The following is a 288,358-nucleotide window of genomic DNA, read 5'->3' as shown; positions in this document are numbered from 1 at the left end:
GTGTACGCTAACAGCACTTGCCCTAACGGTCCGTTGAAGACTATACGGGGGATCTTTGTTGTGTGCCGCGTGTCCTTGCGAGCCAATTGAACACGATTAGAACAGCGCTCGGCAAAGTGTATTTTTTGTCGGCACAGTCCCCCACCGCCCCACAACAGCCGTGCCACACCGTGGGGGGGGGGGGGCAATTGATCAAGCGACTCATAGTGGCAATCGAGCGGCGATCTCTGTGGCTCAGGGCCGCGCGTTTGGACAATTTAGCGAATCGCGTTTGACAGAGCGCTGGCGGGAACGCGCGCTCCCTTTCAACCACAGCCGTGGCCCGGAGGGTGGGTGGCGGGGGTCCCGCGTGTATGGCAATAAGAGAACAACAAAAACAACAACAACAATCTAAATACCCCCCAGGAAAGACTCATAGAGGCTCGCAATTCTTGCGGTGGGGCAATGCTTCCATTCACTCGTGCGTGCGTGTGTCTATTCTGGGGAGCGGTGGTGTAGTGGTTAGCGCTACGCTGCGCTACGAACCCGGCGACCCGGGTTCGATTCCCGCTCACGGCCAACACCCAGTGACGATTATCTGAACCGGTCCTGGGCCTCTTCTAGGTCGACTCAGCCTCAAATGAGTACTTGGTGCGGTGTGTAAACATCGCCACTGGGGAGACAAAGGCGGTCGGGCGTGGTGCTGGCCACCCACCCCGTCGTGTATCGTTCCGGCCTTTATAGGTGCTCGCTAACAGCACTTGCCCATACAGTATGTTAAGGCTATATGGGGATCTTTGCCTTTATGTCTATTCTGCGTGGGGAGCGGTAGTGTAGCGGTGAGCGCGCTGCGCTAAGAACCCAGCCACCCGAGACCGATTCCTGCTCACGGTCAACACCAGTGACAATTATTTAAACCAGTCATGGGCCTCCCCTAGGTGAACTCAGCCTCAAACGAGTACCTTGTGCAGTGTGCAAACGTCGCCACTGGGGAGACAAAGGCGTCCGGGCGTGGTGTTGGCCACCCCCCCCCCCCGTGTGCCGTACCGGCCCTCATAGGTGCTCGCTAACAGTCTGGTAAAACTATACGGGGGATCTTTGTCTTTTGTTCTGCGTGGGTCAATATGCCTTCCCTAGGTCGACTCACCCTCAAGCGAGTAATCTGCTGCGGTGTGTAAATATCGGCACTGGGGAGACAAAGGCGGTCGGGCGTAGTGCCGACCACCCACCTCCTCTCGTGTGCCTAGCTGGCCTTCATGGGTGATCGCTAACCGCACTTGCCCCAACATTCCGCGTCAAGCTATACGGGAGACCTTTGCATTTGTGTGTTTGTGTGTTTTGCGTTGACGTTGGCCGAGTGCCGAATGGCAGGTGGCGGGTTGCGCGCTCGCCTGTTAATCCGTGCCGCCCGTGTGACCCTTCGTGCCGGCGAGAGTTGTGATTTTTTTCCCCCCGACGTGACAGAGCCCGCGACACTCACAAGCCACGCACGCCAGGAACCTGCCGCTCGTGCGCCCGGCGCCACGCAGAGAGGCGCGCCGCTTTGTCACGTTAGCGCCACACCAGATCTCGCGCAGTGCGCTACGATTACACTGGTCAACAAAAAAAAACGTTTTTTTCTGGCCTGGACTTTTGCAGCTGTTTTAGACTAATTTCAGGGTGCTGATTCCACATCTGATCTCAGATTTACTCTATCACATCTCATTTTTATGCTATCGGCATACCCCATTTCCATTGATTTTACCCGAAATTAACTCTGTCACTTATGATTGCAAGTTGTTGCGAGTCAGTGACTGCTTTAGTGTTAAAATATGGTGCTGTATTTTTAGGATAGTGTGTTTATAATATCATTTTATGTAGATATCAACATTTATTTAATATTTTTCTTCTGCAGTTTTTATTGAAAATGCAATATTTGATATCTCAAAAACCTGATGTGATAGACAAAAAACTGATGCCAGATTTGGAATCAGCACCCCAAAATTACCTTAAACCCGTTGGAATACCTTATGCCAGAAAAAGTGTGTTGACCAGTGTTATCTCCCACACCCCACGCCCCACTCCACCACCGGTGACACGGATTCCCATTCATCCGCTGTCTGCGGAGATCAACAACGGCGACGATTAATTATCTCAGAGGCCCTGCCACGGGTCCCAACGACCTCGGGGTCAAAGCGGACCCTGAGAATTGGACGCGAGAGAGAAGATGTCTCGACGTTTCCGTCACCCGCCAAAAACGGAACTGTTGCGTTGTGTTTTTAGTTCGTTGTCCTCCCCCCCCTCCCCCGAGCACCTCCGACTAGCACGGTTGGGCTACGTACGGTGCGAAAGAAGTTCAACGGACATACGAAATGATTTGCTCACATTTAGAGACGATAAAACCGGGTTTATACACATATGTATTTTTTCAAAACTGTTTTATTTACGATTGATTAATATCAAACGACCTTAGCCATTGTGTCGGAGCAGTCGAGCAGCATTACCGCAATCCTGTTGCGCGTCGCTCTCTAGCTCGGTGATATGAGCTCGACTCCCGGCCACGGCTGCTCCCTTCACCAACCTCGCAATGACCGGCGCCGTGAATGACGGTCCAAATAACTCTGACACCCCCCCCCCCCCCAACGGGCTCGAGTGGTTCTCATCCAGCAGTGGATTGACAGCGACGCTCCTACGTGTGCACGATGTAGGTATACAGCACCGAGTAGGTAGGCGAACGATTCGTCGGTGCAGCTGGATGTCTACGCCGACGAGGCGTTATTCCGCATGGACTCGTGCGTATGAGCATCGATCTTTTTTTTTATTACGCCAATATTATACGGAGCACGAGACAACACGAACAAAAGACGAGTAACAGTCGATTCCGATTTAAAGCGTTCGTGACTGCAGGGATTCATCTTCTTGGTTCTTTCGGTAAAGTCACGTAGAAGGGAAGTAAAACAAAAATAATAATAATAAAAATTTTATTATGTTTTATTTTTACTTATTATTTTATTACTTCCCTTCTACGTGACTTTACCGAAAGAACCAAGAAGAACAGTCGATTCGTTAATCGAATCGTCACAATTGTTCGATTTGTCCGGGGTTTGGTGGTTGGGTGGATCCGGAGGAGCGGTGGTGCAGCGGTTAGCGCTACGCTGCGCTACAAACTCGGCGACCCGAGATCGATTCTCGCACACGGCCAACACCAGTGACGATTATCTGAACCGGTACTGCGCCTCCCTTAGGTCGACTCAGCCTCAAATGAGTATCTGGTGCAGTGTATCAACATCGCCACTGGGGAGACAAAGGCGGTCGGGCGTGGTGCTGGCCACCCACTCCGCCGTGTACCGTTCCGGCCTTCATAGGTGCTCGCTAACAACACTTGCCCAAACAGTCTGTTAGAGGCTACACGGGGGATCTTTGTCTTTTGGATAGAGAAGATGAGTCGCCGCGGTGGCGGATGAACGGTAACAAAGATCAAAAACCCCCGTATAGCCTACGACGGCCGTTTGGGGCAAGTGCTGTTAGCGAGCACCTCTAGAGGGAGGGCACCGCGTCGCGAGAGGGGGAGTGGCGCTGATTGGTCGAGTGCCGAGCGCCACCGACAGCCCCTTTCCGTGGGACGGCAGCAACGAATTTGTGGGCGCGCGAGGCCCTTTACCCGATACTGCTGGGTTCTGCAAATGCGCTTAGCGCACATGAATGAACTCGGCCCGGGAAGTTTGTGAACAAAATGCAGCGGCCCCCCATCCCCCCAGCCCCCCATCCCCCCATCCCCCCCAACCACGGCTGATTATTTCCCCTTCGCGCTTGATGAAACAGTGGAAAATTCCTAACCCGTGGGATTATCCGCCTTTTTACGCAATTTCATTAATTTCAATGACGTCCGTGTGTATTTTTTTTTTCAATACTGGGTATGGCTGTGTGTGTGTGTGTGTGGATGGCTGCGTGAGCTGTATGCGTGTATGGCTGTGTGAGCTGTATATGTGTGTGTATGGCTGTGTGAGCTATATGTGTGTGTGTGTGTGGCTGTGTGAGTGGCTATGACTCTGTGAGCTGTGTGTGTGAAATGTGTGGTACTGGCCACCCATCCCCTCATGTGCCGTGCCGGCCTTTATATGTGCTCGCTAACAGCACTTGCCACAACAGCCTGTTAAGGTTATATGGGAGGTCTTTGTCTTAGTTTGATTTGGCTGTGTGTGTGTATATGGCTCTGTGAGTGTGTATGGCTGTGTGAGTTGTGTGTGTGTGTATATTTGGCTGTGTGAGTGGTAGTAGAACGGTTAAAGCGCTGCTACTCACGGCCAACGCAAGTGACGATTATCTGAACCGGTCCAGGGCCTCCCCTAGGTCGACTCAGCCTAAAATGAGTACCTGGTGCGGTGTGTAAGCATCTCCACGAGGGAGACAAAGGCGGCCGGGCGTGGTGCTGGCCACCCATCCCGTCTTGTGCCGTGCCGGCCTTCATAGGTGCTCGCTAACAGCACTTGTGGTGGCGAGTATATGGCAGCAGGGACGTTGATGTTTGAATCTCTCTGTGCGAGGCTCTGAGTGTTGCCACGTGGTGGGGTTTTCTCCGGGTTCACCTCCCACGTGGAGCCAAACGCTCTTTCATCTGGCTGTCGCCTGATGAAGCTGGTTGTAATTACTGGCGAAACGTCGTACTCAGTTCGTAAATGTTGTGGCTTGGCTCTCCAACACACAACCGATGTGCTGTACTAGTGACGAATTGGCCACGTTCTGTTTACGTGACAACCCTTACTAGTTGGCTGCGTCGGGTGGTGGTGGGTTTAACGACACATTTATATATTTACGCGATCTAATCCAAAAAAAACTGTATTATGGATGATATTGGTCGCAAAAGCCTAAGTGTTAAACCGCTCTTTAACACTGTCGGTTAAAATGTTGAATTTCTCACTTGGGGAAGGCACGTGACAAGTAGCAACAGCAAGAGCAATCCGCACCTCCCATTAGCGCGGTTGGCTACGGACGGTGCGAAAGAAGTTCAACATACATCGTGGATGTGGTGTGCCGGGTGCAGACTAAAAATGTTTCGAGACGAGCACCCCGACAGACGTGGATGAATGTAAGCCCTGGTCTTGAGATTTAGCAAGTCTTTCTTGGGCAATCAAAGTCTATTTTATATGCAATTTTATTTGTATATGATAGGTCGTCAAGTTGATGTTTTCGTGAACACGGACGCACGTGAGTAGGTTTATTCATCCACACCGGTTGTGTGTTGGAGAGCCAAGCCACAACATTTCCAATCTTGAGTACGACATTTCGCCAGTAATTACGACTAGCTTCATCATGCGACAGCCAGATTTATGGATGATTATGGGTGTGTAATGGATGATTTTAGTTGCGAAAGCCTAAGTGTTAAACAGGTTAATTCATAGTAATTAGGTTAATTCATGTTTAGTTAAATCAAGTGTGAGGCCCATCGTAGAATCAACAAACTTGGGGCGTCAACCCTTAGGGAGTCCCTTCTGGAAAATCTCCGAAGCGAGCCCCCCCCCGCCCCGCCACCCCCCGCCTCCTTCCTGAAGATCCATCCTCTCCTAGCCCCCAAGCCCCCCAAGTGAGCTCTGTTCCAAGGGGATTGTCCCCTGGCAAATCTTGCAGGAGCGCGAGAGCCCCCGCCCTCACCTCCCCCCCCCCCCACAGGTTTCTATCCTAAAGTCTCGACAGTAACGGATGATGATCAGATGCAGCCACAAAATCCCGTAGCTGACACCCCTAACCCAACCCACCTCGGCCTCGGTTTGTTTCTAACGGTTACTGTCAATGTGTCCACTCGGCTTTGCCAATGTTCACAAGGACGAGCGTACACAGCATTTCATTGTTTGGGGGGGGGAGGAGGAGGGGGGGAAATCGAGTCTCGTGCTTGCGTCACGCCAACAGATGTGCGCCGTGACGCAGTTCGTCTGGAACATGCGCGGTGGCGTCCGCTCGAGTTGGCCGCTCGAGTACTGACCAGGCACCGGTGTCTAATTGGTTCCCTCCTTTCTCGGCGGACAACCAGGCCGGGTTTTTGGACACGAAGCTTGCCCAGCCAGAGCCGCAGGAGAGAAAAAAAAGCCTGAGTTGGAATCCAAGTGTGGGGGGGTAGCGCAAAATTGTGGGGGGATTTTTTTTTGTATTGAATCAAGCTGCTGTAAATCACGTTTACTTCGTGTTTCAAGTTGATTTTGTTGAACCATGTGAGAAGTCACGTAGTTGCATCGACCCGGGTCACCAAAAATGACCAAAGCAAAATAAATTAAATAAAGGTTACAGCAACGAAGCAAAGCAGAGTGAGAGTGTTCGTGGGGTCAGCTTGCACACCAGTGCACGCACTCGAACGGTGGACGTAGAGAATGCGTTTGTACTTGATGTGATATTGCACGACCCATAGACACATAAAGACTCGAAGACTCGCACAGACATCCAGAGACTGGCACGGAGACCCCAATTATAGGCTTCCATGCAAACCCATAGACTCAAAAATAGGGTCACGAGCAAACCAATGAGCACGCAGGCTGCCGCGACCAGTATTATTCATAATGAAGGCTTTTGGGCTAGATCGCGTAAGTAAAAATGTGTCGCAACCACCCGACACGGTCAATTAGTAAAAAATGTGTCACGTTAACAAAACGCCAATTAGTTACTTCGTCAGCCGACCGGTGTGTTTGAAGAGTGAATCCACAACATTTCGAATTTGAGTAGTTCGACGTTTCGCTGGTAATTACAACCAGCATCATCGGGCGATTTTCCATTGTGGGTTGCGACACATTTATACTTACGCGATCTAACCCAAAAGCCTTTATTATGAACAAACCAATGAAGTCTGCTCTCCTTCCGCGGAAGAACAGCAACACGACACGGACCCTCACCTGAAGCGCTCTCGTGACGAGCAGACCTCGACATTGGCACGCAGCGCCTGTACATCGCCAAACGCGAGAATCGCTTCCATAGACCGATGCACTCACGTCGTTACACGCATCGACACTCAGAGACCCGTGGACGATCACAGAGCCCACCCATAGGCTCACATCGACACTGCATAGACTCACATTGAGACGACCCGCTGGATTCACGCAGAGAGAGACCCACAAACTCGCGCTGAGGTCTGTGAATGATTGCCTCTTTTTGTTTTTCCTCTTCGAAATCCCCATTGCCCTCTCCTGCGTTTCTACAACGCGTCTCGTGATGTGCTCGCACGAGTCGGCTGCATTGTTTTGTGTTGTTGCTATAACGTTCTTACCCGCCCCTGCTGGGCATCTGTTAAAAAAGAGTTTCAAACCTCATCGGATTCCTCCAGTAAAAATAGTTTTTTTTAATTTAAAAAAATTCTGAAACTCACATCGCATTGCATTGCACATCATGCAATGGCTTTTTGACGTTTTGTACAAACACCTCCTCCCTCCTCGTCCTCCCTCCTCCTCCTCCCTCGTCCTCCTCCCCTTGCACCACCGAGCTGGACTGGGATAAGGAAGGAGACTCAACCCGCTTCGCGCAAAAAGCGGACAGATCCCAGCACAGACCTCGAGCGAAACGTCGGTCAGCAACCTCCAGCCACGTCTCTCCTCATGCTCATTCGCTGGGCTCCAACCCCCCTCCAACAGCCCCCCCACCACCACCTCCCCGCCCAGTGACAGAGCCAATATCAGGGCCGAGGCCGCTTCACTTTCAATTAGCAGATAATAGAACCCGTGGTTTTATTTCTTTTCTTCTTTGCGCAGCTGCCTTGGAAGACACACGGACGACGCACAGTGGGGGGGGAGGATGGATGGAGAGAGAACGGAGCGAAGCAAAAAGATGGTTATCGACATAATTAAAGTGAGCCAGCTCCGTAGGCTCGTCGACTCTCATTATTAGAAGCACCTCGCTTTTGTTGTGCGCCTGTGTGCGTGTGTGTGCGTGTGCGTGCGCGTGTGTGTGTGTGTCGAGTCTGTGTGTGTCGTTAGCCGGGTCTCCCCCCCACCTCTCTCTCCCCTATACACACACACACACACGTGGCTTTATAAAAGGACTCCTCGGCGTTTTAGTTTAAACGGGAGTCCCCGCTGGATAGAAGACTCCACAGACCGTGGCGATGTCTCCCAAATACTCCGCAGCCACGAAGCTTTTGACTCTCCTCCTGATCCCGATTCTGGCTCACGCGATGCACGTGAAGGTGAGTGCCGCGGGGACCTCGAAGTGCACCTAGCCTGGCACGAGCACCGTGGTGACGTTCTGTTGTTGTGTTATTTGTTGTTGTTGTTGTTGGATCTCAACCCAGCGTCTCCGCGCTCATGCACACAACAGGCGCACGAGGTACGCGTAGCCGAGGGGTAATGTGAACCGGAGCAGTCCGGAACGCCGTTCCGGGAATTGTTTTGGCACCAAACCACATCCATCTCGCCTTCGTGTTTTCATCTTGACAAATTCTAGTGGCGTGTGTGTGTGTGTAGCGGTGGTGGTTAGCGCACTGCGTCACGAAACCAGCGACCCGAGTTCGATTCCCGCTCAGCGGACGAGGAGTACCTTGGCGGCGCGGCGTGTAAACATTGCTGCTGGGGAGACAAAGGCGGTCGGGTGTGATTGTTGGCCACCCACCACCTTCGTGTAACGTACCGGCCTTCACAAGTGCCTGCCGACAGCACGTATCCGTGCTCTTGCACAGCAGATCCGTGCGGTGTACGTAACGAGACAATCTCATTCTCTTGTTCTGATACGTTTGCAGAGACCCCCCTTCAATTGCGTTGCCCCTAAATCTTCCCCGTGCGTAGAGTGAGTGAAGGCGAACGCCGCAGCTAAACCCCTGGTAATGCCGTTACCAAGGGCAATGCATGCGATGCAACAGCTACGGTGGTTCCGTTACAGCGGAACGGTGAATGCAACTTCTTTTTTTTGTGCTCATGATTATCATCATCATCACCGCACCTCCGATTAGCACGGTTGGCTAGGTACGGTGCGAAAGAAGTTCAACATACACACATCGGTCTAGGGCTCTGGGCTCCAAGTGAAGCTACCTCTGTAGGGACGTTACGTAGAACTGCGATGCAGCTGTTCCTGTAATTCCGTTACCGCCTAAATCAAGTTAATTTATATTCTTGGTTCTTTCGGTAAAGTCACGTAGAAGGGAAATAATAAAATAATAAAAATACTAAACAAAACAATTATCACGATGTTTCGACTGCAGCACAAGCAATCATCATCAGGTGTGAAAACCACAGCAAGAAAATTAGAAAAAATGTGAAAAAAAATTATTGCTGTGGTTTTCACACCTGATGATGATTGCTTGTGTTGCAGTCGAAACGTCGTGAGAATTTTTTTTATTGTTTTATATTTTTATTATTTTTTTGTTTCCCTTCAACGTGACTTTACCAAAAGAACCAAGAATATGAATCCCTGCAGTCACCAAAGCTTTAAATCAAGATAATTTAGTTCATTTTTGCCACTATAATTTTACGCATAATGATAAGCAACTTTATTGAGCTAACATTTGTGGTCAGGTCGCTTCTGTAAAAATAAGCTAATGACTCGATGGGCTTAACATGGTAAGATAAAACATATATACGTATAATTTAGTTTAATTTGTATATTTTTTGTTCAAGTGATTAATTTACCTTTCCTAATTCTGCACTCCTATCGCGTGTTTTGTATTTTGTTTGTTGTTGTAACGTTCTGACCCGCCCCTACTGCACATCTGTGAAAACAGAGCTTTATACCCCATCGGATTCCTCTCAAGGATAAGTAAAGATTCTGATTCATCGCTGTAGGCTAAAGCAGCTCTGCTTGACGTGTTCAAGCGCGCGCGTCTCGGTTTGGGTTTCAATGAGTGGTCGTGGTGGTGGTGGTGATGAGTTGGTGGTGATGGTGGTTAAGTCGTGGACTTAACGTGCACATAGCCTGGCACAAGCGCCGTGGTGACGTCACCGCCACTTAGTGGCGAACGGCGGTTGTTGTTGTTGATGGTGGTGATGATGGTGATGATGATGGTTGCGGTGGTGTCCCCGCAGCTGCGCGCACCGCGACGTGAGTTTTACTTTCACCCCCTACCCCGCACGCAGGAGCTTCAGCTGCCCGAGGATCTCCGGGTTCTCTACGACTCCCAAGACAAGAGGGACCTGCAGCTGGGCTCCTACCGGAGGAACCTTCGTGAGTGAATCGCTGCATCGCCAGATCCACGCCCCATCAGCCCTGGGCCCTTCGCTGTCGCCATCCCTCGTCGTGCTGTCATTATAATCCGTAATCTGGCTCCGGCGCGTGAGCTAATCTCGCCGTTTCATCTGCTCGTCTTGTCGTTCACTCGAGGCGCGTTCTCTCCTTTTCCTTCGGCTGCCGTTCCTTTACGGGTCTCCTCCCATCGGCTGTCGTTCGTTCATTCAGATCGACGCGTCCCGCTCGAGCGCACTTAGAGTCTTCTTAATCATCGTCGACACCTTCTGTCTGATACACATATTTCTCTTGTCGCCTACCAGTACAATCACAAACATGACTCCCCTCCACATCTTCACCCCCTCCCCCCGCACTGTTGAAATGTTGTTACACGTTATTTAATAGTGGAAATGTTCAAGATCTATATGACATCGCTGGTAATGTGCACTGATTGAAAACTTTTAGTTGTTTTTTGGGGGTTTTTTTTGCGTAAATATAAATGTGTCGTTAAACCTGCCACCACAAATCTGGCTGCTGCCTGATGAAGCTAGTTGTAATTACTGGCGAAACGTCGTACTCGGATTGTGAATGTTGTGGATTTGATCCCCAACACACTGCGGTGTTGCTGTACTCGTAACGAATTGGCATGTTTTGTTCACGTGACAACCCTTACTTATTGACTATGACGGGTGATGGCGGATTTAACGACGCATTTATATCGACGCGATCTCAACCCAAACAAGCTGTATTATGGATGATACTGGTCGCGTAAGCCTCGTACATGTTCAAACAAGTCTCGGTTGTGACAGGGCACGCGAGACAGATTCTACCACGGGTCGGAGATTAATTAAAGTGTTTTTTCTTTAAACAATTTCTAAACACAGGACCAACGCCTCCACACGTCAAACGGGCAGCAACAATCAGCACGATAAAATAAACAATAGATAAAGGATTCATATAGTTACGTAGATTTTTTTCATAACAGGCGACGTTGGTGCATTTCGTCATGTGTGAGGCTGTGCAATGGTAATCATAAGGGCTACATATGTCCAGTGACTGAATGCACACTGCATGTATGGCAACGCGAGAGCGACGCGGATTCTAAATAAACCATGAAGTGGTCCTCGTCTGGAACACTCCCGTGATGATGATTGATGGTATGGCCCCCACATTGTAGAGTGCAGTCTCCAGCTCGCATCTATGCTATCGCTCTGGCCTATCTATATATGTGCAATGAGGAAGGGCCACTGGCCGAAACGTCGCCGATTACATATATATATTTTTCCCCCTTTAAGGCCAAACAGCGTTATTGACGAAATTAGTTGAGTTACTCTTATGCTCATTGCTTTGTCGCGAAAACGAAATACTTTGAAGTGAATGAGTGCGTTTTGCGAGATTCCGCGATGATTGTGCGATTGCGTGAATGAATGCAGCTTGGAAAAAGCGCTTGCCGAATATGGAGGGCTCGTGCGGGTACATGCGTGATCGGGTGAATTGGTGATTGAGCGATGGATCGAGTGAATTAGCGGGCGACTGAGTAAGCAAGTGAACGCGTCTCTGCACGAATTCGCGAATCCGTTACCGTGTGAGTTCGCGCAAATTAAATTATTTCAAAAGTCCGATACCGATCTCACGAATGAATAAAATATATTGAGTTCGTGAGTGAAATTATGTTGTACGTTAGCTGCGGAGTGAGTTCGCGACCGGGATCTGACAGTGGATGATGGGCTCGTGAATCCAACTGGGGATTTCGTGAAGGAGTTCGTGGCCACTGAGTTCGCTTGTGAGCATTCATTATTGTGCAGCCAATGAGTTCGCTTGCGGAATGAATTCACTTCTGAACGAGTTCGCGAATTGAACGAGACAACTGTGAGTTCGCTGTTGAATGGGGTACGTTCGCCCGCTATTGAGGGAGTGGGCAAGTGGTGAGTTGGGTGAATTGGTGGGTGAATTGGTGGGCGAGTTGGTGGGTGAATTGGTGGGCGAGTTGGTGGGTGAATTGGTGGGTGAATTGGTGGGTGAATTGGTGGGTGAATTGGTGGGTGAATTGGTGGGCGAGTTGGTGGGCGAGTTGGTGGGCGAGTTGGTGGGTGAATTGGTGGGTGAATTGGTGGGCGAGTTGGTGGGTGAATTGGTGAGCGAATTGGTGGGCGAGTTGGTGAGCGAGTTGGTGGGCGAGTTGGTGGGCGAATTGGTGGGCGAATTGGTGGGCGAGTTGTTGATGGTCCCAATGCCCTTGCGTCCACCCACACAGGCTGCATCGACATGCTGAGCGTGGAGGGGAGCTTCACGTTCACGTCGAGCGAGCCGGGCCAACGCTGCGCACTCTTCCTCATCGCGAACCCGGACGAGACTCTGCTGCTGCACTACACGGACGTGAACATCGACTGCGATGCAGGGGACTCGCTCACGGTACCCCACCACTACGATCACCCCAGCTCCCACCGCCGACCGACCCTCTTTGTCTTCTCAAAGCGATGCTACAAGACATTCCCCCCCCCCCGCCCTCTCTTTCCGTCGCTTCACAGTTACGACGAAGCCAACCCCAACCCCTCCTGAACCGCTGCCGCCTGCTCTCTTAACTGTCACCCTAACGTAAACCACCACTTTTAAGAACCCCACTCTTTATCTCAACCACTGGCATCTTATGTACAATTTTATCATTGCTGTGAAGTACCTTGGAATATCGGCGCTATATGTAAATGTAGATCATAAGATCTCGCTCCCCCATACAACGGCCTCTCCTCTCCTGTGGCTAGCTTTTGTAATTATTTTAATAATAATAAAAATTGCATCCCGGTACCAGGCTGTTCCTGCGGATGGGGTGCATCGTTATGGGGTTTTTTTCGATACAAAAATTAATGGTTGTTAATATAAAAATAAACTAAGCATTTTTTTTTTATTTTAACAGGTAAGGCCCACTGAGCTATATCACTCTTTTTCAAAAGCGACCTGGCCACAAATGGTAGCCCAACGAAGTGGCTTATCATCATGTGGACATTTAAAGCAGCCAAATCCCCTAAACGCATGTTTCCGAATGTGGAGGGAAAAATCAGAGGACCGGGAGAAAAATCCACGCGACCACGGTGAGAACATGTAAACTCCAAATATACAGGCGTCAGGGTTGGGATCGAACCCACGACCTCCCGTATACCAGGCGAGGTAGTTAACATCTCGCCAGCGCGGAGCCCCAATATAAAACCGCATTTGCATGAGTGAATCTAAGCCTCCTTTGTATTTCGCCTTCTGCCATTCATTCCAGCCAAGGTTTTTTTTATTATCTGGGTCAACGGCCATACGTCTTACGCAGCTCATCATCGGTTCTATAGCTCCCTGGTTTGTTCCGGTTATAATGAGGTCATACGTGACTCCCTGAGATGGAAATTACACACGTTCCGAGCCTGACTCACAATCGGACTAATGGAGTTTCTTAAAATGTATTCGAGAATGTATCGCATTGTCCGGATTATAATGTGCTCCAGGAAATTAAGAATACAGCCCAAACATTTGCCCGGTGTCAATACAATTATAGAAATTTGGCCACAAAGGGAAATTACTCACACGTGTACCTGATTATAAGACGCACCCGAAAATGTTGCTTTACAATAGACGGGGGTGGGAGGAATGCGTCTTATAATCCGGAAAATATGGTAATTGTGAAGTCATGGTGAGATCTTTCCTACCTCGCCTGGTATGCAGGAACTGTGGGTTCGATCCCGATCCCTGACGAAAACATATTTGGAATTTTCTTGGCTTTCTCCCTGTGGTCATGTGGATTTGTCTCCAGGTCCTCTGGTTTTTCCTTTCCATATTTAGAAACATGCGTTTAGAGTATTTGGCTGCTATAATTTCCACATTGTAAGCCACTTTGTTGAGCTATCAATTGCGGCCAGGTCGCTTCTGCAAAAGAACCATATAAATCAGTGGGCCTTGCCTGATCAAATAAAAAATAGTTTAGTTTTGTGATAATGTACGTACTGCACATTGATCTTCTATCGCACCGTACGTAGCCAACCGTGCTCATCGGATGTGCCGAATGATCCCCATGTGCCGATGGTCCCCCCACGTGCTGACGCCTGCGGCCCACCCACGTGTGTGACCACGCAGGTGTTTGACGGCTGGGTCATGAAGCGGCAGACGTTCCCGGGAAACGGGGACTACCCTCTGCCGGCCGAGCGCCGCTCCCGCGACTTCTGCCGCGGCCTCGGCTCTCTGCAGCGCACGTTCAGCTCCAGCCAGAACGTGGCCATGATCCTGTTCAACATCGCCACTCCGGGACAGGGCTTCACCGTGGCCGTGAGGAAGGCGCTCAGCCACGCTCGTACGTTCGCACCGAAGGCGATAGCTGACGTGTCGCTTGATTCGACGAAAGGGTACGGGCCATCTGTAGCTGGCATTGTGGTACAAAAAAAGCCAAACGCTCTCACAAATTACTTAATTAGGGGGGGGGGGAACACCGTACAACGTCGTACCCTTCTGGCAGACTAAATAAGGAAAAGTGGATGTGGCACACCACATCCAACTTACCTCGATTCGACGTAAACCTGTTCATAGGATTGTAGAATTATGGGGTGCAGTAATATAGGATGTTTATGGATACGTGTAGAATCTTGTACTCTAGTGACAGTCCCTTGCACCCATCATCCCTAACTGCAAAGCCAGCAGCCTAGCGGTGTCCCTGAAAATATCGAGTGACAAATTAAGCCACGTGTGTACGAGTCCATATACACACCAACCCACGTGGCGGGTGTGCCTCTGCCCCTGTGCACGCGCGCGTGTGCGCACGTTCATTCCGGCCCTCATAGGCGCTACTCACGAAAAGCACTTGCCCCAATAGTATGTTAAAGCTATACGGGGGGGGGGGTGGACCTTTGTCTTTGTGCGCAGCATGTAACGCAGTGTCGCCCAGCGCTGACGGCGTCCACACGCTGGCGCTGCCGCCGGACCGGGCGAGCTGCAGCTTCTCCATCATCTACCCCGTGGCGCTGGAGCTGCTGGCGATGCGGGACAAGGGCGCCAGTGCGGGGGACACCGCCGGCCACGGACAGGAGGATTTGCAACAGCTCGTAAGGGACCGCTCGTTCGTCCGTCCATCTAAACATTCATCGCGCATAGTCAGTAAAGGGGCCGTTGCGCCAAATAGTGTGACCCGCTTGCGACAGCATTCACATGAACTGCTCTTGGCTGCTATGCACCGGCGTCTCGAGCGATTTGTTTGATCCCACGGATCACGGGGGGGTGGGGGGGCGACCACGGGGTACGACACCATTGCTTGGAGGGTGCCAGTTCTCACTTGGAACGTCGAGCGCCAACCGAAGCGCGCAATTTGCTGCTGGAGTTGGCGCATCGAGACGGGGCGACGTGTCCAAAGAAGGGACACCACGACGGCCGTCCCGCAAATTCTCACACAGCGTGCCACCGATGACGCAATGGCACGCCTCCGCTCTCTGTCCACCCAGCGGGATACGTGGGGACAACTGGAGTTAGCCGATCGGCAGGTCGCGAGCGGTGGTGGTTGTTGTTGTCGGTGGTAAAGTGCCGGTTACTTCCACGGGTTACTCTGCCAGTCGTTCCAGTCGGTCAACCCACGGCACCTGAGTCTGTCCCGTGACCTACCGTGGGCGAGCCTTCGACACTGCACGTGACGGTCTCAAAGTGCACGTGGCCTGGCACAGGCGCCGTGGTGAGGTCACCGCCAATTCCAAGACATCTGTCCAGTGTGTAAAAATTTTGGTAAAAACAAAAAATAGCAGCACAAGAGGGCTTCATTACAGCCGGGTCAGTGCGGATCGACGACCCAGAACATATTTCCGCACCAGGCACATCACATCCAGTCTATCCTTCTCACTATGCCTGTCGCTGCCAGTCAACGTGGCATGCTCTCGGTAATACCAGCGACCCTGGTAATCATACAGCGATATCAAATTAAGCGCTGACCTTAATCTGAACACTAACCACCCCTCTCATCCCACGGCTAACCCTGACCCTATCTCCGGCCCATCCGGAAGGTGGTGGCGGTGGTGGTGGTGGCTGCTCGTCACGCACCAGCCTCCCCCGAAAACATTCAACGAGAAATTAATCCGTGGACGCAACTGCGGATGCGGTGCACGAGCAGCTGGGACCAGTCCCCCCCCCCCCCCCCCGCGTGCGTGGTGGTGCTGCGTTACACTCTCGTGCGTGCGTGCGTGCGTGGTTATTTTCGTGCCAAAAAAATTCATATATTAAAAAAATCCAGGTTGCCACAAAAGAGATGCACTTTCCGCTCAGGGACCACAGTCGATGACCCCAATTTCACACTCATTTTCAGTCAATGCACATTTACCTACGGCATCTATTGCCGGGCAATGGACATTGTTCCTCGCCCGTAACCTCTGAACTTTGGAAATGTTAAAGAGAAGCAGTTTCCTGCTCGGTGATATTACACTGGCAGGAGATTAAATTAATACGCTATCATCATTATTATTATTTCGGGGGCCCGCAGGTCCACTCCGGAAATTGGATGCGGAGATAAAAATCAGGCAATTAAATGATGTTTTATCGACAGATGGAAATCTGCATGCCCGAGTGTTTACCAGTAATGACGAAGATGGATTCTGCGAAGGGGGGGGGGGAGGTCGCGTTATCGCGAGCAGTCGCGAGAATTCCCTGCGTCCTGCGAACGCCGCTTATTGTTATCCCTAATTGAAAGGCGCTTATTTGTAATTGCTGCTTTGCTTTGGCTCGAGAGCGCTCACGCGCACGCGCGCACCCTGTCGCCCCACCGCTCCGCGCAGGACGCCGAGTGCGACGCGGGCGCCTTCGTTCAAGTGCTGGGCGGCAACGGTCTCAATCCCAGCACCATGAACAGCCTCGCAACCTTCTGTTCCACGCTCTCCTCGCCAGGTAACAAAAAGCGACAGACTGGAGACGATCTCCCCACCCCCCACCCCTCCCCTTGGGTACCGTGCGCTTTGGGGCAGAACGGAGGCTCAGAGCCGAAATGAAGAGTTTTACTTCGCAAGTGGTTACGCGCATCGTTCCTCCTGCTCTCTGGCATTTGCTATCGCCGTCGTTCACGGCCGCGCTTCATCCACTTAACAAAGTTAACATTGCACCGAACACTTGTGTTGCCGTTGTGACTGTATGTATGTATGTTGAACTTCTTTCGCACCGTACTTGACCAACCGCACTAATCGGAGGTGCGGGGGAAGGACCACAAACTAAATACAAAAAGCAGTTTTAGATAAATGAGTTTTCAACCGAAATTATTTAAAAGTGCACAGCTCCAGTGGCTTCCTAATATTGTAAGGAAGAGGCGTTCCAGACGGCCGCAGAAGCGCATCTGAAAAGTGCGCGATGCAGTGACCACCGTCTTTTATTCGATGGCCAGCCAAAAATCCGCCTGCTGCGAGGATGACCGGAGTTCGCGCGATGACGGTCAACGCTCCTCGACGAGACGAGCAAGGTGACGAATGTGTGCCCCCTGCTTGTGTCTTGCTGTGCCCGCGGCTGGCAGTGGAGTTGGCGGCGGGCTGCGAGCACACCGTGGTTCGGCTGGTGGGCAAGCCCGGCACTCGGGCTCAGGTCACCTTCTCCTTCCGTCGACTCACGCCCAACGACACCGGCAGCTCCCACGCTCGATGCCCCATTCCCTTCTAGCACCGAGGAAGCGCACCACGCCGCACACACACACACTATATACACGCGATGACAAAGATCCCCCCCCCCCACCCCGCAGTAGCCTGCACACGCTGTCTGTGATAGTGGGCACCTAGGAAAGCCGACAACGGCACATGTGGGTGGTGTAATCGGTGGAAAAATACAAAAAAACCACGTGGCCGCCTTTGTCTCCGCAGTGCTGTTGTGTACAGACCGTGCCAGGTGCACGCGTTATAAAGCCGAGTCAACCTTGGGGAGGCGCACGGACACCGATGTTAGACGTAGCCAGGAATCAAACTCACGGTTGCCACGTTCATCGGGCAGTGGGCTACTCACCAACACCCTCCGCTGCTCGTGCCAGCCTTGTTAGGTGCTTTGCTGGCAGCACTTGGCCCAAACAATCATTTCACGGCTACAGGGGGATCTTTGTCTGATGCTGCACACACACTTTTGACCATGCAGTGCCCCCCATTCGCCCTGCAAGAGATGTCGATGTACAGTCGTAAAGCAGGCCAACCCAGCGGTCGCTCTCTTGACGTAGACCGCGGGGCTCAAACAGGATGGGGCCCAACAATCCACGCGGATGGGCTCTTGTGGCCCAGCGGCTCAATTGTCTTTAGACGCCACCCCCCGACAAGGGACGCACAAAAGCAATGGTAACCAGGACAAGTTGCGTAAAATAGTGAGAAGTCGTACAACGCTTTTGTGTATTTATAGCGCATGCATACCTTACAGATGCTGATAATATAATAAATATTTACTCTGCATATATATATAAAATACATACTGTATATGATGTATTACAGCAGTTTAAATGAGGGAATATCAAATAACCTCAACAAACGCAAAATCTCCCTTAGTATTTACGCCTCGGGAAGCCAAGAAGAGCCGTGGTGGAATCACGTGCTTTTCCAAATGCCCTTGGACACCGGTTGTGTGTGGGGAGATTGCGTTTCCCTCTGGATTCCACCCTTGTGATGCTTACGTAGAGAATGTTTGATCCTTTCCTTACATACAACGCAGACTTGTTGCATTCCTTGTAAACTGCGGTCGCAGCCGCCTCCTCCTCCACTTGTATGTTTTAATCTGTGTCAATAAATGTTGATAGAATTAGAGGCGTCTGTGTCATGACAAAACTCGTCTTTTTTTGGTCAACGTCGCATGTTGCCGTGTTGTTCATATGAAGGGTACAGGAAGGAAATTACTCTTGCGTAACCACACCAGATGACCGTCGGTTCACATTCGCCGCACACGTTTTACTGCGTCCACTTTGAGACGTAGCTAACGAACCGTGAGGTGTTCCATCAAACCGAAAGCAGCGCTTCTTTAAATTGGCCCGCGTACGTCCACCATGGAGCCCCGTCAAAAGCACCCATCACGACCACTCCCAACAGCACCAGCTTCTGCCCCGACACTCAGACCCTTCGAGCCCAACACGGCAAATTATACGGCGGTCATTTAAACGGCTGATAATATTGCCCGGCCTGAAACTAATTTCCTTGAGCGCTTTTGCCAGTGACGAGTGCTCGATAACGATTCAATTTGCAGGTTACTGCCAATGCCCCTTGGCGTAATGGCAAGGGTGGCTGGGCCGCTCATCAGATAGCACAGGATAGGCAGGAGAATCCTCAGTAGGCACTGGGGAATTATACACTTGCCCTGAGGGGGCAACTGTGAAGATAAAGTGAGGACGGGGTAAGGAGGTTAAAGAGAAATTACCGGGTCATTACTGCGTCCCTCAAAATAATCTCTCCCGTCTCACCCGCCCACTGAGTGGCTTCCAAAGTAAATGTCACGGCCGTAGGTCTCTCTGAAACCAAATGCCCGAGGTTTGTTTAAAAACCAAAAAGCAGCACGAGATCAGAATGGCAATTCAGCAGTCGGCGTTTTAATTATATTTAATAGAAAGGGCAAAGTACAGTCCACAATCATCCGAATAAAAACTCGCTTCATTCTGCAATTCTTCGCAGCAAGGGCTGCTTCTAATCCCTAGTCGGCAAAATGCCGTGCGAAGCATCGAATCGGCCCACACGCAACGCACGTCGAGACGGAGACGATACAGACGGGAGATTCCCCACCGCGTGGCCTGTGGGATGCATGGGGTGAGCAGGGCTAATCTACACGCAACTGTCAACGAATATAACAAATATGTCAAATTTAACAAAGTAAACTTTCAACGCACCAGCCAGGTTAACCGTAAATGTCTTCATGAGTGCTTATTTCAACTCTTTGGATAAAAAATAAAATAGACGAACAATAAATCTGTTTAAAACATATCTTCGGTATTAAACAAAAACACAATAATTATAACATAACGAATAAGCTACCTGCTCTAAAAGAACATGGCAATTGTTTTGATAAGTGATAAGTACACATTCATAGAAATATCATCCAGACTTGAGTTTCCACTTCAGGAAAACATACTGCAAACACATTTGTGTGGAATGTCTGACATATCAAGAACAACAGCAGTTATTGTAATTGTGAGGAAGCAAAAGTATAAGCATAATTTCTGAAATGTATTTTCTTCTAAAAGGTCACCAATAAACCTGAAATTGTTATTTATACACTGTCAACATACTTACATTATTAACAGCTTAATAATATATACTTAACTTACAGATCAACGTAAAGACTTGCAACTTATAGTTAGGAAAAGGGAGTGTCTAATCCAGCAGACAAACAGAATTGGTTCTCACTGGAAAGGAAACGTGAGCTGACAATACTGCTGCTCATTGAAGACCTCAAAATGTATTTTTCATTTATAAAGCAGCATAACATTGCAGGCATAAATCAAAGGATAAATAAGCAATGTTTTTTTTTTGCCAAACAGACGGGAAAACCTACACAAATCCAACCTGTGAATTTCAGGCCGGGGTGGTTTCTTCGATTCAACCAAATAATGCAGGTCCAAGTGGGCCCTGTTAAATACAATAAGTGGGATGCACTCTCATTTAAAATAGTGTACAATCTTTTTTGAGTTTACACCACCTTATTAATTGGTATTTTTATATTCAAAGATGAATTTGGCACGGAGGGAAAAAAAACACACTAACGCTTGGCAGTTTTGTTTTAAATGTTGGCCCCTGGACGACTGTATATGCCACTCGTTAGTTTGCGTTTCATTTGCCCTTGTTATTTTTTTAATAAGCTGTTGTGCAAGTAATCAGTGTAACCGTCAGTTTCAGTGAAGTTCCAGTTCCTAGACACGGCTTTCCACCAGCCACACCTGCCGCCACCCACTGCCCGACAGGGCACGGCTGTGTCGGGGTCACAGGGAAACGGACTGCATTCCCAAGATGCGTAGAATCTCTGCTTGCACCTTGTGGTCCTGTGTGTTGATGTTCGCGTCGCCAACCTGCCCATCTTCGTACCTTAGCAGGGAAATAAATAAATAAATGCGCTGAACGCCCCGATGTGTACTATACATTCATTGCCTTTTAGACAAATTACACATGTTAAGTTTTCACGTGCACATTAAGCGTGGCATATGTCCTAGCCGGCCAAGAGTTTTAAGAGTTTGACTTACACAAAAAAGAAGCGAGTGCAGACGTGATCAGACATGGGGCACACCCAGATGTTTCCATGCTTCTGCAGGTCCTTCGATGTGATGACTGTTTCATGAGCAGAAAATACACATGCACACATGAGGCTGAGCAAAATTGAAGCGATGCTGAAAACAGTCCGAGTTCACTACACATAAAGAAAACCACTCCAAACTATTAATACAAAGGGCCAAAAGGCCACAAGATTAAATACTATTTCTGTCTTTAAACTGCTCATCAACCTTGATTTTTTACTTGTACATACACAGATAAATCCATGAAAACACTGTCTCCGTGAATTAGAATCTTTATTTATCCTGAGAAATCTGATGAGCTATTTTTCAGATGTCCAGTAGGAGTGGGTACATGTAGCTATATCATTAATAATGCAATTCGAGAACTCTAACTATGCACAATGTATATACATACCTTCGCAGAGTGCAATGCAGTTTAAATTCCGGCTCTGCAAAAACCTCGACTGCATGGTTTTTATCTGATGGGCAAAAGAGGAGTGCCATTTTATCACATTTGGCAACAGCGCAATATACATTATAAATTCCATGCTGTGCAAAAACAACAACAATTTGAATTCAAATAACATCTAAATGCCATCGCATCTCAAGCTGCGGCAGGGTAGAAAGGGGGGTGGCGGGGAGCGGTCAGGATGGAAACACGTAGAGAGAGAGACAAGCGAGAGAAACTCCGCGACACGGCTCAGGACAAAGCAATTGGACCTCGGCACCAACAACAACAAACATCCACGTGGACAGCTGTGGCAGCACAAGGGAGTCACATCGCATCCTCAGGGATCACAGCTCTTCAATACAAATGATTGTACATCTCGGCTGCACACCTGTGGTGTGGTGTTGACCCGGTTACAATTCTGTACCAGTTTCTCTTTCGATTCCATCCTGTGCTGTCCCTTTCCCATCCCTGCAAACATGCAAGATGAACAAATATGCAACAGACATTTGGTGAGGTGCCACTGCGTTGGCAATGATGCACAAGCGCAAACAAAAACACTCAACACGTCCGTCAATAACACTACCCCGAAGGAGAAAAAATAAACAAGTGAATTCTCAGGCTGTGGCCCTTTCTTCTCTTCGATACGAAGATGACTAACGTGTTGAATAAATACTGGAGGAAAAAAAAAACATGACAGCACACTTGTTTAACAATAACAAACTTTTGAATAGCAAAGCAGCAGTAGGCTGGACACTGCACAATGGGTCTACACTGCCCTCTGGTGTAGACGCATTTCCCACAGCCAACAACTCGCTCACCAGAGTAGCCAAAGCTGATGCTGGAGATGGGGCTCAAGTAGATCCCCTTCCCATAGGCAGCTCCATGGAGCTATTGGGCAAAAAAGTGAATTTAGCACAAGCACACACAGAAGCACAAATGACATCTTACGAACTGGGTATATGCACACAGGCTTCTGTCCATCAACTGCTGGACGAGGAAGGGCCTTCCTGCCCCACGTGGGTCATGGGGGTCATTTGGCCATACTTCACCACGCCAGTCGGTGTGGGTTGGTAAAGGTGGCAAGGCAAAGGTGTGGGGGCCATAGATGTACAGTACAAGGTCTGCAAGCCATAAGAGGACTTCATCCATAATACAGGTTTTTTGGGCTAGATCACATATATATAAATGTGTCTTTAAACCCGCCACCACCTGACACAGCCAATTAGTAAGGTTTGTCACGTAAACAGAACATGCCAATTCGTTACTAGTACAGCATTAACCGGTGTGTTGGAGAGCAAAGCCACAACATTTACAATCTTAGTACGACGTTTCGCCAGTAATCACAACTAGCCTCATCAGGCGACAACTAGATTTGTGGAGAAAACCTCCTGTTTCGTTCCTTAGAGGGCTAGATGTGAAGACACTTGTGAGAAACTTCTTGAGCGAAGTGGGGGGGGGAGATTAATAAATGCATATACATGATTATGGGTATCCATTGCTGGTTGGATTATTTGTATGGTAATCAACGTTCATTATGCATGCGCATTATGCGAGCCCATTGTTTTTTTACCTACTTTCGATTGTGTGCACTAAAATAGCCGTACCTGTTACTGTTCAACGGTAATCCATATTGAAGTATGGTGACCTGTATAGGCATGCATTTAAACAATGTATTACTTGATGATTCGCTTCCAAGCAGCACGAAGGCTGGAGCTAACCCAACAGTTAAAATGTTTATTTCTCTCAATTTCTAGATTATTTAATTAATCTCGGCCAGTAGTAACGAGTTTTACACAGAACTTCAACATTATCAAAATCAATTGAGTCTCCTTGTTGGCACGCATGTTCTGCCACTACTGACAATTGTATTTGGGAGTATTTAATATTTCTTTGGTGTTCTTTTACTCACGTGCTGATCATTCGTCCTGTTTGCCCAACATAGCATTTGCCACACACGTGCAATTAATCCGGTACACACCTTCTGTTGATAGCTTCGGTAATACAGGGTGTTTCAAATAAATGTACCCAATTTCAAAGCAGTATATTTCACGATGGCAACAGGTTACAAACGGTTTAATGAGTTATAAAGTGTTACTAACCATTTTATAAATGCTCTATGTGCCCTCCACCTGCTGTACGGACAACATCGAGACGATAGTTGAATTCGTCCCAAACGCCTCTCTTCTCACGCTATACTCTGAGGTGCGTGGTCGCCCTGTGCTCTTCCCCTTACATAAACAGCCTGTTTCCTCAAATTATCGGTAACGACGAATGCTCTTTGACATTGGCGGATCAATGCCAAAACGCCGTTGAAACACACGCTGCACCACAATCACGGATTCAGTCTTGCTGAACTGCAGAACGCAAAACGCCTTGTGTGTTGCGGGGTCACAGTCTTGCAAATGACTGAGGTTAGGGGCTGTTTGTGCGCTGGGAGAGGCATCTAGCGGCAATCATTTGCAACTCTATGCCCCGCCCCTTCAAGTGGTAAGAGTTAAATTCATGGGCGGTTCATGGTTGCAGATATAACGATTTCAAATCGGGTCCATCTTTTTCAAACACCCTGTACATTTTTTGTACCAGATATCAATTTCTGTATTTTATGTAATGTGTCAAATCTGACTCGGATGTTTGTTTTCCAAACATCTGGCTAGTTTATCAGTTACTCCCGCAATGTACGGCATTTTATTAGTATTATTTACTTGGTCAGTTTAAACGGTCGTGTTATTTGATATGTTGGCATTCAGTGTCCTGCTGATTTGTGTATCATTGTAACCATTCAAATGTAGCGCCTCTTTAATTTCACTTCTCAGACTGTAACCATATTCCTCCATTGAAGGAGTACAGACCACAGCTGTTTATACTATATGGTCCATAGTTTTGGTTGTGTAGCAACAGTCGCACTGTGGCTTGGTTTTTGTTGCAGTTTTCAGTATGATAGCCCAAAGCTTATAATAAGATTCCGAGGAGGATATTCCAATGTATCTCTATGTGGTGGTACAGTGGTTAGAGTATAATGTGTTGTGAATACTTGGCAACCCAAGTTTAATTCATGACCAAAGATAACATCAGTGGCGAGTGCTGTCTGAACCGGTCATGGGTTGTTCTACTTTCATCAATCCGCTTGATCCAGCGTGAAGTATGGTCCAAGAAAACCCCATGACCGAAAAACGCCATGGGGAGCAGGCCTTCATCCAGCAGCGGTCAGAATAAAGCGCAGCGAGAAACGGCGAGCAGCATATCTCTGCGCGTACGCCGCATCACGTTTGCGTGCAACCCAACCGACCTGGAGCTTGGTGTAGGAGGCGTTCACGAGACCGTTTCGCAGAATCGAGTGCCAGTTTTCTGTGTGTGACCCACTGCAGGAGGTGTGACCACACGGCAATAACAACACAGAGCAGAAAGTTATGGAAGTCATCATTAACAACACAGCCTTTTCATAGAAATTCAGGGGAGGAGGGGTTGGGTTGGCACAGTGGTTAGCATAGTCTGCTACGAACATAACAACCCAACTTCGATCATTATTAGCCATCGGTAACATGGCAAGGAATATCCGAACCGCTCCCGAGCACACCGGCTTCGCCAAACTACATTGATCAGCATCAAGTATGGTCAAACAACCGCTGACCAACAGTGTGGGGTGGCCTTCATCCAGCAGCAGATTTAACAAATCTTTGCAACTATGCAGTACACAATTACAAGTCTATTACCGCTCTGTATTCTGGAGGACCCATTGTTTGAATCATTAAGGCAGCATTTACAAGCTGTGCACTGACACTCCCTTATATTCTTTGTTGGATTCATTGCAAAAAGTGAGATGCATAGAGTTGCAATCGGGTACCCAATACCCGTACCCTACCCGATACCCGGCTACCCGTACCCGGCCGGGTACAGGTACGGGTACCCGTTTGCGACCCTGGTGCGGCCGGGTACAGGTACGGGTAGGCCGTGAGTCACTGATCAGTAACTGTTTGTCACTCATTTCCCAACGTCTTGTCTCTTCTCACAATTCAAGTTCCTAGAATCATCCTAACCCGCGCCTGCAACATGGCTTCATCCCAGAGTCCGGGTATCGGGTACCCGTTTGCGACCCTGGTGCGGCCAGGTACGGGTAAGGAATCAAAACCCGTTTGCGACCTCTGCCCCTCCCGCACCCCCCCCCCCCGCCCTCCATAGGAGCCCTGCAAGTGTTGCACGGTCTGGCCCGGGTGCCCCCCGGCCCCTCGTGCCGTGTGAACCACTCACTGAAAGGCGAACGAGCTGCCGTAGAGCTTCTTGGCAGCGCGGAAGCGGGCCTCCTTGGCCGGAGGGCTGCTGAGCAGCAGGAATTGGTGCGGAGTGTGCATGAACTTCAGCTGCTGCTCCCACAGACAAGGCAGCACAGTCTCAGCACCTTCCTTTGCACTCTTAAACATTTGGAACATTTCACAGGTGCGTGACGGACACTTCGAGAAGGCAATGACCCGCTGTTTGTTTGTCCCACTTTACGAGTAAAGTATACAGCTTAGTCGTGCAGACTCATGGAATGCAACGCATATGTCGTCATTGAGGGTAAAAAAAACAAGTCTATTTTTGAATGATTTAAAACTCCCATCTGTGTGCGTTAAAATAACGTGCATAGAGATTAGGGGTTGCTAGAATTAAACAAGTGGAAACAAAGTAACAACTGTCAGCCTGTATATCTTATTTCTATGTCATAGTTCATTCTCTCCTGCGAGTTCGAGGACAATGTACAGATGCTGCCTATCCTAATGCTTCCAAACTTTACACGTCTTAGTTGACATGACTCAATTCATACATTCACGTTTGATAAATGCATCAAAACTATCGGCATAAGAACAGAAGACGCATTTGATGAATTGTATAATGTTATTTTTATCTTTAATTCCATGATGAATGAGACAGAAAGGAAACAGACGGTGGCAGGACAAATGTTATGCGACAGAGGACGAAGCAGAGGGACAGTAAAGGCAGTGGAAATGAGATGGAATAAATGAGACAATGCAAATAAGAGACTAACAACAATATTCAAACAATCTTTGACACCAGTTGTGACCATGAATCGTGATGAAAAGCATGCCTCTTTATGATCATAATACTCAGCATCGCTTTTTGCCACTAGATGACAGTGCTGTTATACAATAACATTAGAATATGCATGACAGCACTGTACTTTAACAACATAAAATCGTAATGCTTTGCCAAGTTTATGAATCCTTTATGTAATAAAATTCAAATGACAAAGTGACAATCATAATAATTTAGTACATTTGGTATTCGTGCCATTCTTATAGTACAAAGCTACAAGGAAGGTGCTACTATTCATAAACTGACTGTAGCAGTGGTGCTGCTTCATGTAAATATATTTGGAGTTATTTTTAATTTGTCAAATTTGGACCATAGCACCGGCACAGAATGGCCTACTCCTTTCGAATGACATCACGGGATTTTTAACGTCTACCATCAAAGCAAGACGGCACTAAATTTTGCGGCTTATATGCCTACGGTAATAACCGGGGAGGCCTGCCGGAGTCGGTGAATGCGCGACCAAGCGCGCCGCACCACCTCCACCGAGGAGAGGCCGTTGGAGGCCCTGACTATTCTACAGAGGGAAAATAGTCTCAGCGAGAAGATTAGAGACACTCACCCGACTGCTGTGTAGCTTCACAATGTGGGAGCGGTTACTGGAAATTACCCTATCCCGGAGTGGCAGCCATGTGGGAGAGGGTATATGGACTGAGCATTAGAGAAAAGACTTAATTCCACATACGCACATTTTAGTATGTTGCTGCGGGGAAAAAAAAACCCCGTCATGTAGCTACATATCTGCAAGCGCTGATCCAGACTGCTTCTAAGCCATGTTTACGCTCATGTAAAATATAGCATTAGCAAAGTAGACGACACCCTATACATCGTTCAAAACTAATATGAATGCTGTTTAATGCTTACAATAACAACCATTACGTTAGTGTAGCCTATATATTACAGATTCACTCTTAACTAAAACAGCCATCAGTTTATCATGAATAGAACAGGGGTATCGTGACAAATCGATTCATATTACAGATTATTTCGCTTACCATACATGCATTTAATCACGTGTGCAAATCAGTGCTTTTCACTTATATAATATGCAATTGGTTCAAGTGATCCCCACAGCCCCTACAGGCACTACCATTCACTGCATGTCGGAAACAAAAAACTAATCCTGGAATCAAATGGTGACCCCCAAACTGTCCCAGTTCATCAATTTGCTTGGGGATGGGGGTGAATTGGGATTTTGGGGTGGCGAGATGTTAACTCCCTTGCCTGGTTTACAGAAGGTCGTAGGTTTGACCCCAACCCTGCCACCTGTATATTTGAAGTTTGCATGTCTTCTCTCCCCGTGGTCACGTGTATTTTTCTCCGGGTGCTCCAGTTTTTCCCTCCACATTTAGAAGCAACATGCGTTTAGAGTATGTAGCTGCTAAACATTTCCACATAAGCCACTTCGTTGGGCTATCATGTTGCCAGGTTGCTTCTGAAAAAGAGCTATATAGCTCAGTGGGCTTTACCTGGTAAAATAAAAAAAGAGTTTCGTTTTTAGTTTAGAATCATTCCACCCCTCAAATACCACAACATGACACTGCCAACGAGTTTGCGACATTGTTTCTTCCCTACCACTGCAGAAGGGGGTGTGCCAGAGAGTCCTGCTTGTCCATTTGCTTTTTGATGTCCAAATAGGATCCCTGCGTACCGTTGGGGAATATCCAAAAGGCAATCAACGCTTGAAATGCACAAATGCAACTTCATTCTATAACCTCCTTGCAGAACATAATTCCTCTGTACGTGGCAACTTTACCTGGGTCATTTCTCTCACCGACATGATGCTGTCCAATGCACGCTGCAATCGCTCGTAGTTTTTTTTCTGCGCACACAAAAACAGGATCGAGAAGGCTGCAGCTTGAAGTCAATGGTTACTTAAACAACTCCTTTAGCTGAAACGTATGCATTAGCTATAAATAGAGCCTCAAAACTTCTTTAATCAATCAATGTCAGTGGTAGGAAATAGCGGCGATTCAAGGAAAAACGACAAGAACAAAAGTCCAGAGGCTTACACATTAAATAAAAAAAGAACAAATTAAGTGTGAGACGTAGAGTTTATTAGGCTACCTTGGGGTTGAAGGCAAGGGCTTTGGGGTCGTTTGGGTCGACGACAGATGGATAGGGGTCAAAAATAATGCTCTTGCGGGGAGATTCCAGTGCTGATCGGCACATGGCCAATAACAGGTCCACAACCTGGAGGACCAATCCGCGACAAGGTAACGTTAAGACAGAAAGTTACCCACAGACGCGTGCGGTGATACTGTCGCCAGACACTCAACAGCCAGTGTAAGGAATCTCCAGAGAGCCACCGAAACACACCGTGCAGAAAAGCAGCAGAGGGAAACGTTAAAACACCCTAACCTCGTAGGCAATCCAACAAAAACACCACGTGTGTTTAATGTGCTGTGTATAATGTACTCTGTATCTAAACACAGAATGGTTATGAAAACAGAAAGAGTTAAACAAATGAGTGACTTTTTCCTTTGCTTGTATTTTAATGCAAAAATGCCTTTGTGGTTATTTTACAGCTCATTCAAAGAATACATGCATGTGAATTGTTAAGGTATGCAGAATACACACATTATCTGTAAACAGGAGTTTGGCAGAATAGTGTAACTGGTAAATTAATATTTTATTCTAAAATCAAGACTAACATGAGTCAACATTTTACATCAAATATGGTAGCAATAAAGGGAAAGGAATCAGATTCACCTTTCAAGCAAATTCTTTTAATTCTGGACTCTATATTCAATTTGGTTCTTCGTTCTGACCACAAAGGGTATCCATAATAGAGGTTTTTGGGTTAGATCGTATAAATATATAAATGTGTCATTAAAACCCGCCACCACCCGACACAGCCAACTAGTAAGGGTTGTCACGTAAACAGAACATGCCAATTCGTCACTAGTACAGCACACCGGTGTGTTGGAGAACCAAGCCACAACATTTACAAACTGAGTACGACGTTTCGCCAGTAATTACAACTAGCTTCATCAGGCGACAGCCAGATTTGTGTCTTCCTGTTTCATTCCTTATATAGAGGCGTAGATGTGTTGACCACGCTTCTGCGCTCTTACACAATGATGGGGGGGCGGGATTACTGAGGCAACGTACATTATGCATGTGCATTATGCGAGCCCTTTGAACTTGTCCTTCCTGTCTATTGTGTTTATTAAAATAGTCCTAACAACGGTAATCCCCATTGAAGTACATTGCCCTTTGTCGGCATGCATTTAAATAATGTATTATTTGATTATTCGCTTCCACGCAGGACTAAGATGGTAGTTATTTTGATTTCTTTCAATATCGATAGAATCTCGTGTTAAACTCACAAAGTGCATGAGTGCAGATGAAGTTGTTTTCATTGGATGGATGTTGATGACAGATGTAACAACTGAAATGCTGAAATGTGGTGATGGGGGACCAGACTCATGCAATATGTGTAAGAATGAAACGTGTGAAGTGAAGTAATTTTTTTAATAAATCCGATTTCCAGCGATGTATAAATCTCCGTCTATCAAACAATGGGGTGAAAACGTATAAATCAGGTTAAGTGCTTTTCGTCGTGTATTAATCCATTTAATCCACGTGTCATCAACGCTTAGTCAACAACTGTTATGCAACGCACCAAAAAAGCCTCCTGCACACTAAGCCTTACTTCCCCTTCATTATCTACGCATCCTATCACAACAATGCCAACATGCCGAACAACAACATCGTCTTGTAACCAAGAAATTTTTACCCACCTCTGGGCCTGTGGCCACTTCAGCAGCAGCACCCGTCATCACTCCAAGCGTCTGGAAGGCGAAGACGCAGAGTTCCCGGGCGCAAACAGCCGGCTGTAGGGAGCGGAGCAATTAACCACTATTATTCTATGAGAGTGGTAAAAAGGGACCACAGCTCCAAATCACCTTTGGCCAGATTCGACCTTCTCCCAATTTTATCCTGACTGTGCTCTCGGTGCAATGTCATTAGACGAGGAAACAATGCAGATCTCTCACAGAGCATTGCAATCTGTAGTGTTAGAAAAAGGCTCTCAGAAGTGAATATCACAGAATTACTCCGGATATCCATCTAAATTGACCTCTATTCTATACAGCAGAGGGCAGCATTTCCCAGATGCCCCACTACAAAGGGCAATGTTCGTCACCTGGCAGTCAAATTAATATATTACATTTCTAAGATTTGGAATTCAGTGAAATGAAGTGTAATAACAAAATGTAATGTAATCATTTTTTGTGTGTGCAGTTATTAGTCACTGTACTGACACCATCAACTTCACAACACGTGAGAAACCATGTTAATCACAGGTGCCTGCCTGCGTGCAAGCCCAAGATTTTGGCAGCGCCAGCTCAGCGTTCTGACATCCAACCCATGCCTAACACCTTATTTCATCTGTACACTGCATTGAAAACGTTAACAAAGTCCGTTACCTTGAGCATGGGGCCATTCTGAAACACGTGTGGCTCATCGCACACTACGCAAAACTCGTTGAGGGTTGGTATTCTTTGTTCGCCGTACAGCATGGTCTACAACCACATACAAAATGACACGAGTGTTGTGGTTAAACTTACATCAAAGGGCAAGTCATCATGCAAAATTATGCACATTCTGACAGCGAGTATACTCTATGTGCTATATTTACCTGAACAAGAAAGCCATGTTCTAATATTGGAAGAGTTTTTGTTGCATTTCCCTGCTGAAAACAAAAACAAATTATTCGACAGTACAATGATTCAGTTTTTTTAGGACATGTAAAATTATGCTTATATAAAACAAAGACTACATTAGAACTTCAACAATCTTGGAAAAATAAAATGCTGCAGGCTATTCAATTCAACTGTGAGTGCACGCACTTTGACTACTTAAAAGGTTTAGCTTTATTTGGCAAAGGTAAATCCCCATTGAATAAAATGCTCATTTCCGATGGGTGTCTGGTTACAGAAACATGGTTACAGCAAAACAGTCGTGAACCAGAGAGCTGTAATGCACAAAACAATAATACACTGCACGTATTTCCCGAATCCACGGCAGTGCAGCAATATTGAAGCAATATAAGTTACACGCAAACATCGCAACAGGTCCGGCCGAATATTGTCACACGGTGCACATTTCCAGCTCTATTAAACGTGGCACCTGGGAGGATCCGTTCTGTTCCAGATTCCGTTTGCCACGACCCCCTCCATCCTGGTGGAAGAGGAAGCTTGGGGACCTGGGTATGCACAGTGGACAGCCACATTAGACGTTTATCGTCCCTTCACAACTACAAACTTCGCATGAACTGACAAAAGACACCCTACGCGCATAGCAAGGAAATTTAACCTTTTTTTCATTTTGTTTAAATAAGCCTCTAGAGTAAATTAAATGAGGAAGCTCGGAATGATGTACACCTTTTTTAATACACTACAGATGTTCTCACAACAAATCTCCTGTTTTGTTCACTAGAACCTGTGAACATTCCGAGTATTCATAAAAAATTAACTACATCCTACGAAACATTGTTTTTCTGACACGCTCCATTTACCAATTAAAGAATCTCACCACTGGAACACTAACAGCAATGGCACTGGTTTAAATTGTGCACATTATATAACGCTGGCTAATAAACTGGACGTGCGCAATGATGCTGTACCAACTCTAAGGCACACCTGTGCAGGTGGGAGAGCAGACTGAGCGGCGAGCGGAGCTTTTTGGCATTCCTGCTGGACTTGAGCAAGTTGAGTCGCTTGCTGTGCTGGCTCTGCAAGCAATCATTGCTCAGGTGCTTCCACTGCTGTGACACAAAGGCCTTGAGGACTCTGCGGGCACAGCACATGGGTCGCTTACGTCATCAGACAAGGGCAACCAAATGTATTTGCGCTCAAGATAGAGGTCCCCCTGACCTAGCCGTGATAATCGCTTTGCGGTAGAAACCTCTGAAGGAGGAAAATGAATGTTTGCAGACAAAAAATTAGGTGAGTTGCGCGAATAAAACAATGATTTGTAAATATTTAATGCTGTGCTTTGACGCACTGAAAGCTCGATGCTCCCAAACGATCTGAGATGTATACATTTCCGCTGCGTGAAAAGAACACGTTTTAATGACCGCTTAAATTAGGAAAAGCACCTTGGTTCCAATTAATAAAGAATGGAGATTTTCAAAATTGGTATATTACACTATTAAACTAAACTATAAAACTTTTTATTTTACCAGGTAAGGCCCACTGAGCCATATAGATATTTTTTAGAAGCGACCTGGGCACAAATGATAACTCAACGAAATGGCTTATCATGTGGAAATTATAGCAGCCAATTACTCTAAACGCATGTTTCTAAATGTAGAGGGGAAAACCGGAGGAACCAAAGAAAAATCCACGTGCCCACGGTGAGAACATGCATACTCCAAATATGCAGGCGTCAGGGTCGAACCCACTCCCTCCTGTATACCAGGCGAGGTAGTTAACATCTAACCACTTTGGCACCCCATAAGGACAGGAGATGAGCCCAATGAACACTTTTATTTTGCTCGCATTGTGCTCCTAAACCTACCGACCATTGCCTTTATTTAAGATGTGCACGCAAACATAATGCAGGGTGACTGACTTCATTTTCGCAAGTTAAAAATAGCATTCCTGTTACAAAACTAAATTCTAGAAAAGGAGCTTAACCACGAAAAATAATCCCCTTCCATCCAGCATGGCCAGGCCACCTCGCAGCACAATGAATCACCCAGTAAAGCGGCGAAATAAGAAAGAGCTAGATTTGATATTAAAAACTTACATCACTGCAGTCACAAACAGAGCACTGCCAACTGATTAGTGGTATGTCCTGAAGTACAAAGATGTGTCTAGACAGATTGACGTAGCTCACCATGCAAATACATGTTGCATGTGGAAGGATAAACCAACTGTATGGGATTAAGCTGTGTTTTCTCCGAAAACGTGCCATAGCGACACAATGCCTACACTCGCTGTATGCCAACAAGCATGACTGCAGTCAAGATGATAACTCTACAAGAGCCTCTAATGGCCGGAATTATATAGCGGCCCACATATTGTACACTTGAATGCTTGGAACATGCACTCGAAGATACCATTCAGACATTCATGGTAGAATGGCCTGACATATTCAGTGTCTCCATGTAGATCTAATGACTTTGGATAAATGAAATAAATAAATTATATTTTATAATATAGAATAGTGAACATATGAACCATCATAGCACTACTGCAGTGGCTTCTGGATTACAAAACAAAATTCTGATTTTGAACTAAATAATTCAATCTGCCATAATATATGCATATATTCTAAGTACTATTACTAGGTAAAGTTTTGGTGTGCCAACCTCTTTAAATACATTTGGACAACGTGAAAGAGTAGGCCAAACACCCTCGAGAAGGGCTCTTTGGAGCTACCTCTGTAGAGGCAGCTATTTTGTCATCAACAGTAGTACGAGCAAGAAATTGCAGTCCTGCACCTTTACTTATTTGTAAGGCATGCACAAGGGCTCCATTATTGTATAACCTTAATTTCCAAAATGAAATCGTGGCCTGAATAACAGGGCCATTAGTGGGTTAGTGAGTTTCTTTTTTTAAGTTGTATTGCTCTTTTATGACCTCTGATAATGTATGCATGTCACTTGTGAAATAAAACTTTAATTATCTTCTAGAGGGTGTACTTTGCGATTTAGAAAAACCCCAAATAACCAAACTTCATTGATCATTGTGAACAGCAAAACTAATAAGTATAAATATTTGCATTTTATGTAGTTGAGGCTTTATGTCAATTATAAAAGACAGTCACTTGAATGAATGCATTTCTGTAAACTAAACATAGAATTTAGCTGCTAGCCTTATTGCAATATTTTAGCAAATGTGATTAGAGATTATCGTCAACTTGTTTTGGACCAAAGTCCTTCGTGAAAGATATATTTTATCTTAATGGGTTTTTTTGCATATAAAATACTTTATTTATGACTGCATTCTATTCATTCGACTTTATGGGGTATGTCTTGTTTACTGTTTCCATAGTCGTCATTTGAATCAATAAGTTCAATGTTTGGCTCTAAACCTCAGTAACCTTCAGATAATTATAAGAATGCAGAGGCTGTTAACTGTGACAAAAGATATCTTACTTTTTGAGCTGAAGGCCAATTCCAAAACTGTCTTTGTTTGAAGGCTGAAATACGTCAACGCTTGGCTCTAAAGGGGACAAAAAATGTTTAATACACAATATCGAATACGGTAGATTTAGTCTCACAAGAAATGTTCATCTTGATTACCAAAGTAAAAGCGATAATTTAAATACAGGGTTTAATTATCAGAGAATATAAAAATGTATATCTTTTGGCTATATTTTCCAACTCTTTAATGTGAGCAACATACAACCTTTGGAATGAAAATAAACGTTTTGCACATGCCGCAGAGGCATTCTAAAACATATCTAATGGAACATACAGCTTTATACTCCTTACATGATTACAACGGTGAAAATTAAACAAAAAGCATTGGTCATGGCCATTGGGCTGACAAGATGAATACTTCATTGCAGGTTCGTGAACACAAATGGTGTGCACAATAAAGGTTTTTGGGTTAGATCGCGTAAGTATAAATGTGTCGTAACCCTCCACCACCCAACACTGCCAGTAGTAAGTACAACAGGCTCTGCCACATATAAATTAGCAAAATATGTAACAAAACAAATACAGCCCTACATCGGTAGGACATCTTCATTCATAAGAAATTCAGAAAATCTTGTGATGTGTAATTAAAGATATTAAACTTAACCCTAACGATATTCTGGTAAGCTTTGATGTAATTTCTCTATTTACGAAGATTCCGGTTAATGAGTCAATTAAATTACTCAATACGCGAGTAAATAAGCCAGATGTGATAAAAGATATTCCAAAACTAGCTGACCATTGTCTAAATAACACTTATTTCTTATGGAGAGGTGATTTCTTTAAACAAAAGGAAGGAGCAGCAATGGGCTCTTTGTCTCCTGCTAATGCGAATCTGTACATGGAACACTTTGAAGCAAGAGCACTCGTTCAAGTATACTAAAAGCATATTTTTAATTTAGATACATGGATGACACTTTGGTTGTCTGGCCACATGGTAAAGATACACTTAATGAATTGATAAATCATCTCAATTCGCAAAACCAAGCCATCCAGTTCACCATGGAAGTGGAGGTGAATAACACAATCCCATTCCTCGATATTTTGCTTGGACGTGGCCTAAATGGTAAAATACCACACAGCGTTAACCGAAAGGAAATGCACACTGATGCCTATCTGAATGCAGATTCGCATCATCACTCCGCACAGAATTCCTCTCTCATCAAGATGCTCATACATCAGGCTAAAACAGTGTCAGATGGTGAAAGTCTGAGGAGCGAGATTAAACATGTTAAAGAAGCTCTACGATTAAATGGCTACAATAATGCTCAATTTAAAATAGCATTGAATGCCAAACCAAGATCGAACAGCAATACTGCTGAAAGTGATCATGTTATTAAAACAAATGAAATACCGTATATTGCGGGAGTAACTGACAAACTAGCTAGAGTTTGGGAAAAACAAAAAATCAGAGTGAGATTTAGCACGGTACACAAAATTCGAAAACTAGTATCTTGTACTAAAGATGAATTGCCTAAGATGTCAACAGAAGGTGTGTATTAGATTAATTGCTTATGTGGCAAACGCGATATTGGACAGACGGGACGTAACATTAGCGCAAGACTAAAATAACACCAAAGAAATACTAAATATTCTAGATTTGAAGTTTTCGTGGCTGCAAGGGTCCATACTCTTTGGTTTTTTCGGTAAAGACACGTAAGTAAAACATTAAATAAATTAAATCGCGACGTTTCGGAGGTAACACAAGCTTCCGTCTTAAGGTGGCACCGTCACAGCAAAATTACTGTATCAATTACTGTATCAAGTGGGCTGATACAGTAATTTTGCTGTGACGGTGCCACCTGAAGACGGAGGCTTGTGTTGCCTCCGAAACGTCGTGTTTTAATTGATTTTTATTTTATTTTTTACCTCTGTAACTTTACCGAAAAAACCAAAGAGTTTAAATACGAAATACTCTCAAACACTGCTGTCGGCATTTGTAGAACATGCTTTCCAACAAGGGCACACAATTTATTTTTATAACGTTGAAGTGTTGTGAAAAAATAAATATTACTGGCCGGGACTAATTCGATAATCTATTGAAATTGAGAAAGATACAAATAATTTTAACCGCTCTTACAGCTACAGGCTTAGTGCGGCCTGGAAGCGTGTTATTAAGTAATTATCTTACAACTGCATTCCTTAATGAGGAAATACATGCTAGTTAACTGAATAATAATTAATCTATTATAAAATAACAATACACCCCCCCTCCTCTGCCTCTGATCTCTGCACCTGATGGGTTCACAGTGATGACGTCATCTTGCTCTATTTAAGACCGGAAGCAGGTGGATTGCTTCACTATTCTGGCAAATCGCCGGATGATGCTGAATGTAATTACCAGCGAAGCGTAGTACTCAAATTGTGAATGTTGTGGATTTACTCTCCAACACACCCGTGGGCTGAAGTAGTAACTCATTGTTTACGTGACAAACCTTACTTGCCAAGTTGGGTGGTGGAGGGTTACGACACATTTATGCTTACGCAATCTAACCCAAAAACCTTTATTATGAATAATATTAGTCTCGAAAGCCTACATGTTAAACTGACAAATGGTGTGATTAATGTGCGAGTAGGGGCCAATAAAAAGCTGGTGGATCACTCCATCTTGCCAAGGTTAATGAGGATAATGTACAGAGTACTACGTCTTGCTTATATGGCCCTCTACCAAACGTGTGAATTGTACCAAAAACACTTTGTTTTCGAGTGCAAGCATACCTGGGCCATCCAAATACTGAGACAGCGAAAAGTGGAGGCGTAGAACAACCGACTCAGTTCGCATCACCTTCCAAGCCGTCGCAATCTCCTCCTGTGTGGAATACCGTACCTAAGTCAAGTGTGCCACTGGATTTGGCAGCTGCACCAAGGCGATCGCAAACGCTGTGCATTACAAAGACCAACAACCAACAAAGGGCCAACGGACAACGTTTGACCGAATATTCAACACACTCATTTGGGAAAACGTGGAGAAATTGTCGCCTCCTACTGTTAAAACTCGGCAGGACCCTCCTTAAATACATTTTGAGACTATGTGAGGCTTTCCTGGGTTAAAACGAAGGTTAAAGCAAGAAAGAAATTTAGCAAGAATAAATCACTTACATCCAAGAATCCCACATTAATATGAAGATCGACAGCCACATCATCAATGGCTCCGTACTCCCTATAAGAAAGGATGTGAAAACACATATTACAAGATATTATTGGAAGTTGAACATGTATTGCAAGTTGAACATAGATATTAAGATATTTGAATACACGAGTCAAATAATTGTCAGCCAGCCTGTTACTTTTGAAAATACCAATTTGTAATTGTAATTCCAGATGTAAAGTACACCATGCAAGAATATTTGTTTTGCATATCACTGTCTAAAATTCAAAGAGGAATAATTATTCAAGGCGTTCAATCTCCAAATCGAAAAAAATTGAGAGAGAAAAAACCACAGAGTTCCCACCTGATCTGGACAGCACCATCCCCATATTTCTCTCTCACACTTTCGATGTCGGCATCCAGCTGTGGATGGCGATGTGTCTCTCCATCTGCATTCACCTACAAAATTAAAGCAACACATTTAGCACAATTATGTAACTGAAAACAATGCAATCGCAACACAACATTATACACATTATAGGGAACATTACATTTCAAATAAGTACTTTTTTTACATGCCTTTAAAGGTAAAGCTATATATAGGTACACTGGCAGAACATCATGTTCTATAACAATTATGTGGCTATACAAATCCACAGGCTTTTATCTATTCCAACATAACCATATGATTCACATTAAAAAAGACAGCTTGCTCCATTTAAAAATACGAGTTTGGTATTCAAGGTTTAAAGTGAACCATGTAAGCTTCTTTTGTGAGGCTGGAAAATAATGTATTGCAAAACGTACTGAAGGTTATAGAAATTTTATGCAACGGGACTGTATTCTTTTGTAAGGTTTGTGACATATGATTCAAAGGATGGTGGCATCTCCATGGTTATTTTTCCATTAAAATATAAATAACGTTACACAAGACGCTGGATAACGCTCGGTAAAAAGTCAACTGAACAAAGAGATTTCCAAAACAGGATTTTTCTTGAATTATGTTTAGATGTCCATTTAGACATGATGATAGAAAAAATATGTCCTGGCCTGAAGAATGTATGTTGACCTAATTCATAATTGATTTTTGGGTTAATCCACAATTATCTGACCAAACATTTAGCGATACTTGCAATATTTGGTTGTGAAAATTGCTCTTCAACTTATCGGTAAGCTGATATTATAATTGGCACGTTAAAACGTTTGTACATGTGACAATGTTATTTGTTTGGCTGTGCCAGGTGGAGAAGGGTTCACAACACATATTTAGTGAAATAATTATTTGGCCTGACGAAAAATAAAAACTACATATTAAGATAAGTATGGCTTGTTCTGTTGCATCTAAATGTTTTTCTCCCTGCTTGGCTATAGGACCCACTGTGCAAGTGATGATTTTTTTAAGCAACCTATTTTCAAATTTACCTTTACACTACACATAATTGGGTATAAGTAACTGTAATCTGGAATCACCTGGTGCATGTAAATTAAGATGTTCATGAGCATATATTTTCCTGTGTGGATTATAAAGGATAAAAAGCCTATAATTGCCATGATGCAAATATATTTCAGTTTTCATTCGTATTATGAGCACCTGCACTCCACAGAAAAACTCATCTGACTCAGTCTCTCCATCAGACTCCTCTCCAGTCCACTTTGGTGCACTCAAGTCCTTTACAAAAGAAACAACAAAAATACGATAAAGATTTGGCACACAACACAGCTTTCCAGGCTTAAAACAATCACATTTTAATAGTTTTCTATTCAAGTTGACAGCATCCAAAAGCGCATTTGTCTTTGCAGGTGTAGTCGTACACTAATTCACAAAAGCCCATTCTGTCGATCGCTCAGGCTGGCCCTGTGCATAAAACATGCCTTCTGGCAAGCAGCTGCTGGCTTCTGTAAGTGGTTGCGATGGCCCATCATCGCCACTCATGCAGTTCATGCGGTCACAAGTGGGAGTACAATGAAACATTATGGATGTCCATTCTATAAACTTTGAAGGGTGCAGAATGACAGTGGTTGTTTTCCTCGAATTTGTTTTCATCCCTGAGCCACATGATTGACACATATTTTGCAATTTAATATTTCATCTTTTTTAATTTCAAACACCTCCCTCTGTGCCATGGGCCTACACTACCTATGACTGTCTAGTGCATATAAATACCCCATACACAATAGTGACAAACATATTTTTACATTTTTACCACAATTGTGCTCTTGGCATTATGGCACTCCATGTGTCAGAAAACAGCCTTCACAGGACTTCTCTCATACGATTTTTTACGCAGTCATTGGTAACCAGACTGAGACTACTAACTAGACAGAACTTGAGAACTCTGTTTAACCACAGGCAGCTTCCCAGATTCCAGCCCACGCCCTCAGCAGTGCTGAGCCACCTCGCCACTGCCCATATAAAACAAGGCAAAGTGGTCCGACAACTAACACCTCTAGATTACCTGTGTAAATTCCGTTTGTATTACTCCTACCACCGCATGTGGGCATGCCCTGACAAGTAAATGTGAAGGCAATGATATTGTGAGAATTTAGATTGTGAAAGTGGAACTCCAGAATTCAAGGCCTTTTAAGCAATAACATTTGCCCAAGGGCAATACGTTCTAAAAACATGGCAAATAAAAAGCTAAAAAGGACAAAAAGCAAATTTTGTCATTATGTTAAATATTGTTTTATGTGTCGACGATCCAGTGAAAATAATTATTGCCAATTATATTATGACACACGTGGCATACTGTAATTGAAAAACAATTCTACTTTCTTGACCAAATGTCACCCCATTGAAATAGTAAAGCTTTGAGATGTCATACAAAGGAACATTGATAATAAATGTAGTTTATAATATTTCGTTGTTTACACTTTTGTTAACAATGAAGCATATGGTGATCTTTGCTAAGACAACAACAATGCCCTGCATAAATTACTGAGAACAGCAGACCCTTTTGAGTCACGTACACATCTTACAATAAAATTACGCCTATGGCTTATGACAAGAGACGTTTAAACCTACACGTTGAAGGTACCGTAAAACCAAAATGTCACCGATTTTCTTTCTTTTTTCTCGCTCTGTCACAATGTCTCTCGTTTTGAGCGCTATTGTGCTAACAATACAACCGGCGTGACATGTACAACAACATATGAGGCCCCTTTTGTAAAAAAATTCACGGCTGATATTGGGGATCCTTAACCACCCTCACGCCATTGCGGGTCTATGGGGTCCACTGTGTCCCAATTGCAGCCACGCCGACCACTGTGACATTCCCTACCAATTGTCAATCCACGACATTTGTTATGAGGACGAATGGCATCTGAACGCGTTCAACGTTTTGATTCCGGATAACAAAACTACATCATCTACGGTGTACCAAATTAATGAGCAAATGTCAATTTTGATTAAAAGCTTTCGTGACTGCAGGGATTCATATTCTTGGTTCTTTCGGTAAATTCACAGAGAAGGGAAATAATAAAATAATACAAATGTAAACCAATATGTGTTTTATTTTATTATTTCCCTTCTACGTGACTTTACCGAAAGAACCAAGAATATAAATGTCAATTTCTTACGACGTCGTTTCGCTGTTTAACACGGAGCCTGGGCTACATCCCTTTATCGTTACGCACAATTTTGTGCGTCACAAATGTAGCGTTTGACGTAATGTATGAAGGATGGGTAAACCCGAAACGTGGTGATTCATCACGTAAACACAACATTTTTAAGAACAATTATTAACGCCAAATCGCTTACGAGTCTAATGAGGTAAACAACAGGGTCGATCGTATAACGACGCGAGCGCTTTCCCACTTAACCCCAACTATCTTTACCTAGTAAATGTTATTTGCTTAACGTTTAGATTCCTGACAAAAACGTAAAACATCGCAAAAGCATAACCAGTAACTACAGTAGCTAATTGTGCACCAATGTAATGAACGCAGACGCGGGGCCTGTGGTTTTTCAGCAATTGCAAACACACACAACGCCATAACTTGAGCGACAAGCATCTCTCTTAACCTTGCACCGATTTAAATCATAACACAATTCTAGTAAAACATAAATTCCACTGTAAAAAAAAATCTAGATATTTAATTTCTAAGAAATAAAAAAAAATCCACTGGGCCTCAGTTCAGACACCGGTCTTGCCTGGTCCATGTGCCCGGAAACGAGCGCCTCCTCAGCACATCCTCCAGCTCCTCGGGTCGGACCTCGAAGGCGGCGGCGGCGATGATGATGATGATGAAGAAGAAAGATAAGACAGCCGAAGAGCGTCAAATATGCGTGGCGACAATCACGATATTGTCGTCGTTTAACGAGAAGACAACACGATTCGCCGGCTTCGCGGACACTACAGCCCACCCGGCGATCGTGCACTGCGGGGGATCAATCAGCTCGGGCTGATCTCACGGATAATTTCCCCTAAATACTGTAGGGAAAATATCGTACGACAAAATAAAATAAAAAAATCAGCGATTTATAACCGCGCCACAGAAATTGCAATGTGTGATTCTCAGCGCGTCGCTGATTTTTCTCGCTCGGTCGGAAATCAACAGCAGACTAACGTTGTGGGGAGGTGAGAAATAAGCGCAGACTGCCACCGGTGATGTGAGTGACTGACAGATCACAAAAAGCGCAGATTTGTGTATATGTGTGTCTCTATGTGTGTGTGTCTCTTGTCTGCCTGACTGTGTCTCTGTGTCTCTCTCATCTGCTGCTTCCTCCCCCCTCGCAGCTGTTAAGCCGTGAGTCTCCACCCCCATTCTCCGCCTCCTGCCACAGGAGCTGCACATTCTCACAATTGTTGTCAGAACCCGTGGCTTTACCTCCAGATTTCAATGAATTATAATATGTACAGTGCTGTACGGTATTCATTGAAGTACAATGCAACGTTATGGTTTAATGGAAATGTAGAGATTGTCTTGCTGTTTTACACAGACGGAAAATAATTTTGTGGTGATAGACTGTGTATTGTTTGGTTAAGCTACTGGTTTGGGAAAATCACCCCAGCTTAAGCATTTTCACATATATTGCATGATCACTATGATTAAAACTGTGCAACAGAATGTTATATCTACGGTTGTTTTCTTCCATAAATGATGTATATTTGAAGTGGGAAAAAATATTCCCTTGCATTCTGTTGTGTACAGAAAATGCTAGTTAGACTAAAACTAAATCCAGAGGATTTGCACCCGCTTCTGGCAACAAGAAACATTTTCAACAGCAGGGAGTGACATTGTAATGATTGGACGGTTGTGGGTTCCCTCCAAACGAAAACAAAGCAAAGATAAGGGGGGTGGATGGAGGAGAGGGAAAAAAATGAACAAAAACACTAAGGAAAGGTCTCCCTGGGGAAAACGGATGGAGATGGGACACATGGTCAAACACATGCCACCCAGGGGCACACTTATGGACATATTGGGCAACATTGTTTTTTTAGCAAAATCGTATTTTACAATATTATCAGAAGAGTATAAACACTGACGAAATGTGTTTTAGTTAAATGTAACGGACCAATTTTGTTAACATTTAACGTGCACTATTTGAAAGTTATTTAAATTAAGATTTTTTTTTCAAGTTTTTTTTTATGGAGTTTTTGTCTAATCTATCCATAACACAGGTTTTTTTTTGGGTTTGTTAGTACTTGATAATTCGTTCTGTTGCTGGGAAGAAAGAAAAATAACGTTTAAGCTCGCCAGTCCTGGTCAGAAAATAAATATTCGAAATTTCAGCTTTGACCGTGACATTGAAGGACATCCAGCACATATGCTGAGTATTTCATTCTCTATTGACAAATACTCTTTGCTCTCATTCCATCACGTCGTTTCTCCTTCAGCATTTAAGAACGTTTTCCTTCCCAGCAAAAAAACCCCTATATTTTTGCGTCTTCCCCTTATTTGTTCAGCATCTTGAGATGATTTTTTAATCCGCATTGTATTGTGAGTTCATATATACATTACGTTGTGGGTGAAAATATGTAATTTAATATTGTGCGTACACCACATACAAGTATACGTAACATTGGATAATAAAGTACGTACGTGACTTTATTACTGTACTGTGTTTTTTGACGTTTATAAACGATCCTCACCAAATTCACAAATGTGAATGTAACATTGTCCACGAAACAAAAAAACCCCATAATATTGTCATGAAAACATTCACAGCAGAGAACCTTCCGAGTAACTCTCTCCCATGACCTTTCAGGCCAAGGATGCACATGAGGGTCGTAGAAGATGTAGTTGAATTACCTGCCAGGCTACTCAACAATTATAGCACCTGACATAGCCATGTGGTGCCGGTGTCAGCTTTCCTTAGGAGCACGCATGTCACTGACCTAAGAATTGGCAAAGACGTCTGTTGTCAGACGTAATATCGTAATACAGAATGAATGGAGGTTTGTAATCGAGTATTGCCCAATTTACATTTTTATTACCTCGGTGGTGTGATACAATGGTCCTTAAAATATATGTAAAAGAAAATACATATAAAGGTATAAGAAACTTAACTTGAATGTTTATGACGACGGTATACATTGATTTAATGTAATCGCAATTCTCAGTCAAATGTGGATTAATATCTAAGGGCATAATGCAAACACTGCAGTGGGTGGTCAAGTTAACATCAGTAAAAAGTGATATCTGGACCGGTCCTGGGCTCCCCGCCTTTTCACCAAACCATACTGAACATCATGGCAAAGTGTGTTCAAACCACCACGATTGACATGGCGAGGGGGAGGCCTGCATCCAGCAGTGGCTTGACAAAGGGCTGTGAATTACTGCATGGGTTCAAGGTGTTAACTTAGAACAGGACTTTTTTCTTTCATTCAACACAGTGAATGGCACGCTTAATGCAATATGGCCAGACTAAGGGCCCACAAGGCAGACAGCAGCCTGCACTCTGGAGGATTCACGTGGCCATCTGTTGTCAGTCCTACAACACTCATTATTCTACCACTGTGCCAAGAGCTCGGCACACTTGCTGTAAAAAAACCACAATGCCGACTTTACACAGCCGTATACGTCCCGTACACTCGCAGAGAGCGAGGCGCTAACTACAGCACAATACATCATCTTTGTTGTCAGATGGTAATTTCCCAGTGCTGGACAAATGCCTCCCTCCCACTGTCTCCATTCCTTCCTTTAGTAGTTCTTGTCCAGGAGTGGCCTCCTAATTGTGTGAATTATCTCGCCATCTCTTACGCTTCCTTGCTGTGAACCATCGCGACCGTATTATTTTTCTTATGATGGGTTTCGCTCGTCGTTTACACATTTGATTACCATAGTACTGCAGTAAATAATCATAGTTTTAATGTTAAGTGGCAAGAGACGAAAGAGTTGAGACCATTCCAATCGTGCTAATCGTGTGCAGAAGAATTGTGACATCGAGGAATGACGATCATGGGATTCCTTCATTCAGCAGTGGATAGCTCATAGCTGATGATGGTATATTTAGGAGAATAATCACTTAAGCGAAAACACACAGTTACAGTTGGTGGAGTATTTTATTTCAAATGTCTTAAATTGTAGTGTGCAATTTCATAGCTGAAATCGTCAAGACACAAAAAGGCAAGGACAACACTGTACACATGTAAGAACAACCGTACACAGTGACATAAGATTAGGATACACAAAGCACATTAAACAAACACAATTACAGGACTGGCATACGAGAACGGCAATACACTATGAAACCTCCTTTACCAGTGGCAAAATATAATAATAGGTTTTTACCCTTTCAACTGGTACAAAAACTGACACCTTTATACAAGGGATCATGTTTGCAATAACCACAACACAAGCAGTCAAAATGCAAACAAAAAGAAACAACTCTGATAATGATATGGACCAGATGACGCCAAAAGGAGACGAGGCTCTAAGAAAAGCTGTCTCGGGTGTGGACCAATCAACTTCAAGGATAGTGCATATCATTATCAGAGTTGTTTCTTTTTGTTTGCATTTTGACTGCTTGTTATGTGATTATTGCAAACATGATCTTTTGTATAAAGGTGTCCGTTTTTTGGTTTGGCCATGTTGTTTTGTTGTAGTACAGAGTTAGACTGATGGCCTTAATCTAAGTTGTCTTGTGATTGTTGTTGTTTGACTTGCATCCCACTGGGATTTTTGCACACACTGTTGGTGTACAGTGCTTTTTCTGCAATATTTTGCTGTCTTTTCTTGGATTTTCTGTTTGCACATAGTCACTTTAAGATGTTTTCTTGTTCAGGTTTTTGTTTGTTGCGGTTGCACCCGATTCAAGAGCGGAATGGCTCACAGGGCTATACCTAATAAATTAACTTGAAACTTGAACAGTTTTTGTACCAGTTGAAAGGGTAAACATCTATTACTATAACGGCAATACAATTGCATTGTCTTCCAGAAGATTCTTCCCTCTCTGGTAGGCGGATTAAAACCCCCCGCGAGAAGCCAACATGGCCTGTTCCAACACACATAGAGAAGAAGGGGGGGTGTTTAACAGACGTCATAATCATTATATCACTAATTTAAACACCTGGCCACGAGCGAGTTAATTGTTTTTGATATTTACAATATTTACACGTTATTTATATAAATTAGCGCGCTTTAGTTCCTTGTAAAGTTGTTAAAATATATCGATGGATTATACCAACACACCTGCAATTGCCCTCGGTAGGCGATGGTTTTGCCCAGGGCCTCAACGCGAATTAAAATGGTGTCCGCGTGAGGCGCTCGGCTTGCCGTGCAACTCGTTAGTGGCGCATTTACGTCCATCTCATTTCTCTCTTAAGACAAACATTCCGAACGCAGTTGCTTCGAAAAGTTTAATAATTTCCTTTTGCAAACGTTGCATTGATCCAGAGAGTGCGGAAGGGGGGTAGGAGCAAGCTAAATGCTGCGCGGCGCTGGGTCTAGTGCGGCCTAGGCTAGCGGCCACAGCCTCGGGGTTTGCCTGCTCCGCTCGGCCGGGTATAGTGGGGGGATGGCGGCGGCGCCGGGCTTTGCCGAGAGCCTGGAGCGCAAACTGTCCGGCCTCAGCAACACCATGGAGAGCATTCAGGGGCTCTCGCACTGGATCATAGACCACAAGAGCAGGAGCGCAAAGATCGTCGAGCGGTGGCTCAAATTCCTCAAGAAGTGTGAGTTTGGCGAGCGGGGAGAGTGCGGCCCTGTGGGGGCCTCCCTCTCGCGTCCGCACGTGTGTCACTGTTGGCAGACGCTTGCTGTTATTGATGGTGTAACACACAACAATGTAACCACTGTATATTGTTGTGGAACTTAAGCTGTCAAGGTTTTTTTGTTTTTGTGAACGCGCGTCTTAACGTTGTTCGTTTGGTCCCGTTTTGAAATGGCTTTTGAGATTGTTTTTAAATCCGCGCCTTCTCAATTATGCACAAGTTTTACGGTCAATACATCTACATTATAAATAAACATCGCCCATTGTATGAAGCACCTTGAGTCAAATTGTGTCGTTTGAAATTGAACGCAAATGCTTGTCAATTAGAATACATTATATCTTGTTTTTAAAACGTGAGTTGTAGAAAATGTACTTGGTATTTTATGCAACCGGACGTAATTTTGTAACTCATTTAAATTTGTTTCATTAAGTATAGTACGTCACTGGCTCAACATGCCTATCTGTCCGTGCTTTTTTTTCGCGTTGCTACCTGTCTTGTGTACTGCCAAGTGAAGTATTGGGGCTGTTGATGATTCTTCTTGGTTCTTTCGGTAAAGTCACGTAGAAGGGAAATAATAAAATAAAACGTAATAAAAAACATATAACAATTTATATATATAGAAAACAATTTTTTTTTCTTTTATTATGTTTTCTTTGTATTATTTTATTATTTCCCTTCTACGTGACTTTACCGAAAGAACCAAGAAGATGAATCCCTGCAGTCACGAAAGCTTTAAATCGAAATTTAAAAACTGTTGATGATTATGATTAACATTAATCAAAATATCTATACAGTTTAAGCTTTCTAATTTGTGGATATTTTCATGCATGTGTTGCATTATCAGTTAGGCTATGTTGCGACGTGACTAACGATGTTGCGAAGTTACTAGTTTTTTTAAACAAAAATTTGCACAATGCCTCTATATCTCTCGATCTGGGATTTGGAATTTACACGGTGCGATGACGATAGTTAATTATGTACTGTACATCGAAGCCTTGCTGGGTAGTGTTTTTGTACCATACATTTATTGGCAGTTAATTCCAATAATCCAAGCGCATGTGTTTATTAACAAAAATGCACAACTGTCTATTTCAAGTTCAAGTTTCAAGTTAATGTATTAGGTATAGCCCTGTGAGCCATGCGGCTCTTAAGTCGGGTGCAACCGCAACAAACAAAACATGAACACAACATCTTAAAGCGACGACGCGTAACAGAAACATCCTGGGATAAACCAGCAAATATAAAAAAACGTATTAAAACGCTGTGTGAAAAAATCCCAATGTGGCGCAAGTCAATAACAACCATAGGACAATTTAGATTAACCATATGTTTTCGAATCGCCAAAATAATGCTATAAAAACAATGTAATAACAGTAATCATTGACGTTTGGTGGATATAAAGTACGTACGATGTAACCAAATAGACGAGCGACGTGATACATATTTAAAGTTTATATTTTGGCGGTTTGTAGTTTATATGGGTTGGAGCGGTGGCCGATTGGTTGGTCTATGAATTGAGCAAGGGACACCTTCGTCCTGAAATGGATTGACCAAGGGGCTGTAGTCAACATTTTTATTCGCTTGCGTAAACAAAGTGTAATACAGTAACATTGCAGTCCTGCATATGGTACTGCATTAACGAATTGCTATACTGAACATAGATTTAACGTCAACGTGTTTATTTTATTAGAAACGTTTATGGGGATCGTTTTTTAATCAAATATTTCGGCATGGGTGTGGAAATGTATTGGCCTCGGGCAACACGTGGTGCCACCTGTTAATCTATATACAGTATATAAAAGGGAAATTTGTGAATGTGTGTCTCTTCAAAATGTTGAAAATTTGGCATGTGGGTAGCTTCCAGACTGTACACAATGAAAAAATTATAAAATTCGATTTTTGTATTTGGGGGGGGGGTGCAAAAATGGATATATTTTGCACGGCAAGTGAGCGGTGACGTCACATCTGTGATGTCACCCGCATGCGGCAGCGTTACGCAGTGTGCCTGCTGACGTCACGCCCCTCCCCCCAACCCTCTGCGTAGGGCGTGTATTAATCAAAGTTCCAGGCGAAGCCGGGTAGTAAAGATAGTATTGTATATAATGTTGTTTGCTTTTAGAAACGTTGTCTAGGTGAAAGGTTTCGCATGAAACCATTAATGTGTTTTTTGTTTCTGTTTAGCACCCTGTGAGCAAAGACTGAACTTGTTTTATCTGGCGAATGATGTGGTACAAAATTGTAAGAGGAAAGATGCAATCGTGTTTCGAGATGCTTTTGCTGAAGTTCTCCCAGATGCCACCTCGCTTGTCAGGTAATAATCCTACTTGTGTTTTTTTTTTATCGAAGAAATGCTTGCTTAAAAAAATTACTGTATGAAACAATGTTTTTTTACTTGCCTAGTTCCCATTGAATGAGTTGTTTTGCATTGTTTTTCAGGGATATTGCGGTAAGAAAACCAATCGAAAGGATTTTTGGAATCTGGGAACAAAGGGAGATCTTTAAAAAAGACTTCACAGTGAAGCTTCGGGAAATATTAGGTTCGTTTCTTTGAAGATGTCTGGTTTCTCACATGATTGGATTGAAAACTCATTTATTGAGAGATGCTTTTTTGTGTGTAGTCTGTTGTCCTTCCCCCCATACGTCCGATTCGTGCGGTTGGCTACGCACGGTGCAATTAAGTTGAACATACTTACATGTTTGTTAATTCCATTGAAAATTAAATCTTCGAAACACGATCAGGTATTAATTTTCTTTATCTTTATCTTACAGTTAATGAAAAAGCTAGAGCACCAGAAAATGCAAATGTTCTGGCTGAATTTAGGGTAAGTAATGATCCATTTTACACTGACACATTCATTATCTTCTAAGTGTAGGTTATTGCCAGTTGTTGTGAACACATTATTTTCTTTTCACACAGCCGCATTCGATTATTCAGCAACTCGCTGCCTTCAAGACGTTTGAAGATGAGTCGATGACAAAAGAAACGCAAGCTGCAAATCTGCAAGTTGAATTTTTGAGCGTAGAAGATTTCAAGTTGATTAAAGGCAAGTACTCTAATAAAAAAAAAATGTTTATATCGTTTTAACTATCACGAACGAGGATATGAACCTCATGGCGGTACCCCGGAGTAGTCATAGTACCCTGGCTCTTGCATAATGTCTGTGATGCAGTCATATTTAGTCTGTTGATGGTCGGCGATGCGGCTATCGACTCATCTCGACGAGCTGTACACGATGCACCACTATGGTGCATACGAGCGTTCAGAGTTTCAGCGCAATCGTTCTCGCTGTGTTTCGACATCGTGGAGTAGCACTAATTTCGGATTAATTGGTACCCCAGTCGTGGAGTTAAGTACACCCCTGGAAAAAAGTGTCCCAGAAATAAAGTATTTAATTGCCTCGGACATTTTTTTTATTAGGTAGCCTTAAGGATCATATAAGTAACAATAAAATATAAGCTATCCTTTCTACAATGGTAGATTTGCACCAATAAAGTTACAGAAGTGTCTTGAATTATTTTGAGAAATGCAAATTGTGTTACAATTTATGGTATGCTTGCACATAAAATATATTTATTTGTGAGTGGTGCATGCTTTGTAACACATTTGCATTGTTGCTTGCAGACCAAGAAGGTGGAATGTTGTTTTCAAACGAACTGGAAGAGACAAGTGCAAAGCTAGAAGACTTCGTTGACCACCTGGAAAAGGACATTAAACGATTGCCTGTGATCATGGACACTCTGGAGAAGGCTGAGCTGTTTTATGAATCTCAGTTCAAGGACGTCAAGATTGTTGTAAATGTGAGTTGTACTTCAGCTTCATTGTTCAAAGAATTAGGCAAGATACATTTAGCATTCTAGCATAAACCAAATGTGTTATATAGACTATATACTACATATGTAATGTGATTCCCGAATTATGTGTTGTGCTAGTCATTATGGTAGTGAATTGTAATTTTCATAGGTGTGGTTGCGAAGGTATCATCACCAACCTGTACTGAGCAGTGCGGTTAAGTACAGGCAGTCGTCGACTTACGAACGCATGACTTCCGAACACCCGTACTTATGAACCAGCTTCCATGAAAAAACAACGTTGATTTCTATGAAAAAACAATATTGACTTAAAACGCGAATTCACACTTGAAAACTGAACCGCGGAACTATTTTGTTAAGAGGAGCGATCCTCCGCGAGTTGGAATGAGTTTAACGATGCTTCCCTTTTGTTGAACCGTAACACTTTTCATAACGCTGACCATATGGGCGTTTATAAATAGGGTGCATTATTGTGTTCCAACTTATGAACCGTTAGACTTACGGAACGGCTTTCAGGAACGAATTATGTTCGTAAGTCGATGACCGCCCATGTTGTCCTTTAGTCCCCGTAAAACAATGGGATCATATTAGCAAAAAACCTCGATTGGTAAATTTTAACTATCATGTATGCTAGAGATAATAATGGCAACGCAATCATATGCTCCAGGGAACAAATCATTTTCCCAAAGGAAATTAATCTTGGAGGAACTCAACTGGAAAACAATACAATAAGCAATATGTAGAGCAACTGTTTGAAAGTGAATTCGAATCAACATTATTGGCCATAGCTGTTGATGTTAATTGCCATATGATGCGAATGGGTTCTTTGTTTTAAAGCAACTACCAATTAAAGTGTACCATATTCTTGGTTGTTTTGGTAAAGTCACATTGAAGGGAAATAAATAATAAATAATATTTGTATTTCCCTTCTACGTGACTTTACCAAAAGAACCAAGAATATGAATCCCTGCAGTCACGAAAGCTTTAAATCGAAATTTAAGTCTACCACTTTCTGAGAAGAAAATCTACTTCGTTAATAAATCAAATGCTGTTTTAAATTTGGGAACATTTTAATGTTCACTCTATCTGTATAATTAAAAGACAATTGTGCAAGTGGGATCATTTAGCTTATTTAATAAACAGAAATATACATACCTGTCAACCCATACGGTTTACTCGTATTCTTGTATAGGGAAATATAGTTTTCAGGTCCATATGGTGTACAGCCGTTTCAATACTGGCAAAGAAAAAAAAATTCTATTGATGGGACTTTGTCGGATCAACGTTGAGATTTACAAGGTGCACGGGGTGACCACTAAGGTCTGAATTGGCCTGTAATAAGGTAGGCAATGATAAGGGGTTGACAGGTATGAATATAATATGCTTCAGTCGGTTGTCTGAAACTTGATGTCTTAAACATTTTCATGCCTTGTGTGTTAATTTGTTTTCAATGAAAAATTGCTAAAAATTAACCTGGAAGATGTACATTGAGTTACATTTTTGTTGGGTCATGCTTTGCATACTTTGCTGGAATGGAATTTTGATCACAAAGCCCTCTTTTATTATTTTTTATCAGATGACTAACATTAATTTGTGTGCACCAATGATTCTGTGCGATTTAGTTTAATTGTGTGCTCTACATCGTCTTAATATTTATTATAACCTTAAAACGTAATTTGACTAACTGAAAGTTGGTAGAACACCATTGTTTAATCCATTATGAAATCAATTTACATGTTGTACCCGTCTCAAGTAGAAATTGGATTGTACAAATTATGTGCTTGTAATTCCAAACCACAATTCATAGTCTTAAATATAAAACTCTTGGCTTGCCAAAATAGCTGTGTTTACATTTTCAGTTTATTTGCATATGCAAATTATCGAGCATGCTAAAGGGGATTGTCCAACATTGATATTTTCAAACGTGAAAACAAAGTCCTTTTTCCTCCACCTTCCCACCCAAGAGAGAACTCAGATCTGAATTTACAGAGAAAATATTTATCGACATGTTAATACTTTTAAAAAGTGGACAGTAGGCATAATGACCCCACAGTATCACGTTTGTTAGTAAGCTGCTCTGAATTGTTTATCCGCAGGCATACACTAACTTTGGGAACCGCGTGGTTCACCTGAAGAGGCAGCTCGAGGAACTCGTAGCAAAACTGCCAGGCCTGTCGCCCATGATGTCTCCTCCAGCGGGCATTCACTCACCGGCGGGGTCCGATTCACCAATGGCTGGTCCCGAGGGGTCTCCATTCAGCCCACCCCTGGAAGATATTGATCTGCCAGATGATGACGCGGACGATACCGTGACATCGGCAGGTAGGTCAGGCGATATAGCAAGAATAACGAACCAGTTGATCATTATAATGATTGTAATATTGATTGGGGGTATGGTGGTTAGCACTCTTTGTGATGAATCTGCTTACCTGAGTTTGGTTCCTGGCCACGGCTATCATCAGTGAAATGTAATATCAGAAGCGGTTATATTCCTCCCTGCACTGACCACCTGGTGGAGTACTACAGTTCATCTGCCTGTGACTGAATCAGCAAAGGGCTGCAATAATATATTGTTTTTCTAAAGATTCTCACCAAGTGTCAAGTCTTTCAGTAACGTCCTTTATTTGGACATTAATCCAATTTCATTTTTCTACGCATTTTGTATCTCTGAGGGAAGGACATGAGCTCCAGTGCCTGCATAGATTGGCTCACAAACTGACTTTCTCTGCTACTATCTGTCCACCTACTGCTCTTTGGCGTTAAAAATGTTATAACTAAATGATCCACCAACCGTTGCCTCCACCATCCCCAGTGCGAGATGATATTTGGGATGATTTTTCGTCTGGGAATATACTCTTATTTCTTATCATTTTAGATTTGGGTAATTTTTGCAATGTTGGAATATTTTCGACAGCACCGATACTTGGCCTCCTGTGAATCACTTGGTATAATTTTTTTCAGAAAGATACGTTTTATATTAATATAAACACCGTATTCTCAGCTCTGCAAATGTCATTTTTAGGGATTAACATGTGTTTACAATGTTGCTGTCAAATCTGTTGCAGCGACTGATACTTCCTCAAAGAAATCACTTTTGGCCACAGTTACAGTACAGTCAACCAGCTCTGCCCGTGCCATGAAACTGGGAAACAGACAACTGCATGCCAACAAGACCTCCACCATACCCAGCCTGCCCGATTTGGACCTCCGTAAACTCAGTGGCGTTATAGGATCTTTCACTGGTAATCCAGTTTAGTATATACTATATACATCGTACAAAATTAAGTTTTGTTCATTATGTTCTGTAAACGAGTTACTGTATATCTAACACACAAACGTGCTTACAATTGCTTCATTTAACCTTCCTTTAGTAAAATGTATAGTTTGTCCTCGGAATAACGTGGCTGGATATGCCGTGTCCCGCGTGTTATTTTGGGCTTTTGAGCCTACGTGTTAAACTTTTGAGAGGAGCTCTTAAAATTTGAAAAAAATATATATTCGTTATGAAGCTCAGAAATGTAACAGCGTTGCAAGCCCATTGGGCTGTTGTCCGTTCTATCTCCATGCTGCGAAGAAACGTCACATTCTAGGCAGTCGTAGTTTAGTCTAGATATGCTGCAAATCCCCAGTTTTTCTTGAAGCGCCAACCCACCCATAGCCACAGCGATGGTAGTGTTCCGTTTGCCTTACAATTCAGCACTGCACTGTAAGTTAGCTACTGTAGCCTTGGATTTAGAATTGGCTTGTGATGTTTTTCGTGGTCCTTTTGACCGTTATGTATATATATGTAATCTATTCTATATTTTATCAAATGTAAAGCAATATGTATGTATAACGTTAAAAGCGGGTTAATGGTCCAAATTTGGTCTTCACCTTAATCATGGCGTTTTAACATATGGATGGATATACTCGGTCACCACCATCATACCTGAATTATCTCGTTATTTTGAGGACACACTATGAATGTAAAAATAATTAAATGCCATTATTGGTAACTTTGAATATGCATGATTTGTTAGTTGCATAATATTACAAAACGATGCTATGCTAAATGATTGCTGTGCTTTGTCAGCCTTTTCCAGCTTGCTCCAGGAAGAAGAAGCCAACGCAGATGTTCAAGACTCTGCATCTGCTTCACCACCTGCAGATAGTTTTGAAGGGTCGGACTCTGAGACACTCTCCCCAAGCATGTCAGCTGTTGGTGGGGTTAGTTCCAGCCACTCTGTTAAATCGCAAAAAATAAAATCTCCGTCCAGCAAGAGCGTTCGCTCTTCTACAGATAGTTGCGGCGATGAGTTCACACGACATCAATGCTTCAGTCCCATGGCTGAGAAGCAGTCAACTGATACTTTGGAGACAAACACTGTGCCCGAGTCATCGTCCTCAAGCAGCCTGGAGAGTCGGATCCACAGTATGTTGAAGGACAACCCGACTTTTTTGCCTTTTAGTTTGGGCAGTCCTGTAAGAGCGGCAGATGAAAATCCATACAACGCGGACGAGTCTGCTCCATCATCGAGGACGGCCTTCGAAGGCACCTCCCCCCCGGTCTCCACGCCGACTTTTGAGAAGCCGCGTGTCAGACGTGCGAGCATGGCTTCTAACAAGTCGACTTCCTCTATTCCGTCACTTACCGCTATAAAAGAAACTCCCATTCCCTCCATTGCATCGGATAGACCTTTTCCTATTCCTTCCCTTGCTCAAAACCGAACGATACCCAAATATTCAGCAACTCCGGAAATACCAGCGCACATCCCTACACTGATGGGGATTGGTAGAACAGAGAAACAAGATGAAGATAACTTGTTTGCGAATGAAAGGGGCAGTGGAACGCCCACTCAAGATGAACCCTCGGACCACACAGCCTTCAGTCAAACTGGGGATGCTTCCTACAGTACTTTTCCTCAGTACGCGATGACTGGCTATCCTTTATCAAATCACACAGCGTTTCAATCCAGTCAAGAATCGCTACAAAGCTTTTATAGTGCCGAGGAAGAGCGACAACCTGCCACGAGAACAGCTGCAAGAAAAATGTCCTCAAATCTTCTAGTTTTGAGTAACTCCTGTAGCAATGAAGATGACAATGAAAATGCAAATGACACTGGGTACTCCAGGAAATTGGGGGCACCTGTGGGCAACACTGACGACTTTCAGTTTCACACTGTAGCAGGAGCTAAAGCTGCAAGCAATGTTGGGACGTCTTCTGATGTGCACAACAGTTGGGGATATGAAGCTTCTGCCAGCACGAATCAAAACCAGTCACAAATGGCAATGAAAGACATAGTAACTACATCTCCATATAGCCATTTTGGTTATTCGAATAGGCCGCCAGTTCAGTCGCCAACATCTCAGCTTCCATTTCATTCAAATTTGGCATCGGAGATTCACCACTATATGGTGTCTCATTTAAGCCACACTAACCCTCTCCTTCCTCCTAACCCAGCTGCATTTGAACTCGGACCATTTTCCCTTGCTAAACCTGTATCCCATCCAATGGCAGTTTCTCCACATCAGATTTTGTCAACGCATCCCACATTAATGCCTCACCTACCCCATCTGCGTCCATTGTTGGTGCCTCCAGCCCATCAAGTCCCACTCTCTCCCACACAACCGATTCTAGCATCTCACCCCCATCTCATCTTACAACAGCCAATGCCCGTACACACGCCTACATCGCGTTCGGTTCAAACGCCTCCATTCCGTACAGTTTCATCACAGTCTCCTGTCCAACATCCTTCGCTTCCTCCAGGGTACGTAGTTGCACCTCACCTGTTGCCTACGCCTAGCCCTAAACGGCCACATTTTACACCTAACTTGCCCACATCAGTCTCAGCGCAAGCACAATCCTTGAAAGCAGCCAGTATTAAGCAACGAGCACACAGCCACCCTACTCCACAATTGCCGTCCCACTCTGTGCCGCACTCGAAGTTACATTTTTCCCACACACAAAAGCTGTCCTCACACCACAGTAGGTCAAAGTATTCTTTCGTTCGAGAAAAAGTGCACACCACTGTAAAGAAGGCACAGAAAGAGGAGCCCCCCAAGGATGGACTGGAAAAGAATGAAGGTAAAGTTAAAACTCCGAGCTCCAGTAGCAATAGCGACCAGAACGTTCAGAGTAACAAACACAAAACTCCAACGCAGGAAATTGGTGCCAACCAGTCGCAGGCCGAGATTGACTCGGGCATTAGTAAAGAAGAGAAAAAAGAGCAACCTCAGAACCAGCCTGACCCAGGCAAGAAGTGCGGTGACGCTTTGGGGAATAATGCTTGTAGCAGTGGTGCAGACAAGCCACAAGTAGCCACGCCACAGGAAGATCACAGCAAGCCGTACCCCAAAGACGGTGGCTTTCAAAACAAATTATTGGCCAATCACGTTTCGCCATCATCAGTGGATTTTCCTCCACAACCAAGGCCATTAGTTGGACAACAGTTCCAAGGCAGCAGGGATTTTAGGCCTAGGGCACTACTTGCTAATCCTAGAATTCCATTTGATGGTGGCATAAAAAGACCAGGTCCCCCTTTCGGTGCAAGTCCATCGTTACCAAAAAGGCCGTTCATGCCTGCTCCCAGGTATTGAAATGCAAATTCTACAGCATTGTATATTTGGATGTGCCCCTGCTGTTGTAATGATTAGCATAAAAGAAATGCCTATCCATTTGACATAAGCTTGGTTGCTGTGTACTATTATAACAGAGTTTGATTCTGTTATAGAATTCAACTAGCTTGTTAATATTCTTTTTTAAATGTTACGATATTACTGCGCGCGTCACAAGCGAAATGGTCAACTGACATGAGTTCGAGAACATTTGTTCAAAGTACATTTTTCCTTTAAACATTTACATTGATAGACTTGTAGGGAAAACGCAAGTGAAAAGAATAGTTTAACACGTAGGCTTTCGCGACCAATATCCATAATAGAGGTTTTTGGGTTGGATCGCGTAAATATATAAATGTGTCGTTAAAACCCGCCACTGCCCGACACGGCATGTTCTGTTTACGTGACAACCCTTACTAGTTGGCTATGTCGGGTGGTGGCGGGTTTTAACGACACATTTACGCGATATAACCTAAATACCTATTATGGAAAAAAATAGTGTTTTTGAATTTGTCGAGACAGCGTCTGTTTTCGAGGCTCTCAATGCTTGTTTTTGTGCAGAAACTAGAACTTCTGTGGCATAATTATTTCAATTCGTTACTGTTTTTGTAAATGAAAAAAAATATCACAAGTAGTATGTGATAGATTCTGTGTTCATAATGGTGTAAATACAGTTAACCACCAATCCCAATTAAAATACGGTAAGTTTATTGTGTAGGTGTGCTGCTGTTGTATACTGGAAGAGATTGTAAAGTTTTAAAAATGCTGACCCTTTCTGATTTGTACATAAGGCAAGTATGGTTAGCGCAACAAAAAAATTGCGTTGATGTAACGTTCAGCGAGTTTTGTTTTGACACAGTTACCACAAGGCAACAGGTTAAAAGTGCTGGGCCAGGAGGATGCCGAAGATCTGCTTTGTCACTCGTGTTTCTGTAAAAAAAAATGCTTGGAAAAGAAATTGAACTGTGACTTGATGAACACAATGCATTTATTTTACCATGTGATTGATGGCTGCATCAGTTTATTTCGCCCAGCAGATTTGACCCAAATGAAGATATTGGGTCTCTTGCATTTAGTCGTTCATCTTAAAGTGTTTGCAGAACTCGTTATTGTTTTGCTGCACATGCTTTAATTTTTTTTTTTTTACCAATTTTGTAAAGAAAACTTCGTGAATAGCTTGAGTGGAGAGGTCGACACGGATTTGACAGTACACCCACACTGCTTGAGTTATGACACTATGCTGTCGGCAACATTGAAGACAATCCACCTTAATTCTTGTGATGTACAGTGGCATGCAAAACATCAGATGGCGAGACGGCTAGAAGACAATGTACGCATTTAAAATATGGGGGGAAACGTCAACTGGCAGTTGCGAATTGAGCTTTGCAAGATTCGTTTTCCCCCTAATGGTTAAGTGGATTAAAGATTGACTTTTTTTCATTAGTCAGCATTAAATGTTCAGTAATGTTGAACCTGTTATAGAGCATAGCATGTGAGATTACTGACAACACAACCAATAAAGTCGGTAGCTAACTACCCATAGTGCTGGTTAGAATACCGTCAAAACTCAATTGATGCGACGTGGGGGGGGGGGGTTAATTTTCTTCCCTGCGTTTGGCTTGTCCAAATGCTCTATTGCTTTGAAAGTGTGCATTGTTTTTAATTCGGATAACCCAAAAACAATCCCGGTTATGTTTGGCTCAGCTGGGCAATGATACATTTGTCCATGTGAAAGGGTTGCACGGTTTTCCGTTGTGTTTTTGGGTTATACCGCATGTTCAGGATGAAGAAGCTCCCTTGCACGTGGGAGCAAAGCATCGGGGATGGTGCGGAAACAACGCGCTACAAACTGAAAATACATCGGAGAGCTGCTATATACAGCACATTCTCAAACTGCAGTAGTAAAAAGGTTATTTTGGGAATATGGTGTACACAAGTAACTCAATGGATTTTTTTTATTTTAAGCACTTATTTAAAAAAGGGATTGTATTAATCGGCAGCTATGTGTAGATTACACTTTACTGTAGCACACTATAAAGCAACTATTGGCTGTGCAGCTCGGTGGAGTGCAACGGTGAACGCATTCAAACACTTTACTGTATATTAAGAGGCGTCCATGCGTTTATTTGGACCTCTGCATGTTGACGCTGTGAAGGAAAGGGCTTTCCGTGTTTCACAATTTCTTTCCTGGAGTGAAAGTGGTGGTGCTGCTGAAGCTGAATTCCCTGTTTGAAGATTTCGGTTGGAGACGAAGAAGTTTAGTTCAGTGGTCATCCCACACGACAGCAGCAACGGAGTATTAATTATATGCATCGACGCAATAATGACGACTACATGGATAACAAGAGCATAACTGGATTTGGGCGAAGGAAGGTTTCGATACACATAATTATCATCGACATGTTTGGCCAGGGCAGGTAATTGACAACTTCGACCCGTTCTAACCCAACCGACCTGGTGAAGTTAACTTTGGAGCACGGGTCAGGTGACTTCATCGCTGCCCCCACTCCACCCACCTTTGTTTAAAAGCAATTTCTTCTTGCTAGCAAAACAAATCCCACAATGCACGTGTGTGTGAAAGAGACTGTAAATAGCACTATCGCCAAATTTATTTTGCCACTGTTAAATACTGTCTCCTTATTAGCCGTACCCCGTAATTAAATTGCCCTGCTGATCGGAAGTGGTACTGCACCCGTTAGCCAAGAAACCCGGATCATCCCGTATTGATGTTGAGATTAATTGGCGTTCAAAATCATTTTTGGGGTCTGAGAAGCCGCGGCTGTTTCACCGGCCTATTGTGGCCTGCGTAAGTGTTAGCAATGTAGACTACATACATTTAATGGAGCTACTTTACTCGTTCTAACGCCTATTTTAAAAAAAACAGCTTTTGTTTAACGCTATTTGTATACCAAACGTTTTACTTTATCTTAATTGTAACCGTTATTCAAATAGCTCCATATTGCTTAATTGCAATCGCGGTTAACGTTTAAGGTCTCGGCGGTCTCCAGTAGGAGCTTCAGTGCCTGGAAATTCAGTTCGTGAAGTAACTGCAACCACATGGAACGAAACGTCGGGCATAATTCCAAGCGACGCGATATAACTCGAAAACGCATCGGGAGGACTAAACGGCACAACCGCGAAAACTTACGGGGCAACTTTTTAAGGGGTTTTCCTCTGAAGGTTTGAAAGTAGACTTTGTCAGAGAATACGTTCAGCTGTTGTGTAAAACAATGCAAAGGAGCCATCGCGTTGTGACATTTTAAACTGAAAATATTCAACACGTGCAATAGATGTGAGTGGCTGGGAATTTAACGTGCGACATTTTCGCCATTATACAAGTTCACATCTTGAGACGAGACTTGTTTAATAATTATCTAAATCTGATAGAGTAACAAAACTTGTAACCGTTATCGGGGTTTAATTCACCCGGGACGGAGCTCCGGAAAATGCCCCCACACTGGCGGGGGGAGGGGTGATCCGTGGAGTTTTGCGTTTGGCGTCCTATCAGACCTTCTATGAGACATTAATTCCAGCCTGCCTGTGGTAATGTGTGTGTGTAAGCGAGGTGGGAGCCAGTTCTGGCTCAATCCGACTGGAGGCAATTGGCGCGGCTGAGTGCCGGTCTAATATTCCACCGCTACGCATCAATTGGCGCTGTGATTTAAACATGTGCGCATCAAACACGTTACACAAAAATATATAAATAATGGTGTGTGTAAATCATTCAGAGGAGAGCTACTGTCTCGTAGACTGGCCAACAATTATAGAATACATGCCCACTGTTGGAGAATTACGTATACAAGTGGGTCTTCAATCGGTACCCATGTGTTAATGGCCTATTGTACTTTGAGGCATGCTTGCTTGAAGATGGATAATGCAGCGCATCCATTGAACGAAAAGCATGAGCTCCGCGTTTTTAAGGATGCTTTGCTATTCCTGCTATACCACAGCGGCTGTTTCGTGGCCAAATAGGCTGAAGATGTGAAGGAATGCATTGTTTCAGAGGAAATAATGCAAGTTGTGATCAATACCCTATACACTAATTAAAACATGGGGTTGTAGAACTAATACACGGACATCTTAGCAAATAATTATATCCTAACACATGACTTACTTCTTTGAGAGTAATGTACGACATTTCAGCCGCATCTCTAATTAAAATGCTATTTGTAATACCTAAGGTAGGCTCGTTGGCCGAAACGTTAAAAGTTTACTCTCAATCGAGCAGACGTTGGTATTTTTAATCCTCTACTGGGAATTCAAAGAATATTTTACATTTAGGGATTTTAATTAGTTTTGTTTTATGGCATGTAAAATATCAGAAACCAGGGTAGTTTTTCGTACTGTATTTTGGGAATACGTAACGTGGGCCGTGATCCAAAACCATAAATATACTGTTATAGGGGGGGGGGGGGCAATTTTACCGATGACACTGCCTTGCAACATTCGCCGTACTTTTTTGAATCGAGGGTTTAAGGGTTATATTCCTGCTGCAAGACCGTGGGGTTTGGGGGGGGGGGAGTGTTTTGTACTTGGGGCACCACTGGAAAACGCAATGCGTGCATAGTTTGGTATATTTTTTTCTGTTGAATGTGACATTTTGTTTTTTGTTTCTGCTTATTGGGATAGAATCGATGGGACGGATATTAAACGTACATATCCTGTTAAAAAAATACATTATGAGCAGGGTAGGAAAGAAAACCCTTCATGTTTTTATATTTTGTTTCAATACAAGGTAACGCCTATTCTATCCATTCATCGGGCAATTAGAATCATTCACCACTAATCCGCATGCTTACCGAATTGCAAAGCAACGTGTTAGTCACACGACTGCAGTGGTGCCTAGTCGGGCCACGATTCCGTATTGGAAAATGGGAAATCTCTCTACTTGTACGGATAAAAACACCCAATAGGGCAATTTTTATTCGAATAAGTTGAGTTAATTCCTCCGCCCGCCGAGCTGACCACGTGCTCTGTTGCCCTGTACTTGGTGCCACGGTGGCGAGATGTTAACTACCTCGCCCGACGTGCAGGAGGTTCGTGAGTTCGACCCTGACGCCTGTTGTGTATTTGGAGTTTGCGGTCTCTATCTCCGTGGTCGCGTCGATGTTTTTCCGGGTCATCCGGTTTTTTCCGTCGACATTTAGAATCGACGTGCGTTTAGAGAGTATTTGTCTGCTATACCTTTGCGCATGATAAGCCACTTCGTCGAGCTATTTGTGGCCAGGTCGCTTCTGAAAAAAAAAGCTACAGAGCTCGGTGGGCTTTACTTGGTAAAAGAAAAATATTTTATTTTATACCTCCGTGACTTTACCGAAAGAACCAAAGAGTATAAAAATATTTAGTTTAAACAGTTTTTTTACTTCAGTGCCGCAAACATGCGCCACATTTCGGAGGGGGGCACATTACAGTATTATCACTGTAAAGCAGTCACCTGTTTGGGAAAACAAAACTGATTGAACACACATTCATTAGTTTTTTTACATACTGGTTAACGTATATGAAGTGAAGCGTACGATACATCCATAATTACGAATTCTGTACAACGTCACATGAGCAGTCGCGGTCACAACAAATGGCTGTGAAAAAAAAATTCGGGCATGCAACTGCCCATTTAGCGCCTCCGATGTAACTGCAATGCAGCTTGTATGCGTCGCGCGTGTACACGTGTGTGTGTTCACGTGTTTAAAAAAATGCTTTCTGAAACGCTGAACAAAACGAATGTTGCTTGGCCTGCTTTGTGATATTAACAATGACGTGCAATGCCCCCTTGTGTTTCCATGTGGGGTCGTCCTCCCCACACCCCCCGCTCCTCCACCCGCAACAAAAAGATGGCTGCAGCGAGAGGAATTGGCGCACGGATCGAGAGCCAGGACTCCGAGATTCGATTGCTTATCGCCGCCGTCCGTCAGCTGAGGCTCGCGGAGGGCAGCGCGCCGGACACGCCGACCCTCGTGGCCCTGAGGGCCGCGAACGAGAAGCTGAAATACCAACTGGGCCACCTGAAGAGGAGCCTCCGAGCGGAGGAGAGCACGGAGCGTTGTGGTCGCGAGCGGGCAACGCCGCAGCCCGTCGTGTCCAGCGGCACGGCGGGTAGCCGGCAGGTCAGCTGCTGATGCGCGAGGCCGTGTATGCATGCGTCCGGCCACTTGATTTTGCTGGTTAATATTAACACAAGAAACACGTGTGTGTGTCTTTCGGTTGCGTGTTGACAGCCGCTTGCTTTCTTCAAGTGTGGTTGGTTTGCATGTCGCGGAGTGGCACAGCTGTTTTGGGTTTTTTTTTATCCTCGTTTTGGCTGAAGTTGGTTAATGTTTAACTTTCGAGTGTTGTTTTGAAGATGCGTCGTTCAACTTTTGTTGTGCTGCGAGGTTGCGATGAAACACGTTTAAAACGACGTGGCCCAGATCAGAAGAATTAAAACGTACTGGTGGAATCCGATGAGCTATAAAGCTTTTTTTCACGGATGTCCAGTTAGTGGCGGGTAAGATACAAGGGTCTTGGTGACATCCAATTCATGGCATCTGTTACAACAAACAAGACATTGCTTTCGTGGATGTACACGTACAATCAGCTGCTGGCGTGGGTCGCTGCTGCACAACGTGTGGCTGGTGCACATTCACGAATTGAATTTAAGCAATCACTTCCATTTGAAGAAGGTCCTTTGCACGGAACGTTTATTTACAAATCGTTTTTATATATTTGAAGGTTGTTTATGAGGACGGGTCATTAGCCTACTGTATAGTATATATTGTTAATCAAGAATGGTGAGTGGTTTTTAAAATGTGTGCTGCTCATCAATGCTGATGCTGTGCTTGTCAAGTTAACCTTTAACCGGGACAGACTTACACGTGAACGGGTGGACCTTGTTTTTTTATACTACCCCGTGGGGTAAATTTAGCGTGTAAACATTTCAACTAAAATTAATATGAGCGTAAGCAATGTACAGTGCGAGCAGTGGAATGTATTTGTCGTTTAAGTTGTAAAAAAACGCACTTTTTATATTGTATTTTACCCTCTAGAACCTCGGAACTGTTTTTAAAAAACATGAACGCATGTCAGAGGAATGTTTTAATTGAAAAGCAGTGAACGCGTTGCAGCCACTGCTATTAGAAACCAGTCGGTTTTGGTACGGAAATACAATGGGGCGTCAAATATCTTGGCCGTGCCCTTTGCATGTGAACGTGCATGATGATGTATTAATCAGTCCCCGGGGAAAGAATAGCGTTTGATGGTTGTGATGTATCCGAGGCGCTTCGTGGCGACATAAGACAAGATAGAATGTTTCAATCAGCGTCTAAAAATTGTTCTATTGGCTTCATGATTTATAGGAAAGTGAAAGTAAACATGTAGAGAGAGCCCTTTTTCCAGCCACTGTTGGATTTATGAAGTCCGTGTTAGTTATTGGGTTGTTTTACCATACCTCGCCACCAGATATCACACGCCACTGATGCCAATTGTGGCTGGGGATTAAACCCATGAGGCTATTGTTTAACGCTGTTGCTAATTACGTGTACATTATATATATATTCCGGATAATGTATGTATTGTATACAGTAGTGTACAAATGATGGCTCATATCTTGCTGGTGAAAAGTTTTGCCGACAGTTTTGAATAATTCACGCACCATCCAGCATTATTAGATTGCATTGTTCATGGAAACAGACAGAGACGCCGCAGTACATAGGGCTCAATGTACGTGGATCACCGAAGACCGCAGACACTGCTTCACTGCCACGTAAACTCAACATCCGTGTTTATACAGCTGACCGTGCAGTAGGGCGGTATAGGAGATCCCCCCCCCCCTCCCCACGTAGATTCGATTAAAAAATCGATGGTTTTGTGGCGAGTGTGGCGACCTGCAAGTTGCTGACCAGTTTTTTAAAACGTGTAATGTGATGGAATGTTGTGCCTCGCGAGATTAAGAATGTATGAGTCGCTATATACAGGGTGTTTCAAAGATATGGACCCAATTTCAAAGCAGTATATTTCACGATGGCAACATGTTACAATTGCAAAAAAAGGTTACAAACGGTTTAATGAGTTATAAAGTTTTACTAACCATTTTATAAATGCTCTATGTGCCCTCCACCTGCTGTACGGACAACATCGAGACGATAGTTGGAATTCGTCCCAAACGCCTCTCAAAGTGGCTTCTTCCACTGAAGTCACCGCTGCCGTGATTCTGTTTTTGAGGTCATCCAGATTAGTCGCTAATGGTGGCACAAAAACACGACGGTCTTTGACGTGTATCCCCACAAGAAAAAGTCGCAGGGTGTGATGTCTGGGGGGTGATCTTGGGGGCCAAGAGTGTAGCGCCAAGCCTTGGGGTCCCGTGCGACCCATCCAACGTTGAGGCAGCGCGTCTTGCGAATGACTGAGGCTAGGGGCTGTTTGTGCGCTGGTAGAGGCAGCTATCGGTAATCATTTGAAACTCTATGCCCCGCCATTTCAAGTGGTAAGAGTTTCATTCATGGGCGGTTCGTGGTTGCAGAGATATAGCGATTTCAAATCGGGTACATCTTTTTTGAAACACCCTGTATATGGATTAAGACAGTCGAAACGTTTACAGAGTATGCGATAGACAGTATGCTACAACTTGTACAGTATTTATTTTTTAATTAACCCCCGACATTAGCAATGCACTTGTTCAGTTGTACGGTTTGTGCATAAAGACTGGACTTTTAAAAAATAGCACGGTATTGACATGGTTCAGCCTCGTGTGTGTGTGTACAATGTAAGTATGTAGAGACGGATTGGAAACCAACTCGTGACATTGTTATTATGGAGATGGTTTTATTTAGGAACGTGGAATGTGCCTTGTTTGAATGATCTCGTCTCGGTTCTTACGAAACGGTACTACTTCACGCATTCACCTCCAACCATCACACTTCCATAGATTGGATTACTGTATCACGATTTCGGGAGGCTATTAATATCAAACTAATTAATTTTGCTAATTTTTGGATTGTCTCGAAGCTGGTGGATTTATTTTACTCACGTGTACGGTACATTTTATTCTCACTCAACCGGATATGTTAATATTTTTAATAAGGCGTTAAGAATTCATTCTCTCACACACAACACATTCGAATCGTTTATCGCCAGCACAAGAATATGATGTAATCTAATAATGGTTACTTGCCTACATGCCATTCTCACTCATGCCTGTATTACTGCTATACAGCAAATGTCTTATAGTTAACCTCTCAAACGTAGTTGCCCTCCGAAAATCATCAATGTCAGAAGATCCCCACGACCCACCCACGGCTCGCCATCGCTTCCTTCTTTCTCTCTTTAGCTACTAACCACAGTACAATAAAAGTGATAGTCTTACACAGCCCCTTGGTCAGTCCACGACTGGATGAAAGCCTGCCCATGCCGTGTCTGTCAGTCATTGGGGTTGCTATTTGCCACGTAAAGGGAGGCAAAGGGGGCTCTGTTCAATTATAATTCGCCGGAATCGAACTCAGGTTTGCGAAGACTGCTGTAAAGTGACAGTCGTCATCCTCAGTTTAACATCCGCAGTTAATGATGGCAGCAAGAGGTTATCCTTTTCGCTGGTCATGGTTCGATTGCCCAAGTTGAGTCTCGTCTGCATTTTGTTGTTAATCTTCCAACAAGTATATGTCACAGACAAGACAGACACACTGTCGCTTTAAATGCCGTACATCTCAGCCACGTACGTTTACCACAATTTCTTATTTGCACAGACATTTTGTCAATCCACTGCTGGATGAGAGCCTCCCCACGCATTCGCGGGACGTGATAATTCGACCATACTTTACCACGCTGGTCAATGCGGGCTGATGAAGGCGGTGAGCATACACGTAGGCAGTACAGTGGTAAAACAACTCACCCCAAGGATGAATACATCATTCAAGAATTTTGAAATGTCAGAGCCAAGTGCTTTGGGGGATATATAATACGTGGAACGCTTGCGCTGGGCGGATTTTTTTATTTAAAGCTCGTTTCTCGGGGCGTGTAGGCAGGCCTGGTGTTTGATGGGTGTTCGATGAGTCGTGGTTAGTAGTTTAGTGGTGGGTGTTGCGTGGCAGGAAGTGTTTTGTCGGCAAACAGTTGATAAATCCGTGAGATTTTTCCTCGCCTATTGACCGACCTTTTTTCCCCCCCCATCCCCTCCTTCGGCGAATGCTATTCGCTCTTTACGTCTCCACCCACCAACCCACACACCCCCTAGTATTACGTTTTCGTTTCGTAACACGTCAAGCGGCCACTATAGATAGACACCACGCAGCCGGTGGGCCCTCCGCTTAGTTCGATTCCAGCGAAGCACGTGGGGGGGCGCTGGTTCGTTCGCTCGTTCATCTCCGCGTCTCTACTCTCTACCCAACACCGCTCGGGACCTCTTCCTCCTTCACTGCCTGCCGGAGTCACGAATCGTGAGCGATGGCGAACGCCGTGACAGCCAGCGTCCAGGATCTGCAGTTAAATAACGGAAAGGCAGGCGGCTTTTAATTGTCTCACATTCTTCACGTTCGTTACACGTACAGCCGTCGTCGTCGTGGTTATTTATTATTAATATTATTCATCTTGTACAGTTCGCCACGGCCGTGCCTGCCCCCTTGGTGTTAGCGTAGAAGTCGGGGGAGGTTTGCATGTGGCCGCCTATGGCGGGTCGCGTGTTGTTCGCGATGATGGTGGGAAGGAGGATTCACGCAGGGACTTGCGCCGTCGTCGTCACCTCGTCCACCACATCATCATCATCATCCTCCTCGGCTGTTGTCGCTAGGGCACCGTGCCGTGCAGCGAGCCTGGTCAGCCCGCCTTTGTATCCCTTCTCCGAAGCGGTGTCGTGGCCACGTGTGTACAGTGTCCTGTAGGAGCTGGACCCGGGTCCCTAGGGCGTGTGCGGTGCTGTAGAGAGAGAGAGAAGAATCCCCCACGGGGTTTTGTTGGTTGACCTCTTTGTGTCTCCCTCTAAGCTTCTTCTCGTGAGCGTGTCGACGTCTCGGTGTCAGCTTGCATTGTTCGAGCTTGATTGCGTGTGTCTATGATTGTAGAATTGTCGTGTATGGTCTGTCTGTGTCGTTCCTTGGTTTGCGTGAACTCGCATTTCGCGTCTCGCCGGGGTCGATCATCATTGATTGTTTTTTTTGTGGTTCGTGAAGTCCGCTGGTCATTGTGTTTCTGCCGCGATTATTCTGCCGTGAGCTCGTCTTTGTCTCGGGTGTTTGATGATGTGTGTATGTAGGGATCCTGCATCTTTCTGTTTCAGGGATGATTGTTCCACATCATGAATTGGGTTCTCAGCTCGTGGGTGCTTCGATGCCTGGGATGCGTATTCTGTCTTGGGCCGAGTAGCCCCACAAATGTATCGGGGTCCGTTCAGATAATGAATTAGTATCTTCCCATCTTTTAAAGAGAAACTGTCTTGTGGTCTGCTTGGCTGTGTCGTGTCTGCTCGCTTTCTGCTTGTTCGAGGTCACATTTTGGGTGACCGATTGTGAATATAGAATTATAAAATTATCTTCCTACAATCTCGGTATGTCAAGGCTTGGTCTACTCAACTTTGTGTCCTATGGTAATCTAATTGATCCGTCTACCTGATGTATTCCTGTCCGAAGCTGCGCTTTAGGTTGTCCGCAGTCGTGTGTGTGTGTGTCTCGGTTGTGTGCTTGATGTCTGAATATATTATTGGGGGTGGGTTGGGTGAGATGTGTTGTGTCCGTAAGACCACCTCGTATGATTTATCTGCACAAACTGCTCGAAGCTGTGCAATCGTGACCCAATGCATTTGCGTGTAGGGGGTCATGTCATTATTATCTGACAGGTCACTTTGCACCTATGGGGGGTCTCCTTGTATGTGCCCTGTCATGTCTATCCGCTCTCCCGGCTTGTCAGATATTCCCACATCGGTCAGATAATTCTTACTTGTGCCTGTTTCCCATGTGTCCTCTCTTACCTATGTGAGTTGTCCTAACACCTGTGTGTAAGTTGCGCTGTGTGTGTTGTTTTATTTCACCCGTATATCGGGTCTCTTACCACGCATCAGTTTTACAGGTAGAAACAACAGGTTGCACACTGCCCCACCACCCACTACCAGGGATTATTTGTCCTGTCTGTCGTGCATATTTGTCTGTCGTGCACGAATGCGCTGTCTAACCACTCCGAAGGAACGTGTTTCACTTCCCCCTGACATATCTTTCACACCCGCATCACGCTGTGTGCACTTGCTGGTGGTGTCACTACCTATCTCATGTTTTCTCGCGCCTGTGATTTCTACCGAACTCATACACGTGTGTGTCCACTGTGTCTTGCTTCCCTCCTGCATTCTGGATATATTTGGCGGATGTAACTCCCTTGTTTTCCAGTATGCCAAGCTTCGTTTTGCCCGTGTCGAGATTCTGTGATGCCGATATTTTTAGTCATTTAGCATATCGAAATCTTCCTTGGAGCGTACTATCGATTCAAGACTTGTATCCGAGAATTAGCTGATCGTGAGCCATTTGCCTAGTACGGTACTCTTTGTTGATTCAAATGACGTAATGAGGATTAACTTCATTATACATTGGTCATTTTGGTCATTTGTTACGCAGGTGTGAGCAATATTTGTACTGTCGAAAACATTTGTCACGAGTGAGTTGATAATTAAGTGAGGTTCGTTGGGGAGGTGGAAGTCAATTTATTGAGTTTTACAACAGGGCCGTTTGTATGCGAGAATGATGCAACGTTGCCTCATCTGCGCGTCTTCTTTGACTCGGCTCAACGTAGAAATTTTTTGCTGTGGTTTTCACACCTGATGATGATTGCTTGTGTTGCAATCGAAACGTCGTGAGAATTGTATTGTTTGATTTTTATTATTTCCCTTCTACGTGACTTTACCGAAAGAACCAAGAATATAAGTTTTAATTTATGCTGGCTTGTGTGCACGTGTAGAAGCCACGTCATTAATGTGAACCCCACTGTTTTGTACACCATCGTGAGATTCAGTGGAATTAACACGCGGTAATTTGGAATACCCCTTTCGTGCGCCCTCAATTAGGTGAAATTACCGTAACAATCGCTCTTAAACTAACGCTTGACCTCGGCTATAGCCACGTTTGCTACCGACTTCTAATTCTTAGTTTAACAACTGCATTTGAAAGTGTAATCGTGTAATGTTTAACGACTATTTCTCTGTATTATGTTGTTTAGGTTGCGTTTATGTGCGATGGCCCAGATTATTACCTACATAACTCCCTCTGATATTCTTCATCATTGCCGGAGCAGCTTTTGCTGAACACCTGTGAAAAATACACGCAGCTGATCGGGGTCATTCCAGCCTAAATCAAATGGCTGTGTCTACATTGAATTGTAATGAAATATATCTTTAACAATTTTTCGTCGCGCTACTATCAGCTATTTTTGATGGTCATGTAACGAGTAATTGGGAGTGCGAATACGATGTCGTGATGCCGGAAGTATCACATCTGCTTTTTTTTTTGTCACGTTTCCAGTGTGCTGGCAAGAATCCGACATGCGACAAGCATCACAAGAAGGAAGGCGGAAAAGACAAGAAGAAAGATAAAGGGTCGAACGACCTCAAAGTGTCGGAGGTACAACATTTTTTTACCAACCATGGCATGTACACGGGGGGACCCAAATCAGGAAGCGCGCGTGTTCGCTCGAGACCTGAGCTATTTCCAACACCTGAAGATGCTGGGTGGTAATCTCCAGCGAAGTGTCAATGTCAACATTGTCAAATGTTGCTCGCTCTTCAGCATACACCCCACCCCCGCATAAATAAAACGGGCAATAGTTTGTGTCGGCACTAGTTTTAGTCCATTTTACACATTCCAGACAGTAATATTTCATCACGCCACTTGTTTAAGTTCAAAGAGCTCACATAATGCACATGCATAATGTACGTTGCCTCAGTATTCCCCCCCCCCCCACATTGTGCAAAAGTGCAGAAGCGTGGTCAACACATCTATATAAGGAACGAAACAGTAAGACCTCCAAAAATCTGGCTGTGGCCTGATGAAGCTTGTAATAACTGGCGAAACGTCGTGCTCAGATTGTAAATGTTGTGGCTTGGCTCTCCAACACACCGGTGTGCTGTACTAGTGACGAATTGGCCACGTTCTGTTTACGTGACAACCCTTACTAGTTGGCTGTGTCTGGTGGCGGTGGGTTTTAACGACACATTTATATATTTACGCGATCTAACCCAAAAAACCTCTTATGGATGGAAGCGTTAGCTAAAATACCTTCTCGATGGGCTGTCTAGAGCTCTCTCTGGTCGAGGCTCTTTCAGCAGCGGCACTAGTTTCAGTTCATTTTAACATTCCAGACAGTAATATTTCATCACGCCACTTGTTTAAGAGGGCAAACTTGCGACTGTTTTTGGTCATCGTGTGTTATTTTTTTTATCCGTGCATTTGTTTGCCACAATGCTCCACTGATGTACGCAATGGGTTTTTCTATTGTACATGCCTTTTGCATCTTGCGGCATAGCGCGGTTGGCACGAGCTCTGGTGAAAAAAGAATTAAACGAAGCCGCTGTCTGTCTTCTGCTCTCGTAGCTTGCTGATGTTGCACCGCCGGCACGATTTTTGCTACGCAGATACTTTGCGTGCACCCCTGCTGTGCTGGATGTTGCCATGGTGTTAAGGTTATCACACGGGACTTGCAATTAAGGGGTCGCCGTTTTATCTCCTGGCACGGCAGTTAAAACAATGGGCAGGTTTTTCAAATCTCCCTGCCACTGACTACTATAAACGGTGTCCACCAACGGTCTATCTGCAGATCATGTGATGGGCGTCCAGTGTGGGTACTCCCACCTGAAAAGATGTCTGGCGAGGATGGAAGAGTTTAACACGTAGGCTTTCGCAACCAATATCATCCATAAGAGGTTTTTTGGGTTGGATCGCTTAAATATATAAATGTGTCGTTAAAGGACAAGTTCAAAGGGCTTGCATAATGTACGTTGCCTCCGTAATCCCCCCCCCCCCCACATTGTGCAAGAGCGCAGAAGCGTGGTCAACACATCTATATAAGGAACGAAAGAGTAAGACTTCTCAAAAAATCTGGCTGTGGCCTGATGAAGCTAGTTGTAATAACTGGCAAAACGTCGTAATCAGATTGTTAATGTTGTGGCTTGGCTCTCCAAAACACCGGTGTGCTGTCCTAGTGACGAATTGGCCACGTTCTGTTTACGTGACAACCCTTACTAGTTGGCTGTGTCTGGTGGTGGTGGGTTTTAACGACACATTTATATATTTACGCGATCTAACCCAAAAAACCTCTTATGGATGGAAGCGTTAGCTAAAATACCTTCTCGATGGGCTGTCTAGAGCTCTCTCTGGTCAAGGCTCTTTCAGCAGCGGCACTAGTTTCAGTTCATTTTAACATTCCAGACAGTAATATTTCATCACGCCACTTGTTTAAGAGGGCAAACTTTCGACTGTTTTTGGTCATCGTGTGTTATTTTTTTTTTCCGTGCATTTGTTTGCCACAATGCTCCACTGATGTACGCAATGGGTTTTTCTATTGTACATGCCTTTTGCATCTTGCGGCATAGCGCGGTTGGCACGAGCTCTGGTGAAAAAAGAATTAAACGAAGCCGCTGTCTGTCTTCTGCTCTCGTAGCTTGCTGATGTTGCACCGCCGGCACGATTTTTGCTACGCAGATACTTTGCGTGCACCCCTGCTGTGCTGGATGTTGCCATGGTGTAAAGGTTATCACACGGGACTTGCAATTAAGGGGTCGCCGTTTTATCTCCTGGCACGGCAGTTAAAACAATGGGCAGGTTTCTCAAATCTCCCTGCCACTGACTACTATAAACGGTGTCCACCAACGGTCTATCTGCAGGTCATGTGATGGGCGTCCAGTGTGGGTACTCCCACCTGAAAAGATGTCTGGCGAGGATGGAAGAGTTTAACACGTAGGCTTTCGCAACCAATATCATCCATAAGATATTTTTTGGGTTGGATCGCTTAAATATATAAATGTGTCGTTAAAGGACAAGTTCAAAGGGCTCGCATAATGTACGTTGCCTCCGTAATCCCCCCCCCCACATTGTGCAAGAGCGCAGAAGCGTGGTCAACACATCTATATAAGGAACGAAAGAGTAAGACTTCTCAAAAAATCTGGCTGTGGCCTGATGAAGCTAGTTGTAATAACTGGCAAAACGTCGTAATCAGATTGTAAATGTTGTGGCTTGGCTCTCCAAAACACCGGTGTGCTGTCCTAGTGACGAATTGGCCACGTTCTGTTTACGTGACAACCCTTACTAGTTGGCTGTGTCTGGTGGTGGTGGGTTTTAACGACACATTTATATATTTACGCGATCTAACCCAAAAACCTCTTTTGGATGGAAGCGTTAGCTAAAATACCTTCTAGATGGGCTGTCGAGAGCTCTCTGATGGAGGCTCTTTCAGCAGTGGCATAAGCATGTAGTTTCACCTCTGCCATTTCGGCTTCACCATGTTTTCGCGGTGCTGTACGTTGCGTTGCTCACCTGCCCTGCGATCGTGTGCAGCTGAATCCGTGGCCAGTGTACATCCAGGAGCGCATCGGGCTCTACGATAAGCTCAAGGCAGCCCACGATGCCCTGCTGCTGGAGCGCGCCACCAATCAGAGCAAGCCCATCACCGTGACACTACCTGATGGCAAGACCGTGGAGGCTGAGTCCTGGAAGACCACCCCCTACCAGTTGGCGGCCGGTATTAGGTGAGGTTCGCTGAACCTGGGGAACACTCGTGCTCCGGCCTCTGTATAACCTGCTGCCAGCGTTTAACATTGCGCTTTTGAGGTGGTGGTTGGTGGAGCACACAGAGCCCATCAATGTGTGTGACATTCCCTGCTGTAAATGTGTTTGCTTAGTCCCGGTTGAGCAGCCTAGAAGTTGTGTAGCTTTAGGCTCAAATCTCTTGTTGCTGGTCCACGTGACGGTAATTTTGTTACGGCGCTGGCCACTGTGCGCCCATTTTCCCCAGATCTCCACACCCTTTACACGTAGCGACCGTGTGTGTGCTTGTCGTGTAGCAAGGGCCTGGCTGACAACGTGGTGATTGCGCGCGTGAATGGAGGCCTCTGGGACCTGGACCGCCCCCTGGAGAGCGACACCACCCTGCAGCTTCTCAAGTTCGATGACGAGGAGGCGCAGGCCGTACGCATATGGAACACAAATATACCCACTTCCATTCACAGTTTTTAAAAAAAAGCATCCTAACCATGCAAGGATTAAACCCTGCTGCTACTGTCACGATATGCGTGTCACATTTCTAAGTCACGACTTGATTCATTAATCGATTAATTATTTTTGTTAACATTGTGGTGCTTTGAAAACGCCTCTTGTGGTTGCACGGGCGATATTAACATGTTACAACAGCTGTGTTTCGAAAATAATTCTCGAACAATCCAATGCATGTATCATGAGCATAAGAATCGCATTTTAATTGGTGGATCGATGCATTGTTACTTGCCTCGTATGTGCACATCGTTCAGCGTTAAGTGAAATTCTATTTTGTGGAGGTTTAATTTTGCCACCTAAACAAGACAGAAAGCTTGTGTTGCCTCCGAAACGTCGTGATTTTTATTTAATTTTTATTTTACTTTTATACATTTAAAAAAAAAATTTACCTACGTGACTTTACCGAAAAAACCTAAGAATATGCCATATACGTTCTCCTCTTCCACTTTCCCCACCCAGGTGTATTGGCACTCAAGTGCCCACATCTTGGGAGAGGCCATGGAGAGAGTTTATGGAGGCTGCCTTTGTTATGGGCCACCCATTGAAAATGGATTTTACTACGACATGTTCTTGGATGATGGGTGAGAATAGTAGTTTTTTTCTTTGTGGAAATAATTATCAAATGCTTTACATTACGTTGTTGCACTAAGTCCTGTATGTGCCCGTTTGACAGGAGTTTGAAGTTTTAGCAATACACAGAAATGTGTTAAAACACACTGCCTCTGTGCATTATCCAAAAAAAACACCAGTAATTCCTAAACAAAAACTTAAGTTTTGGTTTACGGTCAAGTTTCGGTCAAGTGTGTCACGATGGTCGTGCTCACTCCTAGCGACATCTTTGCATCAACATTAAAATGTGTACAGATGATAATGAAAGTTTAATAATGACATGAGTGTAATTTAAAAGTCTATTCTCTAATTAAAGCTTGAGTCAATCAGTCCAGGACACACACCCCGATACGCATACATCTAGAAGATGACAGTTGTTTGGTTTTGGTCAGCGTTTTTCTTTTCTGTTCATTTTCATTACTAATTCGGTGAATTACATTTGCGTTGTGTTTTTGAGTAGCGGTGTCTCTAGCAATGACTTCCCGAGTCTGGAGGGCCTCTGCAAGAATATCATGAAGGAGAAGCAGCCTTTTGAAAGACTGGAAATCCAAAAGGATGTGCTTCTGGAAATGTTCAAGGTAATGTTTGGCTTTCATTTAATGAGCAACGATTTAACTGTGGTGGATCTCAGTGCTGATGCGTTACACTGGGCAAATGCTTGTCTTTTGCAGTACAACAAGTTTAAAGTGCGGATTCTTAACGAGAAAGTTAATACTCCAACAACGACAGTGTACAGGTGAGAGGTGAAATAAATGTAAAATGGGATCTCTTGTCCATCTAGATCAAAGTGTTTACCTACTTAAGTTTGGAGTGATATCAATCTCTGTTGGTGATCCTCAGCGTGGAATTCACATCCCTATGGTGTGGGGTTGAGTCCACGTATCTCAACTTATGCAGATTTTTTACAACGTGTTTCTAATTTTATAGATCCCAGAAGTACGATGGCTGTGTTTGTAGTGATGTAAATTGCTCATATCATTCAGGTGCGGGCCTCTGATTGACCTCTGCCAAGGTCCTCATGTGCGTCACACAGGGAAAATCAAGGCTTTAAAAATCCACAAGGTGAGTTGATTTATCAATATGAAGGAAAAAACATTGTTGGCGACACTTACATGGTCGTATCCTGCTTTGACATTGTGAGCGTTTGCCGCTGCTAATGAGCTTTTTATGTGAACAGAACTCTTCCACATACTGGGAGGGCAAGGCAGACATGGAGTCTCTCCAGCGAGTTTACGGAATCTCATTCCCTGACACGAAGATGCTCAAGGAGTGGGAGCACATGCAGGAGGAGGCCAAGAACCGTGACCACCGCAAAATTGGCAAGGTGCGTGTTACCGCCAGTCGATCTCGGATTTTACCAGTCCAGCAGTCCTAGTCAGCAACTGAGTAGCATATCTATTGAGTGTGCAGGTGATGTAACTGCACTGTAGCTGATGGTCCCCAGTGGTCTAAATGGTGGGCTCTGAAGAGGGCAGTTTGTGTGCACCACACAGCTCATGCCACCCATGCTAAACCACTGGTAGAACACTGGTTATACTGGTAGGAACCTCCTGGTTACACCAGCCCACAGGGGATTATTGTGTCCGTCCGTCGTGCATCCAAAAATGAGAGGGGTGGGGCTGGGTGGAGAGGGGAGGGTGGGGCTGGGTGGGGGTTGGGATGGGTGGGGCTGGGTGGGGAGGGGCTGGTCACCCCGTGGTGCCCTTATGAAACTAACGTTTAACCTACTCACACCGGCTTGTGCCCGCCCTCACAGTCAGGCATATTTGCAGAATACACCACGCCGCCGTTGACCCTGGCCATTGACCGAGCAACCCAACATCCCTACCAGCTCCCTCCGCAGGAATGTGTTGCGTGCGTGTCCATATAGTGGAGCCCTGTTGTCAGGCCACTGCTGGATGAGGGCCTCCACATCCCATGCGCCACTGGTATGGTAATGTGCTGAGAGTTAATTCGTCTTTTCAATTTTCTAGGATCAAGAACTTTTCTTCTTCCATGATTTAAGCCCTGGGAGCTGCTTCTTTCTCCCAAAAGGAGCATTCATCTACAATACCCTCGTCGATTTCATGAAGGTGACAAACAGCGACATTATAATCCGAGTAATTTTGGAGCAATAGCTTTATTGTGTGTGTATATACACACACACACACACGTTAGTCCACCTCGGTTTATGTTGTGAATTTTGTACTGTGCAGAGCGAGTACCAGAAGCGTGGCTTCACTGAGGTGGTCTCGCCGAACATCTACAACAGCAAGCTGTGGAAGACGTCGGGTCACTGGGATAACTACAGTGAGAACATGTTCGCCTTCGAGGTGGAAAAGGAGATGTTCGCCCTCAAGCCCATGAACTGCCCTGGCCACTGGTGAGAAGATTTTTTGTGGAGCGTCATCCCAATGCAGCCGCATTGACTTTTGTTTGATGGCCCTTTGTCAATCCACTGCTAGGTGAAGGCCTCCCCATGCTGTGTCAGTAATGCGAGTTGTTTGACCGCACTTCACCATGCTGAAACGTTACAGGGTTGGCGGTCAGGGGTGGTGGGCCAAGGCCAGATTCAGCCGTGTCTGGGAATCGAATTCATGTTGACAGTTTCACAGATTTTTCAGTGCGAGTGCAGATATCGCTTTGCAGAGCGTGTTGAGATGGTGCCACTGCTCCATATCAGAACCGTTCAGAAGACGTTGAACAGGACCTAAAATGATTCCATTGCATTTTCCGCAGCCTGATGTTCGACCACCGGCCGCGGTCGTGGCGAGAGCTGCCAATCCGCTTTGCCGACTTCGGGGTGCTCCACCGGAACGAGCTCTCGGGAGCGCTCACGGGCCTGACGCGCGTACGCAGGTTCCAGCAAGATGACGCCCACATCTTCTGCACCATGGAGCAGGTGCGTGCATTTCTCCCACTCGTGTAGGGTATGCCTTCCTGGTCCTCTTTTTACCAATGTCATGTCCTGCGCTACCCCCACATCAACGCTGCAGTCATTAGTACCTTGCCTGGATCACCACTTCGAACCACTGCTTTCGAGGCCTGTCTCGTCAGTCTCCACATTTTTTATTTAAGAAGAGTGGAATCTGTATTCTAATGTCCCAGTGGGGGAGAGTATGATGCGGTGTGTATTTATCGATGTGACTATTCTATTGTTTTGTGCATTGTCAATTCAGATCGAGAGTGAGATTGCAGGGTGCCTGGACTTTCTGCGCTGTGTGTACGAGGTGTTTGGCTTCAACTTCAAGCTCTTCCTGTCCACCCGCCCTAAAAATTACATGGGCGATATCGCGGAGTGGAATCAAGCGGAGAAGGTGAGGGGGGGAAATATGATGGTGGTTTAAGGGTGCCATACACACTGCCGAACTGTTGTTGAAATGCTATCGTCCCCCCTATGCCTGTCGTGTAATTTTTAATCGAATGATGGTAACTTTTCTTCCAGCAACTGGAAAACAGTCTGATCAAGTTTGCAGAACCGTGGAAGCTGAATCCTGGCGATGGGGCATTCTATGGACCAAAGGTAAATATATCAGACTGCGTTTCGTGCTTGAATTGGCTTTCCTAAAATATATACATATGTAATTGCCTTCTATGTGATTAAGTCCTCTGTAATAATCCTATAACATTGATGGCCTTCCCATCTGACAGATTGACATTCAGATCAAGGATGGCATTGGCCGCTACCATCAGTGTGCCACAATCCAGCTCGACTTCCAGCTTCCCATCCGCTTCGACCTGAATTTCGTGACGTACGTGTTGTGTTCACCCCTTGGCTCTCGCCTCCCTTAGCATTTCACCATATCCACCTACCCCCCCACCCTGTAAGGGTTTTAACTGTAATAGCGCGTCACGTCTCTCGCCATTCCCACCCTCAGCGGGGAAGGAGACGAGAGGAAGCGACCCGTGATCATCCACAGGGCCATCCTCGGCTCGGTGGAGCGCATGATTGCCATCCTGACGGAGAACTACGGAGGCAAATGGTGAGTCCGCCGTGCAGGGCGCCACTCCTCCTTCCATTTACCGATGGTGAGCTATTCGTTTGTGCTTTGTGTCCGATTAAACGCCGTGTTTTCTTTCCTCCCCGCCAGGCCATTGTGGCTGTCTCCTCAGCAGGTGATGGTGGTGCCCGTGGGACCAACTTGCAATGACTTTGCTCAGAAGGTATGACACCACTTCGCGTGAACATGTGCGCATGCTATTTAACGTTCGTTTTGGCAGCACGTGAATCGCAGCGCCGAATCGCGTCAAAGGGAGAGGGGGGGGCATTGTGGGAGGTGGGTATTTAGCACCGTCTGTTATTGAGTTGTTTTGGTCAAAATTTGCAGGAGTTTTCGCTTGAACATTGCCTTGCTCCTCTGCCTTGTAGGTTGGGGAGCGATTCCACGACATGGGTTTCATGGTAGCCACGGAGTTGGACCCAGGCCTGACCCTCAACAAAAAGATCCGCAACGCTCAGCTGGCTCAATACAACTTCATCCTTGGTGAGTCGCAAATGTTTGCACGTCCGCAATGCTTACATTTTTGCACCGTAGAGTTGAATACGTGAATCCTTTGCCACCCTTGTTTCAATCCACTGCTGGCTTGAAGGCCTCCCTTCCTACACCTTTTCATTTGTGTCGGTTGTCAACTGTACTTCGCCATGCTGGTCAGTGCGGGTTAGTGAAGGGTGGGACAGAATCGGTTATAAAATATCACTCGTGTTAGCCGTGCCTGGCAGTTGAATTCAGGTGGCCGGGGTAAACTGCAGTGTGTTGACTACTGCGTCATTAGTGATTTTAATCATTCAGAATAATGCAAATGAAAAGTATATGAGAGTTTTATTCCTGATATTTTCCCCACTTCCTTTGGGATATGTTGGTTTGGTCCTGTTTCTCCGCGCATGTCTGCTCCCACAGTCCTTCACATCCTGGCTCGCCACTTGGAAACCACCCCTTTCTATGGCCTGCCTGCCTGCCTGTATCTCAGTCACAAAATCACATTATTGGGTTTTTGTTTGCTTCAACACGAAAATACATGAAACGTGCCCGATACAGAGAACGCTGATGGTCCGGTGGTTTCTTTTCCTCCCTTACTAGTCGTCGGCGAGAAGGAGAAGCTGAGCGACACTGTGAACGTGCGCACGCGCGACAACAAGGTGCACGGGGAGCGCAGCGTGGAAGACACCATCGCCCGGCTCGCCACGCTCAGGGACATGCGCTGCAAGACCGCCGAGGAGGATTTCTAGCGTTTGCGCGCGTGCCACCCAACCCGCCGCCGTAGCAAGAGGGCAAACAACATTTGCTGCCTGCCTCAATTGCACGATCCTCAGCAAAAAAAAATGCAAGAGAATTAAAAGTTATCGCAAAAGGGATATTCACTTTTTTTGTTCATATATTTCCAGTTTTGAATGTCTCGTTGCAGAATTGTGTGTAGTTTTCTCGATTACGTTTGCTGAATAATACATGGTTTTACTTTATTCTATCTTCTAATGGGGCACATTACATTAACCATTACACCATGTTCTTGCTTAAATGGTCACATTACTCTGTTAAACTGTCATTGGGGCTTTCTTTCACATAGGAATATAAATTGACCGGGTTATGTCCATATGTACTATCTGATTTGGACAATGTTTTTAAAATCATTAAGTTTCTAGGTAATATACGTTCTAATCTAAAGTAAATATGAAGCGTGGCAAGCATTGATCCCAGAGTGTTATAACTGAATAAAAGAGTTCGAACCAGATTGTTCAGTGTTATGTAAATTACCATAATTTTTTTCAACAGGGTCGTCAAGTTATTTATCAAGTTCATTTGTTTTCCATGTCCTCTTGCATGATGTGGCCAGGTGATAATAAAACCCTTTGATGGATTTCCAATGGTAAATAGGTAACCTTCCGAACCCACTTTTTAAATCGTTCAAGTTTCCTCGGTCTAAAATGAAAGTCGTTTTTGTTTTCATAAAAAAACAAGTTGGTAAATCATAACATTGCAGACGTGTGGCAAACACATTCAAGGAAATTGGAATTCAAGTCGTACACCAAGTTAATGCACATCAACTCCGAAGCACCAAGTCCATTCACCTCTTGTGCAGGGATGTAGTGCATAGAAATATAACTCCATCTCGTGCGAGGTTCGCTAACCATATGTGCGATAGAATGTTTTTCTTACAATAACGTATTATGCAGAGACTCCTCTACTTACGAACGAGTTCGGTTCCAGAGGTCTGTTCGCAAGTAGATTTGTTGGTAAGTCCAACTGTCGATTACAAAGAATGTACGGCATGGACACTAAACACGTATAAGATGTAGATGCCACTGGTTCTTCATGTTCTGCAGATGTAGATGGCACCACTGCCATCTATTTCGCAGCGGGTAAACTTACGACTCTCAGTTTGAACCGGCAACTGGACATATGTACAGATTTGCTTGTGTCTCCGAAAGTTTGTAAGTCGAATGGTCTTACGTCGAGGAATCCCCTGTATCCACAATGAAGGCTGTTTATTGTCAAATGTGGAACATTTGTCCAGCTCAGCCACTAGAGGGCAGACTAGTGTAAGGAAGGAAGCTCCCATTAATATCCTGTATTTGAAAACAAACGTTAATCTACACCTTCAAAGTAATAGGTGGTCAAGACTAACCACGGAGTGACAGCTAAAGGAAAGAACAGCACCCACCCAGAGCACGTCCATCGTGCAGAGATGGAGCGATGAAATCGGCACTGGAGTTACGTGGATGGATTCCTGCTCGACAGGACCGTTTTGAGATGGCGAAAACTTTGGGGAGGCCTGACATCTTGGTTCTTTCGGTAAAGTCACGTAGAATGGAAATAAAAATAAAACAATAAAATAATTCTCACGACGTTTTGGCCACAACGCAAGCAGCCATCCTCGGGTGAAGAACAGGTCGAGAAGACAGTCTTCAGACTGTCTCCTGTTCTTCACCTGGGATGACTTCGTCCAGCAGTGGATCGCTCGAGTGCTGTTAACAACAATACATTCTTGACTTAAAGCTTTCGTGGCTGCAGGAAATCATATTCTTTGGGTCTTTCGGTAAAGTCACATAGATAGGTTCAAAGAAAATGTAAAACTACGACGTTTCGATCGCAACACAAGCGGTCGTCATCAGGAAAAGGTGGGGGGGGGGGGGGGTTAGCCTCTAAAGGCAAACTGTTAATAAAGTCACCATTGGAACCTCCTTTGCCAGTAGCAAAATATGATAATTGGTTTTTTACCCTTTTATCTGGCAACAAAACTGACACCTTTTTTACAAGGAGTCATGTTTGCATTGACCGCAATACCTGCAATCATAATGCAAACAAAAAACACAACTCTGATAATGTTTTCACTGTCCTTGAAATTGATTGGTCCACACCCGAGACAGCTTTCCTTAGAGCGTAGTCTCACATGGTATTGTACCAGATGACGCCAAAAGGTGCACTTTTGGCGTCATCTCTGTCCTAATGTCCAGTTGTGTTGGACCAGATGCCGCCTTTTGGCGTTATCTGGTCCAACACCATGTGAGACTAGGCTCTAAGGAAAGCTGTCTCGGGTGTGGACCACTCAATTTCAAGGACAGTGAATACATGATCAGAGTTGTGTTTTTGTTTGCATTCCGACTGCAGGTATTGTGGTCAATGCAAACATGACTCCTTGTAAAAAAGGTGTCAGTTTTGTTGCCAGATAAAAGGGTAAAATACCAATTTTATGTTAATAAAGGTTTGAAATGGGCGTAGCCCAAGTGTCATCAGCATGGGTGGGGCGGCGAATAATGTAGTGGGTCTACACCAATCAAAGGGCCGCCAGGCAATCATTGCACCTTGCTCCACATACCCACACTGCTGACGGTGGAGGTTGACAAGAAAACACAAATCAAGTCATGACCCAAAGTGGTTGATGACATCTTTGCAATGATTGCTGAGTTTATAACCATCCTTTCGGTTGAAATTGTGTCTGTGTCTATATATGGATGGCTTCATGAACGAATCTTTGTTGATAGCCAGTAGGCTTGCAAAGTACGATCGTCTTAGAGAAATCTATTTTTTGTGAGCCAGCCACATTAAAATAATGATCAGCCACGGTAGAAGTATTGGTCCTACCGTGTTTCTAATCTGCCTTATGCTCACGGACACGGTCAGAGACATGTCGTTTAGTTTCCCAAATGTAACTGCTGCCGCAGATACAGCTTAGTTTGTAGACGCCGGGATATTGCATGTCAGGAATGTTGTCCTTCGCAGATGGGATCAGATCACGAATTGTATGTGCTGTGTTAAATCGGACCTGGATCTTGTGTTTGTTCATGATTTTGGAAATATTTTTGGTTACCCCTGCTATGTATGGCAAGGTGATGGTTTTCATTGGATCCTCAGATGGCTCCTTCCTCACGGTTCGGGTGATGGCTTTGCGGATTGTGTAGTCCGAATATCCATTCGCCTTGAGAGCTTGGTGTACGTGTTTGAGTTCACTGGTTGTTCATGGTCGGAGATACATTGAGCTCTGTGGTGTAGCGTTTTGATGAGGGAATTCTTCTGGGGTGGATGGTGGTGGGAATCAGGTTTTATGTAGGCGTCAGTATGGGTTACTTTCCTGTATACAATGGCTCGTTGAGCCATCTGGTCACTTTTTTAACTTTTTATTAATATTTTTCTATCTCCGTGACTTTACCGAAAGACCCAAACAGAATAACATTACATTCCCAAAACAAGACGGTAAACATTATCTTCCACCCACACCCACGAATCGATCCGCGCGTGTATGGCGGTTCACGTGAATCGCTCCACGCGTGTATCGCAGCTCACAGGAATCGATCCGCGAATGAATCGCGGCTCACGTTAATCGCTGCACGCGCGTATCGCAGCTCACAGGAATCGATCCTCGCGTGCACCGGCAACCACAGGAATCGATCCGCGCGTGTATCACCAACCAACAAATCGGCGCAGCGAGCTTGAGGCGTCAATTCACGAGTTCATGAGCCAGCGGCGAAAGGTTTTTGAGGGTCTGAGTCGACCAATTTCGTCCCCGATAAAATCGATCTGCGGAGCCAATGCCGCTGGTGGTGATGTGCGGCCTCCCGTGCAGCGGGAAGACGCGCAGGGCCCTGCAGCTCGAGTCGGCGCTGCTGCAGATGCAGCTGCGCGCGGGGCCCTCTGGCCTAGAAGGCCGCAGCGTGGCCGTGGTGCCGGACACGGCGAGCGTCTCGGGCGGCAGGGACCTCGTCTACGGGGGTGAGGGACCACGAGGAGACGGGGGCAGACACGCGGGAGGCCTCGAGGTGGGGGTGTTAGCTATACCCCGCGTTCTTGTGCAGGGGAGGGGGTGGGAATTTTAGTTTTCGGGTCCGTGTGGCGGCCGGTAGAGACGTTTGAATGCTGGCGACATGAAAATTGTCTTCCATAATGTCGGTGTTTTTGTTGTTGTTGGGTCGTGTAAATGTATAGATGTGTCGTTAAACCCGCCACCACCCGACACAGCCAACTAGTTGAGGGTTGTCACGTAAACAGAACGTGCCAATTCGTCACTAGTACAACACTAGTGTGTAGTGTATAGTGTAGTGTATAGTTGTGTAGTTTATAGTGTAGTGTATAGTTGTATAGTGTAGTGTATAGTTGTGTAGTTTATAGTGTAGTGTATAGTTGTGTAGTGTATAGTGTAGTGTACTAGTACAGCACTAACCGGTGTGTTGGAGATCCAAGCCACAACATTTACAATCTAAGTACGACGTTTCGCCAGTTATTACAACCAGCTTCATCAGGCGACAGTCAGATTAGTGGAGGGAGCTGGTAGGAACGTTGGGTTGCTCGGTCAATGGCCAGGGTCAACGGCGGCGTAGTGTATTCCGCAAATATGCCCGACTGAGGGCAGGCACAAGCCGGCGTGAGTAGGTTAAACGTTGAGTTTTATAAGGGCACCACGGGGTGACCAGCCCCTCCCCACCCAGCCCTACCCCTCCCACCCTTCACCCAGCCCCACCCTCCCCACCCAGCCCCTACCCACCCTCCCCTCTCCACCCAGCCCCACCCCTCCCATTTTTGGATGCACGTCGGACGGACGGACACAATAATCCCATGTGGGCTGGTGTAACCAGGAGGTTCCTACCAGTAAAAGTGTGTGTTGTTCGGAAAAATGGAAGGAAGTGGAAAGAGAGGAAGACCTAACACAGAATGGCTTGACGACGGCATCACGGTAGATTGGTGCCGGGAAGATGTGGCCACTACTTTATCTATATTGGCATAAGACAGATGAAAGTGGAAAAATATGACGAAATGTGTAGTGGACATCGACTACGGGCTGTCTAGCCCATGGATCGTGATGATGGGTTGTGGTTCACATTTGAAGGCCCTGTCGAATTGACGGTGGAGGCCCGAATAAACCGGTCGTCAAGGTCCGGATAATTTGCAAGAAAGTCAGGTTTAGTTGCAGTGAAGGCCCCTCCGTGTTTATTCAACAACCCCTGGGTAATTGACAGGAAAAAGGCACCGATAATTGACACCAGCGGGGGAGAGCCCCGTAATTAGTGAAAGTGCGGGTGACACTGAGGTGCCTCCCCCCGTGAATTAGACTGTGACAGCCCCGTTAGAGTTGAGGGTCGGGTAACCGTGAGGGTGTTGTGGGGTCGTGCTGAGTTTCTGGTGAGCACAGAGGATCCAATGAAGAGCACCGATTTGATTGCAAAGGGGCCTCAAGGCGACGGCTCGAGACTGCAAGCCTCCATGTCTCGAACGAGCACCGTGGGGCTTTGCAAAGAGTTGGGCAACTTTTATCTTGTTCTTGTTGTTTTTCCCCAAATGTGGGCATCATTTGTCTTTCTCAGATTCAAGTAAAGAAAAGGAGATGAGAGGCGCACTTAAATCCGAAGTTGAAAGGTAAAGAATTAAAATATGCAAAACTCCCTTGGCCTTCGGAGAAAAATGTTGCTGGCACGCCGCATTAACTAACTTTACATATTTAATGTGTTTTTCCATGTCCCCCTTGTAATGTAATTTAATATAACAGCCATGGTCTATCCACTGCTCCATGAAAACCTCATTACGGTGGAGCACACAGAAATCCATCGAGTTCCTGCATACGGGCTGATTTCATCGCCGCGACTGATCACGTTTCTGGTGAATGATATCTTCGGCGGTTGACAATGGGCCCTCATTATATTGCACACCACTTGAGACGCCGATGTGCTAACTCTGCTGCTGTTTTGTTGAACAGAAAAATCAACAAGCAAGACGTGGTGATTGTAGATTCGCTCAACTACATCAAAGGTACACGCACATTAACGACAAATGGGTGGCGCTGGGTGGGGAGGGGCTGGGTGGGAGGGGTGGGGCTGGGTGGGGAGGGGCTGGTCACCCCGTGGTGCCCTTATAAAACTCAACGTTTAACCTACTCACGTCGGCTTGTGCCCGCCCTCACAGTCGGCCATATTTGCGGAATACACCACGTCGCCGTTGACCCTGGCCATTGACCGAGCAACCCAACGTTCCTTCCAGCTCCCTCCGCAGGAATGGGTTTGCCCGTTGCTGAAGAGGGTTGTGGGTGCAGGGAAGGGGGTCCCATCAAACCCAAAAATCCCCTCCAAAAGTCCACCCCACCGACGAGCCAAACCCAAGCTCTGCTCATGTTTGCCCCAAAGACGATCATGCTTGCGGTGCACATTAAACAAATGCTCCTTGATTTTCATTCACAGGATGCAGATATGAACTTTACTGCATCATCAAGCACGCCCAAACGCCGCACTGCCTCGTAGGTTGGAACTCAAAAAATATTTTTAAGTTATAAAAATGTGTACAAGCATCCACACATCATTATTCTCATGTAAAACTCAACAAAATTGTAAAAAAAACATTGCCTTAAAAAAAAATGTATTATCGGCTATGTTTTGGGCACTTCATAGTAGTTTAATAAAGGGGTCGGAAATAGAGTGGATAGGAGTTGGATATTGCACTTTACGCCCATGGGGCCTGATGATTCTTATGTAGTTGCTGCGTGTGTGCCCACGTAGATTCACTGCGACACTGCAGCCCAGACGTGCTCCGAGTGGAACCAGCAGCGGAGCGCAGAAGAACGATACACCCAGGAAGTGTAAGGTGCCCAGCGTGCAACATGCTTGCGTGCATCCATGTCTGATCGCACACCATCAATGATGCCATCGAAACACACCGCGGGTCCCAACGCTTTGCGTCGTTTTTCACTGCGCTAACCCTGTGTTTTTTTGGGCAGCTTGGACGCGCTGGTGATGCGTTTCGAGGCGCCAGACTCGAGGAACCGCTGGGACTCGCCACTCATCACGGTGCAGCCGCTTGACGCATTCCCTTTGGAAGCTGTGTGCGACGCCTTGTTCCACCGCAAAGCGCCTGTGCAAAACCAGGCGACGCTCAACGTAAGCGATTGTTCGTCGTGACAGTGCATTCGACGTAGCTTGGGTTTGACGCGGATCAAACTGAGTTAATTTGTTGTCGGTCGCGTATATGTCCGCTTGGTTAAGTTTTTAGTAATAGTTTTTTACCTGGCAACAAAACTGACACCTTTGTACAAGGGATCATGTTTGCATTAACCACAACACCAGCGGTAAAAATGCAAACAAAAAGACAACTCTGATAATGTATGCACTGTCCTTGAAATTGATTGGTCCACACCCGAGATAGCTTTTCTTAGAGCATAGTCTCACAGGCGTCATCTGGTCCAACACCATGTGAGACTTGGCTCTAAGAAAAGCTGTCTCGGGTGTGGACCAATCAATTTCAAAGACAGTGCATACATTATCATAGTTGTCTTTTTGTTTGCATTTTGACTGCAAGTGTTGTGGTTAATGCAAACATGATCCCTTGTATAAAGATGTTAGTTTTGTTGCCAGGTAAAAGGGTAAAAACCTATTACTATATCTTGCTACTGGTAAAGGAGGTCTCAATGTAATTGGTTAAGTCTGTTTTGCAAGGGACACGTGCGTCAGGGCCCTTGTGTGATGGGCTGAACTTGGTATTAGCGTGCAGTCCTCAGAAGAATTACACATCAGAAATGTACATTTTAATTATGACAAAACCTTTTGCATTCATGATGACTGCTCGCCATTCCAATTAGACATCGCTGAACTAGTCGTCGTTAAAATGAAGGTAGCAGTCTACTCAATATAAAGAACCCACAGCCAAGAAATGTTTAAAGATCCCTTTGTGAGGCTGCTGGTGAAGTTAATTTGCACAGACACGCCACCAGGAGGCATGCAAGATATTGCTGGGTTTACACGATGCAAAGCAAACCAAATGTATTTTAACTTGTATTTTGAGCTACATGGTTGGGTCTCATTCATTTTGAATTGACAGTATAGATATGATCAATTATATTGTGTTGCTGATTTGCAAATGTAACCTCTCATTTTCACAGCAACCACTTTCCTCGACCAACTTTCTTTATGAACTGGATCAAGTAACACAAGAAGTCGTTACTGTAAGTAAAACATCTCTCACACGTACATATTTACATCCTGGTTTATTGATTAACAAAAAGCAGTGTTAGCTGTGGTTGTAAATACAACGTGTCCTATGCTTGGGTATTTGTGTTGTACGATTTAAGGCAGTTTTGAGTGCTCAGAAGACCAGCGTTCCTGGAGACCTCATCACCATCCCAGGAGCCAAAGACAAAATATCCTTCAAATGAAAAATTATAATAATGATAATTGACAGCCTTTTGTTAATCCACTGCTGCATGAAGGCCTCTACACGATGTTGGTCATGCAGGTTGTTTGACCATACCTCACCATGATGGTCAGTGCGGTTAGGCCCAGGTTCAGCTGAGATATCACTTGCTAATGATGTTAGTCATTGCCGAGAATTTAACGTGTGTTGCCAGGTTCATAGCACAGTACGCTAATCGCCGTACTACCGCTCCACAAATGTCAATTCCAAGTTGTTAAAAGCCAGATTCGTGCTGTGGTGTTTTCCTATTAAATTACCACGTGCATTGTAACCTTTCACGTAGTTTAACACGTTGGCTTTCGCAACCAATGTCTATAATAGAGGTTTTTGGGTTACATCGCGTAAACATATATAAATGTGTTGTTAAAACCCACCACCATCCGACACAGCCAACTAGTAAGGGTTGTCACGTAAACAGAACGTGGCCAATTCGTCACTAGTACAGCACACCGGTGTGTTGGAGAGCCAAGCCACAAGATTTACAATCCGAGTACGACGTTTTACCAGTAATTACAACGAGCTCCATCAGACGACATCCAGATTTGTGGAGTTGTTTCGTTCCTTATATAGAGGCGTAGACGTATAACTACCTTTCAGTTAAATTTCGATTTAAAGCTTTCGTGACTGCAGGGATTAATCTTCTTGGTTCTTTCGGTAAAGTCACGTAGAAGGGAAGTAATAAAATAATAAAAATAAAGCATAATATTATATTTTATTATGTTTTATTTTTATTATTTTATTACTTCCCTTCTACGTGACTTTACCTTTCAGTTAGTTATACGATTTGGCGTTCGCTGGTCTAACATTGTGTAGACGAGGCCACAAAGAAGGCTGTCTCTGGTGTAGGCTAATTAGTTTCAAATACAATGCATTTTATTATCAGATCATGTTTGTTTGAATGTTCACCATAAGTACGTGTGGTTAATTCAGACTTGATTCCTTACAAAAGGTAGTCGATGTTTGAACATCTTAACACCTAGTGATAGGTTTTTACCCTTTCAACTGGTACAAAAACTGACACCTTTATACAAGGCATCATGTTTGCAATAACCACAACACAAGCAGTCAAAATGCAAACAAAAATACACAACTCTGATAATGATAGGCTCTAAGAAAAGCTGTCTCGGGTGCGGACCAATCAACTTCAAGGACAGTGCATATCATTTTTAGAGTTGTTTATTTTTGTTTGCATTTTGACTACTTGTGTTGTGGTTATTGCAAACATGATGCCTTGTATAAAGGTGTCAGTTTTTGTACCAGTTGAAAGGGTAAAAACCTATCACTATATTTTGCCACTGGTAAAGGAGGTCTCAGTGTAAATCTTAACACCTGTTTTATTGCCAGAAAGAGTGAAAACCTCTCCTTATTTTTCATAGTTATACGTTTGATGTCAGTACATGTGTCCAGAGAGGTAGAGGGTGTGTGACTCGTCCTTGACCCGCGTGTGAGACATGGAGATGGGAAGGAGCGTCAGCATGGCCGAGTTGAGGCGGCTACGGCGTCAGTTCATCTCCTACACCAAGATGCATCCGACAGAAAACATCGGCCACATCTCCAACATGTTTGTGCAGTACATCAACAAGAGCACTAAATAGCGGACGGCAGATGGTGGACCCGGTGACTCGGGGGGGGTGGGGGGGACTAAATGCCATGACGGATGCACGCCGAGCAAGAAACGTTCAGAGTCTTGAGTTAGAATCCAGGCGGCCGATTGTTCTTGGGTTGCAGCGAGTTTGTCTCGGCCCAGGCACCAATGACTGCACGCAGAATAACGATCGTGTTACATTGGTTTTGTCGTGTAATTTTACGTAATCCGGCACTGATAAACATTTTAGTTTCATTCGCCGTATGACCATATCACCACATGTGGCGGATACAATATGGTGCACCGCTTAATACGGATAACACGAAGTTGAAGAGACTTAACTTTTGTATTTCTGTTATATGATGATGCTGCCAAATGAACATTTCTCAATGACTCATTACATGACGCCAATAGTTTTAGGCAATCATTTGAAGAAAACTAAAAAAAGTCGAAACAAATAATGGACAGGCACAGCTTTCAATGTGAGGCTTAATTCCAGTACATATTTTAAAAAGGTATTACTGATGCACATGTATAAAATCAATGTTGTTAACGTGTGTCGCCTTTATACCCAATGCAATTGTGCAAAGAATATTGTCAAGGGATCCATCGGTGATTCCCAGAGTCGTTCTTGGTCGCCTGCATTTATTTCATGTCGCACGTGTTTCCCAAGTTTTCTCTACAAAAGGAGACGTATTGTCTTCAATGGGTGCTCACCAGGTGAAATAAAGGCCATTGAACTGAATGGGCACGTGCAAATGTGGCTAAACAAACTTTTGGCTTTTGAACAATCGTGCTGTATTGTGAGCTCCATTGGCAGCTTCTCACAAGCACACCTTTGGCATTCTCTTCCCACTCAAATATGCGTTCTGCACGTTGTGTGATGCTGTTGCTCGGCATGTGTTCATTTATTATCCATCATCCGCCATGGCCATTCCACTGCTGGATGAAGGCATCACCAAGCTGCCACCATCTCATAATAAAGGTTGTTCAAATTAGTTACTACTTCAGGTCACCGGCGTGTTGGAGATTAAACCCACAATATTTACAGTTTGAGTACGACATTTCGCTGGTGATTATATCCGGCATCATTGGGCGATTTTTCCAAAATACAATTTTACAAAATTGCTCGATGATGCTGGATGTCATTTACGTGACGAACTTTACTGGTTGGCCGTGTCGGGTGATGGCGGGTTAACGACACGCATGCAATCGAACCCAAAAACATTTTACGAATAATATTTGTCGCGAAAGCCTACGTGTCAAACTGCCCCCATCTCTCAATCCTTAGATGTAATCATCTAGCACCTGCACACGAGTTTATTTATTATCTCCGCTCTGCTGTGGACGTCCTCTCGGACGCGTTCCATTCCTTGGCTGCCACTCCCATCGTTATTCTTGACGGTCGGCTGTTGGATATTCCACTTTATAGCAGGTTTTTTAAAGTTTAGTGAGCACATACAAAGCACACGACAGCAGGTGGCGCTGTAGACTTAAGTGACCAATTTTATTAATTTATGCACAACTTTGTTCATTTTTACATAACTGGGGAAAGAGCGTTGGGGCTTGATCCGAGGTTGGTGTGTTGAGTGAATGTTGTTTTTATGATGGAAGGTTTGACGTAAATAAATATATTCTTCTGCTTCATGAATGGTGAGCGGCTTTTTTGTGACCATGTATGGGATGGCCTAGAGTCATAACTGGGCTTGGTTAACGTTCAGAAATGGTGCGTAAAACATTGTTAAATTACAGGAATAGCCAAGGCAAAGGTGATCCTTATCCAAGTCTCTTACCCAGAAAAACTAAGTGCCATGGCCTTGAAGCTTGGAGATGGGGCATGCTTTCGCACACCTCCCGATTAGCACGGTTGGCTACGCACGGTGCGAAAGAAGTTCAACATACAGACATACATCTGTCTGGAGCAGTGCATCATAGACTCGTGTCCTTGTGCCATACCGTTGGTCTGCCTTGCCAATCACCCACCCTGCCATGCCAGAGAAGGACGAGATCGCCTTTGCCACACTGAACTTTTGTTTTCTACTCAAGCTGTGATTGTGGAACACGTCGGATAATTGGTAAATGTTTGATCACAATTGGGAGTTTAGGATCCTCCATTCTGGGACCAGAGTGGCACCATAATTCTTTCGAGAAATTTAAAAAATTGTTTTGAGCACCACGGGTGACCGCTCCCAGTTTCTCCATCAATTTACATTCACAGAGAAACAACCTTTGCCAGACCTTTCTCATGGATGTTCAAATTACCCTCTCAACACAACGGTCAGGTGTATGCCATTAATGACGGTGTTCTTATTTTGAGTAGGTGCTTGATAATGGACAGATGTTCGTCAAAATGTTACTCTTGATCGCCTGTCGAATGAACTAGGTTGCCTTTCAAAGGACTGAGATGGGAAAAAAAATCTCGACGCATTGTAACTACTGGCATGCCCAATCCACGGGGGTTTTTTTTCGTCAGACCCTTTTTTTGAGTGGCGACTCACTCCTGGGGCGAGCTTGCGTGCAGTGGGATGAATCGTCCCGCAGAAATGTCTACAATGCAATTACATTAAATATAATCCTAGCAGGGGTGTTTGCGGTCTTTGCGCGCCCGGGACGCACTGGCACAAACAAAACAAAACAATGAACAATAAAGGCACAGTGAGCGCGCGTAATTGTCGAGAAGGTTCGCGGAATGTCCTCCGTATACGGCCAGAACGCCGGGGATTAGAGTCCCCCCGCTTCGGGAACAAACAAGACTCGACTCTCCAAGCCAAGCCACGTGCTGACCGCCAATTGTCATGCGGGTTTTGGGAGCGTCAGCAAAGTTGACTAACGCTTGTCACCAAATATGTGGCTTTAAATCTTTTTTTTAAAGCCCACCTCAAATGCTGCATTTCAGGTGACTGCGGAATTCACAATGGGGCGAAGCGTCGTCGAAGCGTGCACGTGTTTCGCTGGCAAGTTGTGACGGCAGAACGAGAAGCCGCTCCACCCCCCCAAGCCGTGAAACTGCGAGGGTTTTTTTCGCTTCTAGTCACGCCTATTGCCAAGAGCTGAACGCGCGCGTGCGGACACACACACACGTGTCTACACACACACACGTGTCTGCGTGTATGTAGACAAGACAAAGATCCCCCGTGTAGCCTTAACAGCCTTTTTTGGCCAACACCACGCCCGGCCGCCTTTGTCTCCCCAGTGGCGATGTTTTTACACATCGTACCAGGTCCTCATTTGAGGCTGAGTCGAGCTAGGGGAGGCCCATGACCGGTTCAGGTAATCGCTACTGGTGTTGGCCGTGAGCGGGAATCAGAACCCGGGTCACCTGGTTCGTAGCGCAGCGCGCTAAATTGCTGCCCTATCGCTCCCCCACGACTTACAGACACACAGACGCGCGCGGGTGAAGTGTGTGTGTGTATGTGTCTGTGTGTCTGTGTGTCTACTCACAGACACATACGAAGATCCCCCGTATAGACTGAACAGACTGTTGGGGCAGGTGCTGTTTCACAGACAGACACACACATACACAAGCGCGTGTGTGTGTGTCTACTCACAGACACACACACACACACGACCTTTATGCTACCTGGGTAAGAAAGATGCACTTGTATTCGTGCCTGTGGTTATGTAGCAGCGGCTTTACGCACATTTTTCAACGCGTGTGACACGATGACTGGCTCAAGTATGTGATGTGTTTTTATCTCGTTTTTTTGGGAGGGGGGGGAGCGTTAAACAACAGTTTAGTTGCCGAAATGCATCCGTAGTAACAAATACACTTGTAGTCATTTAAATGGTCTTTCTGGTTATTTTCTCTGCCACAAAAAGTGCATGAAAGCGGGGTTATATATATATGTTTTAAACAAAAAATTGGCGTTAGATCGCGTAAATAAAAATGTTGTGTCGTTAAACCCGCCACCACCCGACACAGCCAATTAGTAAGGTTTGTCACGTAAATAGACCATGCAAGTTCGTTGCTAATACAGCACACCGGTGTGTGGGAGATCAAATCCACATTTGCAACTTGAGTACGACGTTTCGCTGGTAATTGCATCTCAACGCAACGCGTCGATATGTGACCCGCGATAGCGTTTGGAGCGGACCGCTCAGCTTCTTTGCCCGGCTGAAAGATGTGGCTCACCGAGAAATGCAGAGCATGCAGACGAGTGATATGAAAGAGGTCACATAATAGACGAAGACAAGAGGCAGAGATGAGTGGGATTGATGTGAGATGAAACAAGAGGGACCTCGAGACAAAGAGGGCACATATTATCTTTTCATGATGCTCGTTTATCCAGGAAGCTCTCGGCGAGTCTCAAGACACCTTTTTCAGGAGGGTCCTGCCAAGATTAGCCTGTATATGTTGGAGTTTGCATGTCCTCTCTGACCGTGGTCACGTGGATTTTTTTCTCCGGATCCTCCGGGGTTTTTTTCCTCCACATTTAGAAACATGCATTAAGATGATGTCGATAATTTTGCTGTTATAAAAGTCCAAATGATGAGACACTTTTTTGAGCTGTCATGTGTGGCCAGCTCTCTTCTGAAAAGGAGCAATATGGCCGAGTGCGCTTTAATTGACAAGATGAAAATAGTTTATTTTAGTTTGTATATGTGGCCCGCGATGTTTTGCTGATGTTCCTGTGCATAGGCGGAGTTTGATTTCTATGTTCCGGGGGGTTGGGGGGCAGGGGTTTACTTTGTCCCTCACATCAGGAATCGCCGGTGCGTTCTATATTTTAATATTTCTCCTACACGGTAGTCATGAAGCAGCCTGGTCTACCCCCCCCCCCGGAAAGGCTTTTTATGCCCCCCCCTCCCCAGGGGGTCGATCCCCGCGGGTGTAGAAACCCTGACCCACATTTACCAGTCAGGTATTGGCTATATGCTTGCAGCAGCCCGTTCATAATGTCAATCGGAACTATACCAGTCACGTGTTTTTTTGTTTTTTTTTATTTCACGGCGGTGCAGTGTTACATTAAATATGAGTCATTTTCCTTTTTTATTCCGATAACTTTTTCCGTAAATATTTATTTTGACTTACTGGAGGCTTTGAAACTCGATGCTTAGAAAAATGTAAATTCAAGAAGTTGAAAATGTTCTATCAACACCGTTCCGTTGTCAAATTTCTTTAAACTTTCCAGCTTTCTAAGGTTCCCAGAGTGTGCACAGTACAATCTTGAAGTTCACATTGTGATACTTTTGATTATTATAGGCTCGATGTGTTGAACAATGCCCATAAAACATTTTAAAAATGCAATTCTTATCAGGCCCCATGGCGTTAAGTGCAGTCCCCAAATTAATTCTATCTCTCATGCCGCTCTGTTTACGAGCTATGTAGAAGGGCCATTTCCTGAAACATCGCCGTTTGTACATATATATGTTTTTCTTTTAAGGCAGTGTTGCTGACAATTGTTGAGATTTTTGTGCAACACTGCCACCGTAGCATGGCCACATAATATATTTAAGTGAAAGGCAGTCTTTCTACCTACATCCTCTCTGTCCTAAAGAAGAACCATTGCTTTAAACATCAGTCTACTGTATGTATCTATATTTTTCTTTGAGGCTCTTATAGTAAGACATTGTGATGTTTTACATTACTCTACTTTGTACTCGTACAACACAGCCAAGGTAGTCGTGTCTATGTATGTTTTTGTGTTACTCACGTTACCTTTGACTATATATAGGAAAGACAGTCGGATATTGATGGGTTCTCTTGATCTGGTCAAAGAGAGGATATTGAATTGAATGGGAGGCTTTTGTGCCAGGGCAGGCAGCAAACCAAGCAAATGTTGCTGCAGCTTAAAAAGTAGGGGGCATCCTACCCCTGGCATGGCTCCATGGGGTTGTGCTTTTCAGTCGCAATGTCGAAATAGTTTTAAATCATAAGAAACATAAAGTGGAGTAAAATGTCTCTAACTTTTATAGGAAGTGCATCTCCAGAAGAGTTGAGAGGACGTAAAAAAAAGGTTATAGCAACAACTCGTGAAATCAGAAACGGTGCAGATGGAATAGATTCCATTTGGTCTTTGAAGGTAATGTTGGTCTCGTTAATAATGATGTGATAATAGCACGAGAGGATGTCCTTTATGAGATTATCAGACAAAACAACAAATTGTATTTTTTTTACCTCGTTCAGAATTCTTTTTGTGGTGCGGATAAAGTTAGTTTTTTGTTCGAAAACAAAAATGTACAATATCCTTTGTCTGTTTTTGTTCAATTATTTATGTTTTTATTTAATATATGAACTCGGAGCAAACATCTGGAACAGTCTGATCTAATAATTTTAATTAAGCTCACCACTTCCACCGTTCATCCCACCTTCCCCTCCCTGACCCCCCCCCCCCTCCTTTCCAGCCACCCCTCGCCCCCTGCCCTCTCCTCATCCCTTTCTAAACAATTTGGCTTTATTTACACTTCACTCTGGGGAACCATAACACACCAGTTAAAAATTGAACGCCGTTTTCGTGACGATTGGTCATAATTATCCAAAGTGGCTGGCAATTCCACGAGGGAAGGTCATTGTTTGTTTTGGGGGTGGCACTTCTTTTTTTTCGGGTTGTTTACGAGTTGAGCCGTCGACTGCATTGTTATTTCTAGATTTGAAGCTTTCGTGACTGCAAGGATTCATACTCTTAGGTTTTTTCGGTAAAGTCACGTAAGTAAAAATAAAAAATAAAGATAAAATAATAATTATAAATGAAATTATTCAAGTTTCATTTATTATAATTATTTTATCTTTATTTTTTATTTTTATTTAATAGATTTTTTTCATTTATTATTTTTTTCTCTTTATTTTTTATTTTTACCTACGTGACTTTACCGAATAAACCTAAGAGTATGCATTGTTATTGTTGCTCTGCGCACCTTTTTTCCTTCCATCGAAGAGCCCCGTACAACCCCCCCCCCCTTCTCAACTTGTTTTTTGGTAAACATTAATGATTTTATTTGCTTGCAGGTCTTAACATTTCTCCCCTCCCCAAAAAATGAACTGGCAGCCACAATAAAACATGTTTTTGACTTAACAAGGAACTTCCTCTTCATTTTTGCTAAAGTCACGGCATATGTATGTGTGTGTGTATGTATATGTGTGTGTGTATGTATATGTGTGTGTGTGTGTATGGGGAGCGGTAGTGTAGCGGTTAGCGCACTGCGCTACAAAACCCGGCGACCCGAGTTCGATTCCCACTCACAGGCAACAACCAGTGACGATTAATTGAACCGGTCCTGGGCCTCCCCTAGATCGACTCAGCCTCAAATGAGTACCTGGTGCGGTTTGTAAACATCGCCGGCCACCCACCCCCTCGTGTGCCGTGCCGGCCTTCATAGGTGCTCGCTAACAGCACTTGCCTCGACAATCTGTTCAGGCTATATGGGGGGGAATCTTTGTCTTTGTCTATAGTCGTGCGTTTGGAAACTTTCTTCGTAACCTCGCCAATTCCGTGTCGCCGTGAATGCGTCACTCCGCACGCTGCGTCCGCGTCTGAGATAAAAACTCGCGCGGCACCGGAAACTCGCATGAGACGAGTCCCCCTTGTAAACCCCATCGTGGGGGAGGAAAATAATGTTTATGTACGCGTTCTTAAAAAAAAATTGTGCCCCTTTCCTGTGTTTCGTGCGACGCTTCAAAGGGGTTGAAGCAATTGTCGGCTGTATTTCGACTGCGACCCCCACAATAAAGTGGAATGCGGTGGGGCGATTCGGTTTATTTGTTGCGCGCGCGTGCATCAGACGAAGATGAAATGTCCCTCGCTTTGAGACGATGCTCAATGATTTAAAAAATCCGGATATATTTTTTTCTTTCAAGGATTGGCGTTTAGTAACGCTATGATCCCCCGGTCCACGGTTTAATATGGGTGACTAATTGAAGTGATTACGAGAAACAGAACTGAACCCGACCCTCGCTGGCGGCTCCCACCGTTCGCCAAACCCGCAGCGGCCAACTTAACACGTCGGCTGATTTCTCCACAAAACTCTGGCTGATGATGCTCGTTGCAATTGCTGGCGAAATGTCGTACTCCAATTGTTAACGCTGTGGGTTTTAACTCTCCAACACACCGGCGTGCTGTGTACTCATTGCCGCGTTTGGTTTACGTGACAAACCTTGCGAATTGTCTGTGGTCGGGTGGTGGAGGGTTTAACGACACGTTCACGCGATCTGTTACGGATCGCACTCACCGGCTTGCTCATCAAGTGCGGTGCCGTCAAACAAGCATCAGCGGCCGGCGGTGGCGCGTGGGTAAAGGCCACCGTCGGTTGCTTTGATTGAAAGTGGCCGGATAAAAAAAAAACATTATTATTACGAAGCGTAGTGCAGTCGCGCAATCATATTTTCCATTCGGAGAGCTTCCTGTACATAGCTCCACGCGCTTTTCCCAGCTTTCATCTGCTGTGCTGCGCCGCCCGCCCGCCCGCTCGCAGGCCCCCGTGTGAGAGGGGGGGGGGTGGTGGTGCTGGGGGGTGCCTGGGTGGGTCGGGGTGGAGAGAGCAGGAGGGGGGGGGAGACAGGAGCCGTAATTACGTCTGTGAGTGAGCGTCGCTGCCGTGGTGGGAGTGAGCGCGCCACGGACCACACATTTGCTCCCCGCGCCCGGCGCCTGTCTGCCTGGACAAGCGCAAATTGAGCGTGAGCGACCCATTAGTTACGTGGTGCGCGGATTTTGATTCATCGTGAAATTTGGAATCTCGCTCCTGAGTCATCATTTTTGTTTCTTTTGTAACGTCCAACGGCTTCGCTCGCACGAAGCGTTCACCACCTCGACTCGCCCACCGCCTTCACCGCCATTCTCAGGGTGTTCGATGGCATTTAAGTAAATTGGTAAAAGCGTATGATGGAACGTAAATTGTTGCTGGGCCCATCTCGGATTAGGTGGGGGGAGGAGATCCCCATCACGCTGTGTTCCGCTTCACGTGCTGAATTTAGCCGCCTCGAGAACTGAATTCGGCTCAGCGGGCTCGGAGCTCGCTCAGGAACCGAATTAGATTCAACCCCGAAATACATCGGAGAGGACAACCGCGGCTACACCTTAGCACGTTTGGCCACGTACGGTGCGAAAGAAGTTCAACGTACAGCACGTACACAGTGGTTAGTGGGTTGTTCCCGCGCAAGAGACTGGTTCATGTCATGGGAATGTGGAATTTCCCACCGCTGGCTCAGAGACACCGATGAAAATGTCCAACAACCCATACTTGGTTTTCACTTGGGTTCATACTGCTGTGTGCATTGCTGTTGTGCATTTTGTTCCATCCAATATTCTCTTTCATTATTCTAGACGCATGCTCTGCAACACTGATTTTTTATATTTCAGCCTAAAATACGACTCCGTACTTCCTGCTGTATTTCTCTTTGCCGTGCATTTATATTGCGGTGAAAGAGGAAACATCAGTTGGAGGGGTTGGCAAACTTAAATGTAAATGCTCGAATAACGACAGCGTGTCGACGTTTCGTTAAAGGCGATGGGGGTTTACAGACGCCGTGCTGAGAGAGCAGTTGACCCCACAGATGAATTAAGCAGAGATTTTTTTTTGCTAAAATAAAAAAAAACACCTCGCCTCTGCATGCGTTTTTTTAATTCTGCAAATCTTCAGCAGCCCTGATCCGCGTGTTTGTCATGGCGGCGAAGACCCAGCTGAGATCCATGTGCGTGCCGGAAGAAACTGTCCTCATAAAAAAAGAGTTGCCAAGCCAGGCTCCCTCTAATTCCCCAGCCTCTTGTCCCTGGCTGTCTTAACCGTCTGCCGTTCAGGGTGTAACCCTCATAAGCAGCGATTGGAGGTGCGCAAATTACCATAATAAACACGCGATCTGGCTAGACCTCGAGTGAATATCCAGCGATTTTGGCCTCTCCCTGATCCCCATGCTGTCTCCGAGGGCGTGACATTAAATAACTGCCATCTGTAAAAGTCAGCAGCGGTGGTCAACATCTCGGCTCGCTGGGTTCAAGGTTTATTCTTAGAACTCTGGAAAAAAAATATTTTAAAAACCCCTAAATAATGTTTCCTTAGCCTGACCCTGCCGTATCGATGGACATTCCGCGTAAAATAAATGGAAGTATTTAATGGCGAGCGTGCGCGTCTGCTATCACCATCCAATCTATTATTTGTCCTCATTTAAAGCGCACGCAAGAACGCATCCTTGCAAGGGCCACATGTGGCTACCGTTAGCGCGGCGTTGTTAGTTAAACAGCCGTTGTAATAGATCCGGCAGGGATTTTACCTTTCCGCGATCGATGTCTGTTTAGGCTCCGAGGGTTTTATGACAATGTTTGCGTGCCACTTCTCCATAAGTAAGTGCCAAACACGAAGGCCGACTGGCAAATTGTGCTCCCGGCGTTATCTGTATCGCCGAACAAGTTTTGGCAACGGTTGTGCGCAAGCCAGTGTGGAAGTGGTGGGGCTTTGAACGATACAAGGGGTGTTTTTTTTAAGAGGATAGTTTTAAATTGATCAAGTCCCATCTCACTCTGTCCCGATGCTTGAGTGAGCTTGGGCCAGGACGAGGAATCAAATCCCAGCGATTCCATTTTCACATTTTCAAACAGCAATCGTGTATATGCATCACGTAAAATGCCAAATAAACAATGACACGCACATACACACCTTTGGGTTGATTGAAGACGTATGTCATCATCATCATCAGCCAAGATCGATCCACGACTCAAGGTTTCGCCAAATGCATCACCATCTCTCTCACGACGATCCTGCGATGCATCGATATAACTTAACATACATGTATTGGAATAGCGTATGATGGTGTATGTAGATTATACTGTTTAATCAATTCAACAAGTTTCGTAAATATATTACCTCGTTGAAAGATTCAAGTGATGCTCTTTTTGAAAAAAGGATTATTGCAAGAAAGTGAACGCAGACTCAGGACTGAATGTGTAGTGTAGCGGGTAGCGCGCTGCGCTATGAACCTGGTGACCCGGGTTTGATTCCCGCTCACGGCCAACACCATTAACGATTATCTGAACCAGTCCTGGGCCTCCCCTAGGTTGACTCAGCCTGAAATGAATACCTGGTGCGATGTGTAAACATCGCCACTGGGGAGACAAAGGCGGTCGGGCGTGGTGCTGGCCTCCCACCCCCTCGTGCGCCGTGTCGGCCTTCATAGGTGCTCGCTAACAGCACTTGCCCCTACAGTCTGTTGAGTCTAAGTGGGAGATCTTTGTCTTGTAAAGGAATTATATTCTTTTCAAGAATATTCAAGAATGGAATGACTTAAGCTTTGTAATCGCTTGGGTTCACAGACTTCACACGATAGGTACAAGAGTCTGTGAAACATCGGCTAGCACTCAGTGTGCTGCTGCTGATGTTCGCTATTAAAGGAGTTGTTGTAAAAGCCACTGTGTTTTCGTGACGTATCAAATCAATTTGGGATTGTTTAGATTTCCAATATGACATGATATGCTCATACTTCAACCAACGATCAAAGTGAATATACAATTACAACTTTGTTTTAACTCATAACCAATGCCACGTTCAAGAATTCGACTGCCAATGTAATATTCGCAGTTGTATCGCTCGCTTGGGTGTATCCCATTTCTCCAGCCAATAAAACAAACTGATGTCTTACCATTTTCCTGATCTAGGAGGCGGTTTACTTTGTGTGCTCGAGGGTGTGTTGATCCTCACCTTCTCTCACGTTAACCGCACCGAGACGAACGTGGAAATGGGAATGTTTGTACTTTTAACTTAATTGCGTTTAACATTGTATTCCAATTCACAATAATGTTTTCGTAGCTTTTGCAAAAGTTCAAGCAGAATAACATATCGCGATATCCACAGAAACCTTCAACATTTCCACAGTTATTACGCACTGTATTGTGTAGTCGCAGCTCATATTAGAGACAAAAAAAGACTGGAAATTGTGAGTATGATATTCGATGGAAACAAAATTATCTTGCACGGTGGCTCCTAACCTTTCTGGTGCCCGCGGACCACTGCCAACCCTCAGACGTTTTTGCGGACCAGTAAGCAGTCAAATAAATCCGGTATTTTGTGAACAAAAAATATCTTTGTACCCGCGAACGATTCTGCAGACCGCTTTCCGCTGGGCCCCTTTCGGATCCACCAGCGGTCCCGCGGAGCACAAGCTTAGGAACCACTAATCTCAGAATCAGAATTTTGATTTTGACTGGAGGAATCCGATGAGCTATACAGCTCATTTTCACAGGCGTCCAGTAGTTTTCACAGCGCACGCACGCACGCACTTCAGCCCTTACACAAACACTTCGCTTTGATGTGTGTGTACAAATGCGGCCGTAGCGGCCCACAGTTTCGCTTTTGCAAATTTCCCCTGCGACACGCGCGCATCGACTTGCTGACGTCGTGGCTAATCGGTGGCGTTGGAAGGGCATCCCATGAGGAGGTGAAGAAACGCCGGTTGCGGATACGGCCCATCGTTGGATCTTTGCCACTGTGGGAAATAAAATTCGGATTTCGAGAAAGTCGGCAGCCGATGTTTAAAAAAAACGAGCTGGTCAAACCAGTCTATTAAAAGCGCATGAGCCGTCGTACGTTGATGTTGCGTGAAGCCGAATCAAATGTTACGGCGTCGCGTTTGTTTCAACTGACCGACGACAGTGGGAGTTGTATTTACGCAACGGGAAAATGTTTAAGATTTGAGATTTAAAAAATATATATATATTTTAGTCGTTTTGTTGTAGATTAAATCAATTACAGACTGGCACGAAATGTAACCGGCGCAGGGTTCTCGTAGCCGCGTGGAAATGTTGTGTTGGTTGAAACTCAGTATTTCAGTTATCGCAAAGTCGCATCAAAGTGCCAGCACATGGGCCGGGTTCACAGAAGAAAATGAGCAATGGGGTAAAAACGTGGCATCATTCTGCTCCCAGTTGAAGAAATTGCAGATATTGCTCCTAGCCTGGTCTCAACCACACGCAACAAGGCTCCTGCAGCAGCAGCGGCGGCAGCGGTAACAGCAGACGCTTCAATGCCATCAATGCTTTGACGAGAATGGCGGGTTTTTTGTTTGTTTGTTATTTTTTGCTGCACAAACCTTTACAAAGCCATGAAGTGTGTTTGTAAAAGGGAAATAAATGAGGAAAGGTACATGGAGGCCAGGTGAAATGTTTGATGCTAAACCCATGGACTTTACCTCGGTACTCTCTAAATGCAAAAGAATAGACAGAATGGCCGCAAAGGCAACTGTTTTCCTAAACTTATAAAGTGTGCACGCCCTTAACGTTTATTTAATAAGGCCTAGTGGGGAGGGGGTAACGGAGGGAGGGGGGGCTTCTGTTATTTTGAAAACATTCAAATGTCCGTGCATCAAAGATTTTTTTTAATGAGATAACATATCGATTTACCCAACTATATCTATATATTTAGCTTAACCTAAAAAGCCACTTAAAAGGGCAAAAATAAATATCTTACTGTTTTTCACAATACTTTAGAAAACTTTTTTCTCTTTCTCTCTCTCTACAAGTTCAATGAGTTGTCAATAAAGACCACCTTCTTGGCAAGGGGCTTTCTGGCTACGCGGCATGGAAGCAGCAGCAGCATTAAACGGGTACACCACATTTAAGTCCTTTGGCAGGACACGTGTGTGGTGAAGTAAATTGTGGGTACGACCATTTCTTTTTTTCAAATTTGTCTGGGACAGTGTGGAAAAGTAGGCCATGGGTGTATAAGGGTTCTCTAGAGTCTAGACCAGGGGTCGGCAACCAAAACACAACGAGAAGAGACTTTTATTTCGAATTCGAGAAATAAAATCCAATATTTCAAGAGTCGCAATGCCATGTGAATACGAGAAAGGTAGTCATGAATACATAACGTCACGAAACAGTTCTTAATGAGCCGCATGCAGTTCCAGAGCCTCAGGTTGCCGACCGCTGCCCATGGTTAACTGGACTCCCATGGTAAACGGGACTTCCATAGTCAGATTCGGCAACCAAAATAACAATGAGCCATTTTTTTCGAATTTCAAGAGCCACACTGCAGTTAAATTTCGATTTAAAGCTTTCGTGACCTGAAGACGGCTGCTTGCGTTGTAGCCGAAACGTCGTGAGAATTATTTTATTATGTTTTATTTTTATTATTTTATTACTTCCCTTCTACGTGACTTTACCGAAAGAACCAAGAACACACTGCAGTTCTTAAAGAGCCATGTAGAACTTCTTTCGCACCGTACGTAGCCAACCGTGCTATAGGAGGTGCGGGGGAAGGAACCTTCCTCTCGTGAAGGCCCTTCCGCCGGCAGTGGCACGAGTGAGCAGTTTCCGGCCTGCGCATTCACCTCTGATAAAGAGGCTTTCTGGCAATGCACTATTGGGGTATGGCTGTAAACTGGTTGAGTTGATTTCGCACATCCACTCACACTAATGTATTTCCTCGTCAAAAGATAACACGTACGTTCACACTGACATTTCGACCTTCTTGCAGAAAGATGTCCGGGTGAGCTCCCCGGTTCTTATGTTGCTTTCACTTTGCTTGTTGTGAAATATTACAGCCATGCTCCAATGCCCAATTCATCGAAAATTACCCGTAGGCTGCTCGGTTGGGACTAGACGTACTCTACAGTTCTGTACCATAGCAATCAGCATCGCCCCCTACTGGCAGGCTAATGCCCCAGGTCACGCTTAGAGCTCTCGCCGGGTTACACAAAATCAAGTTGAAACTCCTCTGCAGTGAGCCTGAGGTCCACGCTGTTCTGCCGTAATAAAATGGACAAGGGATATTGCATGTGTCTCACAGTGGGGTATACAATAAATAAAAACGATGCTAATCCCTCACATTAACATAGCCACTTCCGTGCCCTCGTTTAGGAGGTGGACAGTAACATGCTAATCTCTCAAATTAACATCACTATCCCCGACCACTTCTTTATAACCCTTGAGCTACACCCATTTCAAACCTTTTAAAACAGTCTGCCTCAGCAGCAGGCCACGCTTTCTCACCTGATGACGGACGCTTTTTATTTTATACCTACGTGACTTTACCGAAAGAACCAAAGAGTATGGATTCCTGCAGTCACGAAAGCTTCAAATCTAGATTAAAAACGATGCATTTTCTTTACAATGCGCCCGTGAAGTATGTGCCGAGCTACGTGACCTCGTGAATGTGCACTTGATTCCTACACGTGGTGGAATTCCCACCACTGACTTTGCACAGCCAATGGAAATAAACGCTGGGCAATGCTTACGAGAGCTGAGCAGCGCTTCGATTCGACTGACTGTAAGGGGAGAGTTGATGTGTACACTAAATTATATGCGCTTTGGTATTTTAATAAAATGCCAAATGCGAGTAACGTACCTTCGGGAAAGTCGGGTGTGCTTTTATTGACGCAACTGGCATTTTGAAATGCGCGTGGCTGAAAATCAACGACGTGGGGGTCCAAAATGTGAATCACAGGGCCGCGTCCACGTTTCTCATTGTGAACGCGGCGCTGCATTGCACGTCGGTGTGTCGACGTACACTTACCTACGCTGGCAATAACGCGCCACGTTGTGGGGCTAAATTGAACATTTTAGTAAACAAAAAAGTAAAACATTCACATTTGCATCGATACGATCCGCCGTATCGAATATTGAATGACATTTTCGTCAGAACACTTTCAGCAACTAATAGGCGCGTATAGAGTTTACGAACAAATGGCATGAGGCTTTCAGTAACCGTAACCTTCGGGCTCGCTTTCGCGTCTGAGCCTGCAACTTGCACATTGATGCATTACATGTGTAATTTTCACTGTACACCGCTGGGATTTGAAGATGTGGCGAGCGATAGAGTGAAGTTTTCCAATATTAATCAAACGTGCTGTAACAAAATACAAGACCGTCGGCTTTCGTTTTTTTTCTTTCTTCGCGCAGGCGAGTTTGCGTGTTGTCTAGATAGTGCACAGTCGCACATGGTCCCATAATTGACCGCCCGTTCCACCCCATTTGCAATTCTGCGATCGCATTTTGTGACAAAGACCGTATCTCCCTGGGCCATCAATAGCGCTGTGGCAACTCGTGGGTATTCCCACGAACTGGCAGCTCCCGTTATAGCCAGAGCCACTTACACACATTTTAAACATTAGTTTAACAACAGGTAAGATTCCATCACATTTCAAAATGGCTTTAATCACTCCCATACACAAATCTGGTGACTCCTATAACCCTGACAATTTTGAGGCCAATTTCAATTCTTTCCCCGTGCCAGTGAAATCCAAGCGAAAATCGTGGCAAAACACTCCTGACATTTTCTAAATGAACATGCCCTCTTCTGTCAAACGTGGGTTTGTTTATTCTTAATACCACGGTGGCAGCAGCATCCGCATCTGTTTCGATAAACCCAGTTTGGTCGGGGGGTTTGAAATTTCGCGTCCGGGACACAGAATCTGTCTCACCGCGCACTCCAAGTTTCCTTGTAAAAGCAAAATGTATTAACACTTCAGTTCCGTTCCTGGTGTCTATTGCTCCTCGACCTTATATTGTGACCAGAATAATATCCGACGGAGTCTTCCATTTCCGAGCGACCTTCGCCACTTGATGGACGTACATCAGTATGCAGCAAGGTATACAACTGTCAGCAGTAGCAGAACACGCGTGCCAACAAGGACGCTCAATTGATTTTGATGTTGAAGTTCTGTGCACAACTAGCTACTACTGGCCAAGACTAATTAGAGTATCTATCGAAATTTAAAGAAATAAAAATGATATTAACCGTTCGGATAGCTAACGCCTTAGTGCTGCGTGGAAGCGAATCATCAAATAATACATTGTTTAAACGCATGCCTATGAAGGGCAGCATACTTCAACAGGGATTACCGTTAGTACGGCTATTTGAATACACACAATAGACAGGAAGGACAAGATCAAAGGGCTCGCTTAATGCACAATGTACGTTGACTCAGTAATTCCCTCCCCCCCCCAATTTGCGCAAGACCGCAGAAGCGTGGTCACCACATATACCCTCTATATAAGGAACGAAACAGTTAGACTTCTACACAAATCTGGCTGTCGCCAGATGAAGCTAGTTGTAATTACTGGCGAAACGTCGTACTCAGATTGTAAATGTTGTGGCTTGGCTCTCCAACACACAACCGGTGTGATGTACTAGTTGCGAATTGGCCACGTTCTCTTTACGTGGAAACCCTTACTAGTTGGCTGTGTCGGGTGGTGGCGGGTTGTGCGGGATGTGGAGGTCATTTGGTCACGCCACGCTGGTCAGCGCGGGTTGAAAGCGGACACCATAGACGTGGGAGCATAGAAATAAAGTAGGATGGGTATTGTTTCATTGCAGCCTGCTTCCCACCATGTAGCCCTATTTGAGTACTGCATATATATAGTTGAATATTGATTTTACACTGCGTTTCAGCAATACCCCAACTTCCTGACGTGCTTGTTTTGCAATTCACTCCTACAGGTGGCCTTGCCCAATGTCGCTTCATTATTGCTATCGAAACACACACAGAAAGCAACACACACACACACACATTTAATCTTATTTATCCAATTATGCACATTCTAGGAACACATCTTCCCAGAGTGGTGGAACTTCTTCGGAGTCAGGATTTACCGACAAAAAACGGTTGGTCTGGGGGAAGAAACTTTCAAAGTTATGATTATGATTCACGCACAACGTTGAACGAAGCTCTGGGCCTCCTCGCGCGCGTGGAAACGCTCTCACAAGGCCCTCTTGGCAGGTGATAAGCCTCGGCGTCTGTAATTTGCAGGGCCACGTTGCTCGCTGCCAAACGCAGACATTTCAACGAAAGAACAAATGCAAGGAAATCTTGATTGCTCTCCAGAAGACGTTCAAGGGGTCTGGTGGTGTTCGCGGTCCAAAAGTCTGTACCAAGGAGCTTGGCTTTTAAAATTTGTGCGTGTATGATGTGTTATTAAAGGCACACACTTGATACCACAAGAACATGTTTGTGGTGACATGATCTCGTAGCTGAAATGTGTTTTTTTAAGTTATATATTTTTATGATTATCAAACGCGATGTTAAGTACCGGTAAAGAATGTAGCGTAGCAAGCGTTGGACGGTGGTAACGTATCATCTCCAACACTCGATCTTAAGCAATAGCGTTTGCTTGTTTCAGGAGCTACACTTGGCACCGCCACAAGGATCCGGAATGTCCACCACTGACCCATTGGGATCAAAGACAGCTCATAAATATTACAGTCGAGTCCTCTATTTCTCAATTGAATCTCTGTACAGGTACGCACAGTGACATTGCTGGGATAATAAAAACGATAGCAGAGCAAGCGACGCTATAGCAGATAGCACACTGTGCTACGTTTCAGGTGGCCCGAGTTCGATTCCCGGCTACGGCTAACATCTCTCAAATGATCATGCCTCTCAATCCACATCCACCCGCGAATTTAGCCATGTTTGTTTGTTGTAGTACAGAGTTAGACTGATGGCCTTAATCTAAGTTGTCTTGTGGTTGTTATTGGTTGTTTGACTTGAATCCCATTGGGATTTTTGCACTCAGCGTTGGTGTACGGTGTTTTTTTCTGCAATATTTTGCTGTCTTTTCTTGGATTTTCTGTTTGCACTCAGTCACATATTCACTTTAAGATGTTTTTTTGTTCATGTTTTTTGTTTGTTGCGGTTGCACCCGATTCAATAGCCGAATGGCTCACAGGGCTATACCTAATAAATGAACTTGAACTTGCGTGGTTAAAAATGGTCAAATAACCCCCACGGCTAAGGTTGCCACCTATTCGGGTTTGACGGTGGAACGTGTTTGGGTGACAAGAACTGTCCCGAGATTTGGTACGGGTATTGTGTGGAACCTCAATACAGTCGACAACAGTTTTGATAGACCTGTGTTAATTGATTAATGTTCCGATTTGGTCTGTATAGAAGGTGGTAATTCTACCCACCACCGACGTCATGGGGGGAGCTTCGCACAAGAGCGGATGGACATAGGAGCCGTACAGTATTTAAATACAGCACACTATTTGGTGATACTGCGTTGGCAGTGGTGCATAATAACAATCTATGACTACCTCGCCAGATATACAGGAGATTGTGGGTTCGATCCCGACCCTGACGCCTGCTGTATATTTGGAGTTTGCGATGTCTCTCCCCACGGTCGCGTGGAATCGGAGTATTATAATTTTTCAATGCACCTTTAAGATCAGCACACTAAATCACGAGGTGGCCTCGATCAACACATGTCGGTGACGATACTCCGACTGATGCTCCTGCTGTTGTGGAGTGACTCATGCAGCCAGCTATGGCTGCAGAGTTTGGTAGTACATGTTGTTAACGTCGTTTATTGTGAAAATTCGGTCGTAGTTTCTATGATCACTGTTTCATTGCTTTTATGGCTTTATTTTGGTGATTTACGAAAAGTTTTTTGGTTGGGCCATGTTTGTTTGTTGTAATACAGAGTTAGACTGATGGTCTTAATCTAAGTTGTCTTGTGGTTGTTGTTGTTGTTTGACTTGCATCCCACTGGGATTTTTGCACACAGCGTTGGTGTACGGTGCTTTTTCTGCAATATTTTGCTGTCTTTTCTTGAATTTTCTGTTTGCACATAGTCACTTTAAGATGTTTTCTTGTTCATGTTTTTGTTTTCTGTTTGTTGCGGTTGCACCCGATTCAAGAGCCGAATGGCTCACAGGGTTTTCCCAAATAAATGAACTTGAACTTGAACACGTGTCGGGCCACGTGCGTCACAGGAGCCGTGACCTCGAGCCGGCTCGGCGGTGACCCGGAAGGTAAACCCGCGGTTGCCAGGCAACGCGAGGACGCGGCGGGAGCGCGTCACGCAGGTTAGCGCGCGCACGTGTGGATTTCCCCGTCGCGAGGAATTTAATTCTTATTTGTACTTCGTGTTAATTTTTATTACTAAATTCGTTCAGGTGTCAAGCAAACGACCAGAGTGATAATAATACTGCCGGTGCAATAAGCGCGGTGGATCTGGTGCGATGATGTCTTCATAAGGGGAAACAGTATATGGGTCTTTCGGTAAAGTAACGTAGATAAGTTAAAATAAACTATCAAATAACCCATCTACGTGACTTTACCGAAAGACACGAAGAATATGAATTCCTGCAGTCACGAAAGCTTTTAAGTCACGATTTAAGGGGGCAACCTGTTTTTGTTGTTGTTGTTAATTATAGTGGTGGATTATCGTACCCGAGTTTACTGATGCGGCTGCATTACGGCGAGAGAGGCTACTATCGTGGCTACCTGGAACCCCCCCCCTCCCCTCCAAGCACTGAGGTAGCGCGGGTTGACGTTGTGATTGACAAACTTAAAAAACTCGATTCTTTAAAACCATTTATTGTGTGTTTAGTTGTTCTAACACGGTTGGCTACGTACGGTGCGAAAGAAGTTCAACATACTGGACACATTTAGATTTAAAGCTTTCGTGACTGCAGGGATTCATATTCTTGGCTCTTTCGGTAAAGTCACGTAGAAGGGACATAATAAAAATAAAACAATAAAATTATCACGACGTTTCGATTGCAACACAAGCTTCCGTCTTCAGGTGGTACCGTCACAGCCACGACAGCTGTATCAAGTAAATGAGAGATTTCAGGAGTTACCACTGCGTTTATATAATGGTTGGAGAAGGTGGTGGGACAAGGGCCGCATACTTATTCTGCAGTCTATTCTTAGTCTCAAGCCTCACCTTACCATATTAATAATAAGTATGCGGCCCTTGCCCCACAACCTTCTCCAACCATTATATAAACGCAGTGGTAACTCCCGAAATCTCTCATTTACTTGATGCAGCTGTCGTGGCTGTGACGGTACCACCTGAAGACGGAAGCTTGTGTTGCCTCCGAAACGTCGTGATTTTTATTTTTTTATTTTATTTTACTTTTTAATGTTTTTACCTACGTGACTTTACCGAAAAAACCTAATAATATAGATTACCATACCCTGGCTCGCCAGGAGAAGGCGGTACAGTGAGTGGTCTAATCGCCATCTGTTTCCGTCTGTACAGGGGATCGAGCATTGCCCCCTCGCTTGGGCGCTGGTTTTCTCTGGGTGCTCCAGTTTCCTCTCGCGTGTATAATAATAATGATAACTGTCGTCATGAATTGGCTGAAAACATGTTAACATAAAAAAGCCCAATGTAGCAGCAGGATCCTCCTGAAAATTGGTAATTCGACTCGGTGTGGCTTTTATGGATAAGTAAGTACATTATTACGATTAAATTATATTTTATTTGTTTTATTTTTGTCATTTTGATGACCCGGGACACTCTTGTACATAAGCATCTATCCTGGTCTCTGGAGTTCTCACCTGGATAAACAATAAACTGTATACTTGAATTTCGATTTAAAGCTTTCGTGACTGCATGGATTCATCTTCTTGGTTCTTTCGGTAAAGTCACGTAGAAGGGAAGTAATAAAATAATAAAAATAAAATAAAATAATTCTCACGACGTTTCGGCCACAACGCAAGCAGCCTTCCTCAGGTGAAGACCAGGTCTGTCGGGGAGGCAGCGTCTCCATTCAGCGTCTCCATTCAGACGCTGTCTCTCTGACAGACCTGGTCTTCACCTGAGGACGGCTGCTTGCGTTGTGGCCGAAACGTCATGAGAATGATTTTATTATGTTTTATTTTTATTATTTTATTACTTCCCTTCTACGTGACTTTACCAAAAGAACCAAGAAGAAGATGTATACTTGAATCTTGGGTCTACTGCTGTTTGAAGGCCTTCCCACGCTGGGTCAGTGAATGGGGTTTGTTTGGCCATACTTCACCACGCTGGTCAGCGCGAGTTGGTAAAGGGGTTGGGTCTGTAAGGACCGGTTCAGATTTCATTCGCCATTCATGTTAGCCGTGATGCCATTTTTGTAGGCGTTTCCCATTGTGTGCCCCATGTACCCCAAGTCTGGCTGCCAATTATTAAGTGTATTTCACCATTTGAGAACCCATTGACATATCACGTCTCTGGCAAGGGTTGATCTGGGTCAGATCTACAAAGCGTTTCCAATACACGCAACTTTCAAGTATGCAAATTGTATGAAAACATACAGAAATCCATCCAAAAACACGTGCATGTTTAGTTATTTTAAAGAAGCTTTACTGACTGTTGTGTAATGGTTAGCACACCAGGACTTCAATCCAGTCTGATTAGTCCTCCCGGCACTGCAGTTGAAACAATATGGGCATGTTTCTTATATGTCCCTGCCTGGGTCTACCCGGCAGTATAAATGGATACACCACATTTGATCGACAGGTCGGATGTAGTGGGGTAAAGTATGGGAACTCCTGTCTCTTCCAAGATGTCTGTCTTACATGGAAGAGCAGGCCAAATATCCTCTAAGAGGGGTTGCCTAGAGATCCCTCTAGTGAAAGTCTTCCACCAGCGGAGACATGAGCAAGTAATTGCAGGACTGCACCTTTACCTATCATTTGAAGAACCTGGACAAATAGCATTCCAATTTCGACTTTAAAGATGACTTTATATGTTATCTATGTGGAGTATGTTGAACTTATTTTGCAACGTAAGTCGCCAACCATACAAATAGGACGTGCACATTTACGAACTATTCATATTTAACAATTGGAAGTAAAATGCATAGGGGAAGACGGAAACCTAGGTGGATAGAGTACTCAAAAGATCTCAGCTAAAAAAGAGTATTGCATATGACTTATGGAGTAGTTTTGGCTAAATGAAGACAACCACAGTGAACAATTTGTCGCCCTATCGTTACGAGTGAGCTGCTGGAAGGGACGGATGGTCAAAAAAACCGAAAGTGACTTCCTGCTCAATAAACATTGAGGCAGTGCTCATAGTAAGCCTGAACATTTGTTATTGCACACTTTTACAAGTTCAGTCCATCCTGTTGCAGCCCTGAGCCAGTGATGGAAATCCCACATTCCCATGGCGAGAGGCGAGTATCTCCATAGGACAACCGCTCTTTACTTCTTCACCAACATGGGACTAATCTGGTATCGAGCCCTGGAGGAATGATGAGCTGAGCCAACACCCGTCCAGGATTAGAACTCGCAAATCTTCCGATTTCGATCCACTCGCGCCCACCGCTGAGCCACCAGACTGGGTGATGATGATTACCTTTGTCATATTTGTCCATGTCTCACTTGCAATATAGGCATTGCGCTCAACGGGGTCTCAGTAACAACTTAAGTTGAAAATACAGTAATTTTCAGAAACTGTACGTCCTCTGACAGAGGCATACAATGACACACTCATGATGCCATAGGGTTCATCTCTTAACATCATCCCATTTAACACGCAGAATGGGGGTTGCATAGCGATAACATCAGCTTGGCGAAGGTGAAAAATATAGGATTACAGATGAATGGATTTCAAAAGAAAACTATTTTCTCACATTGCTGATAAAAAGCACAACAATGATAAAAAGCACAACAATAAGAGAACGGGACATGTGGAGTACATTACAGCATATGGCGTGTTGTGTATAATCTAATGCCACATTTAATGTAACATTTTAGTATATGCAAACACTTAATGCCCTACAATTTAATAAAAATGTATATGCACTGAATTGCGAAGGACGTTAGTTGTTGTGCAACGCTTGAAGAATCCTTCATGCGTCATCGTGGAAATTTACTTTTTTGAAAGCGTCATGTAAATTGCACAACGTTGCACCATCAGTTTTAATAAAATTCAGTTTCTTTATTGAGTATTCCTGTAACAAATAATATCTGAATAGGTTATGCCGATGTGGGTTTTTTTTTAAACTGAAAATCTATTGTAAATCTATTGGTTTTTGTGGTACTTGTAGTTTAAGTGCCGATAAAAAAAACATTGTGAGGCCTTGGTGTCTCATTTATGGGAAAAAAAGCAATGCCATGTGGGTAAGTAACTTGCGTACATCCAACCAAATGTTACAAAACCACTAATGACATGGAAACATAGTCTTTAAACCCCCAAGTATTAACGATAGATTTGTGAGTCTACGTTAACGTTAAAGACATTGTTTTCACGGCAATACAAGTACGTGGCCTTGGGCAGGACATGCTTCTAGAAAGGACGATGATACATGGTCGAGGTGAACGCATGGACTGGTAGCCAATGGGAGGAAGACACAAGATGGAGTAATGAAATCATCTTGTGTGCTGATGTTTGGTGGATCGTTCAATCGTGGATCCTTGAGAGATGACGGTAGCTTTGAGGAGGCCTTCATCTAGAAGTGGATTAATCGTGGCTAGGCCGGCCGGACGATGATAACAAATCCGACATGTGTGCCCTGAATGATTGTACGTATATGTAGAGCAACTTTCTGCTGGTGCTGTGTCACTCGATGTCTTCGCAAGCTGGGGTCGATGGGCGGCGAGGGGAGTGCAGCTTCCCCGAGCCGTTGCCTGGGCCCCCGGCTACGGCCGAGGAATTTCTTCGACCCCAAAACCTGGTGCGGTGACGGCGTGAGCCCTTGCCTTCTGCTTTTTTGTGCTTTTTCTTCTTTTTCTTCTCCTCCTCCCCAAAAAAATATCAAATTACAGAGCGCGGCCTGATGGGATGCTCTGTAATTTTGTGGGGTAAGTGATACTTTGTCAAAGGACTAATTACTGAACAATAAAAACATCAAAGAAATGGTTATTTTGCGCCTACTAGGAAAAAATGTAGGAGTGTTTGTTTTTAAACTAGTGATAAGAAAATTACAGACTCCTCTTTTTTATCTATAGTACACACTAATACAGCAATCGCTCTGCTCATATTACATTACAGTCTTGTGTTACACATTGTACAGGTTAGGCATGCGATTCAACTTGTGAACTGCGGAGCCAGTGTTACAAATATATTAATACTGCAGTGTTTCTGTGAACTCAACACTTTGAAGTAACTCACAAAGAAATCCGTTGAGGTTTAGTATACCGCATTACAACCTCGAATTATCAAAGCTAACCCACTGAAGTTAATCCAACAGGCTTGCTGATTCCAATAATATCAAATGACTGGTCAGATATATATTTTTCAGTTTGTGATGTTGTGGGACTATTTTGTCACTATCATCCACAGGAAAAAAAACATGTTTTTTTGTCATGTAGTGCTATGGTATCAGTGGTTGTATATCCTAGCAGGTATAATGTGGCACTGAAATATTTTACACACACGGTCCAGAAGTTTTAACTTGCAATAAGTACACGTTGCAGTTCGACCTAGCTTGAATATGATGTCATTTTCAGGAGTAGGCCATTGCGGTTTTATGTCAGCACAAATTCCAAACCTGGAAGTAATTTGCAACTAAATGACAAAAAAAACAAAAAAATATTCCTCTTAATGCACGGATACATAATTGTCCTTTGCCAACGCTATTTGTCCAAAGGAGTCTTTTTTTACTTCATTAATAAAGCACAATAAAACACAACGTGATATTACATGGCATTTTATTGGCAGAATTAAAATTGCAATTCACAGGTACAACTCATAGCCCCCAAAAAATGCACTAATATAACCCATTTTGAAATGCTGCAAACTACTCCCGGCAGGAGAACTGGCCTCGTGCGGTCACGTGGGACGCGGCTCTTCGGCTGGACAGTCCGTTTGGCATGGAGGAGGACAGCGCGGACGAGAACCTTCGTGCCGCTGCACCCTTGGACACGGTCCCCCTGGAGCGGCTCGAGGAGAGGGCGAGTCGCCTGGCCTGCGAGCTGCGCCTCTTAGCCGACAAGGTCCTGCTGCGTTCGACGGACGACCAGCAGCAGCAGCGGCAGCGGTGGCCCAAAACCCAGGACGCCGCGGCGGCGTATGGAGTTGGCAGTAAGGCTCAAAGCTGTGTTGATTCGGACGGCTGTTACAGCCGCAGAAGCAAGCATCGCCAAAATTTATTGTATGAAATGCTCAGTTGTAGATGAGCCAAACTCGAATATTGTTATTGGTTTGCAGAGTCGGTACAATATCCACTGTGGTCGTCCTTGATCCGCATTAATTTATTTTTCATGCATACCTGCCTCATATATGCAGTTTATTGCTTTTGACATAACCTTCCAGTATTTCATTCTTGCATGCTTTTGTATTGTCGGGATTTTTAAAAGATATGGTATGAAACGCATAACTTGTACCAATGTTATTACACCTTCTGTCATTTTTCCACAGCTTTTATTACACAGACGGATGAATGTGGTGATGTTTGGTCTCACAGGGACAACGAACTTACTCAAATACAGGTGTGCTGTTATTATTACAAGTTTCAGTTCTTTAAATAGGATGGATGTGTTATTATTTGCATGCTTACACGTGCAGCATTTAAAGAGTCTCTCTAAATGGCCTTTGACAACTATATTATTGCACCGTATCTAATGTCTTCTCAGGACTGCAGCTTTCCTGAATATCTAGGTCCTGATGCGGTGGCTGACCTGCCACAGAGTCTGGATCCTGGACACTTGTTGGAGAATTGTTTTGATGCACAAGCATTTCAGGTCCATACCTACACCAGCGCAACAACGATGATACTAAGAGTAAAGCAAACATACAATTATTGCATGCATTTGCAAGTGTATACTAGGTGAGTTTAGTATATATATTTTGAGACTGGGTGGTATGTTGTGTTACGTGGTATAATAAATGTAGGTGCACTAATAAATATTCCAAGTGTTGCATATATTTGTGTTATCTGCAATGTTTAATTCGCACATCTTTTTATTTATATTTTTAATGCACAGCACTTAAATCTCCCCTTATTTTCTATCAATTGTAAGGAATAAGTCAGTACATATACATACCACACGTATGGCCCTGCGATACAGTAGACAAGTTTCCCTGTCGCACCAAAATAAGATACGCTTCTGAAGCCAGTGGAGCTATGCACTTTTCAATCATCAAGATTGAAAACTAATTTCTTTAGAACTGATTTTTGCGTTTAGTTTGTTGTCCTTCCCCTGCATCTCCGATTAGCACGATGGGTTACATACGGTGCGAAAGAAGTTCAATACACGTACATATTCACTTCATCCTGTGTAATTGAGGTTGCAGTGTTTTAATAATGTGAATAATACAGCAACGTATCAAGTTCATTATTTGTCCTTTTCTCTTCGGTCTCAGCCCCATCGGCATTGGAAACAACTGTTCACGTCGGGGTCTTCGCACGCCATCGTCCGGGACACCTTTTGGTGGATTTTTCTCAGCCGTTACAAGGGTGGTGTGAGTGCAAAATAAATCTGGCAGCGCAGCGCAGCACAACTTCACCATTTTTTCACCGATGTCATCGTGCTGAGGATTTTTGCGTGCACGATTTACAAGAGCTGCTAAATGTTTCCCACTAAAGTAAATCAACTCTGTTCTTTGTAGGCGCTCCGTGGTATCCTTTCCTCTTGGGAGCAGATACAAATGTGTTGAATGCGATGAGCAACAAAGTCTATTGTCGTCCGTCATCTTCGTTGGAGCATTCTTCGTACGGTGTTGTAATCATTGTCAGGCAGAAACACAATCCTCTCGGTGTTGCGGTGGTGCATAAATTGCATACAGAGATGCAGGGTAATCTTCCCCAGGACATCTTGTGTAAATTGGGATGCCAATAAAGACGCGCGAGCTTATGGCACGCACATGTCCACGTATTTATTGCATCTGAGTGATGATCTCAATGAACCCTTATGTACAGACAATGAGCCGTGTTCTCAGAGCAAGCCAGTTTAAATAAATTCGTTTCAAATGCCACCAAGCAAACCGAGAGAAGAGTAAAACATACAAAGTTTCGTGTGTTTCCCCCGCGATGCTTTTAACATCGCCATGCTTCATGTTGTCGTGTGAAGTTGCATAAACTCGCTCACTCGTGCTTGTGTATTAGCGGAGATGAGCTCACCTTTTAAGTATGGATGCTTTCGTCCGCGTCCCCCCCTTCCAGTGCAACCAAACCCTACTTAAGAGTTATTAAATGCAAATATTTCTCTCAACATTTAGACCGACAAAATAATCGTCTAATTGCCTGCTCTCCCCTTTGATCTTCTCTCGTTGCAGGCCAATCAAGAGCTCGAGAACCATTTGTATGACAGAGTAGCGAAGAGCTTTGTATCCCTACTGCTAAGTACTCCGCACAACATGAATAATAAGGATAAGTTCTTGCAGGTGATGTCGCACGCCCTGACACAGTGGCTCCATGTACAGTGTTGCAATTACTAGGGAGAGAAAAAAAAAATGTCTCGCAATTTTGTAAACCACATTAGAACGGGCCAGTTCCTGTGATGTTTATTGCCGATTTACCGAATAATACAGAAGCAGAAATTCGCTTTAAAGATGCACAACTTTTGAACGCGCATGAAGCGGCCATGATTGTGTACTTTTACAAATATATAATTTTCGTACGTTCATGTTCTTCTTTAACCGGGTGTAGTGTTTCCCCAATAGCAATATACTTTTATTTAAACAAAAATTTGACGTGACCCCTGGAGTAGATCTTGACACCCCATGGCACGGGCATGAACTGCCGAATAATGCGATTGTTTTCACTCAGGCGTATGTGGAGTGGCTGGCTCAGGTGCTTTATGGCGCATTTGTCAAGGCATTTCCTGCCTCCCGCCTCCAGTTTGGGGATGACTTTAAAGCTGAGCTTGCCAACCTCACCTCACTCTGGATATGCGGTGAGTTACCGCCCAATTTCAAACACTGTAAAAGAGTGTGTGTGTGCGGCACGTGTGTGCGACACGTGCGTGCACGTGTGTAGCACGTGCGTACACGTGCAGCCCGTTTTGTCAATGCACTGCCGAGCGGGTCCTGGGTGTTATTTGACCATTCTTTGCTGTGCCCGTCGGTGCGTATGACTGATCCAGATGCAGAGCAGCAACAATATCTGTATGCAAGTTAAACTTCTTTTTTGCACTGTACGTAGCAAACTGTGCTAATCGGAGGTGCGGGACAATTCCATAGCAGGAACACAGAAGTAGAGTACAACAATGACATTGCTGCCACCACATTCTACTGCGAACCATTGTAGCCCCACAGCCTATGGCAACCTGTTGTACATGGTGGTCACCCATCCAAGTACTATTCAGGCTCAGGCCTGCTTAGCTTCCCATATTTATATACAGTATATGTAAAATGGGGAATAAGAATAGAATGAGCTACTTAAAAATGTCACCTTGACATTTTTAGGATGTTTTTTAATACTTGTCAGTGCATGCTACTTATACAATGGCAATAAGTTGTGTTTGCTACTGCATTGAAGGTTAAACAAATACTTGCAAGTACTTCCAAAATACACCATTTTTGTGCTGAAAAGTGCACAAATAATCATGGGGATATACATACTGGCAATCAGAGGGAGAGAAAGAGGAACACATGGATTAGAGAACATACGCAAGGAGTAATTTTAACCGTTCAATAACATTTAAGTGGGTTTGGGCATGACACATCGCTAGACGGGATGATGGCTGATGGATAAGACCGATGGTGGAGTGGTAGCCAAAGGTGGGAAACGTGCCCTCAAGCATGACCTCCGCAGAGATGGAGTGATGGGATCATCTCAGACGCGGGAGTGAGATGGATTTTGACATCGCAGGACCACGAGGGATGGTGACGACTTGAGGCTTTCTTTCAGCATTGGGTAGCTCATGGTGGTTTATGGTGAGAAATAATATTATTCATACTGCACCATGGTTAAATTTAATGTAAAATGACTTTTGAATTATTTACCGATACAGCATTTACCATGAAAATAACGCACATTCTAAAGTGATGCCATTCAATGGGAAACTATAATGTGTGCATTGTTTCATTATCATTGTAACAATAGAAAATACAATATTTTTTAGCTTTTAGTAATAAATGGATATTTATTCATCCCTGCTCAACATTCATTGGGATGCTACAGTGGCGAGATGTTAACTCCCTCGCCCTGTATACAAGAGGTTGTGGGTTTGATCCCGACCCGGACACCTGTATATTTAGAGTCTACATATTCTCCCTCTGGTCGCGTGGTTTTTTCTCCGGGTCCTCTGGTTTTTCACTCCACATTTATAATCAACGTGCCTTTAGAGGATCGTTGAGCTGTCATTTGTGGCCAGGTCGCTTCTGAAGTAGAGCTACTTAGCTCAGTGGGCTTTACATAGTACAAATAAAAAAATAGTTTCGTTTAATTTTTTTGGTTCTATCAATGGCCATTTTGAGGACATCAGACCAATGTGTGCAATGGAACCACGGGCTGTTCAGGGACATTTGTTGTCCGGTGTACAACGCGCTACGTTGTTCTCATGATGGGTGGCTTTCTGGTAGGAATTCAAGCCAAGCCACTGTCGTGGAAGACATGGGACCTGTCTTGGCTTGGAGAATCTCTGAAAACGGCCCAGAAAACCCCTACAGGTGAAAGGCAAGGAGCAGATGCGGTCTTGGAAATCAGCCACCTGCATGACAACTGTGAGTATATTCTTAGGTTTTTTCGGTAAAGTCACGTAAAAAAACCTAAGAATATGAATCCTTGCAGTCACGAAAGCTTCAAATCTAGAACTGTGAGTATCACCAAATGTACCGTGGGTATTTTGAAGTGTTCACGACGTTGACCCACGATGCTAATTAACGTACCATAAATATTAAACTCTGTATTGTGTGCAGTATATATATACAGTTCGGAGCCAAAGTTAATAAACTGTGACCATATGTTTGTCAACTCGGCTTTTGTGGCTTTTTATAGAAATCATGGCATAGTTTTATTTGATGTTTTAGTAACTACAGTCAAGTGCGTTTTAAATCATTGTTAAAATATACGCGCATAGATATCTTTATGTCGGAGGGAACGTCGACCGGGTAGATGGAGTAATGAAATCGGCTCGTGCGCAGGTGCTCGGTGACATTATGACATTGCAGGATCATGAGTTGGTGATGGCTTGGGGAGGCCCTCATCTAGTATTATATTTATCATGCATGATGATGATGATGATGATACATGTTATATAATAGATATATATGCGACTGCCACGTAGACATAATGTTTCTTCACCCGTAGACTTGATTCATGGAAGGTGTGTGCCTCAAACTTAATTGCCAGGGGTCAAAGTAATATAAAGTACATCGGAAGCCATTAACATTTTTGAAGTTAAATTACTCGCATGCATTTTGTGAAGTTTAAGTATTAAATGTCCTTGTGGTGGGCTGTTTGCAATCTGTGAGGCCGTAATTGCATGTGATGCGGTTGGATCTGCCTGCAGTGCAAGGAACATGTTTACTGGGTGCTGGGGCCCTGTCACCACAGCATTGGGAGGGATCGGGCCATCTGCTTTGTGTCAGCAAACCGCCTCCGATGGAAACGTTGTCCCGTGCTTTTTTGTTCATTTGGTGGGATGACAACAGCAATTTTAAAGGGAACATTTTTATATTAATATGCAGTTGTCAGATGAAATTGTTACAACTATTTTCATTATCATCTGTAGGAACAGAAACAGCTGGCCGCAGCAGTCGTGCTTGAAAGTGCGTTGAGCAGATTCCTAAGACTGGGTGTATTCTGGTGTAAATGTGGCATTTTTTTGTGGTCTGCATTCAGCAGAATTTTGGTTCTTGTCCAATGTGTTAAGTTTGCTTTGGGAAAAAAGAACATATAACACAGACATACGGGTCATTGTTGAGTGTCCATTTGTATAAGATCATTCATAACCATTTTACCCTTCTTCTAGCAACGTATTTACAGGAGCCACATTAAGATGTTGTATTGTTTAGTAAACATGTACGTATAGTGGCATATATCATGTATGTATGACTTATACTGTACATTTATTGTACTATATACAGCACACATTCAGTAAGTAAATATACATTATTGACAAAGTAGATGCATTAGTGAAATGCTCCTCTCTATACAGCATGTAAATAGGGTACTCTCTGTATGCGTATGTACAAATGTCATCGCCATCGTAAGTGTATACGTTGTATAACTGCAGCGCAGTGTGTATGCAGTGAATACACTAAATAGTGCTGCCCTGTGCATGCTCAAAGGAAATCATACACGGGCTCAGAGGACGTAGCTCGAGGACACGGCTAATTGTGTAGGGAGGCTTCTTTTAATGTTGTGACAAATTGGATGAATAAGTAAATGTGTGTCTTGTGGGGGCAGAGGGGTGGGAATGTTCAGGTTGAGTTGCTGGCAAGACTACAAAATGTACCTCTATTTCCTCTTATTAGTGTCACACGTTTTTTTCCCCCCACGTTGTGGTTTTTTTAGTTAAGTTGTTTATCAGGTGAGGCTCTTATAACATCACAATTCCTCGTCCATACTTCTTCTCATTGTGTCATCGTTCCCTTTGAGTTGTCCCCACAACAAAAAAGTGTATGTGGAAAGGATTATGTATTTAATAGTTTTAATTCTGAAAGACTAGCTGGCCTTGAAGCGGTTTATACGGCAGAATTGCGCTAAGAAACTTATGTTAGTCGACACAGATGCCCACACACACAGCCACACTGGATAAATAATATGGATTGTATTTAGTACCATCACTGTAAAAGGCACGACTGTACGTTAAAAGTGGGCTATTTAAATGGAGTTAAATGTACCGTACTGTGCGATAGGCAGTGCTTTCTTTGTTTTACTTGGCAGTTAATAATAACAATAATATACAACAATGTAAGCAATATTTCATCTACGTAACATTAACGTTTATTAGATTGTCAAATCTATGACAGTAAAAAGTGTAAAGCTTTTCTGATTTTTTTTTAAAGTGTACAGATTTTTAACAGTGATACATCATACATAACATCCATAATATAGAAAAAAGATTAACTTAAATAAAAAGGCACATCTAAATTTAACATAACTTCAGAACATTTGACCATGTGGTAATTTATAATAAAATTAAACTTGGAAATGTTTTTTTTAATTAATTTTGAAAGTTGAGTTATTGATAAACATGAAATGTTAACGTGCATTTTGGTAAGTAAATTATGTATGATAAAATAACAAATATCCAGCATTACAAGTTTACAACATCCTTTGTCAATGTTACCTGGTCCCTACTTTATCCTGTGCTGCTTAGTTCTTATATCATTGTGAGTTCCATCTTTCACTAAGCTATCTTTTCACCCCTATACTGCACTGCCAGCTGATTTGAAGCACTACAATGGTATTGCCGCCTATTTGATAGGTCAAAAAAAGTCTTTTCAGCTTTTGCACACCACGGAGAGTCCAACACACGTGTCCCGTAACAGCCCATTTGACGTTGCGTCCGTGCGCCGTTCAGACTCGTCTTCATAACACTTTATGTCCGCAGTCTTCCAAGCTCTCGTACGTTAATGCCTTTGTGCTTTTGGAAGTCAACAGCAATCTTCCCCGTCCCTCCCTACAGAGGTCATCCAGATCAGTTGCTTCTACTTTGGCATGCGCGCCACCAATGCTTCCAGTTTCATTTTAGGCCTTCGGAGAATATTTGCGGAAAAGCATTTTTGGGGGACGTGCGCCTGGCGTGGAAGGGGGAGGAGGGGGCGAGGGGAGTGGGGGCTCGAGATTGGCAGGTGGGTACCATTGCTAGGGGGGTAAGGGGGCAAGGGGGTGGGGGGTGGCACCCCCTAAGGCACAAGGATGGGCAGGAAGTGCGCCGAGAGGTGCTTCCGCCGCGTTTTGTGTCCCCGCCGAGGCGATCCTTTGCCGTTCAGGGCCACAAACATTTGCTTCCCATTTCGCTTCCACTTCACCGCGGCGTACGTGTTGTAGCCGTTCTCCTCGATTCGCTCTTTGAACTTGCAGTCGTCGCTGTAGTCTTTCTGAAACGAGAGGAGGTTTTGTCGTTGCCGTCGTAACAATCAAGTTTTGGTCGCTTTGCGCTCATTCGACGGCTTTACGTGCTGTGGCACGCACACATACACGTAGAAATGCGGTTCGTTTGTCCCTTTAAGGGGCCACGCTATGGCGAATAAAAGGGACCCCTGTTGAAAGCCATCAAGGAACGTCTAGGGCTGTTAGCAATCACTTGTTTGTTGGCCCAGCACACGAGGGGTGAGTGGTCAGCACCACGCCTGGCCGCCTTTTCACATCCACAGCCCTGAAAATGCAACAATGAGCACTAATTTCAGGCTGAATCAACCTTAAGGGGGAGGCCCACGTTGGCTGCTGACGCCATTCCAAGTGGTTGGGAAATTTTGGCCGGACGTTGGAATGGAGCCCACTTAATTTGTTGAACTTTTTTAAAAGTTAGGATAACAGGCAATAAATAAATAAATATTTCGCAACTACGCATACCTATACGTATGCACGTTTTGTATGCGCAGAGGGATTGTCAAACACCTTCGGAAACATGCACAAGGCGCCAACAAAGCTTATGAATATAATCTTGTTCACGTGACATTTTTGTGCCGATCTTAAAATACTGCAAATAAATGTATGTTTTTGGACTTTCATCTCGGAAGCATCTAATATGGAAGCAATTTCACTTTCATACTTTTCGCATTGTATCGCATCTATTTCAGGAAATGTTTACATTACTGTACTGTTCGTGTGTAGATACTGTATACCAAAAACAATCACAGATTACACTTCATCTGTTATGAAATACCTGTAATATGAGAAAGGCATGTTACGAAAATGATAATGCGAAAACTTTTTATCTTATCGCAAACCGACCGGGCAACCAGACTACAAAATGTCAACAATCCTTGTACGGTTTCCGATACTTTTGAATTCTTCAATCATTGTAACAAGTGGTGTGACAGGGGCCTGCCATGGTATCTTGCAGGCCAAGGTGGAGTTAGACCCTGCCTGCCGATGGCCCACCCTCGCACACCGCTGCGAGAGTGGGCCACGCGGATGACCCGAGATTCAATGCGTGTTGCCTCGGCACGCTCATGTTCACCTTGTGGGCCTGTGAGGGTATATCGGTGTTCACCTGCAATGTCTCGAAAGGTTCTGTGGGCTCTGCCACTACACATCGAGCTTTTAAGCTTACTTATTCAGACCTTGCTCCGTTTCCATTCAATTGGGATTTCTTTAGAAGAGAGCTCAGAAATGCAATTGAAACCACGCATAACCATGAATGTATATAATGTTTTGCACTCGGTTATTTTTAGGAAATGACAATATCACAAGTCGGTAACATCTGCTGTATTTTGTAGCCAATATTTTGCTTAGGAAATCAGTTTGCGTAAACGACCGAGCCGCAGTGTGAAAAGAACCCTCGACATCATTCAAACCGGTGAAGTAGTGGATGCGTTATCCGCCAGGCGACCCAGCCCCTCTGATTCTGTGTCGCCTATCCAGTCAGTGAGTCGCTTTGGTGGAGAATGAAAGGCCTACGTTGCTGTTTGGCGTAATTTACTGTTCTTGTCAATAATGTTTCGCGCAATTGCTCATAACCGCCTTAATGCATGGCTTCATTGTAGTGCGGTGTTGTACAAGGTTACGGTGGGGTATCTGGTGCCGTGATTTATAGAAGGGGTTGAACTGATTGGACTGCTTCTCGCTCTCCTGTTGCAGCGGCTTGCCCGGGGCCACAGCCTGCCCACCACATGTTCGCTCCACACCTGTGCATCTTGTCGTGTCAGGCTGTGGCCGTGTGTGCCCAGTGCTGTGCGTGAACCCGTCTCTCAGGTGCCTGCTGTGTGCCTCTGCGCTTTGTGACGTGACCTTTCGGTTTGTCTCGCTTCCTGTGATTTATTCCGATGTGCCTGCTATGTGAAAGAGTTGTGACACCTTTTGTGGCCTATCTTTTTCCACGGCTTAGCAGCGGTGCTCTAGGTTGAAAGCTGGCAACTCTCCATAATGTGCAGGTCGTAAAATGAAAGTGATGTTTAGGGGTACCTTATCGTTGTTCAACGTTTTGCATGTGTGGCCCGGCGCATCAATGAATATGCTGGCATTGTGAATGTAATGTTTTTGTTTTCAATGTGGAAAAGAAAATACACCGTACATATAAATGGTAATGTAATTCGTGCAGGTTATTCAGACCGCTGGTAATGTTTAACCCTCTTACCGTGCTATAGACTTTTCCTTTCTTGTTCATTGCCAAGAAATATCCGCTATGGACGCCCTTTAGCGCCACAACTCCTACTTCCACCGATGTGATTTCCATAATGCCTGCAAAACAAAAATGGAAAAATAGCAGCCATGTACGTTTTCATTGATATTTCTTTTAGATGTTTTTCTTTTTATATAATAACCATCCTGCACCTTGATGCACGCGGAGAGCTTATTGCGTGGGACAATACACATATATAGAAAAATTGTTTTTGACACTAAAAATAAAATTGTTGTTCTTGGCCCCGAAACACTTGGCGCAGAAATTATATTAAAGCGTAGACTTCACGAGCCCCTGCAGACAATTAGACAACTTTAGCCAAAGGATACATCTGCGCCTCATAATTCTTTGCCGAACTCCTGCCATATGGAATGGGTGGGAGTGGCTGGGCCCTCCGTGGGTTCTGCTCTGGTTTCATTAACCTCGTGGCCTTGTTACCTGTGAACTGACAGCACCGCCAGGAGAGCCCTGCCTGAATGTTCTTGTGCAACAGGAAACGGATGTGGCCAACATGCTTGTTCATGCCCTTTTACCAACACTGTCCTCCTCCTCCTCTGATGAAGCAGTCAGTGGTGCTTTAAACGCTCCTCTACATATATTTAGAGGAAAGTAACGCCATTTGAATGTCAGTCCATTATGAAGTACACGTGCCTTATTTCCTGAAGCATTTACCTGGGCGACCACCACATAATGGAGTGTGTGAGACAATTATACACGATTAATAGCATGTACACATCCAATTTATTTCCCCAATGCTTGATTAGGTGCTGTGTTGGTTGTTCATTTACACACCAACAAGGTCAAGTATTTACGAGAACACCTTGTAAACACAGCTTGGGAAGCTATGTGTGGAGCATCTGAGGCCTCGTACCCTCCACGTGAGTGTACTGGGCTCATCCCGTGCTCTCATTAGTCCTAATGATTTTCCTCTTTGAAATGCGATATGTGAATCAGCCTGGGGATAGGAGGCTTCCTGCTGAAACTTGGGGTTCCATTGACAACAAATGTATGGATTAAGAGCTCACATGCACATTCCATTTATGAGCAACTCTTGCGATGATTCATGATGCTTCAGGTGTTGGCTAACAGCTGCGTCCTGTTAGCTAACGTAGCGCCTTCCCCATCTTCCGAGCATGTGTGGCCCTCTTGTTTATGAACGTACAAAAATTGTTTCCCTTTTTTGCTTGTGCGCACACACACACATAACTTGAGCCAAGATGTGGAGTTAAAGTGTATCACCGAGCCCTGGCATGCATATGAAGCAGATTACGATGCTCTAAACCCTAAGCAAAAATAGGGTCCACACAGATGCTCACGTGCAGAGAGTAAGAGAGGGGTGGTGGGGGGGGGGCGTTGCCTCCCAGATGTGTGTAACAGTCGACCACATCATTCTAACTTTCGGCACTGGTTTACACGTTGCACGTATTGTACGGAGCGAGGGGTTATGTCTGGGAAAGCTGCTACGCGCATTTCGTCGATTGTGTATACATTATTTGGTGTGGAGGTGCAAAAAAAAACACTTTCCGTACAATTACCCTCCCAGTGCTCTATTTCTGCTGGTATGTTGACATAAACAATTGCATTAATTCACAAAACCTACTCTATTTTGGCATTTTAAACTGTAAAGTGTGAACGCTTGCTTCGATGGTGACACTTTTCATTTCCTGGCGTCGATCGTATACCCTTTCAGTGAAGGGACGTTTTTTTTTGGTTTCAGCAAATGCAAAAAAAAACATTTTCTTCCGTCTCCCTGTGAAGTAATCTAGAGTCGGGCGGGTCTTTGATCAGCGTATACACTATCATCACGAGGGCGGGCCATCCCGTATTTCTGAGAGAGCGAGCGAGCGCGCGCGCGACATCTGAGAGGACATACGTAACCAGATTCCCGTTTGCTTTCAGAAGCCGAACAAAACCAAAGGCGAAGCCTCCGAGAAGCTTAAAGGCCACTGCTCTCACTCAGTGTGTGTCGGTTTTCTTATTTTTTCTTATTTTCATGAATGCTTGCCGCAGTGATTGGGACCTCCTCAATGCTGCGCTCATAAATCAGAGCGCGGATGAGAATTTTTTTTTTTTTGCCATTTGATTCTTGTTAGCGCTGTGCGCCAGTGAAGGCCCGCGCTGCGGAGATGCTGGGATTGAAATCCTGGGTGGTCACCCAAGATTAAACCGGATTCTCAAGTGTAGCGAATTTGTGTCTGCCTGGTCACTAATGGGTACTTTGAAGGGAAAAAAAGCAGACGGTTAAAAGTTTGATGTTGTACTCTCATTTAGTCCGTAGCGACTCTCATCTCAATGTTCGAGCAGATAATGCTCTGTTGCAGTTGTGTAAGTTGAGCCTTTAAATGGTGTTGTGTAAAGGACTGACATTAGTTACGCATAGTTCTGCAATTAAATGTGTGTTTCTGCTGTGGTATGCGGCTCCAGAATGAAATGCTAATGGCCTATAAACACAATAATATAAATAGAGACTAATTGGCATATAATTGGTTTAAAACATTGTTGAATACGTTTTATTGTGCTGAACGTTGGAGAAAAAAAATGTTTATTGTATTGTGAGAACCGCACGTACTGTGTTCATCATTTGTCGGCGAGTACAAATTAGTCACATTCCACCAGATTGTCACTTTTTTGGCCAGACTTTACAAGAACAACAAAAAAGAATAATGCATCGTTACGTGTGACGATGCATTTCTCGTTTTGTTTCGGTGCTGCTCGAACTTAGTTTTCAGAGAGGATTTGTAAAAAAAAAAAACCCTCACCCTTGAAGAGAGGTCACCAAATTGATGCGTTATCTTTGACCCCAAAAAAAGAAAAGGCAGCTTGTTTGCTCTTACTGGCCATGTGTTTGACATTCAATATATCACCACTATCTTCTAAACATTTTTTTCTAAACGCACCTTCCGCTCGTGAACGAATCCTCAATTGCGACGCCAATCACAGGAGAATTTGGTCGCATGTGGATCATGACGTATCCAAAACAATTGATTCAAGGTGTGCGCTTAAAAACTGGCGGAATTGGACCAGCTTCCTCAATCTTTGCCTTAAAATCATTCCAAAGTGTTGGTACTGCTAAAAACCAAAAATGCGTCATAACCGCAAGTCTCCAAAACAGAGCCAGCTACCGTTAGAAATAATGAACGTCTTGGACGAATGGGTTAGGCAGGTGTGTGTATATGTTGATAAAAATGTTCTTGTATATAGTAAACCACCCTCTCATATTCTTGGTTCCTTCGGTAAAGTCACGCAGAAGGGAAATAATAAAAATAATATAAATATTAAACAATAAAAATTCTTACGACGTTTCGACTGCAATACATGCAATCATCATCCACAGCAAGAAAATTTTCTTGCTGTGGATTTCACACCTGATGATGATTGCTTGTGTTGCAGTCGAAACGTCGTGAGAATTTTTATTGTTTTATATTTATATTATTTTTTATTATTTCTATTTCCCTTCTACGTGACTTTACCGAAAGAACCAAGAATATGAATCCCTGCAGTCACGAAAGCTTTAAATCAAAATTCACCCTCTCATACTTGAAGGCTTGTCATGTAAAACACAAGCGATCTGAGTGTAGGACTGTAAGGAGTGGCGCGCCGTTTATTTATTCGGCGAGTGGAAAGTCACCTCACACTGGCTTAGAGTTCGTGCATGTGGTGATGTGTCGGGGTATTAAAGAGTATAGGTTTGCATAAGACATGGGCCTCCTGCGTAGTTCACACAGGTAGACCTGAAATTGCGTGTATTGTTTGTCCCCTGAAAGGCTGCTCTGTTAACACTCGGAGTGACCTTTGGCCCCACAGTTTCATTCTGTTCTTCAAATGAAAGGTGCAGAAAATCTTTTGAAGGTAGAATGATAAACAGTAGTTTAAAGTGTGATGGGGGAGGATTCGACTCTGGGAAAACGTTTCAGATTGGCTTTTGTTATTTGCTTTTTGGGAACAGACGAGAATTGTTTTGCATTCTCTAAACGGTGTATGCATATCGTTTCATGCACGTAACTTGGTAGAGAATAAAAGAAAGTTTTGCAGTGAATGGGAATGATAACGTTTTGAGCAAACAGGTTTTCCTGGGAGACACCAAATTTGTGTGATGTTTGTGTAGGTGTGTGTATGGCAACAAATTGACTTAAATAAAGTGCCGTATTATTCTGCAATTCATTGCCCATAACTGCTCAATTACTTGGTCACTCAATTTAAAGATAGTGCTAGCCTGAATTCATTGTTGTCAAGGATGACAGGTTCTACAATTCCGTATTTTTGTTCATTGCCATATGATTTTTTTTACGTGTTTGACAAATGGCATTTATTCTCTGGACATCTTAAGGACGCAGGTCGGATTTGGTATCAAACAAAGTTAAACATTATTGAAAAGGGATAATACACCAAATGAAATTTGTATGCAACGGTATAACTTTACACGGTTCATACAAAAAATTCCAGCCAGTTCTTTCAGGTGCTGTAGACAAAACATCAACTCCACTCGACAGGCACTTCACCCAACTAGGTTGGTATGGTAAAAAGCTGCTTTATTATTATTTTATTATTATTATTCAACTAGCAAACATGATTAAACGAAGTTCTACGCTGATCATGCCAGAATTTCACAAAACATATGAAAGAAAGAAAAAAAGAGGTTCCAGGGGGTGCAGTTAGAGGCTGGGCAGGGACGGAATGGTGGTGGGGGGGGGGGGCGATGGTGGTGGTGGGGGGGGGGTTTGGTGTGGAGAGAGATAAAAATCTTTTTTATTTCGAAAAATAGTGCCCGACCGTAGCCCATTCAGCAAGCAGACACAAGGTGGGTGGGTTTCAACGGCTGGCCTGCCGAGACGCGTAATAGACGCGTGGGAACCCAAAACGTGCAACAGGTTTGCGTTTGCATTCTGGGCACACAATGCACTATTGTTGGTCACCTAGCAAGGGTCTATTGTAAGCCACGGTCACCCGTTGTTTAGGACAACACTGGTCCTCCCGCTCGAAATTGCCTCCTCGACAATACTCCTTTTCTCCGGTATATTTATTTTCTTAATTGTATGATTGCTTTGTTGCTATTATTTTGCAGGGTTTAATGGACTACTTTAAGTTCGTTCTCATGGGACTTAGCTTCCAATTGCAAATTCTTAGCATCTGTATAAAATAATTGAAAGCAATTTTATGGTCATTTGCACATAACAAATGAAAGCGAACAAAAATACATATTACATGTATAATTGCAGTGCGCCGTGTTTGGTTTGTGGAAAATAAAATTAGCTGGAAATTGCCACTTCAAACAAATGTCCATTGTGCAACGTTAACTATTTGCCCCTTGTACAGTAACGTGAATCCGCAGCGGTTTTCAATGCAGGAGGGTTTTATTTTCATACATTTTTTTGTGAAATAGGAAGTATTGTGTGTCCATCGCATGACGTAGAAAACGAAGGAAATACACCGCTTGAAATTAACGTGAGCAAGGAGTCGTTGGGTGTCTCGATTACACAATAAGTTGAAACTCAAAAGGTCTCGAGTATGGTCTCTTGCTAGGCACAGCACGCAGATTTGTGATGGATCCTGTCACGACGTCTGAAAAACCGGATGCAAACCTGTCAGTGCCACGAGCTGGTGGCTGCTGCAAACACAAACGGCAGCTCACACCGCTGAGCAAATACGAAGCTCACGTGCGTGTCATCGGAAAGCGGGAAATATTTGACGAAACTAATTTTGACATTTTCATTCTTTGCTGACCCTAAAATGCCTTCTTACTTAACTGCCGTTGTCACAGAAATGCTCTTGTTTGGGGAATCGGGACTGCTGGTAAGCTAACTTACTCAATTGCTGGCCTCTTTATCAACTGCGCTCATCTAAAGCCAACAGCCGGGAATTCCTGCTTATGGAGGCCTTAGAGTTTGTTGGTTTTAAGGGTTAACTGCAGCCAGTGGTGATGCTTGCAAGTCTGGTTTCTGTCAGCGCTGCCATTTGATCGCTCGTGCATCTGCACCGTTACTTACTCGCTAAAAAACACCAATGGCTGATAGATACATTGCAAACTACCGAGCAATTCGTTTGAATTTGAGCAAATACACGTGCAAGGTGGCCGTCATATTTAATCAGCGGTAAAGGGAAACGTTGGGATTTTATTGAATGGGATGCAGAGGGATGTTAAGGATAACAGAGGCTGAAAACTGAATGCACAGGCTCAAGATGTGTTAAAGGGCATTAGAGGGCATAGCAGATGACAGACACGGATCCTTTGAGGAAACCCGTACGTGAAGATATGGGTCTATCTGTGGTGTGGTGAGTCAACATAAGGTCAGCGGGTTAAGTGGTATCTGATGAAGATTTTCTTGCATTTAGAACGTCCTTGGCCATTTTATTGCCATGCAAAATAAAGTTGTATTTTATCTTGTGTCAAGAATTTAACTTTTAAATAGACTAGGTTTTTTTTTCTCCTTTCTCCACCACCCTCGATTTAATACCAGAATTACATTGTAATTATTCTGAGGGTATGAAAATTATTTCACAGTCTTTCATAACGGGGACTGATGGGGATTTCCTCACGTTATAAAATTATCCCGAGTCTTTTTTTTACTTTGATGTTTGATTCATGGCTCCATGGTGATAGTGGGGAAATTAACGTTACGCAACAGTGCCAGAGCATTTGATACAATTAAGTGGTCCTTCGGTGTGGTTAATATTAACACAAATAGCCATGTTATGGCGTAATATTTCTTCTGATTCGTAAATACCATACATTTTACTATAAATATAGCACCTGCCTTAATTAGTACCCTGTAAGATGTGACCGCCCTTGTTGCACACACCGGATCAAGGGATAGTTTCATTAAAAAGAAGCAGAAAACAAGGACGCAATAAAAAAAAAACGTTTGTCATTTTTACCGCTTAAGTCGACCTGACAAGCGGGTTTGCGTTCATTGCTTGATATTCAGTAGGATGAACACATTCGCGAGACGGAAAAAAAACATTCATCATTTGTGCCGTGGGGATTATTTTTTTTTCATCTCCTACCGCCGCCGGGTGTCATTCGTTAGTGGCTGCGGCACGAGTCTCCTCTCAGGAAATCCTAATGACCTCCGTGCTGGGAGAAAAAAAATTGCTCTCTGATCTCTCCTGCGAAATGAAAGACTTCCTGAATTAACCGAGACCCTTGTTAACCTAATGACAGCGCTGCGCTCTCTGCTTGAACTGGAGAGTTGTAATTGCTTCAACTATGATTTTCCTTCGCATCAAGCACAAATAACACGAGTGTGTGTGTGTGTGCACGCTTGTCTATACTGTATTATTATATACACAGTGCACAGGTATGTGAATATATGGAACTTTAATATACGTACGCATAGGACAGTCTCGTTTGAGTGCTTCTGCAAGGCTGCTGAGGAATTGCTCAAATTAAACTTTGGTGCGGCTTTGGATGTTACAACGTTCTACGCCAAGACATCGCAAAGCTCCATCCCTGTCGGATGTTTGGACTCTCCGAACGCTATTGGATTCCTCGTGCGCATCAAAGAAAACAACTGCCTTAAAACCCCTAACTTTAGCTCGCCCGTCACGCAGTTGGCCAAAGGGCACCGTATAATGTTCTAATTTAGAGTATAGGATCAAATATAATTGCATTCTGTGTTTCAATATTTTCATTGTCGCGGAGCATAAAAACTCGTCACGCCCTGTGAACTGATTTGTTACTTATTAGTGGTAAAGCGGTTGTCAGGGACGTCATTTACTTTTCAGTGAATCATGGCTAAACCAGTCAACCGCAGACGGTCGGGTTCGAAGTCTTCGGTGCTCACAGAGTGCGTCGGGTGTTTTGCTAACTGCTTGACCAAGCCAGATCTGTTATCAGCGTCTGCCGTACATTTCTAAACGACTGCAAATGTTGGTGCCCTACATGAGTAAGTATACTGCGTGCAGATAATGCTCGGACCTTAAGTAACTGAATTGGAAATGTAAATACAAATATATAAACCAGCTTGCGCATGTGCAGTGTGCTGGGTATGTAATGCGTGGGGAGCGGTAGTGTAGCGGTTAGCGCTACGCTGCGCTACGAACCCGGCGGCCCGAGTTCAATTCCCGCTCACGGCCAACACCAGTGACGATTATCTGAACCGGTCCTGGGCCTCCCCTAGGTCAACTCAGCCTCAAATGAGTACCTGGCGCGGTGTGTAAACATCGCCACTAGGGAGACAAAGGCGGCTGGGCGTGGTGTTGGCCACCCACCCCCTCGTGTGCCGTGCCGGCCTTTATAGGTGATCATTAACAGCACTTGACCCAACAGTCTGTTCAGACTATACGGGGGATCTTTGTCTTTGTGTAAGTAATGCATAGTTGGTATTGCATATGTTTATCGTATGAACAACCCGTTTAGTAGCTTATTTATATTCCAATGTGTGTGTGTGTAGAACGTACTACCGTGCGTGCGTGCGCTGTATACTTATTTTCGGCAAAGGAATACATTGTGAAGCGTGACTTAATTGCATGTGAAGGTTGCTCAGTGAGCAAGAGAAAGAAAATCCAGTTTTGATTACAGTATTGTGACAACCTGTGTACGGTGGCTAATGCGGCAACAATTTGGCTTGCCGTATAATTATAGAATTTAACATTTCAAAAACAGAAAGAAAGTGCAATATGTGCACACATAGTTCCAGAATTAGCGCTGACGTTATGCACGGGGTACTTACTGAACGGGCAGTTCTTCTTGCGAGTGCCGCTGACTTTGCCACCCTTTTCGATTTTAAGGAAGAATTTCGTGGCCGAGAAGAGACGACGCCACCTGACGTCTCCCTCTAGGTGCTTGTAACTACGCGCGTGCCGCTCCAGGCTGGAAGAAGACGACGACGACGACGAAGACGAAGACACCGATGATGACAACGACGACGATCCAAAGAGAGACGAGGAGTTGGAAGAGTTTCTGAGACCCGGCCGGGAGTCCTGGAGAGTCAGTGGCCCCTCCTGGGGGTGCGTTTCAGCCAGGCTGATCAAGCAGAGCAGGGCAAAGAAACGACACCCCCAGGAGGAGAGTGGAGCTTGCAGCAGCAGCAGCCTCCGCTGCCTCAGAATCCATCTCCACATGGTAGTGTCGTAGTGCTGCCGACTTGGGCAACTCGCAGGAAAATCATAGCTGGATCTGAAGTCAAGATGCTTTCTGCTAGTCCTGCTGCTCCCCGCTGCACTGAGTTTTATGACAAACCCTGCGGAGTTGCGGACTCGTTTTGCGTGTTGCTCAATCCGGGGGCACCCCTTCAAGTGCTTTACCTGCTGCGAACTGCAGGCAGCCTTTTTATCTGAAGATCGCTGCGATGTGCGACTCACTGTGGTTCCTCTGGCTCCCGAGTGCTGAAATGCTGCCAAACCAGCCACAAGTCCACTGAGTCACTTTTGCGACGAACTACCTTTGAAGAGCCTCCGTTCGTCACACAGTGTTGGTGGGAGGTGAAACGTTTTTCTTTCTCTCTCTCTCTCTTGCTGCTCCCCTTCTATTTTAAATCCCGCCTTTTTTTTGCAGTTCTTCTGAGCCGCTGTGACGGTAGCTAATGCCAACGCGCTGCGGTGTTGCACGTAACTTGGGAGGAGCTCTTTGAACAATCTTCCCCAAGTGGAAAGCGGTCACCTAGCTGTCAGCAAGGCTCTCGAAAGCTTGCTCAGACATTTGTAGTTGATTAGTCTATTTATACACTGTACGATGGTTTTTGCCGCTGCTGCTCTTAAGCTGCTGAGGGTTTTTTTGTATTTCGTCAGCGCCTGGGTTATGAATGGGTAATCGACGACTGAATAGTTTTAAACGTGATCTCCAGACATTCGCTCGCTCTTCTTCCCTCCTCCGAATTCACGCTCGTGGTCGAAGATAATGATTGATATCTCCCCCCTCCCCGATCGTATCTTGTCGTGAAACTTGGCTCGGTGTTTAATTTTGCCCTGTTGTAATTAATTTTCCACTTGCATCCTCCTCCTCCTCCAGACCGATCCTTCCTTTATTTGCAGCCTTGTTCCCCTCCCGGGATGAGCGTCTGTTATTCCCCCGGTCCCCACAGGAGCCTTGGACACTCCTGATGTGTGCCCCGAGTGACGTACTTGTGTGTCCGGCCTCTTGACAGGCAGCTTAAACCCCCCCCACCACCACAAGTCACAAATCCTCTGTTCAGGGCACAAGTCAAACAGAGAGGAAGATAAGGTTAACTTCGCCTGACAAACACTCGCTAAACAAATTTCCTCCCACCCGACTCTGATCCCGGTGTTTAAACGCAGAAAGGCTGCACCGGTTTAAGGGGCTGAGCTCTGTGCTTGCAGTCTGTAGAGGAAATGATTATCAAATTAAACAAGAAGTAATTGTTACCATTGGTCAAGTTGCTCATGTAAATGCATCCAGTCAAAATGTTATAATTGCGGTGATAATTTATGGGACCTTTGTGCTTGCGCGGATTTTTCTTTTCTTTTTCTATTTGTTTCAAAACACGGCCCGGCGAGACTCAAATTCGGCGAGCATTCAACTTGTTTATGCTTGAGGAAGCGTGCTCAACATTTAAGTCGGATAGGTTATTTTCGAAACAACTTGAGCACGCCAGTTTTGTTGCAATGCTGCATGCGTTCCGTTCTCCACAGCTTGATGGATATTTCATGAACGCAATCTCGCATCAACGCAAGCCAACGCTGCTTCTGTTTGATTCCCCACCTACAGTGCGCTATGTAGTCTATTAATTGTTTTAATTTGCATTACATAAAGGAAATATCGTGCCTGAAATACGAAATTATCTTAAGCTAAATTATACGCGATATAAAACACATGCTGGCTGTGATATTTTAAACGGCTTTAAAGTTCCTTTTACGACCAGTATTCTTTGGAGTATTCAGTGACACTGGGATAGTTTTTCAAAACCTAACCACAAAAGAGCAAAAGCCGGATGGATTTTACCTTCAAAGTCACAACAAATACCGAAACCACGGATGCTGCAGTCACCTTTCATTGACTGAATCGCGCAACGGGGCATTTCTCTCATTCCTGCTCGCAGCTTCGGCAGCTGCAAAACTCGCCGGAGCCCCTTCTCCGACGGCTTCAGCACTCCCAGTCCGGCAATTTGTCGCGGCACCGACAAAGCAGCGGCGAATGCGGGCGTACACACGACTTGCACGAGTAGTTGTTAGAGAGCACGCAGGACACTCCCCAACCCTGGGACGATAGTGATCCCACGGCTCAGATGTACCTTTTTTTCACCTCTCTCTCTCTCTCTCCCCTTTAACCAGTAACTCTATCTTTTCCCCACCGCGCCTCCCGTCGTGCCCCCCCTTCCCCCCCCCCCGAGATTTCCCTCATTAAAATAAAACTGTATGAATCGAGATTCTATCTCTGTAATGAGCTCTGAGGGATGCCGGCACACATCAAAAGGAAGGAAGGGTGGGTGGGGGGGGAGTTGAAATGGAGCCTTCCAGTTAGGGCAAACAATTGGGCCGTAATAGCCCTGCATTATTAATTGTTTAAGTCAGTGGGAGGGGACTCAGGCGGACCACAGGCCCGTGGAGCCGAATACTTACGGTGGCCTTCTTTTACCGATGGTAGCATTCACGGGCCTCGATGGAAACTGACTCTCGATGACCTCGGCTGTTGTGGTGGCACAGACATTGCCTAACGTTGCGTTTCCCCGCTGGGTGTTGTCGTCGATGCGGTGCTCACTGAAGTCATCGTCGCTATTGGTTTCGGTGAATTTGTCGCCACCAAGACCGACTTATGCATTCTCCTCCCGTAGGCTACAACCGATACCATTAATTACCACGTTTATACCTTAAACTCAAGCTACGTCAGCAGCTGATGACCAACTTGCCCAGAATGCACCCAATATCATCGCATCTCATGAAGCTAAGCAGGTTTGAGCATGGTCAGTGCTTGGATGGGTGACCACCATACACAGCAGGCTAGTTTACAGACTCCGGAGCAACGTGACAGGTAGCAGAGAGCGGTGCAGCACAATTCATTGTTGGACTGTGCTTCTATGTCAATGACCAAACATGACGGGCAGGTCTGCAATATGTTTGTCCTGAACTCAAAGTGTCAACTATTATTTGGTCCTGTTCTTTTGACCTGTCCTCTTCTCTGTGCTGGGCTCATGAGCAGTAGACCATGTTTGCTGCTGAGTAATTGGGCCACGACACTCCTGCTCTCGTTGCAGTGAGCTGTGGGGTAAGGCTTGATCTGTGTTGATGCTACGTGCCCCTGGGAGAGCTGGGACTGATGCCATCGCGTACCTGGTGTAACGGATAACCCAAGTCTGTTGACAGACATCACCACTATGGCACTTCTCTGTCCGTTATCGACAGCAGCCAACGCCCGGGGGATGGGGTACGATGCAACGTGATGAGTGTTTGACAGATATTAGTCCCGATCAGAGCATTGCACAACTATAAATACACCAGGGTCTGTTTTGCTGCGTAAAAATAAAATCGGGTGACATTTCGTCCCATCAGCCTATGGGCCTCATAGGCAAATGTTTTCGAAGAGCATTCCTTTAAGCGGGGAAAATCCCTCTTCAATAGATCGTGGCTCGTAAACGTGTTGCACGAAGCTGCATAGTTGGTCAAGAGTTGTTTATTACTGCGAGGAAACAAAAGAGTAGCTTTGACCGTATCCCACCGATGTAATAGGTCAGCTCCCGTGTACTCTTAAAGTCATAATAAAACCATCCATCTGGTGCTGGAGGTCCACATCCACGTGGTGGGCCTGCCCTCTCTGGGCTCAGCCATAATCCCTGACTTCCTGACCACACCTGCTGGCCCTGTGCACGAGGGGGGTCAGGGCCCAGCTGGATCTCGCCAGGTCTCTTGTCTCTCAATGTTTGGCCACTTCCTCTCGCGTAAACATTCTCCGATGATTCCGATCGCATCACTGGCAGCTATGCTAGCACTTGGTTTCGAGCACATTTTGTAAACGCGTCTGAACACATTTTTTTATCTGAAAGCTGCAATGGTTTAAAACATGTGTAATGCTAAGAAATAGTGACTGTATTTGAGATACTTACGTCCCAAAGCAGATTATTGGGTGATGTAAATTTGTTACAGGTCAGGTGTTTTTTCTTTTAAACAGGGGGTTTGCAAAGCCTCTAACTGCCTGCAGCTCTCAGTATGTCACACTTAGTACAAGGCATTTGGCTTAAAACCAGCTGGTTCCATTTGTGGAATGTCACGAAATTTTTTACTAATTCCAAATCCAGAAAGCTGTTTTCACACATTACTGTCACCTCCAATTTGTCCATTTGGAAACACCTGGCAGAATGAGCCGTGAACCTGCTTCAGTGAGCTCTGTAAACCTTTTCGAGAAGAATATAAGCAACACAACAAGGGGGCTGACGAAAAAAAAAACCTTGAACGCACAAGGAGTGATGTTAATTCCTTTCATTATTGTAAGTTGCATGTTGTAACAAAATGTGTTTTAACTGCCAAGTGTTGTAAAAGTCAGGATGGGATTACTTTCGAAAGAGCTCTGTGGCTCATAACCAACGTTCCCTCTAGCTGTGGCTTGTTAATTTGATGCCAATTTTTTTTTTCGAAGACTATGAAAGTGTAAAACATATTTGACACAATATTTGCTTGAGCAGGGTATTTGACAAATTTCTACACGGTAACAAATGCGACATTGGTTTCTCATTTTGCAGCGATACCGAGCACCGTTCGTAGAAGAAAATAAGTAATATAAAAAAACTTTTTTTTAAACACGCTTTTATGAAATGTACTAGTAATGGCAAAACTCCACCACTCCAGGAAGTGGCCCCGAAGCTTGCCATAACGTAAGGGACCGTGGCCAATTACAGCCAACGTCAGTTGAGCGTGGACAATTAGACCCAAGCCGAAATATAACATATAAAAAAGAATGTTTAAAGATATAGATTTTAAAAAAATGTTTATGATAGAATATAGTATTGTCATCAGTATGACATAAGTATACCAAGTTTGCAGTCGATACCACATTGGCAAGTGGGTTAAAATTGAGTTACAAGATTTGAGGATACGACAACGACAACAACAGACAGAGCGAGTTAAAAGAAAGCGTGTAAGAATAATAAACCCTCGGCTGTCTTCTCTTCACAACGGCCGCACGTTCCTTGCTTCGCTTTCAAGTGACACGGCCGCTTTAAACAGCTACGCATTCTCCTGCGGCCGTGGCCTGCGCACCGTCACATCGACGTGCGGCGTAAAATTATAACAAACGCCTGACCCCCCGCCGCAGTATATAGATGGCGTGCGCACAGCCGTCAAAACTTCGCACACCTGTTTGGCGCTGCCGTACAATTTGTCGAGACGCTTGCAGGTGCGGGACATAAATCACGGGGTGGTGCACCTTCTCCCGGAGGGGGCGGTTCTCTTCCCCGTCGGCCGGCCTCTCCCCCCCCCCCCGACCTTCATCTCCCTCTTGAACCACGACTGAGCTCAGGTGATGAAGCGCCCACTAGTTCAAGGAGTTCATCAGCTCCCAGACGTGCTCCACTTGGACCTCTTCACCGTCGAGTGCCGGTCTAAGAGCAATCGAGGACCCCGCCCTTACCCAGACGCTCAAAAGGTTGTTTTGTGCGGAATTGAGCCGCGGATTTTGTTCTTGTTTTTAAAAGTGTAACGCGTGCACTGCGACTAACCGCGCAGGCTAAAGGGACCGTACGATTCAACAGCCACTGACATTCTCAATGGATGCCAGCAGATTTGTCTCGCGAACGTAGGCAGCGAATTGTTTGAACTTTTCAGTGTATTCTTTAAAGCCGGAGTTTAATCGCCGTTAAGCCCCAACCGAGGTGGGTTTCAGCTCGGGCCGTTGTACGTGCGATGTATTCCTAAGTCCACTATTGTCCACTTAATTCTCTTATACGCACAGCTTAAGCCGACCCATCTGGAGTCTCCGTGACAGCGTGCTCCGATCGCTTGTCGTTGGCACCAGAATAAAGGCATCACAGTGTACCTCCTTGCAGGTTTTTCTTTTAAAACTTGACACCAATTAGCGAGCGTGGGTAGGGAGGTGTGCGTTGATCTTTGCGAAAGCCCGTTATTGTGCACTTGCTGATTTGGGTTTCCAAAATGGAATGTTATCCACACCTACTGGCACCCTCACACAGGCCAGAGTGCTTTAAAAGCCCGCCCCGGCTGTCTCGGCCGATTCCCTTTGCACTTGAACATGATGGTCAATTAGTGAGGGACTGTGGATAACGTCTCCGTGGGTGCAACTGGGGCCAATAGGGGTGCCTAAGTGCAGATTATCCGCCTGGTTAATCCTTTTTTATCATTTTGCAACCGCACTTTGGCCTCCAGACCCCGTGTACTATACACTCCATTTTCCACGGTTATGTATCAATCTCTGCCTTAAACAAATTGGCAAAGGAGTCCAATTTTGCCAGATGGCTCTTGTTTGTGTAAGGAAAATGTATTGCTTGTTTTGTCGCGGTGTTTCTACGTGCCTGCCTGCATTGCACTAGAGATGCTTTTGTTTTAATGGTACATAATGCCACGTTGAAGCGCACTTTGTCTCCCCTATAAATACACCCAAGAAGGACTGTGCGCACTTTGCTATGCATCATTTAAACGCATGTAGCGCAACCCATTGTCGTTCTGTGGAGTGAGTGATTCACTCCCTTCATAGGAATGTGGAATACAGACGATTGCCTGAGGATGTCAGTTGAGATGGAACACCATCCTCTGCTCGGATGAGTGTTGAAACACTGTTGACGCATTTACATTTCTCCGGTTTAACATTCACTTGGAGGGTACTTCCTTTTGGCTAAAAATGTAACTTCATAATTGGGATCGTGGGAAACAATACGATTTTCTTGTAAAATGTTCAGGAGGTATATGTTTGCAGTTATTCTTTTTTTTTTAAAACGTATTATTTACATCAAAGCCTACTTTGTTAACGTGTCGGGAAAATACTGGGCGGGCTCCGGAGGGATGGGGGCGGGGGTGGTGGTCTGGGACGGTGAGCGTCACTCGGCAGGTTTTGTACGCACGTCAGTCCGTGACGTCTCGTGCTGCTCATTAGAAAATCACTCCCCTGGCCTTGCTCACCTCCGGGATGAAGGGCGCTGAAAGAAACGATGAGCTGGTCAAGGCTGCGTGCACGCCCCTGCAGCTACGGCCACTGTCGCGGCGTTATTCATTTCCTTCAGAGTCCTAAAACAACACTCCCCGCCCACGGTGTTGTCAACCGGACGCCGTCCGGTGGCCTACGTCAAGTTGAAAACGAACGAATTGATGGATGAATTAAGTTTTGCGTCGAAATCACGTCTTTCGTGACAGCAACAAAAAATATCTGAGATACGTTGTTGTTAGCTCATGGTGAACGGCCTTTTTTTAATCGCTATAAAAAAGGATTGGCTTCAGTGGGGAACATTGTGGGGAAAAAAAATTCTTACCGTGGTTACATTCTACACGTGTAAAAAATATATGCAATTGTTACCCATTGTCAAATTGCCAGCAATTATGTCGATCTGCTCTTCTCTTGGGGGTATGAACCGCTTTGTTAATGACAGTAAAATGGAGAGGAGAGCCTCTGGGCTGGGCGGTGATGGGCCCCGAGAATGGGACAAGGAACCGTTACGTTTCTTTTTTTTGTGACTGTCAATAGGCTGAAAGGGGGGGGGGGGTGGGGGGGTGATCTGACATGAGGTAGATAAGACACCGTCGTTTTTTTTTATGGCCCTTCGGTGACCACAACTCCTTTATGATGTCACGCGAACTAAAAAGCGAAACAGATGTAGCATCGCCCAGATTCGAGTGAGCGTTTGACGCTTTGGCATTGGCTGCGGAATTGACGAGCCGAATTAGCTCATCGCTACGTTTCTTAACAAAGGCGAAGGACGTTTTACGAATGCGGTGACTTTTAATGTCTTAAGCCGTGACTGTTGAGTGAGATTTTTTTTTAATGGCAATAATCTGAGAAATATTGTTGGTTGTTTAGTCGTAATTATAGACTTAGGACAGCGGTTTTCTTTATGCAGCCAGAAGTTCGTGGAGCATTCCAAATAAGCTTGTCAGCGGTGGAATTAATTCCAAGACAGGTGACACGCGTGGGTGAGGTTAATTACAGCTTCACATGACCATAGGCGCTGGTGTCTGCACGGATGACTGCTCGCATTCAGCTGTGGATTGAGACTAGCCGATTGCGGTGACTACGGTGACAACAACTGCAGCTGTGAAATGATCGCAATGGCCATAATTGGGTTGCATAAATGTTATTCCACAACTCACAAGCGAGGCTGCTAAAGTCACGTTGACTGCCCCGTACGTGAGCAATTAATATTCCTCAAGTGCCTCAAGTGTTTTCTGTCTTTTGTCTTGGTTAATAACACTTAGGCGTTTAAAAAAAAAAACCTTATTGGTTACATTACCGATCTGAGGGGCTGACAGCCTCCACTTCCCATATTATTTATCACAGGGCCCTAGCTGAGGGCTGTTTTTTTTGTCGACGTAATTTGTCACTGCCCGCTGTAGCCGTTTGAAATGGATCCTCCGAGAGCGGAGCGCGCGGAAGATGAAGATAGCTTTGCGGCTACCGGCGGCACAGAGGCGGCAGTGTTTAGCCTCGGCCTCCTCCGCTCGGGCTGCTTACGTCTGCGCGGGCCACCTCGACTCGCTTCCCTCCCTCGCTCGCTCGCTCCCTGTCTGCCCCCCTCCCTTGCGTCCGAGTTTAATTGTGCCCTCCTCTGCGATTCGCGCCCTGGCGGTGGCTCCGTCGATTTTCAATTGCCGTCCGGCTCGGTGTCGGAGCCGTGCGCGGGGACGGATGACGAGAGCAATACGCGCGCCGCGTGGTGCGCAGACGTCGAAAGTCAGATGCCAGGCAAAATCCTTTATATGCGTGGCGGCTAGAGTCCTCTCGTCCTCTGGCTTGAGATGGCTGCCACCTATGGGTCAGATGATTGCCTGCCACCATTAAGCAATTGGTAATGAAATATAGTTTATTTTTTCCTAAAAAGTGTAAAGTTATGGAAAAAAAATTTTTACGAAAATAAATTGTCACGCACAACGAGTCTGTGTGCAAAATGTCAGCTCGATTGGATCACGGGAAGTGGGTTAAAAAACGACCGAAAGATTTGCACGGTCGTAAGCGCGCAAACAAACAAGCAAGTGAACTTAATATAAAGGATTAAAAAAATGGTCAGCCCCCCAATATGTGGCAAATAATTGACCTATAATCGTCTTGTCCAAGAGTATACCCCGACGTGCTTTCGGGTTGTACCGCGTTGGTGTTCGGCGCGTTGTCCGTCGTTTCATTTCCTGCAGGAGCTCCCATCACAGGCAGTGAAACGTCGTGCCGGACAAGACGCGGGGCAACCCGAAAACGCATCAGAGAGCTGTGCAGCACAACCGCAGAAAATCTACCGTTAGATTTCGTTGCACTTTGTATGGTTATATTATTTGTGTTATTTATATAAATAAAAAGATCAAGGCCTCCAATAGTTGTTAAAGTCCTGACTGATGAATCATGATTTTTTCCCTATGTCCTGTATTTGATGTTTTAAGTACAGATCTTGTTAGATCTTATTCATATTTATACGGATGAGTTCACTGAAATAACTCACTATTGCTCACACGCACTCACCTTAAGATGCTCAATAACACTGAATTTAAGTTTAGGTCTTTACAATTGAATATCTAACTTTATTTTAAAAAAAAGTTATTAAAAAACGCTCAGTTTGTTCATCTCATGCAATCATTATAGTAAAAGTGCTGTAGCAACATGTGATCAAAGGGGAAAGCTGAGAGTCTTATATTAAAGGCACTAAACCGTTTATGCATTGACATACCGTCTCAGACATTGCTGCCTGCGGGCTGTTTTTACAGTGATACGTCAAACTAAACCCGTAGAGCGCATATATATACACACACACATAACATCTCCGCACGCGTGTACACACCTACATGGAGGCCGAACTGGAAAAATATGCGTATACAATATACTCACGTTTTCGAAATCTTCTTGTCTGCTCGGTATTTAATGTGGCCCGAAGCCGCACGCGATAGCCAGCTTCCCAGCTCTCACAGCTGCACACTACCTGTCTGAGACATGACGGCAGGCCACTCCTCGCAGCACTTCCTGGCGCTAATTAAAGCAATGCCTTGTGCTGCCTGGCTGATTTAAACAAATGGTCCGTGTAAACCCACGTGGGCTTTTCTCAAGCGCACCTCGCCCGCTGGCTGCCGAGTGCTCGACTTGAGGTCAGCCGTTGTGGAGGGATGAGGGGGGAGGGGCGCTAACCTTCCGTCAAAAGGTTCAGAAGACGCGACTCGTTCAGTGATGCCAGACCTTATGCTGGTATCCACACCCCCCGACAACCTTGCCCCCCCCCGCACCACAATCTCCCTCCTCCCCAACATCATGCACACCTGCTCTGCTCAGCAATGCTTTGAATATGGTGTGAACAACCAATGTGGGACAGTTGACCCCCCTCCACCCCCCAACACCCACGCCCCCCCCCCCCACCGCCATTCCTCACACCCCCCGTTCTGTCTGGCTGACCCTTTGGGAGAAAATTTGGCATTTGTGGAAAAGCCTTCTTGCAGAGACTGATATGGTTTGGCAGGTTCAGTTGCAATCAATTGTGTCTCACTCCTTGGTGATCGTTTCACGAGCCTGGTTATTCCATGCAGCTGTCTGTATCTCGCTTCCTCTCTGTGCTTTTCACGCTCGGGCCGATTGCTGTATTACGGGGGGGGGGGGGGGGTGCGGGGAGGACAGATACCTTGATGTTTGTGTTGTGTGTCACACTGTGGCGTTCGGTCGGCTCGTGCTTAGTCATTGGGTAATGCGTGGGTGCAGGTGTTAGTCAGTTGAAGCCAAACTTAAATGGGGATACATTTCTCGAAAGATTACTTTTGAAATTCTACCCCCCCCCCCAAAAAAAAAACTCTCCTTTTATCTGCTGTGGGTTTGTGTACATAGCACAGAAAATGTTGTATCCCCACACAGGTAAGAAAAGAAATCGTTCACCTTCAGAAGTCCACAATCCCTTATTAAGCTCTTTCTTTAAAACATAAGAGGGCCGGAGATGTTTTAGACATTTTTTCTTCCCCCCACGCTGTTTTTCAAAGGCACCGATGCCTTTTGTGTCTTAAAACTGTCAGGGTAATTGATGGTGGAGCATGGCGAGGCGAGGTGGGGGTGGTGATAGTTGTTGGTGGAGGGTGGGGGGCTGGGTGGAGGGGTGCCAGCATCACGCGCAGAGCGACCGCGTGGTTGTTTTCTCCCACCCCCTCCGCAGCGTTACTAAGGTGTGCGGGCGAGGCCTGACTCACCTGCAGACAGCGGCTCTTAGCGACCGACTGGCAACAGGTGGAGGACAATGCAAACTCCGTTCGTCTTCGAGCAGCTCACGCTCGCTCGGGAATTACTTTCGCTCAACGCGGACCGACCGAGCCGCGGCATTGGAACGTTTTAGCTACGTTCGCATTTATCGATTTCAAGCGTTCCCAACGCCTTCGGTCGTGTGCCGCTTGGGCTGCCGATAATGCCATTGCCTCCGGTTGTGACGAAGGTGAAAACTTTATTCGCGCGGTAGAGCAAGGTGGATGGGGGGGGGGGCTACGACACCTTTGCGCGCGCTCCTGACAAGATGGATTTAACGGTAATGTCACAATCAAAGGGGGAATAATTAAAGTGCAAACTATTTTTTTCTCTCTCCTCTGCCTAATGAAATTAGCCTGAAGCAGGTCGCATTGTGTACTGTTTGAGAGGGAGAGAGAAGAGCGCCCGGGCTATTAGATGGTGGCGTTCAATGCACTTGCCTGCTCTGTGATCTTTTCCAAGCTCAGGTTAAGTTCACTTTGTAAAGATCATAGATGACAGTTCCAAGAACAAAAGGAGCATTTTTTTTTTAAAGGGCCTGCTCACAAAGGGGAGAATTATCGAGCCAAACCGTGTCGTACGTGACTCTCTTTTAAATTCATCTGGGATGCAATTTTTTTTGTTCAATGTAACTGAAAAGTAAAGGAAGAGTAAGCAGCTGTAATTATAGGCAGCAGAAAAAAATACAACACCAGGGAAAGAAAAAAGCAAACATAACTTTTTAAAAAAACTGCAGGCATGGCGGGTGGGGAGGGGTGGGGGGAAATGACCAAATAGCAATTACGGTAATTGAAAGTTTGGACAACTCGAATGATTGCAACAATCTACAAATAAATAATGTTGTTTATGGGTAAAGACAAGTACCCTCTCTCGGGGTGACCCACACGATAACAAACTCCACTGTCAAACGTTGGCTCTTTTTTTATGATTATTCCACGACGAAAACGGTCCCAAGGATAAATATCGTCACCTCCTGATTGAATGCGTGCGAGCAGAAGATGGCAAACTAAAGCATCGAGGGGAAGGGGTACATTCACAGGAATGTTTCGGGCAGAGCCACAACACCAAGCACTGACATTCCGAATGCGTGTTCTGACAGCTGGCCATGCGTAAATACCGTACACTCACACAGTTTGAATTGTCCTCGTTGACTCACATACCGGCATTCATCATCCTCCAGTGTATGTGTGTGTGAGAATGTATACACTTTAAAAAAGAAATAATCAAACGATCATTCGGTGCCGATGAACCCACAGTGCACTTTTGGATTTCATACGGAGTATAGGCCTGCTGTCTGGAGAACTAAATGGTGTTTCAGTTGAATGCTCGTTTCTTCAAATACACTTAAAAGAAACACATTTCTAAAATACTCTGAACGTCATTATCTCCTTCAAACGGAAACACAGCCATAACACTTGCACGCAATTATGGATTCTTTGAATTGCCATGTATCTGTGTATATATTCTCGGTTTTAATCTAGTTTTAAAATATTTCAACAAAAGTCCAGCGTATGTTCGAGCTAAAAATAAATAAATGGCTCGTCATTAAGGCTTGCCGGAGCAGAGTTCTCAATGGCAAGATTCTCGGCGGTGGAATAACGCAGCGATAAATTAGTTCGGTATACAGAAAAATTAAATAAACGGCAGCCTAATTATGACCGATATGTGTTGAGAAAATAGAAAGTAAAAAAAAGTGACTTACATTCCTGGTTTTCTGTATCCCTCCAAATCTCTATAGAACACGGATAAATAAACCAATATCAGTCCCACATGTCGGTTCCAGCAGCGCGGCAGGCACGAGGGTGGTGGGGGGGGGGCCTGGAGACGACTCCGGAGAACGATGCTCTCTGCAGCTCAATCGTCGCGGTGCTATATGCTATATAACACAACGTGAGATCAATTCATTGAGGGCAGAGCAACAGGGAGGCAGAGAGCGAGGCGAGAGAGAGAGAGGGGAAAGCATTGAGTAGAAACGCTCCTTGTTTACTTGGTATGGTCTGACTTGCCAAAACAGGTATGGAGGCACAGGGTCCCGTTGATTTGGCTGACCGCCAGCACTATTAGAGGAATGGTTGGAGTTCCAGCAATAGCTGAGGGCCTGCCCTTGCCTTGGGGCTGCTGTAGGCGGCTATCGGCCGCTGCTACACACTCCCGAGTGCGATGCTCATCATGGCTGGTGTTTGTGGAGATTTTCTTTTGGTGCGGGGTGGTGGTGGCTTCAAAGAATGACTCGTGTTTTGCGAAAAAAAAAATCATTTGTGTACTCGCTTGACGTGTACCGCCCGCCGCGTGTGCTAACTTTGTGCCCAGTGTGTGTGCAGGGATTTTGTCTATGAGCATGGCCCGCGCAGCAAAAATCTACATTGGATTGTTTTTTTTTTCTCATGCAGAGATGGTTATCGTGAACTTCATCTGTTTTGCATTAATCACGGTCAGGCTATTATCTATTATAATGTATTGTGTTTACACAGGTGTGCCCAATGTACACACCTTTTTTTACGTGTAATATCTTAGAAAATTGATTGTCATTGCTTAATAAAGAGGTTGCAGATGTAACACTTAGAAATAAGACTTGGCACTCGTTATAACAACAATATAAGAGACACATGCTTCCCGTAGGAGAGTCCAAACTTTATTGGAATGAAATCTCAGTTGTACATGCTTTATATTTTCACCTGGAAGTTTTTATTCTATCAAATGGTCGGTTCACAACCCAAAATATTCTGTGGCATTATTACCTCCAAAAAACTAAACCAGTGGTCTTATTTGAATTTGCCTACGTACTACATTTAAATGTATACGTGCAGTGTGTTCATTGGGCTCATCATTTTAGAGTGTTGTCATTATGCGTGTGTGTGCTTTTGTGAGATAATGCATTAGGGCAGGTCACCCTCAATAAAAAAAAGTTGCAAAAGCAGAATTTGCATCATAAACGCAGGGGTGGGGGGGGGTAACCATAGCTTATAAAATCATTCAGCTGCAGGCTTCTCTCCGCATGGGCGATCATACGGATAGAGGGGAGCTCATAGGGACCGCAGCAGAGTCGAGGCATTTTGGAAGCTTTTACTGCGGGTACATTACCCTCGAGCAGACCAAAGTTTGCTCTCCTTTCAGTCTCTCCTGGCTCACTTTGCTCGTTAGCGGCACTAATTGCGTTCCCTTACAGCGGTTAGTCGAACATCAAAGTTGTTCCTGCCCTTTTAACGCCCGTTATGAGTCGTGTGTTTATTTTCAACGTTTTATTGCTTTGGGCAGCTTATTGAAAAATATATATTTATATTTTTTTATTTTCAGATATTGCTTGGTAGAATTCAGTCCATGTATTATTCTTTTTGGATAGGTTTCATTTGCATTTTAGAAGGAAAACTTTTTTTTTTTAAGTTGGCTTAAAGTTATTCATTTTTATTTCCTGTTCAAAACTAAAAGGGCTCAAAATTGCACTGAAACATTATAGGATATCATAAGAGCTACAGTACAAAAACACAATATGAAGAGGGCATATTTTTGGAACTTGTGACGTCATTGCTGTGGAATTAGTTCCCTTAATTCTATAGATTGTACAGGCTTGGCACACGCAACCCAGATTCATTACAACACAGGGATGTGTTCCCCCCCGCCCACTGCTTGAAAGTGTGCTTTTCATACAATTCTTTGTTTTAAATACACATTGTAAACATGATGCTGGGGAAAACACAGCAAGCATGCTAACATTTAATTGCCTTGTGTATTTAGGTTATACTTGCGAGCCCAAAATGGTTTTAAATACCATATTCACCGGGATTTAGATGCGTCTTGGTGGGCGCGCGGCGGGGGGGGGGTCTAATTCCACACTGAGCTTTGGGAAAGCAAACAGAACACACACACACACCCAACCTTGCACGGCCAGTGACCCTCAACCGCTTCTGTGTTGGGCATGCTTTGCCCCAAAAGAATTCTGTGGTTTGAGTTGCGTGGCCAAACAACACGCATAATGCATCTTAAACCCACAAAAAGGTGTTTGGGTAAAAGTAAAAAAAAAGCCAAAACACATCAAAACAAAACAACATTCTTGGAAAATGTAGTTTCCATTGATCGCGGCTTGAAGCACGCCGGCGAGATTGACTGCACACGAAGTCGGGGCTTTTCATTCTCTTGGCTTGGCAGATGCCGAGCGATGACTTTGTACATTTTCTTGCCGTTATTCAAGAAGAAAAATATACATACGCTTCTTATCCTGTGTTCATTATCTTTAAACGTCTATTCGCATATCGAGTCTATCCGAGTGTTTTCAGACGACAAAATGTATTTTGAAGGATTGCCGAGATTGTGTCTAGCCAAGGCCATCTGTGACACATTCACGGGACATTTCATTTACCTCTGTGCCAAATGTTACCTGGTAGCACTTTGTTCCTTCTTCCCCAAGTGGAACTTTTGTAACTTTGGAGGTTAGTACTGTATTGGATTTTATTTCAAAATGTTAGCAAATGTTAACCTTTATTGCATGTTAATCCCATAAAATATTTGTATTATTTGGAAGGATACGTATTGCAGTTGTAATGACAAATTAGCCAAGTTAATGCAAGAAGACAAATGGTGGAGGGAATTTTTATAGGGGCATTCAATGTGTCTTGCACTTTTATGACTCTCTTAAAACGACCAAACTGTTTAATTAAGAAGGTAAATATTGTTTAATGAGCATTAGGCTGCTGTTAAACGGATTGAAATACTTGAGCTAGGAATTTGAGTTAAAATAATAATTTACAGCGCATTGCCAATCCACTGCTGGATGAAGGCTTGCCTATGCCGCGCCCGTTGAAGGGGGTTTTGTGTGACCATACTTCACCACGCTGGTCAGTGCAGGTTTGTTAACAAGAGGGGAGCACTGCTTCAGACATTCCCCGCCGCTATGGTAAACTGTGGCATGGAATCAAACTCGGGTCACCGGGTTCATCGCGCCGTGCTCGACAGCCCTTGCCGCCGCCGCCGCTCCACCCGAGTTAACATTGTCGATGTTGTGTCACGTTTGTTCAAGATTAGTTACGATTACAGGATGTTGAATCGTTTTTCCTACAGGCAGCAAACAGCAAAATAAGTCGCCGCACGCTGGAGAGTAAAAAAATAAAAGTTGTTGCGTTCAACTCTAATAGTTATAATCATGATGATCACGATGATAGTGATGAGTTGATGACGATGGCTGGTGGTGAATGTGGTAATGCCGGTCTGACATCATTATTTGGTCTGCAAAGTGAATGGACCCCCAACACAATGCACACTGCGGCCACAATCGCAGACCATCTCAGCTGGGAATAAACAGAAATGCGTGGCTGTGCTGGGAATGGAGTGAGTTTCTAAAGAACAGATCTCTCATTACCACCCCTTTATAACTGCACGAATGGGCTCAGACTGCATTCATAGCCCATTTCTTTCCAGAACGCTTAAATTGAAACTTTGTTCCCCCTTGCCAAAACGTTATTTTTCAGGTGTTCACGGTAAAGGAAAGAATCGGCTCCCATTACTATTTTGTGACGGTGATGTGCGGCGATCCTCTGGACATCTTTTTTTGTGTGACTGAGACAACCTGTCAAATGTGTAGTAGTAGTAGTTGTAATTTTTTTTTTAAATATCGTTCCTTTATTTAAACCAGGTGGGATTCCACTGAGAGACATCGTTTCTTTTCGTGAGGGAGACCTGGGCGGAAATAAATAGGGCATGAGGTAGTAGGGAAGACACGAATTTTGTCGGTACAAGACGTTGACTTTAAAGAATGAAAAAAAACATGTTCAAAGGCAAAACATTTTTTTGAAAAAAAATGCAGTTCTGGTTGATGATTGTAATCATAAACAGGAATATTTCCATTTTGCGTTGCAATGCAACTTGACAGAAGAAATGCCATCATTGATGGAAAATTCCGCTTCATTAATGTTCAACTGGGAGGATATGGTCTCTCATATCAGTAGAACTCGCAGAGTGTAACCCAAACCTTCTCTCCCTGGTATTTGCAGGTAATCAAGGCCAAAAATTACAATGCAGACCAAAAAAAAACCTGCGTCAATGGTTAATTTTTTTTGTTTCACTGTCATCCTGATATCGGAGGGCTCCTCATGTCAACTTTAAAAGCTAACTTTATTGCACTTACCCCTCAATAGTATGAGTTACAGAAACAAGAAAAAATAACTCCCGTGTGACGTTACATATCCAAAAAAGGGCCTTTCAGCCTATAAAGCCAGATTCACATCCTCTGGGGCTTCCTTTTTATGATTCTTGTTAGCAAAAAAAAAATACGTGAATCAGTCAACTTTATTGGTTTGTTATTACAAGGGCTCACACTTTGCGCTGCCCTGTGTTCAGCAAAACCAACAGTGGGCACCCCACCTCGGTTTGATGTGGAGGCGGCGCGAGCAGACGCGGCTCGTTCTGGCGCGCCGTGGGGCGGGGGTGACCGCCGGGAGCTGCCGTCACACGCGGACGTCCACGTGGCTTCAGCCGACACCATGGAGGTGAGGCTCTCGCTAAGACGCTGGGAGTCTTCTCACATACCAGCCCCCCCCTACACCCAACCCCGGCCCCCCACTTGCTTTCCGTCACCGCGCTGATTTAAGGTTACCGCAGCCTGGGTTACAATTCGCTCTCGAACTTTATCCGGAGTGTGACTTCGTCGTCAGATTTATTCTTGCGTGCCTTTGTGGTCGACGGAGAGAAGGTGGGCGCACCTCTGGTTAGCACGGTTGGCGACGTACGGTGTGAAAGAAGTTCAACGCACGTACATACGCGGGAAAGTTAGAAGATTAATTGTACGATCTAGGATTTGACATTTAGACCTCGGCATGTCGACATTGGCAGGTTGACGAAACTTATTCAGTTGTGCTTCAAGAAAGAAAGAAAAAAATCTACTTTTGCGTCGTACCCATCATCTCTTCTAATAAAAACGAGTGTTATTGTGTTGGACGTTAATGCTGGTTGTTCGATGCAGAACCTGACAGAAGGACCTGACATCGGAGAGACTATATCAGAGAGACGCACATGTGCAGTCGTTTGTCAATCCACTGCTGGATGATGTCCTCGCCACGCCGTGTGGATCGTGCGGATTAGTTGACCGCACTTCGCCACGCTGGTCAGTGCTGCTCGGTGAAGACGATCAATTAACGAGCTGTGTGCACGGTGGTCACCCATTCAAGCACCGTTCAGCCTTGATGCCCGCTTGGCTTCTGACGATGAGCATCGCCCAATTATCCCACGAACGGGGAAAACATTGTGTCTTGACTCTAAACATGAATCATGAGCACGCTTATTTGGCGGTGCCAGTGAATGAATTTGACGCGGTTTTTTTTTCTTCTCCCAATGTTCATTCACGTGTCTCATTCACTTTTGTGCTCATTTTCCTTTTTGCACCCCCCCCCCCCCCTTCAGTCACATTTGGTAGGACCGGGCCAGTCCTATTGGCGCGTGCCGTTTAATGTGCGCGGCCAAAGCCCCCTGGTCGCCCACGTCTTCCAGTCAAGCCACCTTGCCGCAGGTTACAGGGGCCGTCTGGCCGGTGGATGGGTCAAACTCACCGAGGTCAAGCCAGTCCCGTAATATCCTTTACACGCGGCGGACTGCCCAACGGCGCAAGTGATGGACGCGGCCCCGCACCTCATGCATTGTGCCACGGTGGCGAGATGTTAACTACCTCGCCTGGTAATCAAGGTCGTCGGCTCGATCCCGACCCTGACGCCTGTATAGTTGGGAGTTTACGTGTGTCTCTCCCTGTGGTCGTGTGGATTTTTCTCCGGGTCCTCCGGTCTTTCCCCCAACATTTAGAATCAACATCACGTGTTTAGGATATTTGGCTGCTGTACATTTCCACATGATGATAAGTCACTTTGTTGAGCCGTCATTTGTGATAGCCAGGTTGCTTCTGAAGAAGAGCTATATAGCTCAGTGGGCTTTACCCTTTAAAATAAACATAGTTTCGTTTTTTATTCATAAAGGTTTTTGGGTTAGATAGCCTAAGTATAAATGTGTCGTAACCCTCCACCACCCGACACAGCCAGTAAGGTTTGTCACGTAAACACAACGCGACAATGAGTTACGAGTACAGCACACCGGTGTGTTGGAGAGTAAACCCACAGAATTTACAATTCGAGCACGACGTTTCGCCTGTATTTACAACCAGCATCATCAGGTGACGGCCATAGTTGTGCAGAAATCCTCCTGTTTCGTTTTTTTTTTGTTTGCTACTCCGGGCACGTGGTGGGGTGGCAGGTTCTCATGCTCAGTTGCACCACAGCCGGTTTTGTAGCTTCGTTTTCGGTTCCTTCCATCGCACGCCGCAGCTGCCCTTGACTGCAGCCCCGTGTAGTATCACTGCATCTGGCCCAACCTATGCGGACGTCATCAGCGCCTGGGAAGCTCAAAACAAGCAGCTCAAAGACAATTACCGCAGGCGGGTTGCGTGTGACTCAGGCTTTGCAAATGCAGCAATAATTTAAACACCATGTTGAGTTCCTTCTCTTTTAATTGTACAGCTTGCGGTAAATGAAAAGACATGTAAAAGCTTAATAGTAATTTTGTCTGTTTTGACATTTTTTTTGTTGAGAAAAAAAATAAGAAAACCCGTGGCTGCTGCGGCTGCTGCTGCTGCTGTTAATGACGTGGTCACGACAGATGTGAATTCAAGAAGGCTTCGCGCGATGCCACCCACTCCTTATTGTTGACTGCGCCGTTTTGATGTTTCACAGGACGCGCACGAAGATCGCGGGAACAGACGAGAACTCGATCTGCGCGCAGGAGGAAAAGGTGCTGCGTTTGATGTGGATTGTAAAATATGGCAACGGGCAGAGCAATCATTGGCTTCGGCCATCACGAGCGCAGCTTACCGAAATAAATAGCATGCTGAAAGGACGAAAATTATTTGAAGTTTTTTTCCCCTAAATAACAGGGTGAAGAGGCAGAAAAATACCAGAAGTCTATTGAACTTGTGAAAAAAATGGGCGATGTTTTTGGTGCCCCCGCGTTTTTTTTTCTCTCCTCTGTCCTTTCGGTGGTTATCACCTGCCCCGTCCGCCTGTTTGTGTGTTTATGAGCCGTTTTTTTTGGTTGAAGAAACACATGAAAGGGCCCCAGCACAATGTAGCAGCCCGAGCGGTTGAATGGGAAACTATCGGGTATCCTGTACTTTGCGCTAATCACCACACCTTAACAGTAACGCCGTGCCTCGGCTCGGCAGGGATTAACCGTGCCGTCTCCACTCTGTCTCCTCCTCCTACCAACCCACCACCCACCCACCCCCCAAATGGACCGCTCGAAAAATCGGGAGGCTACTTGTGCTGTCCACCTGCGCCGTTTTGTTTCGCAGGTCACAGAGACGGTGACGTCTTTATTGATCTCCGCCGATTGCTTTGGCAGGTTTTCTACACAGCAAACTGTGAGAAACCGCCCAATCGCGCACCGGCTTTACATGTTGCGCTGCGGGGAACTTTAACCATTTTTTGTTGAACTTTGTCGCGGTTGAAGCGACGCGTAGGGGCGTTCAAAGCAATGTGTTTGTCACCGTGCACAATTGTGTAAAGATGTCCATATTTAATACGCGCAATTTGACGCCTTTCAAGTCCCGAGCCTTTAAAATCCTATTATAAAGGTAAATGGTTTCGTGCTCGACTTGAACACATATGTTGTTTCGTGATGCTCGTCGTACGTGGGGCACTTGCCATTGAAATATCTGGCCAAGGAATACGGCGGAAAAAAACAAATGGTGAAGAGAATCCCAGGGTAGCAGCAGCAGCAGCGAGGCCACGGAGGCGAGGCGCACAGCTGCAAGACAAATGGGTTGCTTCTCAGTCCGTGTTTACACTTCACGCCGCTCCACTTTGGTTTTTACAAATACCGCAAATCAAATAAGCCCTTGTTTGGAAATCCATCACTGCGTTAGAGGTATCTGTGAGCTAATGCGAAAATATTTAGCACAAATTTTTAAACAGCGATAGGGATTGGGAGGGGAGGGGGTTTTGGATTTGGGGAGGAAAAAAGGCAAACGTCCATTGTACGCTCTTGTCGCGAGGGCTGTTTTACACACGGCGGCACGAATACTACACCGTTGCAAAACTTCGTAACTGTTGTAGACGCGAGGGTGTCATTGTAGACCCGAGTGTCATCCGAGTGTCATTGTTGAAAAACGTGTTTTTATTAACAAAGCTTCCCCCCCCCCCCCACCACCTTCCACCGCCCCTTATTCCTCCGCCACCTTCTCCTCCACCGCAGCAAAACGACGGATGAGGCGAGCGAGGGCACCCAGGTGGCATGGAGGTCGCCCGTACGCCACCCAGGAGATGCTCGCAACGCTGGAAGTAAATTTGGGAGCTCTGCAATCGATGCGTTTTTGGTGGTGGCTGTTGAAATCGTATGGGAAGTGACGAGAAACAACACACGAGCGAGTCGGCAACACAATGTTGTTGTTGTTTTTCTACGTGATTTTTATTCGGTGTATTAATTTGTGAAACTCGTGCAAAGCAATCGTGACATCGCAGAGATTAAACAAATCGTATTCTCCCCAATGGAGAGATGACATTGAAATTATTGATTTTATTTCAAAATGTCAAATTGACAAATCACTAGTTGTGAACTATTTACTAAAATGAATTGTCAATAAGACTATTAAAAACCGTTACCCCTTTCTAAAAATATAAGTATGTATACACCAAAATCCTCTGCATGAAGGTAACACATACCACAGTATTACATTCATTAAAGCGATTACAACAATCATTACACTGTTTCACGTTTCCCAGGCCTTTAATCATCCTTTAATCTCAATCGCTGTCCCCATTCAGCCAGTTTGTAAAGACACACAAAGAGGTAGTTCAGAGATTGGGTGACTCAGAGGGATAGGGAGAGAGAGAGAGAGAAGTTAAAGAGTGGGACGACCAGGAGCTCACCCCCAAAGCCACCCACCTACTCTCCAGCGGCCTCGGCGTTTTTATACCCACGACTGTCGGGCCGGGCTACCTGCCGTGTCCAACCACGTCCAAAGCATACAGGTCTCTCTGCCTCCCCCCCCAACGTCCGCCAAGTCCCCGATCTTAAATTACACACAACAAGGAATCGGGTTTCCCCTACGTCTGATCTGGCAGCAGGGGCCCTGCGTTTTCCCATGAACTCTGCACCCAGAGCCGGAGGTAGGAGGGGGGGGGGCTTCATGTGACAGGACTGTAGCATCGCTGAAAACGCTCTAATTTGACCGTCCAAACCGCTATACTGGGCGCGTGACATGTGACCGCCCTGCCGCTCTGAAAAGCGCCGGGGCAAAAAATGAAACACGAAAAAAAAATCCTTAATGCTTGCTAATTTCTCACAGGAAAGTATTGATTTCTCAACAATGGGAGTGTTTGCGTGAATACTAAACAAGCCACGGGCAGGGCAACACAAACCTGTAGAAGTCGGTAAAGCGCGCGACCCTGTTCAAATCGCAGGAGAGATCTTTTTGTAATGTGCGTAGATTGTTTTTACTTAAACAAGCTTAACCGACGGCCAGTTCCACCAATATATTGTGCCATATATTGAACCTATTTACCTTAAACACCTTGCGCTATTATTTCCCAGTGGACATTGTGAAAAAAATTATATCCAGAAAAATGGACCCAAAAAAACCATGAAATTAATTTGCTCAGATATGAAGATTTTTTTCTTTCTTAATCACAACACACCAACTTCTTGGGAATGGAAACTTCCAGTAAAACGTGGATGTGCACACGTGGCCCCCGCGTGTAACAGGCCACAGCAGCTCTGTGCCGCAAGTGGGGGGGGACCCCTATTCACAAAGCCTCTTTGTAGAGGGCGGCTCCCATGACAGGTTGGGTCGCAAACATGCTGTTGTATGCCAAGAGCCGAGAGTGTGGGGCCTCCACGTAAAACCTCTCCTTCAACAACAACTGGAAGGCTTCTATTTCCCCGACAGGCACCAGAGACACGGCGCACCCTCCCCAGCCAGCGCCCGTCAAGCGCGAGCCCACGGCACCACTCTTGCTGCAAGGGCGAGAGAGAGACAAATCACTTGTTACATGCGCGGGATGCGTCATTCATCTGTGGCCAAGTTGCTGAATAAAACACATGCACAAATATTGGATTTGCACAGCAAAAGGCTTTTTATAACCCCCCTTGGGTGTTGATGAGTTTAATGGCACGATTTGAATAAAAAAGCTTCTTGGATCTCAACTTAGCTAACAATCAAATCGTGGGCAACAAACCGACCCTCCTTCTCTAAATGAAGGGTGCACCTTTTTAAAAATATATATTGGCAGTGTCAGTACTGGTAACCTGACCGGCAAAGATGCGGACAACTGGCTCAAACGAGCATGGATGTTGAGAACCTCGTGGAGGAGGCAACTTGGACGGGGCCACACTTACAGGCAGCACTCGACAAGCTTGTCGAGCTCGGGGCAGCTGCACTCGTACAGGTCCCGGCAGCTGGCGTGACTGTCATTCATTAGCTCGCCCAGTCTGCTCATCACCTCCGCGTCGCTCCCACTCTGCGCCTCTTGGCAGACCCGTCTGAACTGCTGCACCCGCGCGGCCTCGCCGAACACGTGCTTGGCTCGCTGATACAGCTTGAAGCTGTTAGCTGGAAGGGATGAAAACAAGCGCACGTCGAACGTGCACTCGCGCGCACACAAACCGGGGAGAGCGCGCGCGCGGTTCTTCTTAACCTGTCCGCTTGCGCCCATTTGTCCTGGTTTGACACAAGCTATCTGGAAGAGCTGCCACTTTTTAAAGTGCCAGCGTCACTAATCTCGCACCTAACGACGGCGATTGTCAAAACGGCGAAAAGGTGAGAGCGGCCACGTTCGTAAATGGTGCAGCCGACGCCTAACACGGCCTACGTGAGGAACATGGCCAAGTAAAAGTGGTGGCTTTTAATCAACGCTAAATATAGCCCACCCCCTGCACGGGCGACAAGCTCCCGCTTGCCAGTCATAGTGAACATACCTTCCCTGTGATGACGACCGAAGCAGGTATTTGAGACAGATAGAGCTGCCCACCCAAGGGCGGTCGCGCGCGCACACACACACACCGTGAACAAAACGCACTTGTAATGCTTTGCTATGCTGCGTAAATACAACCGGTGGCCCGCCTCGGCCTGCCCGGCGTTCGGGGACGATCACCATTGGCAGCACTCCCACGGCTGCGGCGGATGGGATTACATCACTTCCAGAGGCCCATCACAACACGCTCATTAAATACCCCCCCCTACCTTTGCCAATTGTACATTGCATTCAAGCATGTGTTTATGCAAAACAAGTGTTATGCTGTTACGGGAAATCGTATTTCACCTTCATTTTTTGTAATTCTGCATGTATGCAGCTAAATTGTAAGGCGTCTTACAGTGAAACGTAGCCTCTGGGAGGAGCATTAAAATGTTATGCCCAAGTGGTTATTTTATACGGCTGCGTTGTAAACTTGTAGACTCCGGGGCTACGTTTTAGGTGGTACCCATATAAAGCTTTGAAAAAACAAGTGATCCTCTGACCAACTCACAAACGTGCCTCATTTACCGAAATCATTTCCCATTGCATGCGGAAGCACGTGAGCCCCTGGAGATGGCACGACGCTCATAACACGGTGAAGCGGAAATTAACATTGCACGTATAAATACAGCGCGATAAATGAATACAATAACAATGGTAAATGTACTTTTGTGCGGGGAGATTGCTTCCTGTGGCCTTTGATGCTTGCACTGCGAATTACATTTATTGCACTCTCCTGCCTCTTTGATGTCGGGATGGGTTTCAGACAACGGCGAGAGACTTGCGTGCTGATTAGCAGGGAAAATTGGCCACGCCGGGATAAAGCAAACGTCGTGCGGAGGAGTTCCGTATCCGGCCACGGCCAACATCCGTAGCAAGCGGCGATATGTGAGCCTGCGCTGGGCCTTCCCGCCCCCCCCCACCCCCCGCCGTTGACGAACTCGCGCTGGCCAGGCATGGTGAAGTATGGTCAAACGACACCCGTGACCCATGTGGCGTGTGGAGGCCTTAATCCAGCAATGCATGGACAGGGGGTTGAAAGTGATATATTTTAAAGCAAACATTGCTCATCGGATTAGAATTGTTTCAACGTATAAACCTTTCTCAATTATACCAGCTTTTGCTGTGGTCATAGTCATGAGAAAAAAATGAAACAAGCTGAACTAATTTTAGCTTTGCAACTTCAAAGGGAATATTCTGACTTCTAGCTTTCAAGTATGAATTAAGACTCGAAGTTTACAGGAGGCAAATGGTTTCTTAAAGGTCAACTTTGTACTGCATTGATAAACACTGGTTTTGGGTGTGCGTTGGTATGGGAGGTAAGGTGTGGGTGTACCTGTGTACATATCTGTGGATGAGTGGCGAGCGCACGCTTGTGGAGGTGCATTCAGACTCGGGTTATGATTTGACGCGCGACGGCTTAACCTTTCGGACACATCCTTTTTCACGATCGTGTTTCGAGAAGGTTGTCCGAAAATACCTTTGGTTTAATAATATTCCTTTCCTTTTCATTTCTCCCCCCCCAGCTTTTTGGGGAGGGGAGTGGGGGGGTAAGTACAACCTCCTAGATCTCAAAACTGGCTAGGGATAAAAGACTGCAACATTTAGAGATGACAGATCAGAATTTGGAGATGATCAGGTTTTCTCGGGGTGGGGGGGGGGAGGGGGGGCTGAGAGCTTCCGTGGCATTTGACACTGTGCCATGGCAAAGTGTCAAAAGAAGCTAGAACCCAAGTTCAAACTAGAGGTCCTTAGATGCCCAGCTGAGCACCTGGGCTGCACGGGGCGGGCACTCCAAACGGTGTGTTGATGTGTGTGGTTAAAAAAAAAAGTGCTCATTCAAAGACACGAACTGTCAAGCACCCCCTAGTGGGTAAGAATGATAAAATGACATTTCATAATATCCGTCAGCGGTCGGGGAAACGCTGCGATTCGATCGCTCGACTCGCAGTCGGAAGGTTGCGGAGTTGAAATATCAGTTCAGGGTCAACTCGGGCTATCATCCCTCCAGGGTCAATACAATTATTTCCACTGTTTATAAAATCAGCAGTGGCCATTCTATGGATCGGCCCTGCCATGGAAATGTGGAATTTACACCAATGCCTCAGAGATATCAGTGGAGAGAAGTGCTGCCCCAAAGTTATAGACTCTTCATGATACATTTGTGGTTGTGGCCTGTATTTTGTATTTGTTCAAATCGTGTTGTATTATTGCCCTGTACGCATGAGGGACAGGTTTGCCCTGAACTGAACACCATATGCCCTTCCAAAAACCCTCCAACCGATGTCATGAATATCAAAGGAACTCAATAGCTTTCTTCTTTTAACACTTGTATAAAGATAATGTAGGGCGCTGACTTGACCGTTAACGTGGAATTGGTAAATGTAGTTTGGTTCCTTCACGAATTTTCTTTTACAAGACCAAATTATTGCTGGTGTGTTTGAACGAGCCACTCTGTAGTGACAGTCGACCGTTGTGGAGTATCGTCACTTACCGAAGCACAATCTGATCGGCCAAACACACCCAACAATGTTTCTTGGGGTGAGGCCTACGTAAAAACCGTTCGACACCTCCGTAAAAACCGCCCTCCCGAGCGCCTAAAACCTGCTGCCGAGTGCGCAGAGCGCGCGTACCGTCGCGAGTGTTTTCGCTCAGCACGGACGCCTCCAGCTCTTCGGAGGCGATGCCCAGCAGGGAGCAAACCTCGTCACGACTGTACGGCTCGCAGTGCAGAGTCTCCTCCACCAAACGCACCATCTCGGGCAGCTCCAGCCCCAGCTTTTCGTGGAGCTCTCCCAGCTTGCTGATGTTCCGCCACGTCAGCCCCTTGGTCTTGGCCATCACCTACGGCAACAAGTCAACTCGGCATCACAGTGTGCCGGACGCGGTTGCGCGCGCCTGCAATCCAGAGCACTAGAGTGAAAGTCGGTGGCAAACAAAGAAATTCGAGTTTGTGATACTGCGTTGGAAGTGGTGTGCAAGCACCAAAACATTTTTTTCAATAATACTGGCCTAATAAGGGAATATATATGTATTAGGTGATGTTTCGGGCAAAGGCCCTTCTTCATAGCAGAGACAATTACGGAGAGATCACTGTGCGAGGGCCTCGCAACTTGCGAGGCTGAAAGGGTGAGCGTAAGATGGCAAGAGCAAAGAGAGCTGGACGCTTGAGTATACGTACACAATGTTGGTGATATGCAACATTTAATACCTTCTCTGGGCACACAGGTTTTATCCTGTATGAAAGCAATACTCATTCAGGAATTTTTCCAAACGACCCCCCCCAATGCAGGACCATCTTGAAGAAAAAAAGTATTGAGCCTCGTAGTCTTTCCTGCATAAAATATGGCCATCTATGATAACCTTGTGAGAGTGCATTATTGTTTGCGCAAGAGAATATCTGGGTACCTGTAGTCATATGAAGTGTGTTATGAAATGTGTGAACTCTAGTGGAGACATTTTTTATTTATTTGTCATTTGGGACCGCAATGGCTCTGGCATTATATTACCTAATATTTTGAATGGTGTCACACGGTCTTTAATGTCCGCCTGACAAGGCACCAGCACGCTTTGACAGCGGCCCCGCGTAAAATTTCCCATCGGCTGTGGGAATCCATCTCTCGACCCAATGAAAACCGGCTCGTCCGTGAATGTGCACCCGCGACCCTTTCCATCCCAGCGCGTTCACACACTTGACGTGAGACTGCGGCAGCCGGCAGAGCCACTATAAAACATCGTTTCGCGTCCCCTTTATTGTTTTTAACTCGATTTCACAACAAAGCTTCAGAGGAGCGACTCGTGTTGTGATCTCGTTGGACACGGTGCATCTGCGTTCCAAGAAAAACAACGGCCCCAGTACCTTGGTGGCAAGTCGACACTCCACTACCCGCATGTTGAAGTGGGAGGAGGCGGCCTTGTTCATCTGCGCGAGGCTGTTGGTGATGACGAACGCCGCGCCTCCCGGCAGGCGCACGTCGCTCGCGCGCAGGGGGTTGAACTCGATGAGTTTCGCCTGACGAGGAAAATGGCAAATGACCGTCGGGCATACACGACGGCGCTCTCTCCTCGCCCGACGCCACTGGCGTTTCGGCCCTCGCGAGCGGAGGCAGCGGCGCGCGCTCTCCCTTGGGACGTTTCGCGAGGGCCGCGCTGCGGAGTAGCGTCCATCCGTGGCGCAGGCCGGGATAAGACTCACTAGCTTGTCTCCGTGCTCTCAACTGGCTACCCATCGCCAGTAGGGTCACATACAAGACCGCCTGCCTCTGCCACAATGCCTTCATATCTGCCTGCCCGCCGTACCTTTCTTCATTTTTGACAACTTGCAGCTCAGCACACGGCAGATGCCTGCGCAGCGCGACTCACGACCTCCTCTTGATACCAAGATCCAGGATGGTCATCGTGTCTATGCGCCGCTTCTCGGTGGCAGCCCAACAGTGTGGAACGATATCCCTCTGCACATTCGCAGAATCGCCTCCTTCAAGAGAGACTTAAAAACTCACCTCTACAATCATGCTTTCGAGCGACTCTGAGCTTGGCTCCGCGCCTCTGAGTTGCTGCCACTACGTCTGCAAATCTGCGCGCGTTACAAATTGATCTATTATTATTAAGCGGCGCAAGAGGCCGAGGCGTGTTTGGCCGCTTTGCGTGCGTCTCAGCAAGGTTCCTATTGGCTGAAGCGAGTTCAGCTGCAGACTAAATACTGCAGTGATATTCGGAAAAGCAGCAAGGTGGCCTCGTGTTAATGTCACAGGAAACACTTCACAGTGTGTTAGGATATGTTTGTGGAATATTTCTATATTTATGTATAGTGTGCCTAACTTCTTAATAGGGCTTCATTTCTCATTGAATATTTTCTGGTTCACTGGTACAGCCATAGTGAGCATTATGCTGAAAGGTATAGTGGATGTGGTAAGCCAAATGATGATTTTTTTTTCTGGCTCGCCAGAAAAACAGACCAGGCTGAAATTAAGCCCCAACAATTAGGCATGTTTGATTAAATAGGTTCTTACTCACGATACATGGATTGCATTGTCCAGGTAAGATTTTATTTCGTGAAATTCATGACAATTATCATTTAATCTCATATTCGGGCGAACGTACCAGAACAGAATGAGGGAAATACAAACGAGACGGAATGAAGATGCAAAGTTATATCACTTTTAACCACATCGTGACTACAAATTGTTAAATTGTTGCAACTCATCGAAATGAGTGGGGGGGGGGGGGTCGAGGGCGAGTACCCCATATGGTTTATTAATCATCAATGTCATTACGCTTTGGTAGCCTGTGGTGTCCCCCCCCCCCCCCCCCACATTCTCTTACCTTTCCCGCTTCAGCCAAGAATGAGATCGACTGATCCATGCCTCCACCCTCCGTCCCAATATACCTCTCGCAGCGCGCGCACACCTCGGCCAGCGTAACCTGCAATCACAGTTTCTTTTTTTAACAACGGCCGACACGCAGATGTTGCGAGGTTAAGCAACGACTACAGGTGGCAGGGCCGCAAACAATGCAACAATTACTGCATTGTGTAAATTTGCGGCAACATTTCCATTCGTCTTCAATGGCCTCGTGCACGTGTAAGCCAGTGTTATTTATGGAAAAAAACCATTGTGCCCCTCTGTGCATTAGCACTTGCAATAGAAGACATTTCAATGGCTGGGCAGACGCTTGCTTTGTTTATTTATTTGGTTGCCAGGCTAACAAGCCACCAACGTGTTGGTAATTAAACTTTTTCCATTTTGCCGCATGTAGCCCAGAGGGCGATAAAAAGTCATCTCGCGGTTAAGAGCGGGCGGGCACATTTCATCCCGCGGCCGCTCACGTTTCACGAGCGCCACAGTCTAAAACTCGTGCGCACGACGACAACGAACGGTCGGATCCGAGCGGAGGTACAATTTGACCCCTAAAAGCACCCCCCCCCCCCCCCCGAACAATGTGGGAAGCAACTGCAAGAAGACCCCGTCGGGTCCTTTGGCCGGACGGTGGCCCCCACGTGGAAACGAGCGCTCCCTGCCAGCGGCCGGGCGCACTGGGAACGGCACACAACGCTCATTCTCAAGCCAAACCACCCCCCGAACAATGGTAGCGCACCGATATTATCTTGTCAGTCAGCCCTGGCAAAGCCTTGCCTGGTGTTGGCTGTGTGATAAAAACATGCTGGTGCTTTGATGGTCGATTATGTGGCAAAAAAAAAATTCCTTCTTTGAAGACCTGCCTGACCCAAGCATTGATACGCTCGTGAAACCGACGAACAAACAGCGAGTCCGTTTCATCTCTTTATACTGGGTTCTCTTCCAGTTACAGTGCCTTTTTATGGAATTGATGTACGAATTGGCTGATTCAACCACTATTTGCCCAACAATGCGCCTACTGATAAATCACTTGCAAGCATGTGGCACATTTTTAAAAAGAAGAAAAAAACGTACTAAAAAATGTCAATCACCATTGTGACTAAGTATATTTTTGTTGCTATAATGGCTCATTTCACAACTAATATAGCGTCTTAAGTAGGGAAAATGTGGAATTTTTTGGGAGTTTTTTTTCTTCCCTTCAACCTACTGAATGCTGCTGGCACTGAATAAATGTCAGCCCACTCAATCAAAACATTTCACCAGTGTACAAATAAAGTCGACAGTTGTAATGCCATGAACTGCCCAGCTCACATTAAGGCAGCTGCATGTGCCATTGCAGAATGAACTAGAGCTGGGACAATTAGTCCATCAATCGACTAAAAGTTATAATAAAATATTTGTTGTGGTTGATTATTCAGGCCCCTTGATAAAAAAAGCCACACCCAGCATGACGGCAGCCAATGACATCACCAAGCCCTGCCCCCCATCACCTCCCGTCCACAGCAATACATGTAGGAACAAACGTTGTACTCATTCGACGAGTCAAATAACCGAACCAATAATCGGTAGAGTAATCAGTTTATCACGAAGGCTTTTGCGACCAATATCCATAACAGGATTTTTTTGGGTTAGATGGTGGGTTTCACGAGAAATTAATATTTACGCGATCAACCACCAAAAAAACCTAATTATGGTCGAGTAATAAATTACTTAATAATCAGACAACCCAGCCAGCTCTGGCCTGAACACAGCCTCACCTTGGACATGCTCTTGTGGTTGGCGTGCATCGTGGCGAGGCCGGCACAGCAGACCATGGCACTGGAGCTGGAAAGGCCCGAGCTGGGAGGGATGGTCCCATCCACGAGGCAGTCCATGCCATGGCACGTCACCTCACCCAGGTGCTCCTGTGAGCAATCCCAGCAGCACACGTTCACATTCATAAATTGTTCACCAAAGCAAAAGAAAAAAAACAGCAGAGCAAGTTTGTGAAACCTTACATTTTCAGGTACCTTGCCAAGCCATGACGGTTTTTGTTTACTATTAGTGTTTGGTGCGTTTAAAGTGTAAATTATAGTCATTTTCTCAATCGCAATTGCTTTAATCAATTCACATAATCTAAAATTAGTCAGTGTCCATCCTTAAGTGAGCATTGAAACAATGCTCAGCTCTGTTGATAGCTCTTGAGTCAGTGGTGAAATTCCCACGCTTTTACAGCAGGGGCGCAATTTATCTATCACATGGCCACTGGCGATCACATTCACCACCCGAGTGATGTGAACAATTGTGATGATTTTGGGATGGCGTTGACTGCAAGAATAGATCATTTTTGTCTAAGTTTTAAGGAATATTTTGTGCCGTTTATCATTTTCCATCCCATTTGTACATGTTTCTTTCCTCCTTTAGCCGAAACGCAACATACGCACCATTGGAACCTCATTTGCCAGTAAAAAAGGTGTCAGTTTTGTTGCCAGATAGAAGGGTAAAAAAACAATTATCATATTTTTCACTGGCAAATGAGGTTCCAATGGTGTAAATGCTTACCCAGAGCTCTCATACTGATGGTGCATTGTCTTTGAGTTGTGCGCCTTTTGGCGTCATCTGGTCCAACTCATGTGAGACTAGGCTCTAAGGAAAGCTGTCTCGGGTGTGGACCAATCAACTTCAAGGACAATGCATACATTATCAGAGTTATGTTTTTGTTTGCATTATGACTGCAGGTATTGTGGTCTATGCAAACATGACTTTAAAATAATTTAATCGCTGTATTTTGCAGACCGAATTAAAACCCGATATTGTGTTATAGTCTAACTGGGGAAAGCAGCGGTGCGGTGGTTAGCGCGCCTTGCACTGTGAAGCTGGTGTCAGAGCTCAATTGCGAGCCAGGGCAAGCATCATTGGTGAGTGATATCTGACTTGGTTCCTGCACGCTCTCCCCTTGTTCACCAACACTGCCTGGTGAGGTGGAGTGTGGTCAAAACAACCACCAAGACCCACGTGTCAGGCCTTCATCTGGCAGTGGATTCACCAAGGGGCAGTGCATTATTTAAACCAGCAATGCGATGCGCGTCGTACCTTCAATCCCAGAAATCCGCAGAGGAAATAGTAGTACCAGTGTGGCTGGCTTTTGTCTATCAGAACTTTATCCACAGCAACATTGTAATCACTGCAAGAAAGAAGGCACATCAACGTTAATTGCACCCCACACTGGTGGACTGCTATGATGTATTATATATACACATTCGGAGGGGGGGTTCCTTTGACTCCTATAATCACCTTTAACAAAATAAATCCATTTTTTCTTGTTAATTCTTACTTGAAAGTTAAAGTAATGATTCTTTTCGACTGAAATTTATTGAAGCAAAAAAAACTTTCATAGTTTTCATATTTCTTAATCTGCAGCGCCATCTAGTGGTTACAAAAATACAATAAAAAGTTTTTTTCAACACAAGGTGGCACTGCATGATTTATTTCGGGGGTTGACACGTGACCATGTGTACAAACTGCGGTTGGAAACGTATCCAGTTTACGACTTAACATTCATAGGCCACTGCCACTTGGGGCCTACACTTTCGAAATTATATCTATCTATCATAGCAAGAATCATAGCTGCATTGATCTAGAACCAGAGGGACCATGTGTTTGACTCGGATAATTTTAGCATGTTCAGTCATATCGTGACTTAAAGCTTTCGTGACTGCAGGAATTCATATTCTTGGTTTTTTCGGTAAAGTCACGTAGATAGGTTCAAAGAAAATAAAAAAAATAACAAAAAACTACGACGTTTCGCTCGCAACACAAGCAATCGCCATCAGGACAAAAAAAATAGCGGGAAAGCTGCTTTACCAAAAGACCTAACAATATGTACAATCATTTCAAGAGCCTCTTGCATTAACCGAGACGGTGTGTTCATGTGTTTCTCGCCACAAGCATTTGAAAGTCCGATTTGGCCCACAGTAAAGAAAAGGGTTCCCCACCGCGAGTCTCGAGCAATGCCATGCGGCTTACGGGTAGACGGAGTTTGTGTTGGCCAAGTTGACAATCCCAGAGGTATTTCCAGCCACCGCTGTCACGATGTCTTGCTCGATGGCCATGGGCAGCACGGCATAGCCACAGTAATCGATGTGCTCCCCTTTGGGACAACAAGAAAACACACCTGCGTGTCAACATTCCTGCCTGTCCACGTGAGTGAGGCATGTGTGCAATTATTGCCATTAGCTGCAGTTTCCCTTCCCACTGCTGGTGGGATGACATCACTGCGTTGAGGTGGAAAAAACCCAGCTGGGCACGTGGAACATTACGAGAGATTGTGGCCGAGTGGAGGATGCTGCACTGAGTGACGACCTCTGAACCCAGAGGTGACACCGATGCTTGGATGGACTGCTGCACCCACAGCACTGTCCACTCGGAGTACTTTCATTGCGTTCAGCTGACTTGGATTATTAAGTTGCCCCCATAACGACCTGGCGTCATGTGATATTTTGTTTGTGCGTCGTAAACAGGTTTAACGGACTGAGCTCATAAGCATATGGGCCTCACGTGACGATGTATGAGATTTTAACAAATGTGATGCATACATGTCAGTTGCAGGCAGGCAGACTTCCCAAACACAGAATCTGGTTAACAGGTTGGCAACTGCAAAGGGGAACGGCGGTAGTGGTTATGGCACTGTGCTATGAACCTCGTCACCGAGTCCAATTCCTGGCCACGGCTAACATCAGTGGTGAATGACATCTGAACCGGTCTAAATCAATCCCCTCCCCACCTACCACTTCACCAATCTGTACTGACCAGCGTCTAATAAGCCCCCATGATCAGGGTGTCAATCCAGAAGTGGATATACAAAAGGACTGTAGTCTGCTTGTTAATAATCAGAATATCTATTTATACTGGAGGAATCCGATGAGTTATAAAGCTCATTTTCACATATGTCCAGTAGTTTTCAAAGATGTCAGTAATGACTAATTGCATTACAATTTTTTCATCGGAGAAAGGGACACGTGTATATATCAACCTGCTCCTGTGAACGCCACCGAGTCTGTCAAGACTACAGTAGTGTATGTATATCAGATCACCACCATTCTTTACGCCCATTTGTCGATGGATTAAATGTGCAACGTGGCTTGGAACTCCGACAACAGCGCGTGAGACTGTGTGTGTGCGTGTGTCACTGTGTGTGTGTCACTGTGTGTGTGTGTACGCGTGTGTGTGCGCAATAGTGTAGCGGTTAGCGCGCTGCGCTATGAACCCGGCGACACGGGTTCGATTCCCGCTCACGGCCAACATCAGTGACAATTATCTGAACCGGTCCCGGGCCTCCCCTAGGTCGACTCAGCCTCAAATGAGTACCTGGTGCGGTGTGTAAACATTGCCACTAGGGAGACAAAGGCGGTCGGGCGTGGTGCTGGCCACCCAACCCCCTCGTGTACCGTTCCGGCCTTCATAGGTGCTCGCTAACAGCACTTGCTCCTACAGTCTGTTAAGGCTATAGAGGGGATCTTTATCTTTGTGTGCGCAAAATCACCAATGAGGTTGACGCGACCTGGCGCTCGGGCATAAAACTCGGGAGCTCGGCCAAACTTGCAGAGAAAGGCCGCCTTGATGCGCGAGAACCTGCGGAGAGGCATTTAGGGGTAGACAATATTCAACAAAGGGCGCTTCAATTGGCCCTGGGGATACGCACACACCTTGCAAAACAAAGTCAAGCACGGCGTTTTCTTTCAACGTTGGCACATCAGCAGCATTGCACGAGAACTCTGCCAGCTCGGTCACGTTGACTCCTTCGTTCTCGTGTGTCGCCACATTAAAAGCAAGATTTTCGAAAGGGCGGAAGTTATTTTTGCGTAAATATTTATTTAGTAAGTTTATATACCATTTATTGCATATATCCAACCGTTGTGAATTTACACAACTTGGAGGAACGAACTAACTTTTGGCCGACGGATACAAAAATATTCAATCAAATAAATGACAGGACGCGCATTAATCAAATAGGCGAAGCTACCGGACTCATTGACTCATTGTGTATTTTGCAAAGAGCACCGTCGTTGAGTAGGTAACTGCAATCGAACCACCTCGATCTCGTGCGACCTGTTCTTTCAAACACAACTCTCGCGTCTTTAAACAACCAACGAACTCACCTTTCGTTTGCATTCACGTCTATTTCCAGGAGTTTAGGAGGCTCCGTCGCCATGTCTCGTGCAGGACTGTCCGAGATCTGTAAGGCGTTAAGAGGTAGACAGGGAAACGCACACACACGCGCAGGAGGGAGCGAGGGAAGGTGGTTGGGGGGGGGTCTCCCCTTTCCGAGGCTGCACCGCGCTGAGCTGCACCCGGAACCACGATCAGCTGATCCCAGTGGCGGCACGTGGCATCACGCGCGCGCGTTTACCTATCCGCGCGTTCACTGCCGCGCATTCAAGTCCCCCCCACCCACACCACCCAGTCTCAAGTTTATGAGAAAATTTACACGATTGGAACCTCCTTTGCCAGTAGCAAAATATGATAATTGTTTTTTTTTATCCTTTTATCTGGCAACAAACCTGACACTTTTTTTTTTACAAGGAGTCATGTTTGCATTGACCACAATACCTGCGGTCGGAATGCAAACAAAAACCACAACTCTGATAATGTATGCACTGTTCTTGAAATTGATTGGTCCACACCCGAGACAGCTTTTCTTAGAGCCTAGTCTCACATGGTGTTGGACCAGATGACGCCAAAAGGCGCACAACTCAAAGACAATGCACCATCAGAGTATGAGAGCTCGGGGCAAGCATTTACACCATAGGAACCTCCTTTGCCAGTAGCAAAATATGATAATTGTTTTTTTTTACCCTTTTATCTGGCAACAAAACTGACGTTGTTTTGTTGCCAGATAACTTGAAAACGTCAGTCTGCGTGGCGATTCCGTGGCGTTGCAGTCAAACGCGAATCTGCATCCGCCCAACGGGGGCGCTGCGTCCGCGTAGCCCGGCCGCCCTTGGCGAGTGTCATGGCGGCGCGCATGGGGCTACGCTGTTCGCACGTGTTGAGGAACGCGCAAGCGGCAGTCGGTGGCGTAACACAGCGACGGCTGCTGCTGCTGCCTCTGCTCCACCAGCACCACCACCACCATGTCCACTTCTCAACGCAGCCGCAAGCAGCAGCGACAACGAAGGTGGAGTCCGAGACGACCGCCGCAATGGGGCCCCGCTACCCGCCCGTGCTCCCCTCGCTCACGGCCATGAGCAAAGCGGCCGCGGCGCGGAGGCGTCAGGAGGCGCGAGCGAGGGTGAGGGACGCTCCGAGCGCCGCCGAGAAGATCCGCATGCTGAGCAGCGTGCAGCGCCTCAAGTACGTCGTGAGTCCGCTCACCTTCTCGCTCAACGCCGACCGCCCCTACCAGCACTTCACCAAGACCGCCTTCGTGCAGCGTCTTCCAGAGGGACTCGCGGCTCCTGCCTCGTCGTCGTTGCCGCTGGGCCGGGCCGGTGGGCTGGTGAGGGATGCCCTTCTCCAGGAGTTCGCTTTCGTGCGCCGGCAGCGGGGGCCGCTGTACCGCGAGCGGCGTCACGTGGTGGAGGCGTTCGTGGTGAACTTGGTGTCCAGGCTGACCGCCTTGCTCGCCGGGAGCAACTCGGCTCTGGGAGAGGCCTGCATCGGTGCGTTCACAGCAGTGTTGAGGGCATCGTCGGCGTGATGGCACGCCACAACAACCGTTGTCGGGGTTGACAGCAGCACGATGGTGATGATGGTGGTGGTGGTTGGGGGTTGTTGTCACCATTTGTGTATTGTCGGGAGGAGGCCGCACCTCAGGGGCCGCACTAAAGGCCACCCAGGGCCGCCAGTGGGCCGCGCGGCTTTGCAATGAAGACCACAGAGTCGTGAGTTGATTTAGGGTGGAGAGGGGTGTTACATGTAAAGCAGGACTGACGGTTCGAGCAATGCCCCCTTTCTAGCACATTGTATGCTCTAAATTGGGGCATTGTCCGAAACGTCAACTATGTTCGACGAAGAAGAGTAATTTGCCCGAATTGTCGCCTCATGTAGAGATGTTTCAGGTTTACAACACGGTTTTAATTGTCACCTATACAATCTTCCCACACAGTAACCTTACTGACACTGCCACAGTATCACGCGGACGACGTGAGGTGAGATGGATGCGGCATGAAATTAAGCACCGCAGACGTGCCATTCAAATTGTACAGTACAGTACTTCACTGTCGGATGTGGCTTGACATACGCGTGGGGGATACTATAAGATAAGTAAACAGGCAATGTTTTGGTGCACTATGTAAACGCATAAGTATCATTTTGGACGAATGTATCAGCCTAAGTTTCGATAGGATCCAATGTTTACATCTTTTTCAGTACCAGTGGTACCAGTAATTGATTTAGCAGGCAAACTCCTCACTTGCTTTGGGTTTCTGACTAAACAATACGAGAGTAGTCCATTAAAAGATGCTGCTGGGATTCTTGATAAAGCCAAAGAGCTATCTCGACATGGACATCGTGGGGCCTGTTCAGCAGTAGACGCGATGATTTTAACCATACGGTAAATTACATTTTCCAGGAAAATCTCAATGAATCTTTAGACTTTTTAAAGAGGATCCTGCAATCGGGTTGTTTGGTCAATTCCGTTGTTGAGTGTTTTGCGTGCCGACGGATAACGAAGTGTCTGGAGGAAACGCACGCATACAAAGATCCGCACACGTGGATTAAAACGAATTTGATGTGAATCTTAATTTTAGAACTTTCGTGACTGCAGGAATTATTATTTGGTTCTTTCGGTGAAGTCACGTCTAAAGATAAAATAATAAATTAAATTAAATAATAGAATACGACGTTTCGATTGCAACACAAGCAATCATCATCAGGTATAATGAAATAGCGACATAATATCTAACCAGAAAACTATAGACAGACATTAGCAGACAGATATCACCAAGATGCATACATAGCGAGAGCAACACAGGTAACAGAATTTGATGTGACTGCACATTTCAAGTCGCCTGTCAACCCAGCAGGTTTGGGAATGCCACACATCTTCCTGCTCCACCGACCCTTCTCTCCACTGAGTTAGAAGCATGCGCCGCCACGCCAGTCAAACAGTTGTCAAAGTGTGCTCAAACGAGCCATTGGGTGGCTCTCATCTGTGGCAATTCCAGAATCCCATTATGGAGACCAGTCAATGCAGCACAACCAAACGAGCTCTAAGACCATTGTTTAGGTTTGCAAATATGCCCTTGTTTTTTTTACACACATACACTGAAATGTAATTTTCTGCATGCACTTTTGCTTTGGTTGCTGCAGACGTGAAACCGGACGTGGGGTTTTACTGGTGGCGGGGCGAGAGGAAGGTGCCACGGGGCCACCGGAGCGGCAAGATTGAACCCATACGTTTCCAGATTGAAGACAAGCCCATCAACCAGATACGCATGCAGCAGCAGCTGCCCGAGGTATGGAGTTATTGATTTCATGATAATTTGCATTGTCTTGATACCAGAAGCATCTCTGGTTTAATAGGCCCTCTGATGTTTGGCTCGTTGCCGCCTTTCAATCACAGCTCCATTGATTTATTTCTGGGAGAAGCATATTCTCAAAGTCCTGGGGGTCATGACCATGAATGCTCTTGTATACGTGTATGTACATTTACAGCCCTTTGTCAATCCACTGCGAGATCAGGATGTTGCCTGGCCATACAGAGAGGGTTATTTGACTATTTCGCCATGCTGATCAGTGTGATGGGACTTTGTAGGATGAACGTTGAGAAGGGCATAGGGTGACCAATGCGGTCTGAATTGGGCTGTCATAAGGTAGGCATTGATAAGGGGTTGACAGGTATGTGCTAGCTCACCTCTTAAACATTCCAACTTTTTTTGTACTCCTGGTCCAAACCATTTCCACCCCCAGTATGGTTCACGCTGAGAAGTCACCTCGTGCATTACATTTAAGGTTTCTGTGCAGTATGTCCATCTTTATAGCGAGTTCATTACATAATGGTGGTAAAGGTATGTTTGAACTTCAAACGTGGGGCCCTGTTTTAATAGGAATTAGATTTCCCATGTTAAATTCTGCAAGGTTGTGTAGATGTATATACTCTGGTAACTAAGACAACCATTATCTGCCAGTACATTATTTACACACATGAGGCTGTTTACAAATGACATATCCCAGATAATATCCCCCTTTTTTGTATCTTAAGATTTTCTAATGAGAAATATTTACCATTGTTTTATTATTTTTGTTGTCGTTGCAGTTCATTCCTATTGATTCAGACCTCTCAATAGATGGTGAAGTCCCCAGCTACACCAACGATCCATGCCACCTTCCTCTTTTCAAGAGGCAGTTCGAGAACAAAATATTCACAGGTATTTACAGGTGGCACTACACATTTATTTTAAAAATGTCTCGTCTGCTTCGAATTCAACAGCTTATCCTTCACATAGTCGTTTAACAGCTGCAGATCGCTCTGTTTTGCACTACCTCCCTTACACATCCCCCCTCCCACACCAGGAGCAAAAATAAACGACCCGTACCGTTACGGCCACACTCAGTTTCACGTCACGGCTGACAAGCTGAACCCTAAGAAACTGGCTGAAAAGGGCATCGCTGACCAGGTGGAGGTGCGGCTGAGGGCTCACGCCATCGCCAGCCTCTTTGCCTGGACAGGAGCTCAGGCGATGTACCAAGGTAACGGAACGAGCGAGCGGTGACCCCCCACACTGTTCCATCAAAATCAGCCACCATCAGTTTTCCGTGATGCGATTCGAATGTGGCAACTCATTTTGCCGTTTTCGTAATCGCAGGTTTCTGGGCGGACGAGGACTTGACGCGGCCCTTCGTCTCACAAGCCGTCATCACCGACGGCATCCACTTCTCCTTCTTCTGCTACCAGCTCAACACGCTGGCGCTGGACACTCACACTGATGGGGGAAATGCGCGGCGCAACGTGTGCTGGGGCACGCAGAGCATGCGCCTCTACGACGCCGTCGAGGGCTCCCAGGTGCACGGGTTCAACGATGAGGTGGTTACGATGCTCGTGCGCCTGCTGCTCAACCAGCCACTCAATCCCGTGCTCATGGCGGAGGCGGCAGAGGTGGCCGCAAGCGCCGCCACCACCACCACCACACCTGCTGGTGCTGGGGAAGGCCCAACGACGAGCGGTTGATGGAGGAAACGCCACATCAAGTGTGGCGGGCAAAAGATGGGCACTCTTGCCTGCGTTTATTTAGTAGGCATGTAACTGATTGGGATTTCATTTCCACCAGGCCTGTTTGGGTTGGTGACCCTGGAAAATATTTCCACAGCCGCCACATCCGCCACATCCGGAATAACTCTCACTTTGGCCGTGGCTACTCGTCACATGCCACCTACTTCGGTGTACAAGTGACCTAGCGAATATTGACCGGGAAATTAAGCCATACATAGATACATTCGGGGTGTGCAACCGAAGGGCCATCCATGAATCAGAAACAGCCTGTGGTGTGGTGCCAGCAGTAGTAGTAGATTGAACACGAACGGGCTGCCATGATGTCACCTTCGTGAACGTTTATGCCCACGGGTGCCTGCGAGGAGTTCGATGTTTCCCATTGTTTGGACCAGCGTCAAAAAAGGTTGCACACCCTTACGTTGTATGGAATTGGTTCATGTATAAACCCCGTGGCCCCGTTCGCAACGATGGTAAATAAAATTATTCTTGAACTGGATCTTTACCCTGAATTGACGATTTATTGAATTGTAAAGCACGCTGAATAGTTACATGCCTGTTTATTTTGTAAGTGTAAACGTGTAACATTACGGTGTTTGACTGCTATCGCACTATCACATTAAATTGACGAGAAGACGGTGGAGTTTTTCCCGTGTGTTTTTTAATGTAGAAATGAATGCGATAACATTTATGTAAACATTCATAAGGTGAAAAGTAAAGGTGACATGTTTACTCGTATTTTAAAATGCGTTAACAGACACACATGATATGAAATGTCATTAAAATACAGTGGTACAGTAGCTCTGCACTGCAATTGAATCTCGCATCTAAGGTTTGTAAATAGGCAGCACAGTGAGACTTCTCTCGCTGAATATATCAGGTCCAACAGACCTCCATGCAGGGGTTAACACCACCAAAATATACTTAAAGATAAATATAACATTCTTTAACACGACATCCAATGAGTAGTTCACGTCATTCACATAATTCAACGATAAACATGAGTAAATATATATTGGATGTTGTTTTTTGAAATGTTGATAATAATTTCACCACAGTTATACTAAACTATAAACGTTTTGATGTGATTCAATGTGCAGTTTGCACCCGCCCATTCCTCATCAGACTTTGCTCACTTGTTGGAGTTTAGCAGGGATCCCTTTAGCTTGTCCCATTCACCACGAAGTTGACGTTTCTCGCCTTCTGGCAAAAATATGCAATCGATGCTGCGGTAAGAGATATTCCACAGGTCCTCTTTGGAGAGGTTGAATGTGTCTGCTGCAATGTGATACTCCTGGGAGAGGTCGGTGGCAAAAACTCCCTTGTCATCGGTCTGGAGGAAGAAGTTTGAGATTTTAGTTCAGGGCATTTAAAGAATGTTGTGTAGGTGGGACGCGCTGATAAGTGGCCGTGATTACATTTTTTTAAAGTCTGTTCGACTCGCCAGGTTGAGTGCGTTACAGCAAGTACTTACGCAAATAATGCAAGGGTGTCCCCTTCCGTACCAAAATCTGAAATGGTGCTGATCATACGTCGCTACGGTCTTGCCCTTCACGTTGGAAGTCAGACACAATTCTGATGGAATGGAGAAATGGGATAAAATGACACAATGTATTAAATACGTTTAAATCTTGTGCTGCTTAGTCCGCTCCAGTAGTATGAGGATTCAATTTCTGTTTTGCATGCCAGAGGGCTTATGTAAACAGCTCCCAGTACATTTTGGGTTAATTTGGGCTGGTTTTCATACAATTGGTAGCCTACTAATATCACACGTGAACTAAAATGGTGCACAATACAATTTAAATCAGCCATGTCTAAAATGCAAGGCAATGCCGCATTTGACAATGCAGATTGCTTTTAAGTGCAGTTTCCACCAAGTATGGGGGTTTAGGATCAATGATTCCCTTAAGGTAGGAGACCCTCACTGAGTCTCCTGACACTCCCAGGCAGGTGCTGCTGCTTCAAGATGTTTGGGCAATTCCATGAATTGACACCGTTGCAATTTGGAGGAAACTTGGACCACCATGAGAATATGAGAACAATTGCCTTGCGTGCAGGATGGTAACACTCAAAAGCCGCGCTCAGATTTTAAGAATCCATGTCTGCGCTGCCCTCCCAGGTTTACCGATGGGGTTCTAGATTTGAAGCTTACCGATGGGGGTTTGATGCTGGATAATGAGATCGACAATCTCCTGTGATCCGCCGACGTCTGGGTGCAGAAAAGTGCCGTGTCCGATCCGATCGGGCGGCAGGTCCATGAGAATTCTCGTCTCCTCTGTCTGGCTTGGGATCTGGCAACAGCCACCCACAAAGATTGTGACAGTTTTGACTTAAAACTTTCGTGACTGCAGGAATTCATATTCTTGGTCACGTAGATAGAAAAGAAAAATTTAATAAAATTACAAATAAAAATTTGTATTTTTAAAATTAAATTAAAAATAAAAGCAAAAAAAAGCCACGTTTCGGTTGCAAGCGATCGCAAGACTTGTGTTGAGATCGAAACGTCGTATGTTTTTTGCTTTTATTTTTACATTTATTTTTATTTTCTACCTACGTGACATTACCAAAAGAACCAAGAATATTGTGACAGTTGCCATGTCTAAAGGTAATGCTTGATAAACGAAATATATTTTTAAGTGGCATGTTGAACCGGTATAAGTTTTGTTGCTGGCATCTATCAACATTCTTCTTCCCGTCCACCTCATTCTAATAATTTGATAACTCCTCACAGCATGTTATACCGTTTATTTGAATAAGACTTTAACATTATACGCTTGTCTTCTATTTTAGTTATGCAATCTTGGTCCTGTATAGACTTTGTACGTTTCATGTGGAACTAATGTATATTCAGTTCAACACGTAGGCTTTCGCGACCAATATCATCCATAAAACCTCTTACTAACTTATATTATTATGTGTAGACAACTTTGAAATTCACCTCCGATAAATGCAATGCCAGTTTAAGCCCGGCTTTCTTCGCATATTCCAAGACAGGAAGAAAGTCTCTTCCATGTCCAACCTAAACAAATGTGAAATCAACATCATCATCATTACTTATACTGCACCTCCCATGCAGTACAGCTCCTCAATGTGGCAGATAGTGATCAACGAATGGTTTCGGAACAACCAAAGGTCCACGATCTCAGAACTGATTTTTGTGTTTAGTTTGTCCTTCCCCCGCACCTCTGATTCGCACAGTTGGCTACGTACGGTGCAAAAGAAGTTCAACATACATACAATTATTATTTTTAACAGGGTGTCTCATAAGTCTGGAATCATAGGGAAAAATAACCCATTCATATTTTTGGTTGATGCAGGCCATTTAAGGGAGTTCCTGCACCGACAATTCCCTGGTCATTTGTTAGGATGCAGAGGGCCAGTGGAATGGCCAGCGAGAATCTTACACCACTGGATTTTTATCTCTGGGGTCACTTGAAGGCGCTGGTCAACACAGAGAAAATTCAGTGTTAAATATTTGCGGCAGCGTATTATTGACGCATTTAACACTGTTACCCCTGATACCATTTACCGTGTGCTTGCCGACTGCGTATCTCGTCGGGAGTGGTGTATCAGGAACAATGGTGGACATATTGAGCACGTTCTGTGAATAAAAGTGTTATTGCCTTTTTGAAACAATTTTTTTTACGATGATTCCTGACTGATGAGACACCCTGTATAGCGGCCTATTTTTGCTGGGGCATTTCAGAACCCTGTACATCGCATCTGATCACATTTGAAAGGGCACCCCCTAGTGGCAGCTCTCCGTGGGGCACAAAGCGACTCGGCATTTGGAGCCGCAAACAGGCATATGTCGGCAAGTCGGGGACGATGTGTAATGTCATCAATTGAGCAATGTGCGGATAATTTTAGAATTTACACATTTTTACCCTGCAATACTATGAATTATATCACGGTGTCATCAGCTTTGATTGCTCAATATCTTATCATCGTGTTCCAACAAGCACACCCCCGCCCCCCCTCCAGCACTGTACACATTACAGCCTCCTGAAGCATCCTGCTCTAAGAGGGTTATATTTTTGTCCGGTGACTTGACGAATTACCACTGCTGTTGCTACGTATGCATGTTGAACTTCTTTCGCACCGTACGTGGCTAACCGTGCTCATCAGAGGTTCAAGTTCATTTATTAGGTATAGCCCTGTGAGCCATTCTGCTCTTGAATCAGAGGTGCAAGTGGTGTGTGTGTGTGTGCCGCGTTCAGGCGACGAAGGAAGCGGGCGGGCGTTGTTTGTGGACGCACCGAGGGGTCTCCGCTCATGTCAAGGCCCAGCACGAGGGCACCCGAGCTTAGCAGGTGCTCCTCCGCCAGCTTCGCCGTCTCCATGGCGACCGCGGGTCCGTTCCGCCGATCGATGGCCAGCAAGAACCTAACGGCATCGCCGGCAATCGGGATGCGTTTGTATTTTAGTTTTGACGGAAATGTCTGCATTGACCCATGCCTCTGGTGTGGGCGTAGGGGGGCTGCGACTCTGACCTCACGTCGATGCCCGGTAGCTCCTCCTTGGATTGCCGTATGGCGGAGAGAACGGCGTCAACGTAGGACCTGCGCGTCAATCCTGGCCACCGTCAAGCAGAAAGTCATTGCCACGGATTAAGAAAAAACATTTGTATTCAGAAAAGTTCCACTGCATCTCGGAGCCTTTTTCAGAAAGATTCTTAGTCCTAGCATTTGACGTAGGACCTGCGCGTCAATCCTGGCCACCATCAAGCAGAAAGTCATTGCCACGGATTAAGAAAAAACATTTGTATTCAGAAAAGTTCCACTGCATCTCGGAGCCTTTTTCAGAAAGATTCTTAGTCCTAGCATTTGACGTAGGACCTGCGCGTCAATCCTGGCCACCATCAAGCAGAAAGTCATTGCCACGGATTAAGAAAAAACATTTGTATTCAGAAAAGTTCCACTGCATCTCGGAGCCTTTTTCAGAAAGATTCTCAGTCCTAGCATTTGACCAATTTCTTTTGGGGGGGGGGGGTATTTAAAAAAAATCATCGTTATTCAAGATCAAAACGCTGCTGGATGAAGGTCTTACCACACCGGGTTGGTCTTGTGGTTACTCGACCATACTTTGTGTCGTTGGTTAAGGTGAGGAGGTGGTGGGGGAGGGTTCCCGTGACAGGTTCAGATATCGCCCACCACATGTTAGCCAAGGCTGGGAATTGAACCCATGTCGGTGGGTTCAAGGAGCAGCGGCCACCACTGTGCCACAGCTACAGCATGACTGCACAGGAGGTAATGTGTTTGTTTTTCCCCGATGTGGCCGCACTAACATCCTTGACAAACACCCTTCTAAAATGTGCTCAATGTGCAACTCGTCGTATCAACATCTGAAACAAACAGATAAGAGCCTTGGGCAATGACAAGGCTTTGCTTAACCGGGTATGTAATGGACACTTAAGTCCATCAGCCTGTGAGCCATGAGAACCAATGTTTTTCGAAGCAGGTTTTAAATGAGTCACAAACTCCTTACGGGGACAGAGGGCTGACCTACGAAAATTACATTAATTCTTACATTTCTCTTTACTCCAATGTGAATTGGTCCTAATTTGTTAATGATGTAGAAACCGGTCAAGTTTACTTTTAGTCAAACAATGGCACTGAAGTTATTAATATATATTTTTGTATTGGCTCCAATCCACACAATTGGATACGCTTGCTTTACCGGTGCTTTTCTCTTCCCTGGGAGTGCTTCGCAGCTCAAGATATTTCACGCCGTCTTGGTGAAATTCCCTGATGACATCTTTCGTGACCTGCAAAGGACCCGACATTATTAATGAGCACAGGCTGGCACGGTGTGTGGTGTTGGTTTACACATCCACGGTGGGTACGACTTACGGATACACACCCGGCCACCAGAGGAAGCCGCAGCAGGTAAAAGGGATTTTTGGACATTTGTCCTGTGTCCTGTCTTATAGCACAAGTGGGATATAAAGGTGGTAAAGGTGCAGCCCTGCAACTTCTTGCTCACATCACTGCGTGCAGAAAGGCCTCCATTGGAGACACCTCAAGAGTATCCCTCTACTTGGCCTACTCTTCTTCCTTGCTGGCCAGACGTCTTGGAAGAGTACCCACACGTTAGTTGAACAAACGCTGAGATGTTATTGACAAGAGCACTCCATCTACAGAATGGGCCCCCATTCAATTCAAACAAGCAATACAGCACAATTCACGTTGTATTCATTCGATGCATGTGTCTTCGGGGTTAAGAATCGATTTTAGAGAATCGATAAATTGTTACATGCCTGGTCAGCAATTTGATGAGTCGCGGATAATTAAATGTGGGTTACCATGACAATGCTTTCCTCACAGTCCGTCAGCTTATGTATCACCTTGAACATCTCAAAGCATCTGAAAGAAATACGGCACAAATCTGTTACAGTTTGCACGATTACCAATGGTATGGCGATCATATCCATAGCATCCGAGTCAATCAACCACACGACCACCAACAGTTTATCAACATTTGTGTTCCCCCCTCCCCCGCCTCAAAAGTTTAAGGTCCATACCATTTCATTAAAAAATTCCAACCCACAAAATACGCGTGATATATTGCAATGGCTTCAAAAGCATGTTGGCTTTCATTCGTGCAGGTCAGGGCCCTGGTGAGTGATTGTGCAACTGGTGGCCAACGGCTGCGTGTGCAGCCGTTGTTTACTCTCACTGCTGGGTGATGGGAAGGGTGCAGCCATGCTATGAATCGCTCACACCCACTGCTGGCAGAAGGCCCTCAAGTTGTGGGTCCAGTAAACATGGCCCAACGTTCCATGTTTACTGGGAGGGAGCTTAAGAGAGACCCCTCTGGAGGGTAGTTGGCCTACTCTTCTACGCTGGCCAGACGTCTTGCAAGATACGGGAGTAGAGAATGAGATTTATTTATACCGGAGGAATCCGATGTGCTATAAAGCTTTTTTTTTCACAGATGTCCAAGAGGGGCAGGTCAAAAGGTTACAACAAACAATCCAAAAACACGATAGGAGTGCAAAGTATATAGGAAAGGTAAAAAGAACAATTCAAAATATATACAAATAAAACTAAACCATAAAAAATGTTCTGGTATAGCCGAGAGCTATTGGTTTCACTTTACACCACGACACGTGTGACCTGCCGGTCGACTGTAGTGCACCCATTTATTCTGCTGGGTGGACACAGACCGTCACGGGGGGGGGGCGGGAACAGCCACGCTGGGAGATCGAATCGAATACCGAATACCTCTGGAGTGCAAGTCGAGTGTGCAATTGCACAGTGGCAGCACCTTTACCGACAAACGATACCAATATCTACGGCACCGACGTGGAAGGAGAATGCAGCCATCTTACTCCTCCAAGCTCCTCTGCTGCCCCTTTTTGATCATCGTCATGCTGTGCTGGACGTTCAGATGCGGCTTTTTGTGCATGAGCTTCTCCATCGTCGCCTCGCTGATGGAGCCATTGATGTGGGCGTGCAGTTCCTGCGGAGAGTAAAGATGGCAAAAATGTGGGACAATCGTTAATCCATGGATAAAGGCCTCCCCAAATCCATTGCCATCCCCTCGGTTCGTGCGATGTATCAATTCACGTAGCACCCTTCACATGAGGCGAGTTTGTTGCTTCGTTTCCCATGGTGAATGTACTTGGCTCCATACTGACTTGATTTAAATGCATTACAAATGAATGGACTGATTAGGTTGTACTGTATATATTCAAACGGGTTGGAGTTGTGCTAATGCAGGGCTTTCTTGGTACACTGCACGATGGCTACGGCTAACATCAATAGCGAGTGATAACTTTACAACTCCGGTAACCCCTTCACCAACCCACACTGCCAGAGCAGTGAAGTATGGTGAAATAATTCCTATGAGCGAAACGGCATGGGGAGTCCTTCATCCAGCAGTGTATAGACAATACTTTCTATTAAAGGACGTGTTTTTTACCGTATAAGTTATGTTCAATCTAAAAATAAATATCACGTACTCAATGTCCTTTGCATATTTTGTTACGATTTTCATGCCAATATCTCGAGGTCATTAATTAATTTGTCCTGTACATTTTAATTACATTTTACACGCAAATACAGTATACCGGTTCCTTCAACATGAAATTCTACTTACGTCATGCTCACATTGGTGACTAACACTCCACACTGATACCATGGTGGAGAAACGACAGCTGGCCAGCGTCATCACCTAATACTTCTTTTTTACGACACAGCATAAATCCTCCATGCGTTCTGTCACCAACTGTAAACTTACCAACACAGGTTTAAATTAATTTGATAAAATACATTTCATGAATGCATGAACAGGTCTCAATGTTCCCGAATTACCAGGGCGTAGACGCTTATAAAAAAAAAGTCACAATACACGTCTTTGCACTTTTGCATGTGTAGTGACATTGGTGATGTCACTGTATGGTGCCGGCCCTAGAGGGCCATGGCGTGCGATGCACTGTCATCGCGTCCACCCTGTAGGTGGGTGTAGTACCAGCCCGAGCGGGGCTTGGTGAGCGCTGGGCAGAGGTCGCAAACGAGTTTTGATTCCTTACCCGTACCCGGCCGTACTAGGGTCGCAAATGGGTACCCGTACCCTACCCCGTACCCTACCCGAAATGAGTGACAAACGGTTACTCACCAGTGACTCGCGGCCTACCCGTACCCGGCCGCACCAGGGTCGCAAACGGGTACCCGTACCCAGCTGGGTACGGGTAGCCGGGTATCGGGTAGGGTACGGGTATCGGGTACCCGGTTGCGACCTCTGGCGCTGGGATAGTGATGGCACCACGCATTGCATGCAGTGCGGGCTCCCACTAGAGGGAGCGGGAGAGTGTCAGCCTAAGGGCAGGGTTGCCCCGGGCCATGGCACTCTGGTTGACCCCGTAGACACGTGATCCGGAGTGTCCAGAGGGAGGCGCCCAGGTGGGGGGGGCTCAGGGGTGATCACGTGTCCGGGGTGAGCTCTCGAGAGGAATCGAGAGAGAGCTGGAACGCTCTCGAAGGTGGGCGGGGCTGGCCCCGACCCGGGAGGATATAAGGTGGGTCCCTGGGAGGGCCCGGGGTTGCTACGTTCTGCAAGCTGGAAGATCCACATTCTACATCTGAAGAGGCACCAACACGTGGCCCGGGACCCGAGTCTGGGTCCGGTCCGTCGTAGCCCTAACTCCCGTATGGTATTGTAGTTAGCTGGGTGGTCACCACCCGAGGCTATATCTGGTAAAGGGGCAGCCACCCCTTTTGTATATATGTGTTGTGTAATAAATGTGTTGCCTCTGAAGAAGAACGTCTGAGACTCAGTTGGACTCACTGCACATGTAATCAGCACCAGACCCGCATTTGCTTTCGGAACCCACAACCAGAAAATAAACTTTATAAACATCCATTCAATTCCCATCCCAAGGGCAAATCTTTTTGGTTAATTAAGGAATGGGCCTGGAATTTTCCTGCCATAAATTTCTACATAAGCCACTTTGTTGAGCTATAATTTGTGGCCAGGTAGCTTGTGAAAACGAAGTTAATAGCTCGGTGGGCTTTACACGGTAAGACAAAACGTAGTTTAGTTTAATTTGTATACATTTTTTAAGTGATTTGTCTACCTTTCCTATCCTTTGTACTCCTATCATATTTTGTATCGTTTGTTGTTGTAAATTCTGACCCGCCCCTCTGTGAAAAAGAGCTTAATAGCTCATCGGATTCCTCCAGTATAAGTAAATATTCCGATTCATAGCAGAGGGCAGTGCAGCAAATATCCTAATTTCATAGCGCCTTTCAAATTTCCCTGCCACCTGGTAGCATGGTGCTTAGGCTATACCAGGCAGGCCACACTGGTGTTAGAGGTACAAAAAGGGCTAGGCACAGGACTGAATGTTCTCATTGTTGTGAGCTAAAGGCGCTGTTCGATTTAATTCCTGGCTGCTCTGGATAATCACACGCATCAACCCGATGCACACCACTGGCTCAAACACTAATCCTTTATAGACTGTGAGGAAAGTGCTGTTATCATCATCATCTATGATCAATGAATCCCCTGACAGGCAAAGTATGGCCAAATAACCCTTACGACACGCACTGCGTAGGGAAGGTCTTTATTCAAGAGTGGTTCGACAAAAAGGGGAAATATATGAAGATTATTACTGTATACTTGAATATAAATCGTAATTATATTACGTCTAAATACAACTGCATAGCGGGAACACTTGCACAAAGGCAAACACAGTACATACATACAACCTTAACAGATTGTAGAAGCAAGTGCTGTTAGCGAGCACCTATGAAGGGACACGAGGGGAAAGGTCGCCAGTACCACGCCCGGCAGCCTTCGTCTCCCCAGTGGCGATTGTTTACACACCGCACCAGGCACTCATTTGAGGCTGAGTCGACCTAGGGAAGGCCCATGACCAGTTCCGATAATCGTCACTGGTGCTGGCCGTGAGAGGGAATCAAACTCGGGTCGCCGGGTTCGTAGCGCAGCGCAGTCATACATACAAAGACACACTCAAGACACACGTGTTTATACAAACACACATAGTTACGTATATAGACTCATACACAGCTCAATTTAGATTATTACCACACACATACCCAGACAAGCTCAAGACACACGCAAAAAAACTCACTCACAGATACATAATACTGTACACATGTGCACTCTGGCATAAACATACAACACACACGCGGTACAAAGTGGACGATCTATATTTAAACCTGGGTGTTTTTCAATTGAGACGTCCAATTGCAGGGGTCATGCAGTGGAAATAAAGAGCTCGCGTAACATAAGATGGGCGATTGGTAATAATGATCATCATCATGCAACCAAAATACAAGCAGAACCCCGGTTCAGTCTCACCACTTACGAATGCACAAATATAACATTATCACCACACAGCCTATCCCGCTTCCCAGAGCAATACTATCCAGCAGCATTTGTTAAAGCAAGCACTGGACTGGTTTCGGAATGTTGGGTCTCATCAGCAGTCAGACTTGTTGAACAAAATGCTGCTGCATCACCAGATGTTATTGGCAAGAGCACTGTACATTAACACAACCAGTGATGGAAACGGCACATTCATATGGCAGGGCTGAGTGTTTCATAGGACAACCACTCGTTTTGTGTGACGAAGAACCTTCATCTGTGCTACCCCCCCCCCCCCAAACAGTATGGGACTCCCTCCTCCCACAGCTGTACGTGCTGTTGATTCCCTTACCTCTGTTCAAGTCGAGTATCAAATTATTCTCTCCTGCCTATTCCGATTGCTTTCTCCCTCTAGAGCAGTGGTTCTTAACCTGGGGTGCGAAATGCCCTTTCTGGGGGGGGGGGGGGTGTGAGACATGTCCAGATTTTGTTTTTTTAGAAGGCAAATTATTCAAACACAAGTTAAGCACGTGCACGTGAGTAGAACTAGTTTGTTTCATCAAACCTATGCATCTATTAAACATATATATACTGTACTACATTGGGGGCATCAAAACATGTTTATTTTTACTGCAGCTCAGCCCCGGACAGCTCCTGCTGATCATATTAAGCTCCTGCTGACGATATTAAGCCCCGACTCTCGTGTATTTACGTATTATAGTCTGCAAGACGTATGGCACACACTTCCAGTAAGCAAACCAAAGTTGAGCCAATTTTGGCATGGGGCTGGAAACGTCGGGTCTTTGAGATGCAGTTGTATTTAAACGCTATATAAAATAAACACAGTTTATATGAACGCATGGTGATGCTGTGTCAAGGAGGGCTGCCATAACATATCAGCCCGTCAATTTTTGAATTAGTTTGCAAGCGGGCTATGGTGCGGTGCTCCCATTCGAACAGCGGCTACAAGATCAATGGTGTAAATTCCACGTTACTATGGCGGGTGCCAGTCTAGGACAACAGGGTATTGTCAGATCTGGTAAGCTCAGAAAAATGGTGAGCCTGCCTAGGGCTTGGATGGGCGACCACCAAACGCAAGATTGGCGTTATAGGCGTTCAGAGCAGTCGAGGGCCGTGCACTCCCCCCATCATCGCCTGGCAAAAGTGGTGAAATATGGTCAAATTACCCCGAACGGAGGAGGCCCTCGTCCATCCAGCAGTGGGTTGACAACACCACGGGTTGTGCACGTGGACCACAGCGTTAGGTCGCGGTAACCGTGTGCGGGCACACCGTCACCATGAGCGCTCAGGGGGCCATACGCGTACCAAGGAGATGGAGCGTTGAAATCGGATCGCGTGCTACGCGCGGGTGCTGTTACATTACTGAAATGATCACGGGAGATGGGGGGGGTAATGAAAAGGAGGTGGACGTTGGGAAGGGGGCTAGACCTCATCCAGCAGTGGAACGAGCGCGACCGAAGAACGAAGGTTCCGATCGATCTGACGCGTGACAACGGCAACAACAGCGCTCGCCACTCACCACTTTGGGGACCTTGAGACAAAACTCCGTCATCTGCTTGTCCTCCTCCATCGTTGCAAAACCGCGGCGCTTTCGACGCGAGGCAGTGGCGGCAGAAGAGAGAGAGCGGAGACGAAGCACGACCCTCCCTCCCTCCCCCCAGACGGCAGCGGCCGCTTTAAGTCAACAGCAGCAGCGGAAACAACAACAACAACAGCAGCAGCTGCTGTTGCTGCAAGCCAAGAAGCCGAACAGCTGCCGAACTCCAGAGTTCGTACTCCGTCCCGGGCTTCACTCTCTGCATGGGGTGGTGGTGGTGATGGGGATGGGTCACCGCCTCCGACCGCCTCCTCTCACCCACGTGGAGCCGGCTCGCGCACAGCACCTCGATTCGTCGATCCCTCCACGGACACCGAAACGTGTTACATGTAAACGCTGTCTTGGGTTTTCCGTGAATGTGAATGCGCTGATTGGGCGATTAGTTTGGCTGGCAGGGTAACTGATGGGATCGCGTACAAGTGGGTGATGGTGAGAAGCGAGGAGCGTCAAAGTGTCGTCGCTCTAATGGAATCGTGCGCACGTAGTGAAGGGGCGGGTGGAGGAGGATCGTGAAGGGGTCGAGCGAGTCGCCGGGCATCGAAGCGCCCCGTGCGGTCTGAACGGGGCACAGAGGGCGAAAGTTTCCGCTACGACAACCGTGCGCGTGTGTCACCTTACAATTAATCACTCGTCAATAACTCGCTCATCAATCACCAATCAATCGATTTCCACGAGGCCGCCTGTGCGATTCGTCGATTATCACCGATTCGGACGCTTGCGAAATCGGGGCACATCAAACCGCGTGGGGTTTTGTGGAAGGAGGGAATTTGTTTTCGTGGTGTTACGCAATCGTTCTTGTTATGCACAGCGTGGTTCAGATATCTTGTGACCCACAAGGAGCATTTTGCTCCTCAATGGGAGAATGTAGCAGCATACATTTCGTGAATGATTGTTATTAAACATTTTAATTTTAATTATTCTACCAGGACTTTTCATTCTGTGGAATGAATATGTGATTTCGATTTAAAGCTTTCGTGACTGCAGGGATTCATCTTCTTGGTTCTTTCGGTAAAGTCACGTAGAAGGGAAATAATAAAATAATAAAAATAAAACATATTAAAATAATATAATAATAAAATAATATTATATAATAATATAATAAAATAATATAATAAAATAATATTTTTTATGTTTTATTTGTATTACTTTATTACTTCCCTTCTACGTGACTTTACCGAAAGAACCAAGAAGATGAATATGTGATTGTTATAATTGTACTCTCCATTTTTATTTTTTCTACTACAACGTTTAAAGTATTTTTTATAGTTATAATTACTTTTAATTTTATAATTATAAGAGAATTTCAATATCATATTCTGATCATCTGCAGTTTTAGTTAGACGTTGAATATTTTCAAGTGAATTTTATGCTAAATTTAAGCTTTCCAACGCCTCCTTTATAATGTGTTTTCTCCTACAACATCAGAGTGCAGCGCCACATTAAATACGCACTACAATGACAATAGTTTAAAGTGATTTGAAGCATGTTTTATTTTCAAAATGGTAATATGGTTTTGGGGGGGGGGCAGAGCTTTGTGACGTCATATTTGAGGGGGGTCTGACTTTTGTGACGTCGTGTGACGAGTGGGGGAGAGGGGGGGTGAAAAATCGGCCAAAATCGCGTGACGTCATTTATGGACGGCCCCAAAGGCCAGTTTACCATTGGAGTCCAGATCACCATGGAAGTCCAGTTTACCAGCCGCATGCTAGCCTCTTTAAGGGCTGTTTCGTGAGGTCTTTATTATTATTAAGGGACGACCGTCTCGTCTTCACATTGCGTTGCTGCTATTCTTAATAATAGCAAGTTTTTGTATAATATTTAACTGAATAAAAAAAATGTCCCTTCTTGTTGTTTTGGTTGCCTTACCCCCCACCGCACCCCACCCCTGATTTGACACGTGAACGTTCTTAAGATAATCGATACATCGCCACCACGTTGCCGTGTGATCTTGACAACCTCCACGTGCTCCCCCCACCCCCTACATCGACTCGCTCGACTCCATCGATGACTTTGGGCTTCTCACCCCCCACACCCCCCACCCCCGCTTTGTATTACCTACAGCGGATCAGCGCGCGAACGGCCCTCTCAGCCAATGGGCGCGCTCTGGCGGTCGTCACGCGCTCAGCCCGTCCACCCAATGGGATGCCGCGAACGGTGTGTGCGAGCTACGAAATGTAAAGTGACCCGCTGGGGGGTGTGGGGTCAAAGTTGACCCCACACCCCCTTCCCCCTCGTCGACTGTACCCCACGTGCTGTTGATGTCCACGCTGCGGGGCCAGGGGGTGACCCCCCGTCACGACGTCTCCTGAACCCCCACGAACCCCCTCGCCCCGGCATCCCCCCCCGCCGCCGCCGGCCTCGGCCATGCTCTGCCTCACGCGGCTTGGCCAGCAGATGCGGTCGTGGGGCGCAGGCGCTGGGCCAGGCGGTGGCCGCGTGTTCGTGTGTCTGGGCTGCGCGGCCCTTCGCGTGGCTCCCGGTGAGGCCAAAGCGATGAGTTTATACAGTCGGTGGGTGGTAGTGGTGGTGATGGTGGTGGTGTATTTGTTGTTGTTAGTGGCTCTTAAGCGCGGAGTTGGGGGGGGGGGGCAGTGCGACAACCACGTTGTGTTGTACTTTTGCGTTTGTGCCGCCCGCTTTCATCGGCCCGCATTGACAAGTATGGGGCCGTCCATAAATGACGTCACGCACCTGGGGGGGTTCAGACATTTGTGACGGTGTGTGAGGGGGGGGGGGGGTTTGAGAAATGTGACGTCACATCAAAATGCGCAACTTTAAAGTAATATAGACAACACGTTCTACTTAATTAAATAGACTTTTTAATAAATGTTTTCTCCTACAACATCAGAGTGCAGCGCCACATTAAATACGCACTACAATGACTAGTTTAAAGCGATTTGAAGCATGTTTTATGGTTTTGGGGGGGGGGCAGAGCTTTGTGACGTCATATTTGAGGTGGGTCTGACTTTGTGACGCCGTGTGACGAAAGGGGGGGGGTTAGAAATCGTCCAATATCGCGTGACGTCATTTATGGCCGGCCCCTATGGCCAAATGACCTCCCACCCCCCCCCCCATGACCTTCACGACGTGGGTAGGGCTTTGTCCAATACTGTATTGGAATTAAGTAATGTCCAGCATCATAAACTGTTGGATAAAGGGTCTGTCTACGCCGTGTCGTAGGGGTTTGAACAAACTTAACCACGCTGGTGAAGTATGCTCCGACATGTCAGTGGCCCGGTGATAATTATTTCCCTTGTATCGTTTCAAATGACAGATCTAGGGAAAACATCTCATTCGATGTGTTCGAGGTAACCGGCCACTTGTGTTCAGGCCACAGCGCAGTTGTTTGAGGTCACCAGAGGATAATGGAACACAATTACAATGTGAAAAAAATAACAATAGGTTTGATGATTTCTGTCAATAAAACGGTGGTGTCAAGATGTTCAAAGACCACTGCCTTTTGCAAAGAATCACGTCTGCGTTAACCGCACGTACTTGTGAACATGCAAACAAACATGCTCTGATAATATATGCATTAATAATAGTAATAGGGGTTTTCCCCTTTTCTCTGGCGTCCTCTGGTCGAGCACCAATTGGGTCGAGGCTCAAAAGAAAGCCGTCCCTTGGTGTGGACCAATCAGTTTCAAGGACAATGCATATATTATCATAGTGTGTTTTTTGTTTGCATTTTGACTGCAAGTATTGTGGTTAATGCAGACATGAATCCTTGTAAAAAAAAGTTTCAGTTTTGTTGACAAAAAAATGGGAAAAATCCTATTATATTTTGGTACTGGCAAAGGAGGTCTAATGAAATATATGCATTGTATGTGAAACTGATTGGCTTACACCAGAGACAGCCTTCTTTAGGACCTCGTCTCACCAGTGTCAGACCAGAGAACGCCAAAAGGCGAACAGGACAAGGGCAATGCACTGCCAGGGTATTCATAGCTCGGGGTGAGCAGCTACAAAATGGGACCTTTTCGGCAGGTTCAGAGTTTGAAAAAAAAAGAATTGGTTTTACCCTTCGGCCAATAAAACAGGTGTTAAGATGTTCAAACACCAAATAGAAACCTTTTGCAAGGAATTAAGTCGGCGTTAACCGCACTTGTAGTGAATATGCAAACAACCATATTCTGACAATATAATATATGCACAATTAGAGTGATCTACATAGGCCGCCAGAGGGCGTGAGTGGGCATAGCACCCATTCACCAACACATGCCGAGTGCACTGATGGATGAGGCGTCCTGGAGATTCATTGAACATACTTCTCCTCGCTGGTAATTGCGGGTTGGTGAAGGCGTACAGGACGTTGACAGTAGAGGCCATTGTAGCAAAGAGCATTATTGTACTGTACTGTGCTCCAACATCTATGCTCCCCGATTCACCAACTTGCATTGACCAGGCGTGATTAAATATGGTCAAGCAACTCCCATGATGATATGGGGTCAGAATGCCATAAGCGCGGGATTGACACTGTACATTTCATTTAATAAATGCATGGCATTCACTTGCAACTGCTCAAGTTCAACCACACGGTATGAACGTTGCTGTTGTTTTGACAGAGGCGACATTGCTAAAGAGGGCTTCCTCCACACCATCGCTCAAGCATCTGTACCAGCGGGAGCTGCTTCAGGGTGAGTGTGATCTCCCTACATTAGACCATTGGAACCTCATTTGCCAGTAGAAAAACATGATAATTGTTTTTTTACCCTTTTATCTGGCAACAAAACTGACACCTTTTTTACAAGCAGTCATGTTTGCATAGACCACAATACCTGCAGTCGTAATGCAAACAAAAAACATATTTCTGATAATGTATGTGCACTGTTCTTGAAGTTGATTGGTCCACACCCGAGACAGCTTTCCTTAGAGCCTCATCTCACATGGTGTTGGACCAGATGACGCCAAAAGGCGCACGTCTCTTTTTGTTTGCATTACGACCGCAAACATGACTCCTTGTAAAAAAGGTGTCAGTTTTGTTGCCAGATAAAAGGGTAAAAAAACAATTATCCCTACATTAGGCTCCATGCCCATGTGTGTGTACATTGCTTACAATTTAACCAGTTGTTTTTACTCATGTCTTAACTGTCACGTGGTGTAAATACAATGAAATCAATAAAATGTTTTTATTATTCTCAGACCACTGCTGGGTGAAGGCCTCCCCTATCCATGAATGACGCGGTGGAGAGAGGCCTTCGTTCAACCCACTGTTGAATGAAGCCATCTCCACGCCAAGTCATTCCATTCATGGAATGTTTTGTTTTAGCATTCTTTACTTTGCTGATGAGTGTGGGTTGGCGAAGGAAAGTGGGGAGGACAGGGACCGGTTCTGATTTCACCTGACACTGATGTGAGCCATGGTCAGGAATTGTATTTAGGTCACTGCGTTCATAGAGCAGGTCACTAGCCACTGTACCACAGCTCCACCCCAGTGTTAATACGATGCAGTTAGAATAGCATTTGCATTTGTAATGATCTCTGTGATGTAATGGAACCTCAGGACGCTGTACTCAAAGAAAGGCATGCATGTGAGTCAGTCGTCGGGAAAATCAAATGATTATTTTTAACTGAATCGATAAATTTTACAGAGCAGAATGTGCTGTGGAAGATGATCTCTCAAATGGGTCAAGACATGTTTGGACACTTTGGAAAGATGGAAATTATTAATCACTTTTATTTTGCAGTTTTAAAGGCACGACAACACCAGCTACAAGGAAAATATGTGGTGGAGCAAATATCCACCCGCGAACCTGCGCAGAGTTTGCCTTCACAATCACAAGCCGTTGTGACTAAACAGAGTTGCTCCAGGGGCAAGCAGCGTGCTGACAAGGTCAAGGGTAATGACGAAGGCAGTGCCTCCAAACCCACCAAGGTGAAACCCAATGCAGGTGAACCCAGCGCAAGCAAACAAAGTCGTCCCGCACAGCCAAAGACGGGCACAGTCAAGTCAAAGTCCACGATAAAGTCCATCAAAGTGAACTCTCGGCAGCAGCCTACCAAGGCGAGCGGGGATGGTGTCACTGAATCGCTGTCCGACGCCGCGTCTGCACGGAAAGCGCCCCTTCCTCACGCAGCCATTGCAGCGTCTGCAGAAACGTTAGAGCGGCCGCGTAAGCAGACTGCTCTCGATCAAAATGCTTCCAAGGTGGACGCGAAGCTCAAGGACGCAAAGGTAAAACCTGCATGTGCTTTGAATCTTGAACCAGCACAATGTGTGGAGTGGTTGAGCTGACAACATCACTGGTGGAATGCACGGTTTCCAGTTGTTAGTTACCCGTTGTGTAATCTGTTTTAGAATGCGGGCATGCTTAAGTATCTTCACACAATTTTCATACCCACCAGCTTCGTCCCCATGTGTTAAACTATTTTCATCCCGTAAATTTTTTACAATACAACCCACTTTATATTTATATAGCATATAAATGCAACAGCATACCAAGATCTACAAAAACAGTGGCTATATTTGTTTTCATGGAGTTCTGATTTATATTCAATCGACGTCATGTGGGACACAAACACATACACATGCAAGCAAGATCTCTGTCTCTTAATTTCAATCGGCCTTCCCTACGTCATGTGAGACGCACAAATAACATCATTTTTGGATAATGACCACAGTTTTAATTGTCAAGCCACTGTGTCGTGTGTGTGACAGGCGGTGGTTGTAGTAAAGGACAAGGCCGAGGGGGCGACGCAAGTCCAGGAGAGGCAGCAGAATGATCCGGATGAACTCCGTGACCGCCTTCTGTGCTACCTTGATGCCTGCCTCTTCTCCGGCGAGCTGAAGCGTGCGCAGAAATACTTGTGGCACTACCACCAGGATCCCAACTTGCGCTCGCTGTTGAATATGCAGATCTACGACGTAATGATGGGCGCCTGGGCCAAAAAGGAAAGGCCAACTTTTCTCCACCTTCCACACTCATCCGTGTTGCAAACGGCTTTATATACTCCTTCATGTTCTTTAAAACGTTGCATTGTGAGAAAAATTAGTTCACGTTGAACGTTGTATTTGATGGTGAATGTTGTACGGGTTTAGATCGTTGAAGTGAATGTGGCGCGGCTATACATTAAAACCTTGGATTGCGAGCATAATTCGTTCTGGAAACGTGTTTGTAATCCAAAGCACTCGTGTATCAGTTGTGATCACGTGACGCTCGGCAGACAAAGCGTAAACACGTACTACTCGTGTTGCAAGACCTCGCTCGTTTATCAAATTAATATTTATTTTAAAAAATTGCTTGCTCGTCTTGCAAAAACACTCGCAGACCAAGTTACTCGCAATCCAAGGTTTTATATTAAACTAAATTTTGGGGCTTCGTCTTTATGCAATTTTCCCTCACGTGAGGGTGTACCTTTCTGGTCTTTATCCATTAATTTATGTTCTGGAAATGTCCACTCCACTCCTTTTGTTGAACCACCACTTAATATGCCGTCTCTCGATCTCTACACTGGGTCTTCCATGTATATCTTCTTTAGATATAATTTCCTCTTATATCCAACAGGCCTCAGGCCCAGTCGCAACAAGCTAGTTGGGCTACTGTCTTGTTAGCTAGGCAGCCGGCCATTAAACCACGACCAACCAAACTTGATTGCCGTTACTGGTCTTACGGAACCAGCGACTGATAACATTGTGTGTGTCATCGTACAGAAATTTCTATTCAAGATTGCCAAGCTCTTCTCCATGGTTGGTGAGGCCGGCCTGAAGCCCAGCCTGGTGTCATACGCCGCTGCCCTGGAGTGCATGGGGCGTGTGCCCAACATTGCGCAGAGCGTCGTCGCGAGGTGAGACACCGCGTCCGCCAACATATGCCTCGCTTGCTGCCACACGCAACTCCGATTAGCGCGGTTGGCTACGTACGGTGCGAAAGAAGTTAAACATACATTGTTGAACTTTGAGTGCGGCAGTGGTTATGCAGCGTTTCTCGTCTCGAATCGGCCGTTTCTTTGCCAAACCAGTTTCTACTCACCCTCCATTGTGTGATACGGCGTGCCAGCAGATGGCAGTATACACTGGTATGAGGCAGTTTGTTTTGGCGCATATGAGCAATACAAGCCATATTGTGAGAGGCTTGTGTGATTCGGCGGCTGCTGAGCCACTGCAATGTGGCCTTTTGCGGTTGTGTAAGAAAAGCCTTTAGGGGTAAAATGGCTTGAGTGTAACCGAAGCGATGATTGCATGCGGTGTAAAGCTGTTGGTGGCTGACCGTGCGTTAACAGCAGGGGGCAACAACAGCAGTTGCCGTCGGCGCCATCCTGCATGCACTTTCCATTAACTTGGAAGGTATTTGCCAAGACAAAGCGTTTTCATGTAGCCTTAGGTCAAACAATCTATACGTGCATCTGTGTTGGGATCTCTCCACTAGTTAATTATACGTTCACTATTTCGTAACAGCCCAACCTTCGTCATTAGCACCACCACGTAATATAAATACTGTATGCACATTTGGGGCATGGTGGCGCATACCAGTGATGCAGCACTTGGCAGGCAAGGGTTTTGTGTGTAACAAATCACCGTTGCTGTGTTCATGAGAACCCGAGACCATTACTCTGATAATGTCAAGTTTAGCCAAAGGATGCATGAGCATCAGGATGTCTGCAGCCCTATGTTTGCATGTACTGAAGTCATTGGGAGGTGACCCGATGTGGTGGCCCCTTGCGTTGTTCTTTGTCCGTGTAGAGCAGTGCTGAAGTGCATCTTCTTTTACATTCCTTTGTCCATCGACTGGTGGATGGGGACTCCCCATGCTGTGGGTTACTGGGGTTATTTTACCATACATCACTCCTCTGATCTGATGGTGGGAAGCATAGCTGTTGGAGTATATAAGTACAGGACAGTAACTCTGCTGCTCACAACATAGCCCTGCAACAGCCTATGACACCTGTGTTGTGGATGGAGGTTTGCCATCCAATCACTCTTCAGACTCAAGCCTCCTTTGCTTCTGTAATCTGATGGGATCGGGCGCATTTCTGGTGATTTGGTCATAGTGCTGGTGCATCTGTCAGGTGCATCCGCTGTGAAAGCTGTCTGCAAATTGCAGCCTTGCAGAGGTGGTCAGAGATGAGGCAAGTTCGATATTTTTGTCTCTGGCACGTTTGTAGTGAGGGCTTGGGAAGCTTGGTGGTTCATGCCCATTTTTCCACCCGTTGACAAAAAAAATACAGTCACAGTCATTGACTTTGGACTAAAGCATCCCTTCAAGAATAATGTTGCATTAAGTAGCTAGAGTGTAGAACATTGTGGATAAATCAACAAAGTGATGCGTAACATGGTGTTAGTGAATGGACCCAAAGCTGGCCTTCGATTGCAATTGGTGTAATGTGTATACAAAGGTAATTTATCTTAATGTTTGACGTGTGACATTGTCACTTGGCAACGTTTCAGAAAACGAATCATGCCACCAATTTTGTTCATTCCCTCATTTGAGAGTGGCACGAGGGGACAGCTGAGGCTGGGTCGTAGAAGGGCAAGGGACCACGTGCACTTGAGTTAGTTGTGTTCGTGATGGCTATATTGAATTTTCCCATGTGGAATGTGCCCGTGTTTTTGCCTTTTTCTCCACTTAAATGACCTCCTCCCACAAGATTAGCCAGTGGGCAATCGCGTTTAGCTGTCTTGGGAAATGGCTTTGGATTAACGACGCGCACTATCGACGGGAGACCACCTGTAGGGAGATTTAACCACCCTGGTGCTTAATTAAATTACTCTAACTTATGTTCTGTTGCAGTCGTTCTGATTACAAAGCTGCCCTTTCGCAAGTGCGGCGCACACTCCTGTTTGTGCAGCAGCAGCAGGTTGCATGCACGTTTTATTTGTTACGGTGCAAATATGCGTCGAACAGATGCCTTGCTTAGATGCAAAATTGCAAAGATGCTTCTTTATATGCCTCCCAGAATAATGATGTTGTTCGACTGAAGAAAAAATAAAAATTTTACTGCGTGTGACTGCTTGTTTGGTTGACAATTACAGCGGTACAAATCGGAACAGAAGGCGTGTTGACATTTCCTTAAAGGTGGTAGCTACATTGCAAAATGTGCCATAGCTGTTTTGCTGCCAAGGGTATGTGCAACATGCCTTTGATTGAAAACACCTAATGAATAATGACTGAGATGAAGATGGATCGCTTGCTCCTCAAGACTTTACCTAGTTCCTTACTTCATAAATAATACAGCAAGCTGGGGTATTGGACCTGAGCAAACCATTGCTTGTAATTTGTCGGAGTGCAGGGAAAAAACATTTGTGAGGGCAGAGGACCGTCTTCATTTGACCAATATCTGTCTCTGTGGTCAATCGCTTGATTTTGCTCAAATGGGGTTTTCAAACCAGAATTTACGTCTCCCCTTTAAGTCAAGGGATACAAACGGCAGGGGGGGGGGAAATATCAGTGGGCTGCGCGACGCTTCTAAGCCTGAAAAATATGACAAGCAAAAGGTGCGTGAGTGATTGCCGCCAGGTATATATTACTGTGCCCATTAATAATAATGTTCTTCAGTATTCTCGCGGTGCAGTGGTCGGCAGGGAGCTGCGGTGCAGGCGTGCCCCCCATGTGTGTGTGTCTCCCCTCGCTCGCTCGCTCGCTCTCGGAAAACGGATCCTCCGCCGTCAGAACGCCCGGTGTTGGTGTGGACAGATCGTGACGCGCGTGTCTGTCTGTCCATCACCGTCCTCCGTGATTCCCGCTGCCTCCCATTCATTTGCCCGCATGGTCGTGGTCCGCACACGGAGATGGCCACTTTAGGCTCGAAAATTGTCTCTTATGAGTATCCTTGTGCTGAAAATATGTTTTTTTTATTCTTCTCATTGCATTGATAGTTTCGGGGATTTGTTTATTTCAAACCAAACAGTGTGAGAGCTATCTAGCTCTATTGGATTGTGAGATTTTACGAGCGGCTGGACAACAAATTTGAGTGAATTATTTCAGTCCAGAGCAGCAGTTCACTGTCGAAAGTAAAAAGTTAAGTACCCATAAACACAACCATCATCATCATCATTCATGAGCTATCCACTGCTGGATTCAAAACACCCCAAGTTGTTGACCATATGTCACTGCCTTGCGATGCAACAATCCATCCACCTCATGCACTTGAACTGCTGTCGTTGTTGCTTCTGTGGTGCTCATCCTCTGGGGCATGTTCCCGTATTTGCCACTCCACCGTCAGTATCGGCCATCAGCCATTCTCCTTTCTGGGATGTGTCCTGCCCAAACCCATGCACTTCTCTTGATGTGCTTTGCATTTGATCGAATATATCTTAATTTGTGTGTATCTTTGTGTTTGTCAGTGTAATTTCAAGCAAGTGCTTTTGCATGTTTTTTGGGCACTTTTTAGCTTTTGTTCCATTTACTTTGTCACTGTCCGTGTTTCTGATACATGTGTTAAACCTTAATTTAAAGCTTTCGTGACCGCAGGGATTCATATTCTTGGTTCTTTCGGTAAAGTCACGTAGAAGGGAAACAATAAAATAATAAAAATATAAAACAATAAAATTCTCACGACGTTTCGACTGCAACACAAGCAATCATCATAAGGTGTGAAAAACAGACACTTTTTTCAAATTTTCTGGCAGTTTTTCACACCTGATGATGATTGCTTGTGTTAACATCTGGAACTTCTTTTTTTTCCATCTGAAGAATGGTTTTATTCCTAAAGAAATGTGTATAGAAAAACATTGTTTCAGAATAAATTGATAAAACAATTGGAATAACACAGGTGTAGTTGTATTTTGCGGTACAATTTGAGTCCTATTAAACTGCATTGTTGACACATCAGCACTTGATATTTTAATGAAACGCAGAACCTTATATATGAAGTGGGATTTCTTTCTGCAGTGACACCGATCCAGCTAATAAAATAGAGTAACTCAGTAAATTTGTCAATAACAGTGCCCTAAATATAAGCATATAAAAGGTCACTTGTTAGGCAGTGGTTCTACTCTAAATAGCATAGAACTATGAAGAAGTACCATTGCTCAAAATGTGACCTATTTATATATTTATTTCCTTTTATGGCAGTGTTATTGACATATGTTTTGAGTTTTATTTTGTCATCTGTGCTCGTACACCACTGCCAATGCATTTTCGCCAATTTTGATTTGTTATTAATGATAAAACATAAAACAAAAATGTAATTCAGCATTTAGTAAATACGAACGATTATTCTCATGTGCAGTTTGTATGTTCAATTAAACGGCACTGGCACGCCGCACCTTGAGCAATTGTAGTAATGCCTTGCAACCTTGTATTACATGATGTCTACTGATAGAACAAATCCAGTTTTCTAACTAAAAGAACGGCAGTGTGTTTTAAATAACGTGTGACAATGTTTTTGTTAATCTCTATCCAGGAATTTCGATGTTATTATGGATCCCATGGTTGGTGCCCATTTAAAACATGTATTTTTTTTTCCGGATGTTTTTTATAGCTCCTGTCACTTTGCGGTTGGCATTATCTGAATAATTTTGCTGTTGAATGTCTTCACAATCATTTTATAACATGTGAAGTGCAGTAAAGTTGTGATATTTCATTGTCTTAGAGACGTCAGCGGCTTTTGGTTTGTCTGGTTGACTTCCTTTTGTTTTCAATGCTAACGGACTACAATCATTATTTACAAATGCAGGTGTGAAAGTGACTTGTGCAATGCTAGGGGTGCACTGTGTGCCGTACGTGGCGTATTCATATCTAAGAGATGTTTTACCTTGCAGCAGTCTTGCTTCATGAACCCTAATGAATCCACAGATCGTTTCTGCAAAGACCAGGGACATTTCACGCGATTGTCCTTGCTAATATCCCACTATTGTCCTTGCTGATATGCTGCTGTGGGTCAATAGAATATCTTGTGGGGCCGAATGTGTCCCTTGGCTTAACAAATAAAGTGAAAACATCCCTCATTTGTCACACGCTTGCATTCAAGAAGTGTGTGCATCCCAGTGGATTTATCACTCGGAATAATCACCTTCGAACTCAGCACAATGGAAGAGCTAAGAGGATGTGGATGATGCTCAGCACGAGGCTTTTGAATTGTAATCCATTGTCGTGCGCAGATTAGCTTGGTTGTCTTGGACAACACAGAAAAAAAGCCAAATGGCTTTGGCTTCGGCTGTTTTGCCACGCAGCACGAGAAATTGGGGGGGGGGTGGGGGGGGTATTAATGCCTTGGGCTTTGAGTGACACACGCGTCCCAGAGGGCCCGCCCAAAACATGGGGATAGATTGTCTTCCCGCGTCCTTCTAAGCGGAACGTTTGTAATCTCTGCAGACACACGTGACCAGGCAACCCAGGCAGACCGGCCCGCAATCGCCGACGGGGGCGTTTACATATTTGTTTTGGTGTTCTTGTTTTTGCGACTGCTTCTGCAATGGTGTGTAAGCAAGGTTTTTTGCGGGCTGTAATTTGATAGGAGTGTGGTGGCATCGGATTAAGTCATTTGTAGTCAGAACGTTCACTGCTAGATGAAGCCTTCGCCAAGCCGTCTCCATCTCAACCGATCCAGCTCTTGTACATGAGCCGATCTCACCATGGTCTGCCCTAGTAGGTACACGTGGTTTGATGTGTCTTCCGGTTGTGACCCTCAAACTGATATCTTTCAGTTGCAAACGGAATACGTGGCACGTGACTTCGGTTTACTACGTTATCTTGAGCCAACCTTTTCAGTGATCGTTACTAAGTTCATCAGTCGCTGCTGTGCTCCATGTTGTAATGACCAGCATCAGAAAAGATCCCTTCAAGTGACCTCTGGTTGACACAGTAAGGGGCAGCACTCTCCCACCTGCTTGGCCACTGAGAGTAATCTATCGACTCACTATGTCTGAGAACCTGCTTTAATCATAGGCGACCATCTGAATTCCAACCCAGGATCTTTAGCGGTGCCAACTCAGCGCTCTGACCTCTGGTCCACAGGGGTTACATCACCTCTAAATCTTGACCACGGCAGTCTGCATCCGTCTTTCTTTGAAACACGATGTGCGGCGCTGTCCAAACGTAACGTTGGGCTAGCCTGGCACTATTAATAAATGTCACGTCTCCATGAGCTGCATAACAATTCCAGACACCCATCCATCAAATTTACCATGGAAGTGGAGAAAGATGGCAAGCTACCATTCTTGGATGTTTTGTTTGAGAGGAGGCCCGATGGCTCTTTGGGTCATTCTGTTTACAGGAAGGCCACCCACACAGATTCTTTCTTGAAGCCTGATTCCCACCACCACCCGGCTCAAAGGAATTTTCTCATCAAAACACTATATCATAGGGCTCATTGCATCTCTGACCAACACCACCTGGCCAGTGAATTTAAACATGTACATCGGGCCCTCAAGATGAACGGATACTCTGACCGCACTATCCGCCAAGCTGTTTCTCCCACCATGCAGAAATGAACCACCTGAAACTCCGATCAAAACCATCACGTTGCCATACATAGCAGGCGTTACCAAAAAGATTTACAAAATTCTTAACAAACACAAGATCCAGGTCCGATTCAATACAGTACACAAAATCCGTGATCTGAGCCCATCCGTAAAAGACGCCATTCCTGAATTACAGTACCCCGGTGTTTACAGATTAAGTTGTACCTGTGGTGACTGCTATATCGGGGAAACGAAACGACACATTGCTGACCGCATTCGCGAGCACAAGTCAGATTTGAAACATGGCAAGACGAATTCGTCGGCCGTGGCTGACCACTGTTATAATACTGCTGGCTCGCATGATGTTGTGTTCTCAGATACCAAGGTACTTTGCAAACCTCCTGGATACTACCAAAGATTTGTCCATGAGGCCATCCAGATATACAAACACAGACAACTTCAACCGAGATGATGGATTCAGATTGAGCAATCATTGGAAAGATGTAATTAACCAAGTTAAACTTTAGCTACCGTGCAGTTTACAGATAGACAGCCAGTTTAGATTTATCTTCTTAAACATATCCATATTACCAGTCTGTTACCCCCAGCTCCACGCACCACCATCAACATCACCACACGTTGCTTATCATGTTTAGCTTCTTTTTTACTTTAGTTACCTGCTTTGAATTTTACCCACCCAGCAGCATAACAAAAGGCGGCTTAACCCTAGCTTGCTTATCTACTTCTGCCATCTACATTACAAAGGCTCAGTTCCAGCAGCAGTACTGACCATCTCACAACTCCTCCTCTCCCGAGACCCATCCTGGCTCCTCCCCCCTTAACCAGTATATAAGGTTGTGCCTCTTGGGACTTCTCTTCACTTGATACAGCAATTTTGCTGTGACGGTTTCATCTGAAGACGGAAGCTTGTGTTGCCTCCGAAACGTCGTGATTTAATTTATTTGTTTTCTTTTTTAACATACTTGACTTTACCGAATAAACCAAAGAGTATGAATCCTTGTAGTCACGAAAGCTTCAAATCTAGAACCTGCCGACAAGTTCGTTATCCTACCCTTGAGGCCTCAGAGATGACCTGGTTAGGGTGCATGGTTCACCTTTTGCAGATAGAAATAGAGGCAATGTAGGGAGATGAATGGAAAGGAAGTTTGTCACGTATGTGTGTTTTTTTAATAACTGTCTTTCACAAAGCCTATTTGCTTTTTTGTTTGAAAAAAGTACTGCAAACAATGCTTTTATTTTCTTATTTCATCCCTGTATTAGTAAGTGACATCTGTGATTGCCGGCTGTTTTGCGTACAACTCAAATGTCGCCGCTCTTCTTGATCTTTGTCAGTCCACCACTGAACGGCGACCTCTCGCACGCTGTGTTGGTCGCGGGACGTTAATTTGATCACGCTTCTCGGTCACGCGTGTCAGTTTGACACTGTGGCCACACTTCGCACCTCCCAGTAGCACGGCTCACTACGTACGGCGCAAAAGAAGTTCAAGATGCATATATGTCCGCACATACGACATGCACGTTACGGCCGCTGGAAGCCATCGACAAAGCGAAAACGATTTGGCGGTGAGCGCGCGCCATTGCTCGGGGGTTTAACCATGGCACGCTCGCGGCCGGTCGTTGCAGGTGCCTGGACGAGATGCAGCAGAACGGGCTGGAGCTGGACCAGCTGTTTGCGCACTGCAACTTTGTGGAGGACGAGCGCGAGGTGGTGCTGGCCGCCGTGCGCCGCGTCCGGCCCGACTACGCGCCGACGGCGATGCTGCCCAGACCACTCGATCAATTCCCACTCTCCGCCCGCTTCTACGATCTGGTACGACTGCGGGCGGTCCCCGACTGACACCCCCACCCCACCACCACCACGTACCCCCCCTCCCTTAGCAATGAGGTGCTATTGGTGGCGAGCGTTTGAATGTTTGAGAAGCCCCACTCGCACTCCTTTGCACTCCGAGGGATCCGTCGTCCTGACGTTTGCGGTTATTTTGGTGCCCGCATTCACCGTGGGATAGTGCGGCTACTTCCGCTTGCAAGCCGCTTGCGTGTGCTGTACCGTATCTTGGCCGCAGCACTTATTGGCAATTTATGGTTTTGGCGGAATTGTTGGAATGTAATTGTTGCTGAAATGTCAACCACGTAACCAGTTTTTGTGATTGCAGAAAGTCTTTGAGCTTAAACCACATGTGCTGTAACAGAAAGCTAAAACTAAACTAGACTGTTTTTTTATTTTACCAGGCTAATGCCCATTGAGCTATATCGCTCTTTTTCAGAAATGACCTGGCCCCAAACGATAGCTCAACAAAGTGCCTTATCATGTGGAAATTTATAGCAGCCAAATACTCTAAACGCACGTTTCTAAATGTGGAGGGAAAACCGGAGGAGCCGGAGAAAAATCCTCAGGGAAAGAGACATGCGAACTCCAAATATACAGGTATCAGGGTCGGGATCGAACCCACGACCTCCTGCATATTGGGCGAGGTATTTAACATCTCGCCACCGCAACTCTGGGGGAACTCATTTGGTTTTGTTGTGTTCTCCCTTGCAGGATAATTCGGGGAATTACCCCAGGCTGAAGCAGACGACCGAAGAACTGAAGCAGGGCTTTCGGAGGCAGATGGATCTGGAGAAAGCTCACATTGTCACCATTCAATCGGTGGAAGCCCTGAAACCGGTAACGCCAGAGATGGAGAAAAAGGTACTTTTGCTGGTGTGTGCTTCTGTGCATGTCACACAGCCTAGAACTGATAGGCGCCATTGATGTGGTGGACTAAATTTCAAGCATTTGGTCAAAATCATGTTCATATTTGGCATCCTTGGTATGCGCGTGTGAAATCATGAAACCACCCGCGAAATGGTTTTGAAAACGAATAAACCCTTTTCTCGAGGTTTTTGATTTCTCTCCCTTTTTTATGAAGGACTTGTTTTATGTTATGCATACAATATGCCTCCCAGCGAGAAGAAAATGACAATTATGTTAATTTGGAGTAACGTGTTTCTTAATGGCTTAATCAGTTCCCTTTTTTGCACAAGCCTATGACAACTTAACAATTTTTTGAGGTTATTTTGATTGAGAAGAGGGAGCCAGTGTTAAGCCTCGACGATTTTATTTCATTGGCATGATGCAAGAAAACAGCGAATTGCTTTCAAAAGTTGCGTAAAAAGTTTTTTTTTTAGGAGCTGTTGTTTTTGATGTATGCACGTTGTGAACTTCTTTCGCACCGTACGTAACCAGCCGTGCTAATCGGAGGTGCTAATGGCCACAAACGGGCCTCGTGACATTCAAAGATGTCCTCATTGTCTTTCGACAACTTATTAGGGCTTCATAGCATTTCTCAGGAGTGTGCGATGTCAGAAACGCCTTCCCTTGGAGCACCTCGCTGTTTCCCGTTGGCATCCCGCACATTACGTTCTCCCCCGGGCCACCTGGAGTCATTTAGGAAATTTTCGCATGCGTGATAAATCTTTCAAATGAAAGTGTAAGATTAATATTACATCGTGTTTGGGAGAACGTCTTCTGAAGATCGACACCAGTGGCTAGTTTGGACATCAGAGGCTTTGGGGATACAGTGCAATGTAAAGAGCTGTCGAGCAGACTCTCTTCAGCGCTCTCTCCCTCAGGATGCCAGTGATGGAGCTTATTTTTTTGTTACCGTCTGTGTTTTCTCGCTGACCTCCAGTGACCTCTGCAATTGCTTTGCACTCAGGCTGTTCGACACCGTTGCTGGTTCCACTGCCCCATGGGTGCCCGGCAGCCATGGGGTAAAAAGCCATAATAGAATTCCCGGAGGTGCAATTATATTTGGAAACTGTTACTTCCTGCCGACGCACTTGAGCATTTTGCCGTTGTTTTCGCTTCTCCGGCAACTTGAGTGATGTGGCCTACATTGAATCAGCCCGAGCGGAAATTTAGTTTGTAGCTCTCATTTTAGGTTTTATTTATTTATTTTTTTCCCGATGCCCTCGGGAACCTGATTCTGACCACGGGATTTATCTGCATTTAAAAAAAAATTAAGTTGTGCTTGTGCGGGCCTGATGGCGAGCCATTTAAAGAGTGATAGGCTTGTGCCTCCCTTGTATTCCAAAAGTCGTGCACCCAGACAAGGGCATCACTCCCTCGGAGGAGTGTATCTTTAGTTACCAGCGCGCACACTCTTATTTCCCTAAAGAGGCTCTACTGAGTGAATGTCACTGCACGCAACAAAAAGTCTATTTCTGGGCCCTGTTCTTGGCAACATCCTATTCACCTTCCCCAAATAGACATGCACCTATTCGTGCTGACAAAGGTGTTGAAGGATACCGAAAGTTCATCGCCAGCTCATGCAAGGGGCCCTTCCTCCTCGTGTGGTGGGTGTGAATTTGAATTTTTGGTGGCGTATCCTACGTGCTTTGTCCCGGTGAGCGTGCGTCACCTCCCATATCAATGTTGCCAATGACACAATAAGATTAATTTAGCTTTCTGCACTTGCGTACATTATTCAACATTTTTTTCACAATAGAATTTAACTTGTAATCCCAAGCACTGCTGCCATTTATTTTCAGCCACAGTTAAAGTATTTGTTGTGATGCGCATGCTTCACTGATGCTTTTTTGCCATCCACCAATGGGCCAGCACCATTCGGTAAATTGAACTCAATGAAAACTTGATTTGGTTCTTTGGGTAAAGTCACGTAGAAAGAGAACATAATAAAGTAAATAATATAATGTATTATATTTCTAAGTTTACTAGGTTTGTTTTCTCTTCCATTTGTACCTGATGATGATTGCTTGTGTTGCGATCGAAACGTCGTGTTGCAATCGGAACGTCAATGAGTTCAAGTGTCTCTGCTGGAGCGGGAAATGGGACAGCACCCATCTCTGTGGCTGGCCCTTAGCCAATTAAGGAAATTCCACATTCCCTTGCCAGGGGTCAGTTTTTCTATAGAATGATCCCTGTTGGTTTTGCTCACAAACGGTGGCACTCAGAAATACGTGAACTAATATCACCCAGGTGTGCTCCAAATTCCATGGCTCCCCCATTCAGCCCTCGTCGAATTCAGGATCCTCCTTGGGGTCGCTCCCACTGACCCTTTATCTCTCAACTCCACTTGTTCCACTCTCTTGCTTTCCGCTCCGGTAACCAAGCTCTCCTCCTCCCTGTCCAAACCTCGGGTCAACCACCTTCTCCACAGCTGTCCGGGCATCCAAAATCTCATCCCGCCGGCTCAAGCTTTTTTCTCCTCTCCTCTAACGAGAACCGACTTTCTCTTCCGTCCGAAGTGTCTCCATTTGCACTTTGCCATTCCATCGTCTCCTTTCCCTCCTTGCTGCTCTGCACCTTCCGAAAGCCTCATTACCTGAACAAATAAGTAAATGATTAAATGCTACAATTTCTCTCTTGAGATACAGTTGCATACCCACAATGTTACGCGCACACTTTGTATTGTAATCATCATCAGCCACGAGCAATCCACTGCTGGATGAAGGCTTCCTCAACCCATTGCAATTGCTCATGGTCCCGCATTGAGACTATTCGCCGAGCACCTCCCAGACGAGTCGAATTCATCGCTCCGCTTCCGGGACGGGTGTCTTCCCGGACGAGTTCCCTCCCTTGGCTGCTACTCGGTTGTTAGTCTCGACCACCCGGCCATCGTTCCCTTCTGGTGACGCAGTCTGCCCCAGAGCCCACTTGCTTTTCTTAACGAACAAGAACACAATGCGCTGTCACTATTCGGTAAAAATGTCAAGCTTGTCACTCGGCGCACTGTTTGCGTTCACTGATCCGATTCTGATTTTTGTGCACGACGTTTACTCTCAAACCGACAACACTCTTAGCACATGCCATAGCCACCTTGCTGCCATCATTCCCCTCTGCGCGCACGTGTGTTGCGTGTAGCGGTCGTGTAGCTGTTACAAGGCTGCGCTACGAACCTGGCGACGCGAGTTCGATTCCCTCTCACGGCCAGCACCGGTGACGATTATCTGAACCAGTCGTGAGGCTCCCCTAGGAGAACTCAGCCTCAAATGAGTACCTGGTGCGGTGTGTAAACATCACCACTGGGAAGACAAAGGCGGCCGGGCGTGGTGTTGGCCAACCACCCCCTCGTGTGCCGTGCCGGCCTTCATAGGTTCTCGCTAACAGCACTTGCCCCAACAGTTTGTCTTTGTTGCATGTAGCGGCAGGCCCTGACAGAGCTGCACAAGGAGTGGCGGGCAACCTTGCTGCAGGCCTTCGCGGAGGGCAAGAAGAAGCTAATGTCCAGAAGGTTCGGCTGCAGCTTCAAGCTGGACTTGTACCCTTACACGTGCCTGCTCACGGACGAGGAGTACGTGAACGCCATGCTGGAGGTGAGACGGCGTCACTGTGAGCAGCAACACTCTCTGCACATACGATGCGCTGCCATGATCTGCCGGCTGCTGGATGAAGATCTCCCCAAGCCCTCGACGTCCCTCACGGTCCCGTGATGCGACCGTCCATCTTGCTGCTGGCCCACCAGAAAGGTTTATGGAACCTGTTCTGCGGTGGACGCACTCTTGGGCGCGTTCTCTCTCCATGTCGTTAGTCTCGACCACCGGCCATCATCGTACTGTGTCGTTCCCCAAGCCCACTTAACTTCTTTCAACAGGCAGTGGGATGTCATGAACTCGCAAATTGTCAAGAAAAAGACACAAATATGCAGACGAGTTTTCCCAATTCGGTATAGTAAATTGAAAAAATAATTTATTCATTTAGCATTTGTTTAACAATTTGTTTAGTTTGCAAGTTATTTATCACGTGCAAAACATGGGATGCAACATTGGTAGCCTTTAGGAACTGCAAGTGAATGATGGGTTCTTAATGTAAATATTTTACTAGATTATGGCACATTTTCATATTTCTTTAATGACATTATCTACAAATTGCCTCATTGGTGGGGACATTGACCAGCAGGCTGTCTGGCCTCTGCGAAAAAAATGTATCGCAATCATTGTTAGAAAATGTATTGGGTGAGGGATATTGTGAAACACATTTAAGTTATTGCATCCATTTTATGTGTTTGAATCGATGCCAAAGCTTGCTCTTCTCCATGAGCCCAGAGCGGTTATCTCACTTGCCGTTACCACCTGAGGTGGCACCACTTTAACGCTTCCCATTTCTCAATGTGGCCAATGATATGATAACCATTTGAAATGAGAAGATCAATAATTTGCTCATTAAATTGGTACAACTAAGATTTTTGCTGCCTTTAGGAGTGTCAATTTGTGCTTAGGCCCATGGACCACTTAGCTGGGGTACTGATGAGGACGATATGTATGTGTTGTTTTAACTCCATGCCGTTTAATTCCCATGATTCAACGCATGTAACGACGGCGATGGCGCCGGCCGACTGGTCACTGATGTGCCCTCGTGTTCGTGTGCAGAGTTTATCCAGCCTGCCGCCCAATGGCGATTCAGTGATGTCGCTCTCCAGAAATCTGGGCAGAAAGGTTTTCAACATGTACTGCATCCGCAAGAAGATGCGAAACCACGTTGCGCAGCGGATCTCCAAGGTGTACGACGCCTACTGTGAACTGCTGGCCAGTGACGGCAAGGTAGCGGGGGGGGGCGATTATTCCTGAATGAGAATAAATGTATTTCTACTTGTAGGAATCCGATCTGCTTACAAGCTCTTTTTCACAGATGTCCAGTTGGCATGAGTCAGAACGTTACAACAACAAGCATTAGGAAAACACGATATGATTGCAAAGTATAGGAAAGATCAACGAATCACTTACAAAATATTCATGTTACTTTTTATCTTGCCAGGTAAAGGCCACTGAACTATTTAGCTTATTTTTCAGAAGTCACCTGGCCACAAATGATAGCTCAACGTCTGGAAATTTATAGCAGCACAATTCTCTAAATAACCTAAACGCATGTTGGTACCTCTCCACGTCTCATTCCGCGGAGCTGCAACGGAGAAGAGCTCACTGGAGATTGTGGCGGAACCATTAACAAAAAAACATCACAATTGTTTACAGTTCTTTTGCCAGCCTACTGCCGCATGAAGGACCCTCCACACGTGTCAAGTCGTGAGGGTTTTCTTGACCTTACTTCACGCTGGTCAGCGTGGTCGGTGACAGCGGGGAGCATAAATGTTTGAGTAGAGCAGAGCACTCCAACCGATTTTGTTGCACTGCCCCCTGCTGATGGGGCAACCCAGCAGCAGCCTCTTCCATGCATGGTGATCGCCCATTCCAGCACTTTTCAGGCCAAACCCCAATTGGCTTCCGAGATCGGACCAGAATCGGGGCACGTTCCGGCTGCTTTGCATCATCGGCGTTGTCGTTTTTTATCCGTGCCCAATATTTGTTTTGTGACGTTTCCCGTCCGTGGCAGGTGAGCGGCTACCTGCCACGCCAGTTCTGGGAGCGCGTCGAGGCGGAGGTGGCCGACGGGTACCGCCTGTCGGGCGAGACCGTGGAGTGGACGGTCCCGGTGACCGTGACGCTGGGCTCGTACCTGCTCGACATCATGGTGCGTGAGCTCAAGGTGTACGCCGGCACCGGCTCCACCGACTTGGCCAGGGGCACCAAACCCATCCCGGCGCTCTACCACGTGTACGCCTTCCGCAGCGTGCGCCAGGTACGGCCACTGCTGATGATGATGATGATTGGCACCGCACGGTGTCGTTAGCAACTGCGGAAATGCACGAGCAGTGCTTGACCGCAGTTTGCGATGCTCACTCGGGTTTTCCAGAGCGGTGATGCCAATTGAGCGATGATATTGGCTCGTGTGGGGGAGCTGGATGGATTGTTACCGATCGCGGGGTTGTTACGGATGGCGGATGGATTCAGGAGGCCTTCATGCAGCAGTGGATTGATTTAGGCTGAGGATGATCATCATGATGATGGCAATGCAGATGGAGCAGTGCAATGATGTGCATGTGCGGTGCGTGTGTATGTTTGCTACGATCGAAAAACATTGCCAGAGTATTATCATTCCGTAGAATGTATTGACTTTGTCTCTTTGGAAGTTAGTGTCACCGGGGAGTGTCATTGACAGATTGTCGCCTGCTATTTGGCTAGAGCGGCGGGTATCAAACTTTCGGAGGATGCATTGTACGATACGCCTATGGAGAATCAGTGACCTAATACTTTGTCGCGATACTAAAATGTATATATTTGTAAAGCCACTGAGGGGGTGGGAGGGGGAGGTCCCTTTGTATTGGCTTCAACCAATAGGCATTCGACGGGAGGCTTTAACGCATTGTGTTTTTTCATCTGCCGATTTACAACGGTTCAGCTGAAAAGAAAGATGATTAGTGGCTGTTAGAAGTGGGTGAGTGCCCCCTCGAAGGGGTTAAATAACTGAGAAATCACCACACACTGGCTCGACAGAATGCGTCCCTAATGCACACCCCAGCTGCCCTCACGCACACACATGCAATCACTGGGCCCCCAGCGCTTCCCATGAAAAATCAAAGCAATTTTTCTATGAAATTGCCTGCTGGAATGATGAGCGTGATTCAGAGCGATAATGATCGCCACTTGCAAAGACCCACCTGCTATTCCTTGGCCCGGTAATAGAAGCCGCCCGCTTTGTACAATTTCCATCGTTCCAGCGTCGCGCAGTCACGGCAGATATCTTCTGAAGGTCTCCTGCCCCTGTTTGTGGGATTTGTTGTGCAAATATCCACGCAGGGGTGTTGGTGTTGACAAGATTTGCAGAGATAAACAAACAAATTGTCCTTGCAGTTAGGAGTGAAATAAATGAATGAGTAAAGTAAATCTTCCAAAAAAATACTTTATTGTATAACTGATGTGCAGTGACATTTACTTCAGCGCCTATTACACCTAGCTCGCTATCAGGCCGAATGTTATTTTTTGTCGTATTTGATTTACACACATCACCCACTTGCTCCTTGCATGGACTGTTCACATCTTGAAAAGTGATATTGTTTTGTCAACTTTATTTAATTTGTTATTTTGTATGGCCTGCCTACATTCAGCCGTACACCATTTTTAGCAAAGGCGTTCCATTGCTCATTCCAATGTTTTCAGTTGAATGTAAAATATTTGGAATTACAAGGCGACACTGGCATTTGTTCCGGGATGTTCACTGTAAAAATAGGTGGACGTGGTTAAATGCAAGGCAGCCCTACAAATGTGCACAGTTTAGCTTGAAAACTTGTTTAATTACAAGTTAGGAGTTAAGCGTTTCTGTTGGGTTTAAAAAAAATGTTAATTCGCAGTAAATGAAATGAAACCTGCACTGGTAGTGCCATGCACTCAATATTCATGGGAGATGCAATTTCCATTCACATTGCTTATTATTTAGCATTCATGTTTTCTGTTGTGGATGTGATTTCAAATCAAGTAATCACATAAAAACCCCATAAACAAAACAGGACTCTCCAGCCGATGGCTTTTGAAAAATCTCTGCATGGCTGTCAAGTGACACGACACAATAAATCAGGGGGCTCCGAGGTATTGCACCGTGGTGGGTGGTGCAAAAAAGGCACGGCTCCCCACTGATGAGGTTGGCCCGGAGGAACTCACCTTTAGCACAATGATGGAAACCTCCTCTCCAGCCTCTTGAAATTGCTCGTTGCCAGCGCTTTGGATGGTGAAGTGTACGCTGATCATCGTGTAATTGCGTCTATTATCGAGTGCTTCTGCTCGCGTGTTTACGCTCGGCCCCTCCTCTCTCTCTTCCTTGCTCTGCGTCTCTCCCTGTCCCGACCAACGACCCCGCTCGCTACGCCGGTCGCCTAAAGATCGGCTTCGTTAAGCCGCACCCCCTGGTGACTCAGCTGCAGTCGAGGGCGGTCGAGACGGAGCTTCATTTCGACGTGCAGGCCTTGCCGACCTCCTGCCCGCCCCTGCCGTGGACCTCGCCCCGATTCGGCGGCTACGTCCTGATACCCACTACCCTCATGCGCAGCGTGGACATGGCCACGCAGCACCAGAACCTGCTGGATCTGTGCCAGGTGAGACCCTGCACCCCTTTTTCCGCCGCATAACCGAGCCGTGCTGGGGCCCGCGGCGAGGGGGCCCGTCACAGCTCAGGAGGCACCAAGTTGTTTTGTTCACCACGAAAGTAGAGTTGTGCCACAGCCCGTCACATGTGACGAACCAGTCGTTGATGCATATGGATGACACGATGACGACGAAGTTGGGTTTCCGTATCAACTTGACGTAATGTGCAATGAACCAGCCGAGAGACGCAAGTCGTTGACACAACTGATGCTGTGTTTGAGTTGTGTTGCCGAATGACATCACATGCAACGAACGTGCCATTAGGCCCCGCCCCTGGACCTGCTGGGCCCTGAGCCAGATTCACCTGCTTTGTGAGGAAAGCGTTCCATGGATTGGTTCTGGCTCGTCTCGGCAAATAGCCGGTGGGAAACCACCCATACTGTGAGGGCCTTGTGCTGGCTCGGCTTGGACGTGCCACTGGAAACACGGTGGCAGAGACCTACAGCACGCACAGGTGTGAGCGCGGGTAGCGTTTCAGCAGTTTTGTCCTCTGCGCGTAATAAGCCCAGAGTGATCATTTGCTCAGAGTGTTTCGAGTTGAGTCAGGAATTTTTTGTCTGTGGTTGTTCACCCAAACAAAGCTTTTTGGAAATTAAATGATGCTGAGCTCGAAAAAAAGAGGAGAGTTCTTAAAGTCTGGCTTCCATTTATGCAGTGCGTGTTACCTAATGACGCTTTTTAACAGTCTCATCAATATTAAAATTTTCGCTTCTGTGTCCGTACACTTGGGCAGTTTTGCATTTCTTTAAAATGGCTTGGCGAAATATGGTAGCTTCACCTTCGACTCAATGCCATGGCTTAAAGCGCCTTAACCGCAACTTTGCCTCTATCTCGCACATATTTTACATCGCTCCGTATTAAACTCAGCGGTGGCCTGCTGGGTATTTTCTTCTGTTCGCTGCCAGATGTCTTCACAGGTGACGTCGAGGGGCATGCTGGGTTTCTGCTTGCTCATTTCAAATGTAGGGTGGAGCGGTGGTGCAGCGATTAACGTACTGCACTATGAACATGGCAGTTTGAGTTTGAATCCCAGCCGGAGCTAACTAATACCAGCGGCGAGTGATGTTCGAACCGGTCCTGGACATCCCACCTTCACCTACCTGCATATACCAGCGTGGTGAAGTATGGTCAAACAACTGCTATGGCCGACACAGCATGAGGAGGCTGTTATCCTGCAGTGGGTTGACTTGTGTTCAGAACAGCGCAGGCTGGGCACGATTAAGCCACAAAAAGCTGATCTGTCAAATTGAGGACCAGGAAAAGGTGGAAAAAAATCAAGGCTATGTCTGCCAAAACGGTACACCAATGACCTCATTGTTACGTATCCCAATTAGCCACATGGCCTGCTGCTGCTGGTGGATTATTTCAGCAGAATTGGTTCAACACAAGCACCCTCTGGACTGGTGTTGACACTCGGTGTACTTCTTTGTTTTTGTGGAGGGACAGACACGTGACGAAAAGGCATTCATCTGATTATTTATTCTATCGCTTTTATTTAACATTCTCCACAACGAGTATTCATTTGCTAGGCAGGCCATGGGAGATATATTTGACGAAGGGCAGTACACAAGCACACACATTTTAGATGTTTCTCTCACGGTGGGGGGGGGGGGCTCTTTTTGTTGCATGGCTGGGCCTTGACCCCCAACCTTTGACCCACCTGAACCTGACCGGCGCAGGTTCAGGAGGCGCGGCGCTTGCATGCCGCCATGGACGTGCTGAACCAACTGGGGGCGTGCTCCTGGATCATAAACGAGCCACTGCTTGACATCGTCATCGCCATCTTCAACGACCGCGGCTGCGACAAGCTCGACATCCCACCGCCTCTCTCCGAGGCTCCCAAAGTGCCCAGGTAGCCGGTGGGGTGGGGGGGGTCGGAGGTGGAAAGATCTTCGTTTTGTATTTGTTTTTGGAATTAAGCGAGCCTCCTTTAATTCGGATTGCCTAATCGCTTTTCAGGAGCGCAGAGCATTTCACTCCGCCTGATTACAAATTTTTTGTTATTTGTTTCTTTCGGTTAAGTCACGTCTAAAGATAAAATAATAAATTAAATTAAATAAAAATTAAGATTGCATTTTTTTGTTGTTGTTTGGCAACAGAGGGTAGTGCAGTAAAATCCTTTGTTTTACTCTACTTATATGTTCCCACATCTATGCTGCCCACCACCAATCCCCGTTCACCAGCGTGCATGGTGAATTATGATCAAATACCCCCACAGCTCGCATGCAATGGGAGAGCCCTCATCCAGCAGCGTATTGACAAAATATGGCTGTAAATGTTCAAATTATAAGTTGCACAGTTTCAAGTTGTCACAAGTTGTCACAGCTTGAAACTATTCCAACGGGCGCAGACTCGCACACAGGGCTTGACGGTTACTGTTGGATATTCCTATCTGCGTGGCAAACCGATAGAGGAATTTTAATAATTTAACCCTTACGATTATCGACAACACAGAAACCCACCCCCTCACCCGAAATGAACAAGCCAACCCAAGCATCAAACCCACGCTCCGTCCCACCATCCGGCGCAGGTACGACCCAACGGGTGAGAACGGCATCGCCGACCGGCTGGCTTTCCGGCGCGCGTTGACGCACGCGCGCAAGACGACAAGCGAGATGCACAGCCTCCGCATGAGCGCGCTCTACAAGCTGTCCATCGCCAACGCGATGCGCGGCCGTGTCTTCTGGTTCCCGCACAACATGGACTTCCGCGGGCGCACCTACCCATGCCCGCCGCACTTCAACCACCTGGGCAGCGACATGTCACGTGCCCTTCTGCTGTTCGCCGAGGGGCGGCCGCTGGGCGAACGCGGCCTCGATTGGATCAAGGTCGGTTGGTCGGTCGGTCGCGCCGTTTCATTTTCTTTTTGTTGAATCTCGCGCGTGCCCGGGTGCAAGGACCGAAGACCCGAAATTCCAAGCGGTCGGCAACAAACAGCTCGATTTGAAGGCGTGCTGGATAAGATTTAATTGGTTTCAATGAGTTGGGGCGAGGTTATTCTACGAGCTTGGAGAAACGCGACGATGGGAGGGAATTCCGTGGCGGAGCAGTGCGAGGCAATAAGCAGAAGGGAAAGATTTTTGTCCGAAAATTGCGGTGGTTGAACACAATAAGGGTGAGGGGAAACAGTCTAGCAGGTCGAATTCTCAACGTGGGTGAGTTCACGGGGCACCGGTGCCGTGATCGTGCTTGAATCTTGCCGGTCGTGTACCGCGTATTGTTCGGCACGATGTCTGTGGTTTTTCCGCTCCACGTGCTGGGAGCTTCCGTTCCTAAACAAGTGCGCGCGAGGCACAATCCGAAATCACATCGGGAGAGCTCATCAGCAAAACCACAATGCATGTACGTCTGTTAAACTTCCTTCGCACCGAATGTAGCCATCTGTGATAATCGGAGATGCGGGGTAAGGACAACAAACTAAACACAAAAAGCAAGAAATCCTGCACAGTCGAGCAAATTCTATGAGCACGGTTGGCTATGTACGATGCGAAAGAAGTTCAACATACGTAACACGTATAACAATCCATTTATCCGTAGATCCACCTGGTGAACTTGACGGGTACCAAAAAGAAGTCCTCCCTGCTGGAACGCCGCATGTTCGCTGACGAGAAGATGGACGACATCCTGGACTCGGCTGACCGACCCCTCACGGTGAGTCTCTCAGACTAGATGCGAGCGGCCACCTCAAGGTCTGGACGAGTTGGAACCGCCGTCGACCCGCGCAGTTTGCGTCTTGAGTGCTCGCAGCTTGAACAGACTTCACCGCCATTGTCACATGCTTTCCCCCCGCCCCCCCACCCCGAAAATTTGCCTTGCAACTGAGAAATATATGTAGAGAGATCATATTTTGGGCCGTTGGCCTTCTTTTGCAGGGAGGTGAAAGGCTGAGGATTGATAATCGTAGTTGAAGAAGCCATTTTTCATGGTCAATCGGATGGAAATACAAAAAAAAGAATGCATTTGACATTTCATATTTTCACAATTCATTATTTATCTTCAAATCAGTTGCCCATTTTTCCAGTTTATTTTATTTTATTACAAGTCTCTGTGTGTGACGTTTTCTTTGCATTTGGGCCGAAGCACCGGCCCACGGTGGCCTCCTCTTGCGAATGACCTCACAGGGTCTTTAATGTGCACTTTACATCTGATGGTGCGCTTTGATAGCCGTCGTTTTGTGACGCGCTTTCCGTGTTTGTTCTCGCGTGTCTTTTTTTATCCCCCTGCTTTAATCGCGAGGTCTTTCAACTATTGATCACCTGTTCAGAGCGGCCAATGGCAAGGCCCCCTTTGCATTGTCACCGGATGACATTGCTGCGCTCGTTCTGTGGCTGGCTGGCTGCTGCCGTCTGATGCGGGTGTCTTCCTTCCATCGGGGCTGTTTAAAATGTATGAGCGTGTGCATGAGCTCTACAGTGCGTGCGAGTGGTGCACAGCTGAAAAAAGCCTGCTGCAGGCGGCGAACACAAAGCACACGGACGCACACATGCACAGACACTCGCACGGACGGCAGTTGTTGAATTTATTTCTGAACGGAGCATTGTTTTGTCCATACCGTGAGCGCATCTCATCGTTGCCATGTTAAACGTTTGACTTTGTTTTAAGCAAACATTTCCATGACATCATTATTAATGTGATGGTTTTTTTTGTCTCTTTCCATGTAACATACCGCTAGCATTACCATATTAACATCAACAGATCGGATGACATACAATGCTAATGACCGTGTGATTGCTTTAGATTTGCCATGACTGCTACAGAGGTGTGAATTGCATGCAACCTCAACGCAGATAATTGCTTTTCGTCGAGGCTTCCGGAATGAAGCAAAGTATGAAAACTCTTAATACACTGCGCCACCCAAAACCAATGAGTCACCCACGTGTCGCTTTCACCCGGAGTGTCCTTGCAAAAAAGACTCGTTTGGAATTTTTTTTTATTTGCGCCGGCTTTTCCGTCCGCAGAGCCACGTTGCCCCGCTTAATCGTCGGGAGCCCTTTGACGTCGCGGCCCTCGTGGTGTGCGGGTTCCTCGGTGCGTCTCCGCGGTGGCGTTTACAGAGGGGGGGGGCATCATTTCGGCTTGCCTCCTTTTTTTTTTAAGAAACCCACTTAAAGGAAAAAATTTTTTTTCCACGTTTTCATTAAGGCAGCTGGGACGTCGCTGCTGCCTTAATTAGAGCGGTTAGTTTCCTCTTAGTGGGCAGTGGCTCGACGTTTATTATAGCCGTCGACTAAATTGCAGCAACAGGTTATCAACTAGAGAAACGTGAGTGATCTCATTATAATTGATTGCCTGACTTGGCTTGCCCCTGACCTTTGTACTGATGTGTTATTTTATATATATTTTTTTTACGATTTAAGAAAAAAAATCAATTGCGCTAACAATATCGTCTCCAAACAATCAAAATAACCTGTCAAATGCAAGAAAGAAAAAAGAAAAGATGTAAGCCAAGGGAAGATGGAAAGGTTTTCGGGTATTCCAGGATGTTTTCCAGCTTTGTGTGGCCCAAATATTTCAATATTTGCCACTTTGCTAAATTGTAATTCTTCAGTCATTGTCGTATGCAGTCACCACCATCGTCTTTTATCCTTTTCACTCTCCGCCGTCCTTGAAGCTTTTACCGAGTTTGCATTACTGTGTAAGCTCGGACTCACGTCACTTGCTAAAATAAAGCCAGGGCGACTTTGGCCGCGAACTGCTGCTGTTTAATAATACAGCAAACATTTTCGTAAATGACTCCTTGCACAACTTTAACCCAAGCAGTCGCTTCAACCAAAAAACACAAACAAACCCACAAGGGTTCGTTGCAAAAGTTGCTTTTTTGCGACCTTTTGCAAGCGCGTAAATGCAAAAACGCAATGCTGATGTACACACATTCGAGAGGCTGATCCAAATTGGAATCTAATAGGACGCTTGCTGAGATGAGCCCTGAATACTCACACGTAGTGATTATTATAAATCGTGTTCCGGCTTAACTGTGGCTTATGCAAATAGCTTTTCCTGTGCCGTTTACGTCAGCTAAAAGGCATTGTTAGTGAGGGGATGCTGTACCTGCCGCTGCCACAGTCGACACACTTGCACATTTAGATCAACAGATGGAGCTTTTGTCGTGTCCGTTGCCGCTAAGCATGGGCTCAACATCACACTAATGCGTCATCTGCGCAATATATATGTAATGGCAGCAGTTGAATTCGTATGTTTTTCGGCGTGAAAATATTTACATCGACCGAAGAGCACCTTTATCCTTTTTTTCTGAAAAAAATTATAATCCCAGCATTTAAATACTTGTTTGTTCCAACGCTAAGCAGTCGTAATCGTATTACAGCTCTTTTCAATGTTAATTGCTCTTTCCACATGCGATAAACTGCGCCGGGAAAATATCCTTTGCCTCACGATTTAATGTAAAAACATCACGCTTCGGAACGGTGGCCAAACAAATTGATTGTGCGACACCTGGAGGGCCGGAAGGCACCCTTGATACATTTTTTAAATGGGAATGCTAACACTACACCATAGACACCAAGCCACGTAACCCCTTCCCCCTCCGAGTTGAACATATCACGGAGGCAATGCAATAAACGAGGGATATCAACCTCTGTGCAAGTGTAAATCATTCATTCGCGATAATGCAGCACCTGTGAAACGGGGACGTAGACTTCTCTCTCCCTTGATGCACAGTAAGTCCCGGCCATGATGAATGTATGCTTGTGATTTCCAGTGGTCTTAGATAATTCAGAATGCCGCACGCTTGCCTGCAGAGCTGCGAATTGGCCTGTCGAAGGAAGTACAGCAAGTAGGTTATGGACCCTGCGTATTTTTGTTTTGTTTTCGCGCTATCACATTGTGCGCGTGGGTTTCTGAAAGGTGCCCATGGAAAAATGTGCACGAGCAAATGCACCATTCGAAGCCAAACCTTTTTGAAAAGGTGTTAGCCTCATTTGCGGCCTTGCTCGGTAAATACAGTGTTAACATTATTGCTATTTTGTTACTGCTAGTGTCAAAATACGCGTGAAAAGGGGAGTCCGACAAGGCAACACGCTTTCTTTAAAATTATTCACAGAGAGATTACAACTGTTTCCGAAAATTGGTTTCGGAGGAGCAATTAGGGTTCTATTCAAAGTAAGCGTGATGTTTGTAGTTGTTGACGAGAAGCTGTTTTGTAAACACTGCCTCGGTCACTGCATCACGCGCTTTCAAATGCCCTTCTGAGGACAACTGGAATGCTCTTCCTTCAAATATTAGGAAGCCAGTGGAGCTTTGCACTTTTAAATCGTCTAGATTGAAAAACTCTTTAGAACTGCTTTTTGTATTTATTTTTTGTCCTTTCCTGCACCCCCTGATTTCCATGGTTGGCTACGTGCAGTGCAAAAGAAGTTCAACATACATAGATACAAACAAGAAACTACCGGAAGCGCATTTTTTTAAATCTCCCAAGGGCGAACACGGCATTGCTCAGATGAATAGTCTGGAAGAGGAGTGGCAATCCTGCTGTGACGTTAACGCTTTCGTGGCGCTACTTAACGGGATATGCTCGGCTGAATTGTCGCCGCTTCAGTGATCATGCGCAGGGTTATGTAAAAAGCAAAAAAAAAGTTGGTTCTTTGCCAAGAGAAAAGTAAAAAAAATATGCCAAGGTATTGTCCCGACTGCTTTATTTTTAGCGGAGGAAAATTGTGCACAGTGCCTGTCGCAGTGTCTGTTGTTTTGGTGCCTTTGTATGAAGTCCAAGCTCGTTCCAATGTGAGTCATTGGTACAGATGTTGAAAAGAATGAAACGACGAAGGTCGTCTGTGCTGGTGTAACATCCTGCCACCACGACCACCAACAATCTCCGCTGTGTGAATTCAAATCAAACGGTTGGACGATGCAAATGCAGTGTCATGCAGAATCGTAGCTGAGGTTTGTTACGCGTCCAAAAGGACATCCACTGAAGAGACGGGGTGGGGGGGAGCGATGAAATGAGCTCGTGCGCAGGCGCTGGGTAGACTGTTACATCGCAGGATTGTGGGGGGCGACGATGGCTTGGGGAGGCCAATCTAGCAGTGGATCGACCGTGGCTGATGATGCCACAACCGTTGCCTGTCTGCCACCAGCTTGGTATGGCTGATTAAAGCGATTCTCTTTTAGCAATTAATCAACTCTGTCATTTACTTGAAAACACTTGATTCAATAATTCTACATTTTGCGCTTTTAAATACATCGAGGTACCAGTCCCTTGGGGCAATTACACAACGCGCCTTCCGATGGAGAGTGCACATTCACCACCGAGCGACATCGTTCCCACGGCTGGGCGTTTATTTGCCGCTGTTATAACCCAAGTCGCAAATTTTTAAAATGACGTGCGACAAAATTGCAACTATCCCACCAGCCACCCACTCAGCCACCCACCAACCCCCGCCCTCATTCTTACGTAACTATACCCATTTGGGCCCTGCCTTTGAAAAAAGGGAGTAATCTCAGGGGCTGTCACCTGGTTAAATAAAGGACGTTCAATTGAATTTCTACTCACTTTCTTTTTGTCACTGGCAGGCGCTTGGGGTGAGAAAGCCTTTTTGTGGTTGCCGCCAAAACAGTTGAAGTTAGAGGGGGTTTCTTTTCACCGGGAAGCTGCCATCGATGGTGAGATGGGCCTGCCGTCAGTTGAACTTTTAGACGTATCGTGACAGGCCGGTTTACAGACTTAAACACGTCCGCCATCGGTCGGTCCGAAAGACGGTGCCTAATTGGGCGACGTGGGCCGCTCACCCCTGCTGCCGGATGTTGTTAAATTGGAGCGTCTTGGGTTAGACCCGAAGGGAGATCTCGACGTTTCTCGTTGCCTCGTTGTGAGCCATGGTGCCCCACGTCCTGTGTTGCATTTACAGCGATCCTCGTACAGTCTCCGCCTTATTTTACGGTTGCGCTCGCACACGAGCATAAACGTGCCTCATGAATTGCGGTTTTGGGAAAATGCTAATTTTATTTGTGTGGTGCCAGGTTTTGTGCTTTCTTTCTCTTTCACGTAAATGTTTAGTCTATTTACTTAACGTTTATTCGATCCGCTACCGTCGGCAAAACCCGCACTTACCAGCGTGGTGAAGTATGGTCAAATAATTTCCACAACCCGCACGGCTTGGGGGGAGGACGTAAAGTAAATTGACAAAAGGGGGGCACTGTAGAAGTGCAATAGTTCTGGTGTTCGTATAAGTAGAAACATTTTTACATGAAAGAAATAGAGACCTTTTGACCTAATCGCTCATGTCTAATGATGGAAAAAATTCACCTCTCAATTGTTGTAAAACTATTATCCACCACAAGAAGGCTCTTTTCATGAAATGTTTTGGTCAAATAGCATTGCACGAAACTAAGGTAAAAATGGGCTTTTGTGTGCTGTATGAAGGCTTCGTACGTGAGTAGGCCTTCATCAACATTGGATTGACAAAGACCGATAATGTTGATGATGGCTTCAGGCTGCATTAATGAGACAGCTTCAGATCTACTGTGACTTCCTCATTAAAGGATGATGCAACCAAAGAGCAAGCAGCTCTCCCCGAGTAGACGGCACTGTGGCTGTCCCGCCCGAGTTTGAAGCTTCCCTAATGAGAAAACGGACTCTGAGTGATGTCACTGCATCAATGTAATAAAATGTACAGCGTGTCATTGGTGGTATTGTAGAGAGTACCATACAGAAGTGTACGACGTGAATTACGAGTTTTTTTTTAAAGCAAAGCTTAAAATTTAGGTTAGACAAAATGGAACACGCAGCCCCGGCTTTTCTCTCCAACAGGGGTGCGCGATGCCTATGGTATGAGATAAAGCCAATGAGTCCATTTTATACGGCCCGTTGCCACATGAGACTGGCACATTATATTTATCCATCGCTGCAAGAATCTTAGCTGCATGTTTACTTCGGAACTGCGACCTAATATAATTATCAACGCGTCGGAGGAAAGCAGATGCAGGCATCGTGTTAGCGTGTTAAGATGAGACCAAGTTCTTTTTCACATTATTATATTTGGGTGATGCTGATCTATGTACTAATGTGTGCTCGCCCACCAAATGGTATTTGAAAGTCATATTTGGCCCTTGGTAAAGGAAAAAAGGCTCCATATCTCTGGCATGAGTTGCATGAAACAACTCGAGTAGAAAATTGCCTGCGGGCCAGCATCATTGAAGGGAGATTATTTCCACCTAAGGTGTTTATGCAGCCTACAAGGTTGAAGCTGATGTTTAGGACTTGTGTCTTTCAGCTCATTCGGTTTTCACCATGTGTTGTTTACCGTGCGTTGTTGTTTGCTGTCGCGGTTTCCGCTGAGCCATGGTCAGACTGACACCTGATAATTCTCCACATGCAGCCTGGCTCTTAGTTTCTAAAAATAGTTCCACTAATAGATATTGATGGTGAATTACAATTCGTTTATGAGTTATTCCATTACGTGACCCGAGCTACAAATAACCAAATGGATGCTTCCTCATTTAACTGCAAAATGCTCTCAAATCCCAACTTTTGGGTGCCTTCCACCGTTGCGCTGGGACAAAGAAAAGATTAATAGAAGGGCACAGCATTCTGCCCTTTTAAAGCTCGACGCTTGCTCCCTTTGGCCATACTTTACTGCCTTTTGTCATCTGCACGTTGTGTTGAAAATAGGAAAAAAATTCCCAGCGTTTTTGCAGCATCCGTGCCATTCCTGTTTCATTCTTGTTCAATTATCTACCAGAAGTGTGGAGTTTCTCCCCTCCTGACCTCGCTGATACCACCATTGTCCCAGTTTATTGCTTTCAATTCTGTCTCCAGAAAGTTCTGTCTTGAATAATGACAGGGAGGTCATCGGTGAGATTTGGGGCGGTGAAATCAACTCCTGTGCAGGTGCCAAGTGGATAATCACGTCGCAGGCTCGTGATAGATGTCGACGGCTCGGGGAGGCCTTCAACCAAAAGTTGATTGGTCGTGGCTGATGATGTCGACGGTGATTGTTTAATCTTGGTAACAGTGCATACATAGGCATCAGTATTTACAAAATAACAAGCAAAAATTTCAGAGGAAGAGCACGCCAGCGTGCAGCACAGAATATAAACAAAGGTTCTTGCAGTCAATGGTGGACGAGGAGCGATGGTCTTGCGGTGCGCTTTGGTGTTGACAGTGCGGTGAAGGGAGTTGGCAGCGGTGGTGGTGGGGGGCGCGAGGGGCAGCGGCAGACTATGCCGTGCCCCTGCCTGCGGATGGGCAGAGAGTGCCGGTAATTGTCAAGCTACTGGCAGAAGAGTGGGGGGACAGGAGCAAACGTGAGATTAACGGCTGGCAGGGTACTGGAAGGAGAGTCGTGTGTAGCAATCGCATCTGACTCTAATTAAAGCACTCGGTGCTAGCACCTACCAGTCAAAGCGCTTTACAATAACTGTTTAGCATTCCTTGTTCGGAATGTCTGAGTCGATGAATCTTGGTGTTTTTTTTTTATTATTGATAAAATAAATAAAAACTAGATTCTCTGTTTTGGAGGTTGGATCCATGTGGTTTTTTTTTTGTCCCACTGATTTGTGGGAACTTTTCTTGCAGTGGGTTGAGGTCAGGGTTTTTTTTTTACCAACTGGTTTTCACTGCAGTGCAGGGTCGTGATTTGTTCGTGTTGAGAAAAGTGGCAAATGAGGATATGAAGCGCAGAGCCCCAAAAGTTGGAACCGCTTCGTTTTCACTTTTGTTTTATAATTGTGAGGTTGTGATATTCTGCAGTAAAAAAAAAAGTGCCATATAATTAATGTTTTACTTTCCTGGCATAACCCAATTTTTTTTTTTTTAACACTCACAGGTCACAGTTTGGCTTCAGAACCTGGATGTAAACCGACTCCCACTTCGTAGGCCATATTGAGCTCAAATTTAAAGGGCTCTTAACACTTGTACAAGGTGCTCTTCGTGAGTTTTTTTCTTGTGTGACAGTAATGTTGATGAAAATAAACCCAGTCTCTTAGGTATTCTCTGTGATAGCAACAGTTCAAATAAAGGCAAATCAAGCCAATCTAAACATATTTTGAATAGGTAACAATTATATTTGATACATTTTTTAAACACAAGCAGCAGAGATAAAAAAAAAACGGAGATTGGTTTGCATGCACGGAACGCCCTGCAGCGTGGGTGAGCTGTCGAAGCAAAGTTGAAGGATATATATTCAGCGTATAAAACAAAAATCTGCTTGAAAATTGAATTTAAACTAAAGTCAACTGGCATAATCCAAGGACCTGCCTCTGGGAAAGCACAAATAGTCTCTTGTCAAAAATTGGATTCTCTAACAGGAATGAAATATATTTTGCGCAGTCTTCAAAACGTTAAGTTGACAAAAAAAAAAATCCATCTAATTCAGCAGAACGTGAAGCGTTTGACATTTTATTTCCTAACAACAACATTTCACATCTCTGTGTTCCAGACATTTAGCTTATCCGTGTATGGTATGCTGTGTCATAGCGATGTACTTGACAAGCCTTGTCTGTGTTCTCACATCGGGCCAACCTTTTTTTGGCCTTTTGAACCACACATGTGGCATATGCATTGAATGTTTACTATCCCAAGCATTGACGTATAGTCTCTAATGGCAAGTGTGACCATTGCGTGGTTTGTGTTTATCTGTGTGATTCAACCTCAGCTGAGTACCTGGTGTGGTGCGCAAACGTCAGCATTGGCAGACAAAGGCGGCCTGGCGTGGTGTTGGTTTTACCACCCCCTCGTGCGCCTTGCTGGCCTTCATAGGTTTTCGCAAAAAGCACTTGCCCCAAGAATCTGTTAAAGGCTACACGGGGGGATCTTTGTGTATCACAGTTAACAAACATTTTTTGTTGGCTTCACCTGTGAACCACATGCTAAATAAATCAGCAGTGAACAAATAAATAACAAGCTGTATTTACAGAGGGGGCCAGCATTGTTTGTGGACTATGGCCTTAACACTTACGAACATGTTTAACCATTGTTGTGCACGGAGGAGGTTGGTGGGGGGGGTAGATCAATTAAAACAATTAAAAAGGCCACGGTTAATATGTACATTTGTTCAATTAATTAGCGATCACTTAACAATTAGATAGAGCCATTATGAAAAATGGTAACGTACACCTACGCCAGTTAAATATTAAATTGCGACGCAATCATATGTTGCTTTCACAAATAATGACGTAATTAGATATTTTTTGGGGGGACTGGGGCAGAGCGGGATGGGGTAGCAGCAAGATTAATGCGCACGAAAAACAAATGATATCCAACAACTCCTCTGGCCCGTAGAGAGTGAATCTCATTCATGGTTGAGCGCTCGGTCCCTTCACGACGATGGTGCAGGGCTCCCTCCGGACGTGCCGCGGGTGACTCGGCGTTGCTCCACGTCCCGTCGCGTGCTTCCGACAGTGATGGCACAAAATTGAGAGTCTTACCGGCACTGTGCTTTGTCAGTTTTGTTATTGTCCGGTGCGGATGCCTGGACATTGCCTGAAGCTGATTTGGATTGGCTGCAGTCCTTCCACATACGACGCCAAAGACGCCGTCTTGACATCCGATGGCTCGACTTCGTCAGAAATGTCACCGTTGCATCTGTGGTCGAGAGCTTAGTTCGAGGGAAGCAGGCCATGTCACTTTTTTGGACACGTCGCCCATCTTAAGTAAAAAATTGCACTCTTGGGTTGGTGGTCGACGTTGGAAGTGAGAATTACGACCCTCAAAGGAATGGCGCCGTACCCCGTGGTCGCACCCCCTGTGGATCAAACAAAGCACTCGAGACGCTGGTGTACGGCAGCAAGAGCAGTTTATGCGAATGCTGTCACAGGGGATTACACGTTTGGCGCAACGGCTCCTTCGCTGACTACGCGTGATGAATGAATGAATGCCTTCCCAGGGCCGCCAGTGGTGGATGGAGGCAGACGAGCCGTGGCAGGTGCTGGCCTGCTGCATGGAGATTGCCAAAGCTGTCCGCTCCCCCGATCCCAAGGAGTACATTTCACACTTTCCTACCCACCAGGTAAGGTGATGATGTCGCCATCGTCGTTATCGTCGTCGTTTTCATCGTCATCATCTCCTTCGTCATTGTCACAGTGGTCATCATGATCGCTGTTTACGTCATGTGCATCGTTCTAATCGTCGTTGTCGTCTTCGTCGTCATTGTCACCATTATCATCGTTGTGACCGTCTTTATTATGAGCACTGTCATCATCATCGTCAGCATCCTTGTCATTATCGACAATATCCCAACCGTCATTGTGCTTATTATCGTTCTCTTCATCGTCACCGTGGTCTTCAGCATTATCGTAATCGGCAGCGGTAGCGGCAAGAATCGTCAAATCAGCAGCAGCAGCAATGATTAGTTTTGTCAAACGTCTCATCACAGGCAGCTCCATTTGCAGCGAGGCGTGCAGTACAATTTGCACTTCATAGCAAGAAGGCATTTAAAGACTCACCCCCCCCCCCGGCCACCTCATGATGTGGGGAATTGTCGCAATTTCGAGTTTTAAGACAATTAATTAATCTATTCTTCCTCTTAGCACTTTGGTGAATGTAGCACCACTAGTAGCTACAGTGATCACGTGAGCATTAGAAGAGATTTAAATCAATAAACCAATGCGTCGTTACAAGCCTATGGGTGATAACCGTTCAAAGCAGGGAACCGGTCCCAGTGGACGTCAACAGGGGAGATGAAGCGATGAGATCTCGGCTTGTGCATGAGCTAGATATATCGTTGCAGCACTTGACCGTGAGAGATGACGACTACTTGGGTAGGTGCTTGGGTGTGGGGGGAGCATGGCTGATGATGATGATGATGATTGCTCGCATATCAACCTATGTTGGAAGATGAGCAGAGGCGCGACTGGACTTTTTCTTTTAACGGTTGTGCGTTGCAGAGTGTTGGGATAAGGGCAGCAAGTAGCGCTTCTCGGCGCTACGTATAAGCAGCCAAGGCCCAGTTCTTCATGAGGAGACTGACCTTGAGCTCGGAGTGGACGCGGCGGCGGTTGCGGCAGCGGTAATTGATGGTGATTTTGCATATTCAGTGGGGTGAACTTGCACGCCGAGTCTTTACCGAACAACGTTACGTGCGATAAATCGAGACGCATTAAAATTGCATCGTAATGACCGCAGTACTTTTTTTTTGTTTAACGATACGGTATTTGTCTCACTGTGGCATAAATATATAATTTCCTTTCTTTTTGCTTGCAATATGCTACTGAATGCTTTGCATTGTGTAAACCGAAACATTGTGATACCATTCTGTCCCTGTGTGCACTGTGCGGAAGTGATCACAGCTGATCGCCATCACTGATGTCGTGACTTTTAAGCCAGGCCAGTTAGACTGAAACAAAACAAGTCAAAATGGTTTGACTTCCTGCTCAAATGAGCATTAAGGTGGTGCTTGAAATTCAGTATCCCGATGGCGAGAGTGAGTCTGTGCGTAGGGGAACCGCTGTTGACTTCGCCAAAAAAGTGGAACTCATTTCACAGACCCCGGAGGGATGATGGGGCGAGTCGCCCCTCTCCCAACCAGGATTTGAATTCACAACCTTCAGTCTCTGAGCTTCTTGCTCTGCCACTGAAGGACCTGGCCAGATTTTGATGAGTGAGGTTTGCAGAATGTTTCTCTTATTGCATTAGGTGGTTTTTGCATTGCGCATTTGGAGGTTATCATTAACAAGTCAATTGCAATGTAGGTGTTTTATTTATACTTCTTTTCTTTATGAATACATACCCGCCGAATCGCACAGATGCTAGTCCAGGGCTCGGCAACCCGTGGCTCTGGAGCAAATGCGGCTCTTTAAGAACGTTATTTATTAAGGACCCTCTCCTATTCACGTGCATTGTGACTCTTGAATTATTGAGTTTTTTTACCGAAATCGAACAAAAATGTCTCTTCTTGTTATTTTGGTTGCCGACCCCTGTGCTAGAGTGATCTGGGCAAAGTCCCTTCAGTGAGTCTGTCCGGCAGGTGTGATGAACAGCCCTGCGTAACCAAGCAGCTTTTATTTGGACGCATATATGGATTATGATTGGACGCAGCAAAGGCTAGGGAGAGGATTGACTGAAGTTGTACAGGAGGACTGGTACAACCTCAGGACCGGTACAAATCAAAGAAGAAGTCGTTGCATAGATTTTTTCCGTTGTGCTTTACTCTTGCACCGGGTGTTGTTCTGCACGATGTCCGAGGCGTTGCTCTGTTCATTTCCCGAAGAAGCTTCCAGCACGCGGAGCGAAACGTCAAACGTCGTGCCCGTCAGCGCGCGCGCTATGACCCAAAAACACACCGAAGGGCTTGCCGAATCGGTCTGTGCAAAGGAGGCTTGTGAATGCTTATGCCGGGCCGATAGAGACAGCTGGCCTCGAGGGACAAAGCTCGGTGCACTGGGGTAGTGTGTCAGGTGGCTAAAACACAAGCTGACATTTTGCGAGGAATGCAGTTGGTGCATCTGCCAGTCACCCTCGTCTGTTAACCTTTAACACTCACGTCTGGCACGTGATCCCGTCAGCAAACCTTTGCCACTCAACGTGGAATCAAGAGTTCGCCGAGTGTGGCACAGGCACCACGGTGATGGCACCAAAACTTAGTGGCGAATTGTTGCTGCTGCCGCTTCCGCTCTCGCTGATGCTGCTCCTGTTGCTGACCCGCTGCTGCTGCTGCTGCTTTTGTTGGCGCGCAGGACGGGTCCTGCAATGGGCTGCAGCACTACGCCGCCCTGGGACGCGATACGATTGGCGCCGCATCCGTCAACTTGAAGCCGCTGGACATGCCCCAGGACGTGTACGCGAGCGTCGCGCAGCAGGTGCTGCCGCCGCCGGCGCTGCGACCGGTCCCCGTGGCCTCCGCTTTGCCGCTTCCTGTACCGCGCCGGTCTATTTCTGATGGGGGGGGGGGGGACCCAAGCGAATTAAAACGCAGAAAGAAAGTAAATTCTGTGCTGCACGTTATAGAGCCTAATGCTCTCGTTTCTGCCCCTCCTTGTTTTGTAAAAGATTGCTCTCACCGGTTCATTAACTGTCTAGATAATTGTGGTATCCTAGCACTCGGCACCTTGCTGTAAATCATGTTTTTGATTAAAAAATCTTGTTGGTTTTAATTTCTCCAAAGCCTTACGCGATGTTATGTTTGTGTATGTTTTTGTTTACTTGTGCAGATAGTTTATTCTGTTAAATTTCAGTGTCCCCAAACAGCAAGTGCTGGTTGGTGCTCGCCTTGGTTGGTGATCTGGCACGAGTTGTGGAAATCCAACAATTTTTTGCTTTGTCCATCATAGGGCAACCACCATTTATTTCCCACCATGTGGTTCACCCGCACCGTTTGCCCTTCCATTACCGACCCAGAGGGAAGATGGGCCATGCCAACCGGCTGCAATTTAAACTGAAAACGTCACCGTAGGGAGCTCTGTGCATGTATCAGCGGACCTAATTCCAATCGTATTATCTTCATGTCCATCTTAAGTATTCCAGTCGAGCAATATTTAATGAATCTTTTGCTTATTCAAGGCTTGCGGCTGACACGGTGCGGGCGAGCGTGTTTCACGGACAAAGTGTAGGGTTTTGGCAAGTGTCCCTTGACGATGTTACGGTTCGGTGCCGCCCCCCTCCTCGCCACCCTTCGCCTCACAACTCCGCGACAAATCTCTCCGATGGCCGCTGCCGTTCTCAGGTTGATGTGTTCCGTGCTGAGGACGCCAAGAACGACGTGAAGATCGCCCAGGTGCTTGAGGGCTTCATCGGCCGCAAGTTGGTCAAGCAGACGGTGATGACTGTGGTGTACGGCGTGACGCGTTACGGAGGACGACAGCAGATAGAGAAGCGCCTCAGCGAGATGGACGACTTCCCCAAGGTGCAGCACCACCTGCGGCTCCGCTGCCAGCCAAAGCCTTCTGTTTGTGCTCCGTGGCATTTTGTTCCCGGGCCCCCTGGGGTCTTGCGCCAGTTGCGGAATGACGTGCCCTCTGCGATTTAGTCTGAAGCTTGAGTGTGCCAGCACGACTCGATCTCCGAAAGCTTTGGCCTTTGCAGAAATTTACAAAGCAATTGGGCCTCCCTCTAGATATGTGCCACTGGTTTGCTGCTAAAAAATGGGAAAGTAAAGTGGGACTGCCAGGTTTTGTGTTGATTTGTGGATACTTGGGTATAGTGCAAGAACCAAAGCTTTTCAGCGATAAATTGCTTTGCTGGTGTTAACTTTTTTTCCTCGTGGCAATATATTTTTTAGTGTTCTTGATTGCGTTTGTAATGGGAAAAGATTGAGATGTTTGCCGACAGCGATTTGGTACCTCCTTTGCCAGTACCAAAATATGATAATAGGTTTGCCCCCTCTTTTTTCTGGTGTTTAGATGTTAACGCACCAAACTGAAACCTTTTACAAGGAATCATGTCTGCATTAACCACAATACTTGTGGTTAGAATGCAAACAAAAAACTTACTCTGATAATATATGCGTTGTCTTTGAAACTGATTGGTCCACACTAGAGATAGCTTTCTTTTGAAGTGTTTTGGCGTCCTCTGGTCTAACACCGTTTTGAAACTTTGCTCAACAGAATTCAAATACGTTACATTTATTATGTCCGTGATTTAAATATATTCCGCGTGTCTTTTTTATATGGTGAAGAAATTAATGAGAAATGCTTTAACACATTAACAATGTTGTTTGTTACTCACGTGCCCACATTAATTGCATAATGAGAAATTATGCCACGAAATTCTATTTAAGGTTTTTAAAAAAATAGGAAATACATTTTCGTAAGTGCATCACATTTTTATACTATTAAGCACTCAGGCCCGGGGAATGGCCTGTTCATTTACTAAAAATAACTTTTGATTGCACCGTCAATTGAAAAACGTCCCTTAAAAACGCTGCTTATTTTTAGCTGGCGTCCTGCTGCCAATAATGCTTGCATTTAACCTTCAGCGTAACCTCCGCCACTGCAGGAGGTAGACAATATTAGATTTTGTGTAGGGGGTAAAATGTATTCAAATGTGCTTACCATTGATCATATCGAGTCTTGTCACTGATGCCCATTAGGCTAGTTTGTATGGGGGCTTTGTCTCTTGTTTTCAGACTGTCCATCGCGTGGATGTACCTGCTTGTCGGAATGATTGTATCAAGGGCCTTTTGAGTTCATAATGAACTCTTTTGACTTACGAGCAAAAAAAAAAGAAAATACTCCCCTACCAAACATTGCAATTCAAAATTGCATTTGCGTTCATCACGTGGAGTAACCGAGGGTCTAAATCCCCCCCCCCACCACCCAAAAAAATCTGAAAGAATACAGAGATGACGGCTAGCGATAAGCGACGGATTAGAAGGGGTTACACATTAATTCACCTTCATATAACCTTGGACCGGAGATGTTTATCCCATTCATTTTTATACGCGCAAATCATATTAAATAACGATTACGAAATATTGTTTTTATTGTTTTGTACCCAACAATCACAATAAAATAAGCCACATTCGTTAATGAATGTTAAAATACAGCAACACAAAAACCCAACACGGCCGTCAATAATGTGGATCATTGCCCAAAACGCTGCCTATTATATAAGTGTTTGCTTTCGGGTGATGATATTGACCAATGTGTTGAGTTTTTCTTATTTATACATCATTCACAAATGCCAACGTAGTATTGCGTTAGAGGGAGTGCTTTGTACGCAGCAATGCGCAAGAGATGTTACAGTCTTCGGCTTGGTAACATAAAGACACGCGTGTCTCAGTGATGCCCTCGGCTGCGAAACTACAATTAAGCCAATATACTGCGCCAAAATGTTGTTGTTTTTGTGCGTGCGGAAATGTAACCCTAAAAGTCGCTTTAAGTTTAATGAAAAAAAAAATCAATTCCCGAATGCTACTTTAATTCAACTTTTCACAAAGTGGCACGTGAAATCCATGAATTACACATAAGTGGAGTTAATGTTTTCTCAGAATTTGGTGCTGGTTTAAAACGGGGGGTGGGGGGGAGGAAAATCTTCCTTCATACCACCCAAACCCTCTCCCTTGCACCACCATCCATCGCAGGCCCCCGCGGAAACGCCCCGAGATTGGCCCGATCTCCACTAACAGATCGGCAGCATTCCGTAAGGTGACCCCCGGGGGTTTTGTTGCGAACTGATGGTGATGGAGCGATCGCCAACATCCACTTACATAGATTGCACATTTAGTATGCGTCCAGCGTCCTCGATATTTAAAAAAAATCAAGTGGGATGCGCCGATTAATGAAATTGCTGGCATAGGAAATCTAAACGTTGCTTCCTAAAGCGTTATTGTGCTGGGAAAAAACGGAGAGAAGCTTTTAGAAACATTCCAAGCGGTTCCCTTTGTCGCACGCTCATATCCAGCAGCGTGCATTCCCATGCAGTTTGTGTGTTACGCTCTTTGGGATTCACCTTTTGTCACTGCGTGTGTTTATTTTTGCTTTCAGGAAATGGTTTTGTTACTCTTCCATTTTTGTTATCTTGTTGCCAGATACCTGCCAGAGGTAAATTATCATCGTCCCTATGTCAGCCGGCGAATCTGGGAATTTAGTTTTGAGGAACCCCCCCCCAAAAAAAAAAACATACTTAACCGTATTCTTGGTTTTTTCGGTAAAGTCACGTAGAAGGGAAATAATAAAATAATAAAAATATAAAACAATAAAAATTCCCACGACGTTTCGATTGCAACACAAGCAATCATCATCAGGTGTGAAATCCACAGCAAGAACATTTTTATTGTTTTATATTTTTATTATTTTATTATTTTCCTTCTACGTGACTTTACCGAAAGAACCAAGAATATGAATCCCTGCAGTCACGAAAGCTTTAAATCAAAATTTATATTTAACCGTGTTTTGAACCGGCAATATTCGTACTGATTAATGGACTTGTTGACTTTGTTGGGTGATGTGTAATGTTAATTCACATCGCTCTACTTGTACAGAAAAGAGCTGATCAAAAGAGTTTAAGAACCGAATATTAAACACACGTACAGACGCACAGACACACGCATGCACATACCCTCATTGCTTCATTTTTCAATGTAATAACCGGCAACATCAATCCACTTGAACTTTCATAATATGACAATGTCACGTCAGTGTTTTACCGTTGTTCGCGTCACAAAACCTGTATGGTGCCCTATGTATGTATGGCGCAGTTATTTACATTTGTACACAATGCACAATTTAGTATGGCAAGCGATGACCATAAACCACTAGCGTCTAGTAATACGAAACAATTCTCCTGTCATTAAGCAGCATTTTTATCCATGGTTAAATACCCAATGTAATTCCAGTACATTTTGTAATTCCAGACTGCAAATCTGGTCATGACCAAATTATATTTTCATTATAAAAAACATCTCATCATGACTACAGAGCATCCTTGTCGCCAGATGCTGTCCCTGTGCAGCGTAGCTTAAATGAGGTCCTATGTCATATTTGCAGCAGTATGAAAATGAGGCCATTTGCTCGATTTTATTTTGGGCGTCGTTATTACGTAGAATGTCGTGGCAAAGTTGTTGCATAATGCTTTTCTTGGCACGATGTGTGGGCCCGGTGCTGTTTCGACAAAGCAAGGCAGCATGAATATTGCACTCGCAATTTTTTTCCACGTGGCAGAAACGTGCCACGATGCTTTAAAAAATATACAGCGATTATGCCAATCCTTGTGGCTGAGATGACCGCAAAGAACCTCGTACGTGCAGGAATCTCAGGGGGATCAGTGCAAGCACACGCCAGTGTGCCGTCGCCCGTCAGAAGCAGGTGGCTTCGGCCTTATGACGCTTTTATTGAAAGGAGGGAGAGAAAAAAAACATCCCCGTCATCTTGATTTTTAATGTGCAGGCGTGATTCTTTAATGAGCATACAGGTGCTTTGAATTGAAATATTTGTACCTTTTTAAAAAATGACAAAACAATAAGTCTGGCGTATGATAATATGATACGATAATTTTCACCGTATGGTCTTAACGCAATATCAGTTTTTCTTCACGGTAATCCGTATGCAGCGTTTGCATTTTTTTAGAAAGGTTTTTTTTTGCAGTGAAACATTTTTCGTGTTATTTTAGTGCAGGTTTTCGCATGCGTTGCAGTAATTGTGTTCGTGGCTGTCATTCTCTTGACACAACAACAACAACAAAAAACTTCGGAGACGTGCCAGCTGATAAAACTTGGGATGCATTTGCCGCTCCCTTCGTGAGACTAAATTACTCTCGGAGATGATTGCAAAAATCGTAGCTTCGTGCACTTGCTGTTCTTAGTCTGCAAATCGTCGTGGGACGGCGGGTGAAGTACACACACCAGTGCACACATTTGTCATCAGCTTTGTAAAGTTTCGCAGAGTGGCCATTGCCTGCAATTCGTCCAAGCTCAGTCATGAACTGAAGTTTAAACCACCAGCAACTGCAATGCAGTGGAATTTCACAGGTGAACCGTGAAGCTAAAAAGGTCGCAGATATTTTATAATGACTTATATCAAGTTGGTGGGGGAAAAAAAACAAGTTCATTGCCCTTTTGTAATTCTCAAACAGTCTGGCCAGAAATCAGAAAATTATTGGATTAAAAATGCACATGGAGGTTATTATAAAAATGTAATTAAATAGTAGCCATTGATTACATTTCAATTTGTTATATCTCTTGCAAGGTCTATTCTCGTCGTACTGTCAGTTACATTTTACGGCAAGTTTTTTGCCGTGTTTTTTTTGTTGTACAAGTATATTTCGTTTCAAAGGCCACTGCTCCATGTGAAATGTAGCCCATAAATATGCCATTCTAAGATTTATGTTGTGCCAAAAACGCACAGAAAACCACCTTCCACCGCCACGACCAAAAAAGAAAAGCCCCCGTCACCTTTTTGAGTGTCGCTACATTGCCTGTTGCAAGGAACGACCGACCTGCCAAGCTCATAGCCAGAACGTTGAACTATAGATAGAAAGCAATAGCATGTATATGGCTGCAGGTATAATGAGAGTGGCTCTGTGATTGATGGTGTAGCTGCACCGTCTTTCTCTCTTGTCTACTCCCCGCTGTCTCGCTGACCTCACCCCAAACAAACGTGAACCCCCCCTCTCACCCCCCCTCTCTCACCCCCCCCCGCCCCCCTCTAGGAGCACGTGTGGGACGCCTCGGCCTATCTGACCAAACTGGTTTTCTCCAGCCTCCGGGAGATGTTCACGGGAACCCGTGAGATCCAGGTGGGTGTATCTCGCCAGCTGTGCCTTCCAGTCCATCAATGGGACAATTTGCGGCGGCCAGTCGGGTAATTGCGGTGAACTGTGCATGACCGCTGAACGCTTGAGTCGTGATTCATGTGTTGGTGGACAAGCAGACCCATTGATTTTTATTATCCCTGCCCCCCCCCCCCGGTGTATAAACAGCCAAATCGGCAGATAATAAAAGTTAGGATTTAGTAAAAAAAAAAATCTAATGGCAGAAGCTGCCTCTTCACCAAAAAATGAAACAGGCTCTGGGTGTGATACATGTAGCACAACGGTGCATTTTAAACCCCCGTTACTTTGTGCCGAACACAAGCCTCGCATGCTGTCCGACGTTTCGTTAAAAGTGCTGGCAGCTCCTTCAGGAACTGAAACGTCAGATCGCATGCTGAACAACACCGAAGAAACACCGGATAGCTGTGCAGCACGACCGTGAAAACCTACGTAGCAATATAAATCAAAAGAATACTTCCCCCCACCCCACCGTTACTCTTATTTCAATATACGCTGGTTTTATGTAAGACTGGAAATAGTGCGCATTAATAATCCATGAAAGTGAGGCTCTGCGTTTACTCCACACCAATTCTCCGAAGCGGAGCTGCAAATAAACCGGCGCGTTGTGACGACCAATTCAAAACTCTCATGCGTTTCAGTGGAAATGATAGAGTGTGTGCGCTATTGATCGCAACAGTCCTCCCTTTCTCTTGAATTGCAGCAGGTAATTAGGCTAACGACACTAAATCATCCTCCGCCCAGTGTAATTACCCACCTAACAATGGTAAAGATACAGTTATATCAGGCAAGAACTAACCAAATTACCTACATTTGCAGGGGTATAGCTTTACATAAACAGTTTTTCACACAGCCGCGTCAGATGACTATGACGACCAAACGTAGACGGATTTGACAGGCATTGCGTACAATTCATTACAGGCCTTTGATTAAATTTGCCTGGTTTTTTCTCCCACTGCTGTTTCCGATATGATGAGAGGGAACAGATAAGACGAATGGGGCTTGTTAATGTTTGCTCACTGACTTACACGCACACTCGCTCCCTGCAGCCCGGGAGTTTACACATTGCCTGCAATTTTCCGTGCTTAGAACTCACATTCTTGTGCAAAACGCCATCATCAATAAGGTTTGCATTGTTCGAAAATAATACTCCGTTTATGCGCCTTTCATACCGTAACACGAGGGTCACGTTGAACCAAAAACTTAGATGGGACCTCTCGGCGAGAGGCAACGGTGTCACCGGAGACACAGGTGCGAAATGTGCCCGTTAATTATTCTATTAAAGTAATTTCATTATGTTTTGGGAGGGTAAAGGAATGGGTAAAAAAACACATTAACAGTAATTAGCAAAGGCGGCTGCTCGCAGGGTGTGTTTGATGAACCTTCCGTGAAATTGGCAAGATTATAAGGACCAGGATGTTGCCGTGGTGTAAGGGCTAGCAGAATGAACTTTCAATACCAGAGGTCAACCCTGGGCGTGGCAGTTGAAACAATGGGTGCAGGTTTCTTTAAATCCCCTTTGTTCACTGTGCAGGCGGTATAAATGTCTCTACCACAGCCGGTCGATCAGCAGGCAGCCAGGTCGCGTGTGTGGTGTCATACAGGGCTCACTTGAGCGGCTCTGTAGAGCTTCCTCTTGTGGAACCTTTTCCCACCAGCAGCGCCACGAGTAAGAGATTGTGGGTTTTGCGCCCTCTGTCCGTAAAGTAACGTGTAATTTTTTTTGTGATGCTCTCTTTGTGATAAAAAAAATCCATGTAATTATTACATTTGCGGATTCTTCTTCACATAGCCCCGTGGTTTACGTTAAAATCAAACATGCCGTTGCTTCAAGCTGTTTGAGTGCGAAATTAAGTTTTTGTTGGTGATGGAGGTGAAATGCCGGTGTTCATCCGCTGCGTAGCTGTTATCTTCACAATGGGGATCGACGTGTTATATAAGCGGCCTTTTAATTATCTAGCACGCTGGAAGACTACGATGTCTTTGAAAAAAAAACAATACATGAAAATTTAATAAAGCCTTTGAGCCATTAAATAAAATATATCACGGCTTTTTTGATTGTTGAAAATGAGAATCTAGTTGGCAACAGAGTGGCTTTCAAACGAAGCTGTACTTATTTGGGGTGAATAATTACGAAAGGCTGTGTAGCCGGGTGTTTGGGACATTTTAAATCGCTTGGTCGTGTTGGGTTGTGGCAAAAATAGGGCTATCTTTACTCCCAATAGTTTAATTTTGGTCGAGGAAGGGCATGAATTGGCTCGGTTCATCCATTACTTGTCAAATTCCGTCTGTAGCAACACGGCACAAGTGAGACAAACAGAAAATATCTTCTTGGTTCTTTCGGTAAAGTCACGTAGAAGGGAAATAATAAAAATAAAACATAATAAAATAATTCTCACGACGTTTCGGCCACAACGCAAGCAGCCGTCCTCAGGTGAAGAACAGGTCTGTCGGAAAGACTTTACCGAAAGAACCAAGAAGATGAATCCCTGCAGTCACGAAAGCTTTAAATCGAAAATTAAACAGAAAATAATTAAGCGATGCATTTGAACACTAAAAACACTGATTTAAAGCTTTCGTGACTGCAGGGATTCATCTTCTTGGTTCTTTCGGTAAAGTCACGTAGAAGGGAAGTAATAAAATAATAAAAATAAAACATAATAAAATTATTCTCACGACGTTTCGGCCACAACGCAAGCAGCCGTCCTCAGGTGAAAACCAGGTCCGTCGAGGCGACACCTGAGGACGGCTGCTTGCGTTGTGGCCGAAACGTCGTGAGAATAATTTTATTATGTTTTATTTTTATTATTTTATTACTTCCCTTCTACGTGACTTTACCGAAAGAACCAAGAAGACTAAAAACACTGTCCACCTGGTAACAACCAGACTTGTCAATATTGAGCACCTTCACCTGCCGTAGGTTGCATACGATATATTTATTTTGCGCAAATATCCTCTTCATTCGTAGAGACTTTCCCCCCCCCCCCCACATTCTGCATTTTCAACAATTACTCGGTCATCAGCAATTGTCATGAGCGAATTGTCTATCCGCCGCTTGATGAAGGCCTTCCCACTCTCGTCGCCGTTTATAACAGCCCTGCGAAGGTCGTGTTACATTTAATCAAGCGCGCGCGCGTGTCCTCCCTGAATTAAAACGCGATCTCTGCAATTTCATCCGCGAGAGGCAGATAGCGGCTGTTTTTATATTAGTGTGGGCGAGCACGTGTTAACGTGTTTTTTCGGGTCTTCCGTTTGCGAGCGGTGTACAAAATAAATACCACGGGACGCATTTACGCTGTTTAGGTTCCCCGGTTTAATCCGTGACTCAGCGCCGCGCGAAGGACCCCAGCGAGTAATGGCTCTGCGAGAGAATGCGTGCATGTTTTGAAAATCGTCTTCACTTCGCTATTTAAAACTTACAAGATGCAGGATCCCGCTGTGCAGCCCACGTACCTTGACTTTCGCATGGAGATAAGACGGCATCTCTTTCCTGCGTAAAAAAAAAACTAATCATTTAGAGGAAGCGGAAAAAGTATGAAGGCACACGTGCATGGTACCCTTATGGTCGCGTGTGGCGGGTTCAAGTGTGGGTATTCCCATCTCTTCCAAGACATCTGGCCAGAGCGAATGCGCATGCCAAGAATACTCTCTAAGAGGGACTCTGCAGAACTCTTTCGAGTGGAGGCCTTTCTGCCAGTAGTGGTATGAGCAGGCAATTTCAGGGCTGCCGCTTTATATATATTTTACACGGTGCAGTGACACGGCATCTTATCTCCTGCGCGCAGTTTCCCCGTTCACGCAGGGCTGTGTGCTGGTCGCGTACGGGACCGCTCGCAAACTTCATCAATCTTTGGTGCTCTCCAGCTTTGGAACCCCCTCGTTTTGATTCCCCCCCCCCCCCCCCCAGTTATGACCTTTCCTAAAACACGGTAATTTAATTCCCAAGTATTGCATCACTGCTGGGAAGGTCAGCAGATTGGGCAGCTTGGTGCGTGCGCCCTGAATAATAAATGAGTTGTCAGCGGATTTGAGGGATGGGGTGTCGGATGCTCACCTTCACCCGCTCTTCCCACTGCGTAGGCACGGCTCGTTCCTGGCTGTGTGCCTTCTTCCCGGCTACCAAACCGCGGCCGCCACTGCGGCCGCCGTGAAGTCGTTTGCATGCGCTGCGCTGTCCACGTGGGCGCAGGGGAATGGAATAAGGAAACACGTGGCCGTGTCTGCGGCGATGCTCCAGCCATAACATGTGACGTGCATTCTGACAACTTGCGGGGGGTCGTCATTTAGGTCAGCTGTTGGCGAGGTTTCCGCCCATGTCGACAAATAAGTTTGCTCGCTCGTAAGATTTATTTTTGCTCCTTTTAATACATGCGTGCGTTGCGATAAATTTGGGTATTTGTTTTCTCGGTGCCATTGCGGTTAAACGATAAGGGACTTTGTACTTTTCCAAAATCCATTTGAGGAAAGTAAATTGTAAGCAGTCCTGTCTGTCGAATTGCATTGTTTTAGCCTATGCTTAATTTCCCTTGATGCCAGGCAGTTGAGAGGATATTTGTGGAATTGTTGAAGTTGCATTTATATTGTCAAAGGCTTAATTTTGAAATGTGCTTAATATAGCAGCATAAGTGTTTCTGTGGATTGCGGAAAATCTGTTCTTGTCGGCTTATGGCCCTGCTATTCCAGGGACTAAGGACATGATCTGATTTCAACTGCTAATTGAATCACCTTGCTACAAGCTTATTTTAAGCCGGTATCCAAAACCACCTCCAGTGAATGCGCAAGATACGATGTTAGCACAGTGCTGTTCCTTATTAATAATGCGTAAAATTAGATATTGTTTTTTTGTTTGTTGAAGACAAAGATAGAGAAGTGCCTAATCACACGCGTTTGTCTTCGCCGCTCTTCAACGTTGTCATACAAGTGCCCGTCTATCCTCCCTGGAGGGGGGTAGGTGGAAAGCGGGTGGGGGGCATGGGTGGTGAGGAGGGAGGGGCGGTTTAGTGGGTAAGATGATGATTCACTTGTGTGCTGCAGGACAACCGTTGTGTGTCCGTGGCTGGCCTTAGCCTTCACCGCAGTACCTTTTGGATATTATAATAATCGCGTAATCCATTTTTCCTGAAGGTTACGCCGACTACCAGTTTGCGTTGCTCTCTTCGCTGCAGAGCTCTTTAGGGTAATACTCTCTACATATCTAGCCACTTTGGAGAGAGCTACATTTTATATTGTGTCTTGTATTTCTTGTTTTAGTGCTGTAAATCTTATTTTGGGGTGGGGGGGGCTGTTTTGAGCATTAGGAAATGATACTCAATCCTGGATTTCTCTTCACTTGATACAGTAAATTTGGCTGTGACGGTCCCACCTGAAGACGGATACTTGTGTTGCCTCCGAAACGTCGTGATTTAATTTAGTTATTTTCATTTATTATTTTATTTTATTATTATTTTTTACCTACGTGAATTTCCTTGCAGTCACGAAAGCTTCAAATCTAGAATTAAAGTAAAAAAAGTCAACTTTTGCAATGTAAAATGGAATTGCAAAAATAAGTGTGTTTGACGTATCAAGTGTTTTCCGACACTAAAACGGCAGCCACCATGATATTTCACGCCATGACTTCTGTGTTATTGGTGGGTCTTGAAAATCGAGCCATTTAAGAAAATGTCGTTCAACAGAAAAAAAATATTTAAAGCATTTCTATATGGGTTCTTCAAATTAAAGTTTCCGACAACGTTTGTTCAAGGAAGGCAACCTTGGAATGATTTCGGTCTGAATGAGTTTCATCTGCAGGGTGCAACCTCTTTCTTTGTAATAATTGAACCGAGTAGCAAAATAACTCTAATTGCCTTTTTTTAAAGGAATACAGTTCTGCAGAAAGGATGATGCAGCCCACGGTGTGATGGCTAGCACACAGAACTTTCAATGCAGAGGTCGCTGGTTAAATTTTCCAGCATGACAGCTAAAACAATTCCGTAGGCTTCTTAGAGCCCTCCGCCTCTGTTCACCCAGCAGTTTAAATGGGTACACCACAGTTAAGCGATCGGTTTGTCGCATGTGGTGGGGTAAAGTGTGTGTACCCCTACCTCTTCCAAGACTTTCGACCAGCTTGGAAGGGAAGGCCACAAGGTGCCCTGGTGAAATTGCTCGCCAGAGCTCCCTCGAGTTGAGGCTCTTCCTCCAGCAGTGTTATGAGCAAGATATTACTGTGCTTTTCACCGGTTATTATATAGAGTACGTAGGCATTTATGAGCACTGTCGCTGTCACCGCTAAATGATTTAACGTTTGCGCGCCACCTTCGTTGATCCCTTCAGAACTGGCTGACCGAGAGCGCGAGGATGATCGCCCGTGCGGGCCAGTCGGTCGAGTGGGTGACGCCGCTGGGCCTGCCTATCATACAGCCCTACCACCGCACCCAACGATCCGTGGTGAGTGCCACACTCGCCCACAGCCGGACACCGCCGCTGCCGCCACCACCACCACGTCACGCCTGCACAAGCTGCCTCCCGCGTCCACAGTTGCGCATTACTCTCTTTTAGCCAGCGACCGCTGTGAATTGTGGACCTATCCAATGATGCCGTGGCTGCCCCCTGAGCAGTTATTACTTGGGTGTTGTCGTGTTTGGCAGTGAGCCGTTGGTGGTGGTGCTGACATTGTTGGAATCGCACTTCTCCCGGCCAATTGTAATTAACCACCACGTGCCATGGTTATCGCACCCCGGTTTGGGTTTTGTTTAAAACTTGGCCAAGCAGTTGGTCGTCCTCTCTACTGTTCTCAAGACAGCCCAGACTGTTCTCTTTAACTGGAGCCGGTGTTTTGTTCACTAATATATATAGGTCTGCAGTGACTGTCGAGAAACATGAACTACTGCCTATTTGGCAATTTAACATGGGAGCCTACTGAGCGAGGGCAGGTATCAATTATTAATGGTAAAAAAAAATGTTGCAATACCATGATGTCAGTAACCGAGATCTCCTCTGAAACTTAATATAAGACTTCGCTTGACAGCAGTAGCCACCTCTACAGGCTTTCTTGGAACACTAAAAAAAAATTGTCTTTACGATTACGTTGAGTCGGACTAATGTGTCTTGAGCGATTCTGAAATTTAATTTGCATATGCAATACTTCCATGGGTTTTATTTTTTATTTCATCTTTTTGGAAGAGATGGAACGAAAAGGACGGTCTGCACTTGAAAAGATGACTTGCGGGCCACAGAGAGCCGCATGTAAGAATATAAATTCCACGTAGTTTATGGAATTCTCTGCCTTGAGAAAATAAACTCCGCCATCTATTATGCTGTCTGCTCTTAATAAAACATTCTTCCAACATCTTCTGAAGAAAAAAACACAACCCACCCTGCCTTAAAATATATTTTTGAGCAGTAAGAAAATAAATTGCTTTGAATGTTAGATCGCCTACCTACATAGGAACAGCTTTTTTATCTTCTGCATACTCAATTATTTGAATAAATTAAGCACCTCTGGTTTAGAAAGAGAATACCATGTAACCAATGGTGGTCTAATGGCTTAGCCACGTGGTGGTGGCGGCTATGCACGTGTGTAAGCCGTCACTCTGGTTGCGAGGGTTGGTGACTCACACAGATGTGTGAATCTTGTGTGCGTCCAGGTGCCATACTCTGGCTTGCCAGGAAAATGGAGCACAGCAACTGTGAATTCCTCCTGTTCCATCTCTATGGGATAGAGTGTTGCCCTCTAGCACTCGTGGGTTTTCTGCTAATGCTCTGGTTTCCTCCCACATGTAAACAATCATGAATTGGCTGATCACACCTTAATATATGGAGAACTGCAGAGCTCGGGGGAGAATTAGTGCCGGCTCACCACCTGGCTGCCTTTCTTGCAGCTCTAGAATCCTTCTTTGTCTTCCAGAGTGAGCGCATTACAAGTTCAAATTATTTTCATTATTAATAGCTTCATGCAGTCCCATGATTATACTTCTCGACTGTTGTGGCTGCCTCACACTGTGATTGTACCACACCATGCCGTCTATAGTTTGTTACGTCTGTGTGTGTGTGTGTGTGTTCCACGTGGGGAGGTCGACTCAGCCTCAAATGAGTACCTGGTGCAGTGTGTAAACATCGCCACAAGTAAGACAATGGCACCCGGGTGTGGTGCTGGCCACCCACCCCCTCGTGTGCCGTGCCGGCCTTCATAGGTGCTTCTAGCTAACAGCACTTGCCCCAACAGCCTGTTAAGGCTATATGGGGGATGTTTGTCTTTTTGTTTCACATCTCTCCACTTTTTTGTTCAATCCACTGCACAGCGACAAATCTGTCTTCTGGCCACCGAACCTGAAGACGTGCATTATAATTTCAGAGACCTTAAAGAGCAGGGCGGTGTTTGTGCCCGTGTGGTCTTGCTCCTGTGCGCTAATGTCTGGCACTCCTTATCCACCTCGCAGCGAACTCTGCACACTCTCATCACACGCACCGGGGACATTAGCGCAGCTAATCCCATTCCTGGTGACGCACAAAAATCCCTGGCTTACGGGCGATAAAAGAAGACATTGTCCTATTAGGGGCTCTTTTTGTGTGCGTGCGTGTGAAAGGCACTGATTGCTAGTTATGCGTGCTCATCTGCACAACATTTCCAGAAATGGATAATTGTAAATAATTGGATCATTATGGACACTATGTAAATTACTCAGCATTCACTTGAAAGGTACAAGTCCTTTTTAAAAAAAAATAATACTGAAATTCGAACAAAAAGTTTGTTCAAAATAACACGGTTGAATGGTGTCCTGCTATACCAGAGATCTCACGCCACCGTTGGCCCGTGTGGACCGTCATGCCACGCTGCGACTCATCGGTGCTATCAAGGTCAGAATCAGAATATATGAATTGAATGGAAGAATCCGATGACCTTTGAAGCTCTTTTTCGCAGATGAAGGTGCCGTCCGCAACGGTCCACTCAGTACGTTGTTTGTTGTCCTTCCCCCACACCTCCGATTGGCACGTACGGTGCGAAAGAAGTTCAGCATACATACGTAAAGAACTGCGTCTGCATTGCCGATCCCACCCGTTGTCTGCCTGGCTTTGACCTTCCATGCCGGTCACAGGCCTTGCTCAACACCTAAGGCCAACGTGACCACGAACCAACTCTGTGGATGTGCTCAGCGACAGGCAGACCGTGTCACGGTGTCACATCGTCGATGAGTGTTCCCTGACTGGACTCGGAACGGTGGACGTAGGGCCGCTCACTCCACGCTGCCGATGAAGTGGCTGTCACCTTGCTCGGCAATACAAGTTATAAGAGACAATTATAAATGTTATTGTTAACGTGGTGAATTGGCACTAGTCTCAGTCTGAGATCCTGTGTCTGATGCCCATATACCCAATTGAGAGAAATCCATATGTATCCGCCACGCCCACACCGAGTTTATTTAAGTGAAGATCTCATCAAGACAGAATTTTACTTTTCCAGGGAGACCCTGAGCGCAAACTATTCACGTACTGCACAAAGTGCCACAGTTCTGGAAAATGAACAAGATCATAAAAGTCCAAATGAAAAAAAAAAACTGCCTTTTTCATCAAACCAACTTAGCAATAAGCATAAGGAACAAAAATAAAACACAGAACCTTTCAGCTGTGTGTTTCACGCGCATGAATCGCAAAGGTTCAGTGCTCTGATGCAGCACAAACCCTTGACTAGCTCTTGGGGTACAATGCGCTCCGGATTCACGCAGCGTTCAAACGCGACTGCATCGACGGTCGCTCCACAAACGTGGACCCGGCGCATCTCTCAGGAGCAGTGAGTGTGGTGCTCTCGGTCTGTACGTATGTATGTATGTCGAGCTTCTTTCGTACCGTACCTAGCCAACCGTGCTAATTCGGAGGTGCGGGGGAGGGGGCAACAGCAAGAGCTCCGTTTCTTCCACGTCTGTGCAAAAAGTCCTTCGTTAAATAAATTGCCAGTTGCGCTCGCTACCAAATTTTTTCAAGCTCTAACGGTTTTTAATCGGCAAATACGGTGCACAACCCCTCAGCCTCATGTTCATGCTTGGAGGAGTGCGATCTAATAGTTGGCCGTTCATTAGCGATGTACCAATTCTCCCCTCCGCCCGCCCTCCACCACCTCCCCCCGTCCTCCAACACCCGCCCCCACCCCCCCCGGCCTGCCCCCCCCACCACCGGCTATTCGATTCGTCATCACGATTAAAATGAAGAATCAATTCGCTTGTCAAACATTGCGGTGGGTATTGCAACCTCTTAGCGGCTGCATTGTCCACTTGAACCCCATTGTCTCGTGAGCTACTGGGTGAATGCCTCCCGCCACGCTGTGCCGTTCATGAGGGTGTGTTTGACCATACTTCACCATGCTGGCCACCCACACCCAAACCCACCCACACCCACCCACACCCACCCACACCAACACCCACCCACACCCACCCACACCCACCCACACCCACACCCACCCACACCCACACCCACCCACCCACCCACACCCACCCACACCCACACACCCACCCACACCCACACCCACCCACCCACACCCACCCACACCCACCCACACCCACCCACACCCACACACACCCACACACACCCACCCACACCCACCCAGAAGCGGTTCAGATATCACGCGAGACCGATGTTAGCTGTAGTTAGGAATCAAACTCATGTGGCTTGTTTTAAATGCAGTGCGCTAATATCTCTGTCACCACTACCCCTGCCTCCCCTCCATGCACGTATAGATGTATTCTTCTTACACATGCTATTTGATGCACGTGTCCTTAGCGTACGAATCAATATTAATCAATACATCGATGCGTCGTTAAGTCCCAGTTGTTAATTGATACTAACTGCAGGGACACTGCGAGTAGTAGTTCCGTGGTATCCCCTTCTGGTTTGTTCCCTAACGTGCGGTTGGTATTTTTTGTGGTGCGCGGAGGGTCACACAAATTGAGAGAATCGCTTTGTCCTTGACATCAAAAAATGTGATTTGGATGAAGTGAAGGCTAAACGCACACACACAATGTTGTATTACATAACATATCAAGAATGTGCTGCGAGTTATGGATAAATAGACCTGCCAAACAACTCGGCAGACAAACTTTTACTTAGAACAAACCCCCCGCCACCCCCATCGAAGTACTGTAGAATTCTTCTAATTTGGCATTGCTTCAATTGTTATGCTCAGTGATCCTCACTGTGAGCATCTATTATTACGTATCGTTTACGCAAATTGTCTTGAAGCGAAATTCTATCGGTAAGTTTAGGTGGCGGACAGTAATACACAAGCGAGACGGATCAAAGCGAGAAACAATGCAAATGGGATGGCAAAAAAGGTGACGGTAATCTATTTCCGAATTGAATTGCGACTCCTGAGTCATGCCAATTCATCGCATCGCTAGGGCGTGTGTGGATTGTCACGTGCCGAGTTAATCCCGTCAAGTGAAAGCGATGTCCTGTTCAAATGAGCATTGAGCCAGTGCTCGGCTCCTGTTTACAGCCCTGAGCCAGTGGTGGAAATTCCACGTTCCTTTGGCGAGGCCGAGTTTGTCTCCCCAAAGGACAAATCGCATCACGGTTGGTGGAAGTTGGTTGCTATGTTTACGCAAACAAGTGTTTTTACTTGAGGCCTTCTCCACGTTTAAATCCGCGGTAAAACGTGCATACGACGTTGTACACCATGGGTAAGAGGCCGCCTGTAATCACCGCGTTGCGTAGAGTCATCGCTGTTTTCAAAATGGGCCCTCTGTGAGATCGATGGGCGCCGCTGTGCCGCTGTTTGTGGAGCCGCGTGACCTCTCGGATAGCTCGCCGCTGCGTGCGTATCTCCGTGCGTGTCTCCGTGCGTGTCTCCGTGCGTGTCTCCGTGCGTGTCTTCGTACGTGTCTCCGTGCGTGTCTCCGTGCGTGTCTCCGTGCGTGTCTCCGTGCGTGTCCCCGTGGCACACGTGCTGTTTGGGCAGGATGTAATAAACATGATGGCCTACAAGGGTTTGCCCTCTGTCCTTGCTGGCTTCCTTGGGACCAGCCCAGCAGAAGAAATTAATTTTCAGGGGTCACGTGCCTGGAGTATTTTGGTTTATTTATGGCTCTTTTTATTGACTATTCATTTAGCAATACGGCATTCCAATTCGGTTTTTTATGGGGTTTTTTTCTTTATACGAGTACAATATATGCATATTTGAATTGTTTATTAAATCAAGATTGTGACGTTGCGACGCGAAAAGGATTTTACGAAACATTCTCAAATTGTCAACTGCTGCCCTCCGATTAGCACGTTTGGCTACGTACGGTACGAAATAAGTTCCACATACATACATACAATGTCAACAAAATGCAATTCATATTTGGTATCAGGTGGCCTGTTGAAGGCAGCACATGAAGCAGGTTGTTGTCCTATTTAGTACGCGCAGGCAGTGTGATTGTTTCTCAGTGGGTGCGATCATCTCTATTTTGAGAGTGTTCTTTTTGAACGCTCTAAATGGATACTTGTACCAAGTTGTTGTGAAGTCTTCAGTCGGTCACCCAGAATACATTCAGTTGCAGCAGTGTGCTGGCACATGCGATTGGAAGGTTGCGAGTTCAACTCCCGGTTGGGGTGTTGGCTCAACCCATAAACCCTTCCAAGGTCGATAAAATAGGACCAAATGCCGCGCAAGTCAACAATGGTTGTCTGATGCCTAAATTTGCCTCCGCCATAGGAATGTTGAATTTCCACCACTAAAGAAGGGCTGTAAACTGGTGATTAGCACCTCCTCTAATGCTCATTTTGGGCAGGAGATTACTTTCGAGTTTAACTGTTTTTAATAAACATTCGGTTACGATAATTTATACACGTGTCCCACTTATTTATACATTCCGACAGACCTTCAAACGGATGAATAAGACTAATACGTGGACATGATGTCTTTGTAAAAGCTATGAGCTAGCTGCCGCGGATGAAAGTTAAGCTTCTATCTCTTATAATTCTCACATTTGCACACTGCCGGTTCAGTCCGATTATCCACATAAAAGCATTAAAGCGTGATAATGTAATGTGCAATTATGCAAAAGCGTAGGACAATGCCTTTCTCAAATAAGTCATTTTTGAAATAATCCATTTGTTTTTAGCTGAATGGTTCAAACACCCGAGGCATTAATAACGTTGAGCTCCCTGTTGTTTTGTCCCGCCTTGCCAAAGCAGATATGAAAAATTAAAATGAATTTTTTGTTGCCTTAAAAAAAATTCTTATCCTCTTGGCATTACCTATGCCAAAATAAAACCTAAACCTAGAGAGTGCGGGGTAGCGTGCTCTGGGCTGTCGTTAGCATTATTAATCAATTCTGTTTGCACAGGGTCCCTGTCTGTACTTACTGTTTAGCCGCTGTGGCGATTAACAAACAAGCGGACGACTGTGGCAAGGAGATGAGTGTGACAAAGTCATTGGAACAACTCTGCAATCTGGCTGCCGTGCAGCCTCTCTGGCAGACATACCACTTTACAATATCAGATTTTCATCTTCAGTATTCCCCCCCCCCCTTGCCCCCCCTCTCTTTGTTTCCCTTTTCATATATTTTCCCTTCGACCTCCGAGATCTCTATGCCTGAACAACATTCCATTACCTGCTCCTGTTTGCTTTGTGTTCCCCCCAGCTACTCCGGCCTTTACGATTTCCCTCCCCACCCACCCCTGTCCCCCTTCCCCCCTCACCTTGGATGTGGTGTTCCGTGTACCTTCGCCCTGTGGCTGGGCGGTTTGCGCCATTGACGTCAAGGAGCTGATTTCATAAAACCCATAAAACATTCTGGACTATGATGCAACCGTTAGCGACGGGCTTAAATGCAAAGGCAGGGCTATGAGAGGAGAGCGAGCGTGCGCAGCCCAACCTGTGTTGAATGAACGCAGCGGGTTTTTATCTCTCCCCAAAGACAGAGATCCCCAGTATAGCCTTAACAGACTGTTGTGGCAAGTGCTGTTAGCGAGCACCTATGAAGGCCGGCATGGCACACGAGGGGGTGGGTGGCCAACACCACCTACGGCCGCATTTGTCTCCCAAGCGGCGTTGATTGCACACCACACCAGGTACTCATTTGAGGCTGAGTCGACCCAGGGGAGGCCCAGGACCGGTTCAGATAATGGTTGCAATATTTAGAACGACAGTCTTTATCTTCTTATACTGTCCTGATGGTCCGTTAGTACAACCTCGCCTTCAATCGCTCTTTTTTGTTTTCCAATTTCGTAGATTTATACGGCAATGCAAGATTGCGATGCTAATTGGTAATTTGGGCCCTCGTGTGGTGGATGCTTTTACCGTTCAAATTTTGGTCTTCGTGGAATTGTCTGCTGGTGCCATCTCCATTCTGTTTACATAGCAGGACTCTCTCAAATTGTTTGTGTCGTTTCACAAATAATCAATGTGGCGTGATATGCTCCACAATCAAATTAATATGTCATAGCCCTAACCAGATTGAAAGCAGTCCTGCGCTACTGAAATAGTTTTGTATTAATTGTTGATTTTAATTCGTTTGTATTGAAGTGGAAGTTATTAGAATATTATTCAATTGAGGACTGACCTCTAAGCTGGAAGCAGCAATTACATTTTGAGGAGAGTGAACAATATTAGATTACTTTTGTTTTTTTTATAATGATGTGCTTCTTGTTGATTTTTTTTCTCTCCAAGATTTAAACAGACGCCTCCCTTGCACAATCGAGCACTCATCTTTGTTGGCGAGGTTGCATTCTCCAGAGCAGAGCCACTGTTTACTTGGCACAAATTGGTGCTAATTTTATCAACCCCAGAAGGATCATGGGACAAGTCATCTTCCAACCATGATTAAACCCAGTTTTGGAGCCAAGCAATCCGCTATGGTGCCAATCAGCCGGATTTAATTAAATGTGTTCGAAACAGTTTAATAGCGACATTTCAAAGCGCTAATTTCTATAAAATGTATCTGCTACCACTCGGGAACACTAACACAGATTTATGGAGTTGTTCCCTGTCAAAAACGTTGCCTGCATATTGCAGACTGAGCACCCACCAAAGCCCGCATCCATTGAGAGGGCTGAGCTTGCCAGAGGAAAGTGTGCGGCAGATGGTGATGAGATACAATGAATAGAAACCTCATTATTTGGACAATACCTCCGCTTTGTGGATTAGTATAAGTCTGCAGCAAGTGCACTGTGGTGTCGGCAAACTTGTACATGTGTTCCTGATGACCCCGAGTGCACACAGTGTATGACCGGTAATCTTTTAATCAGAGATCTGGAAGGCAAATGTTTTGTTTCCGTGATTATCATCATGTCCTTTACTGAAGCACGGGAGCGCTCGTTGAGAGTCAATATTTATGTCTTGTTTACCAGACTTGCTGTCGGAGTCGCCGGGTCCGAGAGAGTTATATTATTTATTCCTACAATTAATGTTTTAATGCGTTATCGTCAGGTCCGGCTATGATTAATGTATATGACAAATTGTGTTTGTGCGTGTTTTCGGTATAATTTTTCATACTTGGTTGTTTTTGTAATTATCAATTTATTTTGTTGTTACAGTTGAACGGCCACATGCAGATGATAGGACTATGCAATTCTTCAGACGTGAACCAGTACGTATGCAAGCACGGTTAATCATAATCAAAATAGCGGCACATTTTTAAAATTGGTTGCACACACATTACAATAAAGTGGAGAGAAAAATAATATCGAGTTGGTGTACATCCCGAAATGTCCTTTGACATTGTAGTTTTATGATTAAGTTTATCCAACAATACTTTTTGTCCAAGGTGCAGCCCTGTAATGTCTTGCTCGCACGCCTGCTGGCGAGAAGTGCCTCCACTAGAGGGTATTTGGCCTACTCTTTCACACTGGCGAGACATTTTTGAACATGTGGGAGTACATACACTTTATCCCACCACACCTGATCTGGCCCATCAGCTAACTGTGGTGAACCCACTTATACTCCTGGGTGGACAGAGTGGTGGGCAATGGAGGTGGGGGCGTTTGAATGAACTTGACAATTTTTTTTTACTTTCTGTATTGGGAGATCTAACCTGTTTGCTTGTTTGATTTATGCACACACATCGTCCGTAATTGTTGCAGAAAACCGAACATCATGAAACAGAAAAATGCGTTCCCGCCAAACTTCATCCACTCGCTGGACTCCACACACATGATGCTGACGGCCCTTTACTGCTACAGGTGCGTCGTGGGTTAAAATACTAGCAGAGAGAGAGAGCGCATTTCCCTTAAGTGTTTCCAGAGCACTCACTCAAACCTCCTGAAACATCCAAGAGTCACAGGAAAAGGTTCAAACACATTATACGTAAGCTTGCGGACCCATCGGCCCAGTGGTATGAAATTGCGGCAGTGCCGTGTGCTGTATTGTGTTTAAAAGTGCGGCTTAGCAAAGTAGATGTTATGAAGCGGCAAACTTATTCTTGAAAGTGCCACAAATCATCCCTGCATACAACCTGTGTTTGTATCTGTATGTATGTGTGGGGAGTGGTCGTGTAGTGGTTAGCGTGCTGTGCTATGAACACGGCAACCCAAGTTCGATTTCCGCTCACGGTCAAAAGCAGTGACGATTATCTGAATCAGTCCTGGGCCTCCCCTAGGTTGGCTCAGCCTCAAATAAGTACCTGGTGCGGTGTGTAAACATCGCCACTCGGGAGACAAAGGCGGCTGGGCGTGGTGCTGGCCACCCACCCTCTCGTGTTCCGTGCCGGCCTTCATAGGTGCTGCTACTCGCTAACAGCACTTGCCCCAACAGACTGTTAAGGCTACACGGGGATCTTTGTCTTCGATTTTTTTTTTGCTCGTAATCACGGTTGCTGAGCACAAGGGCCCAAGGGACAAAAACATTAAGCGACCAGCAACAAACGGCATTGTTCAAGAAGTTGTAATGGATAAGAGTTGATACGTTTCTGGAATTGAGCAAGGTGCTACGAATTTGGGATGGCGTTCCAAAAGTTGAGCAATGTGAGGGAAGAAGCGGAGAACAAGAAGCATTGTGACCTCCAGTGTCTGGTGGTTGAACACAGTACGGATTAGACGTGAACGTGTGGATGGGTGTGTATGAAGAGTGGCGATTTAGAGGTCCGTGCAGTGCACGCTGATCTCAACTATAACCCGAGTTCGATTCCTGGCCGTCCATTGCATAGGGAATACTGAGGCGTACAGAAGGAGATGCCTAAATAGTCTTAGTGGGTGAGATTTTGTTCGCAGAGATGTCAGATGTATGTATGTATAACTTCTTTCGCACTGTGCGTAGCCAAGCGTGCTTATCAGAGGTGCGGTGAAGGACAAAAAAACCTAAACACAAAAATCATTTTGAAAGAAATGAAACTAACTGTGATGCAATGAGTCGATTGCAACCAAGTAATTCCATCTTCACAATCCATCATCTGACATCTCTGACCAACAGATCTCACCTTCCAGGACAGGCTCTCTGTAAAACCTCAACATATTTCAGCAAGGCCAGCCAGCCAAAACGTTAAGATCTTCTTCTCCTCTCGATGTCGGTGCGAACAAAAATAAACGGCTGACATTTTTATTTAACCCGCTATTTTACGAATTATTTCAAGGCAGCAGCAACTGAATGAATAAAACGTGAGATGTGCGTCTCATGCGTTGCGTGTCTCTTTGTGCACACGTTTATTGATCCGCGTGGCCTCTGCAGGGAGGGCTTATCTTTTGCCTCTGTCCACGACTGCTTCTGGACACACGCTGCCACAGTGGATATCATGAACAGGGTAAGAGCAGCCACGTGATCACCCAGCGGGGTAGAGTGTAGCGCACGGAGCGCCCTTCCCTGCAGGCCTCCCCTCGTCGGCTTGCGCGAATCGCCCCGGCGAGTAGACCGCCGGGGAACCCGCTGTTCCCAGAAACAATTTCACTTGTGCGTGTCTGGGCGAACGAGATGTGCTCGTATTATATTTCTCAAGGTGCCTCTAACCGCATGGCGCAGAATGGACATTAAAACAACAATTGGGGGGGGGGTATAAATATTCCTGCGGAATAACACATTAAAATTCATGATCGGCGAACAGATTTAGCGGTAATGAATGGAATGCAAAGTAAGGGAATCAAGATGTATGTATTCTTCTCGGAATCTGAGAGAATAAACAAAAGGGCACTGGTGTGTCCCGATCGAATGGAAATCAGGAAAAATCGTACGACCGCGATGTGGCAGGGTTCCCAGCAGGTGAAGGGTGCACTTGTTCCCCCTCCGCCCCCCCCCCCAGCCCCCGCACCCCCAACCACCACCACCACCTGCGCCCCACGTGCAGAACCTTGTGTTGACTTTCATTCGTGCGTGTGCTGTAGGTGTGCCGTGAGCAATTTGTGGCGCTGCACAGTCAACCCATCCTGGAGGATCTGTCCTCTTTCCTCATCAGCAAGTACAGCGTTTTTGCCCCGTGAGTCTCGGGGGTGCTGCTCGATGCCCCCCCCCCCTCCTACTCCCCCGCCACAGGCCTGCCGCCCCGCTGTTCCCACACCTTGGGGCGATCGTGCCCGTCTGTATCTAACAGGCTTCTCCGTGCGGTGTTCTGTTGACGTGCCTTGACATGTCACCGGAGGTATAATGATAGGGTGTTTCATTTTCACCTAGTTCTTTGGGACACTGGGTTCAAAACATCGCATAAGGGATGTGTACTTTGAGATCTGTAACAGCAGCCAGAAAAGAGGGGAAAAGATAACTTTCATCCCTTATGCGGATGTCCTATTTTTTGTTGGAAGTGTTACGATGCGTTGCTTGTGCGTCCAGATTTTCAGGAAATTTTATTTGGAAATGCTGATATTCAAATGCGATGTAAATTTCAGAATGTGATTGTGATGATTTATCGTTGCGTGTTTTTTCTTCACATTCGGTTTGTCACAAGGCACGTTCGTATTCTTTTCCCGACCCCACACCTCCTCTGCTTTAGGGCGAGCCGGAGAAAAAAGGCATCTGCAGAGTTCAAACATCTGATGGATTTTCTGACGCTGATCCCTCAAAAGGGTATGCAATTTGCACATCCGTCCGCATTTGCATAGCATGTGCAAATGAACATTTCAATGCATTTGACTACGTTCAAATTGTAATCACAAATCAAAAAGATAATTGAGCTGAAAATTTCCGTGACTTTGATGTTTGCCAAATCAAGTTCCAGATATAATTTTTTGTTGTTGCATTTCAAAAGAAAAGTTGCAAATGAATCGGAACACAATTGTTTAGTGAGATTGTAAATATTGTGGATTTGCTCTCCAACGCACCAGTGTGCTGTACTAGTAACGCATTGGCATGTCCTGTTTACGTGACGAACCTTACTAATTGGCTCTCGGGTTTAACACCTTTATATTTACACGATCTAACCCAAAAAAACTTGTATTGTGCATGATATTGGTCGCTAGAGCCTACGTGCTAAACTGCTGCATTGCATTCCACGCTTCGCTTGCTTATTTTACCCTACGCTGCACGCTGTGGCCCCTGACCAAATAAAGTTTTAAAGTAAACGTTGAACATTTTACGTGATTAAACGGGGTTTATATTTTTGTTTAAACGCTGCAAGAAGCTCGGCAGCATCGTGTCGATTTTGACGACACAACGCTCAGGCATAGAATAACATAACAGGCTCAATGCAGACTCGTACAATGATGGACTTGCGAATACGGCGGCGCAACGAATTCCGTTTTGACCGTCAGAAAGGTCGACGCTTATCTTGTCTTTAATACGCGGCCTTTTTGATCGTTAAGCGCCAATTTAGTGCATCTCGCGCGTCACACCGCTGCAGGGGCGCTTTGTTGGGCGGCCAAAAAAAGGAACTAAAAAATGCGGTGAGATTAGATGCCGGGGACTCGCTGTCATTCGCTGGAGAGGCTCGCTGATCAACCGTCTGCCTAATCAGATTGCGTGCCTGGGCAGAAACCGGTTTATCAGAGTCACATCCGATGCACTGGGCTGTCGAGATGGATAACAAAAAGGGGACATCTAAATGGCAATCTTTGGAGCAATCATAATGTATGGTTTCGATAACTGCACATGCCCACTGTTGGTTCTTCATGGTATGTAGGTATGCCATATAATTATATCAATTTATAACCATTTATCTTTGCCTTTATTGCTGTGTGCAGCAGAGTTTAATGACCAGTTAAAAAAAAACGTTTTCAAATCAACAGTCCTTTTGTATTTGCGAGGAATATGACTTGTGGACCTGCGGTTGATTTTCTGCACTATTGGTCTCCTTGTGTGTTGTCTTGGTGGAATGCTTTGAATGCCTTCAGCCGGTGGGGGTTTTTGTGTTTTGCAGGCGAGTTCAACCTGGAGGAAGTGCGAGACTCAACTTATTTTTTCAGCTGAAGTGACCCCCGAGGACTTCTAGAGGGCAAAACGAATCCTCCCCCTCCCTCTCCACGGCTGGACTCTGGTGTGAGCTGGCTCGTGATCCCACCTGGCAAGGCGTAGTCCTTGAGGAACGTCATCATAACCAGGATGGGGGGGGGGCTGCCGTTACGGCAGATGGATTTCACATCGAGTGGCTGTGCCTTTATTCGAATATATTTAAACGACTTTTTTTTGCAATTGTTTTTTATTGTGGGACAACAGAAGAAGTTTGAAGATGATACTCTTAGTTTTTTTCTGTAAAGTCACGTAGGTAAAATAATAAATAATAGATTTATTATTATGATTTATTAATTGATTTATTTTCATTTTATTTTATAATTTTTTATCTACGCGACTTTACCGAAAAAACCTAGGAGTATGAATCCTTGCAGTCACGAAAGCTTCAAATCCGAAGATGATGTTTCATGTCTGAGCTCTTAAGCCTTTTTTTTCTGGCTGATGCTTTTGGCAATTACAAATGCTCAATAATAAATGCCGGGGCCATTCATTTTGGATCCTGGCTTATTCATCTCTCGGCTCATTTAGATATCAGGTGTGCGTCGTTCTGTCTGCGCAGACAAACGAGAAGGCTTCACTCAACGCAGGTAAACACGGTCGTCGGTGACCAATTCATGTCTCCTGCAGGTTTCGGTGGATCAATAATTATTTGGCTCAAGCAACTTCTTGCCCTTGGTAGTTTATTGGGGTGGTGAAGTATTTTTTTTGTCTTCCTAAATTCATAGTCCTATCAATTTTCTAAATACATTGTCAAACAAACGGAAAAAAAACCCCGTGAAATATTAAATTTTTCCTGCCTAAGTGGAAATCAATGCTTTGGCCAAGAGACCTTTTCGGATCGATGAATCATCACGACAATGTTGCATCAAGGTCATCATGTCGTGGCTTCACACCCTTTGGTGGTCATTGGCAGACCAAAGCCAGATGTTGATTGACATGTGTCCTGAAGCTTCACTGAGGCAATGTTATTAAAAGCATTCAGACTTACAAATGGTCCACCTGTAAGTGGTTTCAAAAAAGAAATTGTCATATTTCTGCAAAGCCAATAAATGGACATATTAAAGTCTTTTTGGTTTTATTAATTGACTTTCTGAAGCTGCAATAATTCGCTGCATATTCAAATGTGCATTTGTGTGTGTATGTTATTTATACTCATGTTCTCTCTTTTAGAATATGTAAATACATGACTATGTTTTATATTGAATTGTACATAATGCTGTACCATTGGTTTTATACAATGCATTGTCTTGGTAGCAATCGCAAAGATATTACTTTATCAACGCATTACCAGTTTACTTGCATTTCCCATGGAAGGTGACCTTGTTTGGTGTGTCGCGGTGGAAGTCTGCTGTCAGAGACGAATTGTAACAAGTGCGATAGTTGTGGCAAATTTTCTGTAATTTCGTGACGCCTGCCAAGGAAGCCGATCCTAATCCCGGCATGCATTGCCACGATGCCACAGGAAGCCTTCACTGCTTCAAGTTGTCGACCACACGAACTGATTTGTGCGCTGCTTGTACAGAGAATCGTCTATGCACTAAATAAAGTACCAACATTGTTTTGTACAAATGTTTGATTTGAGCAACTGTGTGATATATTCCCACTTTGCACCATTAAATTAACTCGACGATTGGATAAGATTATTGTGCGTATTACAGTTTGTCATTTCTTTATATACGCCGCATTAAATATTTTTTTACCGGTTTTATCCTTGCATAAACTATTACACATCTGCCTTGCACACACTTCACAGTACTAACAAATAATATATCGGTACACTAAAATTTATGCCACGTAATTTTTTATCATTTTAGTTTCGGTCGTTTCTCATTTTTTGGGGATACAGAGTCTCGGCATTTTTTCACTCATAAGTTTAAGTGCATCGTTGCGATTGCTTTTCACGAGATCATTTGAGGTGTGAAGGACATTTAAAGGGACATCGCCACGTGTGAAGTGGCACTAACTCTGACAAGTGGCCGTGTGGTGTAAAACTAAGGGTCAGTACTTGCATGGCAACTCGGATTTAAATAGCACGCAAGTACACGGGTAACAGGTCTCAGAGATGTCCATGTATTGAGTCAAATTACGATTATAGCAGCGGTTTGTTCAGCAATTGAAGCGTTCTTGTTTCATAATCTGATCGGCAGACGCGGTCAAAGACCTGTTCGGAGAATGATTTTTCTCGTTAATGTGATTTAATGCACTTCCCTCCGTTATTCACTTTTCCGTGGCTGTTTAAATATTTAATTCAATTTGGGGAGAAACCCCCCCCCTGGCTAGAACACTGGCTCTGGTAACATTTCATTTCCCCATTGTAAAGTCTCTTATATGCTTACCTGCCATAATTAAAGAAAACTGTGGGGAGTGGGGGGGTCCTGATAGACATGTGTGCAACACTTTCTAATGTTGTATTTATGTCTGTTCTCTGTGGCTTTGCTGCATTGTACTTGAGCACACACAAAGCGTTAAGTGCAGCTCATTACTGAGGGCAGTAACTTGTAGAGTACAACATGGGATGCTTTTTGATTACACGCATTTAACAATGGACTAGACATGTCAAAATGTATTTATTTTTACCTAAAATACATCTTTCCGACTAATGTCGCGACAGATTGATTAAACCCGACCCTTTTGAGGTCAAAGAGTTTCAACTCCTGATAATGATTTGAACTTGTAATGTTCAGCTCAGTTTTCACTCGCTCTTGGGGAGAGAGAACGACGCGGATGCAGAGGGGGGGGGACCACTAAGTAGGAAGGCGGCAGCCAGTCGCTACCAACAATTGTCCAAGCTCTGCCCCTCTATATATGTTAAGATGTTTTCAGCCAATGAATGGAGTATTAACATGCGGTTTGAAACCGGAGCGCCTGGATAAAAAAAAAAACCCCACGCGTGCAAGAGCACAACACTATTCTATACAGATGGAACAGATGGAGATTAGTCCACATTTAGCTCGACCGCCTTCACTTGGCATAGCCGGGGTGTGGCACCTTGACACCCACCCACCGTCGCCTCCACAGTGCTGGATTAGAGGCATGCGCACACCAACCGCACGGTTAATGTCTTTGTAGGAACAACGAGCAGTCAGTCGACTCCTGGACACCTGAACGGTCACGTGGAATCGGAATTGTTGAAAGGGTTGCTATTGGGATGGGGAAGCTTGCCGAATGACGTTTTGTCCGTGGCGTTTCGTGCACAAAGTAATCGTTGGCAATTAAGAGAGGGCGCTTAACAGAGGTGGGGGGTGGGCGCGTGAAGGTTGCCACCCCCCCCCTAAAAATGTAGCTCATCCTCAAAGAAGCCATCAATAAATTGTAATATTTCCACTGCGTGTATATAGACTTTATATAGCAAACCAGCGAAATTATCGACTGAAAAGTTAGTAAATTGATGCCCTCCCCCACCCACCCAAATTCCATTTTGGGCATTTCTTAAGAAAAATTGTTTTTGTGGCGTCGCGATTGCACGGACGCTAATTCATGTTTATTGGCAAGTACAACTGCGATCTAAGTCATAGGGATAATACATTAAAAACGTGAACTCTCAGCGTTTAAGAAGTCACCACGGCGTCGCTACGTGCCCCACATGCACAAAGGGGGCCGCCGCGGCTCGGGTTTCATCGTATTCGTGGCAGCAGCGAGTGGCCAGCGGCTCTTTGATCATCCTGCCTCTGGCTGGCGCAAGCGGGTACGCAAGATCATCGCGCACGACCAACATGCTCGACCCCCCTCCGCCCCCGAGTTCGCCGTGCCAGTAGACGGATGAACATTGCAGACACCCAATTTGGCTTCCGTTGAGGCTTTTGATGAAGACCACGTGGGCAAATTCTGCTGACACTCCCGCGGGGGGCAGCGTGCGGCGCGTGCGTGGTCTAGATAGAGGGGGGCAGCTTCTCGGTGTCTCACAATAGCGGCCGTCTCTGCGCTCACGGGTCCCAGGGAGGGGGAGACATCCGCGTCGCGAGCCTAAATAACAACAACACTTTGCTCTTGTTTGCTTAACCAAATTGGCAGAGTTAATGAGGGCGGTTTTTTTTGCCTCGAAATGTCTCGGACTTTTAATTGCATTCTTGTCTTTGTTTTGTTTTAATTTGTGGCCAGTGATGCACGTGAGTGTGATGCGGCGGTGGAGTTGCTGTGAGCGAACTGTCCTGTGAACCCGCCCATCCGAGTTCGATTCCCGGCCACGGCGAACGCCACTGGCGAGAGTCATCCGAATGGTTCTTACCCCCCCCACACACACCTCCCACTTTCACCAACCCGCGCTAACCAGCGTGGTGAAGTATGACCAAACAGCCTCCATAATCGACATTCGGCAGTGGCGCTCATCCAGCAGTGAAATTGACAAAATGGCCTGTGACTATAATTGGTGGAGTCTGGCAATGATTCAATTATTATCATTGCCGTAAGTGACATTTAATTGTGTTTACAATAGATTGTATGCAGACCCAGTGGCGTTTTGTTAAATAGTTGAGAGTGAGGTCCACAAAGTGATTGCACTGTGTTTGTACATGCCATGCCAGCGGTGATAAAATAAATTAGTCTTCCGTGGTCAGGGAGAAGACATTTGGGAGGCCGATCTGGCGCTGAGCATACATTGTGACTGGTGCCGCATTGCACACACGGCTTGGCACTTGCGTGGTCTGTCCTGTTTCACTCCGGTGTGTGTGTTTTTGGAGGTATACCGCGTGTCATTCAGCATGGATGTCCGACGTTTCAGTTCGGTGCTTCTTGAGTAGCTGAACTACTTCAGCAGCAGCATTATCCTTATTTCTAGATTTGAAGCTTTCGTGACTGCAAGGAATCATCTTCTCAGGTTTTTTACTTTCTACGTGACTTTACCGAAAAAACCTGAGAAGATTATCCTTATTCTTTGGGTCTTTCGGTAAAGCCACGTAGATAGAAAAAAGAATAGAAATATCACGACGTTTCGATCGCAACGCAAGAAATCGTCATCAGGTGAATTTTTTTTCACCTGATGACGTTTGTTTGCGGGTTTTTTTACCTGCTGACGATTGCTATCGTTGCAATCGAAACGTTGTGATAATTTGATTATTTTTTCTATCTACGTGGCTTTGCCGAAAGACCCAAAGAATATGAATTCCTGCAGTCACGAAAGCTTTAAGTCAAGTATCATCCTTGTCCACGAGGACAAATTCTCATTTGGTCGAAAGAGGCTCCACACAGCACGTGGGACGAAGAATGGGTTAGACAAGAAATCACGCCGAACCACACTCGGTAACAACCCCCCATGATTCACGCCATCGGAGACCTAAAAACACACGCACGCACACGGCCAGCACAGCAAGAAGATACACACGGCGTGCGGGAACGGCGCGGCGTGAGCGCAGGGGATTGAAAGACGCGAAGCACGCAGCGGTCCCGGGGACGTGATGAGGAATCAGTGGGTTATCTGAGCTTGGGCACGAATGTTTTAATTAAACCCTCCCCACCAGAGTGGACACCACGCGTTTCATGGGAGGCGAGCAGGTGGACGAGACAAAAGCCGCGCTGGTAAAAGAGGCGCGCGGGGCATATTCGTGCGACGAAGAGATTAGTGAGAGTGCTCTGCGGAGGGCAGGAGAGGCTTTAGTTTAAGGGGCCGCTTTGGAGGGTCTGGGGCAAAGGTGACCTGCCGTGCCGGGGAGGGGGTGGCTTGATTAATGTGTACGTGCAGGCTCGCGTGCGTGAGAGTGCTTTTCCCATTCATGCCGGGAGTGGGGTTTTTTTTTCCTTCCATATCGGTGGCGAGAAAACCTCCGGGTTCGGTGTCAATGAGCGCAGCGCTTACCCTGCCGTTGTCTGGTTTTTGGTTCGTGAAAAGCGCCCGTTACTCTAATGCAGAGATTGCCCCTTACCGAGTCGCACCCAATGGATATCGACGTTTAAAAAAAAAACGCGCGCGTGAACTCTCCGCTGTGCGGGCCACTTGTTGAAGTGCATCCCCTGTGTTTCCCCGCAGCTCGCAGCTCACAGGGCACTTTTTCCCATCGAACCCGAAACCACAATTGCCGACTAAGCCGACACGTGGGCACGGGCTGTCCTTCGCGCGAGGTTTTTGAAGACCCCCCAATAGTTTCAAAGGTGAATCTATTGGGACGAAAAACACTGCAGAAATCAATGTGTATTGAATGATGGAAGAGCAAAGTACACCCTGAATGCCCCTTTCGCTGATTGCGAGATAGGTCCTGATTTTTAGATAAAGCCCCGTTGATTGCACGATGCCGTTTCTCCGAGCCTCTTCTCTGCAAGCTGATAACTGGTTCATCGTTTGTTCGATGTGTCGCTTGGTATGTGTTCATCCGCAGAGCGTGGTGAACACCAGGAATGTTGACGGTGAGTTTTGGGTTTCACGGTGAAGTTTCTTGCCCTATTGATTTGGTCATATTCATCATCGTCAGCCATCCATGGTCTAACAACTGCTGGATGAAGGCCTCCCCAAACCATTGCTGTCCTTCACTGTCTCACAATACAACAGCAGAGATCCTGCGCACAAGACAATCTCATGGCTCCATGTTCACGGCCGGACCGTCCTCTTGGGTGTATTTTCTCCCTTGGCTGCCACTCTGTTGTACATATTCACCACCGGTCTTGAGAAAGAGCCAACGCATAAGATCCCCGAGTTTAATCCTCCACGAAGTTCATGGTCCACCCAAAACCGCATCTGCACAAACCATGGCAGATGCGGATACCTGATGCACAAATTTAAAATTAGAAACTCTCCAGTCGCGTGCGACTGTGGTCATCCAGAACAGACCGTACAACGTGGAACAACGCAATGCCTGATCCACAAATACATCACAGCGACGATACACTCTGCTACTCCTGACGCGGTTGTCTCTGCCTTGACCACCTGAATGTGAAATTGTGGCCGTTGTTCTGCATCTACATTCAGCAGCCTTACGAAAGAAGACCAGCGGCCGTCATCCGTTATAGTCACGTGTCCAGTCCAAGGCCACGTTACAGTCAATACGGTCTGTATTGTTCCCTGATCCACGTGTCCCTCTCCCCGTCTCTGGAATTAAAGCATGCACCTCTCCGTGCTTCTATGCACAATGTTTAGCTTTTGTTAAAATGTTCTTTGTTAGTGGCCATGTTTTCCGATCCATATGTCAGAGCAGGTCATACATTCCTTCAGCACGGTGGTATGTTTGCAATGTTTTTTTTTTATCAAGTTACAAAAGCATACGAACCTGCTCTCGCTTTGCTTTATTTCCCAGTTTGTGTCGTGCTCCAATCTCTGAAATTGAATGACGTTTGTTGCAATTGAACTAATTACACAACATTACCCAAACTGGAAATTATAAACTAAATTCAACTGCATCATAACTTGCAATTTTAATATGCTTAGAGTGCAATACCGTTTTTTTCTTCACAGTATGTTCCATAACATTGCAATTCGTAAAATAATATATACAGTCAAATCTAATAGATGCAGGGGGTTTAAAGCTTGTAGAAAATGTATTATTATTGGACATTGAAATTAGACGCACGCTCAGACGTATCACTTCTTTACCATCAACTTGTTTTTTGAATAAAGCATAAATTACTAAAAACTCAACGCATTAAGTCAATGACACTGCTCTAAAATGAACAAAAAAAACAACCCATGCAAATGTGGCGACGTTTTAGGAAATGGCCCACATTTGTAGCAGATATATATCATCTCTGACTTCATGCCGTTCACTTTCATAAACGCGAACAGCAAAATGTACTGCCATTTATCTCCGCAATCTGTGCATAATAGCCGGCTGGCAAATTAATTATTTTAAACAAGCCGCAACGGAAGCCTAAAAAATAGAAATAAAAAATAATTAAAAAGTAAATAAATCATTAAGGTTCCACGTGTCTTGAGCACAGCCTCACTTTTATGGAGGTAAAAGTAATAATGAGCTTTTTGCCTCTACCCCGCATATTATGCTCTGCAACATTTGAATTTCCGCTTGGAAGTACACCCACCCACCCACCCCGTATATCGTGTCTGCTGGCGACGCTGATTAATGCTCTAATCCGCCCGTGGGTTTAAGTGCGTGTCTGAAACCCAGCCCTCGGCCAGGCTGGGAGTGCTGATGGGGGCTTTGAGGAGAGAAGGGCCACACACGGGTATGTGAGAGAAGGGTCAGACACACACACGTGTGTGTACCTTCCACCCTGCCATCGTTGCTGGGAGGGTGAGTACTGAAGCCAGCGAGAGAGAGAGAGGAGGGTTGCTTGGTTGGTTGGCCAGCTGGGGTCCGGTTTTAGGGTCACCCATTTTGCTGATAGAGGTCACCATCGTGTCTGCCTGGAAGGAAATCATCGGAAGAGGCGAAACGATGTGTTTGCTTCAGAAGGGTAGGATGGCGCCCAGCCCAGCTGGGTCAATCAATTATTTACACAATCAATTATTTTCATAATTGATTATCCTACCGATTATTGGTTACTCAACAAATCGGACTAATCGAATGAAATGAATATAGTTGGGGAGGAGAGGATAACCGGCTCACCTCTTCCAATGTGTGTCGCTGGACGGGAGGCAATGGGCGGGGCTTGCTGATGTCATCAGCTGGGTCACAATGGGTGTGGCTTGCAGAGGGTTACCAGCCTTCGGGAAGCGGGGTGGGGGGTGGTTGGACTGGCTTTCGTTTATTAAATGGAACTGAGTAATCGATCATAAAAAAAGTAGTTTACAATTTTCAGTCTACAAAAATACTAATATATTTTTTATTTTACCAGGTAAGGTCCACTGAGCTATATAGATCTTATTTCAGAAGCCACCTGACCACAGATGATAGCTCAACAAAATGGCTTATCACGTGAAAATGTATAACAACTACATACTCTAAACGCACGTTTCTAAAGTTGGAGGCAAACACCAGACGACCCGGAGAAAAAATCCATGTGAGAACATGAAAACTCAAATATACAGCAGGCGTCAGGGTCGGGATCGAACCCACGACCTCCTGCATACCAGGCGAGGTCGTTGACATCTCGTCAGTCTATTCGGTAACCGACATTTCATTTGCGAATCGTGGCAGCTCTTGCGGCTAATCGTGTCACCTACGAGTTCACACACACACACACTGCCCAGCTGCCTCTGCAAAGTGCAAACGACATACCCACGTGTGTTTTTGCTGACACTTTTTGTGTCCACATGGAGGCAAATTAAAAAGTAAACTCTTAAAAAAGAAGGCTTTTTCGATGTCCAAAAACGTGGTCTGAGAATTATTGGCTATGCAGCTTATAATAATTGATGTTCTCCTGTCAAAAGCATTTTATTACTGCCCAATTTCTTAGAAATACATATGGACGTTTAATATATTTTCGCGGATGCTTAAATCGTCGTAATTTAACATTGTTTCCAAACTTTTGGTGTCAGCAGAACCAAATGCACAAGATTCGTAAAATAATATTAAAGAGTGTGGTTTACCCACAGTCGTTATCTTGTACAATGTGAGGATGTTAACATAAGGTGATTTTGGCTTAAACTAAATTATTGGCTTAAATTTATTTTGAACACCTCCCTCACATTGCTCTAAAATAATCCACTCACCTCTGTCATTATCCCATCTTCCTCCCCCATCGTACCTCACGCCCCAATTTAATTTCAATTCTGCAACGGGACTGTTATCTTCGTAAAGTGTTGCCGAGTTTGCATTTAATTGTGGCTGGTTTGACCGTTAATCGCGACTGCATGCTTGTGCGCCAGGCCCAGTTAAAAAGCTATTCTCCAAGATAACTTTCTCCAGTTTGTTTGCATTAATTTCCTCTATTATATCGACACAGTTGTTATCAGAACAAGTAACCAACGTTGAATCACAGGCTTGAATATCAAAGTGTATATTATAGCACAAAGGAGATTTGGATATTTATTATTGAATGATTTCAAAGACTGTCAATTGCAACCGTTTCACGTTTGCTGCATAAAACGATTGTAAGGCAGCTGCATGAGCCGTCATGGATACTGTCTAACGAAGACAAAGATCCCCGCCCCGTATAGTCTGAACAGGCTGTTGGGGCACGTGCTGTAGGCGAGCACCTATGAAGGTCGGCACGGTACGCGAGGGGGTGGTGGTGTGTCCAGCACCACGCCCGGCCGCTTTTGTCTCTCGAGTGGCGATGTTTAAATACCGCACCAGGTACTAATTTGAGGCTGAGTCGGCCTAGGGGAGGCCCAGGAGCGGTGCAGTTAATCGTCACTGGTGATGGCCGTGAGCGAGAATTGAACTTCGATCACCAGGTTTGTAGCGCAGTGAGGCTAACCGCTACACTACCGCTCCCCACATACTATAACAAAGATCCCCCGTATAGCCTTAGGGGCCGTCCATAAATGACGTCACGCGATTTTGGACGATTTTGACCCCCCCCCCCTCTTCGTCACACGACGTCACAAAAAGTCAGACCCCCCCCTCAAATATGACGTCACAAAGCTCTGCCCCCCCCCAAAACCATATTTCCATTTTAAAAATATAACATGCTTCAAATCGCTTTTAACTATTGTCATTGTAGTGCGTATTTAATGTGGCGCTGCACTCTGACGTTGTAGGAGTGTTGTTATAACAGTTAGTGTTGTTATGAAAAAAATATATCTATTTATTTATTTAAAGTTGCGCATTTTGATGTGACGTCACATTTCTCAACCCCCCCCCCCCTCGTCACACATCGTCACACATCGTCACAAATGTCTGAACCCCCCCCCCTAGGTGCGTGACGTCATTTACGGACGGCCCCTTAACAGACTGTTGGGGCAAGTGCCGTTAGCGAGCCCCCACATACAGACACACGTGTGCAGACAAAGCAAACGCACTGCAAGTATCACTGCCAGATAACGCATCTCTCCGTTACTGTGTTGCCACTTGCCGGCATCCAATTGGTAGCGCTGCTGCTGTGTTATCATCCGAACGCACCGCACCGTTCCACTTTGTGATGTCATCGACGCGCCCTCCGAAAATAGTGGTGGTGGTGGCGGGGAGTGTGCGCCTGTGATGGAAGTGGGGGAGCGGTGGCGCAGTGGTTAGCACGCTGGCGCTACGAACGCGGTCCCCCGAGTTCGATTCCCGCTAACGGCCACCACGATTTTATTCATGTACTGTATGTTGAACTTCTTTCGCGCCGTACGTAGCCCAACCGTGCTAATCGGACGTTGTGGCAGATAATATAATCGGAGGATTATCTGAACCGGTCCTGGGTCTCCCATACGTCGAGTCATACGTCGACTCAGTAGTGTGTAAAACACCAGCACTGGGGGAGACAAAGGTGGCCGGGCGTGGACGTTAGCCACTCACTACCCCCCTCGTGTGCCGTGCAGGGTTTCATAGGTGTTCAACAACAGCACTTGCCCCAACAGTCTGTTGCAGGCTACATGGGGGGGGGGGGGGGGCGGCGGGCGCGTTGAATCTGTCTTTGTATGACAATACCGCATCGGTGAGATGGTGCCAGCGGTGCAAATGCAGAGCGGTGTGTGGTGGGGCCACGTGGTCGGCACAGCCCAGGAACCACCGCGATAACGGCACGGCCTGGCCCACGCGGCGCGGGGACATCAATCACGCTTCGCCTAGGGATGCGGACAGGTGAATGAGGCTCTTTTTTTTTTATAAAGAAACCTGATTATTTTTAGTAGCTCGCTGCAGGGTTTTAGAGCCATTCTGCGTGTCTGTCTGTGCAAGAGATTCCCCCGCCACATGCTGTACACAGGCGGAGGGTACAGCAAGTGGGATATTCATATCCAGAACAGCTTGGACTGAAGTCAGTCTGAAGATTTTGTTTTATTTCAGATGGGTCCTACTTTTGGGATTCACCCCCCCCCCCCCAAAATGAGTTGTTGTCTATGATTATGGGACCTCCTGCAAATGAGATTTTAGGCTCATGTTTCTGGGTCAATAAATAATTACTTTGAAGAAGTTAACGACTGGAAGTCAATCTCCCCACGTACAATACAATTAATTACTTTGCCATGACTTTGTCCCAGAGCATTTTAAACGAACAAGCACAAATGTAAGTTGCTACCTCGGGAAATGAACTTTCTGTATGGTGGATATTTATTTATTCACAAAGCACGATTTTTCACCACCATCGCAGAGAGATTACCAAAAAATTATACCAAAATGAAATAGCTTCTCATCGAACCTCCACCTACCACCCCCAACCCAACCACACTGAGGCACATTGCCCACATGTTGAGAATCTGCAGGACCCACGTGAAGTGTAATCCGATACCGATTGGCGGTTGAGGTTGATGCCCCCTCGGTGCCGAACCTGGCACCTGTCCCTATGCTACTTTAACACCGTGGGCCCATGAGGCTTGTTGGATGCTTCGCCGACGGATTTTCATCGTGGGAAAGGCCGTTATCACGCTGAAAGGTCTGCTAAAAAAAACTGCCCATCATAAAGTTTCTGAAGATTCCAGATTTTTTCATTTTTTATTTAGAGGAGCGGCGGGCAAATTGGTTGGATACTCTGTGCTGTGGACCTCGCGCACCCGGGTTTGATTCTAAACCACGGTTAACATCATTGGCGAGTGATATCTGAAACGATTCTGGGCACCAAAGTTCACAAAGCCCCGTTTTTGAAATATGATCAACAACCAACCCCTACGACTGACAAAACGTGACGAGACCTTCATCCAGCGGTGGGTTTAAGCATGTTTTTATTTTTTACCAATTTATGACCGTTTTCAATCCACTGTTGGATGAAGGCCTCCAAATTGCGTGTCAACCACGTGGGTTGTTGGACTGTACTGTACCCAACCTACGGCGGCCAGCGCTGTTTGGTGAACGGGGAAAACCATTAATTGGACCGGTTCAGATATCACTCGCCACTGACATTAGTCGTGGCCAGAGACCAAATTGGGGAACACAGTCGCTGCACCACAGCTGTGGATTTATGTTTCCTGTAAGTGGGTTTAGTTACCTCGTAAAAGAAAGGCTTAACGTCGGTACATAACGTGTTAGCCATGATGGGCCAGTTCGGTCGAATCCTGTGGCTCTCCTGTGGCTATGAATTACAAAACTCATGCGCAACCTGTCCACACACATTTTTTCGTAAGTCTGTCTTATTTTCTTTTAAAGCGCCCGCCACGCGTCTCATGCATAATGTACCTGTTCGGATTCGTGGCTAAGCTGGCCGTTTTGCGGGCTGTGTCTCAACAACGAGCCACAGTAACAGAGAGCCAGGACCGTCGCATGGCAGTGTAAATATTGCATTTGCGGCTCCTTGTCGGCTTTTGAGAGATCCGTGAAATGTTTTTTTTTTATAAATATGAATCGCGCCCACCACAGAGCGATGAGAAAGGAGTGTGTTTGTTTCTTTTGACACGAGTGGTGCTTTGACTATCCCCCTGGATGTGGCCGGGGTCAGACAGAGCTGATCCCTTTGCTTCCAAGCATCAAGTTAGGCCCTCAGGCCAAAGTTTAAGTAGACACAACATAATATTTTTGGGTTGCTGTGCAGGCTTTTTAAGAATGCATTTCCCAAGCTGCTGAAATTCAAGTAAAATGTTGTGTCTATTTCGATTTAAAGCTTTCGTGACTGCAGGGATTCATCTTCTTGGTTCTTTCGGTAAAGTCACGTAGAAGGGAAATAATAAAATAATAAAAATAAAACAATATTTTTTATGTTTAAAAAAATAAAAATAAAACATAATAAAATATTATGTTTTATTTATATTATTTTATTACTTCCCTTCTATGTGACTTTACCGAAAGAACCAAGAAGATGAATCCCTGCAGTCACGAAAGCTTTAAATCGAAATAGACACAACATTTTACTTGAATTTCAGCAGCTTGGGAAATGCATTCTTAAAAAGCCTGCACAGCAACCCAAAAATATGGCAGTCCCCTCCCCATGCCGTTATTTTTAGATACAAAATAAATACATCTATGGGTGTATCCGTGTATGTGTGTGTGGATAGATATACATTATGCGCATTTCATTTTTAAAAACAATGTTTAAATGTTGAAGTATTGTAAAGCAATCCCCGATGATCTTTAGGACGTGGGGGGTAGAGTTGCCACCTGTCCTGGTGTTCCCATGATCGTCTTGTTTTCGTGGTTGCTGCTGTCCTGGAAACGTTTAACGTTTTTGTCAATTGCTTAATAATAAAAACAACAAAGATGACTGGTACATCAATGCAAATAAAACGTAGATCTCCCCTCTTCTGGAATTATGAGATATTCGTCTTCCCTTGATATGTGCTGGATTTGTTTTTTGGTACCTCGGAGGTGGCAACCCTTAGCGGGGAGGCCTTCACCCAGCGGCGGAATGATGAAAGCCTGTGAACAGAATCACACACACGGGTGTTATTGTTGCAGATTGTGAATCTCTCACAGCTGGCGCGCGAACAGGGCCAGGGAATGCGATTCAATTGTTTACGGGTTTCCTGGACGGCTGCGAGACGGCAGAGCGAGTTGGCTCCGCTCTGCGCTGACGAATGAACGAATGGAATTCTTCACGTCGTGGAACTGGGCAAAGGGGGCGAGCGAGGAAAGGCGCCGTCGCAGCCCCTGCCCGGAGGGGTAGATGGAAGCGACATTTCACCGTGGCCATCACCGTGGCTCGTTATTAAAATCAGCCGCCGCCCTCCCTCTCTCTCTCGACTTATCACCCGTCGCTATGGCAACAAATGTTTGTTTGGGGAATACAAACCAGGGGGGGGGGATCTGCTGCGTGTCGTGGACCCCCCTAGACCGCCACCACCTTTCCCTCCACACCGCCCCCATCCCTCATCCACCTGCCAAGCCACGGCACGCGCCGCCATCCACAGCCCAGCCCAGCCACCCCCCCATCGCCCCCCAAGTAACCTCTCGACCCTTGGGGGGGGGGGGGGGGGTCTGCGGCGCGGCTCTCGTCAAGGAAGCGGCGGTTGGCATAGAAGGGGGGGGGGGGGGGGCACCCGGGTCGGGTTCACGGGGAGTCTCTCCCAGGCCCGGTGACGAACGCGCCTCCGTTTTAAATGTGACTTGGCCCTGCCAGCTGGGTTTTTAGTAGCACCACCACCACGGATCGCCCTCCCCCGGGGTGAGCGCTCGAGTTGGTGGGAGATTTATAAACGCTGCGGCCCGCGCGCACGTCAAAGCGCTGCACTTTGCATAGTCGCGGAAGGTGTGTAAATAGAGATAAAGGAAAACTGGAGAATGCATGTAAAAGACGAATTGAAACATCGCTCTGCCATTGCTAGAAAGTTATTGTCTGATTTTTTTTACACGATTTCGGCAAATTGGTTTAACGTCATCGTATGAAATGGGATACTATTGCTACTACGATACTAATAATATGAACTCTTCATTTTATTGCGGAATATTAAATTTATTTGATGTTTGGAGTGCCGCATAATCTAGCCGTGCTTGTCTGGCCATGGCTTTCCTTGTGTAGATAAGAGAAGGTGGCAGGCAGCCATCCCGCTCAGTCACCTCACCAGCCCACCTACTCAGTCTCCTCATCAGCCCACCCACTCCTTCTCCTCACCAGCCCACCCACTCATCCTCCTCACCAGCCCACCCACTCATCCTCCTCACCAGCCCCACCCACTCGTTCTCTTCACCAGCTCACCCACTCATGCTCCTCACCAGCCCACCCTGATACCACAGTCCAATGCAAGTAGCCACCGAGCTGAGTGGGATTTATTTGTGATTGGAGTTACATCTCGAAAGTATCTGTAGCTCACGGAAGCTTCTAGAGCGGTGCTGTTATGCTTCACTATTGTTGAGTTGTTGAAATAGCTCGGCTGAGGTGGGCCGGGAACAACGCTCAGAGCTCTGCACAGATGGATTCAATCAGCCTCGTGCAGTGACTCTATAGGCATTTACGTGGTGTTATCTTTCAGGGGCCATTGTGATAATGTCGTGATGCTCTGCTGTGGCAATTTCAGAACATTTGTCACGTGGCACGTATGTATGTTTGTTGAACTTTTTTCACACCGTACGAAGCCAACTGTGCTAATCGGAGGTGCGGACTTATGAGTTCAAGAGAGTCCCGCCAGAATTATTTGGAGGGCCCCCTCTAAACGGTATATTGGCCTACTCTTCCGTGCTGGCCATATATATTGTAGGAATTGAGAGTGCCCACACTTTACCCCGCCACGAGGGAACTACCACGGCTATGGCTTAGGGGCCGTCCATAAATGACGTCACGCGATTTTGGACGATTTTGACCCCCCACCCCCTCATCGTCACACGGCGTCACAAAAAGTCAGACCCCCCCCCGTCAAATATGACGTCACAGAGCTCTACCCCCCCCCCCCCAAATAAAACATTCTTCAAATCGCTTTAAACTATTGTCATTGTAGTGCATATTTAATGTGCCGCTGCACTCTGTTGTTGGAGAAAACATTTATTTAAAAGTCTATTTAATTAAGTAGAACGTGTTGTCTATATTTATTTAAAGTTGTGTAATTTGATGTGACGTCACATTTCTCAAACCCCCCCCCTCGTCACACATCGTCACAAATGTCTGACCCCCCCCCCCCCCACCTAGGTGCGTGACGTCATTTATGGACGGCCCCTTAGGCATTTATCTCAGCTGGGTGGACAGAGGTGGGGGTGGGGTAATTGAATATAATTGGCCCATTATTGTAATCGCCGGGCCGGGATATTGAATGAAACTGGTGACCTCTGAATTGCAAGTCCAGCAAACTGATATTTACACCTAGGCATCATCCCCAGTGGCACCTAATTGGTGAAGTTATGCTCGAACAAATCGAGGCAATGAGAGGTGAGGGAGATTAAAACGAAGGCAGCCGTGGGGATTAGCTTGAAGGTGCTCCTGGTGTAGCTTGGGATGAGTTGAGCTGGAGAAACGTAATCAGTTTTCAGAGCAAAAGTTTTCAAAACGAGGTCAAATTCGGGGAAGATTCGGTAGAAAAAACTTCGTCCCCATAAGTCGAGTAACTTTCTTTTTTCCAAAACAGAATTATCTCTGACAGCCATTCGCTGGCCTCGTGTGCTCTAATTGAATGCATCGCGTAGGGTTTTTTTACAGTTGCCTCCAGATTCTAACTGTGATTGGAGAACGTCCGTGCGGGCGGAGCTTTTTTTAAATAAAATATTTTGTATTCCACATTCTCCCTTACATGATACATTGCTAACATCCGGACGTTCTGGACGGCGTTACCAGGGTACACCCACGGTATCAGACACACCGGACTCATCGGAGCAGGCGGAAAAGGGGGTGAGGAAGGGATTTGCTTTGGGGAAGGAAGAAGGGGGTGGGGGTCTGGTATTTAACACTGCTTTAAGGTTTAGGAATGGACCCCATGTACGTGTGTCGTCTATTCTTCTTCCTTGTCCCTCAGCATGTAGCTCAGCTGCTCCAGTGCTGAGATTGGGCTGTACGGGCGTAGCTTAACCCCAGGCCGTTTCCATCTCTCGCGGTCCTGTGATTCAACATTCGACTTCGCTCCCCGCACCACGGGAGTATGTCGTCGCTCCATCTCTGCGATTGATGGGTTCCTATATGCACCCCAACCGCGTTTGCTATTCGAAGGACGCATCTTTGTGAAAGTTTTGAGACTCCAGGGAGTCTCCCTTTAGATTATACAAGCCACCGTTCCCATAAACGCCATCAACCGCATTACCGATTTTCTTTTGAAAAGACGCACGCGGTATGAATGCGTCCACATTTTTAAACAAAAGTATTTAATTCGTGCAATTAACCACGTGCTTTAACCACGACGGGGGGCTGTTGATACAAGTTAAGCCGACGAAATCAATTAAAATGCAAATATTTGTATTTGGTGCAGGCCAAGATGCGCTTAACCCCGCAGCGAGCGGGCTTCCAGCGTGAGCCAGGGCTGTTCTCGTGCCACCTTCGTCACGCAGGCTGGCACGGTTGGCTACGTACGGTTACAAAAATAAGTTCAACATCCTGTACATACGTACGTACAGTGGCGGCAGGCTGTTTTTTTTGTTTGTTTGTTATTCCTTGTCATTACTGTTCATGCCGTGGAACGAATTTCCTAATAAATATTTGCCATCTGCTTCATTTTCACTGACATTTTTCTGCTCGTGCATCACCAAGTAGATTTTCATTCAGGGGAGAGTGACTTACGGATTGATTACAAAACGACGATTTGTTTTCGTGTTTCTTGTGGAATGGCATTCGAATTACATTGGGCGCTGTCGTTTCCGAGAATGGAGGCTTCTCTATGTTGCCTGTGAAATCACAGGAAATGCATTTTACTTTTAGATGTTTTTTTATGCAGTGCATTAGGTGCATTGAATATGCACGAGAGAGGTATTTAACCGAATATGTAATTCATATATTCGTTTTTCACGAATGGATCTGTGCATATGTAAAGCATGCTGGACGTGGATTCATTTTTTTATAATCACAAAAATTACATCCGCAGGCATTTTGTGATGTGTCCTTTGTTGTCATGGAAACCATGCCCCAATGCCCATGGAATCTGAATCTGAAGAAAGTAAATAAATAAATAATGGCCGGCCCCGTCACACAGCACGCAAACACAACTCGCTCTGCTCTCGTTGGAGCGCAGTTGCAAAGGAAGCTCCGGCGCGGAGGGGTTTCGCCGTCGATAACCTTTCATCCGGTGCCCATCGGATGAAAGGAAGACGCCTCTCTAATTGTGCGCGTGTGTGCTTGGTGCGAACGTGCAATTGAGACATGTGCGCACACGTGTGCACCGCCCCCCCACCCCCCTTCGTTTGCTTTTCGAATGACAAGGGACAGGCATCGATATCAGCATCATCGTGATCGGCCTTGGTTTAATCCACCGCTGGATGAATGCCTCCACCCCCAGCCCCCCAATCCGCCGCCGCCACCTCTCACGATCGGGGCGATGCAACGATCCCACGTCGACAACTCTGCAACCTGCGCTGATTTCATCGCGTCGTCGAAATGGAATAATTCCGCAGTGGACGAAATATTTCTCGCAGATTTCCATCGCCACCCGAGCTTTGTGTGCGACACTTGTTCTTCTTCTTGGAGCGATGTGCAGTGCCGTTATAGTGCTCATCCCCGTGTTTGTGTGTTTGTTGTTGTGGATACCCCAACAAAGACAGCTTGGAAAATTGGCTGTTGTTTGTGTGTTGACAGAGAGAAGAGAGTGAGTGAGCGTGTTATACCATTAGGAATTGGAACAGTGTGATAATGTAACCTTAGCCACAGACAGATGCCCCCCCCCCCTTCGACTCCCGCCTACCACGCCCCGAAGGGCCACATTTGAGCAACACTGAAACGGACACACGCAGCTGCAGCTGCACCAGCTGCAATGCACCAGCTGCACGACACCAGCTGCACGCGGCAATCGCAGCACCGCGACGCGTGAACCTGTCAAACAAGGGGGGAGGGTGGTGGGGGGGTTAAGACTTCATATCGATAACCTGACATCATCTTGAGATGGGCGCAAACGCCAACGAGAGGAAAAAAGAAAAGCCATCTCCCCATTAATTGTACGCCGCCCTTTATATGACGAGGGCATACTCCGTGCCAACTCCCTCCCATCCAGCTCGCTGATCGTCCTTATTTTAAGCTTGCACTGTATGATTTATTTCCACGCCGGGGCAGCTCGCCGGTCTCGGCTGCAATTAGGGAGGGAATCCTCGCGGCTTGCTATTCCTCTTTGGGCGGCCCGTGGGACGTCCTCTGTCTATCTCTCTTGCGTGAGTTGCCGGCGCGGTGGGCTATTGCCAACGGATGCGACAGCAAGGGAGGAGAAATTAAATCTCTCATCCCTTCGCTCGCACAAATACTTTGTGTGTGTGTGTGGTTTTTTTTGTGTGTAATTACGTAACGCGCACACGTAAATGCTCGCGCGAAGAAGATTGACACGAGAGAGAGGAGCTAAGTCGTTTTGCATTTCGCTCAACAAAAAAAAGCCCAATCCTCACTAATGCTGTTACATCACTACATGCCACTGGTTACATCACCGGGTTTTTGTGCATTTCAGACTGGAAAACGTGGATTTCAGCATGAGCCACTTTTACAGAGAGTATTTCATTGATTTACTCTTCTCGTCAGCAGCAGCAGCAGCCATGGCCAAATCCACTGCTGGATGAATGCTTTCCCTCGTCGTAGCGCCTTGCACAAAAGCTGATTTCATCGCTCCATCTCTGCGCTGGGGGTACCCGCCTGCTTTCACTCAAGAAATGTGGGGCCCATTAACGCCAACAAGGTCCCTTGGACACGGGAGACCTCGATACCAATTGCAAATCAAGGTAACAAAGTTGCACATTGTGTGCAAATCATACGCATCTATTGGCAATGCAGCAATAATTATAATAATAATGTACAGCCCTTTGCGATCTTCTTAGGGTTTTTCGGTAAAGTCACGTAGGTCAAAATTAATGAAAATAAAATAAAATAAAAAACAAAAATCACGACGTTTCGGAGGCAACACAAGTCTCCGTCATCAGGTGGGACCGTCACAGCCAGATTAGCTGCATCAAGTGAGGCAATGATTCAAGATGTAATCCCTTATCTCACTTGATGCAGCTAATCTGGCTGTGACGGTCCCACCTGATGACGGAGACTTGTGTTGCCTCCGAAACGTCGTGATTTTTATTTTTTTTTTATTTTATTTTCATTAATTTTGACCTACGTGACTTTACCGAAAAAACCTAAGAAGATGATTCCTTGCAGTCACGAAAGCTTCAAATCTAGCCCTTTGCGAATCCATTTCTGCACGAAGGCCTCTCCACACCTCGTCGGCCATAGGTGTTGTTTGACCATACTTCACCACAATGGGCAGTGCGAATGTTGAAGAGGAGTTAGTTAAATCAAGGTAACAAATTTGCACATTGTGTGCAAATCATACGCATCTATTGGCAATGCAGCAATAATTATAATAATAATGTACAGCCCTTTGCGAATCCATTTCTGCACGAAGGCCTCTCCACACCTCGTCGGCCATAGGTGTTGTTTGACCATGCTTCACCACAATGGGCAGTGCGAATGTTGAAGAGGAGTTAGTTAAATCAAGGTAACAAAGTTGCACATTGTGTGCAAATCATACGCATCTATTGGCAATGCAGCAATAATTATAATAATAATGTACAGCCCTTTGCGAATCCATTTTTGCACGAAGGCCTCTCCACACCTCGTCGGTCATAGGTGTTGTTTGACCATACTTCACCACAATGGGCAGTGCGAATGTTGAAGAGGAGTTAGCCCCTCCCCCCCCCCCCCCAAATAACTGGCACACATCGCCCGCCACCGATGGTGAGGCGTGACTGGGAATTGAACGCGGTTCCCAAACTCCCGGTGCGGTGCTCCACCGCTAATGCAACAATAAGCAAGATACATGGCGCAATCACATGAAGTGAATGGGGTACAGCTGAATTAAATGGAATCGTATAAAACAACTTGAATGAGGAATATATTTTAAGCCTATAAATACCACGTAACTGCATAAACACTTGCACGAATTCATGCATTAATTATACAACAGGAAAAATATGAACGCCGCCATGTACAATAACTACTTCTGTAATCGTAATACTTTCAAATGAGATTAAATATACGATTGTAGTGAGTGTTATTGCTCTTTGCGTTATTAGCCTTTGAAACAACATATTAAATTATGAATTAAGACAGCCTCATTAGTGCACAGAAGTAAGAAATGCAGCCGAATCCACAAGACATTTATTCATCTTCATATTGCCAAAATCTGGCTGCATTTTGTTTTCTATCCAATACAAAAAAAACACTTTCCCTTGCCAAATAGGAAACCGATTTCCTTTTGAATTGCACAGTGAGTGGGCCTTGCAGCAGAGTGTATAGCCGTCAATGCCATGCAATTTGGGTTTATTATCACCAGCCATGAACAATCCACTGCTGGATGAAGCCCTTCCCAAGCCGTCGCCATCTCCCGCCGTGCAATAATCCACCTAGCGGCTGCGAACGAGCTGATTTTGTCGCTCCATCTCCAAGGTGCACGTCTCTCTCCCATACGGTCCATTTCTTTGCTGCTACTTCTTTATCATCATCATTGACCATCGGCCACCCCCCCCACCCCACTTCTATCTAGTAATGTCTGCTGCCCAAGCCTTCTGGATCTGACCATCGCTAGGCACAACACGGCAGACTCTGCCGTAAACTCCTGCCCGTGCCGTGTCTTTCGGTTCATGGTCTGAGCTTCCCGCAAGCAATGTGCGAGTGACTGAATTCCTGCACGACCACGTGTTAGGAAATCCCGTCCCCATGGGGCGCCGCCCCCCCCCCCCCCGTAGGATTTTAGTGCGGCCACATCACAGCAAATGTGTCCCTAAGTCGTGTTGGAGACGCGAGAGTAAGCTGCCCGTGCGATAGCACTTCGGTACGAAAGCACTCTCAGTGAATGTGCGGAGGAGTACTCAGGGTGGGGGAGGTGGTTGGTTGGGGATGGGGGGAGGGGCAACATAAGTAGTTGCCGTCCACCACCATGGTTGTTGTGAAGTCACGGACAAGTTTCCATGATCCCCCACCACGCCACCGCCTCTGTCAACCCAGGAGCAGTATTAACGCGTGGGCCACACTTTCACACTTCGTTGAGCAGGCACGTCACGTGTGGTGGGGTAAAGTGTGGGCACGTTCACCCCTCGCAAGACAGCTGCTCAGAATGGAAGAGGAGACCAAATACTCTCTACAGCTCCCTCGAGTGGACCCCCCTCCTTTCGTCAGCAGCGGTGGGAGCGAGCGAGCGGTTGCGTGCCGCGCCTTTACATGCAATAACAAATAACGAAATCGAATTGTGAGAGAACAGTCGAGAAAAGGCGAAACACGTGAAATGGGCACGTCCTCAACACGAGAGGGGCTCTGCAAGGGTCCGGGATGTTGGCGAAGAGGCCACGAGGCGAGGAAAATGCTGCTTGGTGACTTGAGAAGAAAGGGGAACAAAAGTGAAATAATGAATCAATTTGTCCCCTCTGAAATGTATCGCTGGGTGCGGTGCCATCCTGCCCGTGCGACGCAGGGGTGTATAAGGGGGTACATTACCCCCCCCTCCCCCCATTTGTGATTACGTTCTCATCTAATGCATGTTGAACTTCTTTCGCACCGTATGTAGCCAACCGTGCTATTCGGAGGTGCGAGGAAAGGACAACAAACAAAACGGAAAAAAGCAGTTCTGAAGAAATGAGTTCATCAATCTAGATTATTTAAAAGTGCAAAGCTCCAGTGGCTTCCTAATATCGGACGGAAGAGCGTTCCAGACGGGCACAGAAGCGCATCTGAAATCGCGCGATGCGGTGACCACCGCCTTTGTTCGATGGCTCGCAGCCAAAACCGCTGCTGCGAGGATGCCCGCAGTTCGCGTGATGGTGGACGCTCCTTGGCGAGATCAGCGAGGTGCCGTGGTTAATTTGTGGCAAGAAATTTGAAAGCAGCTCACGGTGTAAGTGCGAAGGAGACGCACTTGGAGCCTTTCTCCCCGAACCCCCCCCCCCACAACCAACATGCCCCAGTTGCGATTGAATTCGGACGCGTGGGGGTTTTGACGGAGGCTCCACTCGAAGGGCTTTGCGTCAAATATCCAACGCTTCTGATTAGTCGCGGTGCGCTGCTCGATACCTCGACCTCTGTCGGCTTTGGAACGGTCAGGCCACGAAGGGCTTCCGTTGCTTTTCCCGAGGTTTCTGTCCAAGTTTTTACACCTCAAGCCGCGCCATTAAAGTCCCCCGTGCAAGAATATTTCGTTTTTGAAATCTCTGCCAAGTGTTTTCGGGTTGCGGCCGCGTGCTGCTCGGTAGCGTGGTACGGGTGTCCGACGTTTCGGGAGGAGCTCTGCCAGCAAGCAGAGCAAGAAGTGGGACGCCGTGCCGAAACAGCGCGCGCGGGTATGGAGATTTACAGCAGAAACGAGCAACTCTCCTGACGATTATTCACCAGTCTTCAGTGAAGTACTCGTTGAGATACTCGTTGAGGTACTCGTTGAAGGCTGAGCCGACCTAGGGGAAGAGTCGCGGGATATGACTCACAATGCAACGTCTTCACACACACACACGCAAACACACGTACCCTGTTGTTACGAGATTATTATGGATGCATTTAACCAGAACCCTCTGGAAGCTTATTTTATATTTGTTTTTGCCGTTAATACATCCGTCATGGACTTTATTCAAATACGCGCGATGCGATTTTAATCCAAACAGCATGAACGCATCGGATGCTCATGATGTTTATTCAGCACGTTGGCAATCAGTTGTTTTGTTTATTTGTGTCCTTGTGGCTTTCTTTGCATTCAAAATAAACGCAGAATCTCACCGCTCGTTGCAATATCCAAAACTACGACAACATTGCCTCCAGAATGGTGTCAGAAGTGATCAAAATACCGTAACGTGACCCCTTCAACCAGGGAAGCCTTACCGACTTAATAACAGTTTTTTTTTTAAAGATGATCCTTCTTTGAGATGGGAGGTCAGTGACTTTTTCATGAGCATTTAAAAATATTCAACGCACGTAAAACTGTTTTTCATTTTGTTACGGTGTACATTAATATATTATTGCATTATCATTTTACAGTACTACAGCAGCACCTCTAAGTCTTACCGCCGGTCACGGGGTTTGATGGAAGAGCACTTGGATTGTTGCAAGTTAAAATTACTGTTACGGGGGGTCGACCTCGACCCATCATCCCTGCGAGGTCGATAACATAGGTACTGAAACGTGTGTATAAGTCACATATTGGTGGTAATGGGATTGCGTGGAGCAGAGTTGTGTTGAGTATCAAACTCCAGATCTTACCGTGAGCCGGTGCTCTGTAGGGATTATTGTACCGTGGGATTGTGAGGGTTCGCGACGGCTTGGCGATGATGATGATGACTACAATTCCCGTGTTTGTAGAAGCATTTATATTGTTATCGTCAGCGATACGAGCCAAAATACAAAATTCCCTCGATATAATGAGTTGTATCTTCTTGGTTCTTTCGGTAAAGTCACGTAGAAGGGAAGCAATAAAACAATAAAAATAAAACATAATAAAATCATTCTCACGACGTTCTCAGGTGAAGAATTCTTCACCTGAGGACGGCTACTTGCGTTGTGGCCGAAACGTCGTGAGAATTATTTTATTATGTTTTATTTGTATTGTTTTATTGCTTCCCTTCTACGTTACTTTACCGAAAGAACCAAGAAGATGAATCCCTGCAGTCACGAAATATTTAAATCGAAATTTAATGAGCTGTACTCAAGAGTGGATACCTTTTGCATATATATATACACACACACAAAGGAATCTAATCTTTTCGTAATTCTTCTTGGTTTTTTCGGTAAAGTCACGTAGAAGGGAAGTAATAAAATAATAAAAATAAAACATAATAAAATTAAACAATTCTCACGACGTTTCGGCCACAACGCAAGCAGCCGTCCTCAGGTGAAGAATGAGACACTTCAAGCTTCACCTGAGGACGGCTGCTTGCGTTGTGGCCGAAACGTTGTGAGAATTGTTTAATTTTATTATGTTTTATTTTTATTATTTTATTACTTCCCTTCTACGTGACTTTACCGAAAAAACCAAGAAGATGAATCCCTGCAGTCACGAAAGCTTTAAATCGACTTTTCGTAATTTTCATCAATAACTTACGAAAAAATACTCTACGGATTTTAACGTCGCCGTCCTAACGAGGGCTTCTATATCGGGCGCACGTGATCACAGGGTCCTGGGCTCCCTTTGTGGTTCAAAGCAAGCAATGCTCTCTGGTCGTGGCTCTTCGAACAGATCAAGTGTCATATGTGCGTGTGAAACACGCCTGACCTGTTGAGACATCACAGACAACTGCCTCTTTCTCCCCCAACCAAACCCGCCCGCCCCTCCTCGCACGTTCGTTCTCTCTGATACTTGCTGCATTATTTAGCGGTGCTCTCACGGTGGCAATCCGAGAGTCTTTGGTTGGGTGGGTGGTGGTGGTGGTGAGGGGCGGGGGGGGACCGTGAGGCACGGCACGGGGTCCCGGTCCCGCGGTGTTCCCGCGCGCCTTTCGTGGCGTGTCAACCCGGCGGCTGTTCCTGGCCCCCGGGGCCGCGTTACCGACAACATAATCCGCGTACTGATTGACGAAGAGCCAATTCCATCGCGCTCTCGTTTCTCGCGTGAACTAAAACGACACGCGCTCGGGTGCCAGCGTCGTCAACGCGTCCTAACGCGGCTTGTGAAGAATTAAATGAACATTACGTGTGCTGCGTTTGTCATCATCATCATCATCAGCAGCAGCAGCAGCAGCATGATGAGCATCGTCATCATTAGCCGTTGCGTCTCCACTGCTCGATGAAGACCTCTCCCATACCTTCACTATGGAGTGTACACGTACCTACAGTGATCACTTACCACTGCTGTTAGCCCAATCTCTGTGGTTCTGGTGCCCAGACTTCACAACCCCACGCTGGCCAGTGGGGTGAAGCAGGGTTAATCAACCCGCAAGACTGGCATGGTGTGCAGGTGAAGGTTGCCACCCGTTCCGGGTTTCCCAGTATCATCTTATTTTCGAGGTAGCTACTGTCCTGGGAAATGTACAAGTCTTCACGGGACATTACAAGTTGCATCACAATAATACAAATGATGATGATGATGATGATGGTGATACAACACTCAAGACAATACATTGCCACGCATGTACTGTGAATGATTCTCTTTCCCATGATATGTCCCGTTTTTTTGTTTGTTAAAGAAGAAGAATAAGTGGCAACCCCCATCGGGAATGCATCCCGTCGACCCCAGATCCTGCAAGGGGTTTATCAGTTCTGGAAGGTGTGAGCGTGCAAACGCCAGGCCGAGGCAACAACGCGCGCGCAATTCTTCTTACCCCACCCCCTGCCACCCTCTATCCTGCCCCCCCCCACAACCACCTCCCCCATCTAGATGCGCCGCTGCGTTGTCTCTTCTCAGAATAGACACTTTCAAAAAGCCAGACCTGTGTCACGCAAGTCAGTGTTTGAGCGGAAGACTTGTCTCCGTAAGGTCCCAATTTTCTTAACCGTCGTGCGCAACAACAATGAGCACGGAAAGGTTCTCATGGATTTTAGTTTGTTTTGTTGCTTTTAAGGGGGGGGGGGGAGGATGGCCATCGCGACTGGCTGCAATTACGCTGGCACGGGGCGGTGGGGGGCATTGTACAGCACAAGCCGAGGTCGGGTTTGCTGGATATAACGGATTGTCCTGCTGGCACAATGAGCGCTGTGATTTGGCCAAAAGAAACGGAGGTGGTTATTGACCGGCTCGCAAGCCGAGTGTGCCTCACCGCACCTGAGGAAGCACGTGGCAACGTGACGCCATTCCCGTGGCTTGCCCAAAAAAAAAAGGATCGTTGAAGCTTAATTGTGTAATATATTTATGTTTTACAGCACAATTTTGTGTCTGTGTGTGTTTAATTTGTTGTCCTTTCCCCCACGCCTTCGTTTAGCATGGTTGGCTACGTACGGCGCGAAAGAAGTTCAACATACATACACACACGTACACAGGCCCAAATTCCCCGAAACCGCCAAGAAGCCAGGAGCAAACATCACCCTTGAAAGTGTAATAGATAACAATGAATGTCTGTTGAATGTGAGCAAGGTTATATAAGAACTTGGCAAAGAGGAGATACTGGGGGGGAATTCCAGGGTTGAGCCGTGCGACGAAACAAGGAGAAGGAGGAGAGCTGTTTTTTGACCTGCAGTTTGGTGGTTGAACAAAGTATGAATGAGACGAAACGTTCACATTTCATTGAGGCAAATGTCCTACAATTGCATATATATATTTTGTTTTTATAATGGCGTGAAGGTGACCTGCATGATACCGCAGTAGTAGTGGTGGTGGTGTGTGGTGACGTCCCCACGTGCACCATCGAACGAGGAAAAAGGAAAATCATCTTCGGGGTGAACTCTTGAAACTTTATTGTCAACAATACACACGAGGAGCTGGGAATAAATGTTGGTCTGAGTGAGGAACACGTGTACATGGTTCGGTTGTGACGAGCGGCTTGTGACGAGGTGCTGTGACGCGCAAAAAAAAGGTACAGCCGATGAACGAAATCAAAAAGATCCAGCAGCATTCCCCCCAATAATACACGGCCCCACGACATCGGATCGCATGTCAACAATATTGGCCCCGACCCTAACGGGTATTGTAAAACGTTGGATTTCGTACAACCTTGTTACCGTGAAATAGGATCCCATAGGGTTGCATCCGTTCACGCGCAGAAACCCGCTGATAACACTGGTGGTTATTAGGAAAGTTATAATTCACCCCGCCAAGGCGGTTTGATGATTTGAGGTCCCGATTCCACTGAAATCGATTCTTTTGTTGCCTTGTTTTTAGAGATTAATTTGTATTCGTTCTTGCTTTTACTGTCTCGTTTGTGGTTTTGTTCAGTCGCCAAGATGCAATATTATCACTTATTTTGTATGTAATTTGCAAACTTTGTAACTAATCGATTCTCAGACCCATGCTTGAGTGCACGTGTCGTGAATTAAGAATGTTTTTTAACGATGCATCGATGTTTTATTCCACGTCCAGTAGTTAGAAAAGCACGTGACTGGATTCCACAGGGCTAGGATTGTTAACGTGAGATCACATTCCTTCTGGCAAGTCGAGTTCATTTGCATCCAGATTGTACTCGGATGTGTTTTTTTGTTTAAACAATCCATTGGACTGGACGCAGATGTCTGTTTCCCGAATGCCTTGTAAGGACGTGGATGGCTGGGCCAGTGACTCGCGTGCACTGCACTACGATCACGGCCACCTGAGTTCTATTCCTGGTCAGGGCTCGACATCGGTGGTTGAGCGATATCCGAACTGGTCCTGTCCCGCAAGGCCCTCTCACTGACCAGCGTGGTGAAGTATGTTCAAACAAAACCTCACGAACGGCACATCGAGCGAGGGGAGGCCTTCGTCCAGCGGTTGATTGACAATTACTTAATTAATTACCTATTTATATTTTAGTGACTTTTCTCTATTTTTGCACTACTATCGCTGTTGTTTGTATTATTTGCTGTTGTTAAAAAACATAGCCTCGTAGCTCAGCTGCTTCCTCCTCTCGTCTCAACAAAGATTATGATTCTGACCAAGCTGCCTCTACGTCGGCATCACCGCATGCCAGGTGGATTGCGCGCGGCGCGAGTCTTTTGTTAGCAAGCGATTTCATTAGCAAGGGGTTACTTTTCTTTTTGCACGGCGCCGGTTGCGTTGGGGTTTTTGTTGTTGTTGCGTCAGCACTGGGTGATGTGGCACGGTGTGGTTCTGGCGACGAACCACACGTGGTGTGGGGGGGAGCGGTGGGGTGGGGGGCTGGGATGGCAGTGTGGATATTGGGGGGGGGGCGCGGTGGGGGGGGGGGGGCAAAGAACAGCATAGACCTTACACCAAGCCAGGCGTAAAATTGAAATAGAAAAGGAGAAAACAAAACAAAATAAACAGTAAAGGTCACGTCCCGTACTCGGCAAGAGCACATAACGGCACTATTTTGTGTGTGTGTTAAACACGAACAGCGAACATTAATTTAAAATAAACGTGTGATCTCTCAATCTAAAAAATAACTTTTTTTTAAATTCAGCTACAAAGTGTGCAAACGTATCTTTAAACGAGTAAATTTCACAGATCCTTAGATATCAAATACTGCTTTTGGATCGGTCGAGCGAGATAAAGGGTCCACCAATCTTTGGCCCTAGCTGGCTGTAAGATGCAGGTAGGATCCTCTAACCGACCTTATTTGGTTGTCTACCGACCGAACAAGCCCTGTCTGGACCCTGACAGTAAAGCCACCTTTTACAAGGGAGCTCCACGCAACAGACAGCGTTCCACCACCGCTGCCAGCAACATCAAGGCTCGCTCATCCCATTGCATTTGAACATCTCAAGGGGGCTAAACACTTTGCTGGCTCCACACGGGTTGTTAACACCACATCTCTTGGTCTTGTGCAGCTCCTGAACAAATATTTCCAGTGGGAAATCATACAAATCACTTAAAACAACAACAACAAAAAACGACACATCGTAAGACACAACTTTGTATCTTGCCCGAATCCGAAACATTCTAGTTGTCCATATGGTAAACACATTTACCACAATATATGATTCGTACTTCAAAAGACAAACACCAACGTCTTTTATAAACATAGTTTAAAACGGGAAGCGTATACATTAAACACATCACAGGGGGAGAAAGCGGCAGCTGTTAGACAAGTCTAAAACGGGATAGGTTACTGGTAGTTGTTGTTTTTGTCTTTGTGCAGCTGCCTACGCCTGTTGGCTGTTCGGGGGAAGTGGGAAAGTTGACCGGACTTTCCTTTAAACAGAAAAAAAGGAACAAAGACGGGGTTGAGACGGACACACAAACAAAATTAACCGTATGTACAACATAGCACTGCGACAATTATTGGTCCATCAAACAAATGGAATTGGATTTCGTTTAATCATCGGCTTTCAAGTACGTTTGAGACTCGTGTACGTTTCCTTCGCTGAACTTTTACAAAGCTGCTTGAAATGATTTCAACCCCCACCCAGCCCCCTTCGGCGGTATCGGATACAGACAAACGCGAGAGATATATGCAGCGATGAGCGTGGGGAGAGAGCCATGATTACCCGGGCGCGAACCGATACTTTAGGGGTGTGTGCGTGTGTGTGTGTGTCATGATATAGACAAGATATAGACTCCCCCTGGTGTGCTCAGTGGGCCCCCAGGGTTTTTGCATACGCACAAAACGAAGACGCCTTCTCTCGCGACCGTGACACTTTCCGTCCTCCAAAGTACACGGGGTTAAAGTGCATTGGGCGAAAACACTCTCATTGGTTCAAGGCTTCATTCCGTGTAATTCTTCATATTGCTTTTCTTCAAGTTTTGGGCTGAAGGTCCCATTTATCCGATTGTTTCGTTTTTTTTTTAAATGCAGGTATGGAAGACTATACAACAATGGAAGAAGGCTCTCTGACACATTT

General features: G+C 45.7%; 10 protein-coding genes across 23 annotated transcripts; 6 read left to right on the top strand and 4 right to left on the bottom strand.

Annotated features, from left to right (window-relative positions):
* Window positions 1–7,972: 7,972 nt before the first annotated feature.
* On the top strand, window positions 7,973–18,836 carry LOC144717197 (corticotropin-releasing factor-binding protein-like). The gene is made up of 7 exons (XM_078592556.1): window positions 7,973–8,116; window positions 9,996–10,083; window positions 12,338–12,495; window positions 14,191–14,404; window positions 14,971–15,149; window positions 16,857–16,965; window positions 17,579–18,836. Exons 1-7 carry the CDS (start codon window positions 8,036–8,038, stop codon window positions 17,719–17,721), a joined length of 972 nt encoding a protein of 323 aa, XP_078448682.1. The 5' UTR covers window positions 7,973–8,035; the 3' UTR covers window positions 17,722–18,836.
* A 751-nt stretch (window positions 18,837–19,587) lies between these two features.
* Window positions 19,588–42,810, bottom strand: PARP6 (poly(ADP-ribose) polymerase family member 6). Of its 5 annotated transcripts, none has more exons than XM_078592553.1 (22): window positions 42,213–42,810; window positions 39,654–39,731; window positions 38,427–38,521; window positions 38,074–38,134; window positions 37,693–37,783; window positions 34,930–34,996; window positions 32,465–32,614; window positions 31,953–32,028; window positions 31,462–31,512; window positions 31,250–31,345; window positions 30,563–30,655; window positions 28,884–29,009; window positions 28,573–28,638; window positions 28,392–28,459; window positions 27,379–27,427; window positions 25,977–26,089; window positions 25,018–25,090; window positions 22,550–22,619; window positions 22,120–22,199; window positions 21,696–21,759; window positions 21,251–21,335; window positions 19,588–21,095 (listed from the first exon to the last, which is right to left on the bottom strand). In XM_078592553.1, the coding sequence occupies exons 1-22, from the start codon at window positions 42,219–42,221 to the stop codon at window positions 20,993–20,995; spliced, it is 1,764 nt and encodes a 587-aa protein (XP_078448679.1). In that variant the 5' UTR covers window positions 42,222–42,810; the 3' UTR covers window positions 19,588–20,992. The 5 variants fall into 5 exon arrangements, with proteins under 5 accessions (XP_078448679.1, XP_078448677.1, XP_078448678.1 ...); XM_078592551.1 differs by having other exon boundaries at window positions 31,462–31,515; window positions 42,213–42,790; XM_078592552.1 differs by having other exon boundaries at window positions 31,462–31,515; window positions 37,693–37,780; window positions 42,213–42,789.
* A 3,928-nt stretch (window positions 42,811–46,738) lies between these two features.
* On the top strand, window positions 46,739–81,137 carry TARS1 (threonyl-tRNA synthetase 1). 9 transcript variants are annotated; one of them, XM_078592547.1, is made up of 20 exons: window positions 56,947–57,091; window positions 63,453–63,725; window positions 71,082–71,180; window positions 74,109–74,299; window positions 74,615–74,738; window positions 75,282–75,403; window positions 75,892–76,009; window positions 76,103–76,167; window positions 76,415–76,493; window positions 76,609–76,755; window positions 77,405–77,503; window positions 77,627–77,793; window positions 78,150–78,312; window positions 78,590–78,727; window positions 78,856–78,933; window positions 79,062–79,162; window positions 79,289–79,393; window positions 79,502–79,574; window positions 79,780–79,894; window positions 80,489–81,137. In XM_078592547.1, exons 1-20 carry the CDS (start codon window positions 57,071–57,073, stop codon window positions 80,635–80,637), a joined length of 2,427 nt encoding a protein of 808 aa, XP_078448673.1. In that variant the 5' UTR covers window positions 56,947–57,070; the 3' UTR covers window positions 80,638–81,137. The 9 variants fall into 9 exon arrangements, with proteins under 9 accessions (XP_078448670.1, XP_078448671.1, XP_078448667.1 ...); XM_078592548.1 differs by lacking the exon at window positions 56,947–57,091 and adding an exon at window positions 57,507–57,596; XM_078592546.1 differs by lacking the exon at window positions 56,947–57,091 and adding an exon at window positions 59,404–59,530.
* A 3,151-nt stretch (window positions 81,138–84,288) lies between these two features.
* Window positions 84,289–92,300, top strand: KTI12 (KTI12 chromatin associated homolog). The gene is made up of 9 exons (XM_078592540.1): window positions 84,289–84,613; window positions 86,200–86,251; window positions 86,589–86,641; window positions 87,067–87,122; window positions 87,382–87,461; window positions 87,600–87,759; window positions 88,758–88,820; window positions 88,947–89,017; window positions 90,522–92,300. Exons 1-9 carry the CDS (start codon window positions 84,433–84,435, stop codon window positions 90,661–90,663), a joined length of 858 nt encoding a protein of 285 aa, XP_078448666.1. The 5' UTR covers window positions 84,289–84,432; the 3' UTR covers window positions 90,664–92,300.
* An 18,051-nt stretch (window positions 92,301–110,351) lies between these two features.
* On the top strand, window positions 110,352–157,502 carry LOC144717190 (protein FAM227B-like). Its single transcript, XM_078592537.1, is given in 15 exon segments — window positions 110,352–110,381; window positions 114,834–114,971; window positions 116,050–116,320; window positions 116,657–116,727; window positions 116,872–116,979; window positions 117,602–117,700; window positions 118,514–118,621; window positions 119,007–119,133; window positions 120,764–120,904; window positions 153,098–153,246; window positions 154,157–154,262; window positions 155,470–155,527; window positions 156,989–157,054; window positions 157,056–157,123; window positions 157,126–157,502. Coding segments are annotated over 14 exon segments (1,572 nt in total). The 5' UTR covers window positions 110,352–110,381; window positions 114,834–114,863; the 3' UTR covers window positions 157,218–157,502.
* LOC144717192 (fibroblast growth factor 10-like) lies at window positions 122,941–136,565 on the bottom strand. The gene is made up of 3 exons (XM_078592539.1): window positions 135,147–136,565; window positions 126,433–126,536; window positions 122,941–124,231 (listed from the first exon to the last, which is right to left on the bottom strand). The coding sequence occupies exons 1-3, from the start codon at window positions 135,535–135,537 to the stop codon at window positions 124,037–124,039; spliced, it is 690 nt and encodes a 229-aa protein (XP_078448665.1). The 5' UTR covers window positions 135,538–136,565; the 3' UTR covers window positions 122,941–124,036.
* Window positions 157,177–171,485, bottom strand: GALK2 (galactokinase 2). The gene is made up of 10 exons (XM_078592538.1): window positions 171,239–171,485; window positions 170,623–170,711; window positions 169,107–169,230; window positions 168,174–168,264; window positions 166,859–167,005; window positions 165,070–165,168; window positions 163,607–163,759; window positions 162,381–162,591; window positions 159,131–159,344; window positions 157,177–158,749 (listed from the first exon to the last, which is right to left on the bottom strand). The coding sequence occupies exons 1-10, from the start codon at window positions 171,289–171,291 to the stop codon at window positions 158,539–158,541; spliced, it is 1,392 nt and encodes a 463-aa protein (XP_078448664.1). The 5' UTR covers window positions 171,292–171,485; the 3' UTR covers window positions 157,177–158,538.
* A 553-nt stretch (window positions 171,486–172,038) lies between these two features.
* MRPS30 (mitochondrial ribosomal protein S30) lies at window positions 172,039–176,930 on the top strand. Its single transcript, XM_078592534.1, has 5 exons — window positions 172,039–172,741; window positions 174,393–174,538; window positions 175,339–175,450; window positions 175,596–175,772; window positions 175,889–176,930. Exons 1-5 carry the CDS (start codon window positions 172,093–172,095, stop codon window positions 176,248–176,250), a joined length of 1,446 nt encoding a protein of 481 aa, XP_078448660.1. The 5' UTR covers window positions 172,039–172,092; the 3' UTR covers window positions 176,251–176,930.
* Window positions 176,931–189,238, bottom strand: MAPDA (N6-Methyl-AMP deaminase). Its single transcript, XM_078592536.1, has 10 exons — window positions 188,666–189,238; window positions 183,623–183,753; window positions 182,594–182,654; window positions 181,969–182,056; window positions 180,783–180,864; window positions 180,549–180,675; window positions 179,228–179,308; window positions 178,442–178,580; window positions 177,764–177,864; window positions 176,931–177,622 (listed from the first exon to the last, which is right to left on the bottom strand). The coding sequence occupies exons 1-10, from the start codon at window positions 188,714–188,716 to the stop codon at window positions 177,422–177,424; spliced, it is 1,062 nt and encodes a 353-aa protein (XP_078448662.1). The 5' UTR covers window positions 188,717–189,238; the 3' UTR covers window positions 176,931–177,421.
* Window positions 189,239–190,964: 1,726 nt separating this feature from the next.
* On the top strand, window positions 190,965–259,188 carry POLRMT (RNA polymerase mitochondrial). Of its 2 annotated transcripts, XR_013585057.1 has the most exons (26): window positions 190,965–191,222; window positions 193,309–193,380; window positions 194,431–194,918; window positions 195,402–195,635; window positions 196,395–196,528; window positions 204,729–204,915; window positions 205,645–205,794; window positions 209,253–209,423; window positions 210,477–210,647; window positions 211,435–211,680; window positions 213,815–214,027; window positions 215,756–215,928; window positions 216,607–216,904; window positions 217,614–217,727; window positions 227,915–228,037; window positions 230,703–230,825; window positions 231,689–231,868; window positions 237,112–237,198; window positions 243,541–243,654; window positions 245,997–246,063; window positions 252,718–252,770; window positions 253,264–253,362; window positions 254,843–254,915; window positions 255,490–255,581; window positions 256,092–256,165; window positions 257,454–259,188. XR_013585057.1 is itself a non-coding variant. In XM_078592533.1 (25 exons), the coding sequence occupies exons 1-25, from the start codon at window positions 191,108–191,110 to the stop codon at window positions 257,501–257,503; spliced, it is 3,834 nt and encodes a 1,277-aa protein (XP_078448659.1). In that variant the 5' UTR covers window positions 190,965–191,107; the 3' UTR covers window positions 257,504–259,188. The 2 variants fall into 2 exon arrangements, 1 of the variants encoding a protein (XP_078448659.1); XM_078592533.1 differs by lacking the exon at window positions 245,997–246,063.
* Window positions 259,189–288,358: the final 29,170 nt, after the last annotated feature.

This window comes from Lampetra planeri, chromosome 3 (assembly GCF_965212315.1).
Source record: "Lampetra planeri chromosome 3, kcLamPlan1.2.h2, whole genome shotgun sequence".
In the NCBI taxonomy this organism is placed as follows: Eukaryota; Metazoa; Chordata; class Hyperoartia; order Petromyzontiformes; family Petromyzontidae; genus Lampetra; species Lampetra planeri.
This window is presented reverse-complemented; position numbering and strand designations above follow the sequence as displayed.

Bases quoted from the DNA above. Each gene is read 5' to 3' on its own strand.
- GALK2 (XM_078592538.1), bottom strand. From the start codon at position 171,291: ATGGCGACGGAGCCTCCTAAACTCCTGGAAATAGACGTGAATGCAAAC. The intron at 169,231-170,622 runs GTGATTTTGCGC...GTTGTCCCAAAG, and splicing joins AGGTCGCGTCAACCTCATTG to GGGAGCACATCGATTACTGT. The intron at 167,006-168,173 runs GTACGACGCGCA...GATTGCTCACAG, and splicing joins GCGGATTTCTGGGATTGAAG to GAGCACCTGGGTGAGGTGAC.
- MRPS30 (XM_078592534.1), top strand. From the start codon at position 172,093: ATGGCGGCGCGCATGGGGCTACGCTGTTCGCACGTGTTGAGGAACGCG. The intron at 172,742-174,392 runs GTGCGTTCACAG...TGGTTGCTGCAG, and splicing joins TCTGGGAGAGGCCTGCATCG to ACGTGAAACCGGACGTGGGG. The intron at 174,539-175,338 runs GTATGGAGTTAT...TTGTCGTTGCAG, and splicing joins TGCAGCAGCAGCTGCCCGAG to TTCATTCCTATTGATTCAGA.
- LOC144717192 (XM_078592539.1), bottom strand. From the start codon at position 135,537: ATGTGGAGATGGATTCTGAGGCAGCGGAGGCTGCTGCTGCTGCAAGCT. The intron at 126,537-135,146 runs GTAAGTACCCCG...TTTGTTTTGCAG, and splicing joins CAAGAAGAACTGCCCGTTCA to GCATTATGGAAATCACATCG. The intron at 124,232-126,432 runs GTAAGAGGGTTA...CTCTCGTTTCAG, and splicing joins AAGGAAAAGTCTATAGCACG to AAAGACTACAGCGACGACTG.
- POLRMT (XM_078592533.1), top strand. From the start codon at position 191,108: ATGCTCTGCCTCACGCGGCTTGGCCAGCAGATGCGGTCGTGGGGCGCA. The intron at 193,381-194,430 runs GTGAGTGTGATC...TTTATTTTGCAG, and splicing joins CCAGCGGGAGCTGCTTCAGG to TTTTAAAGGCACGACAACAC. The intron at 215,929-216,606 runs GTAGCCGGTGGG...CATCCGGCGCAG, and splicing joins GAGGCTCCCAAAGTGCCCAG to GTACGACCCAACGGGTGAGA.
- MAPDA (XM_078592536.1), bottom strand. From the start codon at position 188,716: ATGGAGGAGGACAAGCAGATGACGGAGTTTTGTCTCAAGGTCCCCAAA. The intron at 180,865-181,968 runs GTAAAGCAAGCG...GACGGTGGCCAG, and splicing joins CAGGGAAGAGAAAAGCACCG to GATTGACGCGCAGGTCCTAC. The intron at 177,865-178,441 runs GTAAGCTTCAAA...CCATTCCATCAG, and splicing joins CCAGCATCAAACCCCCATCG to AATTGTGTCTGACTTCCAAC.
- KTI12 (XM_078592540.1), top strand. From the start codon at position 84,433: ATGCCGCTGGTGGTGATGTGCGGCCTCCCGTGCAGCGGGAAGACGCGC. The intron at 87,123-87,381 runs GTAGGTTGGAAC...GTGCCCACGTAG, and splicing joins CCCAAACGCCGCACTGCCTC to ATTCACTGCGACACTGCAGC. The intron at 87,462-87,599 runs GTAAGGTGCCCA...TTTTTTGGGCAG, and splicing joins GAACGATACACCCAGGAAGT to CTTGGACGCGCTGGTGATGC.
- LOC144717197 (XM_078592556.1), top strand. From the start codon at position 8,036: ATGTCTCCCAAATACTCCGCAGCCACGAAGCTTTTGACTCTCCTCCTG. The intron at 10,084-12,337 runs GTGAGTGAATCG...CCACCCACACAG, and splicing joins CTCCTACCGGAGGAACCTTC to GCTGCATCGACATGCTGAGC. The intron at 15,150-16,856 runs GTAAGGGACCGC...CGCTCCGCGCAG, and splicing joins AGGAGGATTTGCAACAGCTC to GACGCCGAGTGCGACGCGGG.
- TARS1 (XM_078592541.1), top strand. From the start codon at position 47,022: ATGGCGGCGGCGCCGGGCTTTGCCGAGAGCCTGGAGCGCAAACTGTCC. The intron at 49,755-49,986 runs GTTCGTTTCTTT...TTTATCTTACAG, and splicing joins GAAGCTTCGGGAAATATTAG to TTAATGAAAAAGCTAGAGCA. The intron at 53,350-54,092 runs GTAGGTCAGGCG...AATCTGTTGCAG, and splicing joins CGATACCGTGACATCGGCAG to CGACTGATACTTCCTCAAAG.
- PARP6 (XM_078592551.1), bottom strand. The intron at 38,522-39,653 runs GTGCTCATAATA...TTAATTTTGTAG, and splicing joins AGTTTTTCTGTGGAGTGCAG to GTGAATGCAGATGGAGAGAC. The intron at 32,029-32,464 runs GTGTGCCTTAGA...GTGCATACCCAG, and splicing joins CTGCTCTCCCACCTGCACAG to GTCCCCAAGCTTCCTCTTCC.